The 228,153-nt window shown below is 39.9% G+C and overlaps 4 protein-coding genes across 11 annotated transcripts in view; 2 read left to right on the top strand and 2 right to left on the bottom strand.

Moving 5' to 3' along the window:
- Positions 1 to 27,777: 27,777 nt before the first annotated feature.
- Positions 27,778 to 78,483, top strand: B3GALNT2 (beta-1,3-N-acetylgalactosaminyltransferase 2). Its single transcript, XM_046652962.1, has 13 exons — positions 27,778 to 28,117; positions 35,746 to 35,893; positions 40,951 to 41,051; positions 43,980 to 44,173; positions 49,059 to 49,154; positions 61,445 to 61,555; positions 63,877 to 63,955; positions 69,066 to 69,249; positions 71,658 to 71,783; positions 72,416 to 72,575; positions 73,235 to 73,291; positions 75,738 to 75,903; positions 77,586 to 78,483. Exons 1-12 carry the CDS (start codon positions 28,006 to 28,008, stop codon positions 75,870 to 75,872), a joined length of 1,503 nt encoding a protein of 500 aa, XP_046508918.1. The 5' UTR covers positions 27,778 to 28,005; the 3' UTR covers positions 75,873 to 75,903; positions 77,586 to 78,483.
- Positions 77,261 to 145,861, bottom strand: TBCE (tubulin folding cofactor E). 2 transcript variants are annotated; one of them, XM_046652959.1, is made up of 18 exons: positions 145,736 to 145,804; positions 139,019 to 139,082; positions 130,583 to 130,716; positions 108,337 to 108,421; positions 100,083 to 100,268; positions 95,186 to 95,274; positions 89,566 to 89,665; positions 87,964 to 88,066; positions 86,652 to 86,728; positions 85,674 to 85,769; positions 85,056 to 85,120; positions 84,900 to 84,964; positions 84,385 to 84,537; positions 83,516 to 83,669; positions 81,984 to 82,052; positions 81,373 to 81,432; positions 77,570 to 77,661; positions 77,261 to 77,388 (listed from the first exon to the last, which is right to left on the bottom strand). In XM_046652959.1, exons 3-18 carry the CDS (start codon positions 130,680 to 130,682, stop codon positions 77,296 to 77,298), a joined length of 1,587 nt encoding a protein of 528 aa, XP_046508915.1. In that variant the 5' UTR covers positions 130,683 to 130,716; positions 139,019 to 139,082; positions 145,736 to 145,804; the 3' UTR covers positions 77,261 to 77,295. The 2 variants fall into 2 exon arrangements, with proteins under 2 accessions (XP_046508915.1, XP_046508916.1); XM_046652960.1 differs by lacking the exon at positions 139,019 to 139,082 and having other exon boundaries at positions 145,736 to 145,861.
- A 16,760-nt stretch (positions 145,862 to 162,621) lies between these two features.
- On the bottom strand, positions 162,622 to 173,709 carry GGPS1 (geranylgeranyl diphosphate synthase 1). 2 transcript variants are annotated; one of them, XM_046654537.1, is made up of 5 exons: positions 173,514 to 173,709; positions 168,870 to 168,962; positions 167,329 to 167,404; positions 164,082 to 164,152; positions 162,622 to 163,840 (listed from the first exon to the last, which is right to left on the bottom strand). In XM_046654537.1, the coding sequence occupies exons 3-5, from the start codon at positions 167,378 to 167,380 to the stop codon at positions 163,082 to 163,084; spliced, it is 882 nt and encodes a 293-aa protein (XP_046510493.1). In that variant the 5' UTR covers positions 167,381 to 167,404; positions 168,870 to 168,962; positions 173,514 to 173,709; the 3' UTR covers positions 162,622 to 163,081. The 2 variants fall into 2 exon arrangements, with proteins under 2 accessions (XP_046510493.1, XP_046510492.1); XM_046654536.1 differs by lacking the exon at positions 167,329 to 167,404.
- Positions 173,710 to 174,211: 502 nt separating this feature from the next.
- Positions 174,212 to 228,153, top strand: part of ARID4B (AT-rich interaction domain 4B) — a 148,843-nt gene continuing 94,901 nt past the window's right edge. For 5 of the 6 annotated variants that reach the window (XR_006887387.1, XM_046652161.1, XM_046652160.1 and 2 more), the window contains exons 1-2: positions 174,378 to 174,512; positions 175,310 to 175,364. Coding sequence is in view for 5 of the 6 variants with exons in the window: in XM_046652161.1 (XP_046508117.1) it covers positions 175,359 to 175,364 (6 nt within the window). In the remaining variant the exon portion in view is untranslated. Of the gene's footprint in view, positions 174,347 to 174,377; positions 174,513 to 175,309; positions 175,365 to 228,153 lie in introns of those variants that run through there. The other variant, XM_046652159.1, reaches the window with a different exon arrangement.

The following is a 228,153-nucleotide window of genomic DNA, read 5'->3' as shown; positions in this document are numbered from 1 at the left end:
CTAGAGAAGCAGTTCTGAAAGTTCACTATTTCCTGCTTTTCCATCTTCCTACTAGAAAGAAAAAAACCCACAGCATTGATGGTTTTCTTAGTGTGTATCTTCCTGCGGCCATGTGGCCCAGACCCCACCGAGGGCCCCGGCCTCTGTTTCCCACTGATTGTCACTGACCACCCTGGAGGTGGTCCTCCTACAAGTGTAGATGCAGTGGGTCTACTGGGTGGATATTGAAGCAGGCTTAACTGTAAATGTACACCGTGACAGCCATCTGTTTACGTGCTCCAGCTGGCCCAGCCAAGGGTGCCATCGTCCCTCTCCATACGCCACCTCTTCCTGCTCCCTCCTATTCTGGCTCCTCCTCAGTAGTTCTAACATGGGTTGTGTCAATAAGGACCCATTCTGGGCAAAGCACTAGGCCCCGTGGGCTTTCACAGGGTGGCCCCTGTCCCAGAGGAGTGAGGCATTGGGGCAGCAGCCCACTAGGTGCCATCCACTGATCTGAGCATTGCCACGTATTCACTTATTTAATCCTCCAACAATAAATAAATGCCACGAGAGTACATCTGTTTTAAAGAGAGGGAAACTGAGGCACAGAAAGGTCCTGTCGTTTCCCCAAAGTTATAGATAGTAAGCAGGAAAACGGGGGCTCAGTAGAGGTGGTCTGGCCCAGAGCCCTCCCTGAACCTTTGAGCTACGCTGCCTTCCAGGTCTCCCTGGGTGCGGGTGGGTAGACCCCCAAACGACCTGAACCTCCTGCTGCAAAGCACTCGCCCTGTGGTCCACTGGGCAGCTCATGTCCCATCTTCTCTGGGAGGAGGCCTGTTGGTCCGTATTCTGGCAGCTTATGGAAGATGATCCGTGGATGCCCCAGTGGAAGGCTAGACAGCTCTTGGTTTTTCTGAGAGAAACTCGCAGGCGCCACCTTAAACAAACTCAGACCACCCCCGATGAAAGAACAGAATAAACCATGGGGGCAGAGAGCTCTTTGTCTAAGTTTGTTCTGCTCCGTTTGTTTGGAAACCCTGTCTCTCTGGCTCTGACAGCGGCTTGCTGTGTGATAGAGGGCAAGCCATTATGACCCTGAGATGCTCTAACCTGCACATCGGGGATAATGGTAATTCCTCCTCCCGCCTTTCTGTCTAGAGAATATCGAGAGGTGCTGCACAGATGAAAGCTCTGATTATCATTTAAAACAAATAAAATGTACTAAATGCCAAGATATAACATAGGGAAGAAGGCATGACTTCAAAGGTACCACTGTTCAGTTGGAGGAATAATCTGCAAAGAGCCAAATATAATTTCAGACCAATTAATGACTTGCTACCCTTGTAAATGGTTTTAGTACATTCTTATTCTTTGTTTCTTTTGTTGAAACCCATTTTTAGTTGCATTAAAGCTCACTGATAATATCAGTGTTGTTAGGAAGCTGTGTGCTCAAACTATAGGAGAATTGTATGCTGTACGTGATAATAAGATTTCAGATCCTTCTCTATTTTGGTTTATGACCAGCGTCTCTTTATTCTGTGGTCCATGTCAACATCATTAACCTGATAAAGCAAAGCACAATTCATAAAAGCACATCAGAGACGCGGAGAAAGTGGGACAGCATGGAAACGGGCTATAAATCAGGTCAAGAAAAAAATGTTCTTCTAGTCTTCCGCCTGACTTTCTCCCCTGTGTTTTTACTTCTACTGTCCCTCCATATTCTGCCTCCCCTTTTTTTCCTCTTTTTCTTTTTCTTCCTCTCTTCCTTACTTTGCTCTGTGAGGTGCTTGTCTTTTACTGTACCTTTTCCTTCCAAACCTATGGCATTTCTTATGGCTTGCCTCTCCTGAAGTGTCCCTGAGCTCAGAGCTGTCTTCTTAAAGACCAGTTTGAGTACATGGGCTATGAGATGCACCAACGTGTGAATGAGCCCTGTCCCCCTTCTAGCAATCATTGGGAGGTGAATGAAATGGAGTGATCTTGTAGTGGACACTTGTCATTTTGTGTCTCCAGTTTGGCTATCCAGCATCTGACCCCTCTTCCTCTAGGGGGAAATCGCCCCTTACATATAAATTCAGTGGGATGCAGTAACCCCTTCCACTGTGGATGCTGAAGTGGGGAGGTCTTCCCTGTCTCTCAGGTGCACCCCCCCTTTCCAGCACCAACCAGCCAGGGAGTGGCCAGTGACCCTGGGTGAACTACTTGGACTCCCCTGCTTGGGAGTGTGAGCTTGGAGCAAGTGACGCAGAAATGAAGGGATGCTGAGGTTCATTTCATGGGAGCTGCAGTGGTCCAGGGGTGGCAGTGGCCCAGCGGGGGGGTGTCTAGGACTGGCAGGCTGCAGGGATGGCATGTCCACTGGTAACAATGTCCAGGGATGGCAGTGTCCTGAGAAGACCATTCCTTGGCCCTACTGAGCTGTCTCATCCCCGCCCATCTTTTTAGGTCTTCTTTCTAGCTTTTTCTCAACTCTTTGAGCCTCCAAGCTCCATCCAATGAACTCCTTATTCTTCAATGAAATAGCCTGGGTTGAATGTACTCCATTCCTAGATGTATACCCAACAGAAATGTGTACATATATTCACCAAAAGAAATGTGCTAGAATGTTCATAGAAGCATTAATCATAATAACCCAAAACTGGAAACCACCCAAATGCCCAAAATGAATGGATAATCAAATTGTGGTATAGTCACACTGTGAAATCCTATACAGCAATGAGCACGAATGATCCGCAGCATGGGGTGAGACCCGCGGGATGGGCAAGTACGTACTATATGATTCTGTTTCTATCAAGTTCGAAACCTGGCTAAGCTAACCTCTGCTGTTGCAAGTAAGATATCAGTTACTCTTGAGGGGATGGTAAGCAGAAGGGGCACAAAGGGAGTTTCTAGGATGTTCTGTTTCTTGACCTGGTTGCTGGTTATCTGCGTGTATTCAGTTTGTGAAAATTCTTCGAGCTGTTAACTTTCGATTTGTACACTTTTCTGTATGTATGTTGTACTTCAATAAAGTTGGGTTTTGTGGCTAGCAATCAAGAATCCTACTGCTATTTTTTTTCTTTTTCTGCACTTTGCTCAACTTTTCACTCCTCCTTAGGTATAACATCATAAGTGGGGCAGTGAAGAGTGTATTTGACAACATTTTGAAACATGGAGTACTTATAATCCACAGCTTTCTGGACAGAATAGACTGTCAGCACCATGCAGATGGTTCCCCGTGAATAGGATATGCTAGTGCCATATTGTAGAATTTGTGTCTTTTGGGAAAACAATGTGGAATCCTACTGGGATTTCCCACATGGATCAGCCTCTCTGTAAATGAGGCAGGTGACAACCTCTCAGCCTCTCCTGCCTTCTGACCATCAAGAACGGATGGAGGGGATGGCCTGCCACAAAACCCTATTATCAAACACCACCTCTGGGGGAAGGAGCCACAGCAAAGGCATCAGCTGGCACTGTGATGATGCATCTTCTGAATCCAGCCCCAGACTCCCAGGCAAACGGACTTCTTCAACGCTGCTCCCACCCGTAGGAGCTCGAGGCCCCCTTCCAAACCTCTCACTGTCTCTGAGGGTCCCCGGTGCTGTCTCTGTTGCTCTCGGCTACCATGCGGCCTCTGCCATTCTTCTTGCAGCTCTGACATGTTGAATCCTAGGGTGATCACAGAGTAGCTTCACTCTGGGACTCCTGCTACATGAGTCGAAAGGTCTTCCCTTTGATTCTGAGCTCCAGCCCCCGCGGAACTCAACAATGAGCCTATGTCAGCAGCCTCCTCCATCCGAGGCAGCCATGGGAGGGGAGAAAACCAGAAGTCAGAAGGAATTTTGTTCTGGTGACTGTTCAAATTTGAGATGAAAACAATAATAATGGTAACAACTAACATTTCGACCTGAGGAATGTGGACTGTGGTAATAGATTAGACAGAATTTATTTACACTTGCATCTCCTTCAGCTCTTCAGGGGTGTGAGAAGACACCAGGTAACGGGCAGCTTTTACAGAGGACCAGAATGATGCTCCCTGCCCGCCTCACGTTTCAGCTTTGTCTCCTGTGTGGGGCATCGCTCTGCCCTAGCCAGGGTGCACAGCTGGGAGCAGCTGTGCAGGAGGATGGGCTGCGGGTTTCACTGTTTCTGGAGATAAGCGTGGATGAGCCAGTGTCGACTCCTACTGGTCAGAACCTGACATCCCATTTGGTTTCTAATAAAACCCTTACACTTGATTCTGTTTTAGCTAGAAATAAATTACTGACTTGTAGAATTTCAAGCCCATGCATGATGGTTAACCATACGCCGGTGTTATTGTGATCACTTACCTTTGAAGATTCCCCAGAGTTCACTTTTCAATCCTCCCAACAATTGTGTTGTAAGATTTATCATCCTCATCCCGTAGATGATACTCCTCATGTATATGAGGAATATCTTGCCTGAGCTCAGCCAAGTACTAAGTGACTGGATTTGAACCCCAATCGGTCCTCCTGACTTAACAACACGGCAACGCCTGTAGTCACACCAAGGAGTCTGAGAGGCAAAAGGCTTTCATCTCCTCCATCCTACAATTTTTCAAAAAGCTGGTGGGAAACCATGGAGCACACTCTTGACTTTATAGTGTGGTTGCACTTTCTGGCCATTTAAAAACCATAAAGCACCTGCTCGCTATAAATACACCTTCACACTGTGCAGCTGAATGCTGGTTTAATTGTGGTGATTAAGGCCAGGGGAGGGCCGCTTCTGGGTAAGCAATGAAAGAGCAGCTTGAAGAGGAAGGGAACATTGTCCCATGAAGCTCAAAGGTAACATTAGTCAGTGTAGTTCACGCCTAATGCCCATTGTCTGGAGTGAGGGTATTGACATGTTTCTGTGAGAAAAGCAACCTATTATTACCACAGCCAGGTGTATGTGCAAGTGTTAATTCTCTGACTTTTCCTTCCAAATCATTTGGTAAAATTCTTATCATTTACTTGGAGCTTTTACATTTATTACATTATATTTTATTTTTTGTTTTTAACTTAATCTGGACTTCATTCAACTCAATTTTAAGTATAAACCAATCCCTGGGGCAGAATAAAGGAAACCATTGTCCCTGATAAAGTCAGGGCTTGGGAGCTGACGCCTCTCTTAGGATACCTGTTTCCCCATCAGATGATTCACTGTTTCATCTCAGCCCTTCTGCTCTTGAACACGCAGAAGTACAGATCCGCACTGGCACATCTTGCTATACTTAAGACTATGTAAGAACAAGAAAATGCAAGAGGAGAGGAGCAGTCCCACTTGGTGACAAATAATGATTGAGCCAGAGGGATTTAGAAGACCTAAATCCCAGAGTGAAGGAGCCTGGACTTTGGAGTCGAAAGGACACAGGTTCAGATCCAGACTCTGCCGCTCACCAGCTCTGGCCCTGCTCTGAGCTTTCCTTTCCTTATCTGGTAAGATGAGGCTGACAGCATCTACTTCATAGGGAGCTCTTGAGGATTCAATGAAATAATGTGTTTAGCATTGCCTGGGACATCACACAGGCTCAATAAACAGGAACTATCTGCATTTACCTTGTTAACAATTATTGTGGAAACAAGACCAGACAGAGACTCAGAATTTTTTTTTCCTGAGGAAAATTTGCCCTGAGCCAACATCTGCTGTCAATCCTCCTGTTTTTTTTCCTGAGGAAGATTAACCCTGAGCTAACATCTGTGCCAATCCTCCTCTATTTTTTTGTATGTGGGACACCTTCACAGCATGGCTGGTGAGTGGAGTAGGCCCATGCCTGGGATCCGAACCTGCGAATCCTGGCTGCCAAAGCGGAGTGCATGGAACTTTAACCTTTCAGCTATGGGGCCAGGCCCAAGAGACTCAGAATTTAAAATAAAACTGTCATTTACTGAAGATGCATTGAAGGAAAGAGAGAAGATAAAACTTACCAGCCAGTAGCTGGGCACCCATCATACTCCAGTACCATAACACATCAAAATTACAGGCTTTTTTATACATGAATATAACTGGGGAGGCTGCCATTGCAGGAACTGCTGTCTGGAGAAGGGACCTTATGATATGCAGGGAAGACAAGACTTCACAATAGGCAGCAAGGAGCAAATGCTCATGCTGTAGTTGTAAGTTTGCAAACTTCAAAATTGCCTTTTAGGGGCCACCCCGTGGCCGAGTGGTTAAGTTCGCGCGCTCAGCTTCGGCAGCCCAGGGTTTCACTGGTTCAGATCCCAGGCATGGCCATGGCACCGCTCGTCAGGCCATGCTGAGGCGGCGTCCCACACACCACAACCAGAAGGACCTACAACTAGGATATAAACTATGTACTGGGGGGCTTTGGGGAGAAGAAGAAAAAAAAAAAAAAGATTGGCAGCAGATGTGAGCTCAGGGCCAATCTTCAGGAAACAAAAAGTTGCTATTTAAAGAGCAGTGATAATACTCATTTGAAGGAGGTCAAAGCATTTGTCTTATAAAACATTCAGGGTTTCTGAAGGCATCAAAGCATTCATCCGAGGAAGCAAGCCCGTTGGGGTCTCGCTGGTGGCTGGAACTTTTCTTTCTGTTTCTAACTACAACCAAGTGGAGCCGTCCTTTTGTGGTGAGCTGATTTCTCTTTTTCTGGTTTTCACTGCTGACAATTTTGAATGAATACACACTGGACCAAGAGACCAAAGGCTGGACCCCTACTCTACGATGCCAGATCACGGGGAACTGAGGAATGGCAGCTGGAGCTCAGGCCGGGCTGGTGAGGAATGTCCGCCTGCTGCCCCAGCCTCATGCTGGAGGAGGGGTGGCGGTAGGAAGCCATCAGGGGTTCTGCCAGGGAGAGTCAAAGTGCATAGCTTAAGGGAGCTTGGCACAAATGATCAGTTATTGTTATAGGCTAAATTGGGTCCTCTAAAATTCAGATGTTGCAGCCCTGACCTCCAGTACCTCAGCATGTGACTGTGTTTGGAGAACAGGGTCTTTATAGAGGTAATCAGGTTAAAATGAGGTCATTGGGGGTGGGCCCTAATCCAGTATGACTGGTGTCCTCATAAGAAGAGGAGATTAGGACACAGACACGCACAGAGGGAAGACCACATGAGGACACAGGGAGAAGATGGCCATCAACAAGCCAGGGAGAGAGAGAGGCCTCAGAGGAAAGCAAACCTCCGACACGTTGATTTGGGCCTTCCCGCCTCCAGACCTGAGGCAGGGAATGTCTGTTGTTTAAGCCACTCAGTTAGTGGTATTTTTGTTCTGGCAGCCCTAGCAAACCAGTAACAATTTTCGCATCCTTATATAGAGCTTACCAGGTGCCAATGCACCTTCTAAGCACTTTGCAAATATCACTTTACAGATCCTCTTAAGAACCCTGTAAGCACTCAGATAAACCCATTTTAAAGATGGCAAAATGAGGTATAAAGAGATCAAGTGACTTGCCAAAGTCGCCTGGGTATAAATAGGCAAAGCTGGAACCCAACAGTCTAATGCCAAAGTGCGTGCTCTTAATGACTTTGCTATGCTCCCCCTTGGAGTGGTTGGGAAATAGTTCATAGCCAGGGTTCAAAAGAAAATAGTGGACAGTGGAACAGAAAGAGTGCTGGGGCATATGACAGGTGATGCTGAAGAGTCCCTGCAGGTGGTCAGTCATCATGGGGGACAGGAGACATGGGAACGGGGAACACGTGCAACTTCAGATAGCTGGGACAAAGCCACGGGGCAGGGTCATAGGGCCAAGCCTCAGTCATGATGGGCCTGGCTAGAGCAAGATCCAGATTCACGTAATGTCTAGAGAACTAGAATTTGCCAGAGAAGAACTTGAAGTGGAGACAGTAACAGAAGCCTAATCCTGCAAACTGGGACCCACGATGTCAAGAGAACTCAGGACCGGGAAGTCCAGGGCAGAAGCCTCAGGAGCAGCACAGGTGGCGGGTGGTGGTCGGAAGAACATCACGATTTTCAGCCAGGTGATGGGTACTGCTTCCCGAGTCAGCCTCATCAGGAGGGGTGGGGCCAAAACTCTTCAGATGGGGCCGGGACTACCTAAGCACAGATTGGAACTGACCATATGGGACTCAGGAAGCCCAATTCTGGGGGCCAGAAGAAGCGGAGCAGAATGGGAAGAATGGGAGAACAACTTCTCCTTGGGGGCAGCCCCAGCATCCTCTGGGAATGTCCTTTTCTGCTTGAGGAGGAGGTACTTATTTATATTGATCTTCCGGAAACATTGCTGAGACGGAACCCGATTCCACTAACAGAAAGGCTTGGGAAGCGTTTACTGCTGCAAGGGAGAGAATTCCCCTGGGCACACAAAGTATTTGTCTGTTGACGTTAGAGCATCTTGAAAGAGAAGGAGCTTCAGCGGCGTAGAGTTCAAGCTCCTCAATCCAGGAAACAGGTTTCCATGTTCCTTTCAACACCATTATCTTCCTACATGTTGACATCTGGCATTTTGTAAACATCATACAAGAGGGCTATTATTTTTTTCTGAAGAGGACAGTCATTTGAAGAGATGAACTTCTAAGCATCGTGGCTGAAGAGTTCTCCAATATAAGGTACCCTAGGTGCAGATTCTGCAATGATTTTGTGATGATTGGTTATGCATTAATAACACTTTTCTTCCTAGAATGTAAATGCTGATAATGTTAAACTAAGATATACATATTCCATTAATCATGAAGACTAATAGAAAATAATGGCCCCCAAACCTACTGAGAATAAATGAAGGACTCATTTAAGAAAACATTGAGCTTAAGCTTTATCAGTATAATATTTATATTTAAATACGCATAAGTGGTTAATTTGTTAGTGATTCACAGTGAATCAAATATTTATAATATGGATTATATTTTTAGCACTCAGATAACAGCAATATATTACCAAGAGCATATTTGCGCACCAAAGTCTTCATTAACTTGAATATAATTAATTGAATTTTCAGCATGTTTTACATCAACATAGCTATTTAAATTTTTCAGAACATGTTTGTTACTGAACTGCCAAATGCCATAATAAACTACCTTTATAGTCTTTGCCTTAATTGGGAGAAGAAAAATGGAAATTTCAAAGACAAATTTCTTTTTAACAGCTAGTCAAATGAAATGTGTATAACAAAAGTAATTAATGCTAGATTTAGAAGAATTCTAATCTTAAAATATAAGTATTATCAGCATCTGCCTCATAAACATCAGACCACACATTTCCTATCAATTATGAACTAGTTGTTTTAAAGCCCAAATTCATCTAAGTGATTTTTAAAAATTTTATTACAAATGTATGAGCGGAGTCTAGCTGGTCCAGTATTTGAAGTGATGGCAGAGAGGGGCACGGGAAGCAAAAAGACTCTGGATCGTGTAAAATGGGAGAAACACCAAGAGCAGCTCACAAGTACTATTTGCCATGCACAAGTCAGCATACTTAACTTAACTCCCCCAGAATTCTCCATGAGGTATGCACTAATATTACTCTTACTTTATTGATGAGGAAACTGAGCAGTGATGTGCTGGTAAACCAGGTTAGGGAAGGGGGCAGGTACGATCTGTAGCATTTGTCAGTTTCCATGGTGTAAATACTCTCGTCAAGGCTGATTTCAAGTTACCAATGTGACATCAGCAGGCTTGCAAATTTCCTGACAATTTAGCTATTGGCTGTCACGAGCCAATCAAGTCACTTGCTCAAGTTCACAGAACACAATCAGTAAATAGAAGAGCTGTGATTTGAGCCCAGGACCTCTGACGTCAGAGCCTGTGTTCTCAACCATTATGTCATCCCGTTTTCAGAAAGAATAATCCGTAAGGGGGAGAAGAGGAAAGAAAGGGGACCCCATCATGCCCAGGGCACTGGAGCACGAGTCACGGTCAAGAGTAGACAAGTGTCCATCTGCTCTAACTTGACACTTGAGTAAGAAAAAGGAAGAAAAAGGAAGTTGTATAATACAATAAACTCTCAGAGGAAGAAAAATTGACAAATTTAACAGTTCTTAAGTTAGAGGAGATGCTACACCTTTTGTTTCTGTTTTTTTAATGAAAATGCCCTGTTCCAGAGAGATCCTTAAGTGATGGGGCAGACAATTAAACTGCCTTTGTTTGGTGGAGTTGCCACAAATTCCTTCAGCCTCTGAGAAATGGGACACAATCAGGAACAGCAGCACCCTTCAGATGCGTGACAGGGCAGTGTCCTAGAACTTTCTTCTTGGCTAATCCTCATGCCTCTTCATTCCTGTCAGATGGTTTATGGAATAAAAAGCATTGTTTCCCCAAATCAATTTATGAAATGAAATTTATTCACACTTTTATTTACTAGCTACTGTGCTCTTTGTACCTTGGCACTCAAAGGATAAAAACAGATAAAATTCCTTTTCTCTACGAGTTTCAGGGTGAAGACTGTCGAGTCCATTGGCTGCTGGGGGAGCATGGCTTTCACACGCACCAGCAGATCCTGACCCGCAGTTGGGAAACCACTTTTGTATTACATATAACTATGATGGCTGGCTGCCCTTGAATTCTCCAGACAGAATCCCATTCTTGAAAGCCCTACTGAAAGCGCTAGTGGCCAAAGTCAATTTTGCTGGAGATTTGGTAGGGGTGATGGAGGAGGGTTTTATGTCACCCATGATTTTATAAGTCCCCTAGGACATGTCTGCACCCCCAGCTGAGGATGCTCCTTCCTCACTCCTCCCCTGAGCAGGGCAGGGGCCCTTCCATCCTCCCTTTTCCCTCCCAGGAACACAGCCATTCCTATTCATGTTTCACACAGGGTAGCGCTATTGGTTTCTCTCAACCCAACGCACCAATTCACCTGCAAGTCCTGGAGTCGTCCCTTCAGAAAGGGAATATCAAAGTCTTCACCTGATAAAACTGTGCCTCTTGCAACCCACTAAGAAATTAAGATTTCCTCCAGAGCATTACACATATCTATTTCCCCTTCTGGACTGTGAGCAGCTTGGGAATAGGGACTCTGATAAACTCAATAAATGTTGAATCAATACATGAATTTCCTGGTTAATCGATAAAGTGGATGGTATTATCCCCACTTTACAAATCAGGAAACGATGGCTTGCAAAGAAAAGTGACGAGGACTGCCAGCCTTCAAACACAAGCCCAGGAAGGCCGGATGTCTTAAAGAGGCAGCAAAGCCCAGGGGTTAGGATGAAGACTCTAATGTGACAGATAATATGGGTCTGAATCTTGGTTCTGCCACTTACCAGCTGTGTGACTTTGAGACTTAGCTTCTCTGTGTCTCAGTTTCCTCATCTATAAAGTAAGGATGGTAATAATGCTACCTGTGTGAGGATACATGAGTGATATTTGTAAAGCACTTGGGCTTGTGCCTAGCTCATCATATATATTATATACGTGTCCATGAGTGAAGAAATGCAAAAACAGACCGTGACATAGTCACCCAGTGGTGGACTCTCATACTAAACACCAGCTAAAATGAACAAATTAGGTCTACATATATCAAATAAGACAGGTATTGAAAATATAATGTTGACTGAGAAGGGCAAGTTGTACGACAATATATAAAGTATGCTATTTAGGTAAATGTTATAAACAAAACAATACTACATGTTTTGATGGACACATAGACACACGCGTGTGCACACACACACACACACAGAGACATAGTTACAGTATAAAAACATGGGCCAGGGGATATTCCCCAAATTCACTATGTTGGAAAACTGAGAAAGGAAGCTGAGAAGAGGAGAATTGGGAAGGGGAACAAAGAAGACGTCAGCTGGGCCTGCAATAAAGTGAACGCGGGAACAGAGGCTTCTCCACGTGTGTAAGCCGAGGTGCCTTGGAGCTGGTCCTGAATCTCAGCGGCTCTGCCTTTATCTGTTGTACGCATGCATGCCACTTAAGTTCCCCATGCCCCAAACTGCCGCGTTATCACAGCAGGCACCGTGTTTCTCTTTGTCACTGTTGGAGCCCAGGGGCTGCCACAGTGTCTGGCTCTGAGCAGGTACTTAAAAATCATCTGTTAAATTAAATTTAAAAACAGGATATTTTAGTAAATGTTTAGACAATTTGAATGTCAAGACACTTATAAGCTCATAATATAACAAAGTAGAAAGAGATGATAATCTATACGCCTGTGTGAGAAAAGCTATGAGCTAGCTATATGTAATGGGTTAGTCACTAAAGTTGGGGGGTGGTTCGAAACGATGAAGGGTGTCTTAGCGTAATGGATTTTTAGCCATTACAGGGACGTGGAATGAGCGCTGAATACTGAAGTGCAAAGATAATGGAGTCACAGTTAAGTCAATTCTGAACCACAGATGCGTCATCCCTTCAAGGTTATCTGATAAACTTAAGGCAGGGGTTACCTGGATCCCTTCTGAAGTCACACGTTCAACACTGTCGGACCTCTGTATCTGCGGGCTCCCCATCCGTGGATTCAACCAACCGCAGATGGAAAGGCCTGCGATGGTTGTGTCTGTACTGAACATGTACAGACTTTTTTTTCTTGTCATTATTCCCTAAACAATATAACAACTATTTACACGGTACTTACACTGTATTGGATATTATAAGTAACGTAGAGGTGATTTAAAGTATACGGGAGGATGTGTGTAGCTTATACGCAAATACTATGCCTTTTTCTATAAGGGACTCGAGCATCCATGGATTTTGGTATCTGTGGGGGGTTCTGGAACCAATTCCCCACAGATATGGAGGGACGACTGTATCTCATTCCCACCACAACCTCCCATCCTTCTAGCTGGTCGCTCACTTACAGCCATAGTCGTCTCTTCTTTGTCCTCTCGAGGGCCTCCAGCACACAGATCCCTTACTTCCTCTTGCTCAAACAGTCCTTTCTTTTCCCCATTTCTCCCCATAATCAAGTTAGAGTCTCTGATCCCTCACTTCAACCTCCCTCTTGCCAACTTCCTAGATTCCTTACCCTCCTTTCTTTGAGCCCACCTGGCAGAAGCCCAACCCTGGATAAACACAACTATTAAGGCTCTGGGTGCCCTTCATCTTCAGGCTGCTGAGCCCTGTGGAAGAAACTCAGGAAGCATGATGTGATGTAGGAAAGCACTCTCATACAAGGGTGGTCTCCAGTTCACCACCAGGCAAACTATCCCAGAGGTCACAGAACAGAAAGCCTCACAGACCATGTTAAGAAGCTTGGATCACATGGGTTATCAGAGCAATTAAAAAGACACAGGAAGATGCAAGGGGAAAGATAGAGGGTAAGTTAGCACACTTAGCCGGCCCTCGGGGTCTCGTGCTTAAGATTCGGCACTCTCACTGCCATGGCCCAGGTTCGTTTCCCAGTTGGGAACCACACCACTGGTCTGTTGGTTGTCATACTGCGGTGGCTGTGTGTTGCTCTCATGCTGAAAGCTATGTCACCAGGTATTTCAGATACCAGTGGGGTCATCCATGGTGGACAGGTTTCAGTGGAGCTTCCAGACTAGACAGACTGGGAAGAAATACCTGGCCACCCACTGCCAAGAAAGCTGGCCACGAAAACCCTGTAACAGCGGAGCATTGTCTGATATAGGGCCGGAAGGTAAGAGGATGGCACAAAAAAAGCCGGACAGGGTTCTGCTTTGCTGGACACAAGGGCACTAGGAGTCGGAATCAACTCGATGGCACTAAAACAAAGCACACTTAGAATGGGGTGCAAGCAGGGCAAGAGGATCACACCACCTGAACCCTGTGTTCCACCGTGTTTGGTTGACTTGTTTCTCTCTCTGCCACACCAGCCTCCTTGCTGATGATGTGGTTACTGTGGTTACAAGGACTGGGGCTGAGGTTGGACAAGGGGGTCAGCAGATGGAGGTGCCTGGAGCCAACCCACACTTCCCCTCTCAGAGAGACTCAGGTACCACACCCTTAGCCAACGTAGCTCACAACGACCCGCTCAGCCGCCAGGCCTTTTTCCTGCATTTCTAGGGGTGGGCCGAGCATACATGGGGCACGAATGAGGCAGAATAGGTGACACCAAGTGTGGCCAATGTAGAAATGGCGTCACCACCAAGCTGGAGGTGGCAGGACTTGTGCCTTATTAATATGTAAGGTCTATTTTGGTGCTTCCATCCCTTTCTATGTGTTACTAACACTCTCATTTGGTCCATCCTTTTTATCTATGTTTAGTATACATGAGCTTCATTTATTCTGTCTCTGACATGTCTTATAGGTTAATTACTTAAAACGTCTTATGATTTCTGCCTCTGCCTCACAAGCTAATTGCTCACTATCTATCCTACTTGCTTTTCTTGTTTTCTATATAGCAGAAGTGAATTTCCTTATGTAATACTTCAAACATCCATATTGCTGGGATATTCTTCCTTTTCCTTGCTTCGCCTAGCCAGTTCCTGCTTCCTGTGCCAGCCTCCCCTCAGGCTCTAGACATGGTCACATCCTCTTGCTATTGGCTCACAAACACCCTGCCCTTCCTCCGTGGCAACACTTAAGACACTTCCCTGTAATGACTGAGTTCCACAAGGGCAGGAGCCATGTCTGTCCTGTGCGTTGCTGGATCCAGGCACATGATATTTGTTCAATGATTGAAAAAGAGTCAAGCTGTGAGAAGCAGCCAGCAAACAGCTTCACTTTCCGGGTGTCTGCTCCTGCTCAGTCTCCTTCCTGAGAGGCATGTAAACAGGCGATATCACAAGTGAGTCCCTGTTTTTTTCCTGTTAGAGTTCATGTCCACACTATTTTCTCATTTCTTGTGTGCATGAGCTGTGCTTGAAAACTCCAGAAAACATGTCACCTTTTCCTCTTGTGACCTACAACTTGCACTCAACTCTCATACTTCCCTCAGGGGTCACACCTCCTCTTCGGAGCCTTCCTCAGGTGTATTCTAATAGCAGGGGGGTTTACTTTTCCCACACTGTGTAAAATCACCTTGTTTTGCGATGGCTCATTAGTCCATCTCTCCACTAGTCTTTCCCTTGCTTGTCTTTCCACACAATGCCTGGTGTGGAGCAGATGCCCTGGTCAACATATGCCGACAAGAAAATGAGCAGAGGCGGGCCTTGGCATAAAGACTTCCTTCTCTTTGGCTTCACCATGATCCCGTTTGCCTTCAGAGGACCAAAACCTCTCCTGAGCAGAAGAGGCCCCCAGCCCAGCCTTATATCCCTCCAAACTCGTGGGCAATCAAGATAAGCCCAAATAGAGGAGGAGAATGGCGGCTCTTTCCCTGCCCGCTCTGAACACCGCCTCGCTGGAAAGCAGCCTGGCAGGGTCCTCCGGAAGCTCCCTTTTCCCCTTGAATCACATCAGATTTCCTCTGGAGAGTGAAATGAGGGATCAGAGAGAGGCCTTAACGTCCTCCCTGAGACCAAACTAAAAAGAAGAGAATTCACGTGTGTCCATTAATGTGTAGTCCAGTGTTCTACAGGAAGCAGATATTCACCATACCCTCTTTATAGATGTCATTCAATAACTAGGTGTTACAGCAGAGAAGTTATTTTCATAATCATCACCTGGTTTTTTTAGACCAAGGAGCTCATCTGTGGGGGATGCCATACTGTGTCAACTTCACAGTCACATCACTCTGTTCTCGACTTTGCAATGTGAAGCGGCTAACACTTTAATGCCGCCCTGTCCCTTCAGACCACGTGAGTCTCCTTCCTGCTCCCTCTGCTCATAGGATGCAGGGGCCTTTATCAGCCTGGGCTTGGCTGGCCCGGTCCCCTTACCATGAGGTCTGGGGGCTGGTCTTGCTTCTCTGAGGATTGCACATTTTTCCCAGTTCTTACCCTCCCTGTATCCATGCCCTTTGCATGTGACTTTGCAGTTCCTCCAGCTGGAGGTGGTATATATTTCAGCGCACCACTGATGTTTGGCTTGGCCTGTGGGTAGAAGTGACACCACAAGGTTCTGAACCTTGACCATGAGAGGCCTCACGTGTTTTTGCTCAACCCTCCTACACTTCTGCCTCTGCCATTAGAAGGACATGCCCAAAGTATCAACTCTCCCTTCAGCATGGGCCCCAGAACCAGACAAGAACCTGAGCCAATGCACAGTCTACGGCAGTCACCCCCCTGCCTCGCGGATGCATAAGCGAGAGTGGACGTTGAGTGCTGGTGTGGTTTATTATGCAGCCGCAGCTGACTGAGACGCTCTCCACCTTCTCCACTCCTCTATCCTCACAGAAGAAAGGAAACACATTTTTAGAGCATCTGCTCGTGCCGACTACTTTCATATACAGTATTATATTTAATTTTTTCAAAAATCCTGTAAAGTAGTCATTATTTTTCACATTCTACAGACAAGGAAACTGAGGCTCAGAGAAATTAAGTATCTTGTCTGAAGTTATAATTTTAGCAAGTGACAGAGTTAGGATTCCACACCAGGTCTTCTGACTTCACAAGAAACACTACTTCCACTGTTGAATATTTTCTAAAGATCAGACGAGGTCGCTGGAGTATCTGATTGCCATCCCCACAGAAGATAATTATAGGCTTTGTTCCCTCACTAGTTCATCAGGGGACAGAGATAGTCACCTCATCATGTATGAACCAGGAGGAAAAGCTGTTCAACAGTGTATAAGAGTGGGATCTGCCACTGAGACCATAGAGGAAACTCGCCCTAACGCGTATGCCAATATGGATAATGAACCCTACTCATAATTAGCTATTTAGAGTTACCCTTCTATCTTTTAAGGTCAAAACGTCATCCTGTCCTCTGACTCAGAATGCCTCTAAGATACTCTTGCTGAATTAATGTAATGCCATTTTAGAAACTTAATGCCATGCTCTCTGCTAGCATTTGAAATTCATTTCTTATAAAGTAGCTCTACAATTTGCCACAAGGCTTCTCCATACACATTTCGGTCAAAAAGCTTTGAGGTAATTTTAATAGTGTATCTTGGGCAAATAACAAACAATGTTGATTTTTAACCTAAACAAAAGACAAAAGTGTGGGAGAAACTTGTTTTTCTCTTTCTTTGATCTCCTAAAAGCAAGATTCCTAACATTTCTCAAGGTGCAGAATGAACAAGGAGGAACAAGATGAACAAATCAGGGCAGAGAGGTTATAAACGAATCTCTTCCTATATGCATACACCGAAATCACTCTAAGAGTGTTAAGTTATGGAAGTTTGCAATTTGAGAAATGTGTTCTTGTGAAGAATGATTAAGAGAAATTCATCAGATTATACATAAGATAGTTAAAAGGAATATTCAGGAGCAGACCTTAATATAAGTTTCCAGATGAGCAAAGTGGAAAGGTCTGGAATTTCTCATTGAAAGGGATTTAGTATATTCTCAAAGTTGGACTGTGTTGACTGAAGACAATTAAGCACTAATGAGAAAGAGACCAAATTTTACTTAGATCTTTTTTTCCCAGTGTCACGGCTGCTTTCTTCCTTGAGTACTGTCTAGATTATTCCTGTTCCTTCTAATTACCCTCTTCCTTTCAACAAACTTTATCTCAATTCATTTCACACCCAGCCACTGGTCATCCTTGGTTTTTGTCGTCGTCTACATCTCTGGTTAGGTGTGCAAGGGCCCTGTGCGGCAGCCTTCACTTTAATCAGCTTCTGGGGCACAACTCAACGAAATAGGCATTCATCCCACCTGGCCACTGAAACCGAGCCGATGGAGACGACTGCAGGGCTGCCAGTCAGACACATTAAGGCTCCATTGGCAGAAGTTTCAAATGTGAGCCCCACATGAAAAGGCCCAGGACAGTCTCTGAGTGCACGACAAGTCGATGGAGAGGAAGTGATAGCAGTGGTTTATTTAGCAATAGCTATAGGGTCTTCTGAGCAACAGTGGGAGGCTAGCTCATTATTAATATTTTTGTTTAACTATAAAGGCTTCTTTTTAGAAAGAAATTAGGGGGCAATGCTTGCACACCTGCCAGTTCTTCATTTCAGTGGGAAATCTAGTTGTGCAGACCCCAAAGCTATGATGGTGCAACTGTCCACATGGTGGCAAGAATATCTCTTGAGTTCAATCAGTTCTAGAGAAAATTAACAGCATTTTTCTGGGTATTGGGTTTGTTTGCTTGTTCTTTGTGTCTCTCCCTCGCTAGAGTAGAAGCTCTGTGAAGACAAGAACCAAGTTTGATTTGTTCTCATTTGTAACCTCACACATAGACACATAGTAAATATTTGTTGAGATAGAAAGAAAGAAAGAAGGAGGGAGGAGGAGAGAGAAAGAAAGAAGGGAAGGAAAGAAGGAAGGAAGGAAGGAAAAGAAAGGAAGGAAGAGAGAAAGAAAGAAAAGGAGAAAGGAGAGAGAGAAAGAAGGAGAAAGAAAGGGAAAGGAAGGAAGGAGGGAAGCAAGGAAGGAAAGAAGGAAGGAAGGAAGGAGGAGGGAGGCAGGAGAGAGAAGAAAGAATACTATCCAAGTCTGGCAAATTTTTATGACAGAGGAGCTTTGCTTCCATGAAGCACCCCGTAGCCTTTTTGCTTTCTTTTTACATTACCGATGGTCTCAATCATTTCCAGCACCCACTTCCCAGCAGCCTTCCTTCCCAAACTCCTCTCTTTATCATATTTCTCAAATTTGCTACAAACTTTAGCCATCGAAATGTGCAAGGACTAAGGAGTCAACCAGCTGATGGACAAATTAGTCTATGATATCAGCAGAAAGCCAGGAGAACTTCCTAGAAACAAGGGTGTTTCAGGGATTCTTACAGAGACAATGGACACCTCTTGTTTGTTGTCAAAGCCATGAGTTTGCCAGTTCCAGACAGCTGAAGGATACGTCTCAGCAGCTGTGACCTCTGTAATGCAGAGTCAGACCCAAAGAGGTTAAATACTTTCCTTGCTCAAGGTCACGTAGCTAATAAATGCAGATGTGGGTTTTGAACTGATTTGTCTGATGGACCTGCAGAGAATATTCTAATTCTGTTTTTTCTCTCATAAAGTTTTTCTGAATTTTAAATTTTATGACATTAGATTCTGCCGAGATTGCCTGAATAATGTGCATTCTTTCACTCTATTGCAAACTTCTAAAATTTTTTATCTTTGGACATCTCTACTCTTATCATTGATAACAAGAAATTTGGTATCATTTGTAATAGTTTTTAAATATTTATAATCTTCAATAGCAAGGTCCCCCAAGATATATGGAAATTGGACTTGACTAAAAATTTATATACAGTATACAAATAAGAAATGTGTGCATACAGCAGTGCATGTGCTGAAACTGAAGTGGTAAAATTAATAGACATTACTCTGTTATTAGGAGGAAGACAAAAGTTCATCTTTTAAAGGTAAAAAGACTCAGTATGAAAATACAACACAACTAACATTTTATAAATTGTCAAATATTATTTCCTCTTTGTGAACCAGTGGAGATGCTTCTTTTCATAGACAGGTACAAATGAATTTTGCCAAAGTAAAATCTAAATTGAAATCTCCTATTTTTAGCCTGTGGCTAAACTAACGTTTACCAATACTTAGTTGCCACCCCATCATAAGGCAAAAAGAGGCAAGCTTTTTACTGCCACCTACTGCTGGAAGAGGTAACAGCCTGCTAGGTGCGAAGAGCAGCGAGCTGTGGATAGGGTGACTGACGTCCTGCTTTACAGAAAGTCCCTGTTGTCTTGGCAGCCATTCAATTCAGCATTTGTCCTGTTTCTTTTTTGTCTCAAAACTCTGATTTGATGATAAAGTAGATGGTAATTACTGGCTCTTCCCATACATCATTTAAATACTCAGTTAGTCTTCTCTCTGCCCCCTCAATGCACCCACACCTCCTCAACCTGAGCCCTCCTTCCCGCTCCAGCCTCTTTCCTGTCTTTACAACCAAGCTTCTCGAGAAAGGGATCCGTACACCGTTTCCACTTCATTACTTCTTTCCTGAACTTCTCTGAACTTCTGAAATTCAGAGCTCTGAACTTCCGAACACCCTCTCTTTCCCTAACTAGTCCTCAACACTGCTAGCTACCTACAACCATCAAATCAGTAGACACTTTTCTGTCTTTGCGTTAGTCAGCTCAGGCTGCTAAAAGCACCACAGACTGGGTGGCTGATAAACAACAGACATTTATTTTTCACAGTCTGGAGGCCGGAAGTCCGAGATCCGGGTGCCAGCACGGTCGGGTTCTGCTGAGGGCCCTCTTCCAGCTGTGGACAGCCAGCTTCTCGTTGTGTCCTCACATGGAATAAACAGAAGGACCTGGCTTTCTGGCCTCTTCTTATAAGGGCACTAATCCTACCAAGAGGGCTCAACCTCACAACCTAACTTCCTCCCAAAGGCCCACCTTCAAATACTCACACTGGGGGTTAGATTTCTGAACTTGGGCGACACACTCAGTCCATAAGTCTTTACCTCACTTGACATATAGACAGCACCGTACATGGTGGTTTGTTCTCCCTCCCACCTCACCTCTGGCCTCCTGTGACGCATTCTCCTGTTTCTGCCTTTGTGCTGGCTTCTTCTCAGTGTCCTTTCTAATTTCCTCTTTTTCTGCTTGCACCTAAATGCTTGTAATTCTGTTTCTCTTTGCTCTGCATACCATCGCTGGGTAACTACACCCCATGAATTCTACTCCAATCCACTTGATAAGGATTCCAAATTCATTCATTCATTTGTTCAAAAATATTTAGGGAGCACCTACAAAGTGCCAGTCACTGCTCCAGGTTCTGGGGTCAGTGAACAAAATGGAGGGGAAAGGGGAAAAGTTCCTGCTCTCTGTGGACAACAAGACAACAAACCACAAACAAAATAAATAAGTAAATTGGACAGTATGTTAGAGAGTGATAAGTGATAGAGAATAGAGTAATGGAGGTTGGGAGTGGTGGGGGGAGGTTGCCATTTTCAGTGGAACGGACATGCAAGGCTTCATTGAGAAGATAACATTTTAGCCGACTTGAAGGAGGAGAAGGAGTCATGAAGCGTCATGAAGATGTCAAGGGGAAGAGCAGAAGGAACAAACAGTGCAAAGATCCTGAGGCCAGAATGTACCTGTCATATTCACAGGATGGCAAAGAGGCCACTGTGGCTCTGGAACAAAGTGAATGAGGAAGAGGGTAATAGGCGATGAGGCTGGAGAGGTCCAGGGCTCCAGATCGCCTAGGGCCTGTAGGCCATTGGAAGGACTGTGGTTTCCCTGTGAGTGAACTGGTGAGCCACTGCAGGGTTTTAGGTCGAGAAATGGCATAGTCTTATTTGTTTTAACAGAATCACTCTCAGGTCAGGTTACCCAGGAAACAGACTCTGAAACTCAGGTTGTGTGCAGGCTTATTGGGGACCACTCTTGGGGACACCCATAAGGGAGTGAGGGAAGCAGAACTGGGCAGAAGAACTGTGGTGTGGTTTCAAGAGAGGCCATGGGATAGCACTTCAGAATTATCCCAAATCTTTTTACCCCTATTTAACTTAGTCATTGGATGCAGGTTGCCTCAGAGGAGAGGGCCATACCCTTGAGCATGGCAGCACCCTTTAGGCAAGAGCAATTTCCAGAAGAGAGTCTTCAGCAGTCAACACTCTCCACCCTGCAAGGGGAATCTGGGTGGGGCACCACAGCATCTCCTCAGTCCACCTCTTATACCTCTCAGTTAGACTTCGTTCATTTACTAAGTGTCAGGAAATGCTCTTCCGTCTTCTGCTTGGTCCTTGCTGCTGCAGCTTGTCTCAAGGTGCACACAATACTCGTCATCTCCCTCCTCCGTTCCCTGTGGTAGGTTCCCCTCACGCTCAGCCGGTCTACCCTCAACAATGCAATGTGAGTGCTCCTGCTAAAACATAAGTTGGATCACGTTACTCCTCTGCTGAGAACCACCAAGTAACCCCTCTGCTCAGAACCATCAAGTAACTACTCTCCATTCACTTCAGCCACGATCTATCATGATTTATATCATATTCTGGCTGGAGACCACATCTCTAACCTCATCATCCCCTATTGTTCTCTTCCTTACTCTCTTTGCTCTCATCACGCCATTATTATTATCTTATCTCATTGTTGCCTCCTTCCTCTTCTTCGAACACATTTTTGTAGGACAATTTGGCAGTTATTTTCCTACTCTTCTTGGTGAAGCAAGACAAGAATCCAGATGCTTCAGACTGAGATGTCAGGAGTTCTAGCTGCTGGTGTAAAAGGTTGTCGTCTGCAAAGACTATCTGATAGCCACATCATAAGCACTTAACTTAAAAGAATTCAACTACTGGCTAAAAAAGATAGAGATGTAATAATTTAAATAGTGCACATTACTTGGGCAGTGTGTGCCCTAGGCAAAGGAGGCAGTAGTCCTGAAACCCTGGAAAAGAATGTTTGAATGTTTTTAAATGTTTCCCAACCATTAACCAAACAAAAGTGAACTTTGTTGTTTAAGTGACTAGGCAAGATGGTTTCCTTGAAAAAAAAAAGTGAACAGTTGAGAGCTGCAGAGAAACATTAATGATAAAGAATTAGAAGAATAAAAAAATAATCTTTCTACAGAATCACATACACAAAACCATACATACCACACATTTTAGGCTATATAAGAGATTTTCAAGGGTAATTTTGACTCCATTGGTTGGTAATAAGAACTGAACCCTGTACTGGACACAGAGAACCAGAGAGAAGTGACCCTCACATGGAGAAGATGAATAGGCCCTTGGAAAGGGCATAAGGGGGTAGGGGCCTAAGGCAAGGGATGGCCAGTAGGGAGTCTCTTGGTGGACCAGGGGAGCAATTATATCTCATATCTAGTTTTAAATTTTCCTTCCTGTATTGCATTTTCTTAGCTAAAATCCTTAATAAAGTCTGTTAAATGTGACAGCCACGTCTTAGCTGTGATCTGGGGGATAAAGGGAAGTATTATGTCCACGTTTGGAGTGAAAGCAGTAGGAGCTGGTGTTGTGGCCTAAACAAGTCGTCATGGGCTCCGGTGGTTGAGAGAAAATTAGAGCAGCAACCTGGAACAAGAGGTGGCAAGTGACAGTAACGGTGAACTTGTGGAAAAGCAAACAGCCTTGGGACACCCATAGATATCTAGAGAGGGGATAGAATTTCCGTAGTTAGACAGGTTAAGGGCACAGACTGCATTCTTCAGGATTAAAAGGGAGGATGCTCGTCCCTTTCCATCACCAGAAAAGCATAGAATTGGGGAAAATTCAGTGTATATATACAAAAAGAAATATCTAGGGTAAAGTGGTTAAACTTGGAGAGAAAGATTAGGGTGGGCTAAAGGAGGAGTCTAACATTATATTTTTTGTTTACATTTGTATTGCTTGCATTTATTAAGATAAGCATGCATTAGTTTTTTAATTAAACAAAGTTCAAGGAGAAGGTCAATAACTATGAAAAATGATTATAAAACTCATCGGAAATAATTTATTTGTGAGAAATAAGAGTATTGGGGGGAGAATTGCCCTCTGGATTACAAAATATTATAAAACTACAATAATTAAAGTATTATGGTGCTGATATAAGGATGAATTAATGCAAAAATGTGGCTTAGAAACAAACACTATTATGCATAAAAATTTTAATAAATTAAGGTGACATGATAAAGTAACAGAGAAACAATGTTCACGGACAATAGATACCTATATGGGAAAAATAAGTAAATCTATTTAGGAGATCCTTACATGATACCATATTCCAAAATAAATTCCAGATGGATTGAAAAGCTAAATCAAACAAATAAGAACACTGATCAGATCTCATGATCAGAAATATCCTAATATGGGAAAAAATAAAATAATGATTTCAATTCGTAAAATTTTAAATGTTTTTGTGTCCAAACAGTCATAGACTTAAAAGGCAAAAAAACTCAGAAAAACACTTTCAACAAATATAAATGTAAAGGATTAATATCTTTAATATACAAAGAGCTCATACAAATGGTTAACAGGCAAAATACACAGATAATTTACAAAAGAAGAAATAGAAACAGCTTATAAACATAAAATATTCAATCTCATTAATAAAAAAATATTTTGCCCTTTGAATTAGGAAAGACTTTTTTAAAAACTTTTTTTATTCTAAGTACTAAGTAAATGTGAAAATACTTATGTTAGGTGAAAATCAATGGATATAAATTCGTATGACTGCAAATATTTTTTTAACTAAAAAAACAAAAAGAAAAACAATATATGATTTCTATTTGGTGTGATTTAGCTTCTTCTCTATATTCTTCTGTATTTCCCAGATTCCTTTTTATAATCATGCGTTACTTTTGTAGTCAGAAAAAAAATTCTTCCCCAGAGGCTCCCGGATAAAATCCAAATTCCTCAGCATAGCATCTGAGAACGAGCTGGCTTCTGCCTCTGTTTGCCTCTCACCATTCTCCGGTCCTCACTTTCCTAAGGTCATGCCAAATTGCTTTCATTTCCCTAATTGCCATGTCATCACTATCTTGGGTTTATTTGTCTTTATTATTTATTTATTTTTGCCTAGAGTGTTCCTGAGTGCCCTTCCCACGCTCTGACCTTCCTAATTGGCCTCTGATTTCAAGCCCCAGCCTCCTCTGGGGTGCCTTGTGGGGTCAGATACCCCCTGCTTTGTGCCACCACAACACTGTGATTCCTTTCTTTCTCTTTTTTTTTCTCTTTTTTTGAGGAAGATTAGCCCAGAGCTAATATCACCTACCAATCCTCCTCTTTTTGCTGAGGAAGATTGGCCCTGAGCTGACATCCGTGCCCATCTTCCTCTACTTTATATGTGGGACTCCTACCACAGCATGGCTTGCCAAGCAGTGCTATGTCTGCACCCAGGATCTGAACCAGCGAACCCTGGGCCACCAAACAGAACATGCGCACTTAACCACTGCGCCACCGGGCCAGCCCCTGTGATTCCTTCCTCATGGCACTTATCACACTGAATTGCAATCAGGGTGAGCAACCATCCTAGTTTGCCTCTCCCTAATTCTAATTCACTGTTATCTTGTTCATATCTTAGACTATGAGGACCCTGACTTCACAGATTGTTGACATCATCTCTGGGTTTTTAAAGTTTTATTCTTTCCATTATACATATTGTCTCTTTTACGATCTTTACCCACCTTAGTCTTGAGTTTAATAGAGGACAGTACACAAGTAAATGGAAGGGTCAGTGGTCCTCTCAATAGGTGATATAGGATGGCTCTCATTGTGGTGAGATCTGAAGACACTAACAAGTTATTCAAAACTATTTCTGTTATAGGCTTGTCAGAGCGCCAATGAAGTTTCCCTCGTAGGTAAAAGCATTTTGGTAACTGGAATGAGCAACATCTTGATTAGTTAATAGATTAGGGTGGTTTTGTTTATTCCTCCCTTCAGTGCTCATTGTAACTTTGAACAGTTGTTTAAATACTGCTATTTAATACTGCAATCTGCCCCACTTCAGTCCCACATTCCCAACTTCCCTGCTTTGCTCTTATTTTTCATATTTTCTTTAACACTCATCATCTTCTAAATGCTGGTAAAATGTATTTCTTTATTACATCTATAGTCTACAGTCTACTCGGCCCCCCATCACCACAGGACAGGGATCTCTGTTTTGGTCATCAATTTATCCCAAGTACCTACAAAAGTGCCTGGCACATAATAGATGCTCAATTAGGTTTTTCTTGAATGAATAGATCTGCCTAAATTAGAGATGATCGCTCTTTTTGGTTAACTCATTATAATTTTTTAATCACAAAATGAAAATTTCAAGATATCAACAGAGGCCTTTTACTATCTTTCCTGAAGATAAAAAACAGGATACCCTTAGTAACAACCAATTATTACTTTCATGACAATTTAATTGAAATGTAGAAAGCAGGTCAGCATAATTTCTAACAAAGAAGAATTTCTAAGAAGAAATTTGTAGACATTTCATATTCTCCATCCTTATTGTGATACATAAACTCTGTTTTGGGAAAGAGGCAGGCAGATCTCAGTGACATGTGCCCAAGAGCCACAGTGATCACAGCCTGCTAATTCCATGTTTCCCACAAGAAGGAAAATTGTTTTCTTGTCTTCAGAGTATTCAGGGGCCATAGAAAGTATGTAGGGGCCCTAAAGAATCCCAAAACTGTTTAGAAACAGAAGCATTTCTCAAATTTGCATAATATCCTGTAGCAGCCAGCCTCTAAGATGACCCCCAATTATCCATGCTCCTGATACCCACACCTTTGTGTGGTCCGTCCCACAGTGAATCAGGGCTGGTCTGTGGGACCAACAGAATATGCAGAAGTGACTGTGTGTGTCTTCCAAGGATTCATCATAAAAAGCACTGAAGCATCTGCACTGGTCTCTGGATGACCTCTAGCTCTTGGAGAAGCAGGCCACCATGGTATGGGGACACTAAAGCAGCTTGTTGGAGAGACCCATTAAAGAGGAACTTAGGCCAAAAGGCAGCACCTACTTGCCAGTCACGTGAGTGAGTCCCCCAGGGAGTGGATTCTCCAGCACCAGTCAGGCCTTCAGATGATCACAGCCCCAGGTGACATCTTCACGCAACTTTATGGGAGGCCCTGAACCAGAATTTAGCTCCCAAGTTCCTGACCCACAGAAACTGTGAGAGATAATAAATGATTGTTGTTGTCTTAAAAGTTTTGGAATAACTTGTTCGGTAGCAATAGATAACTAACAAATATACAAATCCTTTGAAAGGAAAAAAAAATTACTTCTGACCCCATATTAGTTTAATTACGTTTATTATTTTACTTAAATAAGTACAAACATACAGTATGAACTCCTTATGCTTATTGCTTTTATACAACTATTAAACCAAAACAGATTTTAAAATTAAATATAGTACAGACAATGTTATAAAACAATCAAATAAAAAGTAATTTTAATAGAGGGCTATTTTGCTGAAATTAAATTGCCACTCAAAGAGACTATGGTACCTACAGTACCTGAGATGTTTCCTCCTGGGCTATTTAGTTACTTGAATAAATTACCTTTTTTGCTTAAGCCCGTTTGAAGTGGGTTTTCTGTGTACTTCACCCAAGACTTTTCTCAACAATATAGTTACCTTCTGTTTCCAAAACTTGCGGAAACTTAAACACCATAAGCCAGGCACTCATTTTCATCCTTCCCTCCACCTTCCTAACACCAGGACCCTGGTGGGCTCGCCTCTCCACCCACCGCCTGCACCAGGGCCCTCGGGCGTTGGCCGCAGGCCGGCCGGGAGGGCGCAAGTCCTGGGGCGGCAGCATTCGATCTCGAGGGAGCGCTGCCCGAGTCCCTCCCCGGGTCCCTGGGAACCTGCATTCTCTCGGCCCTCAGGGCCCGCGTCCTATGGGAGGTATGTAGACACCTTGTTCTACTCCTAACTTCCCAGCGCCAGTCTGAAACCGGGGCACGTGGAATTTTACCCTCGATTGGACCACAGCCTGATCCCCCGGGTGCGGTCTTGCTCATCCTGCGCTCCTGGAGGACGGAACCAGGCAAAGAGCCGGGGCCGTACCGCACCAGAACTAACGCTGATGACTCACCACTGAAGGCGCGGGGTGGGCTGCGCGCCGGGCTCTTCGGGCCAAGCCGACGTCAGCAGCATCCCACCTCCCACAGAAGGCCAGCGTTCGGCGTAAGGAAGCTCGGAGGAATTTAAAACGAGGGTCCCTCAGAGCTCCTTCAAATCTGAGGCAGCCGGCAACCTTCGCCTCGGCTGTGTTTCCCTCCCCCGAGCGCCTGGTCACTTGGCACTACCTCCCCTCGGCCGTCGGGGGGCAGTAGGCGTCGAGAAGGGATGCGCATGCTCCGTGTGGGGCCTCGAGCTTCGCCTCGGTGACCGCCGAGTGACGGAAGCGAATGCATGGGATTAAGGGAAATGTGGTTTCCCAGCCTCGGGATCACTGGTGCTCCCGCTGCCTAGGCCCAGAGCGGGACTTCAACTCCCGGCTGGCCGGCGGGCGCGGGAGGGGCCGCGAGAAAAGGGGGCGGGGCGAGTCAAAGAAAAGGTGGGCGGGGCCGGGGGAAGGCCAGGAGGAGGGGGCGGGGCTCCGGCCCGCTGAGCTGCTGCAGCCCGCGGTCTGAGGAACCTGAGGCGCGGGGCCGGGAGCCGAGAGGATCCTGGACGGCGGCGGGCGCTAGGGCGGGCGCGTCCAGAGTGGTCGCGCGGGTCAGCTGCGGCCCCTCCGCCTTGTTTCTTGCAGGTCCCCTTCTTCTCCGCCGGGACGCGGGAGAGCCCGGCGCGCGGCGGGGGCGCGAGGTGGAGCCGGCGGGGGCGGCCAATGCGAAACTGGCTGGTGCTGCTGTGCCCGTGTGTGCTCGGGGCCGCGCTGCACCTCTGGCTGCGGCTGCGCTCCCCGCCGCCCGCCCGCGCCTCCGGGGCCGGCCCGGCAGGTGAGGTCCTGGGGCCGGGAGGGGCGCGAGGCCGGCTCCGAGCCTCGGGCGGCTTCCTCTGCCGGGAGTCCTGGGGGGGGGGGGGGCGGGCGAAGCACGACGGTCCCCAGACGAAACAAACGGCCCTCTTCAGCCTTGGGGCGTTAAGATCGGGTGAACTTGCGGGCGCTTGTCTCTTTTCGGGTCCCCGCCGTCTCTCACCTCCCGGCTTTCTTCTCTGGCCGCAAACCCGGTGCCCGCTCCCGCAGGTCCCCCGCCGTCCCCCGGGCCTGCCCGCTGGCCCCGGGAGCAAACCTCGTGTGTCCTTCAGCCGCGAGTGGCGGCTGCTCACGCCGGGGCCGGGCCGCCGGGAGGCTTTCTTCCTCCCCAAGTTGTCAGTCTCTGTCGGTCAAGACTTTGAGGTCGTAGTGACATGGGTAATGTTTGGGCTGTTTTGAAAGGTGTCTGGGCTTTTAAGGAATAACTTTAGGAATATACTGTATTTTGTATTCTTTGGAAACTCTATGATGTGAGTCGGTTAAACAAATCTAGACATGAAATAGAGCATGGCTACGAGCGGAGCTGTTCTTGCGAGTTTTGTTTGCAAAGCCTGCTGATGAAGGATTCGTGAAAATAGCAAATTGTTTAACGATCTTATGCATTTGCTCTGAAACTTACTCTCTCATGGGAATGGCATCTTTGTTCTTGTTCGTTTCACAACCTAGTAAGTAGAATGCTCTGCCCATAGTAAGTACCCAGTGGATTTTTTTTGTTACAGGGTTCCGCCACCCTGAACACTATTCAAGGTTTCTCCGTTTTTCTTGTCTTCTTTTTTAAGGGCTTGCCCTGGGACATATAAAGAAACCTGGAAGGCTGTTTCAAAGAGGAGGCAATAGTTGTTTTGTTTTTTCACTACGTGGGGATTTTTTTCTTACCGCTTCTCCCCAAAACAGCTGTTTTCTTTTCCAAAAGTTTTAACAATTAGAATTGAATATTTGCCATTCTAAGATGGGTCTGTGCCTTAACTTCTGAGTAGAAAGTATAGAAACTAATTTGGCGATCCTCAGAGCAACTTCAGTGTTAGAATTGGGGTGCTTTATTCTGGTAACAATCTCTTAAAATCTTTTACTATTAGACCACAAGCTCTTTGAAAAGGCTTTTTGTGGGACTTGACTAGAATTAAAATACTCCTTAAATGATTTGATGAAAGTACCATGTTACAAGGCATTTAAGCTGTTAACAGGTTAGGATTTTTTGTTTTGTTCTTTAGGTTTTTGTGAACTGAGCTGAGGAAAGGGTGTCTCATATGTATAATGCTTTGTAACATCTGTGGGGTTTGTGTTTTACAGGTTTCTTTCTTTTTTTGTGTGAGCTCTACTGGAATTTACTTGCAGAGCATCCTTAAGATATTTATGACCTTAACAGTCTTTTGGGGTTCAGTAAACAGGCAAAAACCCTGCCTTCAAGCTTAAAACCTAAGTCGGCCTGTCCCGCAGTTTCTTAGTTGATGTTTTTCCCCTCCTTAGCGTGTGGATGCCGTCCTTATCTGCTGTCCCGTTAGACCAGGCTCCATAGATTAAGGAAAGTGGACAGAGAGGAGGGACAGGGCCGTAAGTGAGGAGGTCAGTACTGGTTATATAAATTAACTACTGTGCATCTGCTTAGATGGGAAAGAGAGTATTTTAATCTGAATGAAACCTGACCGAGTCCTAGCTTTCCTTTGTCACTTTTGGTACTTTCAAAATAAAAACACCAGAAGTATCTTGATTGCTAAAGTTTCCCATAGGACCTTTTCCCATCCTGTTCTCACCATGTTTAGACTAAAACGTTTGGGCATTTTTACATTTCATCCCTTCTACCTTAAGCCTAAAGTGAGAGAGAAAAACTCAAGATTTTGTTGCGTTCTTCCTTTGAATTAATGTTTTAAGATTTGGTTTTGTTTTCTTTTCTCTTCTGCCTCTTTGTCTGTCTTCAGTCTCATTAAGTCATGGCAGTATTTTTTGAAAGGGAGATTTACCTTCCCTGAATATTAAAAAAAGGCCCTCTGACTTGCAGTTGGTTCAGCAGACGTTTGAGAGCCTACTCTGTGCCAACCCCTGTTGTAGGTGTGAACTACAGCAGTAATCAAGATAAAGTCCCTGCCATCACGCAGTTTACAAGTTAGAAGGGAAGACAGGACGTAAGGAAGTAATTATTAAATATCATGGGGGATGGAGATAAGTGCAGTGACAGAAAGCAGCGTACGAGGACAGAGAATGATGTGCTGCTGTTTTAAATAGAGAGGTCAGGGGAGGCCTCTCTGAAGAGGTGACAAGTGAGCAGGGACCTGAATGAAGTGAGTGAGTCGTGCTAGAAAAAGCTGGTGCTTTTCTAATGCAGTGGCTCACCTTAAACAGCTGAAACAGTCAGGGAGAGCAACTGGTGAGGAGGAAGCAGGTGTCTTGTGAAATCCAGCACAGCTAGGGGTGACAAGAAGAAAATGGAGGCAGACACAACCGCTGGACTAGAGAATAGAGATAGAGGATATCTTGATGATAACATATTGGTTTTGAGTAATGCCTTAGTATTTAGAAGTAATGTGACAAAAGAAGGCTTCTCTTTCTAGGTTATTTGGAAAGAAGGAAACCAGAGAGAAAGGAAAGAAGCATATCTGTTAAACAAATGCTTAGAGTGCTAGGTGTTGTGCTAAATACATAGTCCCTGTTCTCAGGATGCTCACAGTCTGTTGAATTGAAACAGACATGGGGCTGATAGAAGGCCAAAGACAAATTGAGCTTGCTTTGCAATTTTGCCTAGGGCTGGTTCATCCAAAATTATCCCTATATGCTAATCTTGTCTCTGTGCTTCAGTTTCCTAATTTATAAAATGATGACCTCATAGGGTTATTGTGAAGATTCAATTAATAAAACACCCAGAACAGTGCCTGACTCATAGTAAACACTCCATGAACTTGAGAGAGGAGTGGTAGTATAGTGGTGGCTGATGCCTATGCTAGGGAGGTGTTTTGGGAGGTGTGTGAAATTGGCGAGAGCATGCACACGAGAGTGGAAATTTTGGTCTAATGTTTAAGAATCCCTGGGCTTATTTTGAAGAGTCAGTTTTGAAGTCAACCTCCCTTAGTCTTTAATAAACTTTTGGATGTCCATTCTCAGTGCAGAGCCTAGCAGGTAGCCAGACTCTGAGGATATATTACATAGTAAAGAAAAGAAATGGTCATTGTCCTCAGGGAGCCTGTGTGGGGTTTTAATTATCCCTGACATTGCGAAAACTTGTTTCTTGTTATCTCTCTGCCATGTAGAACAGTGAATATAGGAGGTGCTCAGTAATTTGAAAAAATAAATCAAGAGAATAAAACTGGGAATGTATGAATGAAGTTGACACCTATAGATTGTTCACATTCCATGATGACCTTAGGGTTAAAATTTTTTTCTTATGAAAGTTGTTTATAGCTTGTTTTGAGTTCCTTGTAGAAAAATTTGAAATTATTTTTTAAAACCATGAAAGAAAAATGGTCCATACTAGATAGTTTTTGAATGTACGTATATATAATTCAAGTTTGAGGGATTTTACTTAGTATTTTTGAAAAATTCTATTGGTGTATAATATACATTCAGAAAAGTGTATGTAAATGTGCAGCATGATATATTTTCACACACTGAACACGCCCAACTAATCAACACCCAAATTTAAAAGAAGAGCACTGCCAACACCCCAGAAGCTCCCTTTATGCTCCCTGCTTTCACTGCTAAGGGTGGTAACCACTATCCTGATCTTTTTTATTTTTTTTTGAGGAAGATTAGCTCTGAGCTAACATCTGCCACCAATCCTCCTCTTTTTTGCTGAGCAAGATTGGCCCTGAGCTAACATTCGTGCCCATCTTCCTCTATTTTATACATGGGGTGCCTACCACAGCATGGCTTGACAAGTGGTGCATAGGTCTGTGCCCAGGATCCAAACTGGCGAACCCCAGCCTGCCGAAGCAGAGTGCGCGAACCCAAATTCTACGCCACCAGGCCAGCCCCTATCCTGATCTTTAATGGCTGAGAGTAGCCTGCTTTTGTACTTTATATAAATGGAACCATATAGTATGTGCATAGTTCTTATACCCTGCTTATCTTAATATGATGTAGGACAATATTTAATGATATGTTTACAACATAATTTTAATAGCTGCGTAGTATTCTAGCATATAGATACACTGTAATTTACTTAATTAACCCCTTATTGATGCACTTATGTAGTTTGCAGTTTTTCACCATTAATAAATGACACTATGATGAATAGAGATCTTTTAGTGCATCACTGATTATTTCTTTAGAATAAGTTCTTAGACATGGAATTCTTGGCAAAAGTTATACAGTTCTGAAATATTTGATGTATGTTGCTAAATTGCCCTGCAGAAGATTGTACCAAATTACATTCCTACCAGGAGCGTAGGCGAGTAGCCGTTTCCTAGAATTCATTATCAACATTTCCTTGAAGTACTCATCATTTCGGTATTATCATTTAAGAAGATATTTGTCAGTTTGAATGTAGGAGAAAACGGATATCTTACTGCTCTGATTCAAACTTGATTCCTAGTGAAATTGGACATTTTTTTCATAGGTTTGTTGGCTATTTGCATTTCTTCTTCTGTGAATTATCTTTATGTCTTTTTGTCTCATGTTTACTTCTTAGTTTTTCTTTTGTTTTATTCCTGTTCCAGACACCAGAATCAAAGTAGGTCCCCTATGCTTGCAGCATATAGCGCAGGGTGATGAAAGTGTAGAACACAGGCCGGAAGGGGGCTGGGGCCTGGGGCAGCATCCTTACACAGCTATTTATTGAACGTCCACTCTGGGTTTTATACCGTGGACCAGTACTCGGGAGTCTCTTGGACTGCTTTACGTTGATGCTGTGTGGTAGAAGAAGCCCGTTTTTCTGAAATGTGACCTTGGTCTGTCTAGAAGTAGAACTTCTCTAGAAGGCCAGAATCTGCCATGTACTTCTCTGCAAGAAAAAGAGAAATGTGTGTAACGTAAAGCAGCTTAGACGTGGATTAAGAAGCAAGGAGGATTACCAGTGGCAGAGAGAGGTGGAATAAGATCAAAAGGTAGTTTACAGCCTTAATCCATGAGGTTTTCATATGCCACATAGTTATCTTCATGTTTATTTGTTTATTTATTGGAGAATCTTGTTTGGCAGTAATATGGAAAAATGTGGGAGAACCCAGTAGAATACCCTTGTAATGGTCCAGGGGAAAGATGAGAGTCTGAGTTGAGGTACAGCTAGAATTAATGGTGTGAAAGGGATAGATTTGAGAAATTCTCCGTGAAGATTTTGTCATCAAGAAAAGGTTATTACGTTTCATGTAATCCATTTTTAAAAGATTTAGTGAGATTATCCATCAAAAATAAGGTAGTGATGTTTAGCATTTAAAGGGATGTTTGAGTTATTTTGAAATTTTACTTTTGTGCAGCAACCTTGTTTTCTGATGATGTCAGATAAATGGGGCATTTAGGTTAAATGTGATTTTTGCTCTTATACAGCTTTTAATCTTTTGAGAAGACATTTTGAAACAGATGAAATAGAATATCTAAAGGCTTATTTTTTTTTGGTATCAGTTTTCCCTGATTAGGAAACTGAGGCGTAGGGGTTTGAATAACTTGTTACTGATACCATGCAGCATGTCAGCTATGGAATCAGTGTCAGATATGTCTGGTTATTACATTTGCCTCCCTCTTGTCACTAAAATGTACTTACTCTTAATATTTCTCTGTGAAAAAGTAAGGGGGGAAATGGGCATATTGTTGTCCATTTTACATAAGCATTTAAATTATTCTCCAAATTCAGACTCATTTAGTGTTAGTTCCAGGAGTAGGTACAACTTTCATCGTATTGTTACATATATCTGAGAAAAAATATTCCTGGGCCGTGAATTTTAAAAAGTTAAAGTACTAACCAGCATTTTCAGCGATCCACTTAGCACTAATTCACCACTTGAACTGGTGTTATGGATAAAAGATCAGAATTTAGATTCAGATGAGCTATATTAAGCTGTTTAGCTACAGAACAGTGATGAACAATGGAGTTAGATTGCCTGGATTAAATCTTAACCAGCCTTTTACTAGCTGTTTGATTTAGGGGAATTTACTGAATTTTTTTTGGTGCCCATTTTCTCATTTAAAAATGGAGCCTAATAGTACCTACCTCATAGGGTTGTGAGCGTTAAATGACAATATGCCTGCAAGGTGTTAAAATGATCTCTATACATAGTTCTTACTACATAGTAAGTGGTCAATAAATGTAGCCTGTTTATAAGCAAACCTAATCCATGCCAATTTGCATTTACATTAAAAATAAATTGTCTTTACAGAAGAATTCATTTTAGTGCAAGATTCATGGTAGTGTGAAATAAGAAGTATCTAGTCTGTTTAGAATTGACATACTGATTTAAAAACATCTGTTGTGGGAAATAGGGTATCTACACAAAAATTCTTGTATTCCTATAATTGTTACAATGTAATTTCCTTAAATTATCCTATTAAAAGAATCTATCCCCAGATTTTCTTTTAATTATTTTAATTGGTCCTTTGAAGAAATATCAACATGTTTTTGTTGTCTTTTGACTAAATACCTAGATCCTTTGGCATGTAAAAACATTCCACTTAATGTAGTAAAGATCTCTGGCCTTCAGTAATTTATTTTTGGAAACATTTTTGGATCAGTTCCCACCATTGGAGAAAGAGATGAAATGGATCCCTCATTAGAGCTATATATAATCTTGTACCTCTCAAGTTTTGAAACTGGTGATGAAAAACAAGGATAGTATTTTTCCCTTCCATCTTCTTTCTAAGGACAAATTTGAAAAAGGTATTCCTGCCCATTAGACCTTATGGCAATAAAAAATGAGCCTTTCACGTGAGTTGTCACTTTATTTCTTTTTTACTGGAAATATTGCTTCCTCTCCTTCATTCTTTAAAATATTTAGTAAGTGATAAAAGGTTTGCTGGCTGTAGAATTTGTTGGCATAAATAAGGGTTCTGATACTTTTCAGCATGGTAGTCCTTTGATTTCATCTCCCAAACTTAATAACTAATATTAATGTAAGATTCACCTTTGAAAGTGCATTTTTGTTGTTGTTAGTTGCCATTAAATGCCTACTATTTGCCTGATACCAAACTAGGACCTTTGTATGCATTATCTCACTTAAATTTTACAACAACTCTGTGAGAAGTATTGTTATACCAGTTTGTTGTTGAAGAAACTGAGGTTCAAGATGTTAAATAACTTTTATAGCTAGTGTAAGAGAGCCGGGATTCTAACTGTGGTCTGATAATCACTCTTACTGCCTGCTACTCCATGGCTTATGCCACGTTGCCTTTCCAAACTGATGCTTCTCGGAAACATCTTGTTTGTTTTGAAGAATTTATGTACATATGTGAACATGAATATACATATGTGTGTGGAAGGCAAAAAGGCTCTACTCCAAGAAGTTAGTAGTGGTCATCTCTGGATGCTGGGGTTATGTGTGCTTTTTTAAAAAATTTTTTCCTTTTGCATTTTCTACAAACATGAATGTTTATTATTTTGTAATAAACATTTTTGTTTTACATATTGAACTTAGTAATTGAGATATGGCATTTCTAATTTATTGTTGCTTATTTCAGGTCAATTTGCCTTATTCCCTCAGTGGAAATCTAGTCACTATGATGTGGTGGTTGGTGTGTTGTCAGCTCGCAATAACCATGAGCTTCGAAATGCGATAAGAAGCACGTGGCTGAAGCATCTAATACAGCATCCAGCATTAAGTAAACGGTAGGTTTTCCAAGTTGACACCTTGCCTGGTTTACTGAATAAGAGTTCTGAAAAACCTTCTTGGCTAGTCAGGGATGTTAATTCAGGCATGTTAATTTCTCCCAGGAGCAATGGCTATTTCATTTTGCTGGTTGGGGCACAAAAGTAAATTTAACCAAAGTTTTAAGCCAAAAGGTACTTGGAGGAGAATATCTTCATTGGTTAACATACCCACTGCTGTATTTATAGATAGCTAGTTTTTTGTTTTTTTGTTTATTGTTTTGCTTTGATTTAGAATAGCAGTTCTTAAAAGGCTCTGTTCCAGGATAGTTCTCTGCTTCGACACATTTGTGTCTAAAAATGCTTTTCACTAACTTCACAGAGATACACGTAATTTTTTCAGTTCTGTAGTGTTTCTCATTGATCCGCAGTGCCATGCTCTTTTTCCTGACTACCCTTCCAGGGCTGAACTTTGATAGCGCACCTCATGTTGACATTAGATGGTTCAATTATTTGTTAGGAGCCCAAGACCTTGGTCTTCTCCTTGCGACCACCCTCTAAAGATTGTGTAGTGAGGGGCTAGTGGGAGAGGAACATGGAAGGTTGGCCTTCTAGTTATGTGAAGACACTTAGGTGATAAGCAGAGAAGGCCCTCTCAGGATTGCATCAATCCTGAGAGGCATGTTTGTGACTGAGTAGCGATACAAGCAAATTGCAGTTGTGAATTTTCTTGTCACTAGTAGTAACATTTATAGATTTCCTATCATACTCATAGTAGCTTTCATTCCTTTTCAAGACTGCTTTCTATAGTTCATGATTGCAATGATAATAGAACCTATTACCCAGCAAATGAAAGGCCTTAGAATAACCACTATAATCAGAACCATCTCTAAAACCTGTACTTCCTATTGTCTTTCCCGTCTCAGAAAATAATGACCCCTTTCCACCAGTTGCTCAGACCAAAAACCTTGGCGTTTTTTGTTGTAAATGGGGGAGTAAGTTCCCCTTGTGGGATCTTTAGGGATCATTCCAACATGGCCACAGAAATTTCATTGGGAGAGGCATACGAAATTAAAGGCTTTATTATCCTCACAGGTCCTAGAGAGGGAGGCACAGTGCGCCATACAGGGGGCCATACAGGAGGAGTCCAGGGAGTAGTCTCAACCAAGCAGTGGGGAGCTGAGAGAGAGTGAAGACGTGGACAGGTGCCTTTACTGGGAATCAGGGTGGCGTAAAGAAGCAGAAGGCTCGAGGGCACTTCATTGTTGTGTTTGAATGTTACCGTGTCACAGTTGGGAGAAGGCAAGAGGGGGAACTTGTGGCAGGCGACAGCGTTTTCACACTGCTGCATCTGGTCCTCTAGGCAGGATGCTCACAGCCTGTTTGTGGGGACGTTGAGGCATCAGGCAAATAGGAAGTTTTAAAAATTTACAATACAGTGTTATCTTGATTCTTCTTTCTCTCAGAAGTCTCCTTATCTGAATTTTCTGCTTCCACTTTTATCCCCTATATTTTATTTTCCACACAGCAGCCGGAGTGATCCTTTTAAAATTAGTCAAATTTTGTCAATTTTATGCTCATAGCCCTCCATTGATTTCCCTTGTTGCTTAGAGTGAAAACCCAAGTCTTCATTGTGATCTTTGACCTTATCTGCATCTACTTCCCCTATACTATCCACCTCACTCTGCTTCAGGACAATAAATGTGTTCCTGCCTCAGGGCTTTGCACTTGCTGTTCCCCCTGCCTGTACCACTCTTCCACTGGATAGCCTCACAGCTCGCTTCCTCACTTTCTTCAGATCCTGCTTAGATGTCGCTTTAGCAGGCAGCCCCATATTAAATAGCATCCCACCCCTGTTCCGTCTCTGTCTTCTCCTACTTGGCTTTATTTTTCTTGATAATACTTATCACCAACTGGCATGTTTATTGCATTTAGTTGTATATTTATAAATTGTTTGTCTTTTTACACTAGAATATAAGTTTCATGAGCTTAGGGGCTTCAGCTTTTTTCTTTGATATGTCCCCAGTACCTACAACCTAACCTGGCACAGAGTGAGGTGCTCAGCACTATTGAGTGAATGACCCAGAATGAAGTGTAATTAGTAAAATTAACATTCAGACATTCGCCAGTAATTTATTTGCCATCGTAGCTAGCATTCTTGCTTTAAATTCAGTAAGCTTGGTGATTTGTTTTATAAAAATGATGGGATATCTGGATAAAAATAAAGATTAGTCAGGAACTTCCTGGGACAGAGAAATTTTGTGGATCCAGTAAAAATACTTAAGATGGCTTAAAAAAACAAATTTGGCAAATATCTGCAATAATTCAATTAGCAAATTTATTCATTTCTATTTATACTTTTATTCTAAATGCTAGTTGTTTATGAAAGGTATTTTGCCTTAATTGGCCATTAGTGCAAGAAAGTGTTTGCATTTCTGTGGTTATGGCTTACTTCCAAAGCTTGTATTTCACTGAAGGAGCCAGACTCCACATATATTTTGAGGACCTTATTTAATTAGAAGCCTTTGTAATAAAATCATAAGTTGTCAATTTCGCAAGTATTTATTAAGTATTTTCTGTATACAGGTAGTGTATTATGTGTGGTAGAATACCAAGATGGATACAATATAGCCTGAGTCTTTATGGGGCCTTGAAGTTTGGTAGAAGGAAATAGATGTAATAGTGTAATAAAATGTTATATGTGCTGTGATATAAATGGAAATAAAAGAGCCTGCAGTGTTTGGGAAACTGCAAACAGTTCTATGTAACTGGAGCACAGGGATTATGAACGTTTGCATGTGTGTGTGGATAAGTGTGAGATAGAGCGCTAGGAAAGGAAAGAGGGGCGGAGAGACAGAGATTATTACATAAAGAGAAGGAGGGAGGGCTTATAACTGTGAGAGGTAGGCAGTAACCAGATCGTGTAGAACACTTGTGTTGAGCGTTCAGTGGACAGTGAGATCTTTTTAGGCAAGGACTGCTGAGGGGCTGAACTAAAGTGGTGACCTTATAAGAAAATAAGGTAATTGAATGTAGAAAGAGGAGGAAGAGTGTAGGATGATTGCTGGCTTTCTGACTTGGAGAAGAATGAAGTCATCAATCAAGACAAAAAATACTAGATGAGAAGAGGAGGTTTCATGGGAAAGAAGCTCAGTTGTGGATGTGTTGAGTTTGAGGTACCTGCAGTGTGTGCTAGTAAATATTGCCCAACTGGATCTCTGAAAAAAATATGCTTATATGTATGTATATGTTTATTGTAGATTTTATTGATATAAAATATGTGTAGCACATAATTGATAGATAACATATACGATACTCTTCATTGTACATTCCATATAGCCAATTGATCCTCATAGAAAGATTTCATTGCCTTCCAGACTTTTGTATCTATAATGAACTTATGGTTGCAGTTGACGAGAGTATAGTTCTGACATAAATATTTCATTTAAGTTAATGAGTAAGACTAAAGTGACAACTAAGATGTGTGACAGAACTTAACTCTTAGTCAATGAAGTAAATGACTTCTTTGCTGAATCAGGTAATAGGTTTTGAAATTTGAGGAAGAGCATTTCCTCAATTTTTTGTACTATTTACAATGACGTGGCTACAGACACATCACGTTTTTAAGTTTAATCTACATTATTAACATTTTCTCCATCACTTTCCTAAGTCTAGACACTCTGCAAAGCAATATTGTAGCATTTGCCAGTTTCCATGGTGCAAATATTCCCACCAAGGCCAGTTTCAAGCAACTAATGTGATGTCTGTGAACACAGAGTTGGGCAAGATATGCAGCAGCACACCATTATAATATTTCCATACACATCTCATAGGTTTAAATAACCTCAAGAGCATAGATAATAGTGAAATAATTAATGATGAATTTGACCATTTATTTCCTTTGTTTTTAATATAATGTATTGTAAGTTTATCTAATTTAATTTTTAATAAAGACTGTGCTTAATAACCAGCTCACAAAGTTCCTGAAAATTTAGCAATTGGGTGTCACAAGCCAGTAGGAACAGGCTGCAGCACATAACTGTCTGTGTGCCATCTAGGTGAAGATGTCCAATGAAGTTATGGATCTTTTACTTAGAAGATGGGTGCAAACTAGAGATGCTAATTCAGGAATCATTCCTAGGCTAGTTGAAGTCTTAGGAATAAATATTGTCCAGGGAGAGCAGGTGAAAAGAGTGAGCAGAGTGAGCAGAGATCCAAGGGCAAAGTCCTGGGGTGGTATCCACTTTTAACGGACAAGCTGAGGAAGTAGAGCCGGGGGCACTGACTCAGCAGGGCCACGGACAGAAGGGAAGAGAGCATTTTAAGGAGACTAGCACTGTGAGCCATAGAGCAGTCAGGTAGGTAAGGGTTGAAGAGTGTCTTGATTTAGCAGCAGATCAGTGGGTACATTTGTGGTAGACATCTCAACGGAAGTGGTGGGTGTTGAAGCTAAAATTTCTGTTTTATGAAACGAGTGGGAAATGAGAAACTAGAGGCTGTGATTTTAGTTAATTCTTTTGTAGGACTTCACTGTAATGGAAAAGGTGGGGACAAGGAAGGATGATAGGTAAATAGAAATTAATGTCAGGACTTCATCATATTTATAATGTGTGGGGAAGGAACCACAGGTTACAGGTAAGCAGTGAAGCAAGGTCTAGGAGAGGAGAGGCCCTCCTCCTGAATAGAAAGACTCATCTTGAGCAGAAGGAGCACCTTCTGAAATAGGAGAAGTGAGTAAAGAAGATTGCAGATGTAGATATGTTTTTAGCTGTGGGCATGGGAAGTTGACTTTACTGTAGTTTGCTTTTAAATGGTCTGAGCATTTGCTGGGAGCCAGGCCAAACATATTCATACTTGCTTTAATCTAGTGCTGCAGTAGAGGCTTAGACATAAGTCATTTGGTAGTTAGCAACTTTTGGTTTGCTTGTTTCCCTTTTTGCTAGACTAGAGGAATAAAGTTAGAATTAATCCTAATAAATACTTGTGTCTCAAAGAAAAAGCTCTGAAATAGGCGTGAGGAAACATGCATGTGCAAAGTGAAGATCACTAACTGGTGTTAATGCCTACACATCTCTCAGTGTGCTTGTGAAGTTCATCATAGGTGCTCATGGCTGTGAAGTGCCTGTGGAAGACAGGGAAGATCCTTACTCCTGCAGACTACTCAACATCACGAATCCGGGTAAGGCTTCTTTTTCCGCAGCCCTAGGACTGCCACGTCTGATGTGAGCAAGAGTGGCTATTGACTGATTACTCAGGATGGCTGTGGGGGTTCTTTGTAGACATGTATAATTTCAGGATCCAGGAGAATTTATTTTTCAGTGTAGTTCAAATGCATTTGCAAATTCCTGATGCATAGATAAATCATGAATTACTGAATTTTGAACTTCTGGAAAACTGCTGATTTTCACTAGCCTGTTGATTTATAATAGCCTTGATACAAATATTGTGAATCAACTTTCTCTTCGAATTATTTCTAAGCTTCTGCAAAAGAAACAAATAGTAAAAAATTAAAAACACTAGTAGTATTTTTTATTCCTTACAATTAAAAATTTGTGGGAGTTCTGATGAGGATGAAGAAACGTGATCCTAATCTGGTTCTCTGTGTTACCCGGAACCAGTTTTAGGACGTTAACTCTATAATTGCCTATTTTGTTTATTAGCATTTCCTGTGATGTTCAGCTGTGGTTCTAAGGGCAATTAAACTTTTCCAAATCTTAAATGTGCTGATTATGACTTCTGCTATTTTAAGATTTGTCAAACCCGTATAATCATATCCGCCTTGCTTTTATAGGCAGCCATAGTGTAGTGGTTAAGAGCATGGGCTCTGGAGTCAGGCTCCATGGCTTTAAGTCTCGGCTCGGCCATTTTCTAGCTGTATGACCTTCAGTCAGTTATTTATGCCTCTGTGCCTCAGTTTCATCATCTGTAAGCTGGGGATAAAAGTACTTACCTCATAGGGATTGACATGAGGATGAAATAAGTTGATACATAGAAAATATTTAGAATAGTTTCTGGGACATGGCAGGTACTTATTATTATTATTTTAAAGAACCTGCCTTTTTATAAAGTTGAGCTTCAGTCAGCTTTTTTAGTACATTGACTATATTTTCAGGTCTACGTTGTAAAGCAGTAGTTTCTTACTTAGGATGTCTATGAATTTAGTTAACATTGTAAACAAAATTTTGTGTATAATCGTGTTTTCCTGGGGAGAGGGTTTTTTGGAGTCCCAAAGGGACCATGAACCTAATAAAATGTTGTGTTACTCATGATGTAAAAGCAGCTTAGAACAAATTACATTTGAAATCCAAAACCAAACCAAATTTTTTAAAACCTCACCTTTAAATTAACCGGACTTTTATTAATGTGCTTTATTCATTAATAATAAAGGAGTGGAGCTTTCTATTAATGAAAATTTTTCATGTATGTAATAGCTAGGTTGTAAATTTTTAAAAATAGGCATGACTAAATTAATATTGAACCTAATTTTATCCTTTTTGATGATTCAAACAGCATTTAGGTTTATTTCAGTATCTTAAGGTCATCGTGAGCATTAATCATGATACTCTGGATGTGTAGAAGTTTTGATTAACAGCGTTATCAAAGCAGCAGGATTTCCTGTGTCCAGGTAGCTTAAAGGTCAAGGCACATTTGTTTTAGATAGAAAATGTGTAGTTATGTTACAGTGTGCTTAACCTATTGCCTAAAATAGACATGCTTCTACTTTGGATATCTTTTGATTTACTGAATATATTAAAGGGAAAAAACTTTTGTTGTTGTCCAGTATATTTGGAGTCTTGACTTTCCAGTCAGTGCTTGCCCACCCATGATAAAATCTGTATCCTCCTTTTTTTGCCTCCTGCTCGTGTATGTAATTGACGAGCAGTCAATTCTGTTTGTCACATTTCTGTTTAGTCACATTTTATTGAGCATCAAATAAGTGTAAAATAGCATTCTAGGAATTCTAAGGTAGGAATCCAAATGATCTGCTAGGGTATGGAAAAAAGAATTTTTATTTATCTGAAAATAAAAAATGTCACCTTTTATTAATACTGAATATATTGACTGACAATGCTATATGTGTATATTTTGTAAATAAATATATGAGCGTGTGTACAAATGTTTTTAACTGATGAGGTTGTGTGATCAGCAAAGTTGGAAAAACAACTCTAACAGATACAAAGAACTTTGGCATAATAATCCTTTAAAATAGATTTTCATATTATTTCTCAAAGTGGCACTGATATTCTCAGCTATGTTAATGGCTTCATGTAATCTGTCCAGATTCACTTATGGTACTTTAAAAAATTATTTGAAAAGCACTGTTTTGGCTTTGATTAGACAGCTGTGGGGGAGTGGAAAGAGCACTGAATTTGAAATCGCTAAACCTGGGTTTGATTCCTGGCTCTGCCACTTTCTGTGACCTTGGGCGAATTACTTAAACTCTCTGGGCTTCAGTTTCTTAATCTCTACACAGAAAATAATGCTACAGGCGCACAGTGTAGTTGCAAAGATGTAATGTGATAGTAGGTGGTCAGAAATGCTTACTGTGTTTGATGTGCTTATCTTTTATGAATAAAGTATAGCAAGAGTTTTTCAGTGTTATTTGAAGTGATTTCAGTTACTTTTGTCTGTGATAATTGCCTGACACCACAAATATTTTAAATTGCCCAACAAGAAGTAGGATTTTTGGAATTTGCAGAGCAAGACTAAATTTACTCGTTATTTGTGACTATAGTTAGTACTGTTTTTAATATTGCTGTTTTTCCAACCTTTCCGAATGGATGCCTTTGAGTTTAATATTCCCCTGTGGTGTTTATACATACATATGCACACATGTATGCAAAAATCTATGACAGTGGCTCTGATAATTGAATATTTTACTTAGATGTGGCTGAAAACTTAGTTCTTAAGTTTCAAAATAAGTTTTTTTCCTAGAAGCAGCCATATTTCTGAAGCATTTTTTAAATTGCTTCCATTTGTGAAAGAATTATATAACAAACGATTATCTAGATTTTGCTATCAAGCCCATTTCATTACTTCATATTAGTAAAATAAAAGACTGTATTTATTTGATTATGTGAAACTCCTTTTCTCATTACTTCCTTAGTTTTGAATCAAGAAATTGAGGCATTCAGTCTTTCTGAAGACACTTCATCAGGGCTCTCTGAGGACCGAGTTGTCAGTGTGAGCTTCAGAGTTCTCTACCCCATCGTTATTACCAGTCTTGGGGTGTTTTATGATGCCAACGATGTGGGTTTCCAAAGGAACATCACCGTCAAGCTTTATCAGGCAGAACAGGAGGTATGCACTGCTTTGTACAAGGTTTTCCCCATTTTTCTTTTTCAAAAACATCAGCTTTTTCCTCATGGCATACAGGAGGTTGGAGACTATGTCATTCTGTCTGGTCGAGAGACTTCCACCTTTCTTCCTTATCGATTGGATACATTATAGTATAATATGTTATCATGCTGGTTTGGGGAAAGAATACCAATGAATAAACGTGTTATATCTAGAAAAGAAGGAGTTGGACCAGATTAGAAATTCCCAACCTGAAATCCCCTAAAGTCTAAGTAATTTCAAAAGTTGGTAATGAATATAAAAAGTTTGCGACTCTTAGGTATAAGCGAGTGTTACTGTCTCTTTCTTCCGATCCTAAAAGTTTATCTATAATACAAGGCTAACAGCTGCTTTAAATCTTTTTTGTAATAAGGTTGTAAAGGGAATAAAAGTTTAAGATAACTGGGGTTACTCTTTTCCTGGCATTTGGGGAAATCTGGTTTGTTCAGACTATATCTGAAGAAGTGTAGCAAGGAATTGAATTTGAAAAGATATATTCCTGGGTTTTAAAATACAGAAATTTTGAAAGAATTATACAGTGAACATGCATAATCCACCAACTAAATTCTACAATAGTTAACATTTTGCTGTATTTATTTTATCACATTTATAGTTGTTTATCAATCTTTTTTTAATGTGTCTCAGAGTAAGTTGCAGCCATAAGTATACTTCAACCCTAAACACTTTAGTGTGTGTATCAACTAGATTTTAATATTTGTTTGTGGTTTTTCAAACTTTATACACAGTGAAATGTGCGCAGTGTTTTAAACTGCATAAACCTGTGTAATCCAACTCCTATCACCCTACCCCATTCCCTGGAGGCAGCCGCTGTTCTGATTTTTTTTTTAACCATAGACTAGTTTTGCCTGTTGTGGGACTTCATATATAAATAGAAGCATGTAGTAAGTATTCTCCTGTGTAAGGCTTTTTTCACTCCACGTGTTTTTGAAATTCATCCATGTTGTATGTATCAGTGAATTTTCCTTTTCCTTTTCCTTCTTTTAATTGCTAAGTTGTATTCCAGCAATATATGATGTTTATCCATCCTCCTATCGATGGGCACCTGGAATGTTTCCAGGGTTTTTCTCCTTTATTCTGTTAGCATGGTGAATCACATTTGTCGACTTGGGAGTGTTAAACAAAACTCCTCTTCCTCTTGGTGCTGATGTATTATTCTTTTTATATATTTCTGGAAATCGTGTTGCTTGTGGACAGCATATACTTGGGGCTTCTTCTTTATCTAGTCTGAGAATCTCTACTTTTTACGTGAAGTGTTTATTCCATTTACATTTAACACAGTTATTGAGGTGGTTTGTTTTTCATTTGCTATTTGTTTTCTGTTGCACTTTTTTTGTTTCTCTCTTCCTCCTTTCCTGCCTTCTTTTGTGTTAATTGAATGTTTTTTAGAATTCTGTTTTAATTTCTCTGTTGTCCTTTTAGCTACAGCTCTTTGTACTATTATGTTTTGTGTGCGTGGTTGATGTAGGGATTACAATACACATCCTCAACTTTTTGATATTCTTAAAGTTAATGTTGTCCCCCTTCATGTAAAATACAAGAAACTTGCAACTATATAATTCCATTACTATTCTTTTTTGGTCTAGTTGTTATATGCATTACATCTGTGTATACTATAAATCCCACAATGCAGTTATAATTTTTACTTTAAATAGCTAAATGTATATTAAAGTAATTTAGAGAAAAATAGTGTTTTATATTTGCCCACATTTTTACCATTTATGGTATTCTTCATTCCTTCCTGAATATATCCCAAGTTTTCATCTGATACCATCTCTTCCAGCCCAAAGAACAACCGTTGGCGTTTCTTATAGTGCAAGTTTACTATGATGAATTTGCTTAGTTGTCATTTTTCTAAAAATGTTTTTATTTTGTCCCCCCCGCACCTTTATTCTTGTGGGATATTTTCTGGATATAGAAATTCTGAGTAGACTTTTTTCTTTTCAATATTTTAAAGATGTTGCTTCAGTGTTTTCTGGCCTCCATTGTTTCTGGTGAGAAGTCAACCATTCTTCATGTTGTTGTTCTCATGTGTGATGTATGTGGTGTGGTTTTTGTTTTGTTTTGTTTTTCCTAGCTGCTTTTAAGATTTTATATTTGATTTTAACCCATTTAGTTGTATTGTACCTTGGTGTGGTTTTTCTTTACGTCTGTTCTGCTCAGGGTTTGCCAAGTTTATTCAAACTGTAAATTTATGTCTTTTACCAAAATTCTTCCAAAGTTTTTCCCAGCCCCATTCTCTCTACTCATTCTGGGATTCCAGCTACATGTGTGTTAGACCTCTTGGTATTGTCTCACAGATCACAAGACTTCATTTTTTTCAGTGTTTTTTCTCTCTGTTTTTCAGATGTGATAATTTTTGCTAATCTGTATTCAGAGTCACTAAGTCTTGTAGCATTTCAAGTCTGCTGTTAAGCCTAGCTAATGAATTTTTTATTTCCGATATTGTGCTTTTTAGCTCTAGAATTTCCATTTAATACTTTTTTGTAATTCCTATTTGTATAAAATTTCCTGTATTTATTTATTTGGGGCATATTTTTTTCTATGGCCTTGACCTTAGTTTTAATAATGGCTTTAAAATCCTGTCTGCTTGTTCTTTTTTTTTTTTTAAGATTTTACTTTTCCTTTTTCTCCCCAAAGCCCCCCAGTACATAGTCGTGTATTTCTAGTTGTGGGTCCTTCTAGTTGTGGCATGTGGGATGCCACCTCAGCATGGTTGGATGAGCGGTGCCATGTCCGTACCCGGGATCTGAACTGGCGAAACCCTGGGCCGCAGAAGCGGAGCGTGCAAACTTAACCACTCGGCCACGGGGCCGGCCCCTGCTTATTCTAATATTTGAGTCCTCTTTAGGTCTGTCTTTATTATCATCTTTTCTCTTGAGTATGGGTAACATTGTCTTCTATTGAGGAACTTAGGATTTTATCCTAGATATTGTGAATAATTCATTGTAGAATCTCTGGATCCTGTTATATTCCTTGAAGAGCATTGATTTTTTTTGTTTTAGCAGGCAATTAAATGGGCTGGACACAGACGCTGAACTCTGTCTCCTTTGCGATGGGCAGCAGCTGAAATCTCTGTTCAGTTCTTTAGGACTTATTTGGGCTGCTTGCATCCTGTTTTGAATGTGTATTTCATGAGTCAGCCACAGACGTGGGCAAAATTTCTATGCAGAGTTTAGGGCTCTCTCTCTGACCCTTTCCTTTCTGAGGTTTTCCTCCTCACTTCTTAGCTGATGTGTCTGCCCCATATCTGTCCTCTGGTTTTTCAACTGGTAAGACTACAGGTTTTTACTTCAGATTTTCAGTTGTCCCTCAAGGTATGCCTTCAGACAAAGAGCCTTAAAAAAAAGTGTGGGAAACGTACCCGCTGCCTTTCTCTTCTTCCTGCTATTGATTTTCCTCCAGTTTCTGCCTGCTTTGTTTGCATTCCAGAGCCTTCAGATCAGTTTTTTAAATGTTTTGTCCAGTGTTCATAATTGTTATCTATAGGAGAATTGGTCTGATGTTATTGGAGGCAAACTGTTCAGTTTTCTTAGACATCTTTAAAAATGCTTTTCTATTATTGTTAATGTGGATTGCTGCTAACAGGTACAATATTAGAGTCACCAATAAATAAAGAAATCAATTTAAGATTAAATTTCTTTTTTGCAGTTTGTCCTATTCCTTCTTCCTCCAGAGAATCCATGTAGTTTGTAAATGTGCTTACTGAAAGGAATTTGAGGGAACTAATCCTAGTGGGGATTGCAGTTGTTGTGATCACACTGAGAAGAGCTTTATTAAGTTACCAAAGTAGAAGAGTTCCTATACTGTTACTGTAGTAAAGATTTCATTGACACTGAAGCTCAGAGGGGTAACTGAATAGCAATACTCTGAATTCCACTCTGATCCTTAATGTAGAAATTAGGATTAATCTTGAATGTTTTTGATATACTTAATTGTCTTAGCATATGTAGTCTTTTTTTTTAACTATTCATAATGTTTGAGTTATCAAATCAAGTAGTTTGGTTCAGATGTACAATATTTTGATCATGTTGACTTAACTTTTAGTTGCCGTATTTTTAGCCAAGGAGAAATTAATCTTTGTCCTCAAGGAAGGCCCAATGTAAAGTGGATGCCACTGGGTACACAGGTAGTCACAGTGCAAAGAGTATTACTACTGCATTGCTGGGAACTGGTGTTAATGGAAGAAATATACACAATCCATTAAAAACCTCTTAATTCTGAACTTCTGCATGATCTTGATAGATTTAACAGAAGTTTCCCCTATGGTAAGTTGGTGTATAAGAATAGGCATGAGAATAAGGAAATGTTCTTGCCTAAAACAACTGGGAAGGACCCAAAGAAAACACTAAACATAAAGAGAATCAGTGCTCTTTTATATTCCCTTTTTTGTTTTTTCTTCTAACGGTTCTTTTTGAAGTGGGATGCGTGAGTACCTTTGTTCTGTTAGAAATCTGTGATCTTTCCGTTTATTCTTTACCCTTTGGGGTTAAGCCTAATAAGTTGGCTTTGTTTAACAACACCTCACACTTCCCCTAATTCTCCTCATTTCAAGGTGGGTATTTTTTTAAGGTTGTGTGGATTGTATTTAGTGTTTCAGAACTTCATGCCAACTTTGGTTATCTTAAATATGTTTATTTAGTAACCATGATGGCGCTAGAAAACCCAAATGATGCCTAAACCACAGTAGAACAATGTTAGTAGCCATTGTTGGGGCCATTGAGGATTTAGCTGAGCAAGATGTAAGATATTTGAAAACTTGTGTATACGCTATCTAACATGAAGCATTTCTTCTTGTCTTTCTTCTTTCTTTTTTTTTTCCAATTTGTAGGAGGCCCTCTTCATTGCTCGCTTTAGTCCTCCGAGCTGTGGTGTGCAGGTGAACAGGCTGTGGTACAAGCCTGTGGAGCAGTTCATCTTACCAGAGGTACAGGGTGTAATGAAAGACTGTGCTAGGCCTGGATGTGTGCTTTCAGAGGCAGGTACTTGATGTTTTGTTGTACCAGGACAGCTCTCCAGAGTGGTAGATGAGGCTGCTAACTGGGATGCACTAACATGTAGCACTCTGCATTCATACCTCCAGAGAGCTTCAGGATGGCTCAAAGCTGCCAAAACCACTCTTTTTGAAAAGTGTTGCATGTTCCCATGGTTTATTTAGTGGAGTAGAGAACTGCATAGCTGTTCAATGACAAAGGATAATAATAGGGATGAATTGATAGAAAGACCAGATGCAGATAGCATTTGAGTAAATGAAACAGTTTACTTATCTAAAGAATGGGGGGAAGAAAGCAGCAGACAGGATAATGGCAAAGAGATCAGCCACATTTCCAAGATAGATAAAACTTCTCCAAGTTGTGGAAGATGTCTGAAAGCATAACTGCCACCTTCAGGGTCCCTGTGGTTCCAGTCTTAAGTAGGTAAGTGCTGGAGACCACCTGACCTGCCAAGTGCGCTCATCCGTCTTGGAGTTAAGCCACAATATGGTTGAGTGGTACACAGTTGGACATGAACAGATCATCCATCTGTCAACCTCAGCCTTTCCAGCCTGTTTCATTCTAGCCCAAGTGCATTCCTGAACTCAGCGCTTTGGAACCACAGTGGGGTCAGTTTCCTGGACATCTCTGGGAATCACTTTAGATCAGCTGTAGAGTTCATCCTGCAGCATCAAAGCTGAGTTAGGATGTGCGACCTAGACAGGTGACCAGCCCTGCTGACTCACCAGGAGATGTTTTGCTGCCACCAGTCTTGTGGGGTACTGGTCACACTTGTGCAACAACAGAATCACACATTTTATAGTAGGCTGTGGATCTTTAAAGTTGAGTACAAGTAGTTGAAATGTTAATATATATGTTAATTCTGTGAATGTCGAAGAGATTTCCTTTATTTCACCTATATATGAACTTCCATTTAAAAACATTTTAAATAAAAACAAAACTAAAACACACTGGAAAAAATTTTCCAATTTCTCAATGTTGTAAAAAAGACTGGTGAACATCTTTACACCTCTCTTTTGTGTACATAACTGGTTATTTTCTTACGATGAATTGTTGGTTCAAATTTATAAACATTTTAAGGCATATGATTTCTTTCTGGAGGGCAGTTTGTATTAGCAGTATATAAGAATGCCTATTTTCCTGTGTCCTTTTTAGATTTCATAAATGAACTTTTTTCCTTGTTAAATGAACTGTCTACCATCAAAGGTATCTCTCACTTGTCATTAAGAGTAGTGGCTCGGGTAAGTTGTACTGGCCAAGTGGTGGGTATCAGTTTCTGAAGGAAGCCATTCTTTGTTTTGTTTATCCATTTACTCAGAAAATATGTATTGAGAACTTAGTCTGTGCCCAACACTGGGACTCTGTGAGGACAACACGAAGATCCCGGGCCTTAAAGCAGTTCATATCCTCATGGGGAGAGGGGAGCTAACGCTGACACTCTGCCTGACTCCCTGTGTGCCAGGCATGGTTGTAAGCAGTTTTCCTGTGTTAACCGCTTGGTAAGCTCCTTTAAGATTGAAGCAAGTCATCGATGAGAGAGTCTTTCCTTTCTGCTCAGAACTAGCGTGGGCGGAACCTGTCTCAGACTTTGTGTGAGTCCCAAAGGGACAGTAGTGTTATTCTGGGGATACCAGGAGCACTAGCATCATGTTAGCTGCTATCAAGAAAGGTCTGAAACCTAACAGAGGGCTGATTTTCACAAAAGACTTACAAGGATTGGCACAGGTAGGAAAGAGAGGCACCAGGGAGTGCGTAAGTATGTGAGGGCACACGTGGGTGCAGGTGCCTGAGCGGGCGCCTGTGGGTGCGGCATGGGTGAGTTTGAATCCCTGCCCTGCCACTCAGTGGCTCTGTGGCCTTGTGTAAGCTACTTAACCTCACTGTGTCTGTGTCCTCCTCTGTAAGACGGAGGTGCTACATGACCCAATTCAGAGGGTTATTTACTAGGGACTAAATGATTTAATGCGTGTAGAATGCCTAGAACATGTCACCACATGGTAAGCATTCAGTAAATAAATGTGTACTCTCCTTGTTACTGCTGCTGCTCGTCTGGATTTGGGAGGTCGTGTTCTTCAAGGGATGTGTTTCTCTGCCCAGGGCAGTTTGCCCCCCTCCCCTGGGCATTTAGCAACGTCTGGAGACACTTTGAGTTCTTACAGCTGGATGTGGAGTAGTCCCGGCATCTTGTGGGTAGAGCCAGGAATGCTGTTGACCATCCTGCAGTGCACAGGACGGCCCCCGCAACAAAGAATTATCTGGCCCAGAATGTGAATGGTGCCGAGGCTGAGAAACTCTAAGAGGAAGGAATCACGATGTGGGGCAAAGAAGAAGAAAATAGGCTTTGATAGTTCAGACTAATCACAGTTTTATGGAGTCTGCTCTATTATCTTGGTCAGCCTTATAGAAAGATTTACAAATTTTGATTAGCCTGCAAAAAATATTACTTTCCTTTAGAACGTCCTTGTTCTTAGGAGATACATTCTGAAGTATTTAAAGGTGACATCTGCATTTTACTTTCAAGTGATTTAACAACAAAACAACAGAAACGTATATAGACAGAGATAAAGCAGATGTAACCAAATGTTAACAGTTGGTGAGTCTAGGTGATTTGGGTGTTAATTTCAACTTTTCTTTTCTTTTTTTTTTTGAGGAAGATTAGCCCTGAGCTAACTGCTGCCAATCTCCCTCTTTTTGCTGAGGAAGACTGACCCTGAGCTAACATCCGTGCCCATCTTCCTCTACTTCATATGTGGGATGCCTACCACAGCATGGCTTGCCAAGCGGTGCCATGTCTGCACCCAGGATCCAAACCGGTGAACCCTGGGCCGCTGAAGTGGAACATGTGCACTTAACCACTGCACCACCAGGCCGGCCCTTCTTTTTTCTTTAAGATTTTTTTTTTTTTTCCTTTTTCTCCCCAAAGCTCCTGGTACATAGTTGTGTCTTTTTACTTGTGGGTCCTTCTAGTTGTGGCATATGGGATGCCACCTCAGCATGGCTTGACAAGCGGTGCCATGTCAGCACCCAGGATCTGCCTGCTGAAGCAGAGCATGTGAACTTAACACTCGGCCATGGGGCCAGCCCCTAATTTCAACTTTTCTATAGATTTAAAGTTATTCAAAATAAAAATTGAGTTGGGGCAAGGCATTGCCTTCCTTGTCTGTGTGCAGGATAGACTATCTGGCAGTAGGTACTAATGATGAGAAGTTGTCAGCCAAAAGAGTCAGTGTCCGTTTTAGTTATCAAGACTCTTTTTTTTTTTTTTTTTTTTGGTGAGGAAGATTGGCCCTGAGCTAACGTCTATTGCCAGTCTTCTTTTTGCTTAAGGAAGATTGTCAGTGAGCTAACATCTGTGCCAGTCTTCCTCTATTTTATATGTAGGACACCACCACAGCATTGCTTAATGAGCTGTGTGTAGGTCCCCGCCCAGGATCCAAACCCACAACCCCCAGGCTGCAAAGTTGGAGCATGCAAACCTAACTGCTACACCACCTGGCTGGCCCCAAGACTTTCAGTGCCTATAGCCTTGTGATCTTTATTTCCCTTTAAGCTTTAAGCTAAATTGACTCTTAATTTTTCATTACTTCTGAGTAATGTTTTTTCTTTGTAAAAACATGCAGTTACTTAACAGCGACTGCACCTGGGTGAGGGGTGTGGGGTTATGGATAATTTTCATTTTCTTATTTGTATATCTATTTTTCTAAGTTTCTGAAATAAATATATATTAGATTTATAAAAAGAAAAAAGAAAATTTTAAAAATAAAATATTATTTCCTTTTACACAAAATCCTATTTTTGTTAAAACCATATTTAATTTTACATAGATATTCATTTTTGCTGCATCAAGCCTAATTGGGCTTATTAGCACAGAAAAAAATGATAGTAATGAGTGGTTTGCCTGCATATCGTCAGCAAAGTATGACAGGAGAAAAACAGATTGTTTATTCGTTTGAGAGGGAGAAGTAGATGACTTGTTCATCGTCTTATTCCCTCCGCACTTCGCAGTCTGCTAGAGTAACGTGTCAGCAGTATAGCTTGTCAAGTAAGCAAATCTCTTGTAATGTTTTCATTGTGTAACTCGCCGAAGCATAAATCTCAGTGGGAGTCACAAATTTAAATGGAGACTGCTGTGTTTCTCTTAAAATATTTGTTTCTCTAATTCCATATTTTCCTTAGTAGTCCAGTTGAAACCTGAAACTTATTTCAATAAAAATACTGTTTTCATTCACCTGAGTCACTGGACACGTTATTGTTAGCTTTGTGGGTACATGCACCCTTATTTTTTTATGAAAATTGAAATTCTTTAGATGTAGTGATTTCTCCAATCCACAAGAAATTGTTAATGGTTACAGGCACGAAATTATAGTTAGTTAAGCTGCTCTGTTGGTTTGGATGACAAATTAGAAATACAACACAGAAGAATTAACATGTGAAAGGGGTTGCAGATAGCTTGCTTGTGTTATGGGTGAGCTAATTGATGAGATCTCATATTTCCAACCTATACCATGCTGTTTTTTTCTAACTTTTATTTTGGTTTTATGATCTTAGCAGGGAATTCCCATACACAAGTTGTTTAGCATCTGAAGAGATGCCTAGCTTTATGATTACAGGGAGAAATAGAAATTCAGCTGTGACATGGAGCCAGAACAGGTACAGGAGAGGGGGAGATGGTGCAGCTCCTCCCTTCCCTGAACAACTGGTGGCTTATATAATTCCAGTGAGTAAACCAAGATCATTTTTTGGTCCAGTAAGTTTTTATGGCAGCTACTCAATTTAGTCAACATTGTTGATGTTGTATCATGACTCATCACAAACAAAATGGAGTTGGGTGCGGGCAGGAGTCACCGTGAAATCTCAAGTCAAATGAGAAGTGTTAGTTGAGTGGACAGGAGAAAGAATTACTTTTTTTATCATCATATTTTCTAGATTTGTAGTTTCAAAGTGAGGCATTTTTATTTGGTCACTATAGCTTTTACTTTTGGTATGTTTCCTTTGAAACTATAATCGCTAAGATTACCAGTGAACTAACTGGGAACTCCAGGGGATAGTTTCTGTCTTTACCCAGTTGGTTGCCCTTTTCTCGGCTCATATAATATACATTCTTTCGGTTCAGCCACGTCTGGCCCAGTCCTTCTTCCCTATGTAGTTCATTATCTCTTCCTTTGCTTTCATTAGGATTTGATACCCAGCCGTCTGTTTATTTTACTCATTCTTCCTAGCCAATTTCATCCACTTACCTCCTGTTTGCTAATGGCTGTTAAATCTGTAACTACAGCCTGAATTTTTCTTGTGAACTCCATACACGCTTCAGCTGCCTACTGAACTTCTCCGCCTGAATGTCCCATGGCCATTGTAATGGTAATATCATCTCCATCCCACTCATTCTCTTCTCCTCCTGTATTTTTGTTCTTGGGTAATAGCATCTCCTTTTTCTCAGGCACCCAAACAAGAATTGTGGGATTTATCCTCAATTGTTATATGCAAGTATTCACTAAGTCAGTTCTTTCTCCTTAAACATATTTGGTATCAGTCCTTCCAAACTTTATCACTGTAAAAGTTTTAGAAGAAAATAAAGTATACCAAGGGCAAGAGGTCATTGTTGCCAGGAGAAGGACACACGATTAACCCAAAGCAGCCTCACATAGTCAACAGTGTAGGACTTAGCTTTCAGGTCTTAACACTAACATTCCAGTTAGTTCACTTAGAGATAAAATTTGCATCAAATGATACTATATAAATTCACAGAAGATCACTGTATAATCCAGAATGTCAATTCATTTATCTTTAGTGAGTGTTAACTCATTAGAATGATTTGAATGCTTGTGACCCCTGTCTATGAATCTCCTTCCTGGTATGTCAAGGCACCTAAAGAAGTGAATCTGAACAGTGCTCGATTTGGGCATTGAACTTGATTACAATGGTGGGCTGTGGGTGTTTATTTATTTATTTATTTATTTATTTATTCATTTATTTTAATTATATCACTTTTTTTGGTGAGGAAGAGTGACCCTGAGCTAACATCTGTTGCCAGTCTTCCACTTTTCTTTTTTTCCTCCCCAAAGCCCCACAGTCCATAGTTGTATATCCTAGTTGTAAGTTCGGGATGTGGGTGTTTGAGAGAGCTGTCTCATTCAGGTTGGATGTGACCAGAATGCTTTATATCTTCCAATTATTGCCTCTTTCTCCCCTTGGACATTGCTACATTGCCAAAATTTCTCTCTTATCCCTGCTTTCCTGTAGTGGCCAGTTGATATATTGTTTTAAGGTATTGATTTTGCTAATTAGCCTTTAATCTTAGAGCTCTTCTCAGTTATTAGAAACGTTATTTTCTTTAGCGTAAGGGTTTAATTAGTTCAACTCAAGGGCAGTCTTTGTTTTTACTGAGATATAATTGACATATAACATATTAGTTTCAAGTGTACAACAAAATGATTCAGTGTTTTACGTACATATTGCAAAATGATCACCACAGTAAATCTAGTTAACATCCATCACCACATATAGTTACAAATATTTTTTCTTCTTGTGATGAGAACTTTAAGATCTACTCTCAACAACTTTCAAATGTCATGTATGATACAGCATTATCATCTGTAGTCGCCATGCTGCACATTGCATCCCGGGACTTGTTTATGTCGGAACTGGGAGTTTGCACCTTTAGACCACCTTCACCCGTTTCGCCCACCCCTTGCCATCTGTTCTCTGTGTTGATGAGTTTGGGTTGGTTTTCTTCTTGTTGTTGTTTTGATTTTTTAAGATTCTACATATAAGTGAGATCATACAGTATATGTCTTTCTCTGTCTGACTTATTTCACCTAAAATAATGCCCTCAAGTTCCGTCCATGTTATCATAAATGGCAAGATTTCCTTCTAATTTATGACTGAGTAATATTCCATTGCGTATATATACATATATATGGGTGTGTGTATGTATATGTATATATATACACCACATCTTCTTTATCCATCCATCCATCGATGGACACTTAGGTTGCTTCCATGTCTTGGCTGTTGTAAATAATGCTGCAGTGAACATGGGGTTGCAGATATCTTTTCAAGTTGGTGTTTTCATTTCCTTCAGATAAATACCCAGAAATAGAATTGCTGGATTATATGGTAGTTCTTTTTGTTTTTTTTTAAAGAATGGCCCTGAGCTACATCTGTTGCCAGTCTTCCTCTTCTTTTCCTTCTCCTCAAAGCCCCCCAGGACATAGTTGTATATTCTAGTTGTAGGTCCTTCTAGTTCTGCTATGTGGGACGCCACCTCAGCATGGCTTGATGAGTGGTGCTAGGTCTGTGCCCAGGATCCAAACCAGTGAAACCTTGGGCTGCCAAAGCAGAGTGTGTGAACTTAACCACTCGGCCACAAGGCTGGCCCCAGTAGTTCTATTTTTAATTTTTTGAGGAACCTCCATACGGTTTTCCATAATGGCTGTACCAATTTACATTCCCACCAACTGTGCACAAGGGTCCCTTTTTCTCTACATGCTCATCAACACTTGTTATTTCTTGTCTTTTTAATATTAGTCATTCTGACAGGTGTGAGGTAATATCTCATTGTAGTTTTGATTTGCATTTCCCTGATGATGAGTAATGTTGAGCACCTTTTCATGTACCTGTTAGCCATCTGTGTGTCTCCTTTGGAAAAATGCTATTCACATCCTCTGCCCATTTTTCAATTGGATTTTTGGGTTTTTGCTATTGAGTTGTATGAGTTCTTTATATATCTTACATATTAACTCATTATCAGATACATGATTTACAAATATTTTCTCCCATTTGGTAGGTTGCCTTTTCACTTTCTTGATAGTTTCCTTTGCTGTGCAGAAGCTTTTTAGTTTGATGTAGTCACCTGTGTTTATTTTTGCTTTTGTAGCCTGTGCTTTTGGTGTCAAATCCAAAAAATCATCAACAAGACCCATGTCAATGGGGCTGGCCCCGTGGGCGAGTGGTTAAGTTCACATGCTCCATTATGGCGGCCCAGGGTTTTGCTGGTTCAGATCCTGGGCACGGACATGGCACCACTTGTCAGGCCACGCTGAGGTGGCATCCCACGTGCCACAACTAGAAGGACCCACAACTAAAGTATACAATATGTACTGGGGGGATTTGGGGAGAAAAAGCAGAAAGGGAAAAAAAAGACCCATGTCAAGGAGCTTACTGTCTGTTTCTTTGAGGAGTTCTACGGTTTCAGGTCTTAAGTTGAAGTCTTTAATCCATTTTGAGTTCATTTTTTTCTATAGTGTAAGATAGTGGTCTAGTTTTATTCTTTTGCATGTGGCTGTCTAGTTTTCCCAAAACCATTCATTGAAGAGCCTGTCCTTTCCCCACTGTATATTCTTGGCTCCTCTGTCATAAATTAATTGACCATACGTGCATGAGTTTATTTCTGGGCTGTTTAATCTGTTCCATTGATCTGTGTTTTTATGCCAGTACCATGCTGTTTTCAGTACAATAGCTTTGTAATGTAGCTTGAAATCAGGAAGTCTGATGCCTCCAACTTTGTTGTTCTTTCTCAAGATTGTTTTGGCTATTTGGGTCTTTCGTGGTTCCACACAAATTGTAGGATTGCTTGTTCTATTTCTGTGAAAAATGTCATTGGAACTTTGACAGGGATTGCATTGAATCTGTAGATTGCTTTGGGTAGAATGGATATTTTAAAATACTCTTCCAATTTATGAGCACCGAATATCTTTCCATTTATTTGTGTCATCTTTAATTTCTCAGTGGGCAGTCATAATTTCTGAATGATGGATGCTTACTTCTCACCTGGACTTTTGTAATAGCCTGATTACCACTCTCGCTACCAACCTCTACTCTGTTGTCACTCTTGTGCCTGGAACCTTCAGTAGTTCCCAAAGCCTCCAAGGTACAGGACAGACTTTCTGTTATAGCAGACAGAGGCGATCTCCAGCCTACTTTTTACCTCTCCTTTTCCTCAGCCTTGTGCTTCAGCGATACTAAACTACTCAACATTGTTCTGAATATGCAGCACTGTTTCAAGTCTGGGCCTTTTGATGTGTTATTTTATCTCCCTCCACTTTTCTGACTCAAACTCCTTCAAGACTTAGCTCTCTTACTCATTTGAAGTTGTGATTTCCTCAAGCAGAATGACTTTCCTTCCTTATTGAGCCTATCATGGCATATTATGATTATTTGAAGCCACGGGCTATGTTATTTCTTTTAATCTGCAAACACATAGCCCACAGCCTGTACATAGTAGACACTCAAAAGTTTAAACAATGGCTCGTGTCTGAAAGAAGATTGACCCCCCACATTTACTTAGTTGTATGTATATGTTTAGTTAAAAAAAATTTTTTCCTGATTATTAAACTAAGAAAATGTGTAGAAGTAATACATATTCACTGTTGAAAACTTGACAAGAATATAGAAAGGTTAAAAGAATATGTCGTCACCCATCTATTGTTCAGCCTATTTAGTGTAGTTTTTCCATTTTTTTTTCCTTCTGTGTATATATCTATTTGTGAGAATGTCTTTTATTTTTACAGAATTGAGGTTTGACATCAAGTTCAGTAGAGAGTTAAGGCCACCCAGGGAAAGTATAGAAATAATCAACACCGATTTCAAAGCTAAGAAAATGGAATCTTTTAAAGGGGCAGTTCACTTTCTGTGTGCCTCTAGTGGTGATAAAGCTATATTTTGCTGAGCAAAGATACTACACTATATTCGTTATCACTACTCCTCAAAACACCCTTTGAGGTAGGCCTCATTTTCTCTGTTTCAAAGGTTAAGAATTGATGACAGTAAGTATGCCTGCAAGATCTGCTCCGAGGAACCCTGGGCTCCACAGCACACAGCAGGAGTTTCACCAATAATAAAGATTAAGGATACATTCGCTGAATATCAAGTGATAAACTGCCCAAGGAATATGGATTCTTTCAGTGCTTTTATCTGTCTTGGTAGAGAAGAAGAGTTTTATTGCTTAAAAAAAAGCTTGCAAACCACTGACCTAGCTTACTGAACAAGTTCAATTTTGTATGGTTTCCTTATAAAGCTGGCTAAATGAGACATTACTGTAAAGTACTTTGTCTCTTAATTTTAATCCATGAATTTCTTTTAGAATATGAAAGCTGTAACTTTTATCTCATACTCTATACCAGAATTAATTCTAATTGATCTTGAGTTGAATATTATTTATTAAGTCAACTTTTTTTTTAAGGTTTTATTTTTCCTTTTTCTCCCAAATCTCCCCAGTACATAGTTGTATATTCTAGTTGTGGGTCCTTCTAGCTGTGGCATGCAGGACGCCGCCTCAGTGTGGCCTGACGAGCATTGCCATGTCCGCACCCAGGATCCGAACCAGCAAAATCTCGGGCCCTCCGCCACGGGGCCGTCCCCTAAATAAATATTTTTGATTGCCGGTTATATGTCAGGCCTTTCTAGGTGCTGTGGCTATAGCGGTTGATAAGATAGACAAGATCCTTGCTTTTGTGGTGCTTATATTCTAGTGGGAGCAGTTAGTTTGACAATAGAAAAATAAACAAGAAATATCAGAATGATGTTATACTAAGAAAATAAGACAGGTTGATGAAATAGAATTGGGAGTTGCCTGCCTTCTGTTGGATCTCTGGAGAAAGCCTCTTTGAGAGATGACAGTGGAGCTGAGACCTGAGCAGTACTAAGGAGCCAGCTGAGGGCAGATATTAAAAATGGAAACCATAGAGGGGCTGGCCCCATGGCCGAGTGGTTAAGTTTGCGCGCTCAGCTGCAGGCAGCCCAGTGTTTCGTTGGTTCGAATCCTGGGCGTGGACATGGCACTGCTCATCAAACCACGCTGAGGCAGCGTCCCACATGCCACAACTAGAAGGACCCACAATGAAGAATATACAACTATGTACCGGAGGGCTTTGGGGAGTAAAAGGAAAAAAATAAAATCTTAAAAAAAGAAAAAAATGGAAACCATGGAGAAATTAAAAGACAGAATTTAAATGTATATCAAACCTGGGGGGTGGGAACATAACTTTCTCAGTTCAGAATTTAATAGTAATGATCACAAAGGAAAAGCTTGTCATATTTGACAGGATAAAACTTATGGATGTCTGAATTTAAAAAAAACCCACCCTGTAATATTGTGTGGCAAACAATTCTGAAAAAAATTTTTAGCACAAAAAATATGCACAGGATTAGGAATTTACCAGGGGCTGGCCTAGTGGCACAGTGGTTAAGTGCGCACGTTTGACTTCGGCAGCCCAGGGTTCTCTGGTTCGGATCCCGGGTGTGGACATGGCACCACTTGGCAAGCTGTGCTGTGGTAGGCGTCCCACATATAAAGTAGAGGAAGATGGGCACGGATGTTAACTCAGGGCCAGTCTTCCTCGGCAAAAAGAGGAGGATTGGCAGCAGATGTTAGCTGAGGACTAATCTTCCTCAAAAAAAAAAAAAAAGAAAAAGAATTTATTAAAAGCTCACACAGACTAATAAGGAAAATATAAAACTCAATAGCAAAATGACAAAGAAGCATGACAAGGCAATTCCAGCAGAGACTATATAATTCACAGACATCACTAGAAATGAAAAAAACACAAGTGAGGAATCATTATTTTAATCTACTAAATTAGCTTAAACTTCTTTTCTTTTACTAACATCCTATACTGGGAAAAGCACAATGCAGTTGGCATCCTCATAAATTGCTCATGACTCTAGAAATTAGTACAGATTGCTTTTGAAAAGCAGTTTGGTAATGTGTACCAAAATCCATATAAATATCTCTATTTCTTGTCCCATAATTTCACCTCTGGGAATTTATTTTAAACAAAAAACAAAGTATGGGGGAAAATAAACATTTACACCAAAACATACCTCACATTATATTTGTAGAGGCTTGGTAGCATCCCAGTGTCTGACAGTGGGGAGATGTTTGCGTAAATCGGGAAACGTCCGCTCAATGGCATGTTATACAGACGGGAAAAGAATGGCTGTAACAGCTGCAGTAGCATAAAGAAAGGCTTTGACACAGTGGGAAATGACAGAGCAGCGTGCAAAATTGTCCATATAGTCTTTGTAATTGTTTTTTCAGAGGTGCATGAAAAAAAAATGAATCAAAGATATACACCAAAATGTTAGCAATGGTATGTTAGAGTTGTGGGATAAAAATTTTAACTGATACATCTTAGAAGAAAATAAACTTTTCTCTGAAAACTTACTTGAAACCTAAATGACAGAAAATGAAGAAATTGACCCTCTGTTCATCTTTCCACAAAAGAGCTTTGAAGGTACAATCGTGTGGGAGAGCCAAGACCTCCAAGGCCTTGTGTCAAGAAATCTCCACAAAGTGACAGTAAATGATGGAGGGGGAGTTCTCAGAGTCATTACAGTAAGTCATTCCCTTTTGTTAAGGTTGTTTGGCACTCTTTAGCATTTTTTAATATATGAAAGTGTTTTTAAATTTACTTGTACACCAATCCAGGTAATAGGGAACAACAATGTTTTAGATTTACGTTTTAGAACGTATGCAGTAGGAAATGTTGAGTCACCATAGCAAAGATGAAAAACTCAAATGGTCTGTGATTTGTAACTCCATTAGTAAATATACGGTTTTGCCTTAAGATTGATGCTTTTAAAAAAGTGTGGTGTTTTATTTCTCAATAGTTTTTATTCTTTAAGAACACTTGCTCAATAGTATTCAAAATAAAAGATTGTTTGCTTTCGTTTATAGTGCTGCGATTGCTGCCTCTCATAATTTTCATTTATTCAAATATGCTTCAAATTTAAAACAGTCTAACAAGTAAATTTCTCAAGGTAAATGTAGACTGATAAAGAAGGTTTAAGCAAACTTAAAATGACAAACTATAAATCAACAAGTCGTGTGTGTGGTTGTGTCATAGACACAATCTTCCATTCTTTTTGATGCTCTAATGATTAGGAAGGCACTTGGCATTTAAATTCATAAGCTTAGTATATTTTCATTAAATATTAATCTTATTCACATGAATTAATGCCTGAATTTGGAATGAATGTCATGTGGTGTGTTATTACCCGTTCAGAAAACATTTACTGCACACCTGTTGTAAGCCAGGCACAGTGGTGGGAAAATAGTCCCCTTTCTGGCCCACAGTGGAACTTACAGTCCGGTGAGGAATAAAGACGTTCAGCAGCCAGACCCACACATTCATATGTAATTACAAACTTAGCCTTGTTGTCCATGTTTAGGATTTCATCCTTTATTATGAAAAGTCCTGTGTTTAAGATAGAATGTTTTATGGAATTTATAGTTTTTTTCCTTATTTTCAAGGCAAGTGCCTTAAATATCTTGCTTCCTTTTCTGTCTTTGAAACTTGAAAATATCAAAAATGTGCCAGAATTCTATAGTTTTGAGTTGGTTACACAGAAGGAAACCAGTTTACTTCTGAGTTGAGGACTAAGTTCAAATATAAAGACTCAGTGATCTGCTCTGGGTAAATACAGTTGTAGAGGGCTACAGAAGCTGAAACACTCTGCTAACCTGAAGAAAAAGGCGGGTAACTTAGGAGCCTGCCCTAAGAACCCCATGTGCAAATGAAGGTTTTCATCGTAAATATATAGAGCTGAAAGTGTTCCTGAGTCTGGCTCCCTGACCAGCAAGTGATAATGTCAGAACATTTTAAAAACCAAAATAAAAAGCCAAGCTGTGACCTTTTAGATAGAAGTTAATAGACAAAAAGTACTATCAAGTTCTAAAGAACCCAAAATAATATATAGAATATACAATAAAATAAAGAGTATACAACCTTTTATGGAACTACAAAGTTGGAATCTCCAGCATTCACTTTTAGAAATTTCCTGCACATTCAGCTACAAACTGTATTTTAAATTGAGTAAGTTACAGTCACCTCAGAGCACTCTCTCTCTGCTGGCCTTAGAGCATTGCTTGTACAGAACAGCTCTGCTGAGAAGATCTGTTCAAAAGAGGAACAGCCAAGCTGTGGCCCTCTGGAGAGCTGAGAGTGTGCAGGAAGTGCTGTGAGCGTGCTGGAGCGTAACTGTGACAGTCTGTCTGCCCACAGCAGCCACATTGGTGTGCAACACACAGCGGAGGAACACTTCACTTTGAGTAAGGCCGTTGGGTATTTTGTGAGATGAAGAGAGAGAAATCTCTAGTAATAAAGATCCTCCAATCCTAAAAGGTGGAAAGGACCCTTGTTGGCTGTTGGCACAATAGTCTCTAGGCACCTTCAATGACATCAGTAATAGTAGGGCGCTGTCTGAACTGTTTATTCAGAGGGGCTTTTCTCTGCCCGGTAACCTAACTTTAAAATGTGCCTAGCTGTATTGGAACTTAGGGGAATTTTCAGTCTCCAAGAAATCAAAGGTAATAATAACTTTTTTTTTAAGTGATAGGGTTGGGATGTAAAATAAAATTGGTTTGGTTTTTGTACTATTATGGTAGCAAATTCAAGAATGCATGATTCTATGTACGTCAGCTGGAGTTCTGAGCACTGTATGGCCTGCTGTGTATATGTGATCTTTAATATTGCAATCAGATGACAAGAATAGAATACTGATGTTGTCCTGATAGTGTAAGTCTATGCACCAGCATCTTGGATGGATTTATCTGCTGTAGAGTAATACGCTGAATTTTGCCACATCGATTTTATAATGTAAGGAATGTATTTGTACTAATGGAACATTGAGTGCTTCGGTTCTCCTCTCTTTCAGGCGGGGGAGGGTGCACTGCCTCCTGGATTCGTGGAAGGCGTGGAGGGAGTTGCAGGGGGTTTTATTTACACCATTCAGGGTGAGTCGGCCTGTCGAAAGTTGAAAAGCGTCCTGACTCTCACGTACCTAATCTTACCCTATACTTTGACATAAAAGGTGATTATTTTTTTTTGTCATTTACAAAAGAAGCTTTATTGATATATAATTCACACGCCATTCAACTGATTCTTTTAAATTGTTTAATTAAATGTTTTTTAGTATATTCAAAGTTCTACAGCCATCTGCTCTAATTCCAGACCATCTCCATCATTCCAGAAAGAAACCTCATACCCGTTAGCAGTCCTCATTCTTCCCTCCCCCTAGTCCCTAACAACCAGTAAGCTACTTACTGTACTTTTCTGACTTTAAATGTAAGGATTTGTTTCTGGGCTCTCAAATCTATTCTGTTGATCTGTATGTCTGTCCTTATACCAGTACTACACCATCTTGATTATGTACCTTTGCAGTAAGGTTTGAAATTGGGAAGTGCGAGTCCTCCAGCTTCGTTCTTTTTCACGATTGTTTTGGCTATTCTAAGTCCCTTGCATTTCCTTACAAATTGTAGGATCAGCTTGTCAATTTCTGCAAAAAACCCAGCTGGGATTTTGAAAGAGGTTGCATTAAATATGTAGATCATTTTGGGGAGTGTTGCCATGTTAACAATATTCTCTGATCCATGAACAGGAGAAGTCTTTCCATTTATTTGTCTTATTAAATTTCTTTCAATGATGTTTTGTGGTTTTCAGAGTACATCTTACACTTGTTTGGTTAAATTTTTTCTTAAATATGTATTCTTTTTGCTGCTATTATCAGTGGAGTTGTTTTATTTCCAGATTGTTCATTGCTAATGTATAGAAATAGAATTGATTTTTGCATATCGATCTTGTATGCCGCAACCTTGCTGAACTCATTGATTAGTTAATAGTTATGTATAATAGGTGCCTTAGGATTTTCTATATATAAGATTAAGTCTTCTGAGAACAAAGATACTTTTACTTCTTCCTTTCCAATCTTGATTCCTTTTGTTTCTTTTTCTTGTCTAATTGTCCTGGCTAGAAGGTTCAGTACAATGTTGAGTAGAAGTGGTGAGAGCAGACATCCTTGTCTTGTTCCTGGTCTTAGAAAGAAAGTGTCCAATCTTTCACCATAAAGCTGATCCTAAAAAATTAGTGACTTTGGACTTTCTTGGCCCTATGTGGCTGTGGCTTTGGCTGTCCCTACAGCCAGGTTAGGGTTAGGGTTTCTGCAAAACTACTAGACCGTGGCCTTGTAGCTGCACTGGGCTTAGTGCTGCTTATCGGTCAGAAGGGAAGAACCCTTTGTTTTTCTGACCCACGCATGGTATATTTTGACTTCTCTATCTGTCCCTCTGTTGGAGATGGTTCAGTGGACTCAGCTTTCCCTCCCGCTTCATGTATACTCTCTCCTCATAATGTGAATATTTAAATGTAAGGTCTCTATCTTATGGACTACAGTTTTTTAAATGCTTTTCCTAATATATCTTATTTGAAGGATGAGTTTGTTGGGAGTCCTTTAAAAGTTAGGGTCAGAGGCATTAGCTTAAAAATTTCTTTAAAACTCTAGAGGGAATTTGTTATGATAGGAATAGAAGTGGCTATGTTTGTATTCTTGGGTGATATTTGCTTAAATATCCACATCTATGAGTTCCTGAGAATTCTATGTCAGTGATCTTTAAGAAAGAAAACTAGGGGCTGGCCCAGTGGCATAGTGGTTAAGTTCAGTGCACTCTGCTTCAGTGGCCTGGGGTTTGCAGGTTTGGATCCTGGGCATGTACCTACATACTGCTCATCGAGCCATGCTGTGTCAGTGTCCTGCATACAAAATAGAGGAAGATTGACACAGATGTTAGCTCAGGGACAATCTTCCTCACCCAAAAAAAAAAAGAAAGAAAAACTATTGTTGATGCAATTGCTGTGTGACCTGCCTTGAGCATCACTTATGGAGCAAAGATGCCCAGTGGTGCTTCTGTCTGACCTCTCAAAGTTCTGCAGACCATGGATTCCTGTAAAAGAATTAGGACCAAGCTTCCTTGAAGGCTTTCAGTGACTGGGGAAAGCAGAGGCCATATTCTTAGAGGCAAGTCTTCAGGGGACTCCCTTGATAGTGCAGTCTTGGGGATGGGACACCCCTCTCTTTGAGGCCACTGCATGTAGTTTGAGGATGCAAATGGACTATGGCTTTTTTTCTTTTAATTTCTAACATCTTTATTTATACAGTGTTTCCTCATAGAAGCATTTATATTCTTACATCACCCCTAAGGGTAGGCTGGAGCAGGAACATAGCCTTTGCCCACCAAACTTGCCATTAGAAATAGAGATGAAAGATTTAGGGATCCTTAATTCTAGTCCAGAGATTTTTCATGAAACAATGAGACCACTCTGCCAAGGAAGGTATCAGCCTAGCTCCGAAAGGCTAGCTAATGGTTCAGCACTGGGGAAAACTCAGATAAGGAGGCCAGGCCAGTTTCCGAAAGCAGCTTGCAGTTGGGGACCAGGTACAGGTGTAACACACCATCTGACTTTAATGTCTAGCAGCTTCCTTTCTTTTGCCAGCTAATTTAAGTACCATCAGGAGTCTTTAAAAACTAGTTTGAGGGGCCCTTGAGACTTCTGGCACTAAACTGTTCTACAGGGAGCAGCTCCTGTACCCTGAACAAGGGTTTGTCATAATTTTTCTCTCAAGGAAGCTAAAGGAATAAGGTTTGGGTGAGGAAAATTCCTTTCAAACAAGAATGAAATAACTAAGTTTTAGGCTAAAAGAATTAAAATGGATAGATTATCTTCTCATGTACTGGATATATCTGAAAATCTAAGCATAACTTAATTTTTTTTAAGATTTTATTTTTCCTTTTTCTCCTAAAGCCCCCCAGTACATAGTTGTGTCTTTTTAGTTGTGGGTCCTTCTAGTTGTGGCATGTGGGACACGGCCTCAGCATGGCTTGATGAGCGGTGCCATGTTTGCACCCAGGATTCGAACCAGCAAAACCCTGGGCTGCCAAAGCAGAGTGCACAAACTTAACCACTTGGCCACAGGGCTGACCCTCTAAATTAATTTTTTTAAATCTGAGCATCTGAGTGCTCTTCAGGAGAATGATGTAGTAACAAGTTCTCAGTTTTGTTGGGCATTAGCACCTCAGGCTTCAGTGAAAATCTTCAGGATTGGAGCTCAGATAGCTGTATTTATTTAACAAGCTCCCTAGATAGAGTTGACGCCTCCAAAGTTGGAGAAGCTATAAACCATACGATTCTTTTAAATAGAATGTAAACAGATCGTCGATTTAAAACACATGGATAGATTACTTCATACTGATATTTTTCAGTTAGAGGCAGTATAAAACAAAATGTGTAATTTGTTAATCTAAACAGACTGTATTTCATTTCTGTTCTCATTTTGTTTCCAACCATTTTCCTGTCACTACAATTTTATAACACTTTCCCTTTCTTTCAAGTGTTAAATTGTGTATATTTCTCGTTATCTTTAAATTAAAGTGAAAGGATATTACAGTAGAATGTAAGAGCTGAAAGGGACCTGAGGTCCTTTAGTCCTGTGCTTCTCAAAGAGTAGGCTGTGGTCCACTGGCATCAGGGTTAAAGGAAGACACAGGGTAAAAACACAGATTCCTGGGCCCCACCCCAGGCCTGCTGAGTCTTTAGGTTTGGGGTCCAGAAGTCTGTATTTCAGTAGGCGTTCCTGAGAACCACTGATTTAGTCCAGCTCCTCCTTTTACAGACGAGAATCCTGAGGCCCAGAGACTCGTAAATTGTCACACGTCTCACAGATAGTAGCAGAGGCAGAAATCAGATACAGGTCTTCAGATTCCATCCCCTAGTCTTTCTGTTTGCAATTACAAGAAGTACAGTGCTAAACTACGTGTTAGTTTTCTTTCCTCACCCCTCAGCCACTTATTTTTTCTTTTTCAGAATTTTTCTCGGTTTGATTGAGGCATGTGAGAAACTCCTGCCCTTGTGAAAGAATTGCTGCCTTAAATCCATAAAATCTGAGGACAGTCCCTGCACAAATGTGACAAACGATTCATTAGCTTGTAAGGTGGTAAATAAAATGTCTTCTAAGCACAGAAGTACCATAAACACATCAACAATAGGAGGCCGGCCCCATGGCCCAGTGGTTAAGTTCGTGTGCTCTGCTGTGGCGGCCCAGGGTTTCACCAGTTCGGATCCTGGGTGCAGACATGGCACCGTTTATCAAGCTATGCTGAGGCGTCGTCCCACATGCCACAACCAGAAGGACCCACAACTAAAACATACAACTATGTACTGGGGGGCTTTGGGAGAAAAAGGAAAAAATAAAATCTTTAAAAAAAAAAAAAATAGAGAGCTATAAGAAACACCCATATACTTATTGCTCAGAATTAACAGATGTTTACATTTTGTCATATTTGCTTCCTTTTTTTTTTTTTTTTAAAGAAATAAAGCATTACAGATGCAGGTGAAGCCCCCTCCCTTCTTGTTCTCCCTGGTCCTGTCCTCTCTCTTCCCCTCGGAGAGGGTACTGCTGTCCTGAAATTCCTGTGTGCCCTTCTCATTCTTATTTTTCTGCTTTCTACTACATATGTACCTATCTTTAAATACATATGGTTTTGATCAGAGTCTTTTATAATTGATTTTTATAATTGATCTGCGGTATCATATTGTTTATAGCAACTAGCAGTATACTTTCTCTCATTCAGTGTTATTTTTCAGTGCCATTCCTCTTAACGTGCAAGATCAAGTTAATTTTTTTAACTACTGTATTGCATTACGTGAATATACCACAGTTTAGCTGTTCTTCTATCAGTGGGCATTTAAATTGGTTCCATTTTTTCACTGTTACAAACAATGCTGCAATGAATATCTTTGTAAACATGTAAAATAATATCTCTAGGGGTTTATGTGCTAGTGGACTTAATGAGTCAGATGGTACACACACGTTTGGCCTAACTAGATATTGCTGAATTGCTCTCCAAAGTGAGTGTATCCTGAGTTCCCGTTTTCCCACCTCAGAGTTCCTAACACACTTGTATTTCTGTCAGGTTACCTTGGGAAAAGCGTTTTAGTGTACATAATGTTACAGGTTCTGGCTCTTAAGTTTGCAATAGCATTTTTCTCCAACTTTGACCTTTTCCTTTTTAGAAGGTGATGCTCTCTTACAAAACCTGCATTCTCGCCCTCAAAGACTTATTGATCATATAAGTAATCTCCATGAGGAGGATGCCTTACTGAAGGAGGAAAGCAGTATCTATGATGATATTGTTTTTGTGGATGTTGTGGACACTTATCGAAATGTTCCTGCAAAGTTACTGAACTTCTATAGATGGTAGGTTGTAAAAACTGTTGGGTAGTTAGAATTTGTTTTATTGTTCTTTCGATGTAGAAACAATTTATCAACATCAAACCACTGAGTTGTTTTAAAAAACAAACGAACCTAAGACGCCTGACCACCTGGGATATGATCTGTTGTATCCTGCTTTGTGAGGACTGACCTTCTAAAATGCTGCTGCTTCCTTATTTAGATTAGCAGATCCATAATGAGAATAACATTAATCTATTAGAAACAAACAAGGCAAAAATGGATTCATTTTGAGTCATCCCATTCACTTTGAGTTATTGCCATGGTTGTCTCAAGCCAACATTAGATGCAAATCAATGAGTTTGAAAATGGCCCATTTTCAGTTGTATTCATACCCACCTACATAAACCCCCCAGTTATAGTCACTTGCAACCAGCTTTCTGATCTGAATTCTGTTCAACTGAACATCCACATTATATTTCCATTCTCTGCTCCACTCATTTAAAAACTACTTGCCCTAATTCCAGAACTTTTATATAAGATGAAATTCAACAACCCTTAGAGTCTGTCATATTTATAACTTCCCAGACCCTCCAGTATTTCTTGGATGTTAGTTGTAATTCCTACCATTATAACAATAATAGCAACAATAACAATAGTAACTGTTACTACTATTATGTATGTGTACTTGTTCATATTATCAGTTACTCCAGGATCCCATAATTTGCTGCTGAGCCTCCTGATACTGTCTACCCTCACTGTAGACCTAAAACCTTCAACTCTGTCTCCGTCTAGACTAAACCTATAAAGTGCATTCACATCTTTGTCTTTTAAAACTATCAGTGAGCTTGTTTCTTGGTGAGCCCAAGTCTGTCCCTTTCTTTTCTTCTCTGTTGTCCTGGGCAGAGTGGGCAATTAACGAGTACTTGATGGATGTGGATCCCTGGTCCTGAGGGACAGACGATCTAATTAGTTTACGGAAGGTAACGTTTCATAGCTGGGGCAAGTTAATATAATTTTGCAGTCATCTTGTGGGTAAGTGCAGATATAAATAAGAGTTGGAAATCTGGGTGTGCCTAGAATGCCAGGATTAAGTTTGGACAGCTGTAGTAAGAAAAAGCAGCTTCTTTTAGCTCAAGGCCACTAATGGGGGGTTCCTGTTGTAAATGGGGCCAAAGCAAGGATGTAAAGAGGTGAGGAGTGGGAATGGAGGTCCAGAAAATGGGAAATCAGGACTGTGGAGTTCATGGACTTGCCACAGGGAGCTGATTTTCAGTTGTGGAATTTCAATTTAGTTTAGATTTACCTTCAGTTTGTTTTATTTTCTCTACTTCTTGCATATCTCTGAGATCTTAGCCTCTCCCCTCAGTCCCTACTGCCACTGTCTATTTGGGGCCATTATCCCTGCCTGGGTTACCTCAGTGACCTAACAGGGCTGTGCTTTGGGACCTGCTTCCCAATAGCCTAGCTCACTCATCTGCCCTCCACACCGTAACTGAAAGCTTCATTATTCATTCTTCTTCATTCAGCTGATGCATCAGTGACTTCCAGGTCCTTTACCACAAAAGTTTATTCCTAATTAGCAAATAAATATTATATGCCTCATGCTGTTAATGAGAAATAAACTTTAGAAGCACAGGGCTATGCTATTTGGTGTGGACCCATTGTTAAATTCACCGTTCTTTGACCTAATGAAACTTTCTCCAGATTTCTGTCATCTGACTGGTTCCCTAGCAAGACTCTGGGTTTTTTAACAAAGATGTACAGGGATTGTCAATGTCAAATGAAGGAATCAATTTAGTCTCTAGTTGCCATTATGTAATTTTTTATGTCTAGATAAATGAAATCATTCTCCCATGCCTTCCAAAAGGTCGTCTGTAATAGTTTAATTGCTGGAAATTGTGTCCAAGGGAAAATGTGTTTCACTGTTATAACTCAGTTTTTTAACCCATAAAATATCTGCCTGTGATGTAAACAGTAGCCTGGAATGCATCCTGTTGCAAACAGTGTTCTACGGATGACCAGCTGTGATGCCGCCCCCTCATCCTGGGCCTCCCTTATTAAGTGCACGGGAGCAGGGTTCCAGCGTTTGCTAACGTGGCGCGCCTGGCCTGAGCACTGCCTAGGAAGCATTTGCTGGGTGCTGTGTTCCACTTAAGGCAGACCTTGTTTTCATTGTGTTCATTTTCCTTTGCACCTTTTGAAATCGGCTTGGTGCTTCTCTGTTTTCTGCCAGTTAGTGAGTATCAGGTGAGGAGTGTTGCTGGCAGCAGCGGCGTTCTGTCAGAGCAGGTGTTCTCAGCATTGGAGGATAAGAACATGAGAAAGTAGACAGGAGAGGGGCAATTTTTAATGAAAATCTTAGGATGTCACCGCATGGGTGTTCCTTTCTCCTCGTATGGACGCACTGACTTGCGTATCCCTTTTGCCAACAGGACTGTGGAAACAACCAGCTTTGATTTATTGCTAAAGACGGATGACGACTGTTACATAGACGTCGAAGCTGTGTTTAATAGAATTGCCCACAAGAATCTGGATGGGCCTAATTTTTGGTGGGGAAAGTAAGTTAAACATTATTAGCCCATGGCATTCATGCACCTGATCAATTGTAATTAATTTAGAATGAAAGACACAAGTCATTTTTCATAAGAAAAATGTGGTTAAGACAGGAAATTTCCTTCTTAGGCTCCTGGGTTACTATATTTTATTAATCTACAACTAGAGGGAAAAAAACTTTTTTAAATGAAAAACCTCTAATGTAATGAAGGAGAGAAAATGGTGTAGCCTTTATCCTCATGCCCTAGAAAAAAGTGGTTCTCAAATTAGAAGCTGCTGCACACTATGTGAGAATAAATTTGTGACACATTTCTGAAACCATTTTCTGTGTTTCTTCAGGAATACAATATGGATTAGTGAGATTTTTTTTTTAAGTGTATATACACAATATGATCCGGTACTTTCCACTCAGAAACTCCACAAATGCAACTTTGAGAGAATTTAATATACCAGTCTTTTATATAAAATACCCACTAGATAAATAATGGTTTTCCTTAGACTAAAAAAATATTTTTTCCTCCTTCTTTCCTCACTTCTACAGTTTATTCCTTTGTAGTGATAATAAAGAAGTCAAACTTAATAGTGGTAGGATATGTGTCAGACCAACAAAAAGAAGCCAACTTATTTTGCCTCTCAGTTTCAGACTGAATTGGGCAGTTGACCGAACCGGAAAGTGGCAGGAGCTGGAGTACCCCAGTCCTGCTTACCCAGCCTTTGCGTGTGGGTCAGGGTATGTGATCTCCAGGGACATCGTCCACTGGCTGGCCAGCAACTCGGGGAGGTTAAAGACCTATCAGGTAATGAAGGATTTCTGACCTAAGAGTACACCCATCAAAGCAAGTGGCATCAGCGCCACACTCCATCCTACCCCGTCACTGAAAGCAGAGCCAGCTCACGGTGGGGGAAAGCACGTTATTCTTTCTGTATAGGAATCACCCCTCACAGGTTAGGGATCCACTCCTAGCCCTGAAATCTTGGCTTTAAATTCTATTTCTAAATCTTTTTTGCGCCTACTTATTATATCTTAAGCCTGTATTTACAAGTATAGTCCCTGGAGGAGTGTAAAGATTTATATCCTAAGAAGGAAGACTGTAGGCAAGTGCTTTCTTTTTTGCTGAGCCTGGTGACAGTGTCCATAAACAACTCTGCCTAGTTAGCGGGTCCACTGTCTCCTTGCTAGTGTTAGTGCTGGAAGTTTAAGGTCCATGAGAAGACAGCTGGCTGCTCGCGGTAGTGTGTGTAGCGTTATTTCATTGCGGTGTGTACACTTCACTGTTCACAGCCACTAGCTTTGACTTTGTCTATCAGTGTTAATACATGCTTAGCATTTCATATTAGAATAGTTATAACACAAAGAAGTAGAAAGATTATTTATTATGGGAATGGGGGTGGCATTGTCTTTACAGATGAAATGGCATTTAAACTTTTGCACTTAAACTTTATGGGACATGTACAGGGTGAAGACGTAAGCATGGGCATTTGGATGGCAGCCATAGGACCTAGAAGATACCAGGTAAGCAAGTCTGAGCGGGGCTGGCCTCAGGGTTCTGAAGAGTTGGGGGAGTGAGGTTTCTCTATCAAACCTGGGGCGGAAACAATGAATTGAAGATTTTCTAGCATCATAGCTGTGGTCTTGATTGAATTCACAGTTATCCACCTAGGTTCTTGTACAATGTTTTTCTGAGTTTAAACCAAAAGGAAATGTTTAATTTTTTGATTGGCACCTGAGCTAACATCTGTTGCCAATCTTTTCTTCTTCTTCTCCCCAAAGCCCCGCAGCACATAGTTGGATATTCTAGTTGTAGGTCCTTCTAGTTGTGGCATGTGGGACGCTGCCTCAGCATGGCCTGATGAGTGGTGTCACGTCCGCGCGTGGGATCCAAACCTGCGAAATCCTGGGCCACCAAAGCAGGGCACGCAAACTTAACCACTCGGCCACGGGGCCAGCCCCAAAAGGAAATGTTTTGAATGGAAGTTCTCCTGCCATTCTTCTTCTTACAAAAAAGAATTAGGTTTTTATACGTTTGATCAGAAATTCTTTGCAGGGGCTGGCCCCGTGGCTGAGTGGTTAAGTTCGCGCGCTCCGCTGCAGGCGGCCCAATGTTTCGTTGGTTCGAATCCTGGGCGTGGACATGGCACTGCTCATCAAACTACACTGAGGCAGCGTCCCACATGCCACAACTAGAAGGACCCACAACAAAGAATATACAACTATGTACCGGGGGGCTTTGGGGAGAAAAAGGAAAAAAAATAAAATCTTAAAAAAAAAAAAATTCTTTGCAGCTGTAAAGCTGTAAGAATCAGCTGACTTAAGTTTCCAGCAATGAGGTTGGTCCAAGGACCCTTCAACCCTTCTGACTGATGCAAATGAAACACTGGGTAAATATTGTAAGGCACCTTATAAAATACAGTGATCGCTGTTCCAGAAAAAAAATGAATCTGCAGAGACCAGAAATGGAAAATAGGAGCCCTGGAAAGAAAGCAGGCACAAAGCTGGCCTTTGCCTCCAAGATTTCTGTTGAATTCTGGATTCTTGCAGCTTCCGCTTTGGCCTTAGAAGGTGTGGGGGACAGAAAGAACATGCAGTGCCTACCAGAGCAGGAACCCTGCATAGAATCGCCTGGAACCCAGAGCAGTGCATCTCACTTCAGGGTGAACAGAAATAAACCCGGATCTTAGCTTTGACAGTGCTGTTCCTTTGTCCCCCTGTTGCAGTCCCTCTTGGATTTCCTTACCATTGAATGTAACTGTTTTTTGTATCTGATGACTGTGAGATCTGTGGTCTTTGCAGCTCAGATTCTGTAGTGTTGCTCCTGCAGACTCTTGCTCATGAACTTGCTTCCTGATGCGTTGAGACCTTTTTTTTATTGTGACCTCCTGTTCCTTGGAAGCTGAGGTCTGTATTCAAAATGCATTCCTACAGAGAGGATTTACGTTTTTGGGGCCATGCACCTAAGGGCATTACCATCCTTAAATTTCTGGCTTAGGACTTTGGGGGCTCCACAGAAGGTGACTCCAGCACACACCCACCTAAGTGCGGACTGGTTCCAGAAGCTCCGGGGAGACCCCTTTCCATCTTACCCAGGGTCAGGGCTCAGACAGACAAGCCTCCTTTGGAGTTTTGTTTTCTGAATAGCGCCCCCAGGCTCTCGCCCCTCAGGGGTCCCGGCTCTCTCTGGGAATCTCTGGTCAGTCTCCTGTCCCTGGCATGGCCTTTAAAACCCAGCAGAGCCTTCAAGGCACACGCTGACTCCAGCACCCCCACTCTCCAGTTTCTTCTCCTTTGCCACCAGTTCAGCCATGCTTTAAAAAGACATTTTTGATTATATCCAACATTTTTATATTCTCTAATTGAGTGGGGTTCTCTGGATCTATATTCTGCTGTATTGCTGGAAAGAGAAGCCAGTCCATGTAGCTGGGACCTAGGCTGGTGGTTAAGAACTCGGGCTCAGGAGGCTCACAGACCCCATTCTAGCCCTTCTCCTCAACTTACCAGCATTAACTTCACTGTGACTTTGAGCAAGTTACTTCACTCTCAATTCAGTCTCTCATGTGTAAAAGGGAAATAATGTCTACTTCACAACGTTACTGTGAGAAGTAAATTGGATGACATTTATAAAGCTCGCAGTGCAGTCCCCAGAATATTGTAAGCATTCCGTCGGAATAGTTGCTGTTCTTCATAATGCTATATAGCCACCTTTTCTGATAACAAAGATGAAACCCTCCACTTGTGCTTTCCGAACTTTCTCTTCCTAGAGCTCCCTTTGCTGACCATTAATGCCCACGCTGCACTGTTGCTGTATCGCATGGCCGTGGGCTACTTTCTCTGCGCCCACAGCAGGTTGTCTTTGAAAGTTTCAATTTCAGTGGAATATATAAGCTGCCCGTATGCATGCTCTCCGTCTTTCTTCAAGCAGTTTCACAGCTCCCAAATCAGTTTTTGTTTTGTTTTTCAACAGGACAGCCTGTGGCTGTGTGAGAAGACTTGTGAAACAGGAATGTTGTCTTCCCCGCAGTATTCTCCACAGGAACTGACAGAACTATGGAAACTGAAGGAGTTGTGTGGTGATCCTTGTCAGTGTGAAGCAAGATGATGATTTTAATTCGCAGTGTTTAAAGATCAGGGTAGGCGAATGATAATCTGAGTATAAGTCTAAGGAAAGCCCGAGGTTTGGCAATAGATGATGTGGGCTTTCAGGATAGTTCTAGGCCTGGCACTTTCATCTCTAACCCATGTGGTATTTCTTAATGTTTGCACAAAATTTCTTTTTTAAAAATCAACTGACGCTGTAGGATAAGAAAAATTTTATTTACATATTGGAAGATGATTTGAAAAATATCAAATTGTTTCTAAAAGAAAAAATTATTTCTAAATCCTGATATATCATTTCTAGTGAGTAATTCATTACCTATCATTTTTGGTTAAAACTTGGCCTAGTTCAGAAATCTTGAGTAATAATTGAGAGTTTGAATTTCAATCTGCATTGCAGAATAGCTCTGTAAAGCATAATTAGGATAATTAAGGGCCAAAAAGAATTCAGAAATGCTGTGTGATCATGTGATCACTTTGTGGTCACTTATACCAAAGTTCAGGGTTTCTGGAAATAATGTCAGATTTTGTGGATCGCTGAATGAAGTGGGCAACTTGAACTTGAAAAGGAACCAATATAGTTCTCAGTTCTGGACCTTGGTTTTAAAGTTCATTTATTAAGTGGACTAATACCCAAGTTTTCTTTTGCCATTTAACATAAATCCTGAAGGTCACAGTTTTTTAGTACCCCTATTTTAAAAATGCTAAATTTTTGTGAATATAAGTAAAATCAAATACCTCTCAGGGTTTTAGTGCCATAGGGAAAGATATTTCTAAATAGTTGACACTCTGAAAACGTTTTGCTTTCTTCCTATCATTGCCTAACGTTTACCTAATATAAGTGAATTTCGATCAGAGCCAATAACCTTCTGTGGAGGAATATATGCTCAGTTTAGGTATAACTTAGGGAAAAGCATGTAATTAACTTTTGTACTCTAAAAATACGGCAACTGAGAAGAGAGATCATAGCACATATGTTATGCACAGTAGAGGATGTGCCTCCCTCAGCTCAAGGGATATTTCCCAAAATGACCAACCAAATCATTTTAGTTACCTTTAAACTAATAGTATCAGTAGAAAATGCCGTTAAAACTGGTCTTATGACGGACATTAACTGTGTTCAGATTTTATTAGACTAGCTAGGTTCTATTTAATATTTAAATCTTCACGTAATGAAATGCAGTCATGAACTATAAAATAAATATGAAATAAAATCAAAATCATTAGTAGGTGCAAAGCCTTTATTATTGCTGTGATATACGAGCCTAGAAATGGTCTCTTGCCAATGAGGAATACAACCTTTTCTATACTTAGGCCAAGTTGTAAAACCTCATTTTTTGACAGTAGAATTGTTCCAATAAATCATTTATTTGCAGTGAACCCCCGTCACAATGAACAGTCTAGTCTCTGAATTTTATTAGTTGGCGTTACCATCGCACTAATAGAGAATCTCCATTTTCCACAGAATAAAACTGCAATGACTGTTGGTCATTTTCTAGTTCAATCTCTCTGCCCGGCATCTAAAATTAGAACAAAGGGTTGGGGGGTGACTAAGACAGGTCTAACAAAGCATGTTACATATACCGCCGCCCCCCAAACACAGATGTGTGGTCTCCATCTAGAAGCAGTGTGCGACTTAGTTTAATAGCATGTCACACTGTGGGGAACTGAGGTACTCTCCATCTTTTCTGGGCAACTTACTTTGGGACTTTCATAGGACAAGAGAAGCTGTGACACAGGAACTTTGAGAAGACGCGACAGCAATCCTTTCACCTTCTGGATTGTCATGGAGTCTGTCAAAGAAAAGAAAAACCATCAACCCTCTCACATGAGTTGCCTGTAAAACTAGCTCATGTGACGAGACCACAACTGCAGTGACAGCTGTGACTGTCATTTCACAGTGTCCGTTTACCCCAGTCAGGGGCTGGGGAAGCTTGCCACGGTCTCACACCGGTTACTTGAGTCACTTGGGGAGCTGTGGGAGACGGAGCCAATGTTTGACCTAAGTGCCCTTGACAGTGAGTTTTCATTCCATTCCAGTCGTTTTTAGTATTTCCTCCTTAATTGGAATGAACAGAAAGCATTCTCTGTAGAGGAATATGTGTAAGTGTGATCATTAACTCGTTAACCCTTTGTGATGACCTGCTTATGCATCACTCAGAGAACGCTGGGGCGGGGCCCAGGCCCTGAGCACGTCTGCACCCTCTCCGGCCTGCCTTTCCTCCTCTGCAAAGCGAGGGTAGACTCGACGTCCGCAAGCTCCCTTCCAGCGCTGCCAGTCTGTAATCATTATCCTGTGTCACTGTGCCCGACAGACATGTGCAGGTGGCCGCCAGGCGTGGGAATGTAACTTAGTGAGTAAATGCTTTGGTTTGTTCAGAAAACACTATGAACTTCTTTCCAAAGATGGGTTGTGGTAAATAATGGATATTTTGATTATGAGAAATATAGTTTCTTTGAAGCTTTAGCTGGAGGTACAGCAATAGTGTGGTGTTCCTACAAATATGACATGTATTCAAACAAATATTTTTCTATCAAAAATCATTTTTGTAAAAGCTGTCTGTGTTTTTATGCAACTTGTGATAATAAATGTTATCTTTATTTTAGAATAAAAACTGGCCTTTTCTTTATGTTTTAAATATAGATACTTAATAGACATTTATAATTCTAATTAACATAATTTGCTCTTTTATGTGTGAATATGTTATAGTTAATTTTGTCCTTTCAAAAGATTTAGGTGGACTGGCTTTCATTGTTCAGAGGTGGTTAGTGATGGGTTAAGTCAGTCCTGCACACCAGCGGGAAATGCCACGTTCCTAAGCCACGCCAGAAACAAAGTTTGGTCATAAGACAATTCTAATAAATCGGCCCACCTGCACTGTGTCCGTAGGAGAGAGTGGCCATCTGCATGTCATCTAAGCAACGTTACCGTTTTTAATATAAAGAAATGTGATTGATGATTGTCTTAACATTCAGAAAGTGTAGAGATGGTTAATTAATTACCTTTTTGCCTCCCTATGACCAATGTTAAAAGTTTAATGGGTATAGTTCCAGGGTTTTTTCTGCTTATGTAAGGGTGGATAGCTTTCACGTTATACGTTGGTCTACAGCTTACATGTCGTTATTGTATGGCGTACCTCTTTGCATGCTGGTCCCTCTAGACCTGCACTGTCCAGCACAGCAGCCACCTGTGGCTACTCAGCACCTGAAAGGAGGAACTTAACTTTTTATTTCAATTTAATGATTTTAAATTGCCCCATGTGGCTGGGGGCAGCCAGACTGGACAGCGCGGCTCTAGACCTACTGGATCCTCTTTAATGATACACGGTACTGCAGCGTGCGGCTCTACCAGAACCGATTCAACCTTTTCCCCACTGGCAGACATTTAGATTTGTGTGTGTGTGTGTGTGAGAGAGGAAAATTGGCCCTGAGCTAACATCCGCGCTGATCTGCCTCTACTTTATGTGGGATGTGGCCACAGCATGGCCTGACAAGTGGTACTAGGTCCACGCCCAGCATCCAAACCATGAACCCCGGGCCACCGAAGTGGAGCACACAAACTTAACCGCTATGCCACCAGGCCAGCCCCTAGATTGTTTTTATTTTTACCATTACAAGTGCTACAAGGTAAAATGCTTGGTCACCACATATATGTATTTTTAATTTTTTTTATACTGTTTACCACCTGACTCTACAAGAAGTGTATACTGATTTTCCATGCCAGCTCCACATGTTATTGTCTTTAATTTTGGCTAATCTGATGGGCAAAACAATGATGTTGTAGTATTTTACATTTCTTTATCACTTTCTTTTTAAAGGATATTTATGTTAGTGGTTAGATATTTACAGCATGTGGCATAAAAATTAATAGTAAGAACTGTTGTAATCTGCCGGCTTACTGCTGAATTTACAGAATATAGGACTTAGATTCTGAATAGCTCAAAGCAGTAATTATTACATATAATTTCTATACATGATTCTAATCTCTGCTAGTTCTACCTGAAGATTAATAAAAATGAGAGCATGAACATGGTGGGTATTTCAGTGGGTAGCTGCATCTCTGAAGAGCTGGGACACACTCAGATGTACAGTATGGAAGGAGAGGATGAGGCGCACACCGTCACCAACAGCCTCGGACACCATTCACACATACACTCGACCACAGTCCTTGACTGATGGATGTGAGTACCTTCCCAGAGGAAGCCCTAAAAAGGAAAGCTTAACATAGGTCTAATGATGACATTCTTGAGCAAGTATTCCTTAATGGTAAGATTCCCACGAATTGATTTCATGTATCTGGAAAGGAAAAGGAAAAGGCAAAGACATCCAAAGCCAATTACATTAACAAGAAGTTCTGGTCCTCTTTCACCTGTCTGTCTCTGTGAGTGCCGTTACTCAAAGTATCTGAAGTTTGAAAACAATAATGAAGGGGGAACCACTAATTTTAGTTCATCATTATATAGCAGTAGCAAAATTACCTATCACAGGAATAGAAATTGGATTGCAAATAAATAAAAATGGAGTAATAACTGGTAAATTGACACGACAGTTAACAATCAGAAAGGTACCTCTGAACACAGTCAAAGCCTTCCGTGAGCAATACCATGGTAAGCTTGTTTTATTTGATAACAACTAATTTAAAAATCAATGTGAATTTACAGCACTGACAGGCAAACAAAGAAAAGTCTTTTACTAGGTGATATATATTTTATTTCTTCTTCAAATCCTGACTGGTCTAAATTTAACTTGTTTATATTCTAGTATTTAACTGTGAATCAAGTTTAATCTTGAGAATTCACAGTATAGTCAAAGATACAGACTGTAATTTAATTTTTCTTTTGAGTGAACGTTTAAGGTAAGTTGCACTGATCTAATTTGTTGACACAAAAGTATTTATTTTCCAAATAAAACTAATTCAGTTCCAGGAGCACAAATGTTTAGATGAAGTTCTGAAGTAGTTTTTACAAAGAAAACCATTTCAGTGTGTCCATTAAAAGCATCTGAGCTGCTTCGGCAGGGCCTCTGGTTGGTAAGGAGTAGAATGTATGAAGAGCCACAAATGTCCAGATGACTCACGATTCAGTTGACCAGGACGTGTTGCCTGTTCTACGAAGGGATGGCTGGACAGCTCTCAAGCCCACCGCAACAATTTCTCCAGACAGGAAAACCCCCAGAGCAAATCTGAGAACCGCACAGTGGGCGCGCGAGAGGCTCAGCCTGCAAGCTCTCACGCCTCTGGCCAAAGACGGAATTGTATGCAAAGGCTTCCCATTCTAACTAAACTTCTCTAGATAAGCGGATAAAGTTAGGGGGGACTTGAACTTGGGGCGAGTGGTATTCGCATGATTGACTGTATTTTAGAAGATAAAAGACTAGAGGAAACCTGTAAGCTCTAAACGTCCACACTTTCAGATATGAATGAACCACTTCACTTCCAGCCAATTCACACCCAGGCCAGGGAAGGGGAAGTCTAAGGAAGGGAAAGAGAGACTCATTCTTCTTACCTGGCAGTTGTTTCTCTAGGACTTTCTGGTCAAGTTGATCAGGATATCTTATCTTCAGTGCTTCAGGGAAAAAGGAAAAAGACTTAAGTGAGACCTGCTGTAAGAAGGATTAAATTACACGTGCAAGCTAGCGGGATTGCCAGTGATGCAGCTGTTCGCTACAACTTGGCTCCAGTCCTTATAAAGGAATAGGTCTTACTGAGGCTTAAAATTCCTTCTTTTAATACGTCATGGAATTACTAACAAAACAACAAAAATAGCTGGACCAGCATTCTAGTGCTTCCCTTTTCCCCTTAGTACTTCTTTCCTGACAATTTAGCTAGATTTTCAAGTCTAAGAAAAGTCATAAATTTCCAAATCAAAATTTAGCTCATGAAGCAAATACTTTCCACATTTATAACACCTATATTAAATGAGTTTAAAGCATGTGAATTGCTAAAATGTTCAATATAAGAATTTAGACATGTTTGGGAAGTCATCATTTCTTTAAAAATCAAAGTACTCATTTAGGTACGTAAGGGAAACAGTCCCCATCATTAGGTCATCTCTGTCTGTGTCAGCACCTAAGGACTCCAGTACAAATAAGCTGTCTTTGAATTTGGGGTTCTTACTTAGTAGCTGGTTTTTGAGTATAAATGGTTGTTGTGTTTTGAGTTCCCCGTCTTCAGGCGCACCATATTCTGTTTAAGAAGAAATAAAAAAGAATGAATGATAAACCAAAGGCCACTGTAAGAAAAAAAAAATTGATAGGTAAGTGTCAACACAGCTTTTTCCTTTTCCAGGGTAAACCCAGCAGCAGCTGGTGGGCTAACCTGGGGTCTGCTTCCTTTTCTTCAGTTACTTGTTATTTCATTTATTTTTAGGAGGGAGGGAGGGACAGCAACCACGTCCAAGCACGGACTCCTCCATCTCCTGTGTATCACATCACCAACCCTCGGACATAAGACAGTGCCCTGCCTCAAAATAACAAGATGAGGCTGTGCTTCAAATACGTAAGACGTTCATTCCAAATTCCACCTTTCCAACAGTTTCTTTCTGGATCCTGAGAGAAACCTGGTACTATTCGGGACACGACTCACAGGACATCTTCACCGAGTTTCGGCTAGACTGTGCAATGCCAGGCAGGGCCGCGCCTGGAAAAGCAGCCTCGATACAAGGATGAAGGGAAGCAGCACTCTCCTCCTGCTCTAACTTCTGCTGGGCCAACGGGCGACAAGATTTCTGTGAATACCCCGGTATCTGTGCTTTTGTCTTCCAGTATTCTTGGCAGTGAAAGACCAAGCCATACCTGCAGCCCTGCCTTGGAACCTCCCCTTGCCCACCCGCAGAGGATTTAGAATTCACCTAAAGTGGCCAGGAAATTGGGCCAGCTAATGGAGTAATTTGAAAGCAATTCCCACAGGCAGCTTTTCTTCCTCAAAGATAATGTTCCAGCCTGAAGCATTTATGCAGTGAGCTTCCTGCATTAGGAAATATATAAAAAAAGAAAATCACATAAAAGTGAAATTTGGAATAATAATGAAGTCAAAACAAAAAGGAAAGTCCATCAGGGACAAAGAGTCCTGAGGACGAGGCTGGAGAATGTCAGGAAGCACCCTGCATACCAAGTGCCCAAACTGGTGTGTGGTGAGCCCTCGGCACAGCGTGGAGGAAAACTGCACGGATGTCAGAATTACCTGGGGAGCTTGCAAAAATACCAGTGCCTGGGTTCCACCTTAAAAGGCCCTTCATTTTTAAAATTCTCTAGGTTATAGCCAGGGTTGAGATAAACCAGAGTGCTTCCTGCCCTTCCTATAGTACCTCCCGAAATTCAAAGTCGGCTGAACATATGCAAAGATGAGAGAACTTCCGTTCAAGAGCTGCTTTTCCCTCCCCGAGCTTAAGGGCCAATCTCTCCCTTCCGGGAACCTACAGAGACTTCCCAGCTTCCTCCTGCCATATGTCTCCAAAGACAACGGGTTTACTTATCTGCTCCCATCTGCTGAAGGAGCCCCAGCAAAGTCGCTATTGTCCATTTAGATGAGAACAAAAGGCCCCAAGGGAGAAAAGCAATGCTATTGAGGACCTCCCCTGATACCTAAGGAAAAACTCTGTTCCAGTAGCAAGCCCACACCAGGAAGGCCACCGGCGCACGTGTACGTACTTTGGCAGAGGAACTGGTATCTAGGATGGGCTGCAAGAAATTCTTCATTTGGTCTGTTTTTGTCTGGATTCTGATGTCCGCCAGCCTTTTTCCATTCATTTCCAAATGCCTTTCGGTAATCAAGCTCAGCTCCACGCCTTTCCTCTGGGAGAATCTATATTGATATGAAATAAACACAAGTCTATTAAAGCATTTTTCTAGCGAGTGTTGCGTCTTGCACCCCTGTCTTCCTCCACTCCCCACCCATAGAGAATAATCAAATTGAAAAGGACAAGATAATAATTATATTTTTACCTTTCCTTTTTAACATTGATAGAATTCAGGAGTTTATTCAAAAAGGAAAAAGAATTTCAGTTTTGTACTTTTCTTCATGAGACTCTTTGTCCACGAGTCAATTTCTGGACTCTGCCAGGAGCTGACAGTCGCCCACACAAGGCCAGCCTGCAGGGCCCACCCTGGGGGAGCTGACTCATTCCAGGCGAGCCTCGCACAGACACGCTGGCAAGGCACTGCCTTCCCAATCTTATGAGAAGAGGGGCTGAGAAGGAGAGGATAAAGGAGCTTTGTGGTTGTCATCTTTCTGCCTATATGCCCCCCAAGGAAAAGAAGAAAGTACCCAACATTCCCCACCCTCCTCAAGTGATGGTAAGCAGGTGGACACCAGGTTTTCCTGCACTAATCCAGGTACAACACTACCTCCTGAGGAGTCGGGAAGAACCGTTATCTCTAAAACGCCCAAGGATAATATTTTACAATTTGGAGGGAAACTACATCTGATACCCTTTATAATACTCAAATATAATTTCTTTTTACATTTTTTGATAATCTGTTTTCTAGTCTAAGTGTCTTGTCAGGACACTGGCGCCCACCTGACACCTGTCCAGGGTCTTCAACTGGCCGATTCTGGCGATGATGAACTGACGGGTGGTCTGCGAGTCCTTGCTTCCTGCAGTCAGGGGGTTTCTCACGCAGGACAAAGTGTCCAGACTCTGCAACTTATCCAGCTCGTTGATAAATGACCACTGAAACCCCACAAATGAAAAGAAACATGTTTCAGGCTAATTTTTGCGATTCTTTGAACTAGCAACAGAAAGCAGAAGTCCCTAGTTCCAGTCTGAGACACGGAGTTTCATCACACACGGCAGCCACTAGGCAAGAGCACAGATTTTTACTCTATAATCGTGCCCTGTAAAATGATGGTCTGCCGAAGTGTGAATTAAACTTCTTTCTTTGTTAATATTTTTGGGGTTATATGAGGAGTTTCACTCTGAAGAAGCACTTCTCTTTCAACTTAAAATGTTTTTTAATAGACGAAACCTACAAACTCCGGCATGAGAGCAGCGATAAGCGATAGTGCAGAATGCGCTTCTGAAGCAGCTCTTACTTGTGAAATCTGATTGTCATTTACTACAAGGTACTGCAAGGAAGGAAACAGTGACGTCTTGCACCCTAGAAAAAGGAGAATTACGTTACACAGTAGAAGTGAAAGAAATAGCTAAAGGATGGGGGCCAGGGCGGGGAATGTAATAATCTCATATACCAATTCCAGCATCCGGAAAATGTATAGAAGAAATTCCAATGTTGGAAAGGATCAGTTGCTCTAATCTGAAATTTTAAATGTTAAATTTGATTACGTAGAGCAACACAAAATGCTATGGGCTATTAACCAGACTAGATTTGTACATTTTTCCTACACCCTAGGTTTTCATCCCCTGTAATGCTTAGAAACCATGAAGTCTATAAATTTAGGACATGCAAAGTGGACTCTTCATGCTACATTCTAATGATCCCATAGTCATGTACCAGTTCCTGGGTGCCCAGTGCTGTGCTAGGTGCTAAATGGGTCTCCAAGATGAAAGAGACATGGTCTTACTCCCCAAGGTTTAATGAATGAAGCCTTTCAACATTAGCACCAGGACCGAATCATTCATTCTTCAATTAGTATATTCTTCAATCTAGTAATATATACTACACTGTATGTGGTTCACAAGTAAATTCTCTAATTAAATTCAAATAAAAACTTCCCAAAGGGAATTACTCGATTTGGGAATTCCATCATCTTTATCATATTTCCATTGAGAAAGCCCATATAGCATATGATCCATTCACTAAAAATTGATCAAGCACTATTGTGGTAGGCATCTTCAGAGCAAATTACCTGGGCAAATATGCTATTAGAAACAGCTGATTTTCATCAATTAATTGATTAGAGGAAAGGTCTAATAACTTGACCGTCTGTAGAACATCAACAGGCCTGTATGGAAAAAAAGATTTTTTCAACATGAATTTAATTTCTTAATTGTTTTCAAAGATACGGCCTTAAAATGCCTGAATTTGGTGTTAAGGAGGAGCTGGGGGCAGAAGGCAAGTGGATATGACTAGAAAAAGGCAACATAAGGGATCCTTGTGGTGACAGAACCTCGACTGGACCGAGGTCAGTCCCCTGGCTGCAATGTTGCACCACGGCTTTGCAAGATGTCACCCCTGGGGGACCCGGGGATTTCCCCACGTGATCTCTGGGTATGATTTCTTATGACTGCATGTGAATCTGAAATTATCTCAAAATAAAAAGTTTAATTTAAAAAAACCTGCATTTGCCTATATAATAAATGAAGTCATTCTGTATAGTAAAATCTCATTAATTTGAATCCTTTGAAAATTTCTTGTAAATTTGCCCAAGTTTAAGTTTATTTACATAGTGACTTAATGATAATCAACAAAAGAGGAAGATGAGACAACATATTTAATTTGCTTAAGAGAACAAGCTTTAATATATACTTTGCTATGACTTCAAACAGATAATGCTAATTAAAAATGCATTATTTAGTCCTTATAGCATAGCCTACAGAACTTCCACTTAGAAACAGAAGTTAAAAATATTTACGTAAAACTAATAAAAGTCGTGTCTTCAAAAATATTTAATTCAAGGCTTTCACTCTGATTGGGTTTTCCTCAATTGGAATGAATTAATGAAGTTTTAGCTGACATTCTAATCTGTGAAGGCAATGAATAAAAAGCATTTTTCTGATTCTTATTTGCAAATCCTTCTAAAAATTAACAGTAGGTATAATTGAGACCATTTGTTTATTCAGAACGACTAAATGGTGACAGATGCATTTAAGGAAACCCTTGTTACCTTTCTGAAATGCAAATATTGTTAGACCCAAGGTACAGCTCCTCGAGGACGGGCCACCCAGGGGCACACCGGAGCACCTAGGAGGAAAACTCGAGTCAGGGTGAAGTGGCCTCTGCTGGTTGTCCCTTCCCGTGTGTTTATTACTATAACCTCCACATGAATTCAGTTTAGTTACTGTTTTAGAAATAAAGTGCCTTGTGGACATTTCATTACAGACCTTATTTCAGGCCAGGAGCTAGTGGATGGGTGATAGAATTAAAATGTTAAAGGGCTGCATTTTCATGATATGGGAGCGTATGCTTTCGCACCACAATGCGCCCTTTAGGTGGACCCGGAACGTACCAAGGCACCTGCACAGCGGAACTGGAGGTGCTGACCTAGCACGTTCTATTCTTTGATACAGTCTGCGTAACCAAAGGAAGGAAACTGATGTTAAACACCTTTCTTCAATTCTCAGTGCCAATCTGGGTTGGTGAAGAATATACTAATCAGACAAACTTTCTCAACAACCACTTCTAAATTTTCTCACTTGAACTTTACTGCTGTCTCCACCACCTGAATTTCTACGTGCCCTTTCTGTTCTGATGCTAAATCTGAGCCTGGGGAGGGAGCAACTCACAAGGAAGGAGCCCTAGGAAAGAAGTTACGTGGCTGTGGCCACTTTAAGGGCACAAGTTAAAGGCGACTTATCCCTAAGGGAGGTGCCTCGAGGCGTTTCACAAATGAACAGCTTTGCTGGGGACGCACTGGTCGTCTCTTGGTTTGAAAGTGGAATATTCTGGGAGCGTGAAGTCAGTTAACCCCGGACAGGAAACAGCGGTACCACATAGTGTTCCAGCTGGTGCCGGGGCAAGGACCCACGAGTCCACTTTGGAAGCCAGCTGTGTACAATGTAGCCAGCGAACAGCGGATTCTAGGAGCCAAACTTCAAACAGGAAAAGGACGGGAGGACCTTTCTGCTGCTTGGCCTCTGCCCTAAAAACACTTGCGGGAAAACGCAGGTAGCTAAAGGCTCAATTGCCACTCGCAGGCTTCTAAGAGCCCAGCCCACATGCACTGGGCACCACTGTGAGGGGCAGCGTCCAGAGAGACACAGAGCAGATCAGAACAAGCCGAGAGGGAAGACGCATGCCTAGATACAAAAGCCCCTTCACTAGAGTGATTCTGTACCTCCTCTCCTAAGGCAGTTTAAGGAATCCTATTATTTGGATAATAGGATGATTAAAATGAACCCACAACTGTGCTTCAATTCCCAATTAAGCCAAGAATTTAAAATTGCTTATTACTGGGTAATAAAGCAAAGAAATATTACCTCAGCCCAGGTTATTCCTGTGCGGTTAAGGACTAACACCTTCAGTGCAGAAAATGTTCCGATTAGAGATGTTGAACAAGAGGGGAATTCTAGTTTATTTTCACTGTGTAGAAAAGCAGAAACAATATGCTTATTACTATACAGTAGGCCCAAAGGAAACAATTTGGGATTAATATGAGGAGTTTGCTTTGTTTCAACCTTAAAATGAAATTCTATTAAAAACAAGTGAGTTAAGGACTACCTAATTTTTTTAATATTTACAGTATACAACTTTTTGGTATCTGACATGCAAAAATGTCTTCACAGGGTCAGGGCAGCTGGGTGAGGCCGCGGGTTTCCTAAATTGAAAGGCGCAGGCATTTGTAAGGGCAGGTTCCAGCTTCACAAGCTGTGGTTCCAGACGCTGCAAAATTCAGTCCCACTCTCAGGAGCCTTATGGACACGCCAGGTCGGGGGCTAGAATTTTGCTTCTCCAAATAGAGTCTGCCCTTTTGCTATCAGGATGGATGAAAGACACTGCTGCCCTTTAAATTCTCTCGAGAACCTAATCTCAGAAAGCACTCAATCTTGACAGTCATTTTGAAAGAACTGATACCATTACAACATGTTAGCCCTTATTTCCAGAAGAGGAGACACCATCAGTCAAACCACACCCTGTGCTCTATTTGGGGGCACAACTAATTTAGGCCTGACTTCCTGCTGCCCTGAACCAGCCCAAGCCAGATACAACACACGTATACATGTAAAGTTGGCTCAAGTATGAAAGGGGAAACCTGGCTGAGCCCTTGGAAAGTTAGCTTCTGAGATTAAAATCAAAAAGTATTCTAGAAGGCCTGGAAAACCAACAGTAGTAAAATATGTAGATTACTGTAAAATCCTTATCAGAACTGAATTACACAGTATTCCAATAGAACTACTCTTTCCTAAAGCAATTAAATGCTAGAAGCTTCAGAATGAACGAGTGCTTTTTTTTTTTTTAAAGATTTTATTTTTCCTTTTTCTCCCCAAAGCTCCCCGGTACATAGTTGTATATTCTTCGTTGTGGGTCCTTCTAGTTGTGGCATGTGGGACGCCGCCTCAGCGTGGTTTGATGAGCAGTGCCATGTCCGCGCCCAGGATTCGAACCAACGAAACACTGGGCCGCCTGCAGCGGAGCGCGCGAACTTAACCACTCGGCCACGGGGCCAGCCCCATGAACGAGTGCTTTTAACATCCCCTCTCCTACTCTCCAGTTAGATATCAACTCCCCCAGATGACCCATCTTCTATGGTCAGGCTGACAAGAAATCAGAAGACGTTTCAGCTCAGTGTGTCAACCTACCCGCACCCCCCAAGCAAAAGGAGAACACATTCTCCATTAATGAATCATCGCATGTTACCGTTGGAAAAACTATAATAATCAAAGGATATTAAAGAGCATTATTATTATTATTATTATTATTAAAGAACAATATTAAAGTTAAGGAAAAAGTCAGAATAAGTTAAGCTTTGATAAATTCAACTAAGCCGTCTTCCCCTCCTCATTCCCAGAGATGCTGTGAGGGAACAAGAAGAGATGGGGAGTTTCCTATTATGTGACAATCAGGCAACCAAGAGTTCATACCTGAGATTAAGAACTTCCAGGTCTTTCAGCTGATCAGCAATATCTATAATGTCATCCCATGATGATAACAGGTTTCTTGACAAATCTACCTTTCTAATATCTAAAAGCACATGTTAAGAAATAGTAATACAGAAAGATTCGTGGAAGACATAACAGCAGTCACCTCTTGATCCTGGAGCAAGCGATCCTTAACTTTCCACTTTATACCCTCTACTCTGCTTAAAGTTTTTTCACGAGCACATATAACTTTTAGCTTTTTAAATCATCCAACTGTCCATTCAGAAACTAAAAAGTTCATTGTCACATACTGCAAACTTGAGACAAACATCTACAAGGAAATAAATAAGAACCAAATGTCATAATGCTAAATCATTCCAGCATTATCCAACAGAGAGAGAGAAAAAAACCAGCGATGGTAATTTTGATTTATTAAGCACCTAAGGTGTACCCACAGGCTGTGCCCTTGCGCTGCTCAGCAGCCCCAGCCTGACATCCAGCACACACACCTTCTCCCGCGGCACACCATTCTTTTCTGCACCACGGGAATCCCCAAATGATTACAGCATCTGCAGGAGAGACAATGGGGTTAGCTTGGAAAATGTTCAAAAGTGCCAAGAATGACTTGGAATTCAGAGGGTCTCCTGGAGACTGTCCCTGGCACAGGAATTCAGAGCCAGGCAAACATGTAGGACAGAAAGAGAAAGGCACCTGAGCTGAACGATAGAGGGGAGTGGTGGAAAAAAAAAAAAAAGAAAACAAATGACGAAGGGTAAATATTCTTAAAATGTAATGAAAAAAAAAAAAAAGAGGGGAGTGGTGGCACAGCCATCAAGAGGGGGCACAGCTTCGCAAAACCCCTGGGCAGAGAGACGGAAGAGAAGCTTGGAGCGGACTGGACCAGCTAAAGGAGAACCTTACACACTACTCTGATATGTTTGGAAATCATTCAGTTCATTCATCTATTCTGCAGGGAATTCTTGGGGGCGAGGAGTATAGCAGCAAACACAACAGTCTCAGTGGGGAGACGATCGATAAACATGTGCATCTGTAGTGAGCCAGATGCAAACACATGCTCAAAGTAACAGAGCAGGGCACTCAGGAAAGTGGGTCCGTGGGTAGTGGACATATGGGGGTCACGGAAGACCACCGTCTCTCTTACGGCGGCATGTGAGTAGAGAACGAAAGGAAATGAAGGAATGCCATCTTGGAGAGGAGCATCAGGCAGAGGCAACGACATAAGCAAAGGCCCTAAGGTTGGAACGGGTTTGGTCTGTGACCAAGAGAGCAGGCTCCAGTCTGCCTTGGGCAGAGGGGTGGAAATGGGTCCTGGAAACGAGGTCACAGAGGTTGCAGGGGCCAGGCCAGATCACAAGGGCCTTGCAGGCCACTACCGAGTCTTTTCTAGTCTTGCCTGAAGTGGGGGCTACTGGGGGGTTTGGAGCTGAGTGGTGTGATCTGACCTAGGTCTTTACAAGTCGCTCTGCTGCTGTGTTCAGCAACAGACTGCAGGGAAAGAAAAAGCAGAAAGAGGAGTCCGGAGGTTCCGGCGACAATCTAGGCTTGGACCAGACTGGGAGCACCAGAGCAGATGAGAAATGTCAGATCTGGGCTCCTATGGGAAAGCGGAGCTGTAGGATTTGCCAATGGATTTAGATGAGAGACGTGAGAAAAAAGAAGAGTCAAGGATAACTCTGAGGCTTTTGGCCTGTGCCACTGGAACTGCCATTTACTGAGACAGGGAAGACTATAGGACGAGCAAGTTGGAGGGGACTTGCTTGTTAAAGTCCTAAATGTGTTAAATTTGAGGTACCATTAGACACCCAAACAGAAGAACCAAATAAAGAGATGGAGGGACAAGTTTGGTAGTCCTTGGTCTGGGCTGACACGTACATGTAGGAGCGCCAGCATCTGCAGGGTGGTTAACCACGCCGGGATATGGTCTCCCAGGGAGAGAATGCAGATAGAGAAGCCCAGAGATCCAAGGTCAGACTGAGGAGGAGTGACCCCTGGGGGGGAAAAGAACCAAGACCGAGGAACAGTAACAACAACGGCTCTGCAGCAGTAGCCGCCAACAGGTCCCAGGCATTCCACTGCGTGCTGTGTTATTGTCCTTTTCCACGGAAGAAAAAAACTGGGGCACAGAGCACTTGGTAACTGTGCAGCTTTGTACAGACTAACGTGTGAATTTTAACCCATGTCAGTCTCAATCCAAAACCCATTTTCTTATACCCCATAACGCAACAGGGAGTGTATAAGCCTAAAAACATGGAGAAAGTAGCTGTTTATAAAAATAGTGGCATCAAGCCACAGAATTAGTTGGAAGGAAACATTTTTAGGCAGGTACCAATTAGCAAGCTCTCCAAGGAGATCAGGAAGAAGGGAAAGAAGGCAGCCAGAGATGCACAGAAAGGGACGAATCTCAACCCGGCCTGTAAACGTCGACGGCGCCTGACTCCAGCCGGCTGCCTGGTTGCTAAGAATGGTTTTACATTTTTAAATGGTTACATTTTAGGTGATAACACAAGTATCTACATAATAACCTTGAATTTGCCTGTTGACCGCAGGCCGGAAGTATTCATTCTCTGGCTCTTTAAGGAAAAGCCTGCTGAGTCTCAACCTAAAGGAGACTTTAGAAGAACACGGGCACAGGGAGTGAACTGAAAGTAATGCCAGGGATACGGGGACAGAATCCTGTCCCATAACCATGAGACGCCGAGGCGCAGAATGCTTCCAAGTCCACAGGGCCCAGCACTGCAGAGGGAAGCGCAGGGGCGGAAACAGCAGGAAAAGCTGGCTCCTGGCTACAAGAATCTGTAAGCAGAACAACGACGGCCCAAAGGTGTCGCAGCAAAGGGAAGGGAGAAAAGTCACAGCACAGGCCAACGGGACAGCAGGCGCGGGAGCCGTCCCCGCGGCCACCACCGGCGGCGCCCGCGCGCGGGCCTGGGCCTGAGCGCCGCCGGAGCAGCGGGCTGAGAGCCGTACACGCTTCCTCCGCGGCCCCGCAGCGCTGCCCGCTCCCCCCGCCACCACGGCCGAGGTCGCTCTTGCTGCCAGCGCTGGGCTGGGGGCTTCCCACGCTCACAGCCAACCTCCTGCCCCCCCTCATTTCCAGGGGCCCTGCTAACTCGGCCGTTAGCTCAGTTAAAAGGGTTTAAGTCCTCTAATTCTTCACTCGCTCACACTCGCCATCGCGTAGACTAGAACCGTATTTCTACGAGTCTGTATAGAGCACAGACGCTCTACGTCCTGAAATCAGCTCTAAACCATCTAAGCTGTTATTCGCCTCCCCTCTGCGCACGTGCACGGGGCCCCCGGAGCTCCAGCGCTGGCCGCTCCTGCCCTGTGCACAAGGGCTCCCCCAGGAGCCCCCCCGACTCCCACGCTCAGGGCCCAGCACCCCCGCTGCCTGCAACGCCGAGAGCGGACGACCTCAGAGGGGCCCGGCCCAAAGGGCGACTGGGTTAATAAACACACGGGCAACACTTCCACTCCGGGCAAGAACTGGATCAGGAACTGCAAGACAATCGTCACCGTGTCTGCAAATCCCACCCGTGACTTGATTGCCTCATGAGACCTCATTCCTGCAAGTCCTGGGGGACGTTTTTCCCCAGGAAAAAGCAAGGCGCCTATTCTCCAGCACACGGCCGACAACGCCCATGAGCCAGTCTACACTTCTAGCCCCATCTACTGACTTTTCTGATACGCTGAAAATTAGCCTTAAACCGCCCAATTCCCAGTCTTCTGAAGTCATTTAGGCCAGGCAGACTATAGGATGCTCCAGGCACCTCTGTGGCATTTTGCTCCTTACCAAACTCTGCTCAGCACCCCCTTCAATGTCCCCAACTCCACGCCTCAGCTACAGAGGAAATGCCCACGTTTCCAGCCCTGGAGCCACAGAGGGGCTGCTCCCGGCAGAGACCACCAGCCGAAAGGCCCCAGCGCCAGGGTCCCAAGAGACCCCTGAAGCGGAGGGGACCAACACCTCAGACACGCTGGCTGGGGAGCTCTGCTCTCATCTCCGTCACCACAAAGTATGTACTGTTGGGGTAGTGAGAAATATTTTGTGAAAGAGAGCTGCTCATCGGCCAGTTCTTCACTCAGAAAACTGATTATAAGCCGCTATCTTTTGCATAAATTATTATGTAGAGATTAGGCAGAGTCAAAGAACTGGGAGACGACCTTTTAAAGTTAGAGAAAGTCTATTTGATTTGCCACTGGGAATTTTTTAAAACTTATCTCCTATATTTTTAGTTTTGGGCATAAAAGCAATATACAGCAAAAAAAACCCACAAAAAACAAAAAACAAAAAAATACAGACACACACACCCACAAGACAAAAACCCTTAGAAGGAGGAGGAAGAGATTATGAACTTTGGAAAAGCCTGGTTTGAGGTATTATTACAAAACCGCATTCAGCTGCATGAAACAGGAACCTTAGTAAAGGAAAGGGCTTATTTTTTCACTCCCAGGGAGGCTGTCCCGGGGGCGCAGCAGCCCCAGGACACCATCAAGGATGCTGGCTCCTTCTCTGCTCTCCGGATCCACATTTGCTGGCTTTCTTATCCAAGATGGCTGCAGATCCCTGGGCCTTCTGCCTGCACTCAAGGCAGAGAGGGGGGTAAAGGCGATGGGCCTGTGGGGACCTGGAATTGGCCACCCCAAGATATGTCTCTTTGGCATCAGGATTATTTGAGGCTGATTGCTTTTGATAAACTGGGACAGGAAAGAAGGCTCTGAGGAATGGAACTTGCCCTTTGTTAGGACACATTTACATTTGTAAGGTAAATCTCTATCTGTAAAAGGTGCCTCCCTCTCTGTACCAGGAAGAAGAAAGGAGATGACGTTCTCTCCAAAAACTCTTAATCAATACCAAAGGCAAAGTCTTAAATCTGCATTTTATTGTGCTTCTCTGGTAACCTCCAGTAACTGACTTCTCTCCCCCTCCCAACGTTGGCGTCTCCTTAAAGATTAAGCATCTTTCTTTAGGCTGGGAACCGATTGCGGCGCTCATCTGTGACCACCCCCCCCCCCAGCCTGAGGCAACACACCTGCCACCCCGTGGCGTTCACTGGGACAGCAGACCTATCTGTCGTTTCCATCAAGCGCTGTGCTGGCAGAGCGGCCTCGTGACTATTGTAAAAGGGACATTTCAATCCCATGTGAAACACCCCGTTTGGGGGTATATAACCACTATGTGCACCCCACTTCTTTGGTGCCCTTTCTTCCTTCAGGAAGAAAGGCCCCGGGCCATGGTTCCTCATAAAGCTTTGTTTAATTTTCTCTTGCTATTCTGTCTCATGTGAATTTAATTCATTCTCCGGCCAGAAGAACCCACATATGGGAAGAGGAAATGTCCTCCTCCCCTACAGGCTGAAGGCAGACACCGGCCAGGGCTGCCCCCTTTTAAGGAGCCCCATCCAGAAACTTCCAGTTTACATCTCATTGGCCAGGGTAAGTCACAGAACCTCAGCTGAAAGCAAAGTGACTGCCCCAGGTGAAACTGAGTTAGAAAGAAAGTCAGAGAGGACGGACATTGGGTGGGACACGAGCAGTGTCTGGCACAAGGTGTCAAATCCGAAGTCGGATCCCAGTAAGGAGTTATCACTGAAAAGGATACGAGGACACGCTCTGGCAATTCCTCCTTTGTCACCAGCGCCGTTTACTGCACAGTTCCTCAGAGAAATGTCTTCCAACTTGTTCAGCTGACTGCACGAAAAACACATAGTTCACATGTATACATAACATGTATGCTATTCACTGGCCCTTTAAAAAATTAAAAAGCACTTCAGAAATATAAAAAGGTACCAAAAATAACAAATATCAGTATCCACCACCCAACTTAAGAAACAAAGCATGACCAAAAAAAGAAAAATAAAAGAAAGCAAGCATTACAAACATTACAAATATAACTGAAGCCCTTCGTGTCCCTTTCCACAACACATCCCCTCCTCTACTCCCACAGTGACCAGAATACTCACGTTTGGTGTTTATTGAATCTTAAGCATTTAATAGCTTCACTATATACGTCCATATCCCTAAACAACCACAATATTTTTGTATATTATCAAACTTGATATAAATGGCATCCTACTGTATATATCCTCCTGCAACTTACTATTTTCCTCAAGAATATACTGGTCAGCAGTGAGACTCAGCCATAGTGACACGTGTACTCTATTCTAGAACATTCACTTTCACATCTTCTGGTTTTTTACTATATGAGTAGAGCACAATGAATTTATTTACTGCTCTGTTGACATGTCGATTACTCCCCACAGTGCGGGAGTAAACTATGGTCTACTTCCCGCCTCGCTTGTGAAAGTCTCTCTAGGGACACAGCCTAGAGAGCGCGCATCTCCAGCTTCAACAGATACTCTCAGAAGCCACTTTTTAAGTGTTAAGAATCTATGTTTTCTATTCATTAAAAGAGCCCAGGGGCCAGCCTGGTGGCACAGCCGTTAAGTGTACATGTTCCACTTTGGCGGCCCAGATCCCAGGTGCGGATATGGCACCGCTTGCCAAGCCATGCTGTGGTAGGTGTCCCACATATAAAGTAGAGGAAGATGGGCATGGATGTTGGCTCAGGGCCAGTCTTCCTCAGCAAAAAGAGGAGGATTGGCAGCAGATGTTAGTTCGGGGCTAATCTTCCTCAAAAAAAAAAAAGAAAGAAAAGAGCCCACGTCTTACATCGCCTAAAGAGTGTCTAGAACACAGAATTTGGAGCCAGACTGCCTTGGTTCAAATCCCAGTTCCCCCACCTCCTTTGGCCTTGGGTGAGTCAATATCTCTGTGCCTCAGATTCCACATCTTTAAAATGCTATGATATACACCCATCTTCATAGCAGCATTACTCACAGCAGCCAAAGGGTGGAAGCAACCCAAGGGTCCATTGACAGAAGAATGGAAAAACAAAATTTGGTATATACATAAAATGGAATATTATTCAGCCTTAAAAAGGAAATTCTGACACATGTTACAACATGGGCGAACCTTGAAGACATTATGCTAAGTGAAATAAGCCAGTCTCAAAAGAACAAATACTGTATGATTCCACTTATACAAGGTACCTCGAGGAGTGAACTTCATAGAGACAGAAAGTAGAATGTTGGTTGCCAAGGGCTGGGGAGAGAGGGTAATAAAGATCTGTTTAATGGCTACAGAATTTCAGTTTGGGAAGATGGAAAGGTTCTGGAGATGGATGGCGGTGACGGTTGCGGAATAATGTGAATGTAGTTAATGCTACTGAACTGCACACTTAAAAATGGTTAAGATAGTAAATTTTGTGTTGTGTGTATTTTACAATTGTGTCAAATGCTATGATAATTTAGTGAGTTAGTATTTGTGAAACTCTCAGAATACTGCCTGACATACAGTAAGTTATTTTATAAGTACTCATAAAAATAAACATAAAACTGACAATCTTGGGGGAAACACTAAGGTCAAAATGCAGGGCACCAGCTGTCACAATCATCAGAGACTAAGGGGAAAGGCAGCTCAAAGTTCTAGGGCAGAGGCTCCCAAACCTCTCAGTTCCCAGGGCGCTGGGTGTTTCAGCAACTTTTTCACAGTGCCAAAAGAAACACCTCACAGTTCCATTTAGTGAATACCTTAACAGTCATTTACGTCCCCTCGACTTAGTGTCTGGGGGGCACTGCACACCTTCCCAAACCCTGGAATCAGATGGACACCACCACCTCCATGTCCCGTGCCATGGTTTTCAGGAGATACTTGCTTTTTATCACAGCAATCACCACAAACCCAGCTCGGGAGGGAGAGGACACCATCGAAAGGGCCTGCGAGAAGATTGTGAAACTGTGAACTACTTCAGACTGGCAGTGCACGCCGTGTCCCACAGATGTCACTGTTTCCCTCTAACGGTTAAAATCTCCTGTGTGCCCCAGCAAGTTCTCTGCAGTGCCAGGGGAAACCCTGCTACAAAGTTTAGGGACTCAGGTCTCAGTACAGACACCACTCCAGAGCTCAGCCTGCTTCAAGAGCAATCATACATAATGATTTTTATTTGTTTTTGATTCCTTTATTCTAAGTCTTCTCTCAGTGGTATAAACTCAAAGCTGGTCAGCTGGATATTATTAAGGAGATAATACAATGGCCTAAAGCAGAGGTTTCCATCGCTAACAATGATGACTACCAGGCACTGCGGGATCTCACTTGTTACAACAGGTCTAACAGCTTAGGTATTACTTTGTAAATGAGGAAACAGGCTTAGAAACGACAGGTAACTAGCTCTAAGTTGTGTCAGAACCCAGCTTGACTGACTCTAACATTGGGTCTTTTCCAAGAAAGACACTAGCTAATTACTGAACGCAATAATACGCAGGTAGTAGGGTCATTCACCAGAAAAATCCAGGAGTTATGCAGCTGTTCATCAAGTAGGGGAGGAATATCTGTTTGCAATTCTGTTTGCAAAATCTGTTGTTAATATTCACAGAGCCCTTGGTGTTCTCTGAAAGAGATTAACCAATAAGGGAAAAAAGCGCCTCTTTTAAGGTAAAAGATATATAAATATTTGCATTTTCAGTGGAAAAAATAAAGCAAAGAGCTCTACCCCTATGAAGCACAGTTCTTCTAAATCCACGTAAATCAGTAGGATAAACAGCAAAAGCCATTCAGGATAGTTCTCTCTTGGTGGTGGCACTGGTCGTGACTTTCTTTTGTTCAATTTATATTTCCTAAAATCTCAACAATGAATGTCTATTCTTTTGTGATTAATAAACAGTCAAGTTGTTGCTTTTTTTAAAATCTTGATTTATCCTGAGTTGTACTGTTTGTTTGTTCGTTTCTTTGTTGTGCTGAGGATGATCCACCCTGAGATAACATCTGTTGCCAATCATCCTATTTTTGCCTGAGGAAGATTTGCCCTGAGCTGACATCTGTGCCAGTCGTCCTCTATTTTGTATATGGGATGCCACCACAGCATGGCCACCACCAAGTGGTGTAGGTCTGTGCCTGGGAACCAAACCCGGCCTGCTGAAGTTAACCACTAGGCCAAGGGGCAGGCCCCACCAGTTTCTTCTTTTTGTAGGCAGATTAGCCCTGAGCTAACATCTGCTGCCAATCCTCCCCCTTTTGCTGAGGAAGACCGGCCCTGAGCTCACATCCATGCCCATCTTCCTCTGCTTTATATGTGGGACACCCACCACAGCATGGCTTGCCAAGCGGTGCCATGTCCACACCCAGGATCCAAACCGCTTTTTTTTGTTGTTTTTGAGGAAGATTAGCCCTGAGCTAACTACTGCCAATCCTCCTCTTTTTGCTGAGGAAGAGTGGCCCTGAGCTAACATCCATGCCCATCTTCCTCCACTTTCTATGTGGGATGCCTACCACAGCATGGTTTTGCCAAGCAGTGCCATGTCCGCACCCGGGATCCAAACTGGTGAACCGAAGAGGCACACGTGATCTTAACTGCTGTGCCACCAGGCCGGCCCCGAGTTTCCTTTTTTTAATGCTGGTCATCTATGCCAAAAAGCGGAAGTATCACAAAATGAATTTATTCTTCAACATTATACACCATGTGCATTTTAATTTTTGTACTATGTTAAATCCTAATAACAACAACAGCAACAAAAAGATAGCAAAGAAATTTACTTTGAACCAAACCACAGTTTAGTTCTCTTATTTTAAAAACAAAGGAGAAGACTGCCGGCCTATGCCAAGTGGCTTCAAATCTACTCTCCACGGTGGCCACCAGGGGTCACCACTAGGACGCGTCATCCAAGTCAGGGTCAACCACCACAGCACTGACCATCACTAAAGCGGCGTAACCTGGGAGGTCTCGTGGCGTTGTGAGTGCTTCTGTGTGGATTTCAGCTCCCCTCTCTCTGATTCAGTTCATCAGAACGAGCAGGGAGCCTCTGCACAATTACCGTGTACAGAGAGTTTCAGGGAACAGAGAACATTCGGACTCAGCAGTTGTAAAATGCATTATTAGTGCCCCTCAGACCGCTACATACTAATTTGGGATACTTCTTAAAAGCAAGAGCCCACGGTATTCTGATTCAGTAGGTGTGGAACCAGGATTCTGCATGTTTCAAAGGTGCTCCAGGTGGTAAGCGTGCACAGCCCGAGATGGGAACGACTCGGCACTAGATGGTGCCGTGTGCTAGGGCACAGGTAACAACTCAGACCTCTGTCTCCATTTCTGACTTATCATCCAGCGAGAAATGTCACCATGAAATAGAAAAGGACCAAACTGTCAACTTTAGTTACTTAATAATCGGTCATACAAGATAGTATGGTATAAATACTAATAACGGGCAAATCAATGTTTTAATACCAATCTAGAAAAGTCCAACATCCCTGTGCTAACAAAAGGATTTTAATTTCCCTGAACACTCGATCCCCAGATGCCTCTGATTTCAGTTTGCTGTTTGCGCAGAAAGGATAGAGCAGTTTGGGAGCAAAGTTCTGGGTGTCAACATACAGTGAGGTGAACTTAAACCCTGCGCCTTGATGAAACTGTGAAAGCCAGCCCCACCATTATCCATTCCACTTACCTTTGCCGTTTTATAACAGAGTCAAAACCAACAGTTTGCACAGTTCTATTTCCAATTGTAACAATTTGCTCTTTGCCGTCTTCCTCTGGTCCATCTTCTAACACGTAACGGTTCTTAAGTGCAGTAAGAAAGTCTACTCCAAAATTCACTTTGTTTGGACGAATAAAGGATCCTCCTGTTGGGTGCCTGGAAAAGGAGGGAAATAATCATCCACGGGGACATTTAAATAAGGTGACACATGCAAAACTCCTTTCTAAACTGTCAGTCTGCCACAAACATAAAACATCTGCATTTACAAATTTGTTTACAAACATAGAGGCAAATAGAAGCAATCAATACATTTAAAAAGAAAGAAAAAATATCATCCAAGAAATGGCCATAAAGGCAATGTTCTGAAGGTTTTCAAAATTTTCTGTATGCTGAAAAATCAAAATCAGCATAAAAGGGAAAATAATATACTAAAAAAAATGTATAATCAATATGATTGATCATAAAGGGTTGTGAGCTTATGCAAGTGCATAAAATCCCAATAGGTAAACAGACAAGAAATATGGAACAGATAATTCGCATAAGAGGAAACAAAAATATTAAATCCCTGGGGGAAAGTTTTACTTTGCCAATGATTAAGAAATGCAAATTCAAATAACGAAACTATTTTCAACAAAACTGGCAGAAAATAAAGAAAAAATCATAACACCTCAAAGACTGCAAGGTCAGCTTTGTTTTTGATTGTGTAATCATGCTCCTGAGAATCTGTTGGCAGGCAATAATTTTGAAACAAAAACAAAATTCCATTTTACAAAGATTCTGTATAATAGTTTGGAAATCATTAAAATGCCCAGTGGATATAAACTATTGAGTAAACCAGACAGATGACTCATTAAAAAATTCTAGCTATAACACTTAATAAGATTACTCACAAAATAATGTTGAGATTTCTAAAAGTTGAAACAGACTGTACACGACATAACTACAGAGCAATTCTATTTATAGACAGACAAAGTTTAAATAAGGACAGAAAGAAATGAAAACATTTGGGGTTAACAGAATTATGCACAATATCTTTTAAACGATAACTTAAACCTGAACTAAATACAGTTTAGCAGCTTAACTATGGAGCTGAAATAGCCACGTGGGAAGAGTTCTACAGAAATATAGGGTATTTTACCACAATCTATATTCAGGTTCTATAGCAATTTTTAGTAATGATCTCCAGCAGGATTTAATGGAAATATTAATTATATTGCTGTATGTAATGACCACTCTGTCAGGCTTTCCAAGAGATTCAAAATAGGTCTTTAGACCCATTGAATTTCAGCATTACATCATAGCAACGATACCTTATTTTCAGGGAAATCTAAGTATCACCTATAAAACAGTTGTAAATGTTAATGTTATCTGATCACTTTAGAGAATAAATGACGAAACATATGAATTTCCAAAAATTCTATTATAAATACTATTTCAGCTTACAACCTTTAACTCTTAAACCTTTCTAGAAGTCACTGTAATTACAAAGGATGAAAACTAATATTGATGATAAATTTTGTCAATATAAACAGATAAAGTTTTTTCTGGGAAGTGGGTCTATAGAGATGACCAGATGGTGAAAGAACTTGTGATCCGAAAAAGTCAGAAGTGATGCCACAGGCAAGAAGTGGCCTGGAGGTCATTAGAACCCCAGAGACTGTGGTCCTAGAAGCCACAATTGTATCCAGTGCTATGAAGGCCTGGAAGGTGACAGCTGAGGCTGGCCAGCGAATCTAGCAAACGGAAGGTAACTTGGTGGGAGCAGCTGTGGGGGAACAGTAGGCAAAAGCCTGATGGGGTGAGTTCCAGAGAGTGAGAGGACAGTGACCACAGACTGTGCCCATCAAGGGCACAAGACAAAGAAGATGTGAGATGTGTGTGTATTTATATATGTGTGTGTGTATGTGTATATGTGTGTATCCAATAGTATTCCACACACAATGGAATACTACTCAGCCATAACAAAAGATGAAATAGTGCCATTTGCAACGACATGGATGGACCTTGAGGGTATTATGCTAAGCAAAATAAGACAGAGAAAGACAAACGCTGTATCATTTCACTCATATCTGGAAGATAAAGAAACAAACAAATACATAGTTACAAGAACAGATTGGTGGTTACCAGAGGGGAAGAGGGTGGAGTGAGGGCGAAAGGGGTAAAGTGGCATATATGTATGGTAACGGATTAAAAACTAGACTCGGTGGTGAACATGATGCAGTCTATACAGAAGTGGAAATATAATGTGGTACACCTGAAATTTACATAATGCTATAATCCAATGTAAAGTCGATAAAATTTAAAAAATTTAGTTTAAAAAGACTAATAATACCAAAGATTGGCAAGGGAAGGAAGCAACTGGAACTTTCACACGTTGCTAGTCAAAGAGTAAAATGTACTCTGGAAAACAATCGAGTAATTTTTTATATAGTTAACCACACACCTACCCTGTGATACAGCAATGCCACTTCTATACATTTACCCAGGAGGAATAAGGACATATGTCCACACAGAGAACCTACATGAATATTCATATTAGCCAAAAACTGGAAAAAACTCCAACAAAGGCCATTAACAGATAAATGGATTAAACAAATTGTGGCATATTCATTCATGGAATACCACTCAGCAACAAAGGGGATGAACTACTAATGAGCTACATGCGACAGCAAGGAGGAATCCTCACAGACGTCATGATGAACAAAAGAAGTCACACACACAAGGGCGCACACTGTACGATTCCATTTATGCAAGTTCTAGAAGAGGCAACACTAATTTACGGTGACAAAAATCAGAATAGTGGCTGCCTCCAACCTTGAGGGAGACTGAGAAGGGACACGAGGGGATTCTCTGGGGAGAATATCCTATATCCTGAGATTGGTACACGGATTTCACAGGTGGATGCGATTGTCAAAACTCATCCAATTGTATGTTTATAATCTATGCATTTTATTGTATGTAAATTACACCTCAATTGATATAAAAATATTATGTATTTAAATAAAAAAATAAGTTTGAGAGCGCAAATTTTAAAATTAGGACATTTATAATAAATGAGAAGGCAACAACGCAAAACAAATGCCATGGTTTTCACTTCTGTCCTAAATTTTTAAAACAGTGGTAATGAACAATTCAAGGAGAGATCTTTGTTGCTGTGTAGTTTGGCTGCAGGCAGATGAAAGGAGTTAGGAATGGTGCTGGGTAGTTGCTAAGTAGATGCCATGCCCTTTACAGATCAAAGGAGAACATCAAAGATCAGTGTCCTCTGAAACATTCCTGGCAGGTTTCTTAGAAAACAAAACAGCCCAGCAAATAATGAAAAATGCTGGCTGAATGAGTGCCTCTCGATAACAATAAATCTCCAGAGAGAAGCTAATAATTCACATAGACTCCCTGAGATTCTAGATTAATATCAAGATGTTGCATTCAAACACTGAAATTCTGAACTCTGTCTAAAGAGAAAAACTTGGGAGGGGGGAGGGAGTGGCGGCAGGAGAGTCCAAATTTATTTCTCTCGTAAGCATTTGGCTTGTTCAAGTTCCTCCCTGCTCTGCCCACCAATTACAGATGCTGCTAGCAAAGAAAATCCTGACCATGGCTTTGCAGAAATGGAAGACTCTCAGGAAGCCCTGTAATCGAGATTCAGGCTGCCCTACATCCCCAGGAGGGTTGTCAGAATTCAGGATGCCCAGCTAAATCTGAACTAGCCAATCATTCTTCAATATAAGTATGTCCCATGTGTGTCCCATACTTATACTAAAAAATTATTTACTGTTTATCTGAAATCCAAATTTCACTGTGCATTTTTTATCTTTATTTGCTGAATCTGGCACTACTACTCAAAGGTAAAGGATCCCCAACAGATTCCAAACTCCCATAGTAAGCATCTTTCTGGTTGGGGCTCTACGTGCTGGGAAAGGCTGGGTCTCTGAGGAGTTTCTGATAAATGTCGTTCGTCTTGATACCCTGTTAGTTACAGGCACATGTAGAGCCTTTTCAGTTCATCATGAGAGGAGGAATGTTCACTTTCATTCACTGTACATTGCTGTAATAGCTAAAGAATTGACTTGGTAACTCATTTTCCCCACAGAAAAACAGCCCAGTAGATAAGCGTCTTTTTGCAGACTGCTTCTGAGCGACACAATTTTTATTTTGCCCTGATTTGTGGGAGGCTTTCAAAAATGAAATCTCTCTCTTCAGCTTGCAGAGACATGCCTTGCCTGTACACTATCAGCACATTTAGTGATTTAAAAAAAAAAAAATTTCTCTAACACTTTACACCATACCAAAAGGACATTTTATACTGATCCGTTAACGCTCATTCAAGAACCTCAAGACACTTTACAACAATATGATGACACACACAGGATGAGTAAATCAAGGGACTTCCTTTTTTTTCTCCCCCTGAGGAAGATTTGCCTGAGCTAACATCCGTTGCCAATCTTCCTCTTTTTGTATATGAGCTGCCACCACAGCATGGCCGCTGACAGACGAGTGGTGTAGGTCCATGCCTGGGAACCAAACCGAGGCCGCTGAAGTGGAGTGCGCCAAACTCAACCACTAGGCCACTGGGGCTAGCCCAAGGGACTTCCATTTTTTAAGTTATTTAGTATTATGGACACAGTCTAGACAGTATGTCCCCTCTGATGCCAAGCACTAAAGTTAGATTCCATTCACTAGTAGAGAAGAAAAGTCACACTGTACGCTTTCTTCCTTACCGGAAAAGAGAAATCATATAATTGCTTGGAAAGAGAACACTTTAAATAAAAGCTGAGTGGTGGAATACTGACCCACACAGCTCTGTTTAGAGTATACTCTCTAGTTGAGGTTGAAAGAAAAAAACTGGCACTCACTCTGCTCTCCAGGGACAAGGTCGAGAGAACTTCAAGGTTGATGACCCCTAACTGAGCCTCTCAACTCCTCAAAAGACGAGACGGAGAACAGAAACACCTGGGAAAGACACTGATGACTGCTTCACAGCCATGAATCTGGGATAAACTTGTCAACTACTATTAATTGATAGTGTCACAAATTTTAATTATCATAATAGCTCAGGAGATTGCCATATTTACCTTAGGTTATAATAAGAGGAAAGATCAGAATGAAACTAAAGAGTGACATGAATTATCAAAACTCACGTTTAGAGGGGCTTTATGAGCTGGTCTGGTCCACTCCCTAATCCTCTTCTGACAGTGTCACACCAACTATTCAAGAAGAAAAAATATCTACCCTATTTTTAGAGACCTACAATGAAGAGGAGTCCACAGCCAGGATTTTAGCTCAACTCCAGTTTTTCATGCTATATTCATAACCCATTACCACATCTGGTCATCCTGAAAGATATTAATAACACCTGTCATAACCACCTCAAAGAATCAGAATAAGGAACAAACATGATAAAATACAGAAACACTGCAAGCTAACTGTAAAAATGTTTATTCCCTGGGTTAAGGCTATATTCTTCTTTAAGGTCACTGTTAAAATGGAGGTTAGCCCCTTGCAAATGTCATTCTACTCCAAACTGGAGTCTCGTGAGATTAACATGAACTGAACTGGTGGGAGGAAAAATCCACTGTGAAGAATGTATGCCATGAGCTGGGCCTTGAAAACCACACTGTCTATTCTAAAGTTTTGTTGCCGAGAGTCAAGACCTAACCCCCACAGCAGAGTATCACCCTACCCACCCGGGATGCTGGGAGACCCCAGACGCTGAGCTCAGCAAGCATCCCACTCAATATACCCCGATATCCTTTGCTTCCAGTACAAAGGATAGCCAGGTAACTTTTAAAAGATTTATGTGCCAAAGTGCATAACTACATTCTTATATATCTAACACACTATCAGCCATTTGCTATTAACATGCTTCTGAAGAGATGGGAATCCTAGTTCTGCTATAATATGACAACTTCTGATTCATATTATTATTATTTTTTTTTTGAGGAAGATTAGCCCTGAGCTAACTACAGCCAGTCCTCCTCTTTTTGCTGAGGAAGCCTGGCCCTGAGCTAACATCCGTGCCCATCTTCCTCTACTTTAATATGTGGCATGCCTACCACAGCAAAAGTCATCAGGGCCAATCTTCCTTACCAAAAGAAAAAAAAAGCATTAGGCCGGCTCTGTGGCCAAGTGGTTAAGTTTGCACGCTCTGCTTCGGCGGCCCAGGGTTTCACCAGTTCAGACCCTGAGTGCAGACATGCCACTGCTCATCAGGCCATGCTGAGGTGGCGTCCCACATGTCCCAACTAGAAGGACCTACAACTAAAAATAAACATCTACGTATTTGAGGGCTTAGGAGAGAAAAAGGAAAAATAAAATATTTTTTTTAAAAAAAAGACTCCAGTGAATTTCTCAAAAAGGAAGAAGTATATATGACTTCTTGGTAAGAGATCTGAATTAGCTTAATAAAAAATACACATGGTGTAATCTGTTTTTCCTGATTTAGAGATTCTAAGATATTGGTATAATCTTTACTAGTTGAAGTCATGTTCCAATCAATACCAATATAAGCATTAATAAAGGACAAGGCAATTCCTTTAGTCTAGACCAGCGGTTCTCCACCACATCAGACCCAAAGCTCCCTTTATTACTGCCCCCAAAATCTTCTGAAACCTAATTCATAGATAACATTACCCACCCATATAGGATTTTAAAGTCGACAAAATGCTCGTTTCTATGAAATGAAAGAAATTTATAATAATATGTATTTCAATATGCAAATGCTCAGCCATGACTATTCAAGAAGACACAATGAAGGAAGGAAATGCTTATTCCAAGGATCAGAAAGCAAATGTTGTGTCTAGGCCCCTGAACTGAGGCCTCCCATCAGCACTTCAGGGCAAATCCCAGATCTGCTGGGACTGAATCAAGTCTTGATTTTTCTGCTCAGAGTAACCAAGACTGAAAATATCACCATATCCAGAGACCATTAAGGACCATGTAATGGGGACCTGCCCGGTGGCGCAGAGGTTAAGTTCGCACGTTCTGCTTCTCGGCAGCCGGGGGTTCGCTGGTTTGGATCCCCGGTGCGGACATGGCACCGCTTGGCATGCCATGCTGTGGTAGGCGTCCCACATATAAAGTAGAGGAAGATGGGCACGATGTTAGCTCAGGGCCAGGCTCCCTCAGCAAAAAAGAGGAGGACTAGCAGTAGTTAGCTCAGGGCTAATCTTCCTCAAAAAAAAGAAAAAGAAAAAGAACAAAAGGACCATGTAATCATGGACAATTTGGGCAGAAGAGGGAAGTGTGCTGGGGCAGGCTCCACAGGAAAAGTTCCTCCACTGGAGGTTTTGTGAGGTCACGGTCAGGTAGTAAGGGATCAACAGGCCAGGCTAGGAAATTTCCATTTCCACACCTCCTTAAACACACAAAGTGCTCCCTCCATCCTCCACGAACTCTTGACAGATTCTGAGCTGGCCCCATTCCACGTCTGCCGTCACAGCTGGCGTGTTCCTAGGAATATGCTGCTGCTTCTATCCTGACTTCTAAATGTACCAAACGGTGGACTAGGAAATGTATTTTGTTATTATCTAATTTTTGCCTTCATTTTAGAGGTTGGTAAGTTTAGTCTCGTTCAGAGTCATAAAGATTGCTAAAAGTAGAGTTGGAGGCCCCTTCATTTCCAGGCCAGGATTGTGTTCACTCTACCACATTTAAAGAAAATAAGCTTAATATTAAGAGATCCTTTTGAGAAACTGAAACCTAAGGAAAACAAACAACAGAAATTTAAAAGATAGACTCTGCCTGAAATTCCCCACCGTCCTTTTCAGAGCTTCACGCAGTTTCTCTGAAATCAAGCAGTTAAAAAGATTAGTAGATATGCAATATAATGGGTAACTCTTTTCATGACAAAAGGTTTTTTTAACGGTGGCCTAGCATTCCACTATTTGGATGTTCTGCATTTTGTTTAATCGACTGCTTCTTATTGGATATCTAGGCTATTTCTTTTTTCTATTATTCATTTAATGGATTTTAAATTATTAATGAATCAATGAGAAAGGTTTATATTCATCCAATTAAAAAAAACTGTCAAAGGATAAAAACACAAAAAGGACAAAGAAAGCCACCCCATTTGTAAGGTTAAGAGTCAGAGTTTTAAAAACAGGAAAAAAACTCTACACACAGAATTGTCTTTTTAGAATACACCAAGAGTCAACCATTTCTTCTTCTTTATTCAACTATTAAATATTATCCTAAATAACCATGCAGATTCATAATGAAAAATTACCTGCATTTAAAATATACAGTCCCTTCATGGCTTCCATCATGCTTTCCTCTCTCGGGATTGTCCCATTCCACTCCTAACCAGAATCCTAGCAGAATGAGAAAAACCAAATGAGCAATAAATGATGACAGAGATAATGCTCCATTTTTCTGCAAGCAAATACAGTTTGCAATAGAAACCATATCACACAGACACAACTGGGGGAGAAAGAAATGTCTTTGGGAAGGAACAAGTTAACCTTAGACTCAGGACTTCAGTCACCAAATACAATAGCATATTTGGCTTAAAAAACCAACAAAAACAAAAATCACAATTTAGAAAACAACAATGCCTTAAATTTATTGAGCACTTACTAAATGACAGAAACTCTTATTTGCATTATCTCATGTTATCCTTACAACAATTTCATCTTTGTAAAGGAAGTATTATTATCCTCTTTTTACCAGTTCCTGGACAAACACACATTTTTTTGAGTCCTGGTCTAGTAATCTGCTTTGCATAAAATAAAATTCTCTCTATATACAGTATTCTTATTCAATAAAGGTAAAATAACTTGCCCAAAGTCACACATCTTCAAATTCAAGTCATTCTAACTCTAGAAGTCAAAACTTACCCATCATACTATGCCATCTTTTTTTTATTATTGAGTTCATAATAGTTTACATCAACGTAAGATTTCAGTTGTACGTTATTTCTTGACGGTCACCACATAAGTGCTCCCCTTCACCCCCTGTGCCCACCCCCCACCCCCCTTCCCTGGTAACTGAACTGTTTTCTTTGTCCATGTGTTTGTTTATATTCCACATATGAGTGAAATCATGGTGTTTGTCTTTCTCAGACTGGCTTATTTCACTTAGCATAATTCCCTCCAGGTCCTTCCATGTCATTGCAAATGGGATGAATTTGTCTTTTTTTATGGCTGATTCATATGATGCTATCTTTAATTCATATCTAATATTTGCATAGCACCTTACAGTTTTTAGAGCATTTTCTTTATCTTCTCTCCTCCCTTATGTTATGTATACAGCACTGTGCTAGGTGCAAAAATAATTAAGACAGAGAGTTTCACATCTGAATCTATCTTCCTGCTGAGAACAACTAGAAAAGCTGGATAAACTATTTTTAAAAGTCATTTTACACAAACTAGGATGGTCAATGTCAAAAAACAAAACAAAACAGAAAATAACAAGGGTTGGCAAGGATGTGAAGAAATTGGAACTCTTCTGCATTGCTGTACTTAATACCACTGAATTACTACTTAAAATGGTTAAAATGGTAAATTTAGTTATGTATAATTTACCACAATTTAAAAAATAGGCATACACATAAAATGTCTCTTTGAAAGCACCAAGAGCTAACAAGGCAGTGAAGAATTACAAAGCTAATACTCGGGAGAAGAGGGAAACCCAAAGGCTTGAACTAAACTTTTAGAGCAACTTTTTCCCCTTGAGGCATCTGCTGATTCTGGTAGAAAAAGCTGAAAAACTAAAAAGCTGACGAGAGCTTTGGACAGATTTGAAGTGCTAAGAGATCAATACTGAAACTCATAGCCTCTTGGGAAGATGGAGATCGCTGAGCAACTTTCTAGGTTTGTGCTGGGGCTTGAAATGCCTTCATCCCAAGAGTAAGGAGGAACCAACTCTAAAGAGACTGGCCCTTGTAGAGATGGAAGGCCGACTCGAAATCATCTCATTCCCAGACTCGTTTAGAGCGGTCTGGGATTGCTACTGACCCTCGCCATCTGCCAGAGGAAACTTTAGTCCTCTCTGGAGGAAGACAACACCACGGAAAAGTTCAAACTGTAATTTTTCATAATCAGTATCTGGCACTCAAACAAAAATAACCAAGCATAGAAAAAGATAAGACTATATGAAAACCAAGAAAAACAACAGCCAGCAGAAATAGATCCATCAGGCATCTGCAAAGCGGAGTTTTAACTATGTTTAATATTTTCAAGAAAACAAAAGATAAACTTGAGAATTTCAGCAGAAAATTTAAAAACTATGTTTTTAACACGCTAAATGGAAATTCTGGGACTGAAAATTTCAATAATTCAAATTATAATCCAATGGATAGAATTTTACAACAGATTATATGTAATGAGGGAAAAAAACAGGTCTGAAAAAAATATATACAGAAGGAAGCACAGTGACAAGTGATGAGAAACACAAACTAGGGTATAAAAGACATAGAAGATACAATGAAAAGGTCTACCATATCTATGACTGGAGTCCCAAAAAGAAAGTAGAGAGAGATCATGGAAGAAGCAATCTTTGAAATACGACTGAGACTAATGACTAATGACTAATGACTGAAAACAAAACTAAGGAAAGCCATCAAGCCACAAATTTAAGAAGCTCTAAGAACAACAAATAGTAAAAATGCAAAGAAAACCACACCCAGGGATATTATAGTAAAATTGCCACATACGTAAGACAAAAAGAAAAATCTTAAAATAGCTCAGGATAGGGGAGAGGAAACAGATTATCACCAAAGGAGAACGACCAGACCAAAAGCTGACTTTTCCATAGAAACAGCAAAAGCAAGAAGACAAATGAATGATATCTTCAAAATACTGAAAGAAAATAATGGTGATCTGGAACACTGTAATTGGTGAAAATATCCTTCAAAAAAGTGAAGGCAAACAAGGGGCTCTGAATGAACAAATCCATCTTGAAAAATAAGAATAAAGTCAGAGGACTCACACTTTCCATTTTCAAAACTTACTACAAAACTGCTGTGATCAAAACAATGTGGTACTGGCATAAAGTTAGATATATAGAATTGAGAGTCCAGGAATAAACCCATACATGGTCATTTGATTTTGAACAAAGGTTCCAAGTCCACTCAAAGGACAGCGTCCTCAACAAATAGTGCTGAGACAACTAGATATCCACATGCGAAAGAATGAATTTAGACTCCTACCTCACATCATATATGAAAATTAACTCAACACAGATCAACAACCTAAGTATAAGAACTAAAATATAAAACTCTTAGAAGAAAACTTTGAGGTAAATCTTCATGACCATGGATTTGGCAATGGATTCTTAGATATGACACCAAAACACAAGCAACAAAAGAAAAAATAGATAAATTGGACTTCATAAAAATTAAACACTTTTGTACATCAAAGGACATTATCAAGAACGAGAAAAGACAACCTATAGAATGGGAGAAAATATTTGTAAATCACAAACCTGATAAGGGCTTAATATCTAGAATATATAACAAAGTCCTAAAACTCAACAGCAAAAAGACAACCCAACTGAAACATGAACAAAGGACTTGAATAGTCATTTCTCCAAAGAAGATAAACAAATGGCCAATGAACCCATGAAAAGATGCTCAACATCATTAATCATTAGGGAAAGGCAAATAAAAACCACAATGAGATACCACTTTGCACCTACCAGGATGGCTATAATCAAAACAATGTAAAGTAACAAGTGTTAACAAGGATGTAGAGAATTTGAAACACTCATACACCACTGGTGGGAAGGTAAAATGGTGTTGCCACTGTGGAAAACAGGTTGGTGGTCCCTCAAAAAGCTAAAGAGAATTATCATACGATCTGGCAATTCTACCTATAGGTACATAAACAAAAGCACTGAAATAGGGACTCAAACAGATACCTGTACACCATTATTCACTGCAGCATTACTTACAATAGCCAAAAGGTAGAAATAACCCAAATGTCCATCAACACATGAACAGAAAAACAAGATGTGATGTACATACAATGGAATAGTATTCAGCCATAAAAAGGAATGAAGCCCTCACACATGCTACACGGATGAACTTTGAAGACATCATGCTAAGTGAAATAAGTCATCCCAAAAGGATAAATGCTGTATGAGTCTACTTATATGAGGCACCTAAAGTCGTCACTATTTAACTGTACACTTAAAAATAGTTAAGATGGTAAATTTTACTTTATATATGTTTTACCACAAATAAATAATTTAAAATGTTAAAATGGTTAGAGGAGAGGGAGAGATGAATAAGCAAAGCAGAGAGTCTTTAGGGCAGTGAACCTACTCTGTATGTTACATGTCATTATAAATTTGTCCAAAACCCATAGAATACATGACACTGAGAGCGAACTCCAATATGTCCACTCATCTGCTGATGGACACTTAGGTGGTTTCCACATCTTGGCTATTGTAGATCATGCTACAATGAACATGGGGTTTACATATGTTTTTGAGTTAGTGTTCTCGTGTTCTTTGGATAAATACCGAGAAGCGGAATTGCTGGATCATATGGTAGCTCTATTTTTAATTTTTTGACGAACTTCCATACTGGTTTCCATAGTGGCTGCACCAATTTACATTCCCATCAACAATGCCCAAGGGCTCCCTTTTCTCCACATCCTTGCCAGCATTTGGTATCTCTTTTTTTAGCCATTCTAACAGGTGTGAGGTGCTATCTCATTGTGGTGTTGATGTGCATTTCCCTGATGATGAGTGATGTTAAGCACCTTTTCATGTACCTGTTGGCCATCTGTATGTCTTCTTTGGAAAAACGTCTATTAAGATCCTCTGCTCGGTGGTGGCTGAGTGGTTAAATACACCTGCTCTCCTTTGGTGGCCCAGGGTTTCACTGGTTCGGATCTTGGGCACCAGCATGCCACCGCTCATCAAGCCATGCTGAGGAGGCGTCCCACATAGCACAACCAGAAGGACCTACAACTAGAATATACAACTATGTACTGGGGGTTTGGGGAGAAGAAGGAGGCAAAAAAAAAAAAAGATTCTCTGCTCATTTTCTAATCGGATTTTTTTTTTTTTTGCTATTGAGGGTGAGTTCTTTATGTATTTTGGATATTAACCCCTTATTAGGTATACGATTTGCAAATATTTTCTCCCTTTCCACTTTGTTGGTGGTTTCCTTTGCTGTGCAGAAGGTTTTTAGTTTGATGTAGTCCCACTTGCTTATTTTTGCTTTTGTTCCCTTTGCTTTTGGTGTCATCTCATGTAAACTATGGACTTAGAGTGGTAACAATCTATCAACATAGGTTCATCAATTGTAACACATGACCCAGTCTGGTAGGGGATGCTGCTAATGAGGGAGACTATGTATGTGTGAGGGCAGGAGGTGTACAGGAAGTCTGTGCACATTTATCATTCAGTTTTGCTGTGAACCTAAAACTAGTCTAAAAAATAAGGTCTATTTTAATAAAAACTGGCACCTGAGCTAACATCTGTTGCCAATCTTCTTTTTTTCTTCTTCTTCTTCTCCCCAAACTCTCCCAGTACATGGTTGTATATTCCAATCGTAGGTCCTTCTGGCTTTGCCACATGGGACGTCACCTCAGCGTGGCTTGATGAGTGATGCCATGTCTGCACCCAGGATCTGAACCAACGAAACCCTGAGCCGCTGAAGCAGAGCACACAAACTTAACCACTCGGCCATGGGGCCAGCCCCAATAAGGTCTATTGTAAAAAGGTTAAAATGGTAAATTGTATGTTATACATATTTTATGACAATTTAAAATGTTAATGAAAAAATGGTCAAAATGGCAAATTTCATGTTTTATATGTATGTAACCACAATTTTAAAATTAAGAAAAATGAAGGCAACATAAAGGCAATTTCAGCAAAGAAAAATTCATAGGGGTGATCCTCAAGGAGAAAGAAAATTATCCCAGATGGAAGCCTGAGGCTATAGAGGGGAATGAAGGGCAACAAAAAAGTAAATATATGGATGAATTAAACTAATATTGACGATATAAAGTAATAATAATTTCAGCTCTTTGGGTTTAAAACATACCTAGATTAAAATATCCCACACGAGTTAGGAAGTGGGTGAGTGGAATCAGTGTTCCAGTGTTCTAAGGTCTTTGCATGAGTCAGGAAGAGATAAAGTTACTAATTTTTATTAGACTTTTTTTTTTGGTGAGGTAGATTGGCCCTGAGCTAACATCCATGCCAATCTTCCTCTATTTTATATGTGGGATGCCACCACAGCACTGCTTGATGAGCAGTGTGTAGGTCTGCACCCAGGGTCCAAACCTGCAAACCCCAGGCTGCCAAAGAGGAGCACATAAAGTCAAAGATGCATGTTTTAATCTCTAGAGTAACCAGTAAACAATAAAAAATGTATAACTACCAAATTAATATAGAGGAAAAATAAAATAAGAAACAAAGAACAGAGCATAGGCAAGACAAATAGAAAGCAAATAGTAAGATGGTAGATAGAAACCCAAATTATCAACAATTAAGTGAACCAAAAATGGACTAAAGGTTGTGATTAAAAGACAGTGTGCAAAACCATTGTTGGATTTGATAGGGATTGCACTGAATCCACAGATTGCTTTGGGTATTATTGACATTTTAACAATATTAACTTTTCCAATCTGTGAACATGAGATGTCTTTCATTTATTTATGTCTTCTTAATTTCTTTCAGCAATGTTTTGTAGTTTTCATTGTACAAGTCTTTCTCCTCCTTAACCTCTTTGGTTAATTTAATTCCCAAGTATTTTATTCTTTTTGATAAATATACAATGGAATATTATTAAGCCTTAAAAACTAAGGAAATTCTGACACATGCAACAACATGGATGAACCTTGAGGACATTATGGTAAGTGAAATAAACCAGTCACAAAAGGACAAATATTGTATGATTCCACTTACACAAGGTGTGTAGAGTAGTCAAATTCACAGAGACAGAAAGTAGAGGCGGTTGCCAGGGAGCGGCGAGAGGGAGAATGGGAAACTATTCTTTTTTTTTTATTTTTCTATTTTTTGAGGAAGATTAGCCCTGAGCTAACTACTGCCAATCCTCCTCTTTTTGCTGAGGATGGCTGGCCCTGAGCTAACATCCATGCCCATCTTCCTCTACTTTATACATAGGATGCCTACCACAGCATGGCTTCTGCCAAGCGGTGCCATGTCCACACCCAGGATCAGAACCTGCGAACCCCAGGCTGCTGAGAAGGGGAACGCGTGCACTTAACTGCTGTGCCACTGGGCTGGCCCCATGGGAAACTATTATTTAATGAGGACCAAGTTTCAGTTCAGGAAGTTAAAAAATGTTCTGGAGATGGATGATAATGATAGTTGCACAACAGTATGAATGTACCTAATGCCAATGAACTGTACACTTAAAAACGTAAATTTTATGGGAGCCAGTCCCCTGGCTGAGTGGTTAAAGTTCCACGGGCTCCACTTTGGCAGCCTGGGTTCATGGGTTGAGATCCCAGGTGCAGACCGACTCCACTCATCAGCCCTGCTGTGGTGGCGATCCACATTTAAAACAGAGGAAGACTGGCACAGATGTTAGCTCAGGGCTAAACCAAAATAACTAACTAACTAACTAAATAAATAAATTTTGTTATGTGTATTTTACTACAACAAAAAAATAAATAAAAACGCAAAGACTGAAATCACAGAGTAGGTTCTCTGAACACAACAGTGGAATTCAGCTGGAAATTAATAACACAAGTTCATCAGAAAATCTTCATGTTTAGAAAGTAAGTAATATCATTCTAAATTACCTTGCATCAAAAAAGAAAGCATAATATAAATCAGAAAATATTTTGAGCAGAATGATAATGAAAATACTACATATCAAAATTTGCGGACTGCAGCTAAAAGTTGCATTTGAGAGAAACTTATAGACTTAAATTTATATGTTAGACAAAAGATTGAAAATAATCAGCTGTCTCAAAATGTTAGGGGGAGAAAAAACAAGCAGATTAAACCTACAGAAAGTAGAAGGAAGTAAATAAGAAAGAGCAAAAACTGACAGGATAGTAAAATAAATAAGACAGTTCCTTGCCCCCACACATCTTCAAGTTTTCTAACAGGGATAGATGTGTAAACTAACAGTCACTACACAAAGAACAAATCTGGTATTAAAGTAGGTCTGCATGTTATGGCAGCACAGATAAGAAGCCAGGTAATATTGCTGGGGTGGTGTATGACACAGGGAAGTAGTAACATTTGAGGTAAACACTGAAGGGAAAATAGCTGAGGCAAGACAGTGAGAGTTCACGACCCGTTTAGGGAACCTCAAAAAATTCAGGGTAGCTAGAGCTCAGAGTGTTGCAGGGGCACAGGGCAGGAGAAGAAGACAAAAGACCTTAAAAGAGGCTGAGCCCTAATGTAAAACTCTTGTACAACACGGAGAAGAGCCTGAACTTTATTTACCCTGCTTCCCCCCAGAGCCCTATTTAACAAGCTTGGAGAGATACACTGAGAGAGCTCAACTCTAAAGATAAGAAACTAAAGCTCAGAGAAAATGTGAGACTTGCTCAAGGGAAAACTGTTTCTCTAACCTCACAACACTTCTGACCCTGGATGTGGGTTCTCCCTCACCAAGCAATTCTCCAATTCTTGCTGGACACAGACTGCGTGTCCTGCAGTTTAACTCGATTCTGTACCAACTGCTCGGAGGTATGCAGACCCCACAGGTTAGGGGCTCAGTCCCACAAGACTGTCCCCACTTCAGATGCTAGTCACAAGTCCCAGGTTGTCACTTGTACTTCTCACCAACTGGTTATAAATCATGAATTTCCACATCCCTTCCTCAGGTTTGATAATTTGCTAGAACGCTCACAGAACTCAGGGAAATACTTACTTACATTTACCGGTTTATTACAATATAAGGATATAATACAGGCTACAGATGAATAGCTAGATAATGAGGTACAGATGGTGAGATTCAGAAGGGTCCTGAGTACAAGAGCCTGTCCCTACAGAGTTTGGGGGGCCCCACCGTCCCAGCATGTGGATGTGCTCACCAACCTGGAAGCTCTCCAAACCCTGCAGTTTAGGGATTTTCATGGCGACTTCAGCAAGTAGGCATGATTGATAATTAACTCAATCTCCAGTTCTACCTCCCTCCCTGGAGGATGCGGGTGGGGCTGAAAGTTTCCAGCTCCTAACTGTGGCGTGGTCTCTCTTGTGACCCGTCCCCACCCTGAAGCTATCCAGGGGCCCCAGCCACCAGTCTTTCATTAGCATACAAAAGACACTCATCATTCTGGAGATTCCAAGGGCCTTAGTAGCTCTAGTGTCAGGAACTGGGGCCAAAGACCAAACATTAAAACAAAAGATGCTCCTAGCACCCCTATCACTTAGGAAATTACATGGCTTTTAGGAACTCTGCGTCAGGAACTCAGGGCAGAGACCAAATATATATTTCTTATTATGTCATACTTGCCCAAAGAACACAGCAAAAAAGGACCAGGCCCTGTACTAGCGCGCATACAATTCTTTTGTGTCCTAATCCACTTTTTGTCAGATAAAGGCCATTATATAAGAAAAAAATACAATTAATGTTATTTATCATAGAAACTATCTGAATGAGTTAATGGACATTACCAAGAAGAAAGCACAACACAAGGCCACTCTTTCACATGACAAAGAACAAGTCACTTCTCAAGCTGACACAGGTGGAAAGAGAAAGGCCAATATGCAATTGTGATTAGCCGAACTCTGATGAAGAATATCTATTGTTTGGCAACCTTTTACCCAGGAGCCAGTCCACTAAAGATAGGGTAGCAAGTACAAAAATCAGCACAGGGAGACAGCAGACAGAAGTGGTAGCTGGGCAGACTACCCCGTCAGTCATGTCCCAACACTGTAAGATCCAGGCTTTTCTGCCTTGTGCATGCCATGAGTGATAAGAACCTGCCTAGCCTCAGTCTAGTAAATTCAAATCCTCAAATGACTGAAGCAGACACTGGAATAGAGGTTTATTTATACAATGATAAATAAAACTGTCCACATAAACCTAAATATTCTGGCCAACATGAGTAGTTTATTCTCTCCCTAGACATCAAGATACAGCAAAAACCAACTGCAATCATACCCAACTTCACTGAAATCACAAGAATTAAAAATAACAAATCCAATCATCCAGCAATTACACTTCAAATGAGATGAAAACTTACGTCCTCGACAAAAGCCTGCACACACATGTTTATCGCAGCTTTATTTATAATTGCCTAAACTTGAAAGCAGGGTAAAACTGTTGTACACCCAGACAATGGAACATTATTTAGTGCTAAAAAGAAATGAGCTGTCAAGCCATGAAAAAGACATGGAGAAAACTTAAGTGCATATTACTAAGTGAAAAAAGCCAATCAGAAAGGCTACATATTGTATGATTCCAAGTATATGACATTCTGGAAAAGGCAAAAGTATGGAGACAGTAAAAAGATCAATGGTTGCCAGGGCTTAGCGGGGAGGAAGGGATGAAGAGGAGGAGCACATGGGATTTTTAGGCCAGGGAAACTATTCTGTGTGATAGTGTAATAGTGGATACATGTTATTTACATTTGTCCAAACCCATAGAATGTACAACGCCAAGAGTGAACTCTAATGTAAATGATGGACTTTGGGTGATAATGATGTGTCAGCATAGGTGCACCAATTGTAACAAATGTGTCACTCTGATGGGGGATGCTGATAGTGGGAGAAGCTGTACATGTATGGGGTTGAGGGGTATATGGGAACTCTCTACTTTCTGCTCAATTTTGCTGTGAACCTAAAACTGCTCTAAAAAATAAAGTCTGTTTTTAAAAAAAAATAACTATTCCATATGATCCATATATTCTACCCATCTAAACAGACTAATACAAGGAGCCACATCATAATCGGAAGATTGCTTGGTGAGCATGAAATACGAACTAGAAGAGTTCAATAAATGGAATATTGAATGGTATTTGGCAAAAACATCTAGATCCCTCTATCTCACAAGTCAGGGACCTTCACAATAGCATAGGAGTTACTTCAAGTCCACTGGCTGTAACTCCTGGATCCATCGCCACACTAGGGCTGCGCCAGGGATCCAGTTCTTTTGCCTCACCCCTGAGAAGTCCAAGACGGGCACTGCCAACATCTGCCTTGGTGAGCCTTTTGCTCCTTGCCTTCCTGGGCTGACCGACTCCTGAGATAACCAACACTTTCCTTTTTCTTAGATATATAACTACATTCAAGTCTCCCAAGGCTGAGAAATTCAGAGAATCTTCCATCCCCATTAAGTGATGTTGATAATCCGATTCATTCTAAGCACCTGCTTCAAGCCTCTAAATACCGACAACGGGTTGTAGCTGAAACAAAGTCAAGGTTTCAGTACTCCAGCAGCTGGACACATGTCACTACAAGGTTAGTCTAAAAAACCTCAGGCTCTGAAATTATGGAGTAGGTTGTTTTCAGCACTACCCTAGGAACATTCTAATGCCACCTGGACACAGCCTCTTGTTTTTGTAATCTGTACTTTGAGAATGTCCTTAAAAGATGTGCAATAACTTACAATTAAAAAAAAATTTCAGAGAAAACAAAACTGTGTACCAGAAGATCAAAAGCCATTAATACAAACAAGAAAGGGAAGTGGGGAGCATAAGAAGCATTAAAAGAGAAGAGAATAACTGAAAAAACAGCAATGAAGTATAAAACATAGGTCTGAGCTTCCTCGTAGCAAGAAAAAGAAGATGCAGTTCTCTTGACCAGTATGGTCACATGTCGCATAACGACATTTCAGTCAATGACGGACCACAAATATGACAGTGGTCCCATAAGATTACAATGAAGCTGAAAAATTCTTATCGCCTAGTGACATCGTACTTCTCGTAACGCATTACTCACGTGTTTGTGGGGATGCTTGTGTAAACAAACCTTCAGGTCCTTCCGGAGGTACCCCAGAGGAAGGCACCGCTATTAGAGGAGATGACGGCTCCATGCATGTTACTGCCCCGAAGACCTTCCAGTGGGACAAGATGTGGAGGCAGAAGACAGTGATATTGATGATCCTGACCCTGTGTAGGCCTAGGCTAAGGTGTGTGTTTGTGTCTTAGTTTTTAACAGAAAAGTGTAAAAAGTAAAAAACACTAAAAAATTTTTTAAATAGAAAAAGCTCATAGAAAAAAGATATAAAGAAAATATTTTTGTACAGTTGTACAACATGTTTGTGTTTTAAGCTAAGTGTTATTACAAAAGAGCTGAAAAGTTAGAAAATTTTAAAGTTTGTAAAGTAAAAAAGTTACAGTAAGCTAAGCGTAATTGATTATTAAAGAGAGAAAGAAATTTTTTAAAAACTTAGTGTAGCCTCAGTGTCCAGTGTTTGTAAAGTCCCAGGCCTTCACATTCACTCACCACTCACTCACTGACTCAGAGCAACTTCCAGTCCTGCAGCTCCATTCAGGGTAAGTGCCTACACAGGGGCACCAGTTTTTATCTTGTATACCACATTTTTACCATATCTTTTCTATGTTTAGATGTGCCCTTGTGTTACAGTTGCCTACAGCATTCAGGACAGCAACATGCTGCATAGGTTTGCTGCCCAGGAGCAATAGGCTATACCATAGAGCCTAGGTATGTAGTAGGCTACATCATGTAGGTTTGTGTAAGTGCACTCTGTGATGTTCGCACACAACAAATTCACCTAACACCACATCTCAGAATGTCATTAAGTGATACATGACTGTGGTAGAAACATCTCAGTTCATTAGAAGAAAACCTTTTTTCCCTGCCTCTGAGCTAACAGTAATGTGTCACAGGATCGCTTATATAAGGGGCATAGAATAAGATAATGAAGGACACATCACACCTGATAACATCTTCATAACATATTCACTGGTGTTCCACAAGCGGCTATGTCTTAACTCAAGCCTCAGTCAGAGCTCAGGATAGAAAGCTTCGTTTTGTAAATGCAGTTACACAAAGGAATAAAAACGGAACCATTCTCAAAGTGGGGCATCAGAATTGTCTAGGGAACACGTTAAAAATGAAGAGTGCTGGACCATAACTCCGACTGACTAAATTAGAAGCTCTGGGTGTAGAGCCTGAGGATTTACACTTTTAACAAGGACCCCAGGCACACTGCTTTAGACTTCCCTTCCTACACAGATGTTATCTCAGCTAGGTTTCTAATTACAGTTAAATGACAGCAATTTCAAACTGAAGTCACTTAAAATAAATTGGAGAACAGCTATTCTATATGGCTAATCCTAGATATAAGGCACATGGTGATAAGGATAATGGTTTAATCTGACTATTAAAAGCACACTTTCTGGCACTAAGGGCCATAAATTATAGATTCTTATATTTATTACATCAATTTTCTGCCAGATAACAATGCAGTATCAAGCTCTAATAAAAATCAATATAATCTGATGATTTTCCCATAGATGGAAATTAAGTGACCTGAGAAAGGAGTACTTTTTCCTAATTCACAGTAACAACCATAACAGCAAAAACAATAATAATCTCTAACATTTAAAAAGTTCTTACTTCCTGTCAAGCACAATTCTAAGTGCTTTATATATATAAATTCACTGAATCCTCATAACAACCCTTTGAGGTAGAGGGCCACCCACTTTGACACAATTGTGGGCTACAGAAATACCACTAACTTGCAGGAGCAAGAATTCTCTCTCAGGAAGCAACCCCACACCTGTTCAAAGCCTCAAACAAGTACACACCCAAATACCAAATTTTTTGCACCATAAAGTATGGAAGAGATGACTGGGGGCCTAAAACACTTTAAGTTAAAAATTACCAAAGGGCTATTTCTCCTATAATAAAATCTGCAACAAATTTTAAGCAGAGCTATATCCCAGTAATAAATAAGATATAAAATGCATCTTGAAATAATAACGCATTACCTACTTAATTGCACTTTTTACAACTTTTCATCTGACTACTATCACATGTCTGTCAAAGACAGTGATTTTGGTTTTCACATCACGTTGAAATGTTCTTCCAGACAACAGTCAGTTGGTAGGTGTAGCTGTTTCTTGCATCTACTCCCAGAACATGAAAACATATTACATTAGGAGGACAAAAACACGATTTATCTGAAAGCTGGACCAAACTGCTCAAAAAAGAGCACTGTTATACACACTCCATGCAGAGATCTGCTACCAGAGAATTCTCAATGTAGCAGTATTTCGATAAAGGCTATAAAAAAAGAACATTAAAAACTCTGGAATAGGGGCCGGCCCCATGGCCAAGTGGTTAAGTTCACACGCTCCACTTCGGTGGCCCAGGGTTTCGCTGGTTCAGCTCCTGGGCACGGACATGGCACCACTCATCAGGCCATGCTGAGGCACCATCCCATATGCCACAACTAGAAGGACCCACAACTAAAATATACAACTATGTACTGGGGAGATTTGGGGAGAGAAAGGAAAACCAAAATCTTTAAAGAAAGAAAAAATGAATGTAAAGATCAGATACAGATTTTCTTTATACGGGATACCAAGAAACTCATATCTAAAATTAATCAAGAAAAAAGCTAGTGCAGAATTTTGAAGGCAAAAACAGTAGAATAAAAGACCTAGGATTCTGAAGGATGATATGATCACCCATTTTTAAGAATGGACTCACTCCACCTTGGGACTAATCTTCAAGGACTATAAGCCAAGAGGTTAATTAAGACAAAGTTTTTCAATAATTTAGCTTATTTACTGGTTTAAAAGAAGTCTACTCACCAATACGACAAGATGAACAAACTTTAAGTTTAAAATATATATACTATTTTGTAAGAAAATGTATTTACTTTTTAGAGATGCACAGTAAAGTACTTAGGGATGAAATGCCACTATCTATATTATTTAATTCAAAATGCTTAGGCATGGGGCTGGCCCCATGGCCAAGTTGTTAAGTTCGCGTGCTCCGCTGCAGGCGGCCCAGCATTTCGTTGGTTCGAATCCTGGGCAGGGACATGGCACTGCTCATCAAACCACGCTGAGGCAGCGTCCCACATGCCACAACTAGAAGGACCCACAACAAAGAATATACAACTATGTACTGGGGGGCTTTAGGGAGAAAAAGGAAAAAAATAAAATCTTAAAAATAAATAAATAAATAAAATGCTTAGGCAAAAAATAAAAGAAATGAAGCAAATATGGCAATATATTAATAACTGCTAAGTTGACATAACAAGTATATACAGGTGTTCCCCATACTATTCTCTCTACTTTTCTGTACATTTGAAACTTTTTATAATAAATACAGAAAAATACACATAACCTTAAATCTACTCTACTTCCAGGAATTAATCCTACAAATACAGCTCTGTCCACTAAAAAAGGCCTAGAAACAACGACCAACCTAGCAGCAATGGGTACCCCTAGAGCTCAGACTGTGGCCTCCAAACACTATTTGCCACTAAAAAGAGAAATCAAGCTCTTGGAGAAACGGCTGATGGTGATGTGGGGCGAGAAATGTGTAAGAGGAACCTTGCATATTTGATAGCTTCCTTATCATATCAGAAAGGAAGCTATCAAAAACCATTGGGTCACATCAAAAGTACTCAGGAGACAATCTGAAGGGATTCCTACGGGCCAAAGATGGGACAATCAATAATCAATAAGAATGATAACAGCAATAGACTCAAACATGTCAAACATTTAAACCCATGACTTTATAAGGATCTCTTTTAAGTTCATTGGTCTTCTAGTGAATCGACTCATTATTATGAAAACTGATAAAGAAAAGAATCAAACATTTATCCTGACTTTTAATCACCCAATTATTTTGGAAAGCAAGTAATTAACACAGGGAAGTTTTCCATGAAATAAGTTGTCCAGCTACTATCTCACCCATCAGAAGACTGATAAAAGAAAGAAAATTATTGGAATTTTACCACTTTACAACCCCAAATGAAATACTGGATGTAAGCAATATTCATCAATAGCTGCTAACATCACAAATAGTTATGACCAGACATTACGTGCTTCCTGATTGAAATACACATCACCTATAAAGTACTTGTACAAAAAAAAAGTCAAACCTGAATCTGATCAAGGTTATATATAACTATCAATACACAGGAAATGTAGAGGACAGAAAAACATGTTACTGACATCATGGGAATGTCAGAAAAATCTAGAATGTGGAAAATTTTACAAGATAAATACCACATACTTTTTAACAAATAGATTGCAATAAAGGAAAAAAAGGAATGTGGGGGATCAATTCAAGAAATCTCATATCCAACCAACAGGAGTGCCAGAAAGAAAAAGCAGGTAAACAGAAGGGTAAAAATTATCAAAGACATCTTAGAAGAACATTTCTCGTAACTGAAGAGATACATGTGACCTCAGATTGAACAGGCTTAACCGAGAAAACACCGAAGGCAATCAGCGAAAAAAACACCCACAGCTAGACCCAGCTGCTTTTCACCATGAGCCCTTCTGTACTATATTTTTACCATGTTCGTGTATTATTTTAATATTAAAAAAAAGAAAAAGAAAACACAGCAGCAAGGCTGCAAGAATGTCCCAGAAGATTAATTAGCACTATTACTAAATGAAACTATAAGAAAATCTTGCGATGTATGATTTTAACAACATCATCTAAGACCTAAGCAAAAATCTCCTTTCAACATGGAAAATTACAATAGTTTTCTAAAAACCAAGAAAAAAATGAATCTGACAGAAGTCTTGTGGTGGGCATCAGAGATATGCATGGTGGGCTCAGATCTGTTAAGAGTTCCAAGTCAGAAGGTGGAATTCAAATCCAGCTATTTGTGACAACATGCATGGACCTTGAGGGTATTATGCTAAGTGAAATAAGTCAGAGGGTGAAAAGTCAAATACCTATGATCTCACTCATAAGTAGAAGGTAAAAACAACAACAAAGAAACACATAGCAACGGAGATTGGATTGGCGGTTACCAGAGGGGAAATGGGGAGGGTGGAGGGTGAAAGGGTGCATGGCACAAGTGTGCAGGGATGGACGGTAATTAGACTTTGGGTGGTGAACATGATGCAATCTGCACAGAAATAGAAATAGACATAGAACGACGTACACCTGAAATTTATATAATGTCATAAACCAACGTGACCGAAATAAAAAAAAAAAAGAAGTTGGAATTTGGTGACAGGAAATTGATATGCAGGTTGGTAAGAATATGTGAAGAATGGAGAAAAATATTAGAGACCAAAAGCAGACTTCTCACTTTTCTCATGAAAAGTCAATTATGAGCCCTTGTTCCTTGAATAAATTCGAATTGCCAATATTTCCATTTCAATAGGTTACAGTGCATTTCAGTGGCTATTCAGGATCAATAACTTGAGTGTAGAACATAATATATCTCCATAATATTCTAGAAGAAATATATTTCAACCATTTTTTAAAAAATTAACAATAATATAATAGTAACATTGTTAGTATGGGATAAATGGAACCCAAAATACTGTAGGACGATTTAATTTAGTCACTGCATACAGGCAGGCAATAATATCATATTAGAAAATAATTACTAAGGGCAAAGCACCAAGAAGACAACCACCCAACAGGACCTATAAATACAGTATATACACATATTGATATGAGGCAACTCCAAGTATACAGACATGAGAATAACCATGTCATGAATATATAATGTCTAAGGATACAAATGCATATTAACAAAAAGGTCCAGGGGCCAGCCCCATGGCATAGCAGTTCAGTTTAGTGCACTCCACTTCGGTGGCCTGGGTTTGGGAGTTTGGATCCCAGGAGCAGACCTACACTACTTGTCAGCCATGCTGTGCTGGTGACCTACATATAAAATAGAGGATTGGCACAGATGTTAGCTCAGGGCTAATCTTCCTCAGCTGAAAAAAAAAAAAGGTCTACTTATAACATTTCATTAAATTAGTCATATAACCATATTCTAAATACAGGATATAAACTAGTACATTAATTTAGAAAGAGTGCTTCCTTACCCCACATTTCATGAAACAATTCTAATCAGACTCTTCAAATGCATTTATGACACCAGTGTCTGGCTATCTCACTAGAGACCTCACACAGTTATGCAGGATATGTGTGTTAGTTTCCTATTGCTGCTATAAAACAATACAAATTTGTTATCTCACAGTTCTGGAGGTCAGAGGTCTGAAGAGGGTCTCACGGGACTAAAATCAAGGTGCTGCAGACCTGGGTTCCCTTCCAGAGGCTCTAGAGGAGAATCTGTTTCCCTGCCTTTTCCAGCTTCTAGAGGCTGCACGTGATCCTTGGCTGGTGACCTTCCGTCTTCAAAGCCCACCAACAATAGCCAGTAGAAACTTTCTCACATCACATCACTCTGACGTGGTTCTTCTGCCTCCTGACTCCACTTCTAATGATCCTGTGCTTACGCTGAGACTGCCTGGATAATCTCCCTATCTTAAAGTCAGCTGAGTAGCAACTTGAATTCTCCTCTGCCATGTCACCTAACATGATGCCCCGAGGTAGGGAGGAGGGGGCATTATTCTCACCACCTCAGCACATCTTCTTTACTTCCATCTAAACAGTTTTAAGACATAACTTTTATTTAAATCTATGTATGATGCTACCTCAAGAAATTAAATTTCCAACCACATGTAGCCATTTGTAAAACATTACGACTGTTGCATTTCTTTTTAAAGCACTTTTGTAAATGTTTATCTACAACAATAACAATTGCTGACCCCATGCACCAGTAACTGGTCTAAGTGCTTTAAGCATCTTAACTCAGTTGTCATAATGGTCCTATAACAACATCCAGTGAAGTAACCCCGGGAGCAATTATTAAATCCACGTTCAATTTCTCTCCCTCTTTGTACCAATTTCGTCAGATGACCTCTAAAAGAAATCCAAAAGCAGCATCCATTGAGGTAAAGTAATGGAGAGAATGCCCCAAACAATGAGATAATTAATAAGGAGTAAATACATAGTCACTCCCTCCTTGCAGAATTATAATTTTCAAGAAAAAGAAATTTGTCTACTAATATATGTATGAAGGAAATATCAAACTCACAGGAAATTTAATAAATGAAAATATGTACCACTTCATATTCGCTAAACTACCATTAAACAGCTTCCATCTGTATTATCACATTTGTGATGCACCACTCTGATCCGCCTTCAGGAACTGGCACTTATTCCCCCAGCTGCTGCTATATAGGATTTTGGCAGTTAGCCTTCAACTGTGGGTCCTCTTTTAGAATTGTCTTCACTGAAAAAAATCACCCTGCCCAAGGGCACACCCCCTTCCTAGGGCAACAGAAACCCAATGGTAGATCATCACAGAGGTATGAATGCCCAGCCCCCTGTCTCAACCAGGAAAGACTCTGAAGGAATAACCAATCTTCACAGTGCCTCATGGGGTCAGCTGAAACCTTTGCTTAGACAACATCACAGCCTAACATCTCCTTCACCAAGCCGTTCTCACTGTTAGCCTGATCTCCAAGGTGGTACCCTTGGGCTGAGCTGGCTGTGAGTTTCCGGGTTTGGATAACCCCCATGCACTCTAGTTCATGGAACCACCCAATCCTGCTCCCTTTCCTTCCCTTCCATTACTATTAATCCCAAGAGTACTCCCTAATAAACTTTCTGAACACTAAACTTCACAAATGTGAATCTCCATCTCAGGCTGCTTCCCGAAGCACTGGTTGGTGTATTGGAAATTTCCAAATATTTGACACTGATCCACTACTTCCAGACAGTGATTTGGCAATTTATATCAAGAAGCTTAAAATAGTCATGTTCTTGAGAAGCAATAGGGCAGAAAAGAGCATGGGCCCTGATGCATAGAATCAAATCCCAGCTCTGCTACACGAAAGCTTTGAGACCTGAGTCCTGGTCACCTCATCCATAAGAATGGGACTAATAACATCTATATTGTAGAGTTGTTGTTATCACACAGTGACCACTTAATTAGCAATTAAGGTTGCTAATCAGCTGACTTTAAGATTAAATGTTACTTTCTCTTCCCATTTGCCAATTAATCCCAGTCAAACAAGGGGAAAAAAAAAAACCTCTCCATATGAAGTATCTGTTTAAAGACTTCCAGGGTAAACCTTAGGTCCAAGAAGGCAGAGTCCCTATCTACCTGGTACAGTGGTTCTCAAACCTTAGTGAGCACCAGAATCCCCTGGAGGGCTTCTTTTTCTTCTTGCTGAGGAAGATTCTCCCTGAGCTAACATCTGTTGCTAGTCTTCCTCTTTTTGTATGTGAGCTGCTGCCGCAGCATGGCTACTGACAGACAAGTGGTGTAGGAACTGAGCCTGGGCCACTAAAGTGGAGCACGCTGAACTTAACCAGTAGGCCACATGGGGGCTGGCCCTGGAGGGCTTCCTAAAACACAGATTGTTGGGCTACACCTGCAGAGTTTCTGATTCAGCAGTTCTGGGGTGAGGCCCAAGAATTTGCATTTCTAACCAGCAACCAAGTGATACTGATACTAGTCAGGGACCACACTTTGAGACCCTCTTGTCTAAGTTTATCACTGAATCCCCTTGTACCAATTCAGTCTAGTTCCTAATATACAGAAGATTCTTAAATATTTGTTGATTGATGAAGACATAAAAAGAAGTCTACTACACTATTATGTATAAAAGTAAAAAACTAGAAAATAATGTCTAAAAATGGGGACTAATTAAACTATGTACTATACTAAATGTAACCGTTAAGAAATACAAGTAAAACCATCAACAAAATGAAAAGGCAACCTAATGAATGGCAGAAAATATCTGCAAATCATATATCTGATAAGGGGTTAAAATCCAAAATATATAAAGAACTCATGCAGCTCAATAGCAAAAAGCAAATAATCTGATTAAAAAATGAGCAGAAGAGCTGAATAAACATTTTTCCAAAGAAGACATACAGATGGTCAACAGGTACATGAAAAGGTGCTCAATACAAGTCATCATCATGGAAATGCAAATCAAAACCACAAGGAGGGGCTGGCCCCGTGGCCAAGTGGTTAAGTTCGCACTCTCTGTTGCAGACGGCCCAGTGTTTCATTGGTTCGAATCCTGGGCGTGGACATGGCACTGCTCATCAAACCACACTGAGGCAGCATCCCACATGCCACAACTAGAAGGACCCACAAAGAAGAATATACAACTATGTACTGGGGGGCTTTGGGGGGAAAAAGGAAAAAAATAAAAATAAAAAAATAAATAATAAAAAAACCACAAGGAGCTACCACCTCACATCTGTTAGAACAGCTATTATCAAAAAGACAAGAAATACCAAGTGTGGGCGAGGAGGGGGAGAAAAGGGACCCTTGTGCACTGTTGGTAGGAATGTAAACTGGAGCAGACACCATGGAAAACAGTATGGAGGTTCCTCAAAAAAATTAAAAATAGGACTACCATAGAATCCAGAATTCCACTTCTGGGTATTTATCTCAAGGAAACAAAAACACTAACTTGAAAAGATATCTGCACTCCCTTGTTCATTGCAGCATTATTTACAACAGCCAAGACGTGGAAGCAACCTAAGTGTCCATCAATGGGCAAAAGGATAAAGAAAATGTGGTGTATATATATACACACACATACATATATATATATATACACACACACACACAATGTAATATTATTTAGCCATAAAAGGGAAGGAAATCTTGCCATTTGCGACAACATGGATGGACCTTGAGGGGAGTATGCTACATGAAATAAGCCAGAAAGAGACAGACAAATACCATATGATCTTGCTTATGTACGGAATCTAAAAAAAAATAAGAATTTATAGACACAGAGAACAGATCGGTGGTTTCCAGAGGCAGACAGTGGAAGGTGAGCAAAATGGTTGAAGGGAGTCAAAAGGTACAAAGTTCCAGCTATAAAATAAATAAGTCCTGGGGATGCAATGTATAGCACAGTGACTACAGTTAATAGTACTGTGTTGTATATTTTAAAGTATACTTTCAATATACAAGTATACAATATACAAAAATATACAAGTATACTTGTAACTTTGAAAGTAGCTAAGAGAATAGATCTTAAAAGTTCTCATCAAATATGATACAAATATCAAATCATTATGTTGTACACCTGAAACTAATATAATGTTAAATGTCAATTATATCTCAATAAAAAAAAGGAATACCAGTAAAATAATGCTGTAGAAACACAGATAAATACCAAAAGTGAACAGAACACAAAATCATATTTATATCAATTTAAACTACATTAAATACAAATTAAAGGATTAATGACAAAAGAAATTTCAAAAAGTCACTTAGTTTTTGAGTTTAGGAGTATGAGAATTCAAGATTTTTTGTTATTGTTTAAAGTTTACTCAGGAGATATCTTAAGGTTGAATTAATATAAAAAGCAACACTAAATAATTTGATAAGTGTATAATTAAATAAAACCATAGATACCATAGGATATTGTCACCCAAATAAAACAACTGTAAATAGGTAGCACCTATAAATTGGTTGTTAGTTTCTTCAAAATTGGTTATAAAGCACTACTGAGAAGTCTACATGGAAAAAATTACAAATAAATACATATACATACACACATAAAATCATAAATTACCTGCCACTGGAGGGACATCACCGAAGAAACGCACTGTTGCATGTTCTCCATTAACTTCAACTCTTCGACCAATGACATCTGATGTCAAAGCGTCATTCATTATAATATAGCCAGAATCCAAAAGATGAGGAGATCTAGGAAGAAAATGACACCAGTGATAAGAACTTAATAAATTTTCTTTTTGAGGAAGATTAGCCTGGAGCTAACCTCTTTTTCTTGAGGAAGACTGGCCCTGAGCTAACATCGTTGTCCATCTTCCTCTGCTTTATATGTGGGACGCCTACCACAGCATGGCTTGACAAGCGGTGCATAGGTCCAAACCTGGGATCCGAACCAGCGAACCCCGGGTCACTGAAGCAGAATGTGTGAACTTAACCACTGTACTACCAGGCCGGCCCCACTTCACAAAATTCTTCAGAAAAATTGCTTTTATCTTCATGTAGATATTTATGAGGTCAATGCTCCTGACCAATTTAGTTTTCATATTTTGGTGAAGAGAAGAACCTAATAGGTTTATGTATCATACTTCCATAATTTGATTTTACTTACTGTCTAACTATATTTTGATAATCGAATCTATTTTAAAATCTTGTTTAACTCCAGTTAGCTCACATCACATGACTTGTCAATTCTCTCACTTACTGGAAGGGGTGGGAAGGAAAGGAGAATAGAGAAAGAACAGAGAGATTAAAAGAACCTTAAGGGCCAGCCCGGTGGCGCAGCAGTTAAGTGCACATGTTCCGCTTCGGTGGCCTGAAGTTCGCCAGGTTCGGACCCCAGGTGCAGACATGGCACTGCTTGACAAGCCATGCTGTGGTAGGCGTCTCACATAGAAAGTAGAGGAAGATGGGCACGGATGTTAGCTCAGGGCCAGTCTTCCTCAGCAAAAAAAGGAGGATTGGCAGCAGATGTTAGCTCAGGGCTAATCTTCCTCAAATAAATAAATAAATAAAAGAACCTTAAGAGATATGCCAACCACATGCAATGTATGGACTTTATTTGGATCCTAATTTTTAAAAAGTGTAAATAACTTTAAAAATAAAGAAATTATGAGAAAATTGAAACTTGAACACTGACTAGATATTTGATATTTAAGAATAACTGTTTCCAATAAGGCTAATAAAAAGCCTATTTAGAGGCTAGCCCTGTGGCTGAGTGCTTAAGTTCGTGCGCTCTGCTTCGGCGGCCCGTGGTCTCACCGGTTCAGATCCTGGGCACGGACATGGCACCTCTCATCAAGCCACGCTGAGGCGGCATCCCATATGCCACCACTAGAAGGACCCACAACTAAAAATACACAACTACGTACTGGCGGGCTTTCGGAGAAAAAGGAAAAATAAAATCTTTAAAAAAAAATTTTTTTTAAAGCCTATTTATTTTGGGGCTGGCCCTGTGGCCGAGTGGTTAAGTTCATGCGCTCCGCTGCAGGCGGCGCAGTGTTTTGTTGGTTCGAATCCTGGGCACGGACATGGCACTGCTCATCAAACCAGGCTGAGGCAGCGTCCCACATGCCACAACTGGAAGACCCACAACGAAGAATATACAACTATGTACCAGGGGCGTTTTGGGGAGAAAAAGGAAAAAATAAAATCTTAAAAAAATAAATAAATAAATAAAAATAAAATTAAAAGCCTATTTATTTTGGAAAAAAGAATAATTGTTCAATTTTTAGCTGCAATAATGTTATAATAGTTATGATATTTTTTAAAAAGACTATCTTTTAGAAATACACATTAAAATATTTACAGATTTTAAAAAGTTGTATTTTAGATATTTCATGCCAGTGGCAGTATAGACAATACATTGAAAAGAAGTAAGAAGCAGAGTGGCCACTTAGAGAAATCTTGCTGTAATTCAGGTGAAAACAATGAGAGCCTGGGCCAAGGCATTGACCTCCATCCACTCATTCAACACACGCTAAGCACCGACTAATGCTAACCACTGTGCTGGACCTTACATTGTTGTAAACCACACGTGGGATTTCTGCTTCAGAAGCTTACAGTTTAGTGGCAGCTAGATCTGAGAGAAGGCTATGGATTGTAGAGAAAATTAAGAGCTAGAATCAACAGGGTTTGGTGATTAATTGGATAGAAATGATAAAACAGAAGACTAGGAAGACTGTCAATATTTTTTCTTGGGTAAATGGTGGTGCCACACACCGAAATGACTAACACAAGGGGAGGCTTACGTTTGGGAGGGAAGACAGTGAGTTTGAGGTCATGATGGACGTGGGTCTCTAGTTCAAAAGACATTTTGCATTCGAAATGTGTATTTGAGAGTCATCAGCACAATTTATAACTGATGCCACGAAAGCAGATAAGATCAAAAGTGTATTAGGTGGAAAGAAAAGAGGATCGATGACAGAACCCTGGAGAAATATAACATTTAAAACGGAGAGGAATGAAACTCCCAAGAAGTCAGGGGAGCAAAAGCCAGAAAGGATAAAACAAAACCAGACTGCTGGCATCTTGGAATCCAAGGGCAGTAGGAATAACGGAGTAACAGTACCAGAGGCTGCAGAGAGCTCCTGTGAGACTAGGGTTTAAAAACTTTGTGTACCAATCAATATACATAAATCAGTAGCATTTCTATACGCTAACAATGAACTAACAGAAAAAGAACTCAAGAACTCAATCCCATTCACGATGGCAACAAAAAGAATAAAATAGCTTGGGATAAATTTAACCAAGGAAGTGAAAGATCTATACAATGAAAACTACAAGACTTTCTTGAAAGAAATCGATGACGACATAAAGAGATGGAAAGACATTCCATGCACGTGGATTGGAAGAATAAACATAGTTAAAATGTCTATACTACCTAAAGCAATCTACAGGTTTAACGCTATCCCAATCAGAATCCCAATGGCATTCTTTACAGAAATTGAACAAAGAATCCTAAAATTCATATGGGACAACAAAAGACCCTGAATTGCTAAAGCAATCCTGAGAAAGAACAAAGCTGGAGGCATCACAATCCCTGACTTCAAAGCATACTACAAAGCTACAGTAATCAAAACAGTATGGTACTGGTACAAAAACAGGTGCACAGATCAATGGAACAGAATTGAAAGCCCAGAAATAAAACCACACATCTATGGACAGCTAATCTTTGACAAAGGAGCTGAGGGCCTACAATGGAGGAAAGAAAGTCTCTTCAACAAATGGTGCTGGGAAAACTGGACAGTCACATGTAAAAGAATGAAAATCGACCATTCTTTTTCACCATTCACTAAAATAAACTCAAAATGGATCAAAGACCTAACGATTAGGCCTGAAACAATAAGTCTTCTAGAAGAGAATATAGGCAGTACACTCTTTGACATCAGCTTCAAAAGAATCTTTTCGGACACCATAACCCCTCAAATGTGGGAAACAATAAAAAGAATAAACAAATGGGACTTCATCAGACTAAAGAGCTTCTTCAAGGCAAGGGAAAACAGGATTGAAGCAAGAGAACAGCCCACTAATTGGGAAAAAATATTTACAAGTTATTTATCTGACAAAGGGTTAATCTCCATAATATATAAAGAACTCACACAACTCAACAACAAAAAATCAAACAACCTAATCACAAAATGGGCAGGGGACATGAATAGACATTTCTCCAAAGAAGATATACGGATGGCCAATAGACACATGAAAAGATGCTCATCATCACTAATCATCAGGGAAATGCAAACCAAAAACTATACTAAGATATCACCTTACACCTGTTAGAATGGCAAAAATATCCAAAACCAAGAGTGACAAATGTTGGAGAGGCTGTGGAGAAAAAGGAACCCTCACACACTATTGGTGGGAATGCAAACTGGTGCAGCCACTATGGAAAACAGTATGGAGATTCCTCAAAAAGTTAAAAATAGAAATACTTTATGACCCAGCCATCCCACTACTGGGTATCTATCCTAAGAACCTGAAACCAGCAATTCCAAAAATCCCATGCACCCCTATGTTCATCTCAGCATTATTCACAATAGACAAGTCATGGAACCAACCTAAGTGCCCAGCAACTGATGATGGGATAAAGAAGATATGGTATATATATACAATGAAATACTACTCAGCCACAAAAAAGGACAAAGTCGTCCCATTCACAACAACATGGATAGACCTTGAGGGTATTATGTTGAGTGAAATAAGCCAGACAGAGAAAGACGAACTCTGTATGACTCCACTCATAGGTGGTAGTTAACATATAGACAAAGAGAACTGATCGGTGGTTACCAGGGAAAAGGGGGGGTGAGGGGAGGGCACTAGGGGTGAAGTGGTGTACCTACAACATGACTAATAATGATGTACAACTGTAATTTCACAAGGTTGTTAACTATCATAATCTTAAAAAAAAAAAAAAAAACAACTTTGTGTTCCTTCTGCTAGCACAGTATGGTTTACCGCCATACCCGCATCTTTGTCTAAATGTAACTTAGTTTCCATTATAAAAAGTTATCAATGTTACAGTGCAAAGATTTTTGAAATGACCACAAGTTACAGAACTACTGAACAAAGTTCTATTTTAATAATATTACCATATAATGTGTATAAAATAAGAAAACTGTATACTGCTAATCATACCTTCTTGGGTTAAAATCACATTCTTGATTACTCGTAAGTTCTACTAACATGTGGATGGCTGAGGTCTCTAGTATTATTACTTCTCCACCTTTATGTTATCCTTTTTTAAAGAAATAGTAGACATTTCCTCTATTACTGGAGTTGTCTGTGTCACATTTGACCTCCTATTCCCATACAACAGAATAATTTGAACATTTTTCTCTCTTCTCAAACTTCAGTATTGGGTTCTTTCAATCAGGGTCTCTAGTGTCTCATAAAAACATTTTTCCCAATTTTTGTGAGAAGAACCCTATTTCAAAATGGGGCTGAATTTTGACGATTTACATATGGGAGGACAGGGCAGTCAGGAAGGGGCCAAGATCCAGATCTAAACCTACCCAGAAGGATTAAAAAGCAAAAGAGAAATCATCCCAGACTCTAAACTTGGTGGGAAAAATCAGAGTTCAGATGACTTGAGGGTAAAATCAACAGGCTGGTAGAGGCAGGCATGGGGAAGCGATGTGCTGGTCAGCTCAGATACAGCAGCAGCTAAGAGGTCTGGTCAATCGGTAGGGCCCTACTCACAGGCCTGTGTTCAGATGCACAGTTCTAGTCCCTGAGGAGAGAAACTAGTAAGATCACTGTAGAGTTTCAGTCCTACAAGAAGTTAAAGCAGTAGGCCGGATCTTGGTTCCATGAACTAGAGTGCATGGGGGTCACCCAAACCCAGAAACTTACAACCAGCTCAGTCCAAAGGGTACCACCTTGTAGACCAGGCTAACAGTGAGAACAACTTAGTGAGAAGAACAGGGCAGTGGTCAACTGCTGAGTAGGGAAACCAGTGGCACAACAGCAGAAATGAGGAATGAAGACACTAGGATCATTTTCATTATTCCTTCAATATGTCTTAGCAATTCATGAATTTTAACGTCCTTCACGTACTTGATCCTACTTGATCTCTAGTAGCCATTCTTTTCATTCTCACAAGTATGCTGTGCCCACAGGGCCTGAGATCACTAGGTATAAGGTATCTAAGGTCAGCAATTAATTGGCTCCACATCAAGTCAATGTTTTTGATGATCCTGCTAGTCTCTTAATTCTTCTCATAATCTGTTTTTTGATTCTGTGATCTTCTGTGAGGATTAGGAACTGGATCCTTGTCTTAGTTACCTATGCCTTGGTTCCAAAGCATTTACTCTCTCCCTGTGGCCAGTCACCCAATGAGTTGGTTTCCTGTTGTCAGACCCACTTGATGCCAGTTACTGGCCCACCCTGGACCGCCACTGCCTGTTGCCAACACCACCACTTTGATCACCCCCAACCCAGACCCTCCCCCCATTTTAGTGTCTAGTCAAATTGTCCTGAAGTCAGCTGCTCACCTAGTTAGATTTTCTCTAGTTTCCTGCACTGGGCCTTCTCCTAATTGCCTAAACGTGAGTGCATGTCACTGTTCCTTGGTTAGGTTCACCCAGGTGCCAACCAAGGCTCGGTTAGGATGAATGACTTTTATTTAAATACACATGCTCACTTCCTAATGGAGATAGCCCATTTAATTTTGCAGTGACTCTGTTAGATAACAGTTCTTTAAAAAGAGATGAGGGGCCGGCCCCGGGGCTGAGTGGTTAAGTTCGTGCGCTCCGCTGCAGCCGGCCCGGTGTTTCGTCGGTTCAAATCCTGGGCGCGGACACGGCACTGCTCATTGAGCCACGTTGAGGCAGTGTCCCACATGACACAACTAGAAGGACCCACAACGAAGAATATACAACTATGTACCAGGGGGCTTTGGGGAGAAAAAGGAAAAAAATAAAATAAAATCTGTAAAAAAAAAAGAAAAGAGAGAGAGAGAGATGAAATATACCTCTCTATCGTTTCCACCCCCTGATTTTAGTACTGACCTCCACAGCTATAGAGAATCAAACTACTCTCCTTCCAGGGTGACATCTAAATGTTTGAAGGTCACCATTATGTTATTATATCTCCTTTCTCCTCTTCCTGTCCCCACCTCTCAACATCTTTACCAGGGTACACATTCCCAGCTCCTTAAAGCATCCTCATGTGAATTCCAAGTTCTCCCTCATAATTCATTTACTGATTCTTTTCTTAAAATACAATACCTAAAACTGAAAACCACATTCCAAATGTGACGTGACCTGTGTGTGGGTTCAATGGTCTGAACATCATTCATCTAATAATGTAGCCTAATATTACAGTCACCTTTCCCCCTTTTCATGGGAAAGACTATTGCTTACTATTAAGATTACAATGAAATAAATTCCACAGCCATTTTTATGTTACTATCACCTTCTAATCATAAAATTAAAATGTTTAAATTTCAATATATTACCCTAAAAAATAGTTTTCACTAGTTTCAAATGCCCTTTCAATTTTCATTAACATGTAAATAGAATTTTATTACAAGTGAGATAGATATACAATTTCTGTTCTATTTCTTTTATTACCTTTCTGTAAACATTTTCTATACAGCCACAGAATCATCATATTAATCACTTTAATGTTGACATGTAGATACTACAATTTACTTACTCATTTCTCTATTGGTGTGTTTACTTTGTTTACTATCCCAAAGAAAACATCTAAAAACATTTTTCATTTTTAAATTACTACTGTGCTTTGAAGTATTTCCTTGGGAAAAATTCTTGAGAAAATTATTTAAAGTAAATAAATATGTTTAAAAGTCTAGAAAGCAATGGACAAACTGTCCACCAAAAAAAAAAGAAAAAGAAAGCTAGGGGCCAGCCCGGTGGTGCAGCAATTAAGTTCACATGTTCTGCTTTGGTGGCCCAGGGTTCACCAGTTCGAATCCCAGGTGTGGACATGGCATCGCTTGGCAAGCCATGCTGTGGTAGACGTCCCACATATAAAGTAGAGGAAGATGGGCACAGATGTCAGCTCAGGGACAGTCTTCCTCAGCAAAAAGAGGAGGATTGGCCACAGATGTTAGCTTAGGGCAAATCTTCCTCAAAAAATAAAATAAAATAAAAAGTTAATTATTGACACTGACACCAAGAGAAAATCTACTTATTTGTTTCTACAAAGTCTTGTGAATTCCCATCAAAAACTTTCAAATCAGATCTTCTGTATCCTGTACTTGTACAACTAATTTTTGCAGCAGGAATTAATACATTATAATATTATGTATAAATAGACAACTTCACATTTATATATATTAAACATCTAATAATCCACCACATTAACTATCTCTCTCAGCCTTATCTTGTGCAATTTTTATAAGAACGAAGGCAAAAAAAGAATTACAAGACCCCAACCAAAGACAAAACCCATACAAACCGCGGGTAAACCTTTTTAATTACAAGTCCTCCTGTTCCCAGCTCACATTCAAGAATATCACGAACTTTGTGAAACTCTTCACTGAAATTAAAATACACGGTCAGTCGGGGAACAAGCTCCGTCAACCAGACAGAGTAGGAACGGCAAGGGAAGGGACACTGTCACTTTTTAACCCAAACTTCTGAGTTGAGTGAATATTTTTGAAACAAGTAGTTGCTATATTTTCTATTAATAATAATGAGGAGGAGGAAAAAGAGAAGGATGATGAAAACTGGGAGGAAATAATGCACTCTTTTCTACAAATTTCCCTAGCTTGCCAGGGAATCACAATCTAAACCAAAAAATGAGGTAAATTTAGCAAGACTCACTACACTCTTCCTCGTTCCTCAGGATTACTACTTCTTTAAAGGTTCACAGAATATCTTTCCTAGAAACTATAACTCCCCCCTTCATTACTCCTCAAAGAATATAGACAGGAATTTCTGCAATCATATTTGCCAGTTCTTTCATAAATTACCAGATGTAATTTCTTTTGGAACAGAGACTAAATCAAAATGACCAAATATTATCCTACCTCTTTTTATCTTCAACATGCCTTTAACGAGATTTTTTTTTTTTTGGACAAGTCAGGAATCATTCTGCATAAAAATAACAAAAGATAAAAAACTGAATCAATCTGCCATTTTTCTGTCATCTCTTATACTACATTAAATATAATTTAAAAGATGAAGCAAAGGCAAAATATTAACAATTATTAAATAAAGGCAATGAGTATATGAGTGTTCATTATACTTTTCTTTCCATTTTTCTATGTTTAATAACGTTCAGGATTTATGCGGCTGGCCCAGTGGCATAGCAGTTTAAGTTTATGCACTTTGTGGCCCAGCATTCGCGGGTTCAGATCCCAGTCTCAGACCTGCACAGTGCTGATCACGCCATGCTGTGGTGGCATCCCATATACAAAATAGAGGAAGACTGGCACAGATGTTAGCTCAAGGACAATCTTCCTCAAGCAAAAAGAGGACGACTGGCAACAGATGTCAGCTCAGGGCCAATCTTCCTCACACACACGCACACACACACTATATATATATATACACACACACACTTTCCTAATGCCCAAGGAAGCAGTTTGGTTATATTCAACATTTTATTCATTTAGGAAAACTCTCAAAAATCACAGAGTTTCTTTTCCCACAATACTTCAGGTTCTTCCACTTCACTTGTTTCTTCCTCCTTGTTGATAAGAATTCAAACCCAAGGAATGTTTCCTCTCATTTTGTTTCTTCCAGGGAACTTACATGGCCCAAAAAGATATATATATAGGGGTCTGGCCCTGTGGCCGAGTGGTTAGGTTCGCATGCTCCGCTGCAGGCGGCCCAGGGTTTCGTCAGTTCGAATCCTGGGCACGGACATGACACTGCTCGTCGGGCCACGCTGAGGCGGCATCCCACATGCCACAACTGGAAGGACCCACAACTAAGAATATACAACTACGTACCGGGGGTCTTTGGAGAGAAAAAGGAAAAAAAAAAAAAAAAAATATATATATATATATATATATAAAAATCAGGTCTTTTCCTGAGAAACGAACAGGCTTCTTAGCAGAATTTAAGATCACAACTCTTATTTTTGTGCCACTATTATAATCTGTATTAGGAGACCAACCACCTTATTCTCTGTCTTACCAAAGGATCTATAGCAAACCCTATAGATCTCTCCTACTTCTTATTCCTTTTGTCACTTGTGTTTTTCACCCAAATGCCACTACTTTGGGCTCCAAACAAGTATACATATTTTCCTGATATACACTCTTTATCTCTCATATCTTGTATTGGATTGTTTTGAAGAAAGACATAATATGTCCACTCCAATGAGGCCATCCCAGCAAATTTCAGTGATACTTATGGTACTGCATTTATCTTCCTGGAATGGAAACTTGAGACCACCAGTTCAGAGACCACACTTTTGCCACAATCTCTCTTCCTAAAATCTTCTGGCTATTTCCTCCAATACTTTGGTTATACATCACACTCTTCCTTCTCAATAGCATACAATTTCAACAGTTTTGTGAGCAATTTTTTTCCTTCTTTATAAAATTTTGGTGTCCATTCTTCTCAGTCAAGTTTTCTTGATTCCTATTGGAAATTATTTTTCCCAATTCCTATGAGAGGCAGAATACTTTAGAATGGAGCTGATCATTACCTGGGAAGACAAGAAAGAAGGAGATGGGCCAGGATCTGAGTTATTATATATGCCTATTAGGAATAAAAGATGGGAGGGGATACATCTCAGTGGTTAACTCATGACCACCAGAAATTCAGACTGGAGGGAGGTCAAGCTTAATATATAGCATCAATGGATTCAAGAAAACATTGATGGCTCTCCCTAAAAGTGGGGAGAGCATAATGGATAGTCCAAGTGGATGTTTCTCAGAAACCTAAAGTCTGCATCTAGGAAGCCTGGTCAAAGAAACACGGTACAAGTCACAAGACTGGGGATCAGGGGCAACTAACAAGAGCAGAGTGGAACTTCATTCTCATCAGGAAGTTGGAGTCTGATTACCTGTACAGAGCCCAGGAGATGTTCTTTACCTGATGTCCAGGAACTCTCAAGGTATCTTCTAATTCAAGATTTTTACGAACTTCTAACTACTACTGAAATAGTTCTCACCTATTTTCTGCCATTTTTAGCCGAGCATCTTCCCTTTTGCGAAGTTCATTCTCTCTGCTTTGTGGGCTGTCACTCACCCACTACAGAAGTGGGGAGTGGACACGTGGCCCAGGACGGCCAATCTGATGACTCCTCACCTCTGTTTCCTTGCAAACAGCAGTTGGTCCATGTGTGAAGATGCTAACCCAAAGAGACCCAATCTTTTAGGAAATACATGGGCTGTTGAAAAGAGGATCCATTTCTCACTTTCCCTAGACCTTAAAACAAAAGGACCACTTAAAACTGGAATAGCTAAAGGATACCTGTGTCACTCTCTGGAAAAAACCTGTCTGAAAATAAGGCCAAACAGGAAAGCAGAGTTGAACCAGCTATGCCTAAAGAGTTTCATTAGCCCGGTTAAATGCATTCCTAATTCCTTCTTTAATTTACATCAAGTTTGAGCTGGGTTTTGTTCTCAGCAACTGAGAAACATATAAAATACATTTCCAAAAAATACATAAAAAGTTAGGTCATATTTGTTCCTATTTAATGTTATATGGAAATGCCCACATATGCATTATATGCAGCCAGTCTACTAGAGAGTAATTCTACCTCTCCCACTATATGCTAGCTATGGCACACTGGGTAATTGAACCTGCGTCTCAGTTTCCTCATCTGTAAAATGTAGATAATATTATGACCTACTTCATAGGGCTGTTGTGAGAACTAAGTGAGTTATTACACGTGGAGGTGCTCGATATATAGTAAACAGTCAAATGTTGGCCACTGAGATCATAAATTAGATTCTATATTTAGATAAAGGAAAAATATTCCATAAATCCAAAGCAATATATTATAAGGTCAGAATGATAGTTGCTGACCTGGGCAAGTTTAATGACAATAAGGCTACAGCTCGCAGTAGGTATGGATTCTAGTATCAGTTACATTTCCTACCTTCTTTAACCAAGAGGTCTAAAAAGATGTCTGATGCACAAGAGAAAAGGTCAAAACACTGCCACTTTGTGAATTAATAATAGATAAAAGATTTTTCAATATGGATTCTATTATCTTTCTAAATCTATTTTCCTAAATCTTTCCCCAACGTTTGTCCAAACTTGCACCAACATAACTGGTATAAGATCTGAAATATCGTTCACACACTGATACCTATCAAATAGAAAACGCAACGCCAACAGGAAACACACTTCACTGAGATTTAGGAGCTCTGGGGAGTAAGGCAGGTTCAGGCACTAACAAGCTGTGAGTCCTCACACTCGTTAATCTTTCTGTCACGAAGAACAGAAGGAAGTAGAAGACATGCCTTTCTAGGCAACTTACAGTCTAACTGGGAGAGACAACTAACAAGAAAAATTAAGACCTAAAATTAGGACTGCAAGGATCAAATCCAGTGATGGAGGAGAACCATGTGGGTTAAGAGAGGGAGAAGGCTTCATGCGGAAACCATGCCCTGGTTAAGCTGTTAGAAATGGGCAGCAGAGAGTAAGAGAACAAACTAACCAGATGGGCAAATACAACAGGTTTTCACTGACTGGAGGTTCCTGCTGGGAACGACATAGAGAATGTGGGAATACCTTTAAACATTTGAGGACAAAAACGTCATTTGCTTTTAAATTACCACCCAAAATGTAACAATTTTCTAGTATCTAGAAGAAATTTAAACAAACCTATCCGCTATCCTTTTTAAAAAAAATTTTTGTGATAAAATACACATAAAAGTTATCATTTAACCCTTTTTAAGTACACAGTTCAGTGGCATTCAATATATTCACATTGTTGTGCAATCACCAAAACTTTTTCATCTGCAAAACTGAAACTCAATATCCATTAAACAATTCCCTAGACCCCTCTCTCCCCAGCCCCTACCTTCCGTTCCTACGAACTTGACTACCTAGAATCTCATATAAGTGCAATCATACAGTGTTTATCTTTCAGTGACTGGCTTATTTCACTTAGCATGATGTCCTGCTGTTCTTTTATGCACTTCATGCCTAATGTCAAAGCCTGTGTCCCAGTTTGTACTACATCCTCACAGTAGTTCCTTCGCCCTCACATACTGAGTCATCTCACATCATTTTTTTTTTTTAAAGATTTTATTTTTCATTTTTCTCCCCAAAGCCCCCTGGTACATAGTTGTATATTTTAGTTGTGGGCCCTTCCAGTTGTGGCATGTGGGATGCCGCCTCAGCCTGGCCTGATGAGTGGTGCCATGTCTATGCCCAGGATCTGAACCTACGAAACCCTGGGCCGAAGTGGAGCACGTGAACTTAACCACTCAGCCACGGGGCCGGCCCCTCACATCATTTTAAGTACCTCTTCCGAAAAGCTTTAGGCATTTCTGAAGAGGCTGCAGGCATGTCTGCTCTCTAAAACACCAATGACTTAAATCTACACCAAACCCAATGACAAAACATCTGAGAGAGAATAAAATAAATTAATGAACCTATAAGTCTGTGCCCTTTCTCTACACACTTTCAAATACCTACCTACCTTTACACTTAATAGTATGTCTATCATATTGTGTTCTAATGGGTTCTCTTGCACATTTTCCAGAAAAATGCTAAGGTAGGGTACTTTTCAAAAAATAAGCTTTTAAGTGCTAAGTATACAATAAATATTCTATTAAGATGTATGATAAACTGACTTTAATAAACCAAAAAGAAAAAAATCAAAACCACCAGAGAATAGTAACAACCACTAATTTTATTTTTGAACATTTATATCTTACAAAAATAATTAAGTATTGAGATGATCCAGGAAGCGTGTTTAAAATCAGTAACTTAAAGGTAAAAAAAAAAGACCATTGTTCTTCATGGTTAAGATTCAATTAAGATTGAACTGGATTCAATTAAGCATGCACAGCAAAATTAAAAATTAAAATTAAAAGGTTAACCACTATACGAACTGAAATAGAGTATATAGAGTAATGTATCTTCCAAACAAGTAGAAGGGAAAAAGTGAAGAGAGAAAACAAAACAAAACCTCAATCCAAAAAAAGAGAGAAAAAAAATCACAGAAATTACAAAGTCTAAGATGGTAGAAAAGCCAAAATCCATTCATTCAACCATTATGTTATGGAGAGCACTAGAGACACAGCAGTAAACAAAACAGAAAAATGTCTGCCCTCATGAAGCTTCTATCCTAGTGGGGGAAGCATAAACCAGATAAAGGAATAAATCACATGGCACGTCCTATGACGATGAGGACAATGAGTGCAATGGAGATGGAAAGGAAGAATATGTCAGGGAAGGCTTAACTGAGGTGGTAATATTCAAAAAACTAAGAGGGAGGTAAAGGATTGAACCATGTGGACATATAGGGGGAGAGCATTTCAGGTAAAGGAACCACAAGTGCAAATATCCTGAGGCTAGGATGTCCTGAGGAGGCACTATAGTAAAGCAAAGGGGAGACTAGCAAGAGACGAGATCATGTTATAAACCAATGCGACCTCAATAAAAGAAAAAGAAAAAAAAAATAGAGATGAGGTCAGAGGTAAAGCAGAACTGGATCACACAGGACCTTGGGGGCCACTCTAAAGACTCTGGCGTTGTGTCTGAGTGAAATGAGTACTCCTTGGAGGAATTTTTGAGAGGAGGGAGATAATCTGATTTTTTTTTTTTAGGAGAATCACTCTAGATGCTGTGATGAAAACAGACAGAAGAAAAAGCAGACTAGATAGGTGGCGACCGCAGTGATCCAGGTGAGTGATGACTCTACCGTGGACAAGCAAGGTGGTGAGAAGCGTGTGGGAGTCTGGATAGATTCTGAAGGCGGAGTCCATAGGATTTACTGATAGATCATATGTGCGATGTGAAAGAGTACATATAATCAAGGACGACTCCAAAGGTTTTGGCCTCAACAACTATCTCAGTAGTGACAATGAATGTAAGTACAACAAACCTCTCGGTCAGAAGGTAGAGACTGTCGACTTGGATTTAAAAAAAAAACCACCCAGCGATATGCTGTTTATAAAAGCACACAGAAAGGTTAAAACTGAACAGATGGGGAAAGTTGAGACAAACATCAAATGACCGCAGCCACGGCTATATTAACGTCAGACAAAAGAGGTCTGCTCTCTTAATCTCTCTCTCCTCCGTCTTTAACAGTTTGGCACTTGTGAACCATGTCCTCCCAACGGGACTGTTGTTTCTCCGGGGACAGGGATGTCACACCCTCATTTGGATCCACCCGCAACTCAGAATAGTCCCCAGTCGGTAGTCAGCACTATGTAAAAATTTTAAATGTTCTCCACCCACTTAACGTTCTGTCTCCTTCATCACAAATGTGAAATGATCTGGAAGGCCAGGGCCGTGTCTCTAACCTGACACCAAGTCGTCGGCCGCCTGTACCAATTTCCCCTCTCCCAAATCGACAAGTCAGTGAGGCTGGTCTGTAAAGGGCAGGGCAAGCTGCCAATCCTGCCCGCCCGGCCGCGCTCCCTTCCAGTCCGCACGTCTGGGTTTGGTCAAAGACGCAGGGGGCAAGCAACGCCCGGCTCTGGCAACCTGGGAAGTTTCCAGCAAAGGAAAAAAAGACCGAGGGCAGTGCAACGAGACGCAGTGGCCACAGCCCAGCCGGGACCGCTCGGACCCCGCAGCTCCCCGGACCCTCCGAAGCTCACCTGCCCCGGGATAGCCGGGATGGTCTAAACCGCGGCCCCCTGCGCGCTCTGTTCCGCAGCGAAGCTTCCGGCTCTGACCGGAAATGCTTCTTTAAGAAGACGGAAAATCCCGCCTCCGCGGGAGTGAGCGACGGCGTTGCGCCTTCGCCGGGTCTGTAGGCGAGTCTCGGCCGGAGGTTTGGTGAGCCTGCCGAAATACGGCCAAGCTCCTCGCCCATTGGCTGCCCAACCGACTGACCCGAAAGCCGGGGTGACAGAAGAAGCCGCTGGACGCCCCTGTTCCGGTTTCTTGTTCTCAGGAAAGCGAGTTACAAGTCCTGTATGAGATTCAGTCCCATGTTTATTGAGAGTCTGCCACGTAGGAGGCATGTGGTGGTCACAGAGAAGAAGAATACAGTGTCGATGCCTCAAAAACTGGGGGAAAAAAAGCTGAAGTATAAGGCGGAAGGAAAGTAAATGCAATAGAAGAAAAATCACAGACGTTAGTCTGTCAGTTTTCTCATGGTTTGTTGTGTGGATCACATGAGATGACGCATAAATAAACGTTTAGCAACGGGGTTGGATACATAATTAAAGCCTACGGTACCTATCGTAGTATTGTCATTGTTGGTAGAAACAAGAGGCCTTTAACCCAACCAGCGGGAAACTGAATAAAACTTCGGGGAGGTAACCTTCACGCTGAATGTTAACGTGGAGCAGAATTTCCATACATAGAGCTACCCCTTGTGAATCTGTAAAAACTGCTTTTGTTGATTAATGAAAGGACACACTGAGAAACGTCGTTCCGTAAGACTTTCAGAAGCTTCGTTGTTCGAAATCCCATCAGTGAGAATGGAACATCCCGCTCCTCCATGGCGGAGCTGAGGCATGTAGGTCCTTTTGACATTTTTCCAGTCCAGGTATAGAGCTTCAGATAAGAGGTTTTCAGATATAACAGTCCACATGTATTTTAACTTGATAGTTTTCAAGGATAAAAGACCTTGGAGTCCGCTTCATAGCCCAGGCCTGAGCCTGCTTAATTCTTACCCACCCTCCGCCAAATCCTATGCTTATCCCTGCCTCTTCCCTTTTTTTAGTTAGACTGCCCCAGTTCCTCTGCTGTGTGGTCTCCCTTGTTTCAGCAAGTTAATAAACCTAACTTTGTTAGACTATGGGCTTGTCTCTGATGGGCTTTATCACTATTTATTTTGACCAAGCCTCCAGTATTAATTAAGGTTGGAGGGCAATTTTAACCCCAACGTAGACAAAAACTGAAGCAGAATAAAGGTGAATTATTTACTGACACTCATCTGTGCCCTGAAAAGAGCTGTGGACTTTTTAACTTGAAAGTTTTAAAATTACCTTTTGGCAGAGAATGACTATAGTTCTTGAAAATTACTGGCATCCACCAAATTCAGACCAGACCCACCACAGATCTAGAAAGCATGAATCTTCCTTTTCTTTGTAAAATGCTTTCTTCTCGCCACTAAATTGTGACAATACTTGCCCAGTTTTGCCTAGAGTGAAAGAATGATCCTGCTCTGCCTTCAGTCCTTTTCTGTTCACACTGATCCTGTATACTGCAGCCTCAACTGTGTTACCTGCTTGAAGTGTTTTCTCTGCTCCTCTCCTTCCTCACCTCCCTCTTACTTAATCCTTTTCAGCCTGGCATTCTGACTTCTCTCCTCTCTCCTATTCTTCCAAAATTACCTTCTCAAATGTCACCAGTGACTTCAAATTACCAAGATGGTTTCTCAGTCTCCATGTCCCTTGATTTCTCTACTGCATATATTGATAGGGTAATTATCCCCCTTTGTTGTAAAAATTATATTTAAACATTTCAGAAAAATAGCTCAAACTTAAAATATTGAATATTTGTAATGCAACCCATTTTGAGTCTCATCATTCGTGAGTTAAGTAAATATTTAGTGAGTGCCAGCTCTGCACCAAACACTATTTTCAGGCACTGGAGATCTAGCCATCAAAAAGAGATGAGATGGGGGCTGGCCCCGTGGCTGTTTCGTTGGTCCGAATCCTGGGCACTGACATGGCACTGCTCATCAAACCACGCTGAGGCGGCGTCCCACATGCCACAACTAGAAGGACCCACAACTAAGAATATACTACTATGTACTGGCGGGCTTTGGGGAGAAAAAGGAAAAAAATAAAATCTTTACAAAAAAAAAGAGATGCGATGTTCCAGTCCTGGATAAATTTATGTTTTAATGGTATGAGACGGATGATGATAAATAAGATAATTTCAGATTATGTAAGTGCAATAAAGGAAATAGATGGTGCTATGATAAGATGTAACCAACTTAATATAGGGAGGCAAGGGGAGGATAAATTTAAAGGTGACATTTGAACTGATAGCTGCAAGATAAGAAGGATCCAGTAAGGTAAGAAAAAAAAAAAAAACTGGAGGAAAGGCATCATAGGCCTAGGGAATCGCAAATGTGAAGATCCTGATGTGGGAAATACTGACTCACAGTTTTTAAAGATCCTCCTAGGACTGGGAAGGCAAGGAAGAGGGAGGGTTAAGAGGGAAGAGAGTGAGCAGAGAGGTCAGTTACAAGCTACTACAGTCATCTCATCTAGGACCAAAAGAAAATGGTAGCTTAAACCAGAGAGGTATAAGCAAAACTGGAAGACTGTGGGGATCTCAGCTGCCGAGAAGTCAAGTAAGATGAGAATAGAGAACTACTCACTAGATTTTGCAAGATAAATGTCAGTGTCCTTGACAAGAGCAGTTTTGATAGAGTGGTGGCCTCAGAAGCCAGATTGGAGTGAGTTGAAGTGGAAAGGAAGTTGAAGGATCAAAGCTAAATGATTCTTCAAAGAAAAGACCTAATTGCCATATTCGATGAACATTTTTCAGTCAGTATCCCGTTGGCTTTCTCTGCTGCATTATACTTTGATGGTTCGCTCGTTGAAACCAGATAGTCCGGTGGTTCTCTTTTCTTCTTCTTTCTTCTTTTTCGTTTTGGACAGGGAGTTACAGATCACTTTGGAAATCTGATGAAAATTATCCACATACATGCAAGTTTTGCATATAGTTTCAAGGAGTTAATTAATCCTTTGAAATCCATTAATGGGCCCCAAAGTAGCCCATGTACCCCAGATTAAGAACTCTCTGTCTTTTCAATTAACTCATCTCTTCTTCCTTCCTGGATTCCTCAGTCCTATGATTGCTCCCTTTGTGATGTCTGTCCTTGCCTACTACTTTTCTTGTGCTATATACTCTTTTAGTAACTATACCTACTTTCTTGATTTTTGTTACTGGGACCATGACACCTATTTTAGTACAGAAGCCCTTTGGAGTTGTGGGGTAACTTGAAAGAAGATCGAGATCAGTTCAGCCCACTCCGTTTCAGGAGGTTTGATTTCATAGTGTCTAACTAGACACCACAGGAGTTGAGGCTATGAATAATTGTTCATAAGGACATTCTGAAAAAGGTTTATACAAGAAAAAGAAGTCAAAAGTTAATTCTCTCATTCTAACATTTTACAATCTTCTTCCAGATCTGTCCTCTTCCCAGCTCCATCACAAGGAGGAGTCATCCTTCCACTGGGAGCTTTCACAAGTGGCAGATGTTTATCATGCAAAGTTCCCTCCAGCCTTCTTCTTATGAACTTTTGGCACCTTCTGATGTGCAACTTTTCCTCTTGGCTTTCTGGTTGTGAAGGCTGATTTTATGTGTCAACTTGGCTAGGCCATGGTACCCAGATATTTGGTAAAACACTATTTGTAGATGTTGCTGTGAAAGTATCTTTTAGAAAAGATTAACAGTTAAGTCTGTAGATTTTGAGTAAAGCAGATCACCATCCATACTGTGGGTGGGCCTCATCCAATCAGTTGAAGGCCTAAAGAGAAAAAGACTAACCCCCCCCCCCCCCGAGGAAGAGAGAATACTGCCTCCCCTGGAAAACATGGCCATGCAACATGAGGAAAATGTCAGGGTTCTTTTCAAAAGGAAGAAGTAAAGAATGACTGTTGGGTGACTGTTGAATGACAACAACATCTGCCGTAGATTAAATTCAATATTTTCTCAAGTCTCTCCAATGATAGTACAGTTGTCCCTCGGTATCCAAGGGGGATTGGTTCCAGGACACTTTAGGGAACCAAAATCTATGGATATTCAAGTCCCTTATATAAAATGGTGTAATATTTGCATATAATTTATGCACATCCTCCTGTATACTTCAAATCATCTCTACATTACTTATAATACCTAATACAATGTAAATGCTATGTAAATAATTGTTACACTCTATTATTTAGGGAATAATGGTGAGGAAAAAAAGTCTATACATATTTAGTACAGAAGCAACCATCCTAGGTCTTTCTATCTTTGGTTGGTTGAATCCAAGGATGTGGAATCCCTGGATACAGAGGCCAACTGTATTTACAGATTATGGTTTGTCTTTTTTTGTTTGAGGTGTTCTCTCTTCCCTTAATTATTCCTGTTTCCTTTAAATTAAATTTTTCTACAGTTTTCTTGTTTCGTTTTGTTTTTGCTTTTTTTTTTTTTTTTTAATAGTCTTTCTCTGTTATACTGTGGGTGTTCTACAAATGTGTGGGAATCTCTGGTTGTCCATTTATGTCACAGAATGAGGCAGTAGAAATGCTAGATGGGAGCCAATGGGAACTTAGCTTATGAGGGCAGGGCAGGCTGCCTGGTAAGTTTGATTGTCATGGGAGGGGGAAGGGAGCAGACAGGAAGACTCCCAAATGCCAGGTAGAAGAGTGCAGCTCTTTGGCACCAACATCTTCACTAGTTGCTCAAATTCTCCTCAAAACTTACTTCTAGTTCCCTAGGGAAGACATCTTATTTTTTTGCTTGGGAATAAATACCTGGCAATGATGATTTAGTTTGCCCTTTGGAGTAGAAGAAAGAGGTCTGGGGGGGATGCCCTCTTGCATTTACAGACCATCAATTAATTTGTTTACATCCACATTTATCACTCCAACCGTCTGTGTTGACAAGTACAGAGCTTTTCCAGTTAGTTTCCTATTGCTGCATTAACAAATTACCACAATCTTAGGGGCTTAAAACAACATATTTATTATCTTATGGTTCTGTATAAGTCCAACACTTCTCATTGTTGTTTCCCAGATACCCTCTAATATTCCACCCCATATATGGGAAGCACTTGATCCCATGGTTTGGGACTGCCCCCTTCCAGGAAGAGTTCTAACAGCACAGCCAGTCTCTATTACCCTGCAGGACTCTTCTCCTGTACCCCATAAGAAGCAATACCCTTTAAACCCAGAGGCAACTGAAGGACTACAACCCCTTATATTGAAATTGCTCAGTCACGACCTCCTTAAATGAGGTCAGTCTCCCTATAATATTCCTATCTTGCCTGTAAAGAAGCCAAATGGAGATTATCACTTGGTCCAGGACCTTCGCCTAATTAATGAAGCCACTGTTCCCATCACCCCATCGTGCCTAACCCATGTACTATACTTTTGCAGTTTCCAGAAAACTCTAATTGGCTTACAGTCCTGGACTTAAAGATGCTTTCTTTTGTCTTCCTCTGGATGAAACGTCCCAAGCTTTATTTGCCTTTGAGTGGAAGTTTCCTAGTGAAGCTCTTCCTACCCAGTTGACGTGGACAGTTGTCCCTTAAGGTTTTCGGGATAGCCCACATTTGTCTGGAAGTGCCCTGGGCAAGGACCTACTGGACGTCAAACTCCCCATGGGTGGTTTACAATATGTTGATGATATTCTTATTTGTAGTCCCACAAAGGAGGATTCTGATTACAATCCTGTCCTTGTACTTAATTTCTTAGCCCAACGGGAATATTGGGGATATTGAATGTCCCCACAAAAGGCACAAATTTCACAACAGCAGGTGTCCTATTTGGGCTATGGTTTAACCCCAGGACACCAGGCACTTTCTAGAAATATGAAAAAGACTATCCTTGAACTCAGACCACCAAAGACAAAAAGACAACTTCGTACTTTCCTGGGTATGGCAGGATTCTGTCGTTTATGGCTTCCTCAATTCGGGGTAATAGCAAAGCCTTTATATGAAGCACCCAGAGGACCTGATATGGAACCTCTGGAATGGACACAAAAGGAGGAAAAGGCCTTTTGGTTGATTCAACAGCAATTGTCTTCAGTCCCAGCCCTGGCTCTGCCTAATGTCAACAAGGCTTTTACTCTTTATGTTGCTTTTCAAGCAGGGCCAGGCCCTAGGTGCCCTCACTCAAAGATTAGGCCCAGAGACATGAATTGTTGCACACTTCTCAAAAACTCTAGACTCGGTGGCTTTGGAATGGCCAGCCTGCTTAACGGCTGTAGCAGCTACAGCTCTATCAGTTGAGGAGGCCTCTAAATTATGAGACAACCTTTAACAGTCATGGCTCCCCATCAGGTGCAAGCCGCGTTACAAACTAAGGGACATAAATGGGTGACCGGAGGACGTCTAACTAAATATCAGGCCATCCTCCTTGGGCACCCCTGAGGTCATCCTTAAGGTCTGTCAAACAATTAATCCGGCATACATTGTGCCCTGTCTTGACTACCCAGTCTAGGATTTGGAGCACACATGCTCTGAAGTCATAGGACAAGTGTACTCTAGCAGGTCTGACCTGCTAGATTCCCCCATAGATAATGCCGATGACACCTGATTTATAGATGGCAGTAGCGTCATAGAACAGGGCATACGCAAGGCAGGCTATGCTCTAGTAAACGCCTCACAGGTCATCAAGGCACAAGCCTTTCCAGCCAACACGTCCGCCCAAAGGGCTGAACTCATTGCTCTTACTCGAGCTCTTCACCTGGCATAGGATATGACTATTAATATTTACATTGACTCAAAATATGCCTTCTTGGTCCCACATGCACATGGGGCCATATGGAAGGAAAGGGGATTACTCAACACAAAGAACTCCCCTATCAAACACGGAACAGAGGTTTTGGCTCTTTTAAACTCTGTGCTTCTTCCTAAGCAAGTGGCTGTGGTCCATTGCCAGGGACACTAGAAAGATTTATCCCTTGAGAGCAAGGGTAATAACTTTGCTGACCCAGAAGCTAAACAGTAGCTAAACAAAGTAATCTTTTAAGCTTACTCCCTATTCCCCCTGCTTTAGGCCTTTAGTCCTACTTATACAAATCAAGAAACAACTCTGGCTATATCAAAGTTAGGATGAATATATTTGGCTCACTCCTACTAGTGGTCAAGTCAGTCAAAAGACCACTCTATGTTGGGAACAAACCAATCACACTTGTCATACTTGGCCTAATAGCACCCAACCTATGGGACAAATTCCCTGTTACATGTGTTCTCCTTAAAAGATACTGATTGGTTTGGGACTTACCAGGGTAGATGGCCCAGCATACGTTGGTTAGCCCCTAACAGCACTCAGTAGTTATGTGCCTCCAACTTATGGCCTTGGCTGCTGCCTGGATGGATTGAACGATGCACCCTAGGCTTTGTCTGGATACAGGGTAGAACTACATTTACTGTGTCTCCTCCTGTTAAGCTACCCAACCTACCACAAGGCTGGACCCATTCTGTCTTCCATTGGTATGATCACCTTGCCTCAATTTTCCTTTTCCAATTAGGAATCGAAAGTGTCATCTGGCAAGCCCTAACAAATTTCCTATCTGATATGAGTCACCAAGTTTAATCCATGTCAGGCCCTACCCTATTCCTAAATGATTGGTTGGACTCATGCTCAGGTCCAGATCTCTGGACTACTATCAAAGCTTTATTCATTGGGTCAATGATATTGTTCGTATTTCTTTTTTTTTTTTTTTTAGGGAAGATCAGCCCTGAGCTAACATCTGCTGCCAATCCTCCTCCTTTTGCTGAGGAAGACTGGCCCTGGGCTAACATCTGTGCCCATCTTCCTCTACTTTATATGGGGGACACCTGACACAGCATGGCTTGCCAAGGGGTGCCATGTCCACACCTGGGATCTGAACTGGTGAACCCTGGGCTGCCAAAGTGGAACGTGCACACTTAGCCGCTGTGCCATCAGGCCAGCCCCATATCATTCGTATTTCTTATTATAATTTGTTGTCTATTTTGTTATTTGTCTTCCACATGTCAACTAAGTTTCACCTCCTGGACGACTTCTCATCAAATGATTCTCTGAGTCTCCAGGGGACCTGTATACCTTGTCTCCACAGGCACAATATTCTGGTCCACTGAACTTCCTGCCTGTACCCCTATGGCCCCATTTAGGGACAACTCTACAAGCTTGCACAGCTGGAAGTAGTTACAGAAGATCGACCATCGTCCATATTCCCAAAGGACTTCGGGGCCAAATGGGTTCAGGGGGTATTTTATGATGTGGATCAAGGCTGCCCCAGGGAGAGAAGCCCAAGGCAGCCTGGCCTACATGCCAATCTATATGATCTGATTCATATCTAAAGTTATACGGCCACACAATAACCGGACCCCACCTGCACTGATACGATTTTAATGACTTTTTACATCATCTTTCCTTTGTCTACTAAAAATAAGTCACGTACCTATGCCTTATAAATTTAGTCCTAACCCTCAACACATTGCAGCTCTTCACTGCCCATGGGTCCTGTCTCCATGCTTGCAGCCCTTCACTGCCCATGGGTCCTGTCCCCATGCCTTCAGGTCTTCACTGCCCATGGGTCCTGTCCCCTGCCTGCAGCCCTTCACTACCCGTGGGTCCTGTCCCCATGCTATTGTCTGAATAAAAGAGCACTACTACCAGACCTTGACAGTCCAAGAAACTTTCTTTCAACTCCTTGGCTCGCCAAGCCCACATCACCCATAGGTCTCCTCGCCTCCTCTCCTGGCCCTGTATAAGTCTATCCTCTAGGCAGATGCCAGAATGATCTTATATAAATGTAAGTTAAATCTAGTTACTGCCTTTCTTGAAACCCTCCATTGACTTCCTAACTGTACTTAAATTAAAATCCAAAGTTCTTACTCTGGTTTATAAACTCCTACACGATCTGGTCCCTACATTATCTTGTACATATTGACAATGCTGTCTCTCACCTTAAGACTTTCGTATTCCTTTTGTTTTGATTGATCTTCATCAGGATTGTGGCATGGCTTACTTCTTATCATTCAGAGCTCAGCTTAAATGCTCCTTCCTCAGAGAAGTCTTCCCTGAATACCCAATGTAAGTAACCACCCTTTAAAAATTTATCTGCTTAGGGCTGGCCCGGTGGCGCAGCGGTTAAGTGTGCATGTTACACTTCAGCGGCCTGGGGTTCACCGGTTCGGATCCCAGGTGCGGACATAGCACTGCTTGTCAAGCCATGCTGTGGTAGGTGTCCCACATATAAAGTAGAGGAAGATGGCCACGGATGTGAACTCAGGGCCAGTCTTCCTCAGCAAAAAGAGGAGGCTTGGCAGCAGATGTTAGCTCAGGGCTAATCTTCCTCAAAAAAAAAAATTATCTGCTTAGTACTTACTGTGCTGATATTTCTTGTTTATTCACTCCTTTATGGCTTTAAAAGTTTTTCAATATTTGAATAGACAATACATTCACATGCTTCAAAAGTCAAAAGTAATAAATGGCTTACAGTGAAAAGTCTCTCTTGCTACTTCTATTTCCCAGGCTCTGTCCCTCAGTTACCACTCTAGAGGTAATTTATGCAAGTGTCTTTCTTTCATTCTGTTCTTTTTTACACAGATGGTAACTTACTATACAATCTCTTAAACAACCTTGTGTTTTCTTGTTTTTTTCTTCCTATAGCTTAGAGATCTGCCTAACTTAAGAATAAAGGGGGGGCTGGCCCGGTCGCACAGTGGTTAAGTACGCACATTCTGCTTCAGCAGCCCGGGATTCGCAGGTTCGGATCCCGGGTGCGGACATGGCACCACTTGGCAAGAGCCATGCTGTGGTAGGTGTCCCACACAGAAAGTAGAGGAAGATGGGCACAGACGTTAGCTGAGGGCCAGTCTTTCTCAGCAAAAAGAGGAGGATTGGCGGTGGATGTTAGCTCGGGGCTAACCTTCCTAAAAAAAAAAAAAAAATTAAAAAAAGAAAGGAATAAAAGGGATTTATTGGAAAGATACTGGATAGCTTACAGCACAATAGGAGGGCTGGAGCACCAGGTTAAGGTTCAGGACAAAGAATCAAGATAGAACAAGAACCAGAAAAGAGCCCAAACTGCAAGCACTATTAAGCTGTTTGGTCAGAGTCTGCTACCAGATGAGTGGACTCTAATACTTTTCTTCACTCAAGAATCTCCCTGGAGACAGAATCCAACTGCTCAAGATTAGCTCATGCATCACCCTTCGACTGTAGCAGGGCAGTGAGAGGAAGGATACAACCACCTCCTGGGATCCTTTGGCTTCTATATGGGAAGGCAGGATACCATGGTTGTATACAACTTGGAAAGGTAATTCACCAAGAGGAAACAGGAAGGTGATTAGTAAGAACTAGCATGGGAGAATGGCCAATAAACAAAGGTGTCCCCTATAGGAACTTATGCTTTGTTTTATTCTACATATGTAAATAACAGTATAACAAAAGTAAGCTAGGACACCAGTAGAGGTCCAGGGTAATTGTTTTTCTTTCAAAGGACATGGTACATTATTCAAGTTGGAGAAAGTTATAAATCCCTACTAAAGAAATGTTTTCCAGCTGCCTCACAATGGAGTCAGCACCTCACTGTCAGAGATCAATAGGTCTGCTGGGAAGAACAAAAAGACTCTTTTTTGAGTCAGTCATATGTCTTTTAACGGCTACTTATTACTTCAGTTAACTAAAGGCCATATTTAAGCTTTGCTTTGTAAGGTTTCTAGTAAATACTTAGCTAAAGTCCATTCTCTCACTCATTTTCTATCTGGGTGGAAGAAGTGGTTTGTTTTAGTTACATTGCTACTATTATTATTATAAAGACATTTTGATTTGGGAAAAAAGTCTTCGGCAAGGAAATACAACTTTAAGTTAGACTTTAGAGAGAGAGCAAGTTTGACGGGTGGCAGGGGAACATTTCAGAAACAAGTATATGAGTACACGCATGAAAGTGGGACTGCGGATAATGTATTGGTGAGCACGAATGGGTGTACTGAGGTGAAGTAAAGGGATGGTGGGAGATAAGAAGGGAAGCAGATTACAGAGAGCCTTGACTATGACACTCAAGTGTTTGCGCCATAAGGAAATGATTTTTGAACAGAGGCATAAAATGAAAGGAAATAATTAAGATTAATTTGGCAGTTGTGTGCAACCTGGGCTGAAAGAAGAGAAGGGATTCCAGGAAAACAAGTAATGTGACATTGACTATCCATATACGCAATGATATTCCAAGCCAGGAGGAAATTATTGGTTTGATACTTTGTTTGTTGCAGCAGTCACTAGTTAAATGATAAACCTGTCTGAGCCATGATATAACATGGTAAACTGCAATAAATTCTTCCAACAACTTCTTCATTAAATTGATAGTCATAGGTGACTTGTGGTTTCAATAAATTGAGAATTTCTCTTAATATTAATGACATTCTTCATGGTGCTCAATCCTCTCTTGGCCTCCTCCAAACTATCAGCAATCATACTCAAATTTTTTCTAAACCTTATAATACTGTCTAAAATTATATATATTTTATATCTTTAGTGCTAAGTCACTTAGTGAATGATGCAATTTTATTTTTGTTCATCTTCAATTCAGAGCTTTGCAAACTTTAATTGGCCAAGAAGTTTGAGGATTCAATAAACTGAACAAACTTAAAAAAATTATATTTTCACTTGTTATTAAATCACAAATGTATTTTCATAAAACTTACTGGAAAAATCTATTAGTGTGTCTCTTGGAATTGCTACTGTTTTGTTTCAAAGGGCACACCATTATTTGTTCCAATAACCTTCTGTTTCATTTTCATTTTCCTTTACTTAGTTTTATGTGTCTAATTTTTTATGGTTAATTGACTTAATCTGCCAGCTTTAATAAATTCATTCTTTCTTGTAAAATATTGACAACTGTTAGAATATCATTTATTAAAGCTAAATCTCTTTAAACTTTTACTTTTCAAATGTTTAACTATTCCCATTTTACAATTTCTATTAAGTGACTTTACAAGTCTTGGTAAGATTTACAAATTACTTTTGCAGCTTACCATTAGTACTACCTTGGCTACTGAGGTCCAAATATCTTCCATTATTCATTACACCAGTTCTCAGATCTCCAGATATATTTTTCTTTCTTCACAAAGTGACAAATGTAATTCAAAGGTAACAAATTGGTTATTCTCCTAAAGCATAGAGTGCTTTATAAAGAATGCACATCACATGGCAGGTAGTGCTACAAATGCTTCCGATATTTCCGTGACCGGACACCCAATAATCAATGGTCATGAAACACTCTACACAATTAACTTGAACTAATGGGTTAATATTGAAATTTATATTACTAATATTATTGCTTATTGCACTTACTTCTTAGGTTCTTTGCCAACCAGTACAGAGTATAGCAAAACTATGCCATACCACTCATAAGGTCCAATATATTCAATCACATAAAATGTGAGGTTGCATCATTACACGATTAGTGAAATAACCAGAGCAAGTCTGCAGTTAGCCAACTGGAGGTGTTGGGGGTTTGGAGAGCCAAATGCCAACTGCATTATATCTGAACTCACATTACTGTGGGGTCCATTATCGCGAGTCTTTCTGTTAGTCAACCACCAAGTATCATCCCTGCACATACGACAATAGAGCCTGTTCTAGTAACAGTGAAAATGGAAAGTAAGGGACAGATAAGAGACATCTCAAAGGACAGATCTAAGGATTTGGGAGGACTGCAGAGATACAGGAGGCAAGGGTAAGAAATAAATCAAAGACACACTCCTGGATCATTTGAAGAATGACAATGGTGAAAGGAAAGGCAGAGGTAGAAGTGGTTTCATTCTATTATTTGGATTGGTAGAGGGATATGAAGGGAGGTGTAAGTTGGTTTTAATTATGTTAATTTCAAGGTGACAACAGAAAACTTGGGTGAACAGGCAGTTAAGATTTAGGACTTGAATTTGAGGTTAGGTTTTTAATATAATGGTAATTATGGACACAACTTAAGAGTAAACAGTCTAAGAGTGCTTTCAGAAGGGAACAGAATGTTGAATAAGAATCATTCGAAAATTAGAGGTAGAAGAACCACATTAACATAAACGCTAACATTTGAAGTTTATGATATCTTTTCACATACATTATATTTAACGGAACCCTTGAGAGGTGGGAGATTAATTTCAAGTAGATTTATTCATTCATAAATATTTATTAAGTGCTACTGAGACTACAAGGGTGAATAAGTCAGTGCTTGCCCTTAATGAGTTTCCAATACAATGGGAGAGGCAGACAAGTAAATTAGGGGTCCTGATCCCAACACTAATGATACTCTTTAATAATTGGCTATTTCCTTACCAGTCTCCATTACAGAAACATCACGAGTTAAGGGATAGTGTCTATCATTCCTATATCGCCAAAGCCTAGCAAAAGATCTAGCACAATAGGTACTCAAGGAGTACTCTAAATTAATTAAATGAATAGAATAGACTGTCTCAGTAATGACGAACACTATTTTATGGCAGGGTATAAGGTATGTGAAGAGAAGAGTGTTAGGAAATAGTTAGTCAAGGTAGCTTGGAGGTCAGATTTTGGAAAGCCTTATATATAATGTATGCCAAGGAATTTACAGGTGGCAGGATTGGGGATTCAAAGAGAATTTAAAACATGGGAATGACAATCAGATTTGTGCTTTGGAAAGACAACTTTGGTTGGAGTGTGAAGCATATATTGGAGCGGGGAGAGATTAGAGCAAGGAAACTGTTTAGTATGTTATCACAATAGACCAGTGCTTTCCAAAGTTTTAAACACATTTAAGTGTACATACAGAATGGGAGTCTTGGGGCCAGCTCAGTGGTGCAGCAGTTAAGTTCGCATGTTTCGCTTCTCAGCAGCCCGGGGTTCGCTGGTTCGGATCCCAGGTGTGGACATGGCACCACTTGGCAAGAGCCATGCTGTGGTAGGTGTCCCACGCATAAAAATAGAGGAAGATGGGCATGGATGTTAGCTCAGGGCCAGTCTTCCTCAGCAAAGAGAGGAAGATTGGCAGTAGTTAGCGCAGGGCTAATCTTCCTCAAAAAAAAAAGAAAAATAATGGGAGTCTGACTGTACAGAACAAAGAACTTCGACCTGTATTCAAGGTCCTGGCTCTGCTCAGTAAAAGCTTGAAGATAAAACATAAAACATCTGGTAACTAACAGGTGTTTCATCAATGTACATTTCCTTCCCCTTAGTATACTGATTACAAGAGCCAATGGATAAATCTTGAGGATATAAGGCAGGGGATGGAATAAAGCCCTCAAGAGGCAGAAAGGGAGGGAATCAAGAACACGAGAGTTTGTTTGGCCTAGGGCAGGAGGACAAACGACTTTTCTTGAGATGAAAGGCAGACTATTTGAAGACAGACCTAAAGTAGAGGGGAGGAAAGTTAGGAGAGTTTACACTTAAGGGGAGAAGAGTGGAGGAGAAGCAATGGACGTTAGATTGACAAGTTTGAAAACTTCATCAGGATTAGATGAAAAATAAAAGGGCTATTGAGGCTCTAATATGTTAACTTGCAACAGCTACAACAGTTCTGAAAACATTCCCCAGCAGTGCTCAGCAACACGGGACGGGACGAGCAAAGAACGTGGATGGCGGGATTCATTCAGGATTGGGAACTGGCAGGGTGAGAGGGGCCTGAGGAAACTGATCTGAGAAAGCTCTTGAAAGCCTCCCGTAGTGAATGATTATAAGGTATAAGGTAGAAAGGGAAGGAAGTCAAGGAAGTTGACAGAGCGGAATAGAGAAGAGCTGGAGGATTTAAAATCTTGCTGAGGTCACAAAGAGATTTATAGCAACATAACTAGCCTTCATTCTTTTGATTTTGACAAATAAAATCAACTTGTCTTTTGAAGCTTCAGACTAGAAAATGTGAAAATAAATGTTTTAAAATTACAGGTCTTCTAAATGGTAAAACTGAATTTTTACTTGGATTACCATAAGACAGTCCTTTAGGCAGAAAAAAAATGACTACAGCTTAAACCTCAGTAGATAGATTAATAGATTTTATTAGATTTAAACTACTCATCATATTCTGGTTTTCGTCTGTATTAACAACTGTGATTATAGTTTAAGTGAAAAAATAAATTTTTGATTATTCAATGAATAAAATGACTCTTTATGAGTCCCCAATTGAATGTCAAGCATTTCCATCATTGACAAAGGCAAGATAAAAATGATCAAAATAATCATGAATAGCCAAAATTAATTTGATTAGGTAAGGAATAACGTATTTAAGCAATCTTTATACTTAAAGGTAAATATTTTAATTTCTGTCTATATAGATAGCATTAGATCTTTCTGAATAATTATTAAGCTTTTTTTTTTTGGCTGGGAAACTTTAGCTCTGAGCTAACATCTGTTGCCAATCTTCTTCTTTTTCTTTTTCCTCCCTCCCCAAAGCTCCAGCACATAGTTGTATATTCTAGTTGTAGGTCCTTCTACTTCTTCCATATGAGCTGCTGCCACAGCACGGCTACTGACAGACAAGTGGTGTGGTTCTGCAGCCAGGAACCGAACCAAGACCAGCCAAGCAAAGCACACTGAACTTTCACCACTAGGCCATCAGGGCTGGCTCATTAAGCTTTTTTTTTCAAGTTAGGCATTTAGAAACAGAAAGTTCAAATTTCTATAGTGTAGCACAAATATCCATGATTTAATGAGGTTTCCTTCTATCAATTAAAATGGAAGATTCAAAGAATTTTGAAAGTTACTAAAAGCAGTACCCAACTTGAAAAAGGTTTAGGTTGAGTGCTTCGGTGAGAATTTCGCATCCAAGTTTACAGTGATTAGATCTCAGACAACATATTATAGAATACATCAAGCCAAATGCAATGTTGCTGAAAAATAAACTTTCATTTTGGGACGTCAGCAACACACCTAATACAGGAAATCAGGGTCACTCTCTTTTCTTTCCTATCTCCAACACTTTTACTGTAGCCATAGACGGCTCCAGGGGCTTGGGGCTGGAAATTAAACAAAAGGTATGGAGTCCGGTTAAGGAACCATAAAGTTAATTGTGCCTGATAGTATAGCTTTTGGCTACTTGTCAGTCAAGTATGAATTCTCCAGTTAACACTTTTCTTTTCTTTAATCATAGAGATTAAAGATGCCTACTTCCCTTTCCATTCAAGCACGAACTGCCTTTAAAGGCAGTAGTCATGTGGGTGGGAAAGAAAAGGGCATTTCCCCCTGCTTTTGTACTTGAGGTGAGCAAACAGCTCTTTTATGATTTTTACTACTATTGATGGGAAAATACAAAAAGGTCTAAATACTCCTTCATAAAATACTTTTTCTATATACCTCATTTTTCTTCCCAATTTAAAGATACTGCTGTACTTAGATACTAATCAGTTTTGGGGGCATAAGTTACGTTATAACAAAGGACAAAAGAAAGAATTTGGGCTAGCGCGAAAATTTCATTAAGTAGAGACTTTGGCTAAAGAGCAGAATTTCCCAGGTAGGGAGGAAGGAAAAAAGGAATGGGATAAGAAAAAGGATGAGTGCTTACTGCTTATTGCTGTCAGCCTTCCCATGGAAGACTTTACAGAGGGAGTTTCCAGGGAGGAGACTGAGACGTTCTAAGCAGAGACATTTAGGAAGAAAGAGGAGTTCCTGTTGTCTTTGAGCCAGTTAGCTACAGAAACTGGTCCAAGCAGTTACTGGCTTGGAACTGGGGGAGAATGAATTGGGAAGTGCTCATATACTACAGTTAAGAAGTGTCTTGAGGGGCCGGCCTGGTGGCGCACCAGTTAAGTGCTCCCGTTCCGCTTCGGTGGCCCGGGGTTTGCTGGGTCAGATCCCAGATGTGGACATGGTACTGCTTGGCAAGCCATGCTGTGGCAGGTGTCCCACATATAAAGCAGAGGAAGATGGGCACAGATGTTAGCTCAGGGCCAGTCTTCCTCAGCAAAAAGAGGACTGGCAGCAGTTAGCTCAGGGCTAATCTTCCTTTAAAAAAAAAAAAAAAAGAAGCATCTTGATAAAAATTCCTGGAAGCTGATGTCTTCTTTATTGACAGAATCAAGAGAACATTCGTGGCAGAGCTGGCTACAAGGTCCCAATAGAGCACATTCTGACATTCAAATTAGACCTATTCAAATGTGGCTCCTCTTGATTCCTTCAACTTTGTACTATAATGATTATCCGTAGAGAGGGGCTCCAAGTTGAAACAATCTCACTCATATCATCCCTATTCACTCAGTTTTTGGAGACTAACAGCTTGGCCCAAATTTTTAAAAAGGAGATAGGCTAAAAGACAAAAAAAAAAAATCAAGTATAAGCTATCAGGCCTAATCAAGAATGGCTTAATACTATTAATTCTCTTCTTTGAACATTTTACTTAAGTGCTTTATTAGAGCTACTAGCTCAGGGTTCCCACCACGTGCATCAATTTGTTTATAGGCTTTAGATTCAAGCTCTTTAAGAGTATTCCGAGTGTAGTCAAAAGAACCTACGTTCTCGAGATAATGTACACAGTATTTTTTAATATCTATGTTTTCGGTTCTCTGGCGCAAGATATTCTGCACCTGGGTGCTTTCAGGCCTTGACCAAATAGCATGAATAGTAGGAAATGAGAACTTTCCCTCTGTTAAATCTTCACAAAAGCTTTTGTTTTCGCTATATTCTTTGGAGTGTAGATTAGCGTAATCATCCCTAATTTGAAAAAAGAGACCAAGTGTATTAAGCAGTGGCTTTAAATCTTCTTTGTAATCAGAGAACAACTGCATGAGACCCACTGCTAATCCAAACAGTCCACCTGTCTTTTGCAGCACCATAGCTTTATATTCTTCTTCAGTGGGACAGGTGTAATTATCCCTCCAATAAATATCTAGGCCTTGGCCCTGATGGAGTTCCAAAAGCTGGCGGGTGAAAAGCTTTACTGCATCCGGGTGATCAAGGGTTAAGACTTTCTCTAGGCCAAGAAAATATACGTAATTGGCAGAATTGATGACAGATGGAATTCCATAGATGCTGTGTGCCACTGGAAAGCCACGTCGGAGTTTTGAGTTGTCTTCAATATCATCGATGAGTAAACTGGCATTATGTAACATTTCTGTCACTTCAATGATAATCTAACAAAAAAGATAATTAAAAATTTCATGTTATTTGAACTATTCAAAATAGCTTATAATTAATTACAGTAACAGATTAGGAGAGTCTCAGGAATTTTCACAACTAATAATTATTTAGCAACCTCAATATAAAATGATATACTGCATGAGCATTAAACAGAATTAAGAGCTAGGAGCATTTTTGACATGATGTCTATTAACTTCTTGGGGATTAAGAACAAGGTTAGAATTGCCTAAATACCTGTAGCTTGTCTTCTGGAACTTTTAGCCAATGATTAAATGCCTGTGAAAGTTTGGTTCTCACTTGTTTACCTGCAATTAAGGAATAAAATTTGGCAATAAAATTAATATTTTAATTATAAGAAACACATTCAGAAACTTTCTCTAAAACTGATCAGACTTGATAAAACCAGCCCCATCAAGCTATTACTACTGCACAGCTTGCCTTCCACTGCTGGACCCATACCGCCCCGCTCTGCTGAAATTCATATCCCAAAACGCACAACCTTTTAAAATTATGACAGGCATGGGCCCGCCCCGTGGCCGAGTGGTTAAGTTTGCGTGCTCTGCTTCGGCAGCCCAGGGTTTCGCTGGTTCGGATCCTGGGCGTGGACATGGCACCGCTTGTCAGGCCACGCTGAGGCAGTGTCCCACATGCCACAACTAGAAGGACCCACAACTAAAAATACAGAACTATGTACTGGGGGGCTTTGGGAGAAAAAGGAAAAATAAAATCTTTAAAAATAAATAAATAACTAAAAATAGAATAAAATGACGGCAGGTAGAAGAGATTCTAAAGCACTCCAAGTGGCCCACTAGTAAGCCCACTCCTTTCATCTTAACTTGTATCAACAACTTTGGAATGGAATGAGCTTTTTAGAGATTATGATCTCGTTAATGCTTTTTTTGTTTGTTTTTTGAGGAAGATTAGCCCTGAGCTAATATCCACTGCCAATCCTCCTCTTTTTGCTGAGGAAGACTGGCCCTGAGCTAATATCTGTGCTCATCTTCCTCTACTTTCTATGCGGGATGCCTGCCACAGCACAGTTTGATAAGCGGTGCATAGGTCCACGCATGGCATGTGAACTGGAGAACCCTGGGCCATTGCAGCTGAGCGTGTGGACTTAACCACTACACCACTGGGCTGGCCCCTCATTCATTCCTTTTTTGAAAAGGAAGCCAGTCTAGTTAGTGGCAGCTAATTAGCACTGTCCATTGCAGAGAACCATAGGTGTTTTCAACGAAATGTACTTTGCTATTGAATTAGCTCATAAAATTACCTCTTAGGATTATCTACCATTCCTTTAAATTAAGGTTTTAGAGACTGGACAGCATTGCTTCTTTCCTATCAAAAAGTGAGATTACCATACCTTGCAGTATTCCCTTTTTTTTTTTTTTCAAGGAAGATTAGCCCTGAGCTAACTACTGCCAGTCCTCCTCTTTTTGCTGAGGAAGACTGGCCCACAGCTAACATCTGTGCCCATCTTCCTCTACTTTGTATGTGGGACGCCTACCACAGCACGGCGTGCCAAGTGGTGCCATGTCTGCACCTGGGATCCGAACCGGCAAACCCCTGGCTGCTGAGAAGCAGAACGTGTGAACTTAACCACTGTGACACCAGGCCAGCCCCAGTATTCCCTTCTAACATTCCAAGTTTAGTCAAAAATTAATCTCTTTATTTTGACTAGGGCCATTAGATTTTCAATATTATCTCTTTCTTACATGGAAAACTCAAGAGAGGTCTTTAGATGGTACTTACCATTAGAAGTTGTTTTAGCCCAATATAAAGGAATGGTAGATAAAAACCACAACTGGTTCATTTAATAAGACTATCCTACAAGCTTCCTGCTAAAGTGAATGCACAGTAACATCCTAATTTCAGATTAAGTTTCAGGAAAATAGTTACATAAAAAGTTTCAGTAAACAAAAACAGTACTTTTACGTTCTAAGTCCTATCAGATGTTTTCTCTGCACCAATCACCCAAACAAATGAATACACAAACTCTCATCATACACCATATGGGACAAAGTTTCACTTTCTGTGAGAATTCTAAAAGAGAAAGCTCTCTCAGGGTTGGAGAAGCAGTATCTTCTGTCTACTAAACCTTAAGGTGAACATGGTCTGGGTAGCAATTACATACTTTATATTTTTGATCTACTTTCGAGTTTAACAAATGTCAATCTAGGCGATACTTAGAATGCACAACGGTGCAAAGTAACCCATATTACTTTAAAAAATAAGTTTAGAAGATGCAGAATACAGAGAAAGGATGTGGACCATCTTTTTCCTTTCACTTCAGAATGTATGTAGAAAACAGTACGTAAATGGCTTAACTTACAGGTATGGCAGTTTTAATATTTTGTCCTCTAACCAGATTCTAGGGTCTGGCTTGACACTTTTAAGTCCCCAAACAGTTTCTAACAGAGGCTAGCCACAGAGACCCCTCAAAATTAAAACAAACAAACAATAATTACTGTTTTCTCTTTAAGACTTTACTTAACATTGCTGACTCCTTTTCTGCAGTCCCTCTTGCTCCACTCTCAACCCCACCCCTCCACCTCCTACTGCAAAGGTCTGGGGATTTACACAAGGGCAAACAAACATAAATAGAGTCATTTACCTCACTAATTTCAGAAAATCCTACTATCAATAAATTAATTATAGGAGCCTGGCCCTGTGGCCCAGTGGTTAAGTTCACGCACTCCACTTCGGAGGCCCCAGGTTTCGTTGCTTTGGATCCTGGGCGCGGACATGGCACCGCTCATCAGGCCACGCTGAGGCGGTGTCCCACGTGACACAACTAGAAGGACCCACAACTAAAAAATGTACAACTATGTACTGGGGGGCTTTGGGGAGAAAAAGGAAAAATAAAATCTTAAAAAAAAAAAATTATAATCTTTTATTATCAAGAGCAACTTCACATCAGAAAAAATGGTCTGGCACATCTTTAAGTCACTTTAGTAACTCTGAAGCTCTCTATGAAAAATAGGTTTACTACATATAATGCAATTTCCTATTTCTTTAGGAAAATCTTTTGAGGTTACAGTTTATCATGGATGCAAGAATATATTCGATTAAAAAAAGGTGAGATACCTAATGAGAGTTTTAAATATGTTATCTAATAGCTTAAAATATAATTTCCAGATAATGAGGATTAAAAAAAGGTTAGAGAAGTGCGTAACATAGATAAGCATTATGGTTAAAATGTAACTACAGGCAGTCCTTGCTTTGCACAGTCGTGGGGAGTGGGAGATGCTCACTAGACTCTCGCCAACACCGATAACTGGCATGTTTTATGGCAGCCCAGTTCTAGCCAGTGTTTGCCAACTTGTTATAAAAGAAGTCCAGCAAGAGAAGGGTACAGTGCAGGAGAAACAGTGCTATGTTTCTCAATGGGAGACTCTGAAATAAGTGAAGTTACTAGTTGCTGAATAAATGTCACTCAAAAGCAGTCTCTCGCTTTTCCTTAAAACAGGAGGAAACTTTCCTTTTGCCTTCTCCATGTCTGTCTTCCCTCCATCCTTTTGAGGCATTGACATTAGCAGGTATGTCTCCGTTAGGGTCTGCCAGAATAGAAATGACACTAATCATGATTATTTCCGAGGTGTAGGTAGGGAGTTATCACTCTTCTGGCTTGTGATAACCATATTTATCCTCCCCAGGCTCATGAAGAAGAGAACAGCACGTATTAACTTTGAGGCGTGCTCATAAAGAAAGGTGTGCACTTTAGAATAGAAAAAAAAATGTTTATTGTGATTGAGTTGAGAACATCATTAGACCATAATTTAGTCACATTATGGGCTAAAAAGCTTTTTATGGTTGTCAACTTGTTCCTTTTATATTATTTCTATGAGAAAGAGCATTCGAAGTTCCATGTAACTGGTTTATTAGTGAATTTTCATTACAAGAACCCACACTTATTATATGTTTAAGTTTCTACTTGCCATTATCATTTTCCAGATAAAGTTAAAAGAATAGCAAAATTAAACAAAACATGCACATACACATGCACATGATTAGGCAGGTATTACTGTAGGAAGCCATGTCCAGGTAACCCATCTTTATATAGAAATAATGTGGGCTATGCTTCTAAGTAACGTGATTAAGATGCAGTGCAAGGGCCCGCCCTGTGGCCGAGTGGTTCAGTTTCAGCGCTTCGCCTCAGTGGCCCAGGGTTTCCCCGGTTCGGATCCTGGGCGTGGACATGGCAGCACTCATCAAGCCATGCTGAGGTAGCTTCCCACGTGCCACAACTAGAAGGACCCACAACTAAAATATACAACTATGTACTGGGGGGATTTGGGAGAAAAAGGAAAAATAAAATGTTTAAAAAAAAAAGATGCATTACAATTTGGCTCTAAAAGAAACTAGTAGTGTAAGAAACGCAGTATGTATGTGATGGTGGAAAACATGAACATTGAAGGTAAAACTTACATGTGAAAGGTAAGTGAATCTTTTTCATGTTGCACAAATTGTCATAACTTTCCCTAACAGCTAAACAGTAGGGAACAGGAATGTGTGGCATCCATAAAGAATAAAACCTCCAATGAGGTACTCAAATGTTTTTAGTACTTTTATTTTGTTAGGTATGTCATATAATTGCATATTTTTTTAAAGGAGGCCTCAAAAATGTCCCCTTAAAAAATGTTTTTTAAGAATAAAAAACTTGGGGCTGGCCCGGTGATGCAGCGGTTAAGTGCACACATTCTGCTTCGGCAGCTGGGGGTTCACCCGTTCGGACAGGAGTCCCACACATAAAGTAGAGAAAGATGGGCATGGATGTCAGCTGAGGGCCACTCTTCCTCAGCAAAAAAGGAGGATTGGCAGATGTTAGCTCAGAGGTAATCTTCCTCAAAAAAAAAGAAAAGAAAAAAAAACTATAAAGCTCTATTTATCATTTTTCTCATACGTAACACCTTAAACAGAAAATCTCAAGGGCTGGCAAGTCTAACCGCTTCTGTACGCTAACATATGAATGACCACTACTCTATAAAAACCATCCTAAATGGACTGTAGCTGAACTGTTACCTGGTAACTGAAGTAAGTACTCGTAGGGTTCTAGAAGAATTCTTTGGACCGTTTCTTGAGTTTTCTCCATTGTTTTTAAATTTCAAAGCTGATCTGTTAAAAAAAGAAACATAAAGATGATCTCATCAATTAAATTATCTTTGAGCGTCAAACAGCAAAGGAATTTGTATCTCAAGGGGTTTTTGTAAAGGTAGACTTTCATTTTCATCTTTTTTTTTTTTTTCTTTTTGAGGAAGATTAGCCCTGAGCTAACAACTGCCGCCAATCTTCTCTTTTTGCTGAGGAAGACTGGCCCTGAGCTAACATCAGTGCCCATCTTCCTCTACTTTCTATGTGGGATGCCTGCCGCAGCATGGCTTAACAAGTGGTGCCATGTCTGCACTCGGGATCCGAACCAGTGAACCCTGGGCTGCTGAAGCACAAGGTGCTCACTTAACCGCTGCATCACTGGACTGGCCCTCATTTTCATCTTAAAGAAAATTCTACCCATACAAAATCTTGAAAACATTTTGCTTAGTGAAAGAAGCCAGTCATACAAGACCACATATTGCATGATTGCATTTATATGAAATGTTCAGAATAGGCAAATCTAGAGAGACAGAAAGTAGATTAATGATTGCCTAAGACTGGGGTGGGAGGAATAAAGAGTAACTGCTAATGAGTACGGTGTTTCTTTTTGGGGGGATCAAAATGTTCTAAAATTAGATCGTGGAGATGGTTGCACAACCCTACGAATGTACTAGAACCCACCAAATGTATACTTTATTTAAAAAAAAAACACTTTTTTTGAGGAAGATTAGCCCTGAGCTAACTACTGCCAGTCCTTCTCTTTTTGTTGAGGAAGCCTGGCCCTGAGCTAACATCCGTGCCCATGTTCCTCTACTTTCTATGTGGGACGCCTACCACAGCATGGCGTGCCAAGCAGTGCCATGTCCACACCCGGGATCCGAACCGCAAACCCCCAGGCCGCTGAGAAGTGGAACGTGTGCATTTAACCGCTGTGCCACCAGGCCCGCCCCCTAAATGTATACTTTAAATGGGTGAACTATGGGATAAGTAAATTATATCTCATTAAAAAAGGAGTCTTCCAGGGCCGGCTTGGTGGTGCAGTGGTTAAGTTTGTGTACCCTGCTTTGGTGGCCCAGGCTTTACCAGTTTGGATCCTGGGCATGGACCTAAACACCACTCATCAAGCCATGCTTCGGTGGCATGCCACATACAAAATAGAGGAACACTGGCACAGATGTTAGCTCAGGGCCAATCTTCCTCACACACAAGAAAGGAGTCTTCCATTCAAGTGATTACATTGGTCAAAATGTTCATCTGGATTTTAAGTGGTTTCCTTAGTTATAAAACTATTATACCATTATTATATTAAACTATTATTATATTAAGCCTTTCTAATTTTACTCAACCATAAAAGGCTTAAAATGTTGACATCAAATCAATTTAAAACAAATACAAAGAATTAGATACTTCTATATTTGATTGATTACATAAATTAGTAAACGTACTTACTTGTATGAGCAGTGAGATGTTTTATATATTTAAAATTTAAGGAGAAAACTCTTCTCTTGTATTTTCTCTACAATCAATCCATTTGAGAGATTCTGGTTTAAGTTGAGACAACCATTAATTTGAATGCAGGTATTACTATTAAAAATATTCCCCTGTGGTGATTTATTGTTCTGAATTTTATATTTACTTCAATAGTTCCTGGAATATCACTCATGGTCTTCTCTTCCTGGAATTCTCCCTCACTGTTGAATCTCTACTTTGTTTCTTGGTAAACATATATTGCTACTTCTATTTATTCTCATATGAGAAGTCTTCCAATTGCTCTGACACCTTTGGCACATTTTAGGTTTCTCAACTGTCTGTTTTCTTTTGCTTCTTAGGACAATGATTTGGTTTCTAAGGTCATGAGGCTAAAGGATTGAAAAGTGTGTTTTTTGTAGCCTACTCTTGAGCCTCTAGGTGAAACAATTATAAAAAATTAGCATTCCACCAAAGGAAATCATCTTAGCAATAAAAATTCAAAGAGAAACATTCCATATAGAAAATTTCTACATCTGCCTTGACCAACAACGAAAAAGTTCAGAAAATATTTTGAAATAATCCAAATACTAGCTTGGTAACCTATTACCCTACTGTTTAAATTTTGACATAGGTTAGCTCATTTTCAAGAAATTAAAGGGGCCAGCCCGGTGGCGCAGCGGTTAAGTGCACACGTTCCACTTTGGCAGCCCGGGATTTGCTGGTTTGGATCTGGGTGCAGACATGGCCCTGCTTGGCATGCCATGCTGTGGTAGGCGTCCCACGTATAAAGTAGAAGAAGTCGGGCACGGATGTTACCTCAGGGCCAGTCTTCCTCAGCAAAAAGAGGAGGACCGGCAGTAGTTAGCTCAGGGTTAATGTTCCTCAAAAAAAAACAAAACCAAACAAAACTTCATGTACTCAAGAAATTAGAAGAAGGAAGCTGACATGCAGGAAGAACAATCACCCTACATTAATGAGCACATAAGATTATTATTGAACAGAATTAAAGAATCAAAAAAATCCATTTCTTACATACTTCTCTATTTAAACCAGTTAGTAGCCATCTCTTCCCAACTAGGTTGAGAGCAAAAATCATCTTTATCTTTTTCACAGCCTCCAGAACACATCTCACTTAAACAACCAGTGAGACCAACTTTCAAGAATTTTCTCTTGTCTGTCTGGATCAGTAACAAGTATACTCTGTCGTACAGAAATCAGAGTTAACTCGTTTCAATTCTTAGTGCTTTGGGTGAAGTTATTTATTTATTTTTTTTGAGGAAGATTAGCACTGAGCTAACTACTGCCAATCCTCCTCTTTTTGCTGAAGAAGACTGGCCCTGAGCTAACATCCGTGCCCATGTTCCTCTACTTTCTATGTGGGACGCCTACCACAGCATGGCGTGCCAAGCGGTGCCATGTCCATACCCGGATTTGAATGGGTGAACCCCAGCCCCCCGAAGCGGAATGTGCGAACCTAACCACTGTGCCACCAGGCCGGCCCCTCAAGTTATTTTTCTACTTAAAATATTAGTTATGAATTTTTAAAAATTAATCTTTCCTTTGTTCACTCAGGTAAGTTTAAGAATATTCACTCAACAAATAAGTCAATTAATGTTCCTTTTTCAGAGGGCGCTCATACACAAATATTCTCAACCGTGGGAAAACACAGGAACCTCAATTTTTCTAGGTATTGAAACCCAACCCGTTTCATGTCTTTTTAAGAGTCTAAGGGGTTCTACACACTGTGGCATATACTCTGACCCGCCTTTTTGTAAAAGCTCCAAGGACCTCAGTTGATCCCAGCTGGAAATTTCAGCTGTCATGTATTAGACTGAAACGCAAAGAGGCATTAGTGTGTTACACAAACCCTACTCATTTGTTTTCAGATTGAGTAACAACTACAGAATGCCTCTGCAAGAGTCTGAAGCTACTCACTTTCAAACTGGAAAATTGCCTTAAATTAGTTCAAACAATGGATGGATGAATACGGATACAAAAATAGACTCCCTCCTCGGTGTAGACCACTGCTGCAGTAACCCGGTTGGGCTCCCTGCCTTCGCCCCTCTAACCTAGTCCTCTTCTCTTCCGCCAGGGTGATCTTTGCGAAATTCAAATCTAACCCTACCTCCCTTCCGACTGAGAACCCTCGAAGATATCCCACTGTTCTCAGACTTGAAACTAAACTCCTTAACAAGGCATAGAAGGTTCGGCGGCCCCCACGCCCAGCCTCAGCTCCTCATCCTTTAAAAGCTCCCTCTTGACACCAGGCTTTCCAACGCGTTGTCATTCTTTCTGTCTGGAATCTTCTCTCCTCGGTTAACTCCCGCTAACCCTCCCTCTCTGAGCTCGACCCTCGCTTGCTCGGGAGAGCCTTATCTCCCGAAGGCAAATTCCCCATTTCGACTTCTCCTCCCACCAGCTAACTCCCCCTTCGTAGCACTCACCACTGCTGAATTTCACGCTCGCTTCTGTGTCCATTTTATTTAAGATCCATCTGTCTCACTAGGCTTAGCTTCACCAAGGCTGGGGCCGTACTCGTTTTTCCACAACTAAGTGAGGGACCGAATGAACGACCGATTGGAAAGTGCCTTCGAACGCACCAGAGGATGAAACCAGGGCGCAGACTTGCATATAGAAAGTGAAAATGACATGCAAAGTATTTTTTTTTTAAGGGAAGGGTCTGGTTTCAGAATTGCTAAATAAAGACATATGAATGTAAGCGCAGAGTAACTCCTTCCACTCAAACTCAGGGACATGATGGGTCTGAAGAAAACTGCCTGAGAGCTACAGCAGGGGATTTAAATAACTCCGAGGCTGATTTTCCACTGGGGCTTGGCAGAAGAGCTTCAAACGTCTACTCTGCTGGCAGAGCTCGCAGGGTCGGCGAGGTTCCTGCTTCCTATCGGCTCAGATGCCCCCTTCCGCCCCCCTCAGTCGCCTACTGCTCCTCCCCTTCTCTAGCGAGAGGATGGAAAATTCATACACAATCCGGTTCAGCATCCGGGTCCTCACCCTCCTTTCTTTCTTTCCTCTCGGCTCCGCCTCCTAGCATCCCCCCCCCCCCCCGCCATCCGGGTTCCCCTAGCTCCCACCACAGCCACTCACGTTTTAACGATGATATCACAAATTTCACGCCGCCGGTCCGGGAGTAGCAGTACCCAACATCAACTTCCCCCTTTATAGTTCAGACCAAGGCCCTCCGTGATGCCTACATGAATCCCTCCCCCTTCTTCACCACAGAACTCTCCGCCCTCCTCAGCCACCAGCGACACCGCATTACTCGGTGCAAGAAAATGCGCCATCCCGGTCACACTGCGCAGGCGTCGTTGCCGCCTCCTCACCGCTTTGTCGCCCCGCCCCTTCCCCTCCCCCTCCCGGTTCTCGTAGGCGCGGGGCATTGCGGGTCTTGCAGTTCTCTTGGGCAAGAGCTTGCGCATTGGCCCCAGAGGCTGGACTACACTTCCCGGGAAGCTTTGAGGCGTAACTTTCTGTTTCCATAGAACTGGTGGGAAAATGGCGTCGTTGTTTGTATCCAGGGGGCCAATAAGGACAGGGTGGAGGCGGGTTCTAGAGAACTCGAACCAATCCAAGGTCGTCTAAGAGGCCATCCGGGAAAGAGGTAGGGGAGGGGAAAAAATCTAGGGGAGGGGAGAAAGAGGGAAAGGGGGGGACTTGGGTTGGGGGGGAAGCGATGTTTGCCCGTCAGTCGAGTCCGGAGTGAGGAGCTCGGGTGCTGGAGCGGAGGGAGACTCTTGAGCTTAAGCTTGCCGCCGCCACGGCCACCGCCTGGACCTTTGCCCGGAGGGAGCCGCAGAGGGTCTGTCGCCGCCGTCCTCTGGAGGGCAGCGCGACTGGGGGCCCGGACCTCCAGTCCGGGAGGGATTTTTCGTCGTCCCCCCTCCCCCCAGCGAGGGAGCCCGAGCGGCCGCCAAACAAAGGTACCAGTCGCCGCCGCGGGAGGAGGAGGAGCCGGAGCTTCAGCCTCAGCAACCGCTGGACCCGCCGCCCTTCTTCCCCCATCTCTCCCCCGGGCCTGCTGGTTTTGGGGGGGAGCAGGGGAGGGGACTCTGGACGTGCCAGGGTCAGAGCTCGCCTCCGAGGAAGGTAGGGGAATTTTCTGAGGCTCTCGCGGTCTCGTGAGGGGGTCCTTTTGGGAGTCGCTGGGCCCGGCCGAGGAGCAGGGGAAGATCGCTACGGTGGTCTCGCGGGCGCCCGATTTCAGGGCCTCCCGGGAGCCCCTGCCCCCCCCGCAGTTGCCGACTCCGAGTCGCCCCCAGCCTGGCGGCCGCACACTCAGCGCTTCAGCGGCCCTCGGCCGCGGTGGGGGGCCCGGGCCGACGCGGGGGGGCTGTGCCGCCTCCTGGTCCCTCGGTCCTCTCGCTGTCCCCGTGACCGGGCGGCCGCGGCTCCGGCTCCCACTTGTCGGGTCTCCGCCTCGGAACGGGACGCGGGCAGAGGCTCTGCGGAGGGTCGGTCCTGCCCGCGGCCCTCGGCTTCCGGGCCCCTGCGGCCCCGCCGGGCTCCTCGAGGCCGGGCCTGCGCCCGCTCGGACGCGGGGCTGCGGCCCTTCAGCTCGGACCGGCTCGGCCGGCGGGGAGGGCGGGCGGCCCCGCGCCGGACCCCGGGCTTGTTGTGAGTTTCTTCGCTGACAGAAATGGCGTCATTGTCGGAGACGGGAAACTCCGTCGGGTCCCGACAATGGGGACGGGAAGCTGCCGAGCTGTTTCTGGGTTTGCGGGGATGGCGAGGCCAGAGGGAGCCCCGAATCGGCGTTTCATGGTTGGGGGACTGACGCCTTCTATGGCCCTTTCGGGGTTCAGGCTTCGCTGGGTTCCCTCCGCCTCCGCCGGTGCAGAGGGGTGCCTTTGGTGTTGACTCGGTGTCTTTTGTTTTCCCTCCAGGTGCAGGTGAATCTGGTGTTTTCGAGGGGATCGCGATCCCAGAATCATCATGAAGGTAAGATTGCGTACGGAAAACGAACCTTTGGGCTTCTAGAATTCAGGAAGTGGGGCTTTGATCGAGGTCGTGTGTGGGGCCTCCGAGTTTTGCCGAAGAAGGTGTGTTTGGTGGCTTGGTGCCCGAGCCCTTCCTCAGAGACGATGGGGGTCAGCTGGCGAGGATGTCCGCGGGCTTTGCTGGACTTGGAGCCACTTAGAGGATAGGTAGCTCGCTGAGGATGATTCTCCCATTTATAGTCTCTTTTTGCAGGGAATGATAGGAATAGCTGCATGAATTCAAGTGTTTTAAAAGGTAAAACAGAAAAAGCAGGTCAAGTAATCTGACTCTAGAAACTGAACTGTATTGTAGTTCTATCGGTTACACTGATGAAAATCTCATTTATTGTGTGAACGGTACTGCGAATTTATAGCAGAAAACGTATTTGAGTAACCGTGAGAATAATCTTAATGAAAGATTTTTAAAGAGAATTTTGATGATCTTTACACAACTCAGAGCAGTTGTTCTTTCTATTTCCAGGGATTTAGGGTTATATGGTTTATTTTTTCTTTATTGACCCATTTGGTCTGTAGATTGTCAGATGCTGTACTGCATTGTGATAAAACCAATGTGGAAAATCGATGGCCAGGTTCCTCTCAAATGTAAACACGTTAACTGAATGTAGGATGTTGTCTAGAAAGTACGATTTGCTTAATTGGTGGAAGAAATTTAGCAATAAAAACACAGGTTTTTTTGTTTACTTTAGAGAATATGTGATTGAATGCTGTCATTTTTTAACACACTCTAGAATAAAAAGCCTTCGATATCTGAAATGTCTAGATTCAACTGGTGGAACTTGGAGACTAGCAGATATTTTTCACCCCTTACATATTCAGAAGAGCTTGAAAAGGGTAGTGTGTGTTCACAAGTACAGAAATGCAACAGATAGCATGTTAAAGTGTAAATGTCATCTACTTTGGACAGTCCCTTAAATTGTTTTTAAGAATATGTATTTCTGTTCAGAGTGAAGACTGCTTTTACGGTACTGCATCCAAATTAAAATTTGTAATGCTTGTGTTTATGGAAGAAAGTAAAAGCTGTGGCTACTTAAATATTTTTTCAGCTATACAAGGTAATTCAATTTAGTCCAGATCTTTTAGTTTTTTTTCTTCTTGAGTTCGAGGTGCTATAATCTGCTACCTGAAACAGTTTATATCTGCTAAATTCGTATCTCACCTTCACATAAATGAAAAAATAATCAGAAATGTTTCATAAACGAACCCCTTTTGTTAGTCACAGATGCTAGCAGCAACACCTGTGACCTGTGTAAAACAGTGACAAGTGAATTTATTATGAGAAACAGTGTATCTTCCTTGGGGTTGGAACAAGAATTTCTTAAGAAAAGTGTTGAGTTGAATAATATATAATGAATTCAGAAGCTGAATAATACAGAATTTAGTTTGGAATAAATGTTGTAATCTGTCATAGTTCCCAATGTAGTGCATGGTGCAATATAGGTACTCTGTTAATGTTTGGTTAAAAGAAATGTAGTAAGTTGAAGGTCCTTTACATTTAAAATATTTTTCTTTTCTTTCCTCCTTTCCTTTCTCTTTTTGTTTTCAACTTGTCTGTTTGAAAAATGAAAGTACGTTGGAAACTTTAGCCTTATAAGTTTCATAGTACTAGGCAAATGCAAATTTTTTGGTATCATTTTAGAACTACTAATTTTAAGTGCTCAGCATTTCCATTATTACTGCTTTTAAAAAAAAGATAAGTATTATTAAAAGGAAAGTTATTAAAATAAATTTCTAATTTTATACAAAAAGAACTTCCTGTTATTGTAAATATAGTAAGTCTTCTCTTTGCAAATCTACTAGTAATTAATAGTACTAAAAACTTAGCTTATTTCTTACAACCTAAATTCTTATGTGGTGAAGGTTGAGAGGAGGCTGATCATGAGTGGCATTTTGCTTTAACAAAATTACAATTCAAAAAGTATTTTGTATTGATTATATTGGGCTTAATTATTGTGTGTGTGTGTTCCCAATTTCTATATTGTAATGACAACTGAGCTGTAGGAGGGTTCATGCCATTTGTTGGGTCTTACCAAACACATCTGTACTTTGAAGCTAGCTTTTAAGTTTGTATTATCTGTCTTGTGAGTCACAGAAAATTTGTAGATTTTGTTAAGTGACAGTGTGTTGAGGTAATTGAAAGAGTTGGTTACTAATACTTTTTTGGTTGTTGCTTTAAATCCCCAAATAAAGAAAAAAATATATATCATTTTAAGTTATATGTTTCAGAAGCAATTTTCCTGTAGTATTACCTGCAAGAATTTATTTAAATAAGTAAAGCCTCTTTACTGACAGTATACCCTGTCTTGTAATATTTTTGCCCAGTGTGTTTTTGAGAAATATGACTATAACACGAAAGCAGTTTTGTGCTTTAACGTAGATCATGATGTTGATGTTATGTTGGATTTATTTTTCATACTTTTCATAGACCTTTCAATGTCAGTGATAGCACATTATCTGGAAGTGATCAATTAAAGTTTATAAATAATTGTGATAAGACTTAATTTTAATTACATCAGATTCATTTCCTACTTTTTTTCCTAACTAAAACTTTTTCCCTGCTTCTGTATTGTGCATGTTATTAACATTTCTCATTACACTGCAGTAAATTTTGAAGTTAAACGGGCTGGGTGGGCTAGATATTTCAGAATCTTTCATGGATAAGTGATTTAGGTGTTTGTGTTTAGAATCTGGAGAGATGGCCTTTTTCAGATGTAGCATTCTCTCTTCAGTAATCACCAGCTTAGACCACATAAAAAGAATAGATTACAAATGCCTTTTCTAATGACCTTTGCTTGTGTGCTTGTTCTCATTCCCTCTCCCCCGACCCTTCCCCCTTCCTTTTCCTGACTCCCCTCCTCTCTCTTTCCCTTCTTCCTTTCCTTCCCAACCTCCCTACCTTTCCTCTTCCTCTCTCTCCGTTTTCCCTTCTTTCTTCCTTCCTTCTTCCCCTCTTACATAAATCATTCATTTAACAACAACCCCTTCCATGTGTCAGGCAATATAGAATGAAGGTGAATGAGCTATCAGACCTGCTTGCAAGGAGCTCACAATTTAGTAGAAGACACAGAAAAATAAAGCAAAACATAGTGCATATTGAATTGTAAGAGTATTGATTGCTACATACAGTAATTGTGGTAAGTGCTCTGGGAGGACAGAAGAAGACATCTAAATCAGAGAGCCATGGAAAGTTCTCTGGTGGAATTGACATCTAAGCTGAGTTAAAGCTTTCACTAGGCAAAGAAGGGTAGAAAAGAATGTTTCAGACAGATGGAACACCATACTGGAAAATAAGAAAATAGAAGATGATATATTTGGAAACTAAGTAGTTCACTGTGGCTGGGTTAATTTAGAGCATAATGTGTTTGGGATGGGATTAGGAGGGCAGTGATGGGAGATGAGGCTAATAAGTTAGGGAGTTGAAATTTTTCTGGAAAGCTACATGGAACCACTGAAGGTTTTTAAGAAGGGGTAAAGAAGTTGGATTTGTATTTTAGAGAGATCACTTTGGTAATCTTGTAGTGAATACATCAAAAGGGAGATCTGAATGAAAGGTCTGGAGATTATGGGTAAGATGTCCAAGTGAGAAGTGAGTAAGGGCCTGGAACTAATGCAATGGGAGTGGAGCACAGGGGATAGATCTGAGATATCTATGAAGTAGAATTTAGGACCTAGTAACTCTCCCTGGGCTAGGAGGAAGGTGGAGGTTTCTGTCTTGGGACATGAGATGGATGTTGTCATTTGAAGTGTGTTGTCATTGGAGTAAAGGTGAATAGAGTTTTGAGCATTTAAGGGACCTGTAGGAGATCCACATCCAAGTCTATCTACTAATTAGGATATAAGAGCAGGCAGGATGAAGAGAATCAGAGGCTTGGTTAATCCATTGTGAATGTTAACTTCATAGTTAACATTTAACTATAACATTTGAAGGGATTTCGATTCATAACATGGCAAGTGTATTTTGTTCTATAAATTTTTGGTCTTTTTGATGAACAGTTAATTTTGTAAAATACTGTCTTCTTTTCTGTCCAAATTGCTGATTTTTTGCTTATTGTAGTTTAAAAAAGTATGCTAGATGAATACATATTTCACTGAAGAATCTGTTTTTCCTATCTCAGCCTGTAAATTCAGTCATTGGATACCTTCCTTGTACCAGACATAGTTCTAAGTATTGAGGATACAGCAATGAACAGAACAAGAGTTCTTACCCTCTTGGAGTTTACTTTCTATTAGGGTAGGCAGACATCAAGCAAGAAAAATGTGAGAAGTTCTAGGAAGAGAAATAAAGCAGAGTCAGAGTAAGAGGTTAGAGTGACAGGGTGTTACCTTAGATTAGATGTAATGAAGGGCTTGTTTGAGGAGATGACATTTAAGTATCATGTGAAACAAGTGATATAGTGAGCCATTCAGTTATCTGGAGAAGCTCTTCTTACATCCCAGGCACAAAATACAAGTGCAAATGCTCTGAGGAAAAATGTGTTTGGCCTGTTTGACCTTGGCACATTTGGAGAACAGGAAGAAGACCTTTAGGGCTCGAGTGGTAGGAGATGAGGCTAGAGAAGTCACAAGGGCCAGTACGATATGGGGCCTTTTTGGCCATAGTAAGGACAAAGTAAAATCTGAGTGTGTTAGGAAGTCATTGAAGAGTCTTGAGTAAGACAGTGAAGTGATCTGATATACTTTTTCAAAAAAGAACAATAACTACTGTGTAGAGAATGGACTGTAAGGAAGCAAAAGTGGAAATAAGGAGATCAGTTGCAAGGCTACCAGGTTGGTTCTGGTGAGAGATGGTGGTGGACCAGGTGTGAGAAGTGATTGTGTTGAAGATTCGGGTGATAGAATTTGAATGGATTGAATGTGGTATGAAAGTTCTGCTTGCTGCTGCATACAAATGATGAGACGCTCTCCTCCTCTTTTAAGAATCTTTGTGCTGTGATTAGTTGGTGGATGGGATTTTTAGAACTGAGTACAGCCAAGAAGGCATTCCAACTCTTAGCCTTCCGTTATTAGTGAGCAGTGACCACTGAGCAGTCTTTTCTGGTTTTTTTTGTTTTTGAAGTTTAGAAAATGAGATAAAATTCACCCTTTTAAAGTGTATAATTCAGTATTTCGTAGTATTTTGACAAGATTGTGCATCCATCACTACTATCTAACTCTAGGACATTTTCACCTTCCCCAAAAGAAACCCTGTACCCATTAGCAGTCACTCCCTATTCTCCCTTCCCTCTGTCCCTCCCCTGGCAATCACTTATCTCCTTTCTGTCTTAAGGATTTGCCTATTCTGGACGTTTCCTATCACTGGAATCATACAATATGTGACCTTTTGTATCTGACTTCTTTCACTTAGCAGAATATTTTCAAGGTTCATTTTGTAGCATGTGTTAGTACTTCATTTCTTTTTATTGCTCAGTCATATTTCATTTTATGGATATACCACATTTCGTTAATCCATTTATTAGTTGTTGGACATGTGAATTGTTTCTACTTTTTGCCTATTATGAATAATGCTGCTATGAACATTTATGTACAAGCTTTTGTGTGAACATATGTTTTCAATTTTCTTGGATTATAGGAGTGGACTTTTCAGTTTTTAGCATAGTAATACTGTCTGTGGTAACCCTGTTGAGAGCTGAGTGTTTAACTTCAGATATTTTGTGTCATTGTGGCAAGTGGCCACCAAGGAGTTGGACATTTTAAAAATTCTTTCAGTGTTTATTGAATGCTTATGTGCTAGTCTCTGTTCTTATTGTTTAGGATATATCAGTGAACAAAACAAGTGGAAAGTCCTGCCTGGCCTTGTGGATCTTACATTTTAAGGTTGAGGGGCAGAAAAATAAGAATAAACATAATAAATAAATTATCCAGTTTGTTAGGTGCTAAGTAGTATGGAAATAAGAGGGGAGCTGGGTAAGGAGGATAGGGAATGGGGAGTTTGGGGAGGTTGTAGTGTTAAATAAGGTGGTCTAGTAGGCTTTATTGGGAAGAAATTTGCACAAATACAGTGATCACCCCTTCTCTGCAGGGGACATGTTCCAAGACCTCCCAGTGGATGCCTGAAACCACGGATAGTACCGAACCCTACATATACTATGTTTTTTCCTATGCATACATACCTATGATTAAATTTAATTTATAAATTAGGGAGAGTAAGAGATTAACAACAATCACTAATAAAATAAAACAAATAATATACTGTAATAAAAGTTATGTGGATGTGATCTCTCTCTCTCACAATATCTTATTTTACTGTACTCACCCTTCTTGTGATGATGTGAGATGATGCAGTGCCTATGTGATGAATGAAGTGAGGTGAAGGACGTAGCCTTAGGCTGCTGTTGACCTTCTGATGATACATCCGTATATCGGAAGGAGGCTTATCAGGCTGGGGCAATGTTTGATGGTTGGGTATCTAGAGCGGGCAGTGTCAGTGGTTGGGGATCCAATAAAAGGATGATTTGCGGGACAGAGTGAGATGGCGCAAGATTTCATCACACTACTCAGAACAGTGTGCAATTTAAAACTTAAGAATTGTTTATTTCTGGAATTTTCCATTTAATATTATCAGACCTGCAGTTGACCATAGGTAACCGAAACCACGGAAAGCAAAACTGTGGATAAGGGGGAGCTACTGTACTTCACAGAAGGATGTGAGAGAATTAGTCATGTGGCCTCAAAGGCAGCTTGATGTGTTCAGTGAACTGCACAAAGGCCAAGGTGACTGAAGTGGAGTAAGGAAGGAAGAGAACTAGAGGGGATGTGGTCAGACAGGTAAAGGGGATGCAGGTTAGGGGCGGAGTAGGTCATGTCAGATCACCTAGGACCTTGAGGGCCTTTGTAAGGCTTTTGGCTTTCACTCTGATAGAAACAGGGAGCAACTGTAGATTTTGAACTGAGGAGTGATGCAGTCTCATTATAGAGTGGCAAATTTTCATTATATTTTTAAAGGATCACTGTGTTAAAAAACAGGCTATAGGCAAGTTGAAGATAGAAGGTAGCCAGTTAGGAAGCTATTTTAATAAAGGATGGTGGTGGGATGGTGGTCGCCACAGTCAGGTTGGCAAGGAGTGGTCAGATTCTAGATGTCTTTTGAAGGTAGAACCAAAAAGAGTCCCTGTCAGATTGAATGTAGAGAAAAGAGAAAGAGTCAAGGCAGACACCAAGATTTTTTGGCTGAATAACTGGAAAATGGGTTTAGAATGAAGTTAGGATTGTGTAATTTTTGGAAATAAATATGTATATTTTATGTTTGTGGAAAGTACCAATTGGTGTATTGCTGTGAAATGTGGCTATAAACAAGATACAGATGTTCTTTGTTAATTTTTTAGTAATAGATATTTTGCGAACTTTTGTTATTGACGAATTATTTAAAAATAGGACTCTTGCTGCCTTCCTTTTGGTGTCACAGAAAAACGGTGTTTCTACATTCGTGAGAAGTATGCACTAGTGTTCTGTGTACGATGACAACCATAGTAAGCAATGGAATCCATAGTCATATTAATCCTCTTGATATTTAAGTGTTGCAGATTGTGTAAGGTTTGGATTTTGATAAGACATACACTGCAGGTAGAATTATTTAAAATTTGTATTGATTATCTATGTGTAAAGCATCACTTTTAGCTTGTATCTTACCTTGAATATAAAAGACAGAAAGTATTAAAGAAAATGTGTCAATATTCCTTTCTTTTCAATTGGGCTTCCTTTAAACCTAATGGACATTGAACAAAACATAAGCTATAACTAGCTTTTGTTCCCAAGATGATTGAAATATTTTCATTTAGTTACTTTACATCAAAATAAGACTGTATATTTGTTATCTTTTAAACTACTAAGCAGTATGTTTAACTTAATTTTAAAAGAGAACTTTTGTTATAAAAATTATGACGTTTGTGTTTGTTTAGGAGTGCGGGAAATCCTGACATTCAGGTTTTCTGTGGAAGATAATGTGTTTCTAGAAATCTGATAGATTTCCACGGATTTCCAAGTTTTCCATGGAAGATAATGTGTTTCTAGAAGTCTAGAAAATAGAAAGGCAGATCTACTAGAGTCAGCTTACAGAGACAGAGAAATCAAACTTAATGTTCACCATAGTATACTAATGGTCATATTTTAGGCTGGTGAATAGAAACAAGGGACAGAATAAAAGAGGCAAAAAAGATGGAAAGCTTTAAAACAGCAACAAACAACACTTGTCTTACTCTGAATATAGTTCTCAGTATTCCTTAATTAATACTTGCCCATACGATGCTCAGAAGGTCCAAGTACTGGTTTCAAGATTGCTATAAATCTCTCCTCTCCCCAGAGTTACGTGCAAAATTTCGTATAGCCATACATTTTTCTGGGGAGAGGAACCGTAGCTTTCACCAGCTTCTCAATGGAACTCACAATACAGAATATTAAGAAACACAGCTCTGTAGTATCATCTGTTAGCTGTTCTACAGCTAATCATTTTAATAAAAATAGTTGTTTGCACAGCCTTCTCCTCTTACCATTAGAAAAATGGGTAATCAACTGGTCGCTACTCATTTTATTTTGTAATTTTCTTTTTGTTTAAATCGCTGTGCAATCAGAAAAGTTTTTATTATATTGTTTCTGAAATGTTAGCGTTATATGAAATGCATATATAGCTTAAAATGCCTTTTTAAATTTCTAAGAAAAGTCTGAATTTTTTCTATTATAAGTAAATAGCTTTTGATTCATGGAAACATTTCATAAAATAATTTTAAAAGTTTGCTCTGAAAGTATAGTTTTTAGTACACTGGGTATTATTTATGAAACTGTTTATTATAAAAGTTAATGTATGTTTGCTCTTACCTTTCCCACATTCAGTCATTTGCCTAATGGGGTCATCTTTGGCAAGGATGATATCTAACTGTGGATAACTAGAGGTACTTAGCTTAAGGATACAATTAAGAGCGAAGTACAAAATTCTGCATTATTCTACCTGGTTTGAGTGTCTTTCCAGCTTAACAGTGGTGTTGGCAGCCAGGTGGTAGAGAGGCTGATTCTTTGAGCCATTGTTATGATTTGTAAGGAAGAAAATCTCATAGAAAATAGTGCAGGTATTACTTTAAAATTATAAATTTAGCTGTCATCAATTAAGAGAATAATAATTCTGTATATAGTTTTATACTATTAAAATGTGTCAGATTACAGTGTATCTTGGACAGTGGGATGGGTACTGTATATAAACTTCTATTTGAGCCGTTTTCTAATTTATAGATACATTTTTGGCAATGTGTCTTAACTCTAGCATATCTGAAGTCCTGTGTCAGGGTTTTGACAAGTAGAAAAGTGCTATCTCCTAATTTGATAATCTTAGGGGTGTAATTGCTTATGAGAGTATAGTCATTGATAACTTTAATAAGTTTCATTGAAAATCACACTTCTTTTTTCTTTTTCTTTTTTTGTGGAGAAGATTGGCCTTGAGCTAACATCGGTTGCCAATCTTTCTCTTTTTGCCTGAGGAATATTGTTGCTGAGCTAACATCTATGCCAGTCTTCCTCTGTTTTATGTGGGATGTCGCCACAGGGTGACTTGATGAGCAGTGCTAGGTCCGCACCTGGGATCCAAACCTGTGAACCCTGCCTGGGCTGCTGAAGCAGAGTGCGTGAACTTAACCAATATGCCACTGGGCCGACCCCACACTTACTATTTTTTTTATTATTTACTCTAGCACAAATGAAAATTATAAACTATCAAACCTTTGAGCAAATGGCATTTAAAGAAAAGACCCACTTTACTAATAGTAAGAATTATACTTGAATCTGACTATAAAAACCAACTTTGTTTAGTTAAAATGCCCCAAAACAATGTAGCTTAGTGATTAAGAGTGTATGGCTTACAAAGAGAGGTCTTGTTCCCAGTACTCTCTCTCTCTGTTCTTTACTTGGCTATTGAAGTTTGGATAAAGTTATTTATTTTTGAAATGAAAGTAAACATAAGTTTCATTTTTTTGCAAAATAGTGATAATAATAGTTACCTTACAAGGTTGTGTAAGCAGTAAATGAAATAACATTTAAAATGCTTTACGCTGTGCTTCACATAGTTCTGAGCTTTTGGTACATAGTGGCTGTATTATTCCAGTAAAAGCCTCTCACTTTTATAAACTGATAGAGTGAGGATTTTGTAATCAAGACAGTTTGGGATTAAACTGGGACTCTCCTGCTTATGAAATTGTGAGCAGTTTTCTTAAAGTTTCTAAGAAGATTGGTGTCCTTGTCTAAATGAGGAATGGTTATAGTACAACTCACGGAGTTGTTGGGGGTGACTAAATGTAGTAACAGGATCTACTACATAGTAAGTTCCTAATAAATTGTAGCTATTATTATTAGTTTTAGGGAAAGAGTGAGCGAACCCTTGGAAATTTGAATAGGCTTTCAGCGTGATAAAGTGACTCTAGTCTTTTTTAACTTAAAAGTTGATTTCGAAGTTTCAGGGAAAGGTTGCAATTTTGTGATGAAAATTAAAGCCTGTTACTTATTTATTATTATTTTTTTAATACAATTAATATTTTTTTATTGAGGTCAAAAAAGTTTATAACATTGTGAAATTTCAGTTGTGTGTTACTGTTTGTCAGTCACCATATAAACGTGCTCCTTTACCCCTTATGCCCACCTCCCATCCCCATTCCCCTCTAGTGACCACTAATCACTTCTCTTTGTCCACATGTTTATCTTCCACGTATGAGTGAAATCATATGGTGTTTGTCTTTCTCTGTCTGGCTCACTTCACTTAGTGTAATACCCTCAAGGTCCATCCATGTTGTTGCAAATAGGACTATTTTGTCTTTTTTTATGGCTGAGTAGTATTCCATTGTATATGTATACCACATCTTCTTTATCTATTCATCAGTTGATGGGCACTTGGGTTGTTTTCATGTCTTGGTTATTGTGGATAATGCTGCAGTGAACATAGGGGTACTTAAGTCTCTTTGAATTGTTGATTTCATGTTCTTTAGATGAATACCCAGTAGTGGGAGAGCTGGGTCATAAGCTGTTTCTATTTTAATTTTTTGAGAAATCTCCATACTGTTTTCCATAGTGGCTGTACCAGTATGCAGTCCCACTAGCAGCATATGAGGGTTCCCTTTTCTCCACAATCTCTCCAACATTTGTTATTTTTTGTCTTGGTCGTTATAGCCATTCTGATGGATGTAAGGTGATATCTTAGTGTAGTTTTGATTTGCATTTCCCTGATGATTAGTGATGTTGAATATTTTTCATGTGCCTGTTGGCCATTTGTATATCTTCTTTGGAAAAATGTCTGTTCATATCCTCGGCTCATTTTTTGATTGGGTTGTTTGTTTTATTGTTGTTGAGTTGAGTGAGTTCTTTATATGTTTTGGAGATTAACCCCTTGTTGGATATATGATTTGCAGATATTTTCTCCCAATTGGTGGGTTGTCTTTTTGTTTTGTTCCTGGTTTCCTTTGCCTTGCAAAAGCTCTTTAGTCTGATGGGAGTCCGATTTGTTTATTTTTTTTGCTTCCCCTACATGAGTAGACATGGTATTCAAAAAGATCCTTCTAAGACTGATGTCAAAGAGTGTACTGCTTATATTTTCTTCTAGGAGTTTTGTGGTTTAGCGTCTTACATTCAAGTCTTTCATCCATTTTGAGTTAATTTTTGTGCATGGTGTAAGATAATGGTCTACTTTCATTCTTTTGCATGTGGCTGTCCAGTTTTCCCAACACCATTTGTTGAAGAGACTTTTCCTTTCTCCATTGTATGTTCTTAGTTCGTTTGTTGAAGATTAGCTGTCTGTAAATGTGTGGTTAAAACCTGTTATTTTTGTCTTTATGAAATCCTTAACAACAGAATGTTTAATGGAAAGTGGAAACCAGCTTTCTTTATTCTAAGAACTCTTTACTCCTATTGCAAACCTTTGTTTATCCCAGCCCTTCCTGATGCAGAAGCTTCTCTTAGTAAATACAGTGCTTGTCCTCTCTTCTAATTTGCTGCTGGCTTGCCCAGATGGGGTTCTTTCAAGGGGAAAGTAAATTTTACTTCCAAGCCTAGAGGGTTGTTACTGGATTAGGTGAACCACTGGAGATATTTATTTTCTGGGTGAGCATCCACCTCTAGCCTTGCTTATGTAGAGCAAAAACTTTTTTCTTCTCTTGATCAGATCACTGTTCTGATGTGGCAGTCAGTCACCTGAAGCTTGTCTAGCATCCAGAGCCTATGCAGGTGGGGCAAATGAGCACTGGGGCCTTGCCAAGCGTAAGAGTCTCTACTCTAGAGAGGGGTAAAAGGAAAGCTGAACAGGCTTGAAGACAAAAGAGCTACTATCGCTGTCAGAGTTTAAATGAGGCCCCTTGGCTTATGCCTATTGGAGAGTTTTTAAAAATTTAGCTTTTCATATTTTCAATTTTATCTTGGTTTGGATATCTTACCAAAGGACCTATTTTGGATTTTTTCTTTCTTTCTTTTCCTTTTGCTGAGGAAGAGTAGCCCTGAGCTAACATTTATACCAGTCTTCCTCTATTTTATATGTGGGTCGCTGCCACAGCATGACTGATGAGTGGTGTAGGTCTGTGCCCAGGATCCAAACCCGTGAGCCTGGTCCACTGAGTGGAGTGCACCAAACTCAACTTCTAGGCCACAGAGCCAGCTGTGCATTTCTGTTCTTTATTTGAATAGTTTGAGTGAAAGTTGTGTTTAGTGATTTTTTTTTTCCTTTTTGCTGAGAAAGATTTGCCCTGAGCTAACATCTGTGCCAGTTTTCCTCTATTTTGTATGCGGGTCACTGCCACAGCATAGCCGCTGAGGAGTGGTGTAGGTCTGCGCCCAGGAACCAAACCCGGGCTACTGAAGTGGAGTGTGCCGAACTTAACCACTAGGCCAAGGGGCTGGCCTGTGTTCAGTGATTTTAAAAAAAGTTGTTCAGGGGGCCGGCCCTGTGGTGTAGTGGTTAAGTTCAGCATGCTCTGCTTTGGTGGCCCAGGTTCATAGGTTTGGATCCTGGGCACAGACCTACACTACTCATCAGCCATGCTGTGGCGGCAACCCACATATAATGTAGAGGAAGACTGGCACAGATGTTAGCTCAGGGCTAGTCTTCCTCAGCCAAAAAAAGTTAAGTGTCAGAGGTTCTTTTGACACTTAGTAAGTCACCTAATTTTGCTTTGACCCGACTTGGAGACATATTTTTCTAAACTAGTTCTATTCCCAGCAAAATTAAAGACTTTTTATTATAAAAGCAATAGAAATTTGCTATAAATATTAAAAACTACAGAAATGTATATAGTAAATAGTAAAAGTTATTACCTTCCCCAGTCTCACTTCCTATTAGCAACTTTAGTTAACAGTTTCGGAAATATTCTTCCATACCTTTTTCTTTGCACGTGTAAACTTACATATGAATATTTATTTTGTTAGGTTTGGTTTTGCAGATGGGCTTATACTATACATATTGTTGTGTACTTTTTTTTTCATCTTATATCAGTACTTAACAGATCTGTGCCATTCTTTTTTGATAGCTTTAGTAAGATTTTATTTGCATTCAATATGCTGTTTTCTCTACTACCAAATGATTTATATAGGTCACCGCTGTGTTTCTTTAGCTTCAAGTTTTGGCAGGTATGTAGAGGCCTCACATGTAGCAGTGTTTAGCATTCAGTAGACATTCAGTAAATATTGCTAGTTATTTGAATATCTACCACTACTAGGTGGTGAATAGCCCCAGTCATCTGTAACATTAGCCCTTAGAGCCCTATAGATTATTACTACAGCTACTAGCTATTAATTAAATCTAATTGCGTAAGATTGCTATTAAAAGGTAAGCTATGAGGGTTGGAGGGAACATTCTCCGTGCTGTATGGCTCCTTCCAACCTAATGCTGTTCTTGGGATCCCTAGTAGCATTTATTAGAAAGGTTAATTTTGGGACAGACCACTGTAGGCAATGACCCCGTAAGATGCTCAGGGTCAGCATATGTGGTTTATAAAGCTTTTTTAACACTACAGGCAGAATATTTTTAAATGGCACATTACATTTTTCAAGTTTCATAATCATTAGTTATTTCCTATAACATCCCTTTGAGGCAGGTCAGCAGCATTTTTCCTTTTTTATGGTTGAAGAAGCAGATGCAAAGATGTTGAGTGATTTGCCCACAGGCACACATTAAACTGATGGCAGAGTCTGTTCTCTTGTTAGTAAACTGAACCATGCTGCCCCTCTGCTAGTTATAAGTGAGTAATAAAGTTGTTGCCATTTAGTGACCTTTTGATGGCTTTATGGAATAGTGAGTATAGTTTAGAAACCTTTTACCTACTTTCTTTATTGAAAGAGAACAATTTTAAAGCTAGAATTTACCTGCATCACAGTATTAAATACTTTATGTAAATTTACCCTATTCTCTTAAAAATTAGAAGAAATCATATTAAAATATATTAAAGAAACTATAGTGGTCTTAGTTCTTCTGAGAGAACCTTTACCAGCTTGAAAATTATTGTAGTATTGTAAATTAGAGGAAAACAGTATAAGGCTTTGCAGAGTTAATACTTTCAAGTAGGAGAAAATGAATCCTCAGGTTATATTGCCACGAGTAATTTTGAATGGAAACACTGTCTCCCATAGACCCAGGCTAGAGTTTCAAAGATCATTGGCTCTGTGAGTTTATGCCCCAACTATTGTGCCAGGTGACAATATAAAAGGTTATCTAGACTAAAAAAGTGTCTACAATCTGGGTGGCATCAAGTTTTACATTTACTTGGCCATTGGAAACATGCTCTGTTTACATTTGGACTTGATTCTGTTATTCTATTCCCTTTCCCCTTGCATAATTATTATTTTTTCTATATGTGCAGTCTTATTTCCTCCCAGTTGAAAAGAATTCTAACTGTAATCTTGCTGTGTTGATAGAGGGAGGGTAGAGTATTTTCAAGTAATAGGCAACTATTGTAAAAAGATTTAATTTAAGGGATTATATAGAGCCTGAAAATTATATATTCAGTTTTGGAGTGTTAAGAAAGATGCTTTGACATGAGTACAAGTCTATGATAATAAATAATGGTTAATCCTCGTGTACTTTGGTAATTAGCACAATCCTATATTTTAGTAAACATGTAATTTCTAAATATATCTTTTACTACTATGGTGACATCTCATTTATTCCAAAGTCAAACTAACTATCATCAATTTTATCTTGTTTTGAAATAGTATTAAAATATTTATCACACCCCTGCCCTGGTCTTGTTCTATGTTATCATCAAATTCATCGTTATTTTTATTATCATTCGATAATTTTGCTACTGCTTCTTTAGTGCTTAAGATGTCAGAGATTTTATACATTTTAAAATTTAATTCTCAAAAAATTGCTGAGTGGAACATATGAATACAGTCATGCGCTGCATAATGATGTTTCGGTCAACAACGGACTGCATATATGACAGTGGTCCCATAAGGTTAGTACCAGATAGCCTGGGTGTGTAGTAGGCTATACCATTTAGCTTTGTGTAACTACACTCTAATGATGTTCACATAACAACAAAATTGCCTAGTGATGAATTTCTCATAACGTATCCTTGTCATTAAGTGACGCATGACTATATCCCTGTTTTGCAGATGAAAAAAATCAAGGCTGAGTGCGCTTAGGTAATTGACCTAAATTCATCCCGCTATTAAGTGGCAGAGCTAGGATTTAAACCTAAGCTACTCCAAACCAGAACTCTTACTAATGCTGTTCCGCCTCTTATTTAACTTACATATCTTTACGTGGCTATCTGCTTTCCTTAGTCCACAATGATTTAGAAGTATCAAATTCTCTGAGTTGTGAATGTATGTATGTGTGTTTATGTGTACATATAAGTGTATTGAAAGAAGAATTTTGAAATGGGCATAGTGAGAGCTGGAATGAGATACTGAAGGAAAAGGAGACACTCTAAAAGCTAAGACAGGTAAATGTATTCTTTTTTCATATTACTTTGAATTTTCAAATGTGGACCTTGAATTATCAAGCTTTTACTATGTTGCATATCTTTATGGAACAAGAAAAGAAAAAGGATTTAGAGAATTTAAGTTTTCATAAAAAGTAAGTTTTCTGGAAAGTGTAAACTTTGTTTTATTTAAAAAATTCTGTAGAATATGTCATTTTTTCTTGGTACTGGGCAAATAATTTGCTGTTATATTTTAAAAGGAAATTTTTAAATTCAGGATTAACTATTTAATTTTTTGGAGGGGAATTAAGAAACTATAACGTTAAGAGTATACAAGTTGAATTTTATGGCATTTAATTGGACAGAGGTTTTTATAAGCAAATCGTTGCTAAATTTTACTACATACTTACTACCTATGTTCTTACCAAACCATTTAGCAAATTCTTGCAGACTGGTGACAGGTTTCGGTTTCATATTTGTTTCCTATTGATGCTGTAACAAGCTGCCACAAATTTAGAGGCTTAAAACAACACAAATTTACTATTTTATAGTTCTGGAGGTCAGAAGTCTGAAATGGGTCTCGTGAACTGCATGCTTCCTGCAGGCTCTAGGGGAGAATCTGTTTCTTTGCCTTTTCCAGCCTATAGAGGCTGCACACAGTCTTTTGCTGGTGGCCCCTTTTCCATCTTCAAAGCCAGCAGCCTAGTATTTTCAAATCTCTCTGACTCTGACACTATCTCTTCTGCCTCCCTCTTTCACTTATGTTAGGACCTTTGTGATTGCATTGGGCCCATCCAGTAATTCAGGATAATCTTCCCATTTCAAGGTCAGTTGATTAGCAACCTTAATTGCTTCTTGTTATTTAACAACATTTTCACAGTTTCTGGGGGTTAGGATACAGACGTCTTTCGGGAGACCATTATTCTGTTTACCATAGGCTCTTTGGTTTAGCAAAATCATTTAGCCTTTTAGGCTTTTCTGTAAGTTGAGATTAATATTTATTGTTTACCACAAAGGAATTTTATGAAAATAGAAATTATATGCCACTGCAGACAGATCATGCATAGAATACACTCAGAATTATTGACGGATGCTTTCTGGTTGACCTTACTTACTAGGTAGATGCTTGGGGATAGGTAGTCTCCAAGGTAACCAGTGGGCTTGTTTAACTCCAGTGTGAATACCTGCAGTTATGCTTGGCCTTTGGAAACAGAACAAGGTGTCAGTGACTCAAAGACTTCCCCCTCTGGGCAAGAGAGTGAGGCTTCACTGCTGTTTACTTTTCATTTGAGTCTTAAAAAGGCAGGTTTTTGTTTTAGATTTAAGCCTTTCCAGACCTTTGCTTGTTGAGAATAGTGATAATTTAAAGCACAGTGTTCAAGAAATAGATGAGTGCGTAATTCTCATTTGTTTAATGATTTAAATCTGTTTTAGTCTAAAAGATACAACTCATTTTTTAAGCATTAGGCTTTTCTACCTACTATGATTTTTCAAAGGACTACTATGATAATTAAGGGGGAGCCTTGAGTACTTGTAGTTTTAAGTCACATTGTTTTGTATGTGCCTAGTAGATATTCTTCTTTTGAACAATAAACTTGGAGTTTATTGAAGTTAAAGTTGGAGAATTGCTGTTTTTAATGTCATGATTTCTTAATTTTCCTTTGAGCCACCTTTTTACATGGTTAACTCAAATTCTTTCAACTCTCAAAACTGTGGTGCTGTGAGGCAGAATTCACAGAGTGAAGGAGTACATGGTAGAAATGTTAGAAAACTTTGCTGAAGGGAATTTTAGGGGCAGACATACGTCTTCTGTATTATTCCTATCTGCAGGTTAAAATTTGGGATATACTGCTGTAGAATAAATTTAGCAAAACATTTCTACGTGAACATTCACTAGGTTGTCTTGTAGATATTATAGATGGAAAGAGAGGTCTGCTAATTGTCTTATTATACACCTGCTTCTAGTAAGTGATAGAGATTTTTCTCAGTTCTGTGGTTGGAAAAAATTATTTCTTTCCAGATTGCATTATCATGTTTTTCTTTGCACAGGTAACTGCTGGTTGAATATGGTTTAAGTTAGAATGTGTCTAACGATTAAATTGTAACTGGCGGTTTGGGTCTTGTAGCATGGTTCATGTAGGATTCTCTGACTCTGGGATATCTTTCCTGATTCTGACCCTTCTCTCCTTTGTGCTATCACTATAGTACTCTTTACATATTTCTAGCAGCATACCTATAGCACTCTAATGACAGGCAGTAAATACTGGACAATTGTTTATTTTCATAAATGCATCAAAAAACAGTTCCACAAAGTTGTCTGTGCCCGGAGTTGTAGACTTAATGATCTCAAAGTTTCTTTTTTATGTATATCAAATATTTTGTAGTGTTTCTTAGAATGTAGATAAGTGCGTAATTTACATTTGATAGTATATATGGTACTATATTCAAATTATTTACCTCTTTAAAAATTAACTATCAGTACCTCATTTTAATGGAGGTGATAAATTCAGGTGCCACTGTTCACTGTCAAACTTCATCAGAGGTGTATTAGAAGCAAAAGAGGGTGTATTTCAAGATGTGCTGTCGCTTGCCTCATCACCCTGATGATGGAGAGATGATATAGTGTAATGGATTTGTTAGGTTTAAATCCTGCTCTGCCTCTTAACTAGCTGCGTGACCTTAGGCAGTTTATTTCTTTGAGCCTTATTTTCAGCATATGAAAAATGAGGAGAATAGCATTTACTTCATTGTTATGAATTAAATAAGATGATACATGCAAAATACTTATTACCATGTTTAGTTTATAAGTGCCAAGAAATAATAACTGTAATATATTGTAGGGTTGGGGGAAGGCTAGTTTTACTATGTTTTCTTTGTGTTTTTTTTAAAGATTTTATTTTTCCTTTTTCTCCTCAAAGCCCCCCGGTACATAGTTGTATATATTTTTAGTTGTGGGTACTTCTAGTTGTGGCATGTGGGACGCCGCCTTAGCATGGCCTGATGAGCGATGCCATGTCTGCGCCCAGGATCTGAACTGGTGAAGCAGAGTGCGCAAACTTAACCACTTGGCCTCGGGGCCGGCCCTTTACTGTGTTTTCAAATTACCAACTGCTAATAGTTTAGAAAATGTACTTAGTATGCTTAGTGTGTATTGCATTATGATAAAATAAATAGAATGCTTATTACCTGTGCACCTAATTATTAGAAGCCAAATTTATAGAGTTTTGGTTAGTCTTTGTTCTTGGAGTCCCCCATTTTTTTTTCTTTCCTGGTGCATTTTTTCCCCCATAGTGTTTAATAAAAAAAGAGAATTGAATGGGAACTTTCGACTGGAAAATAACTGTTTTGGAGGCAGTGTCTTTCATAATGTAAATTCCAAGAACATAAATTTAGGATGGGAGATAGTAGAGCCTCAATGATTAAGAATACGAACTTTCAAAGCAAACTGAATTCTAATCCTTGCACTATTATTTACTGATTTGTGACCTTGAGGGGTTGACTTAAGCTTCTGTGATGCTTAATTTAAAATTTCTGAAATGAGGATAATGATAAAACCTACCTGCTATTTGAGAGGGATTGAATGAGATAATCCGTGTAAAGCATTTAGCATAGTCTAATATTGGTGAAGAACAGCTGTTAATTATTGTTATTAATAATGATTAATAGAAGAAGGAATAAGTAGTAGGCAGGTATTCAGATGCTAGGGTATATTGTTTAGAGCAGCATCGTCAGTAGGAATATAATGTAAGACGTAATTTTAATTTTTCTAGTAGCTGCATTAAAAAGGGTAAAACTCATTTTAATAATATTCTTTTTAACCTGACATATCCAAAATATTGTCATTTTAATGTGTAATCAATATGAAATTATTAATGAGATATTTTACTTTCTTTTTTCACACTGTATCTTTGTGTGTGGTTTACATTTACAACACATCTTAATTTAGACACTAAATTTTCATTGGGGATACTTGATCTGTATTTACAGTTGAAAAAGTAGACTCACATATCCAGGTTATTCTAAATATACATAAAAGTTTTCCAGTAACCAAATTGAATATTAGTTTTTAAGTTAAAATTAAAATTAAAAAAAATTAGATATTTAGTTCTTCTATAGTGGCCACATTTCAGGTGCCCCTGTGGGTGTTGTCTCCTTGTCAGACAGAACAGGTGTGGAAACTCTTTCTCCCTTCTTCCTCCCTCTTCTTAAAATTGTTTTATGGTGCTTATAATGCTTGCAATTTTGTACTTTCTGTAAGTTCTTTATTCTTGTTTAAATAATGTCTTGCTATCTTTATTTAAATAACTCCATACACTTGTTGAATTCTGGCATTTCTTTTTTTTTTTTTAATTAAGATTATGGTAGATTACAACCTTGTGAGATTTCAGTTGTACATTATTGTTAGTAATGTTGTGGATACACCACTTCACCCTTTGTGCCCTCCCCCCACCCACCCCTTTTCCCTGGTAACCATCGATCAGTTCTCCATGTCTATATGTTAACTTCCACCTATAAGTGGGGTCATGTAGAGTTCGTCTTTCTCTGTCTGGCTTATTTCTCTTAACATAATACCCTCAAGGTCCATCCATGTTGATGTGAATGGAACAATTTGGTCCTTTTTTATGGCTGAGTAGTATTCCATTGTGTATATATACCATATCTTCTTTATCCAGTTGTCAGTTTCTGGGCATTTGGGTTGGTTCCATGTCTTGGCTATTGTAAATAATGCTGCGATGAACATAGGGGTGCATGGGATTCTTGGGATTGCTGATTTCAGGTTGTTAGGATAGATACCCAGTAGTGGGATAGCTGGGTCATAGGGTATTTCTATTTTTAACTTTTTGAGAAGTCTCCGTACTGTTTTCCATAGTGGCTGCACTAGTTTGCATTCCCACCAACAGTGTATGAGGGTTCCTTTTTCTCCACAACCTCTGCAACATTTGTCACTTTTGGTTTTGGATATTTTTGCCAGTCTAACGGGTGTAAGGTGATATCTTAGTGTAGTTTTGATTTGCATTTCCCTCATGATTAGTTATGATGAACATCTTTTCATGTGTCTATTGGCCATACTTATATCTTCTTTGGAGAAATGTCTGTTCATGTCCTCTGCCCATTTTTTGATCAGGTTGTTTGTTTTTTTGTTGTTAAGCTGTGTGAGTTCTTTGTATATTATGGATATTAATCCTTTGTCAGATAAGTAGCTTGTAAATATTTTTTCCCAATTAGTGGGCTTTTTTTTTGTTTCAATCCTGTTTTCCCTTGCCTTGAAGAAACTCTTTAGTGTGATGAAGTCCCATTTGTTTATTCTTTCTATTGTTTCCCTCATCTGAGGAGTTATAGTGTCCGAAAAGATTCTTTTGAAGCTGATGTCAAAGAGTGTACTGCCTATATTCTCTTCTAGAAGACTTATTGTTTCAGGCCTAATCTTTAGGTCTTTGATCCATTTTGAGTTTATTTTAGTGAATGGTGAAAAAGAATGGTCGATTTTCATTCTTTTACATGTGGCTGTCCAGTTTTCCCAGCACCATTTGTTGAAGAGATTTTCTTTTCTCCATTGTAGGCCCTCAGCTCCTTTGTCGAAGATTAGCTGTCCATAGATGTGTGGTTTTATCTCTGGGCTTTCAGTTCTGTTCCATTGATCTGTGCACCTGTTTTTGTACCAGTACCATGCTGTTTTGATCACTGTAGCTTTGTAGTATGGTTTGAAATCGGGGATTGTGATGCCTCCGGCTTTGTTTTTCTTACTTAGGATTGCTTTAGCAATTTGCGGTCTTTTGCTGCCCCATATGAATTTTAGGATTCTTTGTTCAATTTCTGTAAAGAATGTCCTTGGGATTCTGATTGGGATAGCGTTGAATCTGTAGATTGCTTTAGGTAGTATGGACATTTTAACTATGTTTATTCTTCCAATCCATGTGCATGGAATGTCTTTCCATCTCTTTATGTCGTTGTCAATTTCTTTCAAGAAAGTCTTGTAGTTTTCATTGTATAAATCTTTCACTTCCTTGGTTAAATTTATCCCAAGGTATTTTATTCTTTTTGTTGCGATCCTGAATGGGATTGAGTTCTTGAGTTCTTTTTCTGTTGGTTCATTGTTAGTGTATAGAAATGCTACTGATTTATGTATTGTTGATTTTATACCCTGCAACTTTGCTGTAGCTGTTGATTGTTTCTAATAGTTTTCCAATGGATTCTTTGGGGTTTTCTATATATAAGATCATGTCGTCTGCAAACAGCGAGAGTTTTACTTCTTCATTGCCTATTTGGATTCCTTTTATTTCGTTTTCCTGCTGAATTCCTCTGGCCAACACCTCCAGTACTATGTTGAATAGGAGTGGTGAAAGTGGGCACCCTTGTCTTGTTCCTGTCCTCAGAGGGATGGCTTTCAGTTTTTGTCCGTGGAGTATGATGTTGGCTGTGGGTCTGTCATATATGGCCTTTATTATGTTGAGGTACTTTCCTTCTATACCCATTTTATTGAGGGTTTTTATCATAAATGGGTGTTGGATCTTGTTGAATGCTTTCTCTGCATCTATTGAGATGATCATGTGGTTTTTGTTTCTCATTTTGTTAATGTAGTGTATCACGTTGATTGACTTGCGGATGTTGAACCATCCCTGTGTCCCTGGTGTAAATCCCACTTGATCATGGTGTATAATCTGTTTGATGTATTGCTGTATTCAGTTTGCCAGAATTTTGTTGAGGATTTTTGCATCTATGTTCATCAGTGATATTGGCCTGTAGTTCTCCTTCTTTGTGTGGTCCTTGTCAGGTTTTGGGATCAGAGTGATGTTGGCTTCATAGAATGTGTTAGGGAGTATTCCATCTTCCTCAATTTTGTGGAATAGTTTGAGAAGGATAGGTATTAAATCTTCTTTGAATGTTTGGTAGAATTCTCCAGAGAAGCCGTCTGGTCCTGGACTCTTATTTTTGGGGAGGTTTTTGATTACTGTTTCTATTTCTTTACTTGTGATTGGCCTATTCAGATCTGGCATTTCTTGATGTAAAGAGAATAAATTTTTTTCATGTAGTTTCTTATGTATTTTTAGGTATCTTTCTCTGATGATGTTGCATTTTCAAATAGTTAATTTTTCCAGTAATTAAAAACCTTTTGCTTAAAAATTCTTTTGTTAAAATACATCTAAATATTCCACAGATTATAACTGTCATTTGCTAGGTACTGTTTTTGTTGCTGTTAAAATTTCATTTACATACTAAACTTCATATATACAGCCCATTTACTTTTTATCTCATTTGACTTAGCTAATGAGTTTTTTGATTTGATTATTGATACATAATTTATTTTTGCACTTGGATCTTTTTTGGGGATACTTTTTAAAGGGAAATTTAACATTTTAGTGATTTAAAATGATATAACTTCTGGTTTTATTTCAAATTTTAGGATTTATTTCCTTAATTGTATAATATTTATATTTAAATTGAAACAAAAGCTTGGAGACCACAGTAAACTCTACATGTCTATACACATTTAAGAAAATATCATAAATGAAACTTACGCATAAACAATTTAAAACTAAGCCCTACAGATTAGTTTGCCTTTAAAAATATTTAAAATAATAATATGAAGGGGAGAAGGAAGAACATCTATCACTGAAGAATAACACTTATTTAAAATGTATTGTGGCTGTCCTTTTTTTCTCCTACAAGGCATCTTTAATGTAGAACAAACTACAGTAATAATAGTAGTAATAAAAAATAATGTCAGCCAGTGTTTGTTGAATGCTTTGTATGTGTTATGTCTTCTTCTAAGCACAGATATCTCATTTAATCTTCATGGCAACACTATGAGATAGATAGTTTTATTATCCCTGTTTGTAGATAAGGAATATGAGGCTGAGAGAAAATAGTAGAGCGTGGATTTGAACTTAGTCCAGCTCCAGAGCTTGCCTTCTTAACGAACATACCATCTCCTTATTAGTTGCTGGATAGAGTGAAAAAGCAAAGGGAAGTGTTTTTTTCCCCCTAGTAGTTTTTCTGGGTTTCTTTTATGAAGGAGTTGGAGTGGAGTGGTGGAGAGGGGGAGAGGGACCGTGTTTCAGCCATTTATTTGTAAATTTAAGAACAGGACTAAATATTTAAATTCCATCCAGGACATGAAAAAAATACCCAATAGAGCCACATTTTTTTCCACTTCCTGGTTCTTTGTATCATACATTCAAAAACTGTAGGGACGCTGAAGACTCTTTTCTGTCACTCCTAAATGCAGCCTTAGAATCCTTTGCAAGATAGTGCTTTAGGCAGCTATCACTTATGGATAAGAATTATGAATTCACCCTCTGGTGTAGAGCACACTTCTCACTTGGATCTCTTGACTATAATCCACAGTTCCTTTCCATTATATCCCAGAAAACTATCTCACTTCTAAACTTCTGCCTGGATTCAGATCTCCTTAAACGGCAAGGTTAAATAGTGATAGGCAAGAAGTATTTCCTTCTGTGAGTAAATAAGTCTTAGTGTCTGTTGTTAATTTTTGACTAGGCTGAACTCTCAGCATTTGTTATTTGTTATTAGGATATTAAACCTTTGGATAATTTTAAAAACACAGTTTATCCCCTAGAAGAACACTTAAAAAGCTTCTTATGTATATGAACTTGGATTAGGTTCAGACTTTAAGGTGGCTCTAGAAAGTAAAATGAGAGATTCATAAGACTGCAGTTTTTAATGAATGAAATGCTTCTGTGTGTGGATCAAAGCCAGCTTTTATGGCAAACGTTAACAGTGTGGTTTAGTCCCCCATCTCCACACCCTTTAAGTTATAACTTAAACTGTCCTGATTGCAGTATTACCTGTGATTAAGTGCTGATGAGACAAATATAGGGTCCTTCTTAAGTACAATGAAGATCTCAAATAAAATGAAGTAAAGCGAAGCAGTATACTTCCTGCTAAACACATGTTTAACCAGTCTGGTGGATAAGCACAGTGAGTGTTTATAATGTGGGTAGTAATTTTTATATATGTTTAATATGATGTGGTAATTGGCTTTTAGATTAATGTAAATATATTACTTGAAACATCATAAAGTTTTTTAAATTTTTGGAACGTTCAATAATATTCAAATTCTGGAGACCCAAAGTAATAAAAATAGATAATTAGAAATGAATACACTTCAGGGTAACAAACATGCTGGTGATACAGCTTTAAAACTTTACTATGGAAATTTTAAACATGCAAAAATGAAGTTCAGTGGGCTGGCCCCGTGGCCGAGTGGTTAAGTTCGCGTGCTCCGCTGCAGGCGGCCCAGTGTTTCGTTGGTTTGAATCCTGGGCGCGGACATGGCACTGCTCATCAAACCACGCTGAGGCACATGCCTCATGCCACATGCCACAACTAGAAGGACCCACAATGAAGAATATACAACTATGTACCGGGGGGCTTTGGGGAGAAAAAGGAAAAAAATGAAATCTTTAAAAAAAAAAAAAAAATGAAGTTCAGTGAATTTTCACATACTTATCACCTGACTTCAGCAGTTGTCCACCTTTTGCCATTCTTGTTTTATCTATTTCACTCTGCTGCTTCCTCTTAGCATTTTAAAGCAAATCCTGGATACCATTTCACCAATATTATTTCATCTATCATTTCACCCATATCTTTTGCCAAAGCATAACCACAATGCCAATGTCACAATTAATAATGTTAACAATAATTCCTTAAAGCCACCCTATAGTTAGAACATGTTCAGATTTCTCTGATTGTCTCAAAAATGTCTTTTACAATTGAATTGTTTACATTAGGATCCAAATAAAGTCCTCACATTGCAGTTGAAAGATGTGTCTGTTAAGCCTAGTTTCTTATTCTGTAAAATCTTCTCCCTTTTCATGCCATTTATATGATGAAGGAACCATGTCATTTAACCTGTAGAACTTCCCAGATTCTGTATTTGGTTTATGGTATCTTTGTGATTTTGTTTAACCTCTGTATTTCCTGTAAACTGGTAATTAATTCTGGAGGCTTTTTTGGTGAGCATGCTTCATAGGAGGTTCTGTATTTCTGTTACATATCATTGGGAGGCACATGATGTTAGATGTATTCACTTTTAGCATTGCTAAGATTGGTCAGTGGTTTTAGATGTTGTCAGCCTTGTCTGTCTGTTATAAAGTTCCTGTCAACTTTTACTCAGTGGTTTTAGCAGCCACTAATGATTGTTGCTTGATCCATTATATAAGGATTGCAAATTTTTTCTAACTATATCACTTCTACTACATTTATTAGTTGAAATTCTTCTATATATTTAGTGAATCTGAAATACAGAAATGCAGGATAAATGTTTTTTTCCCTCTCGTTTTGCTGTTTTTTTAGAATAATGAGTTGGTGCCTTAGAAACCTCCTAAAATGACTGGTGAAGTATTTTTGTTTTTGTTTTAGTTTTTTTTAGTGTCATGGATTTTTATGTATTCTGTATGTTTTAATCTATTGTCGTTGTTGTTTTTGATATTTCAGTTGTCTTGTCTTTGGCCGTTTGGGAGTCCCTTCGAACGGATTCCTGTGTTCTTTTGAATAGGATCCCACTTAGCTTTTGATAACTTCCTTACTTGCTGGCACAAGGGATCTCAGGTTCATCTTGTACATTTCCTGCCACAGACCTGGAATCAGATGTTTCTACAACAAGCCCTGGAAATGGTTTTGAGAGATCACAATCTGTGTGTTACGGGTGTTCATTGCTGCTCGTTTCATTACTGCTTTTAGGCTTTTTTAGTGTTTGGACCCAGGAAATAAGGTGGATTTTTTTGTCCGTTTTTAAAGAGAAAAATAAATGATGACTTATACTGATATTTCCAATTCCCATGAAAAATTAGAGTTTTGACAACTTATTTTATATTTGTATCTTTTTTATTTTATGCTAAAAATCTTGGTTATTAACAATATGAACATATATTACATATAACATATAAGTTTTGAAATAAAACCAATGTTATTAGTAATAATAAGACTAATGAATGCAACTTAAGATTTTTTTGTGTTTCTTTTTGCCCTTAGGCTATATTCCACTGGGTTTATAAGAACAGAATACTTATTTTAAAGTGACTTGAAATAATAACGCCTATGCGCTTATCCTACCAACTTGATAAGCAAGTCATTTACTTCAATTTGTTCTTGATTTTAAGGGGTTACTGTTTTCTCCTTTTTAGTTGTTTTGGTGCAAAATATTTACATGGTTTCAAAATATCGGGGACATTTTTTAAATGATGCAGCTGGTTGGCATATCATCATTCTCCCCATATTTTATCACTAACTAAAGAAATTATGTATTGTTTTATCATATGTTTTTATTTAAAATTTAATTTATGCTTGCATGAGTTTTTTAAGGTTCAAATTTAAAAGTTCAATGTAAATTTTTCACTGACCAATCTTAGCAATGCTAAAAGTGAATACATCTAACATCATTTTTTCAAGTTACCAGATGGTTACTAGATGGCAGTAAATAGTTCTTGTTTATATATTGCTATTTAGAATTTCAAATATTTTACTGGGTTTTGCATATATTGCATGTCATTAGAAGGCAGATGGAGCTATAATTGCTTAAAAGTTGTGATTGTGATATCTGCAATAATCGATAAATATTCCCTGTATTTCCACCACGCCCCATCAGTTAATAGCTGTTTAAAGATGTTTTGCAGGCTGATATATTCAAACTATGACATCAAGTCAAAATTCCGGATTATGTGGCTCAAATTTGCCAGACACTAGTCACTTTTCTAGTGGAGGAGGAGAAAGAAGGAATCATTTCCTAAAAGTCTGTTGTGTGTATAGCTAAGCAGCTACTGTGGAAATAGATGTCAGAATTAGCTATTGAGTAGTAGGAAACTGGCTGTAATGCTGTATCGAGTTGCTAGACTTTATTTGGCCCTATCTTCCTCTCTTCTTTCTTCTTTTTTTTTTCTTTCAGTATCTCTGCTTTTTAGGATTTTCTGTGTGATAATACCCAAAGGTGACTTACCTTTGGGTTTGGGCAATGATTTGCCTTTGGTTACATTTGTACTATCTAGATAAGTAAGATATTTTACCTCACAGATTTCTGAATTGGCATTTTTTCTTCTTTTTTTAGTTCTTACTAGTTTAATATGGTTAAGAGATATAGGCTGGTGTATAGATGGTCTTTTTTTTTTAACAGCTTATTGAGATAGGCACATTAATTGTTAATGCTTCTTAGAAAAGGTCTGGAAGGGGCCTGTAATGAGCTGTTAATAGTGATTGTCTCTAGAGGGTGTGAGAGTATAGAAAATGTTTAGTGTCTACTTTGTACAGCTATGATGTTTGATTTTTTATTAGCATACACTGCTTTATTAATTATAAAAATTATAAAAATTTTCCACTTAAAAAAATTTATGTTAGTGATCGGGAATTCAAATGTGGAAAAAACTAAGGGAGAAAAAGTAGAAATCTTAAACGGGCTTTGTATTTATTTGAGCCTGCAGTCTTCTCTTGGAGCTTTCTTCTTGACTGTTTAGTTCTACTTCAGCTTTTCTCCTCTGTAAATATATTCTCAGAAGGCTCATTTCCAGTTTTTCTGCCCAGCAGAGACTTTGGAGTCCAATTTGTATCTGTTCTGTTACCTATGAAGAGATGTATAAATTTATCTTGCCCAGTAAAAATGGAAAAAGTCAGTTTCAAGTTTTTTGTTTTTTGCGAGGAAGATTGGCCCTGAGCTAACATCGGTTGTCAGTCCTCCTCTTTTTGCTTGAGGAAGATTGTCGCTGAGCTAACATCTATGCCATCTTCCTCCGCTTTATGTGTGACGCCGCCACAGTGTGACTTGACAAGTGGTGTTAGGTCTGTGCCTGGGATCCAAACCTATGAACCCTGGGCTGCCCAAGTGGAGTGCATGAACCTAACCACTAGGTACCAGGCTGCCCCTGAAAGTTTCAAGTTTTATGTATATCCTGGATGAGTCTGCTTCTCCAACCTCAAACTGAGTCACATGATTTTAAAAAAGGATTTTTTTGTACTTCTTTCAGATGTCACTGTAGATATAACCTGGAAAATTTGGACTTTCCAAGAACCTTTATTGATACATAAATTAATAACATTGGAGTTGAATATTTGAAACTAGAATTGTTCCCAGAATACTCAGGATGCAGGCTTTCTGTAGGCATATGCAAGTCTTCACAAAAGCAGACTCTTGGGGACCATCAGGATGATTGCAAAATTACATTAAATATAATATGTAATGAAATGTGGAAGCAAATAACTTACATTAGAAGATATATCCATCTTTTTCTTTTTTTTTTTTTGAGGAAGATTAGCCCTGAGCTAACATCTGCTGCCAATCCTCCTCTTTTTGCTGAGGAAGACTGGCCCTGAGCTAACATCCGTGCCCATCTTCCTCTACTTTGTATGTGGGACGCCTACCACAGCATGGCTTACCAAGTGGTGCCGTGTCCTCACCTGGGATCTGAACCAGCGAACCCTGGGCTGCCGAAGTGGAATGTGCACACTTAACCACTGCACCACTGGGCTGGCCCCTATCCAAATTGTTGAAGTCCAAATATCTGTTTTTTGATTTAAATTTTCAAACTGGTAAAACACATCTGAAAAGTTAAAAGAAATAATGGAATATAGTAAAAAACCTTTCTCACCTTTTCCCTCCATTTTTTGAGTCCCCCTTCTTTCTGCACAACTACTGTCATTTCTTGTGTATCATTCCAATGTTACTTATGCATAGAAAAGCAAACACAGATTTTCTTTCTTATTTCTCTTTTTTACCTTCAATTTTTAAACCATGCATACTTTTCTGCACTTTTCAGTTTTGTCACTTAGCACATCTGGGAGATGTTTCTATATCAGTACATAGAGAATGCCCTCATTTGTGCATTCTTTTAACAACTTTATTGAGCTACAATTTTTACACCAAAAAGTTAAACCATTAGAAGTGTAAAAATCAATGATTTTAAAATAAATGTATAGGGTTGTGCATCCATCACCACAGTCTAGTTTTAGAACATTTTTATCACCTTTGAAAAGTTTCCTTCTACCCATTTGTAGTCAGTCTTCACTCTCATCTTTGGCACCAGCAACCCCAGATCTCATGTGTTTTTGCAGTTCTATACTAGTCAGTTTATGGATTTATAATGGATGGATTTATAAATAAATATAATTTATTTAACCACTTCCCTGTTTTTGGACGTTTGGATTGTTGTTGACCTTTCCTTTCACAAACAGTTCTGAGACGAGGTAACTTTGTGCATATGTTATTTCATATATGTGCAAGAGTGTCTGTAGGATAAATTCCCACAAGTAGAGTTACTGCTTAAAGGGTATATATGCATTTTTGATTTTTATAATTATTGCCATTTTTTTCCCCATAAAAGTTACATGGTTTTGCATTTTCCCCAGCAACGTGATTGCTTGTTTTCCCAAACCTTACCAGCGAAGTGTATTACCAGACTTCTGAACTTTTGCCAGTCTGATAGTGAAAAATGGGTCTTGAAGTAGTTTTTATTTGCATTTCTCTTATGGATGAGTTTGAACATCTTTTTGTATGTTTAAGTGCCACTTGTATTTCTTTTTATGTCAACTACCTCTTCCTATAATATGTCAATTTTTCTGTTGAAAGGTTAGTCTTTTTAAAAATGATTAATTTCTAGGTGTTCTTTAGATATGGGAGATTAGCTCTTTGTTAGTGATATGGATTACAAATAATGTTTTTAGAGTTTGTCATTTTTATTTGTATTTTCTTGCTTTGTGTAGGTTTTCTTTTTCTGCCATGCAGAGTTTTTTTATGGTTAAATTTATCAGTTTTTCTTTATAGCTTCTGAACTTTGAGTTAATCTGCTATTTAAAGTAAGTATATGTTGAATATCCTTCCAAGGTCATAGTCATTATCACTTTGAATTAAAATAGAGATTTAGCCAGATCTACTGATTTGCATCTGTCATAAATACCTTTGAACATATGTTATCTCACACGTATGCAAGTGTATCTGTTGAATAAATTTTGGTATGTATTCCTGGGGCTATGGATGTATGTGTTTTTAATTTTGATATTTACCATCAAACTGAATACAAGTATCTTCCAAGACTATTAAGATGTCGCATTGCTGATAGTTGGTGAATAAATTAATGGTGATTTGTGTCCAAGATGCCAGATTGTTAAACTCCTCTAGTACTATAAAAGTTTTGGTTGAAAATAGAACATTTAGCTGTAAATAAGAATCTTCCTTTTTCATTAAATATTGGTCTTCAAGGCACCAGAATTATATTCTAGAAATTCTTGGAGAATTTGCATTATCTCTTAAAATAAGAAATGTGCATCTTCTTTGTTTTCCCTCTTGACATCTGCCCTAGAGCAACACTTATACAGGTGCACGAGGAAGCGTGTATGAATTTGTCTGTTGAAGCCTTGTTTGTAATAGTGAAAACTGGAAACCGTTTGATATCATTAGTAGAGGAGAAGCTAAACAACTCATGGTAAATTCCTACAATGATTATACCACAAAAATAATTTGATAGTCAGTGTTTACTGATTGGAAAGCTCTCCAAAATGTTTTTTGAGTGAAAAGGAAAAGTTGAAAGACAATGTTTTAAATACAGTACCAATTATGTACAAATATATTCACAGAAATGCTGCATATGGATACGTATGCATGTGTGTAAATGGAAAAGTCTGGAAAAAAATCTGGAAGGACATATGCCAAAATGATATTACTAGTGGAAAGGAGTTGAGATTGGACATGGTAATTTAGGACTTACTTTAATGTTTTATTATTTGTACAAGGATAATATATTCATAGATTGTGTAACTAAAAGCTAATTTTAAACATATGTTGATTTGTACATAGATCCCTGTAAATGCAGAGAAAAGAGCCTGGAAGGATATCCTAAATAAGCGACAGTAGTTATGTTGGTGAGGGATAGATGACAAGAGAAGATGAAGGGAGACAACATGTACTTTTTGTATACATCTGTATTTTTATATTTTTATTAAGTAAATGAATTCAGTATTGTGTGATGAAAAAGAATTTTTTGGGATGAAGAATTCGTATGAGAATATAATCTCATTTTGTCAGGCTCATTTAATGATTCTTCATGAAAATAGTAGCTGCCAGTTGAATCACAAGGTAGAGAATAAAGATGTAGTTTACTAATTTGGTGATAATTAGCATTAGTTTGCTTGGTGTGATGCATATTCGTAACTTGAGCGCAAATATAAGATAAAAATAAGTAGACCCTTTCCAATATACCATCACGATACTAGCAGTTTCTGATATATTCAAGATACTAAACAGATCTGTTCTCTCTCTAGCCTCGTCTGGAATTTTCTCTCTTGCTTCTACAACCTTGTCTTCCCCTTTGCTTCTACCACCGCTCCTGCAGTCCGGACATCTTTCTAGTTCACTTTTCTTAGTTTACTAGTCCTGAATCAGGTCTGTTCTTATGAAATGGGGTTCAGCGGGGCCGGCCCTGTGGCCAAGTGGTTAAGTTTGCGCGCTCCGCTGCAGGCGGCCCAGTGTTTCATTGGATCAAATCCTGGGTGCGGACATGGCACCGCTCATCGAGCCACGCTGAGGCAGCGTCCCACATGCCACAACTAGAAGGACCCACAACCAAGAAGATACAACTATGTACTGGGGGGCTTGGGGGAGAAAAAGGAAAAGAAATAAAATCTTTAAAAAAAAAAAAGAAATGGGGTTCAGCAGTGAGAGGAAAAAAGATAAAATTCTTCATCATTCCTTTATTGTTAGTCACCGAATATAAAGATGTCTCCAGTCAGTCCTCCTCTCTCTATCTCTGCCTTATATCTCATTCTAGATTATAGCAGAGGATTTCTGAGTGGTCTATCTTGATTCTGTCTTGTATACTTGGAGTCTCTTTTCCACACGGCAGCCACAATGATCTCTAAGACATAGATCAGATCGTGTTAACTCTTCTGCATAAAATTGTGTAATGGTTCTCTTCTTGCTATCAGGCCATGTGTCTCCTTTGGCTATCAAAATACTTCTCAGGGCTGGCCCCCTGGCCTCGTGGTTAAGTTTGACGTGTTCCACTTTGGTGGCCTGGGTTTGGTTCCCGGGCGTGAATCTACACCGCTCATTATAGGCCATGTTGTGACAGCGATCCACATACAAAATAGAGGAAGATTGGCACAGATGTTAGGTCAGGGCATAGCTTCCTCAAGCAAAAGGAGGAAGATTGTCAACAGATGTTAGCTCAGGGTGAATCTGCCTCAGCAAAACAAAAACAAAAACACTTCTCATTATGGTCATTAATAATTGTAGCTCCTATGTTACCTTTCCCCTTGCACTACTGTTCTCTAGGCTCTGTATTTCTCATTTCATCTTGATTCTTTCTTCTAGACTGCCAATTGTCATTCAGCTCCTTCCCTGATATCCAAAGACTGATTTACATCCCTTTGTGCTCCCCTTGTACAGAATCTGATCACAGTAGTTATCTTGGTGTTTTAATTGCTCACTTGCTCAAGTGACTCCTCCGCTAGACTCCTTGGAAACAAAGACTAGTGTCTTAGATTGTATCCCCAGTTCCTAGTTAGTGCCTTGGTATATTATAGGCTTTAGGTCAAATATGAATCAGTGAATGGTTAATCTTAACATGGAGACTCTCAGCCATTTTCCTCTTTTACCTTTCTTTCTCTTGTTCTTTCTCCATCTAGTGATAGAGGGAGTAGAAGAAATGGGGGAAAGGGTAGAAGAAAAAGGAAACTGAAGAAGAATGGGAGGAAAGTTTGGCTCTGGGTTCTTAATATTCTGTGCCTAATTCTTTTTTCCCCCTACACTCCAAGGATACAAGAATTTGTTATCATTATTACAAAGAATGGACATTTGCCATTTCAATTTCAGATTTCTGGGCAAGGGATATGGTTTTTAGTTTGAAAACTAAGCAGATAATATGTATGCTGAAGTATTTAGGGGAAAGTGTATTGATGTCTGCCATTTACTTTAAATTCCCTGTCTGATAATTCCAACATCTCTGCCATTTCTGAGTCTGGTTCTGATACATGGTCTTGTTCTTCAAACTGTGTTAGTATACCTTATAATTTTTTTTTCTTTTTAAAGATTGGCACCTGAGCTAACATCTGTTGCCATCCATTTTTTTTTCTTCTTCTCCCCAAAGCCCCCCAGTACATAGTTGTATATTCTACTTGTGGGTCCTTCTGGCTCTGCTATGTGGGCATGCTGCTTCAGCATGTCTTGATGAGTGGTGCTAGGTCCGCGCCCAGGATCCAAAGTGGAACGCACGAACTTAACCACTGAGCTACAGGGCCAGCCCGGCCCCTATACCTTGTAATATTTTATTGAAGGTTGGACATGACATACTAGGTAAAAGGAACTGAGCTATATAGGCCTTTAATGTGAGGTTTTATGTTTATTAGCTGCAAGTTAAGCTTTGTTTACTGATTACTGTAGCTGTAGCTGCCAAAGGCTAAAATTTCGTCTAGTTTCCTTGTTTTTATCTTCAGGTTTTCCTGGAGACTACTTAAATAAGGTCTGACACATGATTCTTTCACTTGTAATCTTCTGTTATTATACAGGAGTTCTGTTGATATGATGGAAAGGTATGGGGGAAGGGGAAGCATTCTGTAGTCCTATGATCAGGTCTCATTCTTTTAGTGAGCTGGTGTCCCTGGACTGTGACCTTCAAAAGTGTTTCTCAGGCCATTCTCTTCCGTAGATGAGACAGGAAGGATTGAGGGGGCCGGAGTTGGGTGTTTTCCTTTCCCCCAGGTCAGTTAGGAACTGATAAAATAGTTTCTCTTGAGGGCAGGCCTTGTTAAGAAAAATAGAATGCTCTGTGCATAGTTCAAAATGGTGAAAAGTTTTGCTCTCTCCTTGCCAGAAGCACAAGGAGATTTTTCTTGGATCTTCTCTGTGAGAACCTGGTAGGCCACTCATGAAAGTGTGGGGGCTCCCGTAACACTGAGCTGCCCTGGAGTTTTTAACTCTCAAGCTGTCCACACTGAACCTCTACCAAGTCATTAATTAAAGTTTAGGTTTTTCTACACCTCACTAGCTCCAGCCCAGGTTTTGACTCCTGTGCTTCTTCTCTGGTAAGTTGTGATTCTCTGTATTTGCCTATTCATCTCTCCAATTTTGGGGGCAGTGGTTTGTCTTGTGACCTCAATTCTCTAATGGATCTCAGACAAGTTATTGATTTTCAGTTTGTTGAGCTTTTTTCTTGTTGTGGGGATGGTAGGGATGACTTCCAGTCTCCTTACAGACCAGACCGGAAACTAGAAGTATCCTGTTATTTACTTGTAAGTGTAAATGATGTACAGATGTAAGTGATTCACAGATAGAGGGATAGTAGAAAGATATGTCGTAAAGTAAGTAGAGTAAAACATAAATGGTAGAATCTGTGTGCTCTGACCTGGGGACACACACAAGATTGGAGGAATACAGAGAGACACTGTCTGAAAAATTCAGAGAAGCCTTTATATTTAAATAGAACTTTGGAGAATGAATAGGAGTGTTCCATGCAGAAACTGGGGGGAGGGATGCTCCCAGGATAGATAGCGTTGTGGCCAAAGGCCCAGTGGGCTGGGAGGACTTGAAGGGGTGAAAAGCCTGGCATGGTTGGAGCACAGAGCCTGTGCCTGCCTCCTTACCTCTGAATATTTTATCAGAATTACACTTTCCAATACCTATGCCTCTCTAGTTCTTTGGAGTGGAGGCCCAATACTTGGAGTTGGAGCTCTCATCCCTTGCTTTGGCTTTAACCCTCAGCCGTGTATCTTGGTGAGTTTTTCATCAAGAAAAAAGTAGCTCTAGGGGTAGTATAAAATAGTATCTTTCAAACCTTTTTTGAGCATAAATTTTATATGACAACCTACTCTGTGTACACACACAGACACTGAAAACAGAAATTTCACAAAGTAGTGATTCTACCGTGTTCATATCACTCTGGTATTTTCTGTTCTTTTCTACCTGATTTTTTGAAGTGCTAGTTAGGACCCACCAAATTACATTCAGTCCATTAATAGCTTGTGATTCACAGTTTGAACAACAGTTGTATAAGAGAATCCTCATATACCAGTTAGTACTGTCAGAATGAGAACTCTTATCTTCTGCCAGACTTATCAAGTACTTAGTAACTTTTTATTCTGTTGTAAATGGTATTGTTTTTAAATTTCAGTTTCTCATCATTTTGTTTAATTTTTGATCATTTTGTATATAGGAATACAATTGATTTATCTAGATTGTATATCCTGTGATCTTTTGGAAAGCACTTATTAGTTTCAATAGCTTTTTTGTAGATTGCTTTGGATTTTCTATTTAGCTGATCAGGTTGCCTGCCCGTAAAGACAGTTTTGCTTCTTCCACTCCTATCCAAATGCCTTTTATTTTTGTTTCTTGATTGCATTGGCTGGAATCTCCAGTACAATGTTGAATAGAAGTGGTGAAGTGGACATCTCTGTCTTGTTCTTAGTTTTAGTGGAAGGCATTCAGTCTTTCCCCATTAAGTGTGATGTTGGTTGCAGGTTTATCATAGTTGCTTTTTATCATGTTGAGGAAATTTCCTTTTGTTCCTAGTTTGCTGAGAGATTTTTATCACGAATGGATTTTAGATTTTGTCAAATGCATTTTCTGTGTCTATTGAGATGATCATGTGTTTTTTTTTAATTTGTTGATATGCTTAATTATATTGAGTGATTTCTGGATTTTAAACCATCCTCGATTTCTGGAATAAGCACTACTTGATCATGTTGCATTATCTTTTTGACATATTGTTGGATTCTATTTCCTAAAAGTTTATTTAGAATTTTTACATTTATGCTCATGGGAGATATTGGTCTGTAGTTTTCTTTCTCATAATATCATTGTGTATCAAAATAATGCTGGCCTTGTAGAATGAGTTGGGAAGAATTCCGTCCACTTCAGTTTTCTGGAAGAGTTTGTGTTGAGTTGATATTATTACTTCTTTAAATGTTTCATAGAATTCACCAGTGAAGCTATTTGGGCCTCAGGTGTTCTTTGTGGGAAGGTTTTTAACTACAGATTCAATTTTTAAGATAGAGGTCTGTTCCAGTTACCAATTCTTGTTGAGTGCACTTTTATAGTTTCTGTCTATAAAGGGATTTGTCCATTTTATCTAAGTTGTTGAATTTAGTGGCATGGAGTTGTTCATAATATTCCCTTATTATCCTTTTATTGTTTGTATAATCAATAGTGGTCTCACTTCCCTTGTTCCTGGTAATGGTAGCTTTTATCTTCTCCCTTTTTTTCCAGATCCATCTCACTAGATTAGCAATTTTACTAATCTCAACAAGTCAGATTTTGTTTTTATTGATTTTCTTTGTTTTTCTGTTTTCTATTTCATTGATATTCATGTTAATTTTTATTATTTGCTGTCTTCTACTCACTTCATGTTTAATTTGCTCTTTTCCTAGTTTCATAAGGTGGAAGTTGAGGTTATTGATGGTGAGAAACTTTTCTTCTTTTTTGATAAAGGTGTTTAGTGCTATAAATTTACACCTAAGTACTGCTTTAGCAACATCCCACACATTCTATTATGTTGTATTTTTGTTTTCATTCTGTTCAAAATACTTTCTATTTTCCCTTTTGATTTCTTCTTTGACCCCTGGATATTTTGACATGTGTTACTTAGTTTCCAACTATTTGTGGATTTTTCAGAGATCTTTCTCTTATTGGTCTCTAAATTACTGCCGTTGAAGTCATACTTTGTATAACTTAAATGCTTTCAAATTTACTGAGACTTGATTTATGGCCCAGAATATGCTTTGTAAATGTAAATGTTCTGTGTGCAATCGAGAAGAATGTGTATTCTGTTCTTGTTGGGTAGAGTGCTATAGATATAAATCGAGTCAAGTTGATTGATAGCATTATTTATTTGTGCTTTGGATTTGTTGAACTTCTTGGATTTCTAGGTTCAAACAATTTGGCCATAATTTCTTAAAAAAATTTTTTCCCTTCCTTTCTTCTTTGGGGACTCCAATTACATGTATATTAGGCTGTCAGAAATTGTGCCAGAGCTCCCTGATGCTCTTTTCACTTTCTGCAAGTGGGGGTTCTTTTTTATTTCTGTTTTGTTTTGGATAGTCTCTATTGCTGTGTCTTCAAATTCACTAATCTTTTCCTCATTGAGTGTATTTTTCCTCTCAGACATCATAGTTTTCATATCTAGAAGTTTGATTTTAGATTTTCCATGTCTCTATTTGACTTTTTGAACATATGGAATACACTTATAAGTATTTGATGTCCTTAGGTGCTAATTCTAACATCTGTGATAGTTCAGGATCAGTTTTGAGTGATTGATTATTCTCATTATGGGTCATGTTTTCCTACCTCTTTTCATGGCTGGTAATCTTTGATTGGATGCCAGACATTGTGGATTTTGCCATGTTGGGTGCTCTGTATTTCTATAGTCCTGTAAATCTTCTTGAGCTTTTTCGTGGGGTGTAGTTAACTTACTTGGAAATGTTTTGATCTTTTTGGGTCTTGCTTTTAAAATTTGTTAGACAGGTTTGGAGCACTACTCAGACAAAGGCTAATTAATTTCCACTACTTAGACAAAACCTTCCGGAGAATACTACCTAATGTCTCATAAATTATGAGTTTTTCTAGTCTGGCTGGCAGGTACAAGTACTTTTTTTGGTTCCGTGTAAACACCAGGCACTCTTCCCTCTAGTCCTTTCTGATGGTTCTTTCCATGGCCTGGGGTAGTTTCCTCACATTTGCTGATAAGTACTTGACTGAATACTTGAGGGGGACCCTCTGCAGATCTCCAGGGTTCTCTTTCTGTTCAGCCTTCTCCTCTCTCTGGTAGTCTGTTCTACAAATTTTAGCTACATTGGTCTCCCTAGACTCTTATCTCTGTTTCTTCAGTGCAGGGAGTCTCATGGACTTTGCCCCAGTTCCCTTTTTCATACCCCGATAACTCTCAAGGCTGTAAACTGGTGCAATTATAGGGCTCAACTCATTTGTATTCTATCTTTTAGGGATCTCTGTTTCTCTTTGTCTGATGTCCAGTGACTTGAAAACCATTGTTTAAAGTAATTTTTTGTTTTAGGCTGGATAATTAATCTAGTTGCTTTGTTACTTCATCTTGGCCGAAAGAGGAGACTAATAATTTCTTTAAAAGATAATATTTTACGCATTTAAAAAAAATCAGTGTTGATTCCAGAAACACAGAAATGGTGCCTGAAAATTCATGCCTAGTGCCTACTGAAGAAGTGATCATTTAGTTCACTATATTCACGAGATTGGGGCTGATAATATTTAAGTTTGTGAATTAAACAAAAGGTCACATTGTCATTAAGAATTTCATTCCTTTATCAATCTATGTTTTCCTTTATTTACTTGTACCTTCTTTTACACTGTCCTCATTGAGACTGTGGAAACTTTTTGTTTTGAAGATTGGCCCTGAGCTAACATCTATTGCCAGTCTTCCTCTTTTTTTGTTTTCTCCCGAATGCCCCCTAGTACTTAGTTCTGTGTCCTAGTTGTAGGTTCTTCTAGTTCCTCTATGTGGGATACCGCCTCGGCATGGCTTGATGAGCGGTGCTAGGTCTGCACCCAGGATCTGAACTGGTGAACCTGGAGCTGCCGAAGCAGAATGCATGAACTTAACCACCGAGGCATGGGGCCGGCCCCAGTGGAAACATTTTGGTGTCATAGGTGTTATTTTAGGATTTCATGCTATATGCATAGTAACAGTACCTACCTGATGTGTAGACTAAGTGAGTTAATGTAGAATGCTAGCACAGGGCCTAGCATATATAGTAAGCACAAATGTCAGCCATTAATATTAACATAAGCTTTTTAAAGTCTGAAAGAAAGCTAAAATGCTTTTTAGTTTTTTCTGTATTAAAATAAAACTCAGAATATTTTTAGCCACAAAGTAGGTTTGTGGAATGAAGATCTATAAATAATAATAGTCATTTGGCCACTATACAGCTAATTATGGTTAACAAAAGGTTTGCATTTTTCAGTAATAATTTTTGGATGGTTATATTACTCGAGGATGCAATAAAACATAGGTTTTTCTGGAACCTTTGGGAAAAGTGAGTTACTTCTAGATACTACACTTTTTACCTTTGCTAATGTCAATCCTTAAAATTTTTCAAGAGAAGTCTTATCAGATGTCTTGGTATTTCATATTGTTTAAAAGATTGTTTTAAACTTAATTTACTCTTTTCCTGATGATAGTGACTGTATTATTATTATTATTTTTTTTTTTTGAGGAAGATTAGCCCTGAGCTAACAACTGCTGCCAATCCTCCTCTTTTTGCTGAGGAAGACTGGCCCTGAGCTAACATCTGTGCCCATCTTCCTCTACTTTATATGTGGGACGCCTACCACAGCATGGCTTACCAAGCGGTGCCATGTCCACACCCGGGATCCGAACCCCCAAACCCCGGGCTGCCGAAGCAGAACGTGCGCACTTAACCGCTGTGCCACTGGGCCGGCCCCTAGTGACTGTATTATTGATAAACTTTAGTGCCCACTTAAATGTGAGGTGTAAGATAGAGTAAAAATAGTAAGATGATATGTTGTGTCCTCTGGTTAACCAAATACAATATTTTCATCTCTGTGGAAGAAGTATAATTAATTCCTTTAGATAATCATGGAAATGACAGATGGGCAGTTATGCAGACAACAGTGAAATTTTCCAAAGTTAAATAAAAACAAAGTTGAGGTGAAAATGCGTATCATTTAGAGTTAAATCACTTAATTTTTAGTTGAAATCATAAACCATAATTATATTTTTAAAGATACACTTACCATATAAGTATAAACAGATGAAAGCCAGTGAAATAAATGTAGTTAAATTTCTCCATCTGATCAGTTTATTGCATTGTATCTTAAGATAACTTTTTTTTTTGAGGAAGATTAACCCTGAGCTAACTGCTGCCTATTGTCCTCTTTTTGCTGAGGAAGACTGGCCCTGAACTAACATCCGTGCCCATCTTCCTCTACTTTATACGTGGGACGCCTACCACAGCATGGTGTGCCAGGCGGTGCTATGTCTGTACCCAGGATCTGAACCAGCGAACCCCGGTCTGCCGAAGTGGAACATGTGCACTTAACCGCTGCGCCACCAGGCAGCTCCTTAAGATAACTTTAAAGTATACTTGGAGACCAGAATTAATGAAGATTCATTTAAAATATAGGATGAATTTCATTTCCTTTATAGAGAGTGTAAGTGAACTGTTTTTAAAAAGAGAAGTATAGTCTGGATGAATACTTGAAATTCACACAATGTTGTAAGCCAGTATGTCCCCAATAAAATAATTTTTTTAAAAAGTACAATCTTGTCAAGAAAGCTCATAATTGACTGCCTTTAAGTACATATTAAAGACTAATATTTAATAGTTTTATAATAAAATATTTTTTTATCTTAGTTGATTTAAACAGTTTCTGGTGATTATAGAAAACTCATTATAGAAAATATGGAAAGTCTACAAGATTAGAGAAGAAAAAGATCACTCATAATTCAGACATTACAGAGATAACTACTATTAACATTTTAGTATATCCTTTCAGGTCTTTACCTATATATATTTTTTTAAACATACTTTGTAATAATTTTTCTTTTTAATGTCTTTAAACATTGCCTCTTGAGTGGGTAGATCAATTTAGTTTATACATTAGTTTTAGATAAATTTTTAAAGGATGATTAAGTTGTTACTACCTGATAGGCAGCGTGGAATAACACTGAGTAGAAATCTGGGTTTAAGCACTTTTCTTGCCTCTAATTAATGTGTTCTTAAAGACACTTAAAGTTCTGCCTTTGTTTGCCTTTTTATACCATTGGGTAAAAATACTTTTCCTATTTACCTACAGAGTTGTTTTTTTTTTTTGATAGAAATGAATGTGCTTTGAAAGATGTGTCAAATTTATTATTTTGTTATAATGTTAAATAATATCTAAGGTAATAAATATTTCTATGTCTGGTTAAATCTGATTAACTTGCTTCAAAGTATTCTTGTTCTCTCCCTTTCTCCCATTTTAATTAGATAACCTTTATGAAAAACCATAACTGCAGTGGAATTCTTAAACTTTTTTGGGTCTATTGAAAGCAAAAGCATTATTGCATATATATATAAAATCTCTGAAAAATCTCTCTTTAATTGCAGTGTCTTCAGAGACCTACAGAAACACTTTTATAGCTTCCAAGCTAACTATTCCTATATGTATAGTAGTCTTCATCCAAACAGAGCACCTTGGTTTACCTACTTATGCTTCCAAAATCTGACACACCCCTGAAACTGATTTTTGCATTTGCTAAATTTACATACTGTTATCCCAGTGTCTACCAAACTGAAGGTTGCCTTTACCTGATTGTATCCTCTGAAGTAATATGGAGTAGAATATTACCTTCTATAAGTTAGAGGCAGCAGTGAGGGATAAAATCAATGCACTGCTAAAGTCAGATCTTGGGTTTTACTAGACCATGTAAAAACTTTGGTGGTTGAGGATATAAGTAAACAAAGTCAGGCTGTAAACAGTTTTTATACAATATCACAGTGTTAAGGGCAGACCAAGTGAATAGTGGCTAGGAGCCACTAGAGGCCGTTGTTAGGCATTATTATGCTTTATGTAGTGATTATGTTTTTGATCGTTTTAATGTCTTCAGATACGCTGCTGAATTCTTTCAGTGTTTGTCTTTATTTCATACTAGGGCCTCCTTCTCCTGATTCGTGGTATATATCCCTAGGCTAATATTTTACCCAAAATAGGAAAGTTTTAAGGACCATTTTGTGCCTGAAAATTATTCCATTATTGATAATATTGATATCTAATATGATTAGTAATGTATTAGTTTCTTTTCATTTATATATCTCTAATATTTCTAGCATTTCTCTTTGGTCTTTTAAATGGCGTAAGATTAGATTTTTATTAGATATTACCCAGCCTCCTTAGATTTGCTAACCACTATTAAATGAAAGCTCCTGCTCACTTTGAGGCATGATATGTAGAGTTGCCCTGGTGAGAAGCAGCCTTGATGGCAAGTCATCACTTGCAATCTGTAGAGTCTGTGGCTTTTTATTTTGGGCTCACATTTGAAACTGCTATGTTTTTTCTGTTTTTATGTCTTAAGTGTAAACTAACAATTAGAAGTTCCTCAGGACTCTTTGTAACTTAGTCTGAACTGTGGAAGATTGTGACTCTTCTTCTTTGAGATGCTTCCCTGATATCCTTGAAGCAAGTTTTGTCTTTGCCAAATAGCCTGATTTTATTGGTCATCTCTTATTTGGGCCTCCCCAGCGTGTATTCCCTCTTCATTTGGTAACAGCATGCTAGTTTCCCTTAGTGGTCTGTCGCTGTAGGTGCCTTGCCCTTCACTGGCCAAGGACTGAGCGTGTGATTCAAGGTAGGCGTACTGGATATGTTAAAAAGAATAAGAAAATGGGAATAAAATAATATTATAATGTTTTATTTTATTAATAAGTCAAGTAAGAATAATATAAACATGTCAAATTTGATGGTATTGTCAGTGTTTTTAACCCTGTTATGTACCTGTCAAAGAGCCTACAATAGAAGTGAGAGAATGTATTGGGTGTTTTAGGAGTCCTCAAGACCACCCTCAGGTTTGGTAATTTGCTGAGAGAACTCAAAAACTCAGTGTATAATCATACTTAGGCTGTGATTTATTAAAACAAAGTGATACAAAGCATAATCAGCAAAAGGAAAACATGGTTGGGGTAGAGTCCTGGACCTGCAAGCTTCCAGAGTCTTCTCCCTGTGGAGTCCCACAGGATGCACTTAATTCCCTTAGCAATGAATTTTGTCAGCATATCTGAAATGTTGCCAGCAGGGAAGCTTGTTAGAGACTCAGCACCCAGGGTTTTTATTGGGGGCTAGTCACATAGGCACCCCATGCTTGGCACATACCCAAATTCCCAACTCTGAGAATGAAAGCAGGTGTTTAGCATAAACCGTAATGTTTGTACATACAGTTTAGGCACAGGGATCCACTCTTACCAGTTAATTGTGGGAACCCACTTGAAATCCAGGTTCCCATAAGTTCCCAGATGCCATCCAAGAGCCAGCCTTGCTAACAGGCCAAAAAAAGCAGTCAGGCCTGCTGTGTTAACTCTTTTCTGCAGTTATTAGCTTTCAATTTTCTTAATCTTTACCTTTTGCATTGATAGTTTTATCTCAGTTTCTGATTTCTTTGCTAGAATCTTTTAAAGCAATTTTTCTATATTATTTCATTTTTTATTTTCTTCTTCCCCTAAAGCCCCCCAGTACATAGTTGTATATTCTACTTGTGGGTCTTTCTAGTTCTGCTGTGTGGGACACTGCCTCAGCATGGCTTGATGAGCAGTGCTAGGTCCACGCCTAGGATCCAAACCCGCGAAACCCTGGGCTACTGAAGTGGAGTGCATGAACTTAACCACTCAGTCACAGGGCTGGCCCCCTATATTATCTTATTTTAAGTGAGTCTGCTTTTATTATCTTACTTCATTCTCTGTGTATGTTCAGTATTTCTTTTTGTTATCACCATCCTGACAGCGTTCAAGTCTTTAAGGGTAGCCACGATTCCCTAAATGGCTTTCTCTTTGACAATTCCCATCGTAATACGTCATACTACGTGGGTCAGGAAACCAAAGAGAGTTTCTGTTAGTTGCTGAGTATGTCTATTACAAGTTCCCAGTGAGGATCTAGAGAAATAAACTCTAGGTCATTGGTTCTCAAACTATGGGATACAGCAGAGTTCTCTAGAAAGCTTGTTAAAACACAGATTGCTAATTCCTTCCCCCAGAGTTTCTAATTCAGAACATCTGGAGTAGGCCTGAGAATTTGCATTTCTAAGTTCCCAGGTGATATGAATGCTCTTGGTCCTGGGAACATATTTTGAGAACCTCTTTTCTAGTTTATGATATAATCCACAAGCTCATGTAAACAAGAATGTTGTAATTTACGAAATTTACGTATTGGGCATACCTAATACATATTGTTAGGTGTATTGTTAGTATGGTAACGCATATTACCCAATATGTAAATTTATGATGAAAGATGAAAGTGAATGAACATTTGAAGGCACCACTGTCAACCCCTGTGTGTTGTGCAGCTGCCACTTTTCCCTCAGGATGTGTGTGTTCACAGGACACATGACTCACATAGATCAGCATAAGAAATATTTATTAGAAAAGCTTAGTTTCTTGGCTATTTTTAAGATAAATAAATAAGAGATTCTGTCTTTTCGTATGCTCAGTGAATCCTCTCCATACCACTTGGAATGTATTATCTCACCTTGGTAATCACAGTCCCGTGGATTCTCTCTTCAGCATTTTCTTGGGGAAAATGGATTAGCAAGGGAAATGCTAGAATTTAAGGGCTTCATTGCTTTGCTTTCCAGTGGGAAATGCTTATGGAAGGGATGCCATCGAAATATTTTTCATGACCTTAGTTGAGTCAGAGAATCCCAAGGAGGCAGAGTTTAGCCTGTGGCAAGATGGGCATGGTCATCACAATAGGTAGCAGGGCAGGTTTGATAATCAAACTCTGAAAATGTTCTGATCCACGTGGAATCCCTAGGTTGATAAGCAACCTAGTAATTCATTTGATTGGTATAACGTCTTAAAAGTTCAGGTCTGATGGAGAATCTATTGTAAGCTATCCTATTAGATTGCCTCGAGACTGAGTCTGTTGAGTTCTCAGAGCCCATTGAAAGAAGGCAAGATCAAGTACCCTGGAGGGCATGTTATATCTCTCTATATATACTGTGACCCTTCCTATCTTCCTTCACTAATGATACCTTGTGTTCATTCACTTTAAATGACTTGTGCAGTGGGTAAAGGGAAATACTCAGTTCTTAAAACGTGGGGGAAACTATTGGATATTGGCTCTGATGTAACAGTAATTTCTGGTGACCCAGAAGACCACCATTGTGATCTAGCAGTAAGACTAGGTGCATATGGAGTGTCAGGAGATAGAGTTTTGACCTAGACTTGTTTCCCTACACCTATCCTGAAATTATTTCTTTTGGTCCTAAGTGGATAGGTATCCTTAGCAACTAACAGAATCTCCATTTAGTGTGATGTAGTATAGAAGGAATGGCCAAGTAAAAGCCAGTTGGTGCCACCATTAAACATGCTGGGATGGTGATCAGGGGAAAAACAAACAAACCAAAAAACCCCCAAAACTCCAAAACCAAACAACAAAATAACAGAAACAGTACACCCTAAAATATGCACACAAGAAAATAAGGCCTTAAAAACGTCTGACTTATATTGTCTTTAATATCACTGTTTATCTTTTGTTGTAGACTAATAGCCTATGACATAAAAAGAGAATTCTTTTGATGAGATGTATCAGGAAGTTCTTTCCAGTTTTAGTGATAGTTTTGATACAAATTGAGACTCCATAGGAGGCAAGGACCATATATTATTGTAAGTGATTTCATTCTTCAAAATTAGTTTTCCTAGAGCATTTCCAAGTATTTATTTAGCTTTGTATTATAACAAAAAATATATATACCATAGTTAACCATTATTTAGACAAATTATTCAATAAATATTCAGTGAGAAAAGAATTGTTAGATTAGTAATAGACTAGTAGCTTATTTTTTCTTATATGGTTGAAATCTTATTTTCAGTACTATCTTTCAAAATAGTGGGTCAAATTACTTTTGAGTTATCGAGATATTAATTTGAAGAATTTTGTACCCCCCAGCCCTAATCCAAATCAATCTAGTTGGACTATACAGTATTAAATGTATCCAGTTAGTCTTCTCAATGTGACAGACTTTGAAGACTTCTTTTTAAAAAATTTCTTTTGACAACATAGCTGAACCTGGAGGGCATTATGTTAAGTGAAATAAACCAGACAGAGAAAGGCAAATACTGCAGGGTATTATGTGTGGAATGTAAAAATTAATCAATCAATTAATTAATTAGAACTCATAGGGAAAAAAATTCTTTTATCTTAAAAAGTTGATTTGGTCTTTTGCTCATTCTCCCCAGCTAGGTCATAAACTTTTGAAGCCAGGAAAATATTTTGTTTTTTTATATATTCTGGACATCTAGCCAGGAACACACTAGGCAGTCCAATTTTGATTTGGTTTGATCAATTGATACATTTGTTCATTCATTCACTTAGTGTTTATTGAGCAGTTATTATTCTTGCTTTATTCCTGGCTAATGCTCTGTTTTTTCTTCTGATTTGGTAAGAGATTTCTAAGTTTTGAAAAATATGAGGGGAAAAGTAGAAGAGTCTGTTGAAGATAGAAACTATTGTTTTTTTGTGTGTTAATATATTTTTAGTAAATTGATAAGATCCTATGGCTAGACCTATCCAGTAAAGGCTTACAGGTTGATTTTTTTTTTTTTAAAGATTTTATTTCTTTTCCTTTTTCTCCCCAAAGCCCCCTGGTACATAGTTGTATTTTCTTAGTTGTGGGTCCTTCTAGTTGTGGCATGTGGATGCCGCCTCAGCGTGGTTTGATGAGCAGTGCCATGTCCGCACCCAGGATTCGAACCAACGAAACACTGGGCCGCCTGCAGTGGAGCGTGCGAACTTAACCACTTGGCCACGGGGTCAGCCCCTACAAGTTGATTTTTAAAAATTAGGAGCCAGAGGTTGTATCTTACTACTATTTTGTAATGCTTCTATTGCTGTAATAGTGATCTGATATCCTTGAATAGCTTTTTAAAAAATCTGATTGTTTCCTTCGTATATTCATATTTCATTATTCCTTATTGATCTTGTAGGACGTTGTATATTGTGACAATTTAGCTTAAAATTTTAAACTGGAGTTGGTTTAATATTTGTATAGATGTGATCTAAGTGCTAAATATCCCAGGACATTATGGATGCTCAATAAATGTTTATAGAATTGCAATTACATTTTATATTACTTCTACTTTGATAAGTTTTTGGTGGGTTTTAATTGACTATTTTGATTACAGGTAATAGAAATCATCTCAGATTATAAAAAACTGAAAAGAGAATTTATTTTAAGGATATAAAGTATTCAAGAGCAGAAAGTCAATTTGAAGAGGGGTTTACCTTGGGAGTTGGAAAGCTAGCAGGAACTAAGAGAGCTCATTGTTCTCTCAAAGGACACACAGTCTCTTATGTGTCCCTTTTTTTCTCTGCATATCTTTGTTCTTTTCTTTTTCTTTATTTTTCTTATTCTCTCTTTGCAAACCAGTTTTCTCTGCTTCCCCCTACACATACCAGAAAATAGCTACCACAGGCTGTATCACTTTGCTCTACCAACAAACTGATTAGCATTTCAACTTTAAATTCCTAGAAGAGAGAACGTGGTCGGCCCAGTTTGGATCAGGTAGCTGGCTACCAGTCTAATCAACTTTTTGTTGGCAAAGCGTATTGTCAGAACATAACTCTTTGTTAAGAGAAATAATCTAGTAATTGGTGCTTGTCACATTAGCAACTTATTCTTTATAAAACTATGTGAACTTTTTTTATTGTAGAAACTTGGCCATCTGATAAGTCATAAACAGTGTTTTAGATTTATTAGCATATAATGTAATTTTGTGTGTAACAGGTCACAACTTTATTATGTATATTTTTTATATTATATGTTTATTATATATAAGTAATATTATATGTTTATTATTGTTACTATTCTCAATCCCACTTTACAAATGTGAAGCTAGGCTCAGAGAAGTTAAACAACGTGTCCCAAATGTCACATAGCTAGTAAGTTACAGACCTGGAGTTCGAACCCAGGTTCTCTGATTCCAGAGCTCTTGCTTTTGACCTCTCAATATAAGATGTCTCCCAATATAAGGTGTTTTTGAGATGTAAATATTTTTTTTACTATAGAGAAATCTCATTTAGCAGGGCTTAACTAATGTCTGAGTTCTTTGGTTCGAAAAATGTACGTATATGTATACAGTTATGAGCCTCATAATGACGTTTTGGTCGACAACCACCGCGTATGCCATTGTGATCCCTTAAGATTAGTACCATATAGCCTAGGTGTGTAGTAGGCTATACCATCTAGGTTTGTGTAAGTACTGAAGAGGAGGAAGAAATTTTCCTCTGCTCTTCTAGTTTCTTCTGGCTGTTCTGAGAATTAAATTGACATGAGATAGATTAACAGGAGAAAAAGAAAAGTTTGATAATGTGTATACATAGGAGAAACCCAGGAAAATTGAGTAACTCACCAAAATGGCCGAAGCCCTCATCTTAAATACCATCCTCAGCTAAAGACAAAAGAAGATGTTGGGAAAGGGGAGAGTCAGGCTTCAAAGGGAAGGAAGGCAATTCACAGGTAGGTGAAAAGGAGCAAATGTTTGGAAAACAAGTGTTTGGCAGCACAGAAACAGAAAAACAGGGGAGGACAACAAACAGCTTTTTCTAGGTTTCTCCCTGTCTGTCATCTAGTTCATGTTATGCTAAGGTGAGAGCTCACTTCCTGAGACAGGTTTTTTTAATCTGAATTCTTTTAGGCAGTTAAGGGGAAGGTAAAAAGAAAAACTTTCTGAGTCTATTGCTTCTTAAAAATAATCAGCCTAAAATAATCCTCATGTTAAAGAGACAAATTTGGGGGTGGCAAATTTTGTTTCACTACACTCTATTTGCACAACTACTAAATCACCTAATGACACATTTCTCAGAACATATCCTCATCTCATTAAGCGACACATGACAGTATGTGTATCTATATGTAGGTACAATTCTGGGATCAGGGCATCCAAAGATGAAGAAGACACTATTTCTGCCTTAAATTGCTCAATCTAGGAGAGAAGACAGATACAAATCATTACAGTCTGAAATGGTTACCTTTACAAAACGTTTGTATCCATTTGGGACAAGCAAAGCCAGTATATAGTACAGCAATGAGTAGTGTGGCATTGGTGACCAAAGGGGTTAATACATTAGTGCTCTGAAATTAGAATGATTTCTATGACTTATAATGTTTATTACATACTGTGTGGGTCAATTTCTTTTGGTCCCTGGACAAGTACTGAATAGATTTTCAAGTGATCAAAAATTACTGTTTCCTTTTGATGGCAGTTTCAAGGTTATATTCTTGAGGATGTAAAACAGGATAAAAACTTGCTTGGTGGACCAGACAGCCATCAAGTGGGAAAAAATAGCCATAGCTCCGTTAGTGGTATAATGGGTCCAATGTAAGTTGCCCAGGACCCAGACCTCAGTGAGAGGCCCAACCATCTGGCAATATGAGGAAATATGTATAGATGGAGTCCTGTGGGCCCCTGAGTGATAAGTAGTGCAAAGTTGGGTCTTGCTTGTGGGCAATAGAGCAGGTGCAGGGTCTGAGCTGATTGTTTGGAGTAGGACTGTACTGTGAGGTGTCTGGGGTGTCCCACCTGCTTAAAAGAAAAGGAGAAAAATCACTGTTAGGTTGAACCATATAAAATTGACAATATTTGACCTTTTGTGATCTAGAAAAATAGCAATTTCATATTTAATCTAATATTTGCTGAGTGCTTACCCAGGACCTGTCAGTCTCCTAAAGATTCTAAATATGCTACCTAATTTAATTTAAAATTTACAAGCACCCTACAAGATAAATCCCCATTCTACACAGAGGAAACCACAGATCAAAGTAGTGAGGTGACATACCCCAAGACAGAAAGTTATCAAGTAGATGAATAGCAATCTCTCTTGTTCCAAAGCTAGAGAATTTTCGGATTTTCCCAGGTCTTAATGTGTACATTGAGCATTTCATGTAGACAACCACCACTCTGAAATCAGATAACAAATAGATGGTTTGCTAGTGAACCAAGACCCAAACCACAAGTCCACAGGATTTGCTTCCTCATTATTCTCTCTACTTCTGCTCTCTACCGTCCACCTGTCTTTACTCCTACCTCCTTGCCATCCTCTATTTCCTCTTTTTCTTAATTTCCCCCTCCTATCTCCCTGTTTCTGCAGTCATGAAGAAATAGGTACATGAAGGCAGCTACATCACAGGTACGACTGTGTAGCAATTAGCAATCACTTTATAGAATCACATTTAAGGTATGGAAGAACATGCAGCCTTTATTAAATGAAAAATAAAAATTTACAATGAAGTAGGAGTAGTTAATCAAACTATCATCTATCGATCTGTTTAATTATTTTGCCAGGGAAGAATATCTGGAATGGAATTCTAACAATTCATCTCTAAGAAAGATGCTTCTGCTGATCTGACTTTTTCCCTTTAGCTTTCTGCTATTGTTTTTATTAGTAATAAAACAAAAATGTAATACTGTTATTTTCAAGTCATCTAAAAAAAACCTAGTTGATGGGTAGTTTTAAGGATTATTATTATTTTTGGTAATCAAGCAAACTCTTAGAAAATGTTCTTTAAATACATCCTTAGTGACTTATCTTGTGACATTTCAGAATGTTCTACTTATTGCCTTCTGTTTCATGCCAGTAGATATTACTAAGATGCTCAGATAGATACAGATCATAACACTGCCAGTTTATGATTTCTCTTTGTAATTCTCTTTGTAATTTCTCTTTGTAATTCAGTTTAAATATCGTAAATAAGCATGGTATGTTCTTAGAGTCATGTTACTCTAAAGGTGAATCATTTGCATTTGAATAAGCTTTCAACCTTGCTAGCAAGGTAACAAATAAGATTAACCTCTTAGGAGGGCAAAATAAGTTGGCTACCTTTGTGTTATATGAGGAAAATGCCTTTGGGTTTTTTTTGGCAGGTAGAATAATTTCTTAAATACAGTAGGCACTTAATAAATGTCCTTCCCAATGTATCTTTCTCTTACCTCTTTGCTGAAGATGAACATTCTGGTTAGAATGTCTATTTTGAGTTATTTAAGTTTCCAGGAATATGCAGATAGCCCTGTGTTAATATCTGTGAATAAGCAGGTATCTCTCTGGTTAATAGATGTGGGTCTAAAATTTATTTTGTAAGTGATTTGTGGTTCCATCAACTAAAGTAACTTAAATTTTAGGAAGGATGTTAGGAAATAGAGATAGTATCCACAAATTTTTTTTTTAATCATGCCTTTTTAATCTTTATTTCCATTTTTTGAAATGACTCAAAGCCTGCCCAATCCCAGTCTTTTTTTTTTTTTACTTTTTAATAAGATTATGATAGTTTACAACCTTGTGAAATTTCACTTGTACATTATTGTCAGTCATGTTGTAGGTGCACCACTTCACCCTTTGTGCCCACCTCCCCTCCCCGCCTTTCCTCTGATAACCACCAATCAGTCTCTTTGTCTACGTGTTTAACTTCCACCTATTAGTGGAGTCATACAGAGTTCGTCTTTCTCTGTCTGGCTTTTTTCGTTTAACATACCCTCAAGTTCCATCCATGTTGTTGTGAATGGGACTATTTTATCCTTTTTTATGGCTGAGTAGTATTCCATAGTGTGTGTGTGTGTGTGTGTGTGTGTGTGTGTGTGTGTACACACACACCATATCTTCTTTATCCAGTCATCAGTTGATATGGGCACTTAGGTTGCTTCCACGTCTTGGCTATTGTAAATAATGCTGCAGTGAACATAGAGGTGCATGGGACTTTTGGAATTGCTGATTTCAAGTTCTTTGGATAGATACCCAGTAGTGGGATGGCTGGGTCATATGGTATTTCTATTTTTAATTTTTTGAGAAATCTCCATACTGTTTTCTATAGTGGCTGCACCATTTTGCATTCCCACCAACAGTGTATGAGGGTTCCTTTTTCTCCACAACCTCTCCAACATATGTCACTTTTTGTTTTGTTTATTTTTGCCATTCTGACAGGTATAAGATGATATCTTAGTGTAGTTTTGATTTGCATTTCCCTGATGATTAGTGATGATGAGCATCTTTTCATGTGTCTGTTGGCCATCCATATATCTTCTTTGGAGAAATGTCTATTCATGTCCCCCGCCCAGTGTTTGATTTTTTGTTGTTGAGTTGTGTGAGTTCTTTATATATTATGGAGATTAACCCTTTGCTGGATATATAACTTGTAAATA

The sequence above is a fragment of the Equus quagga genome, chromosome 2, assembly GCF_021613505.1.
Source record: "Equus quagga isolate Etosha38 chromosome 2, UCLA_HA_Equagga_1.0, whole genome shotgun sequence".
NCBI lineage: Eukaryota > Metazoa > Chordata > Mammalia > Perissodactyla > Equidae > Equus > Equus quagga.
The sequence above is the reverse complement of the archived record's forward strand: the minus strand, read 5'-3'. Positions and strand labels throughout refer to the sequence as shown.

Excerpts from the sequence above, each read along its gene's own strand:
- GGPS1 (XM_046654536.1), bottom strand. The coding sequence starts at position 168,939 with ATGGAGAAAACTCAAGAAACGGTCCAAAGAATTCTTCTAGAACCCTAC. Across the intron at positions 164,153-168,869 it reads GTACTTACTTCAGTTACCAG|GTAAACAAGTGAGAACCAAA; the intron begins GTAACAGTTCAG and ends CCTTAATTGCAG. Across the intron at positions 163,841-164,081 it reads TTCCAGAAGACAAGCTACAG|ATTATCATTGAAGTGACAGA; the intron begins GTATTTAGGCAA and ends CTTTTTTGTTAG.
- TBCE (XM_046652960.1), bottom strand. The coding sequence starts at position 130,682 with ATGAATGACGCTTTGACATCAGATGTCATTGGTCGAAGAGTTGAAGTT. Across the intron at positions 82,053-83,515 it reads ATACCAGTTCCTCTGCCAAA|AATATGGTGCGCCTGAAGAC; the intron begins GTACGTACACGT and ends CTTCTTAAACAG. Across the intron at positions 77,662-81,372 it reads CCTAGAGAAACAACTGCCAG|ACTCCATGACAATCCAGAAG; the intron begins GTAAGAAGAATG and ends TTTCTTTGACAG.
- B3GALNT2 (XM_046652962.1), top strand. The coding sequence starts at position 28,006 with ATGCGAAACTGGCTGGTGCTGCTGTGCCCGTGTGTGCTCGGGGCCGCG. Across the intron at positions 35,894-40,950 it reads CATCCAGCATTAAGTAAACG|TGTGCTTGTGAAGTTCATCA; the intron begins GTAGGTTTTCCA and ends CACATCTCTCAG. Across the intron at positions 72,576-73,234 it reads GGAGGTTAAAGACCTATCAG|GGTGAAGACGTAAGCATGGG; the intron begins GTAATGAAGGAT and ends GGACATGTACAG.